The sequence below is a fragment of the Talpa occidentalis genome, unplaced genomic scaffold (assembly GCF_014898055.3).
Source record: "Talpa occidentalis isolate TD23 unplaced genomic scaffold, MPIMG_talOcc4v2.1 talOcc4.3, whole genome shotgun sequence".
NCBI lineage: Eukaryota > Metazoa > Chordata > Mammalia > Eulipotyphla > Talpidae > Talpa > Talpa occidentalis.
Window position 1 is genome coordinate 130756068 of NW_023603184.1, and position 288358 is coordinate 131044425.

The following is a 288358-nucleotide window of genomic DNA, read 5'->3' on the forward strand; positions in this document are numbered from 1 at the left end:
AAATGACTGTAAGGATTAAACACTGACAACTCAGATGAGACCAAACCCAATGGCATCATGGAAATGGTTCTGATGTTAACATTTTTTATGTGCTGCAAAGTTAATCACTGCAATTTCCCATCATTACAGAAACAGAACCACATGACAGGTAAACTGAATACTGCTTGACAAGCTTTTAAGGTTGTACTAGTGAGTCTTCATGTGGAGATAAGAGATGCTATTGAGTTTTCTGGGAAGCACATTTTGGCAAGGTTTTTACCAATAAGAAAAATATCTGAGGGGAAAATGATGCAACAGAAATAGAACTGAAAGGATACCTTTTTATTTTAATATTAAGAGAGCTTTTGTAACTTTCAATTTCTACCATGGTGCTAGGGTATTAGTCTTAGTTTTATAGTCTTTGCCTGAGTTTCAAGTCCTATCAAACTTTCTTAGCTCTTAAGCATAAAAATAATGGCATAAATATAAAAATCCTGCCAGTTTGGTAAGTCTTCAAAAGCTGAAGAAGAAATGAAATCTGACTTGTGTTTGCAATGCTACATTTGCTAATGGCTCACAGTGGCTGAAGTGCAATCCATATAGGAACCATAAACTTACTCAAATGTTCTCTCTGCCTTGAAGTCCTCCCGGGGTTAAATCAATCAAGGTCTTTGGAGAAACACTATAATCAAGTCTCTTCTGGCTAAGAGAAAGTGTGTTTGTTCTTTTCTCTTGGTTAGTAGCTATAAGTGCAGGTATAGTATAGTAAGACATTTAACTTAACCAAATGAGCTTCATCCTTTCAAGTTGGATACCCACCCAAAGGCAAATTAGCTTTACTGTCTGTCAGTGCCAGCGTTGCTGTTCTGAAACCTTCACAAGAAAAGCACAGCTTACCAGCAGCACTTCTAAAATCTGAAAGGCACAGGGTTGTCCCTGACTAGTGCAAGTCACAGAAAAGTAAGCTAATGCTGGGGATTGAGCAGTGGGATGTTGAGATCCTATATTGTCAGTAGCCTTTAAAGGTTCACACAATTTCCACAAACATTAGCTATTTTGGTTTTAAATGGAAAATAATAGGATATCATACCCAGGACCCAGTATACACTCTGTGGGATTTGGTTCAAAGTTTCAATAAAAACATGTTTCTGTGATGGAGAGAGCCATGGAACAGGCACTTTTAAAATTTTTAGACCCTGTTTTTTTTTTTTTAAACTAGTGAAATGTTTTAAAATTAATCAGAAACATACAGAAGTGATGAAACAAAAGTGAAAAAGGCAGTAATGGAAGGAGGAGGAGTGGGAATTGGTAAGTGGGGATTTGCCCAGAATGTGAAGCATCAAGGATTCTTCATTTACCATATAAATGCTAATCCGGTGGGCTCAAAAAGTGATGAGTATTAAGCTTGGGGTATGCAAAGAGACTGGATCTATTTGTTCCAAGCAATATCACTGGATAATACCTCTTAAATAGCATTTCTATTAAAAGCTTTGTTTTTATTCAAGTTATTGGTTATATAGCACCCCTCCCCCCTTTAAATAGAAGTACTATACTATTTTACAAAAAAACCAATGGCTACATTGGTTGAACGGAAGGAAAATATCTTATGGCTTTTAACAAATGGCCAGCACTAAACCACAGTCTTTGCAAAATAAGTAGAACACAAGCAAAAGTTTAGAAGTTCAGTAGACAGGGTTCACTCAAATCCTAGGTCATAATATATTCATACACAGAAAACTTCTTGATCATACTAAATCCAAAGAATAAACAAAATTAAATAGTTCCAAAATATACAAACTTATTTTAGAGAAAACAATAAACTGTTGTTAGCTTATCTTGAACTAATTTTTAAAGCATGACCACTACATTTTAGGAGTTTTTGATAAAAATGATGGCCTATAGAACTTGGATGCTTACTAACAAAAAGAAGCATATTCGAAAGCGCATATTATCTTTAGTTTAAATAAGCATTGTAAATTCTGAAAATGATATTCAGGTCCCAAGTCCAGTTTGCAACTCGTGGAATTTTTATACTGGACATATATAGAGTAGTGATATTTTTGTCCCCTTTCATAATCAACCACTTAGTGAAAAGCAGTCATGAAACTGTCCTGTTAGAGGAATATGCTAGAAGAAGAGATGGAGGGCAATATCTAATTATAATCACACATCTATCTTTCTTTGCCTACATTTAGTTTTTTTCTGAACATTTGAAGAGCAATATTAAGACAATTATATTCATAAACTTAAATAAGAAAAATATTTCCTCCAAGTTCTAAAGTACTTTTTTATCTAAATCTACATATGCCCTCCAAATTCTGTACATATCACCAACCCTTTCTATAGGAAGAAGCCAATGTTAAGATAAGAGATTTCCTTGGATATTTAAAGTAAAGGTAAATGTTGAAGGAACTGAACTAAAGATGAATTCTGAAAAAAAATCAAGTACACAGTTTGCCTCTGGTTTTTTAAAAAGCAAGGACAGCATTAGTCCAGGTTTGATACACAGAAAGGGTCATGCAATGAGATGCAGGGGGTAGCCTTTCCTTTCAGAGTTCAAATGCAGGGAACTTGGCTTTTGTGGGTACTAGGAGGTCAGCCAGGAAATATATTGTTCCAGCCATTCCTAAAGGAAGAGAAAAGAAGCAAACATCATTATACCGAGTGAGCCTGCTTTATTTTAGCATCAACATGATGACATTAATGGCCGTGATTTAAGTAAGTGGGCATCTGCCTGTATATATGTTGCAGCTCAACGTTAAAGGAGATCATTAGAGAGGTGGTCAGTTCTTTCTCCAGGTGGCAGCGAGGAGAAAGAGTGGAGTCAGCCAAGTTGAAGGCACAGCCCTGCCTTTTACCATATGTGAGTGTGCTCCTTCACCATGGCCACAGGCCACTCACTACCTGAGCCTCAGTCTCTGCATTGGGGATATGAGGATAGTAACTGTTTGCTTTTGCTGAGATGACTTATGATCACATCTGCAAAATGCCCAGGAGGTGCCTGTCTTGACAAATGGTAGTCACCACTAGACTACGAGTACCAGTTTGTGGTCACTGTGTGAATTGATTTTTAATATTAACAAAACTCAAATTCAAATACATGAATTACCAAGCAGAAAGAAGATACTGATATTACAAAACAAATAAGTAATGTATGAAAAATACCTTCAGGGACGTCCCATGTGGCGCAGGGGTTAGTCTCAGCACTATCAAGCTATTGCTGGCCACTGAGGCAAGAGTTGGATCCCTGGCCAGGGAGCTAAACCCACATGGCACAGGAGACCTCTCCTGTCTCACCCACTGCTCCCCTCAGCAGTGTGTTTCAGTAGATCTGACTGTTCTGCTCCCCAATCTGTCTCTGGTGAATCCTCTCTACTCCTGCACCTCGGGCCTACATGTACCCAGTTCTTGTATGCATAAATAAATAAAAATAAATCTTAAAAAAAAAATACCTTCAAAGAGGGAGAAAGGGGTATCTGGTGTTCTGCATCCATGTTCTCCATAATCGAGGCACCACTCAGCAAACTGAAAGTTAGATCAAGTTCACTTACAATAATGATTTCTTCCAAGACCCACAGAAGTTGATAGACATTATCCCTAAGAATTACTCTGATTAAAAAAAATGAGTTAATGCAGAGATATGTGTGGTCTGAAAGAGAGTAAGAAGTAGGAAAGGATTTAATGAGCATTATGAGCTGTGCATCTCTAAGGTTATCACAGAAGGAAGAAAGCTCTCTACATTTCCCTGTACCTCCCATAAATGCTGCTGAGTAGCATTATATCCTTTTAAAAGAAAGTTAATTCAGCTGAATGGCTTTGGAAGATCTTTTTTAAATAACTGTGCTTGTTTTATAGACTCATGGTTTAAAAACTAAATGAATGAAATCACATTAATTAGAGCCTTTTCCACAATCTTCTGGGAGGCAGTGCTTTCTTCTTGGTGGGTCTGACCCTACCTTACAGGCCCTGTACAGGTACTTCATATCACGTGTGAGGTTGTACAGTGCCAGAAAGGCGTAGGCATTCCCCGCAGCGCCGTGGCACAGTCCATACCCCTTCCTCAGCAAACCGTACTGCCAGATCACATCAGCAGACTGATAGGCGTCATTGAGATACTGTTCTTCTTTGAACACCTGCAGTCAGGGGACACTGTTTTATTATAAGGGATATAATGTAAAAGAAACGTTGGTCAACATTTCTTCTTGGTAAGTAAGGATGGGAGATGGAGAATGGAGGTGGGAGGTGGTTAGGCAAGAAAAGACTAAGAGATTTAGAGCCAGAGAAATGTGTTGTATATAATGGGGCCAAATTAGAAAAACTCACTGGTTTTGCTCTTTTTGTTTTTAAGTAACTGGGCATGACCTTGCTTGCTCGGTTCAAGTTTTATGTGTCTGTGTGCTGTATTTTACTTGGAACTTATTATCGTTAGCCATTTTCCAAAGAGCATGTGTTACCTTCTTTGGTATAAATGTTTCCTTCACTATTAGGAAGTTTCTTTACAAGATAAAGAAGAAACTTATTAACATGCAAATTTATTATGAACGACTATGTCAAAAAATACAGATACCTTTACAGTGTTTTGCCATTTCCTACATGTTTATCAAAGACTTGAGAAATATTCTGAGTAGACATATTTGAAAGCTCATTGCAAATTAAGTACTCTTAAAAGTAGAAAAGGCAGATTTAAAAGTTGTTCTTCCTTTATATCCAAGTTTCTGAAATGTAAAATGTGACATACTAATCGCTTATTTAGACTGTGAGATGCGAGCACCTATTTGTTGTTTGTATATTTGTAATTTGTAGATATGGCACCAACAGGCAAAGATATCTTGGTATATTTGTTTCTTTCCCTCATAAAAACATTTTTTTTCTTGATTATGGCTTTGCTAGTCAATGTTTTTTATAAGAGATATTTGCATTTTTGTTATGGAAAATATACATCACATGAAAGGTACCATTTTAAGTGTACAGTTCTGTGGCATTAATTATATCCACAATGTTGTATAATTACCACCGTTATTGCCAAAATCATTCCAAACAGAAATTCTGCGCCCCTGAAATGGTAATTCTCCAGCCTTTGCCTCCCTCCCTCTTGTGTCAGTCCCTTGGTAATTTCTGTTCTACTTTCTATCTCTAGAGGTTTGCCTATTCTAGAAATGTCACATTAACTTTCATGTCATACAAGTGGAATCATACAGTAGTTGTCCTTTGTCTGTGGCTTATTTCACTTAGCATAATATTTTGAAGGTTCAAGCAAGCTGTAGAATGGATGAGAAATCCATTCCTTTTTTATAGCAAAGTAATATTCCATTATATACACATACCCCATTTGTTTATCTAGTCATTTGTGGTTGGACACTGGACGATTTCCACATTCTGGGTATGCTGCTAGGGAACACTGGTATATGAGTATCTGTTTTAATAGTTTTTCATTCCTTTGGGTATATAACTAGATGTGAAACTGCTGGATCTTAGGTTACCTCTGTGTTTAATTTTTTGAGAAACTGCCAACTCTTCTATAGCAGATACAGCAATGTAAAAGGAAGATTCTATTTTGAATTGAGCTTCTGGAATGCTTATCTTGGCTCTACCACTAATGCTTTGCTCTTTATTCTGCCTATTGGTGAAGCAGTCTCCTGGTCTAAGGAATAGGGTCTTCTATGGTACACGGTGGATACTATGAGAAATGAATTATAATCCATTTGGCAAAGTGATCTTAGGTCCAAGAAGTGACTTATCTATTACTCATTTAAGGGCTATACATAAAGCTAATTTTAAATTATACAATTTTATGTTGTTTTCCAAAGTATTTCTGAAATGAGAAAATTCACAGTACCTTATAGGCCTGGATGAGCATGTAGATTACCCCAGGGGAACCGTGGCACCAGTGGACTAGCAGATCTCGAGTATCATCCACACAAGGAGGATAATTTCCAGAAGGAAACTTCAGCTGGCAAACATAGTCTATACTGGGCTTGACCAAACTATGTAACTTCATAGAGCTTACATGAAGACTGGGCTAAAAATGAGAAAGGTAGTACTTCTTTAGTACTTCTGAAGCAAACATACCTTCCTAAGACATGATATGAACCATAAGCCAGAAAGAAAATATGACCAAAAGGAACTTGAAGTTACTAAGAGGTTTTGGATTCCATCCAATATTTTCACATACTGAACAAACTAAAATGAGGCTATTAATTAATGCTTGGGGCTTTAGGTATGTATTATTTTTCAATATTTATTATTATCTATATACAATGCTTAAGAATGTGAGTATAAGAGAATTTCTAAAGTTTTAATACCTTACGCATACTTTAAAGGATACAAAGAAATGTATTCTACAAACCAAGCAAACGTTATTACTTTAGAGAAGTGGTAGGTAAAACTTCCAACAGATGAGGATGCTCATGAGGTAAGTGAACTGGAATCTAGATCTTAATCTGCAGTGTGACTGTAGGTCAAGCCTTTCTGCAGATACCTTGGGATGCACACTTATGCAGGACTGTTTTGATACAACAATTTATATATTTACAGGACACATAGACATATGCTCCATATTTTATTCAATTACTAGTTTTTCATTTTGTACCTACTCTTAATTCAATGCACTGCTCAGATCTTAAACAATAAATTCAAAGTGTTGTTTTTGCCAGGTACAGGTGGACACATGGGAGCGATGGGTGGGCAGAGTTGTGGAGCACAGGCAGGAAGTGGTGGTGTCAGGGAACTAGTCAATAATGACCAATAAGCCTTTCAGATACTTAGTTCAGATACCTAGTTTCTGATACTTAGTTCAGAATGTGAACTAAGTTCTCTAGGAGAAACACAGATTCCACTGTACCCAAAGAATATTATTCAAGTTCAGTTTACAATGTTAGGGTATAATGAGAGAATTCTCAAATCTGCAGGAATTATCTAATGTGGCCTATATAGATAATGTTTTGTTTTACGTTGATAACTAGATACTTACTGGAAAGACTTTTAGTTTTAAAAATTAAATCGTTTTAAATATACAATAATCTACAAATGAAAAACTTAACACTTGGGTTTTCAGATTTCTTATTGTGTTAATAAAAGGAGGCAGAAAAGACACTTTCTTATGACCTGCTCAAAGGAAGGTAAAAAGGCTGTCCAGTCACTAACATCTATGATTCTAACTCACCTTGAGACTTTGAAAAAGAAGAATTCTCCTTTCTGAAAAACACTTAAGAATCTGTATTTATATCTAGCTATAGACATACAATAAGGAAATGTGTTTCACTTTTGAAAACCTCTAACGATAAAACTCTTCATTGAGAAGTGAAGAATAAATACCACACTTGGTCTCTTACTGTCAGTAAAACTCAGAGTGCGACTCTGTATTCAAAAGCAGTAATAACCTTGAGGATTTCAGCTGTGTTGTCACTGTTTAGTTATAGAGAGAGGAAAGGTCTGACATTGATTTTGCATTATTATAGCCAGCTACTCAACCAGCTAGTCGCACGTATATCCAAGCACTCATATTGAACATATTAATAAAACGCTTTTCTTTATGCCACACTGCACTTTGGGAAGGTAAGGGGGGGGGGGCATCTTTGCTGCCATTAAAAATCAATTTGATTTTACCATGAATTCTTATTTTTATTCACAAGTGCCTCTTTCTCCTTAAAGGGAGCTAAATAAGCCTCTGGAAATGATCCTCTCCTGAGAAGTCCTCTTCTGACCTCTCTTCCAGGTTATGCTTGCTGCAGTAAATTCTATTTGTCCTTAGTCTATTCGACTTTGGCTGATGTTCCCCAGTAGTATTAGTTCCTAAGAACTGTTGGGCATAGCATATTCAACTATTTTTCAGTTAAGTTACACAAAATCCATTGAAAAGGCTCTTTAGCTTTATTCTCTAAGTAAGCCTTAGGCTACATATGCTCATTTGTTTTCTATTGATTTTGTTCTTACTTTTGGAATTTGTTTCAGTGGGTTGTGCCTTATAAGGTGGAATAATATTCTTTATTCAAGACATGTGCTTGAAGAGGAGAGCAGAAGGCACTTCATGGGGCAGTACAGGTCACAACACTTCAGTTTGCACAAGCAGCACACTGTAGGCAATCAAACATTATCTAAAAAACACAGTGCTTTTATATTTATACACTTTAAAATGCACCTTGACAAATATTATTCTTGTTTCTCTAGGCCAGGTATAAGGATCATGATGCAGTGGTCAACAAAACAAAAACAAAGAAATAGAGCTGAAGCACCTGTTCTCTCACCCAAGATTGCATAGTCAGGAAGTACATTTTATAGTCTCACCATCATCCCTTCTTACCTGCATCAAGAAGTAATAAATTCCTGCTAGGCCATGAGCAGCACCTACATAGTATTCTTGATACCACTCATACATCAGTGGAGTCTTTGATGTGAAGTTTCTTTTTCTAGCTAGATTTTCTCCAGAAGTTAAGACAGTTTCACAAATCTACAGGGAGAAAATTGGCAAAAAATAATGAGGGAATTAGAACACAGACCCTCCTAATGAAGATAAGGAACTTTTTGTGAAGAGGTACTGGGGAACGTAGTGAATGAGATACCATCTTAGCCATAGAAGGGCATGATTTAATTCTGTACTCAGGAAGAGGCACGCCTGTGTGTTGCCTAAAAGGGGAAAGGTAATGGGAGATCTTGAACACCTCACTAGCACCTACAAAAATTCACCTGTCAAAGGAAAGCATAAACTTCTTTAGGCACAAAAGAAGACATCTGTATCTGGGAAATGAAATCTGACTTGCAATATCTCTGAAAGGGCCTCTCGACTCTCAAATGGAGCAGGCTGCCTTTCTTACACTGAGTCACTTCCTACTTACTGAGTTTCCAACAGCACTCATTTTGAAGTTACTGGTTCTCTGCCTGATCCTCAGAGGTCAAGATACACCTTCCTTCTACTTGGGATATACTAATTAGAGAAACAAACCAACAGTTTAGGCACATAATAAGTGGGATTCTAAAAAGACTTCAAAAAGTACCTCCTGAATATGGTGTTGAGGGATCTTTTCCTCCCCAAAGTTCTTATTCACATATAGCAGAGCATAGATGTAGCCCATCCGTCCATACAGCATTTCATTTGGAGCATGGGGATCAATCTTTTTTAGGTGCATCAGTCTAGGAATAAAAACGCATGAACAGGATCAGGTAGTGTTATACACTTAAAACATTTAAAAATGTATATGTACAAATATATGTTAAATTATTATATACTTTATAAAATACATTTTAATATAATTATACAAATGTTGAAATATATTTATAGCTTATAAATTATTCCATATGAGTCTATATTCGGTGGACAGGACTAGATCACAATGGTAGTCAGGGTTCAAAGATCAACTAAACTCAGAGAATGAAAAGTCAAGAAAATCGAAGGACCTCATACAAGTGTATGGCTGAGTCTTCGAGTTCCTCAGGGAGACAAGCCCTAAAACTGCTAGTATTTTAGCAGTTGGGGTCTGAGAATCCAAGAACAGCTGGCTTTTGTAGCATTCAATCTAAGAATGGATGAATTCAACATTATTTTTATAAAATGAAATGCTTACAGGATGTCATACATTTTTCCTCCAAATATATTAGTAAAATGTTTTGTTTTTAAGTTGTACTATATAAATTCTAACCTCTGATATATGTAGCATAAGTATACATAAAAAAGGAAACAAAAGAATATGTCAATTCAGGGAATAATTTAATGAAACACAGGCTAGTAGAACAACATACTCTTTGGCCAAACTCATGTTACACTGAACCCCCTGTTGTTACAGTTGCCCATGATACTGTTAAGAAAATATCACTGTACATGAAAATGATTAGGGGAGGAGATTTTGCTTATAAATGCTTAAACAACAGGAGTATGGATAATCCCTTTTTTCAATACAAATAATCATATCTTTAAAAGTCTAGCTGTTCTATAACATGCATTAACCTTAGGATATTATGCTAAATGATACAAGGCAGTCAGAAAAAAACTGATTTTGTATAATTCCACATATATGAGATAATTAGAGTAGTCAAAAATCAGAGAAATGGAAAATATCTGGTGATTGACAGCGTCTGGATGCTTGGGAAATGGAGGGTCATTGTTCAATGGGTACAGAGTTTCAGGGTTCAAAAAAGAGCTATAGAGATGGATGGTGATGGTGATTACAAAACATTAAGAATGTATTTAATACCACCAGACTATACACTTAAAAATGGCTAATATGGTAAATTGTGTTATGTGTAGTTTAACAAAATATAAATAATTAAATAAAACAGCACCAAGTGTAAATTCTAGAAGTGAAAAATGTAAAGTTTAAACTACGTTGCTGGATGGGCTTAACAGCAGAATGAATGTAACAGAGGAAAGACAGCGTATCTGAAAACAGATCAATACTATTCAATCTTAAGGACAGAAACAAACAAAAAGACTGAAAAAAAAACCAAAAACAAACCAGTCTTAGAAACGGGTAGAACACTTATCAAAAGACCCAACATAGGTGTAACTGGAATACTAGAAAAAGAGAGAGGCTGGGTCAGAAAAAATATTTGAAAAAATATTCTAGGTCTTGCTAGGGGTCTGGATTACCATGGCATATGCATTTGTCAAAATTCAACAAGCATTTAAAACTTGGCAGCTTACTGTGTGTAAAGTTTACATGTAAAGAGAAAACTGTGAACAGATATTGAACTCTAGTGTGCAATTTGCTCAAAAAAAATGCACCCCACTTCTATGCATAAATAAACCTTTTAAATTTTTTTTTTTTTAAATTTTATCACATTCATCTATCCATTCCTCTATCCTTTTTTTTTTTTTAGAACCAGGGTGCAGGCCAGAGCTGAGGGGGCCGGGGAGGGGATTCACCAGAGACAGAGTGGGGAACAGAACAGGCAGACTGACTGAAATACGCTGCTGAGGGGAGCAGCGGACAAGATAGGAGAGGTCTGCTGCGCTATATGGGTTAGCTCCCTGTCTGGGACTGAACTCAGGCCATGGCAGTTAGAGCACTGAGATTTAACCCCTAGACCACAGGGAGGCCCTAAAGAAAATTTTAATGGTAGAATCTATGTGACAGTTCTAAAGGGATTCACCATTCTATCAACTATTCTATATTTTTGAAATTCTTTATAGTAAAATTTTGAGTGGTAAAAAGTTAAAGTTATTAGAATTTTAGGCCAAAAGCTTGCTGATGAACTAGTACATGATTCAGTAATCCCACTACGTATATGGAAATACTAATTTAAAAAGACATCTGTAACTTATGCTCCTCGCAGCACCGTATGCAATAACTAACATATGGAAACAACCCAATTGCCTGATGAGGGATGACTGGATAAAGAAGATATGCTATGTGTGTACACATATACATATAGGTATATTATCTATTATGTCTCTCTCTCTATATATATACACATACACACAATGGAATAATACATCTATCATCAATCTGTATACACATATACACACACAATGGAATAATACTCAGCCATTAAAAAAAAGATGAACGTCTGCCATTTGGGACAACAAAGATGGACTGTGGGGATTATGCTAAGTGAAGTAAGTCAGAAGGACAAAGACAAATACCTTATTCTTTCACTTATTGATATTTATGGAATATAAAGACAAAATAAACAAACAAAAACAAATCCTTATCCTTCAACTCTGATTACAGAATGGTGGTTACCAGCGGGGAAAGTTGGGGCTGGAGAGGATGATGGGTGGATGGTACCCAGACTGGTGCTAAGCATGGTGTGGTATATATATAATTGCTGAGGTGAGAAACTAATACACACGACCCTCTACAGTGCTGTAAATGAATGTTACCTTTTCAATGTTAACAGTTATTTTATAATGGTAAAATAACTGCCAAAACTTGGGAACAATGAAGGTGTCCTTCAATAGGTGACTAGATAAATATACTGTGATACATCCAGACAATGAAATATTACTAGCACTAAAGAGAAATGAACTATCAAGCCATAAAAAGACATGGGGGAATCTTAAACAAATATATACTTAAGTCACAGATGCCAATCTGAAAAAACTACATTTTGTATAATTATAACTAAATGACCTGCAAAAGGCAAACTATGGAGATAGTAAAAAGATCAGTGGTTACCAGAGGCTAGGGAGGAGGGAAGAAAGATTAATAGGAAGAGCAGGGAGGATATTTAGGGTAGTGAACTACTCTGTACAATGCTATAATAATGTATACATGTCAACATACATTTCCCAAACTCACAGAATGTACAACACCAAGAGTGAACCCTAATGTACAGTGTGGACCTTGGGTGATGACAGGTTCCTTGATTGTAACAAGTGAACCTTTCTGGTTGGAGAGAATTGACAATGCAGGAGGCTATGCATTTGTGGGGCAGGGGTACGGGGGAAATTTATGTGACTTCCTTTTAATTATTTTGTGAACTAAAAACTGCTCTAAAAAGTAAAGTTTATTAACAATAAAACAAAACAAAACACCCTTATTGGAACTGCAACTCTCGGTGTATTAACATGGCATGGAGAGCTGTGTGGCTGTCAGATGTCTTAGGAGATTTCTGAAAGTGTTCAATAAATGCTCGTAAGGCAATGGTTATAGTTGACTCATATGTAAGTACAGTAATTCTTTATCACTCACAAGCTTCTAGTGGGTTGCCTTGATTTATATGAAAAATAAAGATTTGGCTTTCTTTTATTTTTTTAAACATCCTTGTTTATTCACAATATAGGATTTCTCCCCGTAGATGTGGTCACCATAGTTTTCCTACCACCAAAGTGCCCACAGTCCTCTGCCACACCCCTTTGGATTTCTATGTCACTTGCCCCTAAGAAACAGTTTTGAATGTTTGTGCTGCCTTAGGAAGCCCCTCCCAGACCACAGCAGGAAGTGAACAGCATTTCTTCAAATTACTGGTCCTGGAGAGCACCTTGGGTCAGCACTCACATAATTAGGCTTTGACCTCATTTATATTATTCAACTGATGCTTGATCTGGAACTTGTCAGTGTCATCATATTTTGCAATTAAAAAGGGATTATTATGGCTGTTCCTTAGCTACACTCTGGAATAATAACTGATCACATGACAGAGTAGTCAGTTGTATTGCTGTGAGAAAAGTAAATTCACTCAAATGTTCTTTTGCTAATATATACAGAATTAATGCATAATAATATCTAAATAATTCTCAAAAAGACACTTGCTTACCGGGTGATGCAATCTTCTGCCTGCCTCTCATTGTTCATTTTGTGATATACCACAGCAGACACTGCCAGGGGGCCTGCATCCCCACAAAGGAAGGTGATGGAACGCTTGGACAAGTAGTTCAGACTTTGCTTTACATAGCCATGCGCCTTCTGTAGGTAGGCAGGATCCCCGAACACATCATAGAGATGTAAGTAAAGCACAGCAATGCCTGAAAAAGCAAAGAGGAAATGAAGAAAGCTAACAATATTATCTGATGTGTTGCCCACTCTGCAGTGTTGATTTTTGATAAGCTATAGCAAATATGAAAAGTGCCTGGAAGCTTGGAAAACATTAGTTCTAGACTCACTTCTATTACTAAGGGGTTCTAAGAACCATTGTTTTTACATTCCTCTTCATAATAATTCTAATAAGAACTTTAAGAATGTAAAATCCTAGCTTATTATTAATTCTTGCTGCACAATGGCTATTCTATTATGTATTCTTCTCAGTGGTTAAATGATAGGTCATCAAACTATGGTTCCAAATAAATAGCCCTCTATTTAACAAATAATAATTTATTTAATAACAGACAAAAATGTTTATCAGTCTTTGTGATCTAAAGGAAATCAAAGATTAGGGAATTAAAAAAAAATACTCCCAATTTCTCTCTATACAGAAGATTATTTTTTGTGGGAAGAGGCCGGGAGAGTAACAAAAACCCCTGCCACAGTATTGTTCCAGGCAGGGATTATAAGAAGACAATTGTGTTGGCTGAGACTTGAAAAATACATTAAATTCCTGTTTGTTTTTTTCTTCTGTCAACTGCCAGGCCATTTTGGGAACTAGACTATAAACACTGCCAGTGATTTTTTGCTTGGGGCCTTACTTGATTTGCTTCTTGTCCTATTCTTGAAGGCTGCAATATGTAATTGAGGCGTTGTCTGCATGTCCTATTCTAAATGCCTGTCACAGTAGATGGAGCCTTCCCTCTGAAGCCCTGACTGGTCTCAGGGCATACTCAAAGATGTGGAGGAGGGAGCCTGCCTGCCTACCGCATTTCCAGAGACTCATTTCTCCCCTTGAAGTACATTTTCCATCTCATTTACCATTTTTAGAAGATACAGATTCTGTTTAAATCTAAATTAATAGAGCCAATCTCTTCATGGATTTCAATGCAGTAAAAATGCAGACTGCAAAATTACTTTTCACTGTAGTGAGGACAATTTTAAATTTAGATAGTTTTTTTCATTTTGCATGGGTAATCTCTAAAGTTTTGTGCTATAGACAATTCAATTTCACATGTATATTAAGACTAAATTTTCATTTCCTGCCAAACTTAATAATCTTGTCTGCTCTTTCAAAGTAGCGCGCTGTTAGTAATTCCACAAGCTGATGATCAAATGTACCAATGCTTAAGGTTTGTAGACATAAGTGTACAAAACCACGTATGTGGGTAAGGAAAAAAAAAACCTTCTTTTCACAAATGATCAATGTCAAGAGCTGCTTCTAGAATTAGGTCTTTAATAGGCTTCATTTCCATCCATACTGGCATCTGAAGTCAATCTATTTAAATTGTTATCCTTTCATTTTGCTCTCCTATTCCCATCGCTGTCTGAACACCCCTAATTAAGTTATATAAGCACCAAAGCCAGATAATGACATGACTGAGAGCTGAGAAAATGAAATGAGATTAAAAACAAGTCCAATGATTGTTTTCCTTTTCAGACCTTTGTCTCTCATTATCAACAACTCTTCTTTGCTAAATATTTTAACAAACAAAACCCATTAAGGTTTGCAATTGTTAAGGCTTGATACATTTCTCATGAAAACAGAGAGGTCTCCTGATATTTCATTCAGATGAATTATTTTGTTTCTTCTTGATCAGCAGAGCCACACAGCTTCTGGGCTTCCACAATCTCAGGTTCTATTTCTCTCCTCATTCAGGGGCTAAGAGGTGTCTGCATATTTTTATTAACCAACCTTCCATGGCTTGTGGTTTGAGGTGTCTACCTTCCCTGTCATGAAACTCCCATAATGAAAAGGAGTGCTGCTGCCAATTAAGAAAATTTTCCTGGACAAGCTTATTATAAATCCATCTATGTCAGGAAAATAAGACAAAATACCTAAGTCAAAGACATTTAATGTCTCATCAATATTTTAAACGCCAGGTGCCCTAATTTAATAAGAGGATAAAACAGGGCAATTAGGTTTGGTCAAATATCTTGAACCTGATCTTATGGTCTTCCAACCTTTGACAATATTCATGCATATAAGATCACCTTTGCAGAAATACCAAAGACTCAGAGATGACTGTCAAAGTGGGAAATAAATAGACAACCTCAAGGGCTTTGCAGGGAAAACTCATCCAGTTCTCACATGTAATCCTCATCTATTTATGCTTTAGAAAACTTTCAAATGCAATTTTTATCAAAATATGTTCTTATGAAAAAAGTCAAACAGCATTTCAAGGTATACAATGCAAAACATCACTGCCCTGCTTCACTCTATCCATGTGTCCCAGAGGCAATTACTTTCAAGAATTTTAGCTATTTTCTTTAGCATTTGCCACCCCCATGCCATAAAGACACTGGGAACTACAAATCCCAGGATCCCCAAATGGAAGTTGCGTGGACCTAAGGGCAGAGTTTAGTAGCCATTTTCTCTGTTTGTAAATAAAAACAGCCATCTTAGTGGGGCCGGGGCTCTTGGCCAGGCAGGTTTGGTCTCAGTGGGTCATTTGGGATTCCAGGTCGGTGGAACAGGTAGGACACATTTAAGAATTTATCTTCCTCGTTTCTCCCTGAGTTGTACATTTCCTCATTCCCCTTTCCTCGTAAATAAACCTTTGGTTAATCTTTTGTGTGTGCCTGCAGCATAAGTCCCTTTTAAGCATGCGGGTGAGGACCCACAGTCAGGCAACCTGTTTTATTTTTTTTTATTTTTTTTTTTTTATTTATTTTTTAAATTTTATTTTTATATTCCCCCATACAATTGCAAACGCCCCATTCTGACCCCAATCCTTCCCCTCCCGCCCCCCACCCCCCAACAAGTGTCTCTGGTTCATAGTTTTTTGTTGATTTTGATTTTCACTTTCTTATATTCATTTTCCTGGTCCCTTATTTAAGTTTTCTAGATTCCTGCTATGAGTGAGACCATCCGGTATTTTTCTTTTTCTTTTTGGCTTATTTCGCTGAGCATGATCCCTTCCAGTGCCATCCATGTTGCTGCAAATTGCATGTGTTTATCTTTTTTGAATGCTGAGTAATATTCCATGGTATATATGTACCACATCTTCTTGATCCAGTCATCTATTTTTGGGCATTTGGGTTGTTTCCAAAGCTTAGCTATTGTAAACAGTGCTGCTATAAACATAGGAGTGCAGGTGCTCTTTGGAATGGATGTTTCTGTGTCCTTTGGGTAAATACCTAGGAGTGGAATTGCTGGATCATATGGAAGCTCTATGTTTAGTAGGTCCAGAAATCTCCACACAGCTCTCCATAGTGGTTGGACCAGTTTGCACTCCCACCAACAGTGCAGAAGAGTTCCTTTTTCTCCACATCCTCGCCAACATTTGTTGTCAGGCAACCTGTTTTAGAGCAGGGTTACCCTGTAACATTTCCAGCAATATGCTTATGTGCTATGTGTTGGTTTTCTGCATCAGACATTTTTGACTTACATTGTACCCTGGATGATGAAGATTTAGCTTTGTGATAGACCACTAGGTGGCGCTCCAAATGTATCTCCTTTTCCCAACAACAATGCACTGCATTTGTTAGGCACGTGACTTCCCAGAAGTCTCCTTTGCAGCTGGGTAAGGTCATGTGACTAAGTTCTGAAGAATGGGACACAGTCAGGGGCAATGTTGCAAAATGTACTCAAAGAGAAGGCACTTGCCATTTATTTCCCTTTCCACTTTCCTTCTAGCTGGAATGCAGATATGGGGTGAGCCGCAACATTCATCTGTGATGAGGTTGGTAAAGCAACAAGAGCAAAGAAGCGTAGATTCTAGAGGACTCTGAAACTACCACAGCAGTTTCTGTATTGTCTACTTATACAAGAGAAATTATGTCTTGTTAAAACACTGTTATTTTAGCATTTGGCTGGTAAAAAGATCTTCAAAGCTGGAGAAGAAGCTGGCTCACATAGGGTCTCATAAATCAGTTCAGGATTTTGAATTTTACTTGAAAAACATCATTTTAAACATGGGAAGACCATAATTAGATTAGAGCTTTAAAAAGTTCACTATAATTGCACTGTTTTGTGGAACTATGGGTGTAGGATGTTTACAGGGATGTTTCAGGAATACAGGAGACAAGGTTGTCTGCTGTACAGATGAAGCCAGACTCCACTGGAAAGACATCTCCCTGGAGGGTAAAAGTCAACAGAACCTGGTAGAGAATGGCTGAGAAAGTTATATCAAGATAATTCCCAGATGTCTAGCTTCAACAGCTTGATAATAATGGTGCCATCTAGAGAGGGCAACATTTCCAGGAGATGGCCAGATCTGGGAGGAAAGATTACAGTTGTATTCACTTATAAATTTATCTTCAAATATGATTCTCTTCTCTAAAGAACAGTTAATATGAGAAAGGACAATGGTTTCTAAGATAATAACCATCAAAACTGGTCACAAGGTTTAACACAGGATGATATATGGAGTTTAATTGTTTTAACATTTTCTTTTCATCACAGAATATACTAAAGAGTATTCTTGGGTTTAAATAGCAAATAAATTTTTCTTCAATACTGTTAGCAAAGCAAAAAAATAGAATGGAGGTTTCTTTTATTATTTCATCTTTTCTCTCAGACAAGAATTGAATGAGGTTAAAATTGTGATTGCAATTAAATATAAGTCTGACTCAAACTGCTTTAGATTTTAGAATTATTTTTTTAAATCCTTTCCTACTTTGTACAAACCTGAATTTTCATTGATATAAAATTTAAGTTAATTTTTCTCCAATTTCTTATTTGGCATACTCTATGATTACTATCATGAAAGCTATAAAACTAATGTTTTTTTTTGATCTGAATATTACTACCATGTTAGATTTACATAGACAGTAAGAGTATCATACCAAGAATGACACACTTTGCCTTGGAAGTGCTACTATCACTTCCACCCTTGGTCCCTGGATCATCATAGGTAAACTCACCTAGCCACCATGAATTTGAGAGGTCTAATATTTCCAGGAGCTGAGGAGAAGAATACCAGACATGGGCGGGCACTAGATGTGTCTAACATGGAGCATGGCGGGAGGAGGCATAGAAGGAGCCCAATCTTGGATTGGTCAGGAATGAGGTGTTCATTAGAAGCCCAAGTGGAGAGGACAAGTAGCAGTTGGCTATGTGGGTCTGGAATTTGGGGAAGAGGAGTTGGACAACTGTTCTCCACATGTGGGGAATATGTTAACAAAATAGTCAGTGATTCCCTTATGCATTTCAGGAGCAACTGGGCTAAGGAGATTAATCAATCCAATAAACTGACAATTGTTTTTAATTAAAAAAAGAAAAGGGGGGGAGGAATTGACTTTTCTCTCCTTTTCTGAGAGGCCAGAAGAAACCCAGACATACACAAGCTTAATTTTACAACTCTAGAAGTCTGTTTGGTTGCTCAAGACTACAGTTTTCAGTACAGCAGCCTCTAACCGTGTCTATAAAAACTTAATTAAAATTGGGCCTCCCCGGTGGCGCAGCGGTTGAGCGCTGGGTTGCGAAGCTGCCCGCAGCCTCCGCGGAGCCGGTTCGATCCCCGGCTGCTCCCAGGCCACCGGAGGAGGGTTCCACATGGCGCGCAGACCTCTCCTGCCGCCCGCTGCTCCCCTCAGCAGTGTACTTCGGTCCTTCTGCCTGCTCTGCTCCCTGCTCTGGATCTGGTGAATTCTCTCACCCTCCCGCGCTTCTGACTGTACCCAGTGCATGTATAAACAAACAAACAAAATAAATAAATAAATTAAATAAATAAAGCATGCCTCTATAAAAAAAAAAAAAAAAAACTTAATTAAAATTAAAATAATTTAAAAATTCAGCTTCTCAGTCACATTCATATTTCAAATGCTCAATAGTCATTGTGGCTGGTGGTTGCCATAATACACAGCAAAGTAACACTTGCATCACTGCAGAAATTCTAAGAATATCACTGCTTTGAATGGCAGGAACAGATGTTGTTCTGTATTAAGTTCAGAAAGTCGGCACTGCCTCACAAGTCATCCTTGCAATCTCCTGGTTGTGAAATGTTGACTAATTTACTTGAAAGACAAAAAATACACCTAGAGGCCCAAATAAAACTTTGGTCTAACAGGAATCTATCTTGGTTTTCAGTATAGAAGCTCTGAACTAGATTTTTCTATTGTTTCCCTCTGTAGCTACTACTCTGGAAAGGGAGGGTAAATTGTTTAGGGACACTTCTAAATCTGCAATTTCCTTACTCAGCTACTTATCCCCAGTAGTAGTACTATAAATATTGCCAGCTGTTGAGAAGTAATTAATACTAAGTCTTTGAATTTCCGAGGGATCATTAGTTCCTATTCATCTTGATCAATCAAGACTTTGATGTGTCTCAAATGTATATGAAGATGATAAAAATCTCTACAGATGTATGAACCTTTCAAAACACTCCTCTGTAATTCTTCATTTTAGAAATTACTCCTTATTACTTATTTTATTTTATATACAATGATTCTACAGTGATGTAAAACCCTCTGCTGTAGTACTTCAGCACTGCAAGATATTTCCATGTAGGCTAGGGGCTTAAAGACGCCTTTCTTTGCTTGGATAAATAATGTTCAGAGCATAAGAACTGCTAGAGTCACAAGAAGTACTCAGGCAACACCCAAGAATCAGTCTCAATAGTTCTGAGTGCTATGAAGACAGGAACTCTAAAGGAATGGTGGTGTGCTGTTGAATCTATTTCAAATAAACACTTCCCTAGTTGAAACTTTTTTCTTAAAGATTTATTTTTTTATTTATATAAGAGCTGGGGTACAGGTCACAGGTGTGGGAGGGTGAGAGGATTCACCAGAGATAGAGTGGGGAGCAGAACAGGCAGATGGACGAAGACACTGCTGAGGGTAGCAGCGGGCAAGGCAGGAGAGGTCTGCTGTGCCATGTGGGAATCTCCCTGGCCAGCTGGGATTCGAACCCATGCTGCAGAGGCTGTGGACAGCTTCACAGCGCTGCACTCAACCTGCTGCACCACTGGGGAGGCCCTGCTGAAACTTTAAAAGCTCATCAATTATTACCTTTCCTTTTAGATTTATAAAAATAGAGGAAGCATAAGCTTTCTCTGATAAATCTCAAAGTAAAACTTGTCTTTCGAAATCAGGCTGGTACTTCCTGTTGTTTTACAACCATTTCTACATTTCGTAGGTATTTGTGTGCATTTCCATTTCTTCAACAAAATTTGTTGTCTTTAGGGCAGGATTTCCATTCATAGTTATAGTAGTTATTGTGGGTAGTGCTCTCCACAAAGTTTGTCCATAATCCAGGCACTGACTAGCAAATCTGAACAGTCATCAGAATAAAGCTAAGCATCATGAGCTACAGGCTTTTCAAATACTGCAGTACTTTTATTTTTTATTGAGCTAATACTGGTTTACAACATGTGATTTAGGGGCACAGGATCACACCTCCTCAGATGCATGTCCCCACAGCATACCCACCACCAAGGCACTTATCATCCTCCACCATAGTCCATTGTACCTTCTCTCCAATTCTTGTAGCCTTGATCCGCAGTCAGTTTTCTAGGGTTTGTTATTGGTTTAGTTCTACCTGGCACTTTGTTTTGTTTCTCTATATTTCACATACAAGGGAACTCATCCTGTCAAATGCTCTAGTAATTTTAATACAATTTACCTGGGGAGGAAAGCAATGATTCTACACCCTTAATTTAAAAATATTGTCCTAAGCAAAATAAAGGTGGCAAATAAGCACTCTGAAGATGTCTTCTTTTCCTCTTTGTTCTTTTCAGAGCTGACTACCAATAGAACAAGAGATTTCATATTTTCACCCCCTTCCCTGAGTGCCCAGCAGTGCACTATTTCTTCAACTGTCAATAGGAAGCACTCCTAGTTTTTTACTGAGACTTCCACAACAGGTGACAAATCCTTGAGCAGAGTAGCTGTTAAGAGCATGGGCTCTGTTTCACTGCTGAAAATGAAGTCTGACTCTGCCATTTACTAGCTATGAAATCTTACCCATTTACTAAACCCCTCTGTTCCTGAGCATTTCATCTGTATAATGGAAATGACAGTAGCTACTCCATTTATTTCTATGAATCAGGCTGATTGTAACAATTCCTAGCACACATTAGCTGCTAAGTATATGCTCAAGCTCATTAGATTGTGAATATCGATCAGCGAGTCATTTTGTCTTATGTCTTCCTGATCTAAAGGGACAGAGAAAAACATTCTCTCTTCCCATTTCTTGTCTATGTCCTCCCTCTCGTGCTCCTCTGAATGAGGAGTGTGGAAAAGAATTCTCGACAAGTATGGCATCTGGCCTTTCCTGAGCTTTCTAAGAGTCTTCTCTTGCCTCAGATTCTCTTTCTCCACACTCCAGTTTCTCATGCAGTCACCCACATGTTGGCCTGTTCACATGCTGTTTGACAATAGGGAGGTTAAGCTCAAATCAGGATGAGAGGAGGTGGCCCACCTTAAGTTCTTTATCTAGCTTTACTAAGTATAGCTGAGCCTTGAACAAATGATAGTTTGGAATTTGGGGATCCATTAAAATATGCATGGCTTTTTCTGTCTGAGGGTTCCACAGTCATGAATTTGACCAATCATGAGTGGCTGAATCAACTGACATAAGGGGCTGGTTGAAAGATTTATTTATTTATGCATACAAGAACTGGGGTGTAAGCCAGAGGTGGGAGGGTAAGAGGATTCATCAGAGGCAGAGTGGGGAGCAGAACAGGCAGATCCATTGAAATACACTGCTGAAGGGAGGCGCAGGTGAAGACAGAAGAGGTCTGCTGCGCCATGTGGGTTGCTCCCTGGCGAGCTGGAGATTAAACTTGTGCTGTAGTGACTGGCAGTAGCTTGATAGTGCTTAAACCCTCCGCCACTAAGGAGGCCCATAATAAGGGGCTGGTTGAATCTGCAGATGTGGAACTATCAGATACTGAGAGCCAACTGTTAAAGTCAGATTTTGACTGCTTGAACCCATGAACTCTGCACTGTTCATGGGTCAACTCTATAAAGCAGATTTTTGTGAATCCTATCTAATTTCTGGGTTAACTTCCTAACTTGGTCAGAGGTTGAAAGGGAAAACATGTGACTGACACTTTTTCATCCTAAGAGATATGAAACGAGCTGAATTCCCATGCCTTACGCATTTCCTAGTTTTAAGTTATTGTTTCTAGTTTGCCTAAGTGTAGTTAGGAGTGATGGCCAGGTCCTCTTCATTCATTCAACAGTTATTTATTAAGCATCAACTTTGCACCTGGCATTGTGCTAAAGACACTGGAATGAAAATGACAAAGCCCCAGACTCCTTGGTGTTACTTAAGAAAGTCAAATTGCTTACATATGTCTTCTTTCTTTTCCTTCTGATCTACCTACAAACACACTCACCCTGCAATCAGTGCATTATCCGAGCACACTAGTGACAAATGAACCCTACAGCTGTTTCAAGCCTGTGTATTATTGATTAAGATAACAGTACAATGACACCAATGCCACATAAAGCGCAGTTAATAAGACTGCAGCAGGTGACACTCGGTGATTCCTCCATCTAGCGGTCACTCTGAAGGGTGTGAATAAACCCAGTGTAGATCCGCATCCTGATCCTTTTTGCATATCCTAACAACTCCAGCTGGGAAGCACAGGAGCTTCTCATGAAGGTGAAGGACACTTAGTTAGGGCTCAAATTAGACAATGAAATGATGGCTGATGAAAATTACATATAAGGAGATCAAATTGCAAAGAAAAGATACCTGGTCAGAGTGATTCCTTTAAATAAGTCTGGTATCAGCAGAAATAAGACCCACATGCAAAGCTGTAGCTCAAAGGCTATACATTGGCAGATGAGAGGAACAGCATCTTGAAACACTATGATGACTTGCATTGAGAGCGCAAGTTAATATTACTCTAGGGATTATGCTGCATATCCTCTTATTTAAAGTGTTATCTAATGCTTGAAAAGAGGAAATGCATGCAATCTTAGCCTCATTAACTCTGTGAGTTGGTTATAGAGATAGGGTCATGTCTTTCAGAACTACAGTCCCCAGAGTCCTGTGTGTATTTTTTTAAAGTGTGAGCTGATCATTATTTCCCTCAGGAATCACCATAGTTAAAAGTGGGAAAAAATGAAATTAAGTGAGGACTAGCTCTTTCATTCTCTCTTAAAGACACCAGTGAGATCAGCCACCCCTTGGGTTTACTTAACTTTTCTACTATGCTATCTGCAAGGAAAGCAATCTTTCCTGCTAAATGCTTATTTCTAACGCAGGCACACTTCGTCTGCTTATTTAATCCTTTACAATAACAATTCCTCTCCAATTTCCCTGCTTTCCATTTTACTAGCCACTTAAAAATTTTCTCACCCTTAGAACCTATAATCTACCCGGAATGAAACTCAAGAAGAGCCTAGTGGCAGGTCATGCCATGCTATCTGCTGAGCCCCCACAGATCTTTAGGACCATTTAGTAGCTGGCTTTCAGACTGAATTTATGGGGGCCTCCATGCTTGCTGTTTTTTTCCACACTGTCTGTGGCTGTGTGCACAGCATACTTAATAGTTCCTGATGGGGCAGCCAAAGTAACAAAATGTTTCTCTTGCTTCCCAAGCTGGAAACACAGAAAGTCCTACAAATCTATCAGGAAAGGATTAAGGTTCAAAAATGATCAGTTCAATACTTATTGCGGGCATATGTCATACATCAATATCATGATGCATTACACTTCAAAGTACTAAATTTTGTACAGAACTGTGGTGAAAAGAACAGAGGCTATTCATTTCAAATATCACTTAGTAGCAACTGCAAAAATGATCAACATATTTTAGATATGGGTGATATTTCGCTCAAGAAGATTCTCAACAAGCTTTTTAAAATACAAGCAATTATGAACTTCTGCATTGGCCCAGTTCATTTTCTATTCTCAATCATTCTGAATACAATGACTCAGGACTAGGAAGGGGGAATAACCTCTCTATAGAACAACGCTGGAAATTTCACTTTTCTAGCTACAAATGACTGTAAGTCTTTCCAGGGTTCATATTACTGTTAGAGGGCAGGGAGAGGAGCACCCCAGAACCCCCAAACCTGCCTGCTCTAAATAGCTTCTGCCATCCGCTGCATCAAGACAAAACATTAGACCTTTAATGGAAAGGAACTTTAATACAATTAATGAACAATACAGACAAGACAAAAGATAAAGTTACCAAATCTAACACCTGAAGTTTCCCATCCCCTCGTGGGTAAAAGTCCACCCAAATGGGATTGGCCCATAGCAAGGCCGGAAAGCTGCCACAAGTCTAAAGCACCTTCCAGCAGGGACCCACAGAAAAGGATCAGAAACAACCGGACAAGTGTGGGAGGAAAAGAGCAAAATCAAAATCAAGATAAAAGCTGCCATTGTTAACCTCCCCACGGGTCCCTCACCCACATCTGTTTCAGCCAGTCTGTGCATGACCAAAAGGCAAATGAAGCTTCTTCACGTGTCTCTCTGCTCCATGTGTCTCCTCCATGTCCCCCCTCTTGCTCTCCATCCTCTTTCCTTCCTTCTCCTCTCCTCTCCAGCTTCTCCTCCTCCTTGCTCAGCTCCACCCTCCTTTGGGTGGGGCAGGGAACCTGAAACTTACCCTTTTCCTGAACACCACTCTGTTACATTGGGACTGATCAAAAATAACCTTTTTCTGGACAGAGATCAACATGGTGGTGAAGAAACGCCTCGAGTAAGTTCTCCCATAAAAATAACTAATAGGGAGAAAACGCAAGAACCAGGACATGTAAGATAAACTGATGATGCTAGCAAACTGCCCGAAGAAAAAACCTGCAATAAAAGAGGACGAGAAGAGAGGAAAGCATCAGAACCCTGCTACCCCCCGCCACGCACAAAGCCAGCAGCACACACTGACCAACAGAAAGGAGAAAAAACCAATAGACTAGAGATCAAGCAGGATAGTGAGCAGAAAGGAACTACTGCAGGCACTGCACCCCATGACCAGGAATATGGGGAACTGTGCAGGAATCGCCACGGAGGTGAGCAAAGGGCTCTGGGCACCACTGGAGGAAGATAAGGACTCTGTGGAGAGACCTGCAAATGTCCAAGGCCAGTTGGTAAGCTTGTGCAGAAAAGCATGGGCGCACTTGAAAAGCACACGCTGATTGTGGCTGCCCAGGTCTCCATGCCTGCACCTAGAATTGTGGGGAAAAGCTTGGGAGCCATCACTAAAGTGAATGACCCTCACTGGGTAATCAAAAACCGGGCACAAGGGAGCGGGGTGCAAAAGGCACCACATCTGCAGGCACTGAACTGGGCTAACCGCTCGCATCCTAGATCTGAGGGCTTCGGAACTGAGAATTGGGGCACAAAATTTGGGAAGTGGAATTCCCATGATGGCGGGGCACAGGGCGGATGCAGCACCCCCACGCCATTGAGGCACTCCACGTCACCTCCCACTCCGTGCCACCCCCATCTGTTCCTGGGAGACCTATAGGGAAAAAGCAGTTCCAGAAGAATACTAGGAAAGGTCTCCAGTGCCACTTAGTGATCAGCACAAAATCACCAGATACCTGATAGTTGGAAGCCAGGGATTCTAAAACCATCCTCAGGCTCTGAGGGGGGTGGGTCACACAAACGGGGGTGAGAAGGGAAACAAGGCATGGAGCAGGACTACTGAGGTCCCATGTGACAACCCACATTCTAGAACTGAGAGCTAGGCATGGGATCTGTGGCGTGGGACACGCTGTAACAGTGGCCACTGCACAGGGTGACAGCCAGTGTTTTGGATCTGACAGCCGTGGAACTGAGAACTAGGTACAGAATTCAAGGTGTGGGATCCTCATAGCTGAGGGCACAGCACCCAATGTGAGCAATAGACCCTGTGTGTTGAGGTGCTCCCCTCCCAACCTGTTTCCTAGAGAACTACTGGGAAAAAGCACAGGTCGGAAAGTACAGGTCTCTGGCACCACCTAGTGACAGGAATAAAATCACCAACTAGCTGAGAGTTGGAAGGCAAAGACTTCAAAACTCCCTTTTGGAACTGAGTAAATACAGAGGGAGAGACAGTGCCCAGCAACACAGCCACAGCATCAACACCCTGGTGGAGTTTTGGCCCGACAGTACTGGACTCGGTCTGGTAAACAGTTTCTGACACCCCTGAAGGAGCACCCCAAAGAGATGGCCACGAACAATAGTGGCATAATGTCCCAACACATAGAACCAATTAGAAAGCAAACAGCAGGGAGAAGGAAAAATATAAATAACCAAGCAAGCCTGCAGGGGAAGGACACACTACAAAAAAGATCAGTCACCAGAATGCAATGACAGGGAAGAACTTCTCTGCCTACCAGATAAAGAATTTAGAAGCCTCATGATTAAAAAGTATAAAGAACACAAAAAAGGAAAAAAAAATGATTTGAGACAAGTACTCAATGGACTGAAGAATGAAAATGAGACCTTAAGAAAGGAAATAAAAGAAAGGTGGGAGATTAATAAAAGATTACCGGAGAAGATAAAGAACTCTGGGAAAACCAAATAATCTTTTCTTCAAGACTTTTAAATACTAATTGTTTTTCTCTAACAAGTAATGTTTTCCTCTTATTTTTTTTACCAAATTCCTGTCATGTTTTATCAGGGTTCATTCTGATTTTTTCCTAAAGTACTTAAATCTGACCAGTGTTAATCATTTCTAAAAAGTTTGTACAACATGATGTACAATAACAATAACGTTATTGTTCACACTACTCTATCGTATAGGTTATATATAGGTCTTCTTCACTTATAAAATGCATGGAGTAAATTCAATGTAGAAGCTGAGAGTAAACACACAGTCTATCTCTTCCCCCCTCCTCTCATATCACTCTCCCCATTGGTAAAGAGTTGGGCTCATTGGGCCTCCCTGGTGGCACAAGGGATTAAGAGGCAACCTACGAAGCTATCTGCAGCACGAGTTCCATCCCTGGCCAGGGAGCTACCCACATGTCACAGCAGACCTCTCCTGTCTCGCCCGCTGCTCCCCTCAGCAGTGTATTTCAGTCAATTGCCTGTTCTGTTCCCCACTCTGTCTCTGGTGAATCCTCTCAGTCCCCCACACCTCTGGCTTGTACCCCAGTCCTTGCATGCCTAAATAAATAAATCTTTAAAAAAAAAAAATTGGGCTCAAGAGCCAGTCTGGATGGCTGAATCCAAAATTTGTCATTTATATAAATGTTACCTAATGTTGATGCTGAAATCTCTGCTTTCTAAAAATGAACTTTTTGGGCAATACAAATCTATACATAATTATATAGACACTGCTTTGATACACAAATATTTTTATTATTATATTCATACATGCATTTTTTGGGCAATAAAATTGAAGTTATGAAAAGATAATACTTGGGAAGCTAAAAAATAATAGGAGAAGGTATTAACATGATTTTCTGATTTTCAGCTTTAGTTTCTTATGTAACTCAGTTCTATGCTATTCAGATTAATTAAACACTGGTGTCTTATCAAAACACTTCAGGAAACTGTCCATTTTATGTAGGAATAATGGCTTTTTAACAATAATTGATTAGGAGACATTAGGAACCTTGCCTCAAAAGCCATAGCCAAATTTATCTAGAAGATTTTATGCTACATCATAAAACAGCAACAGAAGACATTCTAAATTGCTTAGTATGCTAGTTTGCCTCAGACACTTGCCATATAAGTTGCTTTCAAGAGCTGACAATGAATATCATAGTTAAGGTTAAAAAGTTGAAGAATATTGGTGATTCAATGGAGATGATGCAGGAGATCCCCAAAAAGTTCAAACAAACTTTCATTTTACATTGAAACAAATTTTCTATTTCCAAGGAAAGTTTAACTTTTAGTTTCTCTACAACCCCTAGCTAGAAATCAGGATCCTGACTGGTGGCTTTTCCTAACATTGCCAATATATTAATTCAAACTTGAAGTCAATCCCCACTTCTTTTCTCCTAAAGCATCTATAATAATAAATTCACCTGAACAAACACCTAAGTTAGAGGTTTAGGTTAACATTTCTTTAAATTATGGAATTAAATCTGGTTGTCTCAGTCTCCCCTTTTATTGGTTAAGAATAATAGAAACTCCAAATATATTAGAAAAAGTTCTGTAAGTCTGGGTCTTTTTACAATGTGGAAATCAAGAGGAAAACTAAAGATAACCATGCATTGTGCTGGTCCTGTTTGGTCTAAATCTTCGGAATATTAAATACAAAATAGTAATATTCACTGATGAGATCAATTACAGCATATCTGAAGACACAGTAAGATACTCAATAACAACTATTATAACTCCTGTTCTGAAGCTAACTACTTTCATTTTATTGTCACAGTTTACATTTCCTCTGCTAACCTAAAACCAACAAAAATCATAAAACTAAGTAAGAGGAAGGGCCCAATATGATCTAGCCCATTCCTCTTACTTTATAAAATACTGGCCTTAAAGTTCCATGAGTGATTATAACTTTATTCTGATTTTATCTGCCTTCCCCATTCTCCTAAGAATTAAGAGGACTGCTTGCCATTACCAAGAGCACTGCTAAGAGAAACTATTGGTAATTCCTCTCATAAGAAAACTCTCAAAGAAATGTCATGGATGTACATTTGCTTTAGGACCCAGGCTTGCAAAATGCAGATTCCTGGGTCAGCTCAAGACCTATTCAACCAGAATTTCTGCTGTAAGGACCAAGAACCTGCATTTTTGTGATAAGCAATACTGTCTTGAAATGAAATTCAAATTCTTTAAGCTGAAGACTTTTCATCCATTTTCAAAAAACTGGGAAACAATGAGTTTCTCAACACTGCTTTCTTAAAAATTATAAATCTTTCTGTCGCTACAATTGCAAACTAACCACGCTGTAACTTCCTTCTTTGGTATCCCCTCCCACCCCTCACCTTTTTGACACCTATGCACTATTTCTTTCCAAACTTTCAACTTTTCAGTGAATAGCAAGACAGTGACTGTTTATAAATCAAGCAGCAATGGCAATATGGGAGATTAGTTCATGAAATTGTATTTTTTTCCTGTGTTCTTGTATGGATCCCTGTTATATCATAACTTTAAAACAAAAAAAAAGAAATTTTTGGACATGTTTTTATCTCCTGTGGATAATCTCTCCTTTCCTCTGCATCACAAAACTGTATTTTGGCAATCATTGAGCCTCCAGGTTAGCTGTTTATATGTATAAGCCACCTTTCTTTTTTGCACTTTGATTGCGCTTGGTAGATACTGCTTTGTACAAATAGAAGGTTTGTGGCAACCTTTGGTCCACCAAGTCTATTGCTACCATTTTCCAGCAGCAAGCATACAGGTAAGTAAGTGCTTACTTCATGTCTCTGTGTAACATTTCATTAAGGTACATGCATAGTTTTTTTAGACATAATGCTATTGCACACTTCACAGACTAGAATATAATGTAAACATAATTTTTATATGCACTGGAAAACCAAAAAATTCACATGCTCACTGGATGGTGGTGGTCCGGCATTAAACCTATAATATCTGAGGTATGGCCACAATCTTGAATATCAACTTTTCTCCCCACAAGTATAGCAGCCACCCAAATAGTGTCAGGCATAAATTCCATGAATATTCTTATCCTATCCTGAATTCAGCGCACTGTTAACAATCCAGATTTCAAGGCTAGGCTGAGAGCAAAGCATTCTCCTGAAAACAATTACTCATATGCAGATGCAGAAGCATTTAAGGGTGTACCATTCAGGCAGATGGCTGCTTTGGCTCTGATCTACAATGCTTATGCCAACTCACAGTCAGCATTCCATACCTGCCCAACCGGTGTAAGCAGTGCTATCCCGAGGGTCTGCAGACTTCAGGCCTCTTTCCATTTGCTGAAGAAGCTCTCGAATCTTATTGCTCAAGCGTTGTGAGAACTCAGGAGTCAGCTGTAAATATTAAAGGGAAAGCAAATATCAAAAAAATATGGGTCATGGAACCTCTTGGACTACAGTCTATCAAGACCAGGAGGTTGCTTCAATTCTACTTAGGTGACATGTTTCTGTCTGGGAGAACCGAACAATTATTTTTTTCTTAAACAGCGGCAATGCATTAACAAAATTTCCAAGTACTACATTTTCCTTATAGTAGGAAATATTTTTATTGTAAATTAAATTTTATTTTAATTTTTAATTAAATTAATTTTAATTAAACATAAGATAGGCTATCAATGATAAACTGGCTCACAGTAATTTCCAACTAACAGGGCTCATCTATTATTTAAGCTACTATTTTTATTTTACTAAAAGTCATTTATTAAATTAAGCACAAATTAGATGTTTATTGCTTTCAAGCCATGGAATTTTCAAGCCATGGAATTTTAGTATTCAAGTGGCAGCAATATTAATTCCATACAGAAAGTTTTTGTTATTTAACCAATGCATAAACATTCTTGACAAATTGTCTAAGTGGAAGAAAAGCAATGTAAATTTATGGACATAGGAGCCTCAAGCACAATGGAAAGAAAATCAGACTCAGTGTCAAAAATCTACACCTAGCACAGTGCCTGGAAGGATAGGGGCTTGATAAACACTGCGGGATATGAGCAGAAGCATTCTTATCTGCCACTAGCTGACTGATATGCTCATAAAGAACTGAAGTTATGCTTCAGTTATCTCTGTGAAGGCAAGATAATAATACCCAATCCACCAATTTCAAAAGGATCTTTCACATTCAAAGATGTGAAATTTTATTTATTTTGTTATTTTAAGCAGTCCAAGAGTCTGTAAGAATGGCAAGTTGGGATATGGATTAAAAGCACACTAAGGCTGGGGCTCTGGCGCTTCTGATATCCAGGTGAAGGTCTATAGATGCTGGGCAAGCTGTGAGGCCCATCATCAATATGTTATTCCTCCTAACAACTGAAAATGTTAAAGCTCTGTATGCACTGAATTTTGAAGTCTTAAATGGTCCCTTTAATGTATACCTCAATAATTTTAGGAATCAGCTGCAATTCCTACACTTGGATTTCACAAAGCAATAACATTTCAAAACAAAGTTGGAGAACATTACAAGGGACAATCAATGGTTTATAAAAACAAACCTAACCACTAGGTGTTAGTGGCATCATAATCTCAATTTTCAAAAAAGCGCATCTTAACACTTAAAAAAGAAGGGTGTATTGATATTAATAATAACAAAAGAGATTAAGTTTTATTTCTGAATAGCTTCTCTGATAAGGCAAACAAGACTATCAACCATATCTGGATTATGTATTCTGAAACATCACTAATAGCCCCTATTTCATATGAAGAAATCACGTTTGATGGACACACTCCCATTATTTAACAATTTCTGCCAAGAGGTTAAGATTTCAACAAGTCTTGAAAACACATTTAGTAAGATGAAATATACTTCAACATTAACATAAAAGTTCTATAAATTTCAACTAGATAGAAGCGTGCGTCTAGATGCGAGCACAGGTCATCTTCTGTTCATAGATCATGTATAATTTATCATCTTGCCTGGCCTTACTTTACGAGACCAAGAATAATGAAAATACCTCAGCCACAGGAAGGGAAGTTACTTTCTATTTGGCACACACTACGTTTAATAGAGGTGACCTGCCTGAGACTATTGATTACTTGTGGCAGACCAAAAAATTATTGAAACTCCAGCAGTAATTTGAAGAGTCTCTAACAGCCATTTTTTTTTCTGATAGATGCCAGAAAACAGACCAGTTCCTTATTGAGATCTTTAAGGAGGGCAGATCTCCAGGGTCTGATCCTTAGTGTTCAACATTAAACAATTTTAGGAAAGGTATGCTAGTTTCTTCTGGGACCTGTTCAAAACCACGTCCTAGGCAATAAATTATATTATTTTGGGACCGCAGTTTAAGTTTATGAATATCCTTTCCCCCCTCTTAGAATACGAGTGCAACATTTATTTTATGAAGAGCCAAAACAGTGAGCTACATTTTATTGAAGTCTTCTGTCATTAGGATATATTCTCAAGTCTTCTCTTTGCCAAGTTAGCATGAAGCAGCATGTCTTTCTCCCACAAGAAAAAACAAATACCTCAGTTACAGTATCTGCAGAGCTAGGCAGAACGCAGGTCCAAATGGCCAAAAGGAAGCCATTTGAATCCAGATTAATTTTGAGCAACTTTCTTTGTGCTGTTCAGTTTTGGTCTTAAAAAAACTAGATTCACTCTAACTCCACATACACATTGGTAGTCTTCTATCCTACAACTCTGCTCCACCTCTTTCATCATTTCTACCTATGTTACAGACCCAAGTTAGCATGTATTGACGATGCTTTATGGAAGGAGCCAACAGAATCACATAAAGTCAATTTGGCAGACGAGAAATCTCTAAAGCCATTACATCACATGTGAAATGTTTTTCATGTGATTGCGGCATTTAGAAGAAACAAATTGATACCAAAATTGTGTGTATGTACACTTAAAGTGATCACTCTTCCAAACTCATTTCTCAATGAGGTATTCTCAAAAAGAATTTTATTTCCTCTTAAAAATTATGTTCACCCAAAGAGGCATAAGAAAACACAGGCCTCTAGTATTTCACATCAGGTTCTCTTTTGCATACTAGCATGTAGGGCGCTAACCAGTTTAATTTCCTTTTCTTTTTTCCTTGGGAATGTCCTATTAAGGTCTATGGCCCAAATTTCTTGTAGCACTGTCAGTTTAAAGAAGTCTTCACCACGCATTCCAATTTGCTCTCACCATCACCCTGCCCATACTGTGTACAATCATAAAGCAACGGGGCACATGTGATATGCCGCACCTCTCTTTAAAAAGCCAATCAAAATTAATTCAAAATGCCAAGTTATATGGTAAACTGCCACCCATTTACCTAATTTAAATTATCAACGACAGGGGGCCTTCCTGGTGGTGCAAGGGGTTAAGCACAGGCACTATGAAGCAACCCGCAGCCTCTGCAGCACGAGTTCCATCCCCGGCCAGGGAGCTACCCACATGGCGCAGCAGACCTCTCCTATCTCACCCGCTGCAACCCTCAGCAGTGTATTTCAGTCAGTCTGCCTACTCTGCTCCTCACTCTGTCTCTGGTGAATCCTCTCATCCCCCATACCTTTAAAGGGCCTGTAGTACCCCAGCTCTTGTACGCATAAATAAATAAATCTTAAAAAAAATAAATTATCCACGACAGACAGTGATGACTGCAATCATTAACGAATATGAATAATAATAAAAATGTCTCTATATATAATAATATGAATAATAATAATATGAATGCTAAAAATGTCTATAGAAATGCAACCTGTGAGAGCCCACATGATGTATTTTATAGACCTAAAACATACAGCCTCTATTTATTCTCAAATGATACATATTCAAAAAGAATGATCATGCTTTTCTTTCAGGGAAAACGGAGCTGCTTCCAGAATGCTGGAGGTGGAGGCAGGGATGCAGGCAGGCAGGTAGGTCCCAAACTCACCCTCCCTTCCGAATCAAAGTAGCCTTCGGCCAGGGATTTGTTATAATCGGCATAAGGATTCGGAAAGGCCCTTTGAGCCATGACGCCGGAAGCAAGCCTGCAGAACAGGGGAGAAAGAGACCTTGGGGTGAGCCCGGGGCCCCGGCCCAGGTGCGAGGGCGGCGGCCCCGGCCCAGGCAACGCCTTCCTGCCGGCCCCGCGCGGCCCGAGGGGCCCAGGCGCCCACCGCAGCCCGGTCACCGGGGCCCGGCACCGCCACGGAAAGGGCGCCAGAGCCTGGAACCCACCGCGATGAAGGGGACCCGTTTTGCACCCCACGTTGCCACCGCCACGATTTGACGCAACGGCCGGTACAGCGTGCAGCAGCCTGGTCGGGCCGGGCCGCTCTCCGGAAGCCTCGGACAATAACAGACGCGACGCTTTCCCCGCCCACTTCCTGTCGGCCAACCAATCAGAGCCGTCGCAGCCCCGAGCCCCGCCCCTGCACGCTTTCATTTTGTTAAAGAGACAGGAGGGTGATTTCTGAGAGTGATTGGAGTCTTGATAGCTGGATGGGGGGGCTTATTGTAGAATAAGGTGCAAATGTGCCCAGTCGTTCCTAACTTTCTTATAAACTTTTCATTTTTAAGAAAAAGAATGAAAGTTCAGATAATTTATAAGAATCAGATTTATTTGTTTATTTATTTTGGTCTGGAGAGAAAAAGAAGACAGCTTGGGATCTGAAGGTATTTATTGATAGATTCCTACTGCATGGACTGAGTAAAACTGGGGAGGATAAAATCTCTCCAGAGACCTTGCAAAAGTTTTCTGTCACTTTTTAGAAACAGAAAGAATCAAAAAGACTAAACTTCCTTCCCATGAGCAATAGCAATGACACTTTTTAGAAACAGAAAGAAACAAAAAAACTAAATTTCCTTCCCATGAGCAACAGCAATGACAAAAATATTTGTCCTTTGGAGGTAATTTATGATAATTTAACTCGAAGTCACACAGTAGGGGATGCAACTGCCCAGGGGACTAGGTATCAAAGGGTAATTAATAAAACTTCAAGGGAAATATGTGAACATATGAATCACAGCTCTTAAGAAATTGAATCTGCTCTTGAGCCTAAATTGGAGTATAAATAATAACCAGAACAAAATAGCCACAATATTTAATTCCAATATTCAATGTTAAAACAGTCTCCATTACATGAACATTTTTCCTTTCACTTAAACTTAAATCCCTCCTGTTATACACTAGGCCCATTCTGTTGCTCAAAGGATTTTGGTGTTCTGTTAAAAAGTCAGAAAAAAGTCACTCTTTTGGCTCTTACTTTTCCTCTTGCTTGAGTGAAGGACTGTAGCCCCAAACCTCCATGCCTTTGAGTACCATCCCCAACTTCACATTGACCCAAGCTTGGCCCTCTGTGGCTGTCATCCCATACTCTACTGCTGCCTGCTTGTTCAGTTTGTACTTTTTAAGTGTTGCCCTCTTAGGACACTTGTTAACTGCTTTACCGAATTCATGAAGATTTACTGCAGGCCTTCAGTGATCTTGAATTGGATTCTCTTCCTTTTTTGACACATGGGTGTGTGGAGGAGTAACTCATAAGAAAAGAAAAAGGAATGACCAACAATTTATCATTTTTTTTAACTGCTAATGACTTACCCGTTTATCCCATTCACACACTCTGTATGAGTAATCAAAATCAGTGTGATATTTAAGTAGATTAATGGCGAATAGAAAGAGGCATCATAAGAGAGTAGATTGTACTTGAGAAGAAATAAAAGTGAAAGAGCAAGATGGAAAGAGCATAAGAAAGTAGGAAAAGAGAAAAGAAAGGAGCTTGAAGGGCATTCTCCCAAAGACCAAAGAATTAAGTTGGTAATGTAATGAGATAGTGTAGGTATTCTCAGTTTCAGTGCTATGGACATTTTATTTAGAAGGAATGCTTCTCTGGGGAGATTGTGTTGTTTATTGTAGTACGTTTAGCAGCATACCTGGACCCTGCCTACTATATGCCAGTAGCACCCTACCCCAGCACTGACAACCAAAAATGCCTCCACTTTTCCCAAATGTTGTTTGGGGAAGGGTTAGAGAGTGGGGAAGTTGCCCTTGTTGCAAACTACTTTGGTAGTGTAATCAAAAATGTTTAATAAGATTAAACTTTTACTCTGTTCTCATTACAGATGTGGCTTAATTAGAATACTGTGCTGAAAGGAATTCAAAAAGAAGTTGCAGAGGTAGGATCTGTTTGTGTGTGTGCTTGGACCTTTAATCTCAGGAACGAAAACAAGCTAATTTTACCCTTTAGTTTTTAGTAGAGCATCCTCAGGACATGCAAAACCCTATTCTATTTAATTTTTTTCCACTTAATTCTGATTTCCTACTCATTCTTCTCTTCTACAAGGCAATCACCACAATATGTTTAATTTATATATCCTTTGGAAAATATGCCCTGGTTTGTAAAGCTATGTATTTTTAATAAGTGAAATAGTGCTATAAATACTCAGCAATTGGTGGTTTAGATGCATTCGTACTATGCAAGGTTGGTTATTTTAGATAATCATGTTTTATTTTCATAGTAAAATCTCCACCTCATTTTACCTATCCTTTCCCCTAAGAATGGACATCATTTCTAAACTCTATATTACAAATAATACAGCCAAGAACATCAAAGTACATGTTCTTTTTTTTTCTCTCAAAGATTTATTTATTTATACATACAAAAACTAAGGAACAGGCCAGACGTGCAGGGGGTGAGAAGATTCACCAGAGACAGAGCAGGGAGCAGAACAGGCAGATCTACTGAAATACACTGTGGAGGAGAGCAGCGGGTGAGACAGGAGAGGTCTGCTGCTCCATGTGGGTAGCTCCCTGGCCAGCCAGGTTTCGAACTCATGCAGCAGTGGCTGCAGATAGCTTCATAGTTTGTTTTAACCCCTTGCGCAACCAGGGAGGCCTATATATGTTTTTGAATACATCTAAATGTGAGTGTTCCTGAGATCTGTGTCCAAAAGATCACAGGATTAATACTTAACTTCTAATACTTAACTTCCCCACTACAGCTAGATTGCTTCTAGAACTTTTATACTACTTTATGTTCCCTCCAAAGGAACTGATAATTTCTGTCACTCATGTATTCACTCTAACAATTGATATCTAGTGTTCTAGGTTTTGCAGTGATAATGGACAACATGGAATCTCATTGATTTTTAAACTTTTCAGTACTTTGGTTGCTAATGGTGTTGAGTTTTTCTTCAGACACTTGTTAGACAACTGAGGTTGACTTGAGAAATTCACCTGCTCATATTCTCTGCTCATTCTTCTACCAGGAATTACATGCTTTTCTCATTGATTTGCAGGAGTTGTTTTTGTTTCATTGGGAAGAGGGAGGCTATTCTAAATATTAATCTTCTTTGATCTTAGATGTTGCAGATATATTCTCTAGTCTGTTAACTTTTCCTAGGGTATCATTCATTAAACCACAAGTCTTCATTTTGATGAAGTTAAATCCATCCAATTTTGACATTGTTATTTGATGATTTTGCTTCATGATCTTTATGTATTCATAGGCAAAGAAGATGACCTCCTACATTTTATTTTTACTTTTTACATTTAAGCCTTTTATTTATCTGGAGCTCACGTTGGAATACAGACTAACGCATGCATTCAGGCTTATTTGGGAGAGGGTGCAGAGTGGTTTTGAAATTTCAGATATAGTAAAGCATAACTCTTGGTTAGTAAAATCCAAGGATTTGAATTATTGGAATTCACATGAAACTCATTTCTTTTATTTGTTTTGTTCTGTTAGAGAACAAACCCCATGAATTCTTCCTTGGTTATGCTCAAAAGAAAAGTACTTGACATTTAATACCTTTCTTCTAGAGCTGCCTTAAGAAAATACTATAGAATGGGTTGTTTAAACAACAGAGATTTATTATCTCACAGTTCTGGAGGCTGGCAGTCCAAGATCTCGATGTTAGCAGGGATAGCCTCTCCTGAAGCCTTTCTCCTTAGCTTGTGTTTGCTGTCTTCTCCCTGACACCCCCTGTCACCCCATGATCTTCTCCCTGGATGGAATTTGTGTCTTAGTCTCCTCTTACTATAAAAGACTAGTTATATTGGATTAGGGCTCACCATTAAGGTCTTATTTCACTTTAATTTAGTCCTTAAAGAAACTTATATCTACAAATATAGCCAAATGTTGAAGCACTGGGAGTTAGGATTTTAAAAATGTAAATTTGGGGAAGATGGATAAAATTCAACCTTTACCAGGATCTGTGTTTTTACCTAGGGCTACAGTGGCAGAACACATTTGCGATTAATACAGATATGTTTGATGATTTTTCAAGGACCATTCCACTTTTAATATATTTAAAATATTCTTGTGAAAAATATTACAATGTTCCTCACTTAATTTGTTAATCTGCCTTGTGTGAACTCTGGGGAAGTAATTATTGTGTTGTTGCCTTTAATAAAGAATACCTCTAGAAACCTGGAAAGGTTTATTTATATTGACTAGAGAAAACAGGTAGCATCTGAGGGCTCTTTGGTTCCACTTTTTTTTTAAATATTTATTTATTTATGCATACAAGAACTGGGGTACAGGCCAAAGGTGTGGGGGGCGGTGAGAGAGGATTCACCAGAGACAGAATGGGGAACAGAATAGGCAGACTGACTGAAATACACTGCTGAGGGGAGCAGTGGGCAAGTCAGGAGAGGTCTGCTGTGCCATGTGGGTAGCTCCCTGGCCGGGGATCAAACTTGTACTGCAGTGGCTGTGGATTGCTTCATAGGTTGTGTCTTAACCCCTTGCGCCACCAGGGAGGCCCCTTTGGTTCCATTCTAAGGCCTATAGTAATGTGTATTAGTGTGAAAACCAAGTGACAGCTACAAAGAGGCTCAAAAACAATTGCTAAAATAAATAGACATTTATTTTTTCTCTGCCTTGAGGGTAACTTTGATCCATGTGGCCATTCAGAATCACAGATTGTTTTCATCTTTCTTGTTCCGACCACTGAGTATTATCCTCATCAGCTACTCCATGCTGGTCATAGGGATGTCTGTATTCCAGTTTGTGGAAGGACAGGAAAACACAGAGGAATGTGTATCTGATGCCTTCAGTCCTAGACCAGCAGTGAAATTCATTACTTCCTATGTTATTCAACCAGTGAGAACTCAATCCTTTGCCTGGGAGACTGAAATGAAGTCATCTGCTAAGCTGTTATATGTCCAGCTTTAACAAAAAGGGAGGAATATCTTTTGGAGGTTAGTTAAGGTCTCCAATGTAGAATGGAAGTTCTGGTAACTGATACTGTATGTCTTCTAGCAAAGAGGCATCATGCTTACTTTCTGTGGAATTCTGTTTGCTTCTGACCTAATTTTCTCTGTTTCCTCTTACATATTCCCTTGAACTTTCCCAGCAATTGGATAATGGACATATGATATAGATCATAAAACTTCATATACTTATTTCTAGAAATTTCTCCTCCCCGCTCAAAACAAAACAATATAAACACACAAAATCAGACAAATGCCATTTTAAAAAAAAAACTTTCCTCCAAAGTATCACATCTTTTGTGGAGAGTAGGCTGTTTGTTCTTCAGCTCAAAGAAGTGTAAAGAAAGTATGATCTAAGCTTGAGTTTAATATCACCATGCTGTTAGTTTAACATCCAGCTGGGACTGGGTAATCCTGAAGCAATTTTCTATTTCATTTCTAGCACAGAACTCATGGATTGACAGGAACTGTTGCCAGTGGAGGAAACACAAGCATAAACAGATACACCATGCATGCCATGGAACACTTTTAATTTCCCAGAGATAGTATTACCTATGGTGCTGGCAGCGTTCCCTATCTCTGTTGTCATGGATGTGATTCATGTACCGACAGATTCCTTTCTCTAGATGTGCCTGCTGGGTGAGAACTGCTATTATGTGAATACAGGTGTGCTGGGGTTTCCTTGGGAAATTAAAGTCCATGAGCATGGAAAGTTGGTAAAAAAAGGTACAAACATTTCAACTGCATTTTCCTCTCTACACTTAAAGTTTGAGAAGGGATTTGCTGACATAGTTTATACTCCAGAGAATAATAATAAGGGTACTTCAGATACTGACCAAAATCAACATTATTTTTCTTAAATAGTAAAGATGGAGTAATAGTTCAGTGATAAAAGTGGATAGCCAGCTTCCTATGTTATATGGTAGTAAGTTTGACCTACAAATCTATATCTTTTCTTAATCTATACTGACTTCTTGGAAATAATCAATTTTTTAGTTAATAAATTATATAGAAAATGCAAAAAAAAAAAGTTGGAGAAGGGATGTGATACCCATAGCCTTACAAGCAAAATGAAAAAGAGGCTTTCCTATTTATTGTTGAAAATACAGACGTATGTTGCTTTCTGAAAACTATGACCGACCCCAATTCTCTGTATGCTGAAGGTGAATAATGATAGTGGTATCACTTACCGAGAGGGGGTGTTCTCACAATGATTCATCAGGCAGCTAGATTACATTTTCTTTTATCCTCATCCAGGACATACTACAAAGACCTTTGAAATATTGTTCCATTTGAGGCAGGTTTTGGTATGGTTTTTGTTTTTGTTTTGACCTAGCTGGTAGTCCTCTTCCCTGGCAGGGGAAAGTAAACCCACAGAGAGGCACTGACCCATATTGTCCCACTTTTAAGCTTCAGAATTTCCTCACAGCAGGTACTTTTCAATTATTTGGAAGAGAAACTACAAAATTTTCCAACTTGTCTGGTAGCCACTGTATCTGTACCTCATTTTCCCTTTCTATTTACCCTAAGTAGTAAGAGTTTAAATGTATATAGGTGTGTCACTATGTGAGTAGATCATGGTTTATAGTAAAACGTAGGAGAAGCTGCTACTTTGGAGCTGTGTGAATTTAGCAGTGTTACTTATATCCTTAGAAGGAAGCTTCAGGAAATTCAGCAAGTCCACCAGTCACTGCCCTGGGGGCTCCTCTGAAACTGATTGCTTGGGTGCCGTGCAGAGGACAGAGGTGGGGCCAGTCACAGCTGTAGCTGGGTCATGTCAGGACACTGTGGCTGAACCCTGGCACCAGGATCCAGGCTGCTGGTGGAACTGGAGAGAAAGCCAGGGTCAAATGATTCCTGGCTTCCCTCGGGTACGGGACTTGGAGTCCATGGAATCCTGCAAAACTTTTCTTTGGGTCACTTCAAGTTCTAGAGCAGGACTTCTGACACATTGTGTACCTTGGGAGATTATTCAAAATTCAGATTCTCCAACTTTACTGCCAGCAATTCTCATTTAGGAAGTTTCAGTTGAATCTGCCTACTTCTCTCCATGTGATTCTCTTGCAGACTAAAATTCTGGAAATGCTGGAGAAGGAGAGGGAATGGGGGAGATGGACAGAGGAAGAGAGGAGAGAAGGCACAGAGACTGGAGAGAGGAGAAGGAGAGAAGGGGAGCGTGGGAGAGGCACATTTTGAATACAAAAATTATGGTGCTACCCCTATGTTTATAGCAGCACTGTTTACAATAGCTAAGCTTTGGAAACAACCCAAATGCCCAAAAATAGATGACTGGCTCTAGAAGGTGTGGTACATATACACCATGGAATATTACTCAGCAATCAAAAAAGATAAACACATGCAGTTTGCAGCAACATGGATGGCGCTGGAAGGGATCATGCTCAGTGAAATAAGCCAGAAAGAAAAAGAAAACTACTGGATGGTCTCACTCATAGCAGGAATCTAGAAAACCTAAATAAGGGACCAGGAAAATGAATAACTATAAGAAAGTGAAAATCAAAATCAACAAAAACTATGAACCAGAGACACTCTATGGGGGGTAGGGGGCGGGGAGGGGAGGGATTGGGGTCAAAATAAGGGGGTTGCAATTGTATGGGGAATATAAAAATAAAATTTCTTTTTTTTTTATAGAGGCATGTTTATTTATTTATTTGTTTGTTTGTTTGTTTGTTTGTTTTTTGTTTATACATGCACTGGGTACAGTCAGAAGCGCGGGAGGGTGAGAGAGTTCACCAGAGCCAGAGCGGGGAGCAGAGCAGGCAGAAGGACCAAAGTACACTGCTGAGGGGAGCAGCAGGCGGCAGGAGAGGTCTGCGCGCCATGTGGGACCCTCCTCCTCTGGTGGCCGGGGAGCAGCCGGGGATCGAACCGGTGCCACAGAGGCCGCGGGCAGCTTCGCAACCCAGCGCTCAACCGCTGCGCCACTGGGGAGGCCCTAAAAATAAAATTTCTTTAAAAAAAAAATATGGTGCTAAAAGGTAACAAATAGACTGAAATTCTGTGATTTATCGATTGTATCTTCCAATTTATATTTGATACATTGTAGCCCCTAAAATATTAATTGGACTACTGTTTAAAAAATCAACAAAAAAAGGAAGGGAAAAAAATGTCTGCTCCTTCTAACCTAATACAGTCTATACCGATAGGAAGCTATTTCACCCGAGATCCTTCCAGAGAAGAAGCATGTATAACTTCTCTGGGCAGTTAATTCAGGTTTTTGACAGCCTTCTTATTTCCAAGATTTCTTTCTTAACTCTAAACCTAAATATCTCTCAACCCCAAGTCTATGCTGTGTGAAAGGTGGAGAACAACTGTTCAGGACAAGTCATTTACAAGTTTTAAAACTTCAAGCCAGGGGACAGGCCAACTGTGAGGGGTCAGGGAGGGCTGCCATCACTCTGTGTATGTAGGTGCATAGGGTATTTTTTAAAAAAGATTTATTTATGCATGTAAGAGCTGGGGTACAGGCCAGAGATGCTGTGGGTGAGAGGATCCACCAGAGACACTGGGGAACAGAACAGTCAGACCGACTGAAATACACTGCTGAGGGGAGCACTGGGCGAGACATGTGGGTTTCTCCCTGGCTGACTGGGGATCAAACTCATGCTGCAGAGGCTGAGGATTGCTTCATAGTGCAGTGCTTAACCCCTTGCACCACCAGGGAGGCCCCTATAGAGTATTTGTTGTTGTTATCAAGACCACAAAAAAGGCCAAGAAGGGGAGACAGTCCTAATAATGTAACAGAGACATCTCCATAAAAGGCAGAGGCACCATGTTCCCTCCCCCAATCCCTGGGGATCCTTGGACTAGATGCTGAGAACCAGGGGGTGGAGCTGTGCAGCCAGGGGAAGCTGTGTAACATGCAGGCTGGTGGGCTCAAGGGGAGACACGGGAAAGGAGGGCACTTCATTCTTGGCTTTGGGCTTGCACCAGAGATTTGGGGGACTTGAAAGAGACACGTGGAGGAGAGACATATAGAGGCATTTGGAAGAGACTTGGGGAGTTTGACAATGGCAGCCATTATCTTGATTTGTTTTGATTTTGCTACTTTTGATCTAGTTTTCTGGGGCCTATTTCAGAACCCCTTTCCTATGGTTCTAAGCCAAAAGATACCTTAGACTTGTGACAAGATTTTGGGTCTCAGTGGCCCTGCTTTGGGCCAACCCTGTTTGGCTGGGCATTTGCCCACAAGGGGATGGGTAATTTAGGGTGTTTGAGTGGGGATATTCTTTCTTCTCCTCCCTCTATATGCACACTAATTCTTTTAATGTTCCTTCACATTAGCCTGTTGCTCCACTCAGCAGTGTACTTTGGTCAATCTGCCTGTTCTGTTCCTCACTCTGTCTCTGGCGAATCCTCTCACCCCCCCCCCACCCCCCCGTATCTCTGGCCTGTACCCCAGCTCTTGTATGCATAAATAAATAAATCTTTAAAAAAAAAGTCTGCTTTGTCTTTATGCCCATGAATGGCTGAACCCCTTTGGAACATGCAAGCTGGGAATCCTGGGCTACCCCTATGTTGCATACTAACTATTATTCCTAATACCAATATCTACTATTTAATGTCTTTAGTGTCTGCCAGGCATCTCGTTTGACTTAGTTCCTTTGATCCTTTGAATAGTTTCCCAAGTAACCTCTATTAATTTCCTGATGTTACAGGTAAGGAAACCCAGACTTATAAAGTTAAGTCACTTTCCCAAGATCATTCTCGAGATGGCTACCCAGCTCACTGAGAGTGAATGAGCTAAACTACACATGTCCCCCCAACCTCTGACCAGGCAGCAACAACCCTTGGTACTTCTGCCTCCTCCCCTTCTACTGACATTAGGGTCCCAAAAGCTGCCTCTGGGCCACTCAGCTCCATGTGACCCTCCCTGCCATTGTTTCCTTATTTATCCTTCCTGCTCCAGACCTGTATTTCTCTGGCTCCAAATACTTAAGAGTAGAGTTCAGATAAATTGTTGGAGATGTGTATGGTGGGGGAAAACCTTTGCAATTTGCCTGCAAAATTCACAATATATCTATTTCCATGTATTTTGTGAGGGTTGAGCATCTAAAAATACCTTCAAATTATAGTTTCTGAGATGCTTATTTTCTTTTCTTCATTCATTCACCCTTTACTCTTTCTTTAAATAGATGATTATGGAGCATATTTAGTGTTCTAGGTTTTGGGAAAACAAATAGAAAAGGTGTGGTTTTGATTTAAAGTATCTCAGTTTAATAAGAAGACGAGAAAGGATATAGACAATTGTAATAAACCTATATTTCATGTTATGAGATGCTGAGAACACTGCAGGAATGGATGAGAAGGGATGCCTCACCCAAAATGTGCGGTCATGGTGGTTTACTGGTGGGTGATACCTAAGTCGAGGGGGGAAGTGTAGTAATAAACTAAGTAAAGGTGAGCAAAGGTGATCCTGGCAGACTTAAATGACTGAATTTTCTAAAATCTTATATAAATAAAAAAAAATTACAGTATGTGCCCTGCCTTTTTTAACTCAACATAATTATTTTGAGATTTATTTATATTGCATGTGTCAATAGTTCATTCCCTTTTATTGTTTAGCTGCATTCCATTTCATGGATAAATCACACTTTGCTTCTCTGTTCACCTCTTAATGAACATTTAGGTTATTTTCCACTATTGGCTATTACAAATAAAGATGCTGGCAGCATATACAGGCCTTTGTATGGGAACATGCTTTCCTTTCTCTTGGGTAATTACCTAGGGGTGGAATTGACTGTGTGGTATATTAAGTGTATATTTAATTTTAAAAAATGAATAAGCTGTTTACCAAAAATAGTTTTACCTTTTTACATTCCCATGAGCAGTGTATGAGAATTCTACTCACCAGCCCTTGCCAGTTTCATTTTATCCATCCTAGTGGGTTTGTAGCAGTGTCTCATTACAATTTGAATTTTCATTCCCCCAACACTGTTGAACATCTTTTCATAGGCTTATTTGCAATCTCTCTCTCTCTCTCTCTCTCTCTCTCTCTCTCTCAAGTCTGTTCAAGTCCTTTGCTCTTGTCTTTATTGGGTGTTTGTTTTCTTAATGAGTGTGAAAATTCTATATTTTGAACACAAGTTCTTTAACAGTTATTTCATTTGTAAATGTTTTCTTCTAGGCTGTGGCTCATCTTTTCATTTTCTTAACAATGTCTTTGGAGAATATCCACTGACTGGTTCTTTTGGGAAGGACAGGTGCCTGGAACCTTTGATTCCATTATGGAATCATTTTGAAGGGACATTTCTGATCTGGATCTCCTTGTGGGGCTGTGGGGGCCCCATTGTAAGTCTGTTGTGGGTCAGTTTCTCCATCGCTCAGTCTGTCTCCTCGATTCCCCAGATTCTTATTCCACAGAGTCCTCTCCAGTAACTTCTTACATGGAGTCTTTATCTCAGAATCAGTTTCCAGAAACAAACCTATAAGACCCCTTTTGCTTGCTTTACATCCTGGCTCTGTATAGATGGTAGCCGATAAGCAGAAAAATGTGTATCGAGACACATCTTGGTCCTAGTTTAATTTCTGGAAATGATGTCCAACTCAGAAATCTGCTCAACCTTTTACACTCTCATTTCCTTAAAGAATCTGTACGTTTCTTTTTCAGAAGGATCTAAATTTCATTCTGCTTATCTCTTATGCTCTAGCTGTAATGCTGTCTCCACCCCAAACCCTAAACTTCTTTCGCACTAGGTGATTGTTCACATTTCTCTTGCACTCATACCTCAGTCACTTAGATACTCAGCAGGGGGATTTGCACTCCGGTGTCCTACAACTGGTTGGTACAAATGATAGATGGACCCTGATCTATAACAGATTTCATTTGAGTCATGTGAATTTTGTGGCAGCTCCATAATTCATGCCTGGGAGTGGCTCAGGCAGCTGTCTCATAGGGTGGAGCACATAATGGGCTTGTCTGAACCTGCATTTGCAAAAACACTTTGTATAAGACAGAAAAGAAAATCATTAAGGAATGCAGGATGTGCAGGTTGATGGAAATTACACTAATATTGTGCCGGGTCAACTGTTGGCACTGCCATTCTTTGAATCATTTGCTGTCTTTATGTTTAAGAGTATTTTTGGCATAGTTTTGTATACTTTGATCCCCCACACACTTTTTAAAGCTAAGTCTGATTTACGTCTTTTTGTTTTCTTTTCCCCACAGTTTGTCTTTCCTCATTCAAGCATTTGGGTAGTAAATTTACCTTTACACATGTTTGTGCTCCTAGCTATACATATCAATTTGTAAAAAGCCAAATGGAGAACAATTTAGCATCAGTGAAATGTCAGGGAAATACCCAGAAGGCACCAATGCAATACTGGAGTTTCAAATTTTGAGAATGGAATTAGGCCACTAAATCAGTTTTCCTGCCTGTGTCAGGGACCACAGGGAGATGTCCTAGTTCTCTAAAAAAAAAAAAAAAAAAAAAGGGCTTCCGAACCTCACTCACTACTGCTCACAGGTCTGTGCTATAGACCTGTGGGAAACCTTCGGACTTGAAACTAATTGACTCTGCATTGAAATGGCCTTTTCCTTTCTTTATTAAATATCTGATTTGCTCTACAACCTTTTTCTTTGGTTTGCTGCATTATTCTTTTTTAGCTGCACAAATTGGCTATTCTCCATTGCTGAAGGAGAAGAAAGAAACAGAAAAGAAAAAATCCACACCGAATCATGCCATTTGTTAGATCACAGTATAACTTTCCCCTTTGTGTTGGAGGAAAGGACACGCCTTTCGGGTTTAGAGGGAAAATGAGTCAGTACCAGGTATTATTATAATGTCTCCAAATCATAGTTGAAGCAAAAACATCTTTTCTGTTTAGAAACGTGAGAAAAGTCGACAATGTATGTCTGGGCCTGTGATTTTCATTTGGACCCATATCATGAAAACAGCCTCCAACTGAAGGCTGAATTTGCTCAGGACCACTTTTCTCTTCCAGCATTTGAGAGACTGTTTTCTCAACCCTGTCCTTATTGGCATGCTGCCTTTCCCTCCTTTAGTCCTGCTCTACCTGCTGTGGTGGTGATTGTTTTGTGTCTATAGGTACCATCACCTTCAGAGATTCAGGGCATGTTGTGAACAGAAGTAAACCGATAGGTTTATCAATGACTCTGTAAATTCTACCCATCTTTTAGAGAAGAGGTGAAAAATCTTTCTTGGGAAAGTAATGCTTTTCTTGGAGAATAGTGTGTTAGAAGCATATGATTACAACTCTGCCTATATCCCTTTTCCACCTCACTCCTTTTATTTTTTTATTTATAAATGTATTTCATAAACAGAAAAATGATAGGATGGTTAAATACATATGTTCTATAGGGGGGAAAGTGGAAGAATTTTCACCAGAAAGTTTACTGATATTTTTCTGGCAAACCAAAGAGAAATCTTAGACTGCAGATTCATACATTACATGAATATCCCTCTAGTCCTTAGTTTCATGCAAATCTGGGAAATTAAAGATGCAGTAGCCTATTAAAGATTTTTAAAATTGGATCATTGGAGAACTCACTGAGAAAGCTGCTTATTATTTTAATATTTGAGAAAATTTGGTCAATGCTGCAAATTTATACATGGGAAAACTTATTTCTAAAGCTTAGGTCAGTACAAGCACCTCTGCAGAAATAAATCTTTAGTTTGATTTTTCCCTTTAGGACTGAGAAATGTATATCCCAGGCCTTTAGGAGGAGAGGATGCTCTTTTTCCTCTCCTGATAATCTTTGTACAGAAGGTTAGTTTGATTTGAAGAGCAATGCATTGCAGTGATGCTTACTTGATTTTGAATTTCTGATTACGAAGCTTTCTAGAGGACAAACCAAATCTCTTTCTGGATGCCGAGTAGGTGGCTACAGGTCAGTGTGTCAGCTCTCTGAAGCATCTCAGGAATTAAGGTTTCCCTCTCTACACTTTGACTTCACACTAGTGGAGTGACCCAACTTTATGTGTGAGTAAGAAACTTCCTTTCCCTAGCACTTTGGCATTTTCATTTTGGAGGTCATAGGAACCAGTAAATAAATATTAGGTAAAAGGCAGTTGAAGCTATGAAATCTAGTTTAAGCCAAATATCACAAAATGGGGAGGCAGAGCAGTATCCTGTCATAGAACTTCAGTCATGCTTCTTTTCTCAACTTTATCATAAGAAGAAAGAAAGGCAGGCAGGAAGGCAGGCAGGGCTGATATTATGTTATTTTTTTTTTAAAGATTTATTTTTTTATTTATACAAGAACTGGGATACAGGCCAGATGCGCCGGAGGGTGAGAGGAGTCACCAGAGACAGAGTGGGGAACAGAACAGGCAGACTGACGAAATACACTGCCGCGCCTTGTGGGACCCTCACCGGCCAGCCGAGATTGAACCGGCGCTGAAGAGGCTGCAGACAGCTTCACAGCGCAGCGCTCAACCACCTGTGCCACAAGGGGGGGCCCTATGTTATTTTATAACAATGTATCACATTGTCCTGCCATTTAGAATATCATTTTTTAAAATCTCAGAGTTGGAGCTTTAGTGCTAGTAGTGACACTCTAGAAGATTATGGGAGTCTGTATATTTTTTATAGACTCACCTCTGAACCACAAACTGTCTCTAATGTAGGTTAAATTTGTGCTTAACCCCTTTCTCCTCTCCTGCAACGCCATGGTGCTTTCTCTGTGTGGGTTTATGTTACTTTAACAGATCAATCTTAGCACCAGTTGTATGAAATAAAATTTGGCATCAAATATATGCATATTAAGTTAATAAATAAATCAAGAATTAAGAATTATGTCCCACGCAATTTTATAGAACTATTTTAGTTATAGAATTGAAAAATTTTAAATGATGAGAGTTAACATCTAAGCTCAGTGTCACTTAAGCTCCTGTTCCAGTGGTGGAGCTAAGTGCATTTTGTCAGTAGAGAGAATTAGAACCTAGTGGAAAGATCTATTGGTCTAGCGAATGGTGATAGGGTGTATCAAAAGTGAGAAGAGAGACACTCTTCCTTCAATGGCGAGTCATGGCTTTAAAAACAATGTTTGCATTCCTTGGAAAATTGAAAGAAGGATTGTTTAATTTTGAACTATCAAATTAGCATCTAAAATTTGGGTCACATTGGGCCTCCCCGGTGGCACAGTGGGTTGAGCGCAATGCTGTGAAGCTGTCTGCAGCCTCTGCAGCATCGGTTCGATTACTGGCCGGCCAGGGAGATTCCCATATGGTGCAGCAGACCTCTCCTGTCGCGCCCACTGCTCCCCTCAGCAGTGCCTTCGTCTGTGTCTGTTCTGCTCCCAGCTTTGTCTCTGGCGAATCCTCTAACGCTCCCACACCTCTGGCCTGTACCCCAGGCTATTGTATAATAAAAATAAATAAATAAATAAATCTTTAAAATTTGGGTCACATAACATGCATGTTTACAATGAACTTATTGGCCTCTCAGTATCATTCTTGAAAAGCTCAAGACTCTGTGTGTGTGTGTGTGTGTGTGTGTGTGTGTGTGTAATAAGAATATCATTCACAGAGCCCTATCCCTTGGGTATCTAGTTCTATTTCTACCTCAGAATTCTCTTCTCTCAGAGCAGCACCTTACAACTCCATGTACCTGGATTCCCCATCTATAAGATGGAAAATTTTGTGGGGGCAGAGATGGCGAATTCTCTTGGGGACCACAGTGCTCCCCCAGGACACTTTATAATATACCAGTGGTGCCAATTTCTGGAGGGGATTAGTCTGTTTGTAAACAAACTCTTTTGATGTGAAGGTTTGACTTGTGTATTGGCAGGGATTGTATGAATAATTGACTTGAATGAGTTTAATTGGTTATAAGGGAATGTTTTGCTTCTTTGGATGATGTAATTATTGCCTGTGTTGAATTCCTGCAGAAATGATTGAAATGTTGGGTGTATTTGAATTGCATTGGTAGTAAAGGTGTGCATTTGATATCTCTGGGTTTATTTGGCTCTCCCTGTTGTGTCTTGTGACAATAGGTAATTACCATCTTGCCCTCACCATGAAGGCATCAAGTCTCCTCCTTCCCCATCCTCCCCCCTCAAGAAGAGATGTGGAATCACCTTGAACATATCTGCCAGCCCTGGAAAAATGCCGATACCTCTATTCTAAGAGATATTTCTTGGGTGTGGGGGGGTAACAACAGTTGTAGGACTATGTTTTTCCTCAAGACTGTGGAATCGGGGCCTCCCCGGTGACTCAGTGGTTGAGCGCTGGGCTGCGAAGCTGCCCACAGCCTCTACAGCACCAGTTCGATCCCCGGCCGATGGTGAGGATCCCACAGGGCATGCAGACCTCTCCTGCCGTGCCCACTGCTCCCCTCAGCAGTGTACTTCGGTCCTTCTGCCTGCTCTGCTCCCCGCTCTGGCTCTGGTGAATTCTCTCACCCTCCCGTGCTTCTGACTGTACCCAGTGCTTGTATAAATAATTAAATCTTAAAAAAAAAAAAAAGACTGTGGAATCGCCTTATCATTCCACTCTCTCACTTCTCCTTCCTTAACTTTGCAGGGCCCTTCAGTGGAGATTTAAGGGCAGTTGTCACAAAACTTGAGACAGTGCAATGGAGTCCTTGGCAGTGACCAATCATATTTAGTGGGGAGTTTTTGATCACCAAGATCCTGGTGGTAGAGCTGAAGCCAAAAAAGTTGACTTGTAATGAATTTAGACTCAGGTCAAGCCAGTGTACCAATTGTCAAGAGTTCACTTTCACTATCCTTCTAGAATTCTTTTTCTGTGCTATTCCATTTTATGATTATATAGCATTCATCATTGCAAGTCTCAAAATATGTTCTAAGCAACAGCAGCATTGATGGCTTGAAAACCTTTAGACATAGTTATATAGTTTAATGACCCACAGCTTTATGCTTTTTACATACAGAGAAGTAGTAGTTCCAAAAGGTTAAGTTAATTGCTATAATCCTCTAGCAAGTCACTATAGAAGTCAGAAGTAGGATGGCTCTGAGAATGGGTAGTGGATAATTTCTTTTCTTTTTTAAGAAATGCAAGTGAAAGCATTTCATCTCAATGAAGTTTGATCATCTGCAGAAAATAACTTTTAATGTGTTATTTGGGATAAAGCATAGAGGATATTTGCCTTTTTCTTAACCTCACCATGAATCCTGGAGGGCTACTGGTAGCGAAAATCTATTTGAGGATATTTTGGTTTTTGTTTGCCTTAATGATGTATATAGGACTGCAATATTTTTGGAAAAGCTAATGTACTTGGGATGTGTAGTGCACAATAACCTAATTATCAATCAGTACAAGGAAAGGGAGGTTTCTCTATTTCAAGAGTTCTTAAGAGTTTTTCCTATTATGACTCTTTGTCAGTCTGCTAAAGCCTGTCAACCCTGTCTCAGGATGTTGTTTTTAAATGCACAATATAAAATACAAAAGGCTCATATTGAAATGCAGTTATAAAATATGTCATATTCAATATATCATATTGAAATGCAGTTATAAAAATAATATAAAGAAGTGATATAGTAGCATGCATGCTTCTTACTGGTATTTAAACATTAAATAGCAGAATCTAGTGACTGGCCTAATAATCCTTATAAACTTAAAGTAATAACCAAATAATGACAGTATTGCAAGATATCTGCCACAACTCTAATGAGAAATAAAAGTATCAATAAATTCTATCTGTGACAAAACCACAGGTATTGTGGATACTACTGTGGTTTGGTGGCAGGATTTGGGTTTAAATGAAAGACTAAATTTCAGTTAAAAGTTAGTGAGTCTAACTAGTATAATTTAATTTTTTTTTCAATTCAAGCTCATGGACCCTTTGAATTCTATCTCTGGAACCCTCTCTGTGGGTTGAATGTGAAGAACTCCTCCATTAAGTCCCAAGTTATCTTTCACTACTTGTTACTCCAAGATTATCTTCCAATAGGGATTTCCAATAGATTTTCAAATAGGGGGCAAAATTGTGAATTCACTGGAGAAGAATTGAAAAGATTGCTATGACAACAAAAGCTGGGTGAATCATAGATCAAATTTAGAGTTACAAAGTTTTTATTTCCCATTCCATTCATTCACTGTTCTTTTCTGAGAAATCTTCCTCCCAGTCAGGTCCTCAGTGCTTTCCAGTGAGTTGAGCAATTCAATAGATGTCATTGTTAGTGATAATACTTTAGCCTCTACGTGGCTATATTAATTTACATATGGTCAACAGGGAAATGGCATCATTTAATCCAAAGGAATCCAGTGCCAGTGATGAGTTTTTAGATTCTTTGGCAACTGGGTGATGGGCAAACAGATAACCTGTACCTTTTGGTTATCTTGCATTTGACTGTTTCTCTTGCCTATTCATAAATCAGTTGTAGGTTTTACTTGGCAAAGAGAGGAAGTAGTTCTTTTTCAGTCTGCTCTTGGTTCTTCTTATCCAAGCAGTAACATTTCCCTAAGGGCAGGCAAATACTCCTTCAAGTTGAACATCTCATTTGCAGTGCTGTCATTTGAGGTGATAGTCATTTGTAGTTTGTAGAGGAATGATTTCATTCATATGAGTGAACAGATGGGTTAATAAAGCTGTCTGCAGTTATAGCCTGGTTCATAAGCTATTTGAGGGGCATCCATCACAGTGGCATGAAGCTGAGTGCTGAACTACTGATAGTCAAGTAGATTAGAAGCACCTTGAAAACCAGGATTAAACCTCATTTAAGCCAGCCCCACACAATGGCATAAAGTTACAATTTTCTTCTAGGCTTTATGAGGTAAATATAGGCCAGTGTATGCTGTCACTGTGCAGCATAGAGAAAATATGTAAGATATGCCAATAAATTAATTTCATAAAATAGCTAGAATTGGTTTTGTGCTATTTTGTTTTGCTCTAGAATTTGTTTTCTGCTAAATGTGTTTTGTGCTAAAATGTGTTGCCTTTATTTCCCCACTTCTCTAGTTGTAACATGGTTTTGGTCAAAAAATTGATCACAGATGTGCAAATGCACTTTTTTTTTTTTAAAGGTAAGCAATTCAACTTTTTTTTTTTTTTAAGATTTATTTATTTATTTATAGAAGCACTGGGTACAGTCAGAAGCGCGGGAGGGTGAGAGGATTCACAAGAGCCAGAGCGGGGAACGGAACAGGCAGAAGGACTGAAGACACTGCTGAAGGGAGCAGTGGGCGCGCCATGTGGGACCCTCGCTGGTGGCTGGGGAGCAAACTGGCGCTGCAGAGGCTACGGGCAGCTTCGCAGCCCAGCGCTCAACCTCTGCACCACCAGGGGAGACCCCAAATGCACTTTTTAAAGAATTGACACTCTGGGCTGTAGGCGAAAGCCATCTTTTAAATGTGTTGATGTAATTAAGTCCCCAAACTCTTAACATTTTGTAGTGATCTGGGTTTTGTTTTATACTTCACTGCAGTAAGTATTTGGATTTGTTTTGAAGCCACATAAGAAAGGTAGATGGGAAAGGCAAGACCGTGTGAGGAGACTGCTGTTTTGTGGAGCCTCTTGTAGTCTTGACTGTCAGAGTGTACACAGCATGCACCATTCACGCTTGAAGGAGTAAGACCAGGGCTTTCAGCCCTGGCTGCATCTTAAAATAACTTGGGCAGCTTTTTAAACATACCAATTAAATCAAAGCACTTGAGGGTGGGGCTCTGTCTTTTGTGGATAGTGACAGCACTCCAGGTGGTTCTAATGTGCAATCAAGGTTGAGAATTATTGGTGAAATGTATGTGGCTATCAGTTTATTAAGTCAAATGGGCAAGAAACTGAACTCAAGTTTGCATTTCTTTCTTTTTTTTTTTTAAAAAAGGATTTATTTATTTATGCATACAAGAGCTGGGGTTTAGGCCAGAGATGCGGAGGTGGGAGGTGAGAGGATTCACCAGAGACAGAGTGGGGAACAGAACCGGCAGACTGACTGAAATACACTGCTGAGGGGATCAGTGGGCTAGACAGGAGAGTTCTGCTGTGCCATGTGGGTAGCTCCCTGGCCAGGGATCGAACTCCTGCTGCAGTGGCTGCTCACAGATTTACAGTACTGAAACTTAACCCCTTGTGCCACCAGGAAGGTCCAGTTTTTCATTTCTAATCTTAATTTTGTTAACCTTATTCTGTCTTAAGGGTTATCGGACTCCATAGTTCAAAGTTCTTATGCACTGAAAGGTTGGGGAGTAGAACAGCTCTTTTCTGTTTGTCATCTGTCCACTGAGGGTATGACTGGGTGTCCATCATTACATTAAGATGGCACTGTGGGTTCGGTGGGTTGGCAAGCTTGGAGCGTTGGCATCTTTCTGTGCTTCACCGTGGTGCTGGGATGGAAGGGTGCCGCAAAACTCAGCAATCATGTGGATCAAAGTTTAATGCAAAAAGAAATATATCTAAATTAGTGCAAAATAATCAACAATTAAGAAATATCAAATTCTTGACAGACAGGATCTGTACACCCTTCACCCCTGCCCCCACTCCTTGTGGGAAATACGGACATTCTAGCAAAACTGAACTTTCTTCCTGCCTGTCCCTTCTGGTTGAGGAAAATCTCATTTCATCTGGGAAAAATCCTTTTTTATTATTGTTTCTGGCTTGCATATTTGATCTATTTAGGAAAATCCTTTACATCCCTGTCTCCAAAATGGGTTTACACTTTTGGAAACAAAATATATGAAGAAAAGTATTTTAGTGGGCAACTTTTGATCTAAAAAATAAATATTGCCACTCTTCTCTCCTTTGTCACTGAGTACATAATTACTCCCTGTTTGAAGTATGTTTGAGCATGTGCGAGTGTGTTGGTGTAAGTGGACATGTGCATGGATGAGTGTGTGTGTGTGTGAGTTGTGTGTGTTTGTGTCTATGGAGGACTAAATACAGGCAAATTGTTGGAGAACAAAAACTATTTTTTATTATAAAAAAGTAATTTATTATAAAAATAGTTTTATTTCTCCAAAATTAAAAGACGTCATCACAGTGCGCTGTCCCCTAAATCATCTCTTGGAATATGCTTTATATGTGTTCATCATCAAAAAGATGTCAAAAGATTGCAAGTCTCTATGGCACCTGCTCTCCCCTAGGGCCTATGATTTTACAAGAGAATACTCAAATTTCCCACTCCATGTTTTGCTATTGGAGGAATTATATAAACTGTATGTTTGTGTCTCCAGAGCCCTCAGTGGAAACAAGTCCCCCATCCATCTTGCAGAAGAACTTCAGAGTCTAGGAAGTCACCCTCATTGTTTCCTGCCTCTGTTACCCAGGTATTCTTGCATAAAATTCTCTTCTTCTGGACACAAGTAAGAGTCCACATGGGGGACCTCCCTGGTGGCCTAGGGGTTAGTCTCAGCACTATCAATGCCAGGGCCTGCATTCTAGCCCCGCCCAGGGAGCTAACCTACTGCTCCCTTTGCAGTGTATTTCAGTAAATCTGCCTGGTCTGCTCCCTCCTCTGTCTCTGGTGAATCCTCTTACTACCCACACCCTCTGTCCTACACCCCAGTTCTATGCAAAAATAAAAAAAAGAACAAAAAGAACACAACTTTAATTAAAAAGTCCACATGGGAGTTAACTAAGGCAAATAGTGTCTTCTCAAGAAGCGCCTGTGCCAAAATGTCATCACCACCCTGGTCCCAGTCAGCATGGTCACTCCTGTGGGTTATTTCAGTGATCCTCGCTGCTTGTGGGCAGGAACAGCCAACGCTATGTTTGTCTTCTTTAACCTGTGTCTGTGGCGCACCGTGTGTCTCCATTTCCCAGATCTGTGGTATGTAGGCAGAGTGGTGTGATTCCTTCTCACTGTTGGGATGAGAGAGGTGATGCTGTCTCCTCACCTGGAGGAGGGCATGCCCTCTCTGTGCTCGCTCTTTCTGCATTCTCCAGCTGAATGGAGACAGAACCCGGAGGGCCAGAGGAGGAGCAGGACCAGCAGGCAGTAAGGTCTGGTTTCCTAGTTACTACTTGGCTCAGAATCATCACATCCATCTGTACTGAACATCATGTGGGCAAGAATAAATTCAGGGTGCAGATAGCTGTGCGGCTTCCTGCCTCACCTTCCCAGCAACATGCTTCCAGGCCACCCCACTTAATCCTTAACTCTTAGGCCTTCCTCCTTTGTTTTCTTTGTAGCACTTATCGCCGTCTAGTACTATATGCTAGTGATTTAATTTAATTTGTGTTTTGTCAAAGACTACTTCTCTTACTCTAGGCAACTGGTCTGTTTTAATCAAATAAGGAATGGGAATCTTGTTACTGATTATATCTTTCCTGTCTTTATTAGCTCTAATAAGCTCAGTAGAATTTGTGTAAGATCTAATTAAGAAACTATGTACTCTTCCTGATTTTCTCTTACTATTTGGCCTTCACTTGCTTTCACTCTGATTTAAAATAAAAAATTACTGCTTCTTTATCTACCTTTGTTGCAAATTTTTTGGTAAGGCAAGTTATAGATAAAGAATTCATCCTTATACTGTGTAATGTCAGCAAATTTGTGCACATAGAATTTGTTTAAAAGTTTAATAGAATATGTGAGATGTAATCAAAATGCCAAAAAATTCTACATTCTATTTATTGGAAAGGGTTAATTTTTTATTTTAAAAAGAATCTTTTCAAATAAATACAGCTTGTACAGGTCAATTTAGTTTTAATATTTTTGTGGCATATTTTAATACAAGTGAGAGACAAGGGAACAGAGCAGAGCAAGTCCACTCTAAGAGGAAGGCAGGGTTCCCATGTGGACGGTGTTTTCTCGCCTCCTTTTTGTGCTGACCCTTCACAGTCTTGTGAGTTTCACTTTGCTCTAACAAGACCTCATCATTTGGGTGAGGGCCTCCACTCCTCTCTCTACTGGCCCAGCAACTGAATGAGGAAGGATAATAGGTTTCTCCTTTCTACATTTTAGAACAAGGAGGGGTTGGATTAGCTCACTAGTTTTCAAGGCTGGATTCTATTTAAGTGACCTGAAGAGTTTGAAAAACAAACAATTCCCTGAACCCTACTGTTAGAAATTCTGACAGGTTATTTTAACAAAATAAATAGTTTGGTTAAGTTGTATCTTTTATTTCAATAAGTATTTGAACATGAGATTCAAATGTTGAAATTGCTTTAAAAATCTCTCCAGGTGGTTTTCTTGTGCGATCAGAGTGATTGACATCCTGCAACTGGCTGGATAATACAGATCCTTCTAATTCTATAGAAAACAAAGCACAAGCTCTTGCGATTCCACAAACTCTTGGAGGTTATATTACAAGATGCCACTAGATGGCGCAGGCAATTCTTGGGATGGAGGAGATTCTGGTTATTTGGGATTTTTGTTTTCTGAAAGAAATATGTGTGAGACACCGAGCTTAGGCAGCTTTGTGTGGACATGACACTTTACTTCTTTTCTCTGAGCTAAAGGCCCAGAAGGTGCAGCTGTTTTGCTTGACAAGTTGATTGAGAGAGACTCATTAAATAAACGTTCTATCGTCTGAAGGGAGAAAGTGAACCCCTGCATGAATATTAGCTAACATTTTTTTTATTATTTACAGCAGGTGCATGTGCCTTTCCTCTTTTCTGTATTTCTCTCCTTCTTTGTTGATGACCTCACTTTTCCTCTTTTCCTCCCCCTTTCTTGGTTTTTGTCTCTATTTATAATCAAGTTATAATGCACAAATGATGCATTCAATTTTATTTTGTCACTTTTGTAGCTGATAAAAAATTCAGAAACCTAAAAATGATTCAGATAGAGCATTTTTAGGCGGGCTCACCTTTTCAGGTTACAATGGGAAATTCTCATTCAGGGGACTTTCTGTGCCATAGCTGTAGCACACCACCCAAATCCAGGAAGAAAGAAAGAATTTGTGCCCTATCGGGGGGCGGGGCGGGGGGGGCGCGTGAGGGGACAAACAGTCAAAATCCTCTCCCTTTTGCAGCATAATTCGGGTGAGGGCCAAAGCTCTGGATGTACATGTAAGTACAGGTTTTGCACAATAATAGGGTGTGTGTCTCCACTGCTTTTCACTGGAAGATCTCAAAGCACACTTGCCGCTTTATTCTGTTTAGCTGCCTCTTTTCCCTGGGCTGTCAAAATAGGAAGATGTGTTGTGATTTTTTTTCCCCAAAGAGATTACATTCCTTCCCTGGCTTTGTTCCAGCCCAGCTGCTTGTCGTTCAGGGAGATTCTGTGCTGTTGGTGCCAGGGCATACCACTGTGCTTTCTTCTTCCCTGAGTGACATACACCGGTGGGTCGCTGCCTGCAACAGCAGAGCAAAGCATGGTGTGTGTCCATCCGTGAACATCTCTTGTTGTTTACTCTTCTCTGGCTTCCATCTGGCAGCATCAGATACCAATCTTCATTAAAAAAACAAAACAACCAACCAACCAGCCCCCCCCCCCAAAAAAAAAGTATCCCAGCAATGCAACAAACAAAACAAAATATGCAAGAAAAAGTCTTCTTTATATTAATGGCTAACATTTGTGGAGTATGTACTGTATGTCAGACACTGTTTTAAACACTTGGCATATATCATTCTATCCTCGCTTCAACATCGTGACCTAGGTGCTATTTTTCCCATTTTACAGATGAGTAAAAGTAGGGTTAAAGAAATGTTCGATGTCACACAGCTGGTGAGTAGCTGAACCAAGTTCTGAGCCAGGCAATCTGACATCAGCCATGTGCTCGCTTAACTTGCATCCAGATACTTAAATTCCACATAAATATAGGGTAGACTCTCCAAACTAGGAAAGGGTATATTTCCTGTTAAAATGTAGTTATATTTCCTTTGGTGGAAGACGAAACAAATGCTCCAAACTCACTTCTTTCCTGTTCTGGAGGACCCCAGTACATTCTAGTAAATCTGCTTCTTATTGGTGAGATGATCAAAAAGAGAGAAGTTTCCTTCTTTCTGAGGTTGGCATCATGTAGTATGTCTACACAATCCTATTGAGTTTAGAAAGTGAGAAATTAATTGGCAGAGGATCCGTGTTTATTTTTTGCTGACTCATTCTGTCTAACTTATACTACATAACAATGGCATTGGGGAGTTTCTCCACACTGGCCATACACTACCTTCTTTGGGTCAATAGAAGTCTAGAGGAAAGACACATTCAGATTAAGTGTGTTCATGCAGTTTGGGGGTAAGAAGAATGGTAGTAATTCTACCATTAGTAGTAATGGTAGTAATTCTCTGAATGAGTCCCTTATACAATACTAGTATTGTAAATGGGGATCTAGAAGGAAGAAACTCATATAATCATTAAGGTTTTGCAATCCTTTTAATAGACATCATAAGGTGATTAGCCACGAAAAAGAAAAAAGAAAGACCACAGCCCTGGCTATAGAGGAATGATTTTCTCAACAGGAGAACCCAAGAGTCAGCATCTCTGTTGCCTCATCAGCATCTCTGGGAGTTGATACACACGACTCTGTAAACAGAGCTCAAAGTAGAAATAAGTTTCCATCACACTGCTGATCAAGCCTAATGGGACAAGGACTGTATGGTACATGCCTGGAATAAAGAAATAAAGAAAGGTTTTTAAACTCTGTTGCCCCAACCATGCTAGTGGAGGGGTGATACTAATTCTTTAACAAGTGAGGACTACAGATTAAACTGAGAACTGACTCATATCTTTCACAATTTGGGGCATACAGTACCCTCACTTTTCAAAAGTTCACATGTACCAGTTTGGTATTTTTGACAGACCTATTTTTATACCTGCTTTTGCTAAATAAAATAAATCTGAAGAGGAATTTCACTTTTATGACATAAAGGTGAAACACAAGATAACCTTCAGCATTTGTTTTGCAGCAGCTGTGATAGGAACAGCTTGAGCCCAAGTCGTGAGAGTGGCACTGCCAAGCATCTTCCTGGTTACCACTTTATACAAGTGGTGTATTTACAAAATCCTTCCTGTGCTATATATTAGAGATATTTTAGATTTTATGTATTATTTGGTATGATTTGGTAGGTTATTTTCTGGATTTGAAAATGTTCAACAATTTTAAAATATAAATTATCGTTAATTTTTGCTTTATGTCATTTGGCTGATGGAACGTTTCATAGGAATGTTTTACTTTCAGATAGAGGGGAGACATATATATATAATGCCTCACATATTTTTCATTGATACATTATAGTCTTGATGACTTTCAACAAATTTCTTTAGGTCTCAAATTTCTTTAGGTTTTGTTCTACGCAAGTCACTATACCTTGAAGTATACTGAGTTTCAGATTCATAAGCAGGTGCATGGGGACATTACCACATGACTCATAGATAGCTCAAATCGAACATTATCAAATCTGAACTCACCATCTTCACCCTAGACCTTTTCATTTTCCTGCAGCCATATTTTAGAGAACGATAAAACCAGCTACCTAGTTGTTCAAACTTGAAACATGGGTGGTATTATCATATACTACTCTCTCTCACCCCTTCTCTGATAATTCTATAAGGCCCACGGTTTCTACTATTTAGTGCCTCTTGAATCAATCTTTTTTTCCTCTTCACCAGTGCCTTTAAGTTCAAGATATGCCATTAGGCATCTATATTAGTCTGTCTCCTATCTATATTAGTCTGTCTTCTCTCAAGTAGTGATTTTTCTAAAATTCCTTCGAATCATGTCACACCTCATGAGCTTTTTCAGCAGTTCCATAAAGCTTTGAGGATGAAACTAAATCCTATTGTAGTGCAGGAAGCTCTTGAGGATTTGAACCCTGGCCCCTCTCTGCCTTTATACTTCTACCTCCTCCTTCCAATGCATTTCCTCACATGTCACATCTATCATTGCACAGCTGTTGTCTCTACTAACTTCTTTTTTTTAAATAAAGATTTATTTATTTATACAAGAACTGGGGTACAGGTCAAAGGCACGGGAGGGTGAGAGAATTCACCAGAGACAAAGCAGGGAGCAGAACAGGCAGACGGACCAAAAACACTGCTGAGGGGAGCAGCGGGCGAGACAGGAAAGGTCTGCTGCGCCATGTGGGTAGCTCCCTGGCTGGCCAGGAATCAAACCCACACTGCAGAGGCTGCGGACAGCTTCACAGTGCTGTGCTCAACCTGCTGGGTCACCTGGGAGGCTCTCTACTAACTTATCTGTCCCTCAAAACTCAGTTCATGTCACCTCTTTCAGAAAGCCTTTAAATGATATACTTAGGCTATATTATTAAGACTTTGATTTTTCTTTGTTTTTCCTGTGTTTTTTCTATACCTCAACATTTCATTTTTTTGATATCAAAGTTTTCTTCCTTTTTATAACTTATTTATTAAACTATCATATTTTTTCTCATTATTTAAATCTTTTGCATCTTTATCTTCATGCATACATTATTACAAGTTCTCTTACATTAGGTTTTACTCTACCCTTTCCATGTTCCTACTTTATTTCTCTACATCCTTGTTCTACAATTTTTTTTTATAGAAAGAAAAAGTTTATTGAGGAGAAAAGGAACAGAAATAAAGTGGGATTCCCAGGCCAGTGGAACCAGGCCAGGGAGGGGCAAGGAAGCCTTTACAATGTTTTGTAAAAGAAAAAGTATTTCATATACTTTATTAATGACACTAATGTAAAGAAAATCCAGGAACAGCTGTTTATCTTCGCCTTCACTATCACTGCTTTGGGTGATGTGTCTGTAAAGATGTCTTTAATGTGCAAATCACGTAGTGTTTCGCCTATATTTCCTTCTATATATTTTATGGTTTCAGGTCTTATGTCTAGTTCTTTAATCCATTTTGAGTTGATTTTTGTGTATGGTGTGAGGTAGTGGTCAAGCTTCATTCTTTTGCATGTAGCGACCCAGTTTTCCCAGCACCATTTATTGAACAAACTTTCTTTGCTCCAATGCATAGTCTTTGCTCCTTTGTCAAAGATTAGTTGACCATAAATCTGTGGGTTTATTTCTGGATTTTCTATTCGATTCCATTGGTCTGTATGTCTGTTCTTGTTCCAATACCATGCAGTTTTGATGATTATGGCTTTGTAGTAGAGTTTGAAGTCTGGGAGTGTGATGCTGGGACTACATCAAATTAAAGAGCTTCTGCACAGCAAAAGAGACAATAACAAAAACAAAGAGAAACCCCACCAACTGGGAGAACATTTTTGCACCCAATACTAATGATAAAGGACTGATCACAAAAATCTTCAAAGAGCTGATGAGACTCAACAATAACAAAGAAAAGAATCCAGTCAAAAAATGGGCAGAAGAGCTAAAAAGAAACTTCTCTGAAGAGGAAATGCAAATGGCCAACAGGCATATGAAAAAATGTTCAACATCACTTGTCATCAGGGAAATGCAAATCAAAACTACCATGAGATACCATCTTACACCAGTGAGAATGGCACATATTAAAAAAGCTAGCAACAACAAATGTTGGCGAGGGTGTGGAGAAAAAGGAACTCTTCTGCACTGTTGGTGGGAGTGCAAACTGGTCCAACCACTGTGGAGAGCTGTGTGGAGATTTCTGGACCTACTAAACATAGAGCTTCCATATGATCCAGCAATTCCACTCCTAGGTATTTACCCAAAGGACACAGAAACATCAATTCCAAAGAACACCTGCACCCCTATGTTTATAGCAGCACTGTTTACAATAGCTAAGCTTTGGAAACAACCCAAATGCCCAAAAATAGATGACTGGATCAAGAAGATGTGGTACATATATACCATGGAATATTACTCAGCATTCAAAAAAGATAAACACATGCAATTTGCAGCAACATGGATGGCACCGGAAGGGATCATGCTCAGCGAAATAAGCCAAACAGAAAAAGAAAAATACCGGATGGTCTCACTCATAGCAGGAATCTAGAAAACTTAAATAAGGGACCAGGAAAACGAATAACTATAAGAAAGTGAAAATCAAAATCAACAAAAAACTACGAACCAGAGACACTTTTAGGGGGGCGGGGGTGGGAGGGGAGGGATTGGGGTCAGAATGGGGGGGCTGCAATTGTATGGGGAATATAAAAATAAAATTTATTATTAAAAAAAAAAAGAAAAAAAGAAAATCCAGGAACAAATGCATTGAGCTTTTCTACCTAATTCCTTGAATTTAGTCTTTTTGCTATAATAATACTGTCTCAGCAGTTAAAGTTTCGGCTATATCAAAGATTACTATAATCTATTGGTGTATAATCTTCAAAGAGAGTCTTAAGGTCTCCAAACCAGAGAACCAACACGGGGATGGGTCAGAAGTCCACAGTGCACTCATGACTTATTGTAAAGATTTCTATTTGTAAGTGATAAGACAGGTAGAGCAAGAGCAGCCCCATTCATAAATTTGGTCTGGGTCAGATCCAATTCAAAGATATTAACCAATGGAAGTGTAAGTTGCAATTGTTAGTGGCCTTGAACTGCCCCACCTTGGATCCTGGGAAATCAATGTGGCTTTGTTCAGTGGTGACTGCCTGAAAGGATCATAAATCAGGAGCTTCCATAGAAACCCTTTATTGTCAAGGTAATGGCGAAGAAAAATGATAGCAGTTATTTCATTTACACAGTTTAGTCTTTTTCTTTCTCACTGATGTTTCTTCCAATTTTCTTCTCCTCCCTCCCCCACCCCCCCTTTCTGTATCTGATTAACAGGAGCATAAAGCTACTGGGTTTCTTGACAGCAATATGTCATATAAAAGAGCATACAGTTTTTACAAATATGTGTTAAATAATTTCATTTTTTGAAACTCATCCAGGCTATACTAGATTTTAAACTGTTCAACCTAGTGGCTATCCAAAGTGAGAGTGTTGCATGTTTGATAATAAGCTACCTTTTAATCTTTGGTGTTATGATGATTATACATCTGACTCAGGACATTATACATGCAATTCATGTGACTGCGATTTATTCATTTGCCCCATAAGAAGTAATTGGTAACTTCAAAAGGTTATGCTAGCTTAATTTCCACCAATGTATTTCTTTTTTTTTTTTTTTAAAGATTTATTTATTTATTTATACAAGCACTGGGTACAGTCAGAAGTGCGGGAGGGTGAGAGAATTCACCAGAGCCAGAGCGGGGAGCAGAGCAGGCAGAAGGACCGAAGTACACTGCTGAGGGGAGCAGCGGGCATCAGGAGAGGTCTGCACGCCATGTAGGACCCTCCTGTGGTGGCCGGAGAGCAGCTGGGGATCGAACTGGTGCTGCAGAGGCAGCGGGCAGCTTCGCAACCCAGCACTCAACTGCTGCGCCAGTGGGGAGGCCCACCACCAATGTATTTCTATGTACTCATGATGCTGGCACACATCTCTCGTGTCTTACAAGTCATTTGTCATTAATTCATTGTTAAGGTACAAAAGATTGTGAATAATTTTCCAGTGTATGAATTAGACCAAATTCACAGAGATTCCTGTAATGATGCTTTTACTACCACTTCCTTTCTTCAGCGGGAGAAATAATACTGCTAGAGTCATTGTCTTAGGTTTTTATGCTAAGTGCTTATTATTGCTCAGTATCTCTTCTCTGCATTTTTCTTAGTAAAAGAAAGCCATAATTTTTAGCTGGGTCCATAAACAAAGGCTCTATTTCCCAGCCATTCTTGTACACAGATGTGGTCATTGACTAAAGTCCAGACAATGGCATGATGGTTGAAGTGGGATGTATAGGTATAGAACGTGTCTATAGGGAAAAGACTGCTCTGTTTCCTTTTTGCCCTTTTCTGTTGATTCTAAAATGGTTGTGATGACTGACATTCCAGCAATGCTCTTGTGACTTTGGGAAAAGTCGCTACATAAGGAGCTGGGTCTTTGATTCTGTGTAACCTACAACCAGTCACATTTCTGAATTTCTGTACAGCCTACTACAGCCCAACTTCTGGTATAAATAAATGTGAGAACCATGTTTCTATTAAATCTCAATATTTTTTTTCTGAACCCAAATCTCACTATTGTAAGCGCCAAACAAAATAAAGATTGAGAACTGAAAATGATTACATGGTTCCTAAATTCCAGGCCAGAACTTCTGATTTCTAAACTTTTCCAACCATGGACCCTTGTAATTTAATAACTTTTTCTAAATTTTCCCATTAGTTTCTCCTCAAAATTTGCTCCTATTGTGTTCTTTATATGTGATAATCCCAAACTAAAACCTTGAAAGCATCTTTGGTTCTCTTCCTTTTCTCACCATTTTGAGAGACTCTCCTACAGTCAAGAAGAGTTTCTCCCTGAAGTGGTCTTGCAAAGTCAGAATACATTCTTGATGGAAGATATTGATCAGTTTTTGGAGAAAAGTAAATTTTTTTTGTGTTCTTTGTATACCTTCTCCATTTTTCTGCATCATTCATTGTTAATTCTGTCACACCAGATAGAATTGCTTTTCAATAGTTTGATTCAATTTCTAGAGACTTAGTTGTGTTTTGTGCTTTTTATAATTGTTTTAGCAATTATAGTAAGTTATGTGTTCCTCAATAATGTAAATAGCATATACATCTAAGTTATTCCTAATATGTTTCATATTCTTTTGAGGTAATTCTGAAAGTAAAACTGTATTATCTATTTCTCTAGCATAACCTATAAACATTGAATTAAGAATGGCATTGTATCTAAAGTTTGAAGTGTTGAAGTATACATAATGTCCTTTCCTGGAAAGAAATGCTTTAGGAAGTGTTCGTCGTTTGGCTTGGCTCTTCTGAATAATGATTGTAGTGGGCATCCATCATTATTTGTAGCTGCCCATTATCTTCTAAGTGGCCTTTTACTCTAAGGGAGAAACAACTACATCATAAGTATTTCCTTTCCCACATGGATTTGGAAAAATTTCCAGCATTGCTTGCATCTGGATTCAGACATGTGATCTCACCAGTCAAATGAATGAAATTTTAGTTCAAAAGTAGGCAACATGAGGTATCAGTGGAATTTGCATTTTTATAAAGCAGATGTTGGCAGAGGTATTTGGCTTTAGCAAGGGACAGTGATATTTGGAAGAGTTCTTTATGGCAAAGTGGCATCGGTTCTGGTGATTGTAGTGATATCGTCAGAAATGAGTGGCAGATCCTGGGCTCACAAACAGCAGCAGCAGCTTAATTTCTTTCTCAGCTCACGTCTCTATCTGCTCCTGCACGTATACCCATAAGTTTCCTGCCCACAACAGTGTGAGAACTTCAAATTATTATTTACTTATTTATATTTTATCAAACTTCTGATTTATTCTTGTATCTTTGTTCCAACTAAGATGGTGATGTAAGTTTTGCTTTTGCTTTTGGCTGACTTCATGGAATTTTGATATGTGTACATAAAACAAATCTACCCTATATAAGCTTTGCTGTATGAGATTTATTGAGAGAAAATCTTATTGAGATATAATTGGCACTCAATAAACTACATTTATAAAGTGTTTAATTCGATATATATTTTATAGGTGGATACATCTATAAAATTGTCACCACCATCAAGATAATGAATCTACCCATCATACACACAGATTCCTCATATCCTTTTATAATTCTTCTTTTCTGACTCTTACCAATCTCTGATCTGTTTCAGTCATTATAGATTTGCTTGCATTCTAGAATTTTATATAAATAGAACATGAATTCTTTTGCTGAGCTTCTTTCACTAAACAAAGTTATTTTGAGATTCATCCATGCTGTTTTTGGTACCAGTAGTTCATTCTTTTCATTGCTTGTGTTTGAACATAGCTGGACATATATGATCTATGAATTTATAGTTTTAACTAAATTTAGAAAATTTTGATCATTGTTTCCTCAAATATTTTTTTGTCCCCCTTTGCTCCTCTCCTTCAGGACTACAATCACTCACATCTTAGGGGAAAATAGCTTTGAGGAAAGTAGGAAAAGAGTTTAGCAGCTCACTAATGCTTTGTTCATCTGTCTTTTTTTTTTTTCTTTTCTGTTTCATTTTAGAGAGTTTCTATTGACATGTCTTTAAGTTCATTGATTTTTTTTTTTTAAGATTTATTTATTTATTTATACAAGCGCTGGGTACAGTCAGAAGCACGGGAGGGTAAGATAATTCACCAGAGCCATAGCAGGGAGCAGAACAGACAGACCAACAAAATACACTGCTGAAGGGAGCAGTGGGCGCGGCAGGAGAGGTCTGCACACCATGTGGGACCCTCGCCTGGTGGCCAGGGATAGAACCCGGCGCTGCAGAGGCTGCGGGCAGCTTCGCAGTCCAGCGCTCAACCGCTACACTACCGGGGAGGCCCTCATTGATCTTTTTAATGCAATACCTAGTTTGTTAATCTTATCTAGTGGATTTTTAATTATCAGACATTGCAATTTCAACTCTGCAGTTCAACTTAATTTTTTTAGATATCATGCCCCTAATTATGCAAACTTATGAAATATGCTTTAAATTCATTACTGATATTCTAATATCTATGCCATTGATTTGTCTTTCTCCACATTATGGGTTATATTTTTTTGTTTCTTAGTTTGCCTGGTAATTTGTGATTGGATTTCAGATATTGAGACTTCATCTTATTGGATGCTAGACATGTTTGTATTCCTATAAATATTCATGAGCTTAGGTCTAGGATACAGTTTAATTACTTAGTGACAGTTGGCCCTTTAGGGGTTTGTTTGTATGATTTCTTAGATAGGACCAGAATCTGCTTAGTCTACATTAATTATTGTCCACTATTGAAGTAAAACGTTTCTGAGTCTACTCTGTGAATTAAGGTTTTTTTAATTTGGTTGCGGCTTCCTCTGATCTTTTCAGGCGATTCTTTTCTTAGAACTGGAAAATTTCCATGCAAATGATGAATAGCTGAGGGTTCCCCTTTCAGACTAAAACTTTGATGGCCATGATGGTCTTTTCCTGCTTCTGCTTATTTATAGGAACAGCAGGAGAAATTTGTAGTAATGGGACAAAAATATTCCTACCTATTTTAAACAAAGAAGAAAAAAACAAACCTCATCTTTCTTGAGTTGACAAGCTGTATTTCTGAGCACAGGCCTGGAAGGACACTTCTCAAAAGTTGGTGACATGGATTTTGGTTTCTGTGCCATCAGGTAAGCAGACAAGTATTTAGCAGCAAGATCTCCAAAGCTCTCTCTGTGTATCTTATTCCTCTCTGATTCTCTATACTGGGAACTCCAATTGTCTTTGTTTACTTAGATACCCAACTTCGTGTCCTCAAAGGTCGGAAGTCCAGTGGACTCCACTTCAGTCCTCCATCCCTGAGCAGAGTCTGAAAAGTCTTCAAGACAGTAAGCCAGGACAATGGCAAAGCTCACTTCATTTGCATCCATATATCTGGGACCTCTCATCTGAAATGATAGTTTCCTGAGTCTTGAAAAATCACTCGAATCATCTATACTATTTAGTTGTTTTGTTTAATTTTATGGGTTATTTTATGTGGGAGGGCATATCTTGTTCCTTGACTCCTTAGCCAAACATGAAAGTCTTCAAAGAGCTATAAATTGCAACTTATATGCCAGCCATAAAGTTCACCCATTTTAAGTGTATAGTTTAATGATTTTGAAAAATTCTCGGAGTTATGCAGCCATCATCACTGTCTATTTTTAGAATATCTCCATCAATCCAAAAGGAATTCATATCAATTTATAATCAATCATCTTTGTTCTCATCCCCTTCCTAGACAACTTACTATTCTGTCTCAAAGAATTGCCTTTTCTGGAAATGTTATCAAAACAGAATCAGAAAATATTTGCATTGGCTCCTTTTAGTTAGAATGAGGTTTTTGAGGTTTATCCACATGATAACATTTATTAGCAATTTTTCTTTTTCAACACTGGTGTTATCCCTCTATATGAATACATCGTATGTCATTATCCATTCACAAATTGATGGACATTTGGATTTTTTTCACCTTTTTGGCCCTTACAAATAATGCATGTATAAATATATTTGCATAAGTTTGTATGGACATATGTTTTCTTCAATTTCTCTGGAATGTAGATACCTAGGAATGGAATTTTTAGGTCATATAGTAAATTTATATTTAAATTTTAAGAAGTTGGTAAACTGATTTCAAAGCACCTATACCATTGTGTATTTTCATCAACAATGTAGAATGTTTCCCATTTTTCTGTGTCCTCATTGACACTTGTTTTTCCCTTTCTTTTTGATTATAGTTTTTCTAGTAGGCATCTCATTGTGGTTGTAATTTCCATTTCCCTAGTGGCAATTGATGTTGAGCATCTTTTCATATGCTTATTAGCCATTTGTATATCTTTTTTGGGTGAAATATCTATACAAATATTTTTATCCGTTTTATTTTATTTATTTATTTTTTAAACCCATACAGGTGGTTTTTTTTTTTATTTATTTGAAGATTTATTTATTTATTTATACAAGCACTGGGCACAGTCAGAAGTGTAGGAGGATGAGAGAATTCACCAGAGCCAGAGCGAGGAACAGAACAGGCAGAGTGACAAAATACACTGCTGAGGGGAGCAGCGGATGTGGCAGGAAAGGTCTGCGAGCCATGTGGGATCGAACCGGATTGAACCCGCAGTCTGCAGAGGTTGCGGGCAGCTTCACAGCCCAGCGCTCAACTGCTGCACCACCAGGGGAGGCCCTATTTTTATCTATTTTAAATTGGGTTATTTAGTGTCTTCTTATTTCTCTGTCCCCATTCTTAATATATTATGAATATGTCTTTTATCAAAAATACGATTTGCAAATATTTTCTTACAGTTTGTGTGTTATATTTTCACTTTCTTAATGGTACCCTTAAGGTTTGATGAAGTCCAATTCATCATTTTTAATTTTTTTTGCATCATATTTTGGTACACCTATCATTAAAAAAATTCTCTTTCTACTTAAACTAGCCAGAGTGGATTTTGTTGTTTATAATTAAGAAATTTGACTAATATAATCATTAAGAAAGAAGAATAAAAGAAATCTATTTTGAATTCAAAATGGAAGCAAGAAACTCAAGAATCGGGCCTCCCCTGGTGGCGCAGTGGTTGAGCGCTGGGCTGCGAAGCTGCCTGCAGCCTCTGCAGCACCGGTTCGATCCCCAGCCACCGGCAGGGTTCCACATGGTGTGCAGACATCTCCTGCTGCCCGCTGCTCCCCTTAGCAGTGTATTTCGTCGGTATGCCTGTTCTGTTCCCCACTCTGGCGCTGGTGAATTCTCTTACCCTCCCACGCTTCTGTCTGTACCCAGTGCTTGTATAAATAAATAAATAAATCTTAAAAAAAAAAAGAATAGCTTAATATAATTAAAAAAAAAAAGAAACTCAAGAATCACAAAACTTTATTTCAGATAATTGCAATTTGTGTGTCTTGCCTTTGCTTCTATAACCAGAGGGAGCTGTTGGCTTAGCTACCAAAGACTTCTTGCCTGGATGGTTGAAATTGTTTTGATATAGAACACTCCAGAAAATATAGTGAGTATTTTATGTTCTTGAGTCTGTGGATCTCATCACCATCTAAGATAATTAGAGAGAAAGTAATATCCTCATGTTGGCAGTGACTCAAATAGAAAAAGAGCACCTCAAATTAAAATTTGTATGATAAGTCAAGACTTTAGTCTCTGTATTCTTGGGAGAAGCTTAAAGTGCTCTTCTAAAAGTGACCATCATTTGGTTTGAGAAGAATAGTTCTGAGAAACAGAGGTAAGTAATTAATTCAAGTGAAGAAAATTGGCCAGTAGTTAAGATAGCTAATCCATTACTTCTTAGTGTAAACAATTATAGTACCCTAGACTCTAATCTTTGAACTAACTTTAGCTTAGTGAGACCTGAATCAGAAGGTGGGAGACCCAGTTTCAAGTGCTCACCTAAGACTAGCTAGCTCTGAGATACAGAACAGCTCACTTCTTTTACCTGCACCTCTGCTGTGTCATCTCTAGATTAAGCATGAATTTAGTTGTGGAGTTCTTTAGGCCTTTTCTGGATCTAAGTGTTACTATAATCATCACCTAGAAATACCTTTCCTATTTCAAGCCAGCAGTACTAGACTGCGAGCTAGATTCTCTCCTTTTTAAATGCTAGAAGAGAAGGAAGTTTTTTAAAAGATGAACTGGTTGTGGTGTCTGAACACGTTTAAGGAGAGAATGTTCCTGTAGGCACATACGAAGTGTTTGGCATTCGATTCTGTAGTGGGTGTGCTTGAGACCAAGGCAGAGATGGGCTGGAAAGATTGCCATTCCTTTGCCCAGCGGTGCTGACCCTTTGCTCTTTACCTAAGGCAGGGGCCCTATTGTGTAAAACAAATGTGTGCTTATTGGAGGGTACCTCAGGCCAAGGGTCAGCTGTATACACAGTTATGAAGTAAGCTAAGTTGCAGTAGTGATTACTATTTGTGTATTCCCTGAAGTTTTGGTACGCCATATTTGGTGAGACAGCTTATATAAACATGCCTACTGCAGGAGCTGTCAGAAAACAGGCATTTCTGAATATTTCTTCTCTTTTCCTCCTTGCCTCCTTCCTCTACCTTCCCAGTATCTTTCCCTTAAACATTATTTATCTTTCTTAAGCTTCTGAAATCTTTATATTGTTCTCTGTTTATCCAGTGTTTTCAATTAGAGTCTGTCTCAGGCTTTGATTCTTTGTTAAAATTTTGCTTTTACTCAAAATTTACTTTACACAAACACACACACACAAACACACACACACACATATATATATTCCTTCTTGGACCTACTAGATGACCAGCTAGTAGGTAATTTATGTAGAGATAGACAAATCAATTTTAGTCGCATACACTGAGTGTTTACTGTATGTTAGGCAGTATTCTACTGATTAGGCTATACTAGGGAGTAACACAAATAAGAATACCTATCTCCTATCTCCATGGAACTCACATTCTAAATAGTGAAAAGTAGGGCTATGATTGAATAGAGGATATATATTTTTACTGCTCCCCAATCCATAGATCTACTTTCTTGTTTCCTGGTATTGACATCCCAGTATTTTGTGGAAAACTTGTCACCCTCCTTTGATTGGCATCTTGGTGGGACAGTCCTCAAATTACTCCAACCTGCCTTGGTCAGTTTGTGGACATGTGACCATCTTGGACTAATCAGGTGATCTGTTAGATTGAATAACAAAGGGGCTGAAAATGATTGGAGGAATGGCACTCTGACAAAGGTCAATTTCTATTTCCTAGAACCTCAGAGTTTTATGAATTCTTTTTGGTTTCAAAGGCCTTATCGTTGATAGTTCCTTCTTCACAAAACCTCTTTTAATGTTTCTTACTTAGGTAACTGAATTTTGTGCTGCTTGAAACCCAGTAATCCTCATTATACTAAAATTGATTATGTAAGAAGAATCACATTTCTTTATCTCTACTGATTAACTTAAATTCAACTCTCAGTCTCATCCACTGGGTTGACAGGAAATTAAGTCTAATTTTTTGGGGGGCGTTCCTTTCCTTCAGGGATAAGGATGAAGGAGGATCCTGTTGTCAACAGTCACTTGTCTACATGGGTCATGGTCAAAATAGCATATGTGCTGCATCCGGGATGAGGGGATCTTTGATATGGCTGGACACCCACTGATATAGGGTTCAGTTTTTATAGGTGCACCATGTAAACCATTGTATATATATTTTTTCTCTGAAATGTTGTACTTTTCAGTTATTTTTTCTAATGCAAAACCTGCCTCAGAGAATTAACTTATGATGTCTTCTAAGAACAGAGGGTGAACTGTCATGTTTGTTCTGTCTTATTCATTCACCTGTCTTCTTTAATACCTTGGATTTTTACTGAACTCAAGGGAACACTTCATGGATGCATTCATTTTTCATGCATTTATTATGATTTTTCTCAGGTCTGTGTGAACTCTGGAATTACAAAGAAGAGCATATCACAGAGTCTGATGACTCATAGCCGGGGGAGGGGTCTTGTTTATGGGGTGGTGGTTAAATAATCACTTTTTTATGGGAGCAATAAGTGCAACAACAGAGGTATAAAAATAGGCCTAGAGGGAGCACAGAGGCAGCTTTGAGTCTGTTTGGAGGTGTGATGCTTTTGGGATCAAGACACTGGAGGGTTCTTGGTGTCTTGCAGAAAAAATTTAAAGAAGCACCAGAATGAAGTCAGTAGCAAAGTTTATTATGAAGCAACAGAACTGAACAGGGGGCAGAAAAGTGAGAAACCTCAGTGAGCAGTAGAGTGGTAGAGTTTTTGAAGTTTTTTTTTTCCTTTCTGATTGGGGAAGAGTCCCTCTTATTTATGCATGCCTTGCTCCCATCCCTCATCTCAAGTCCTGGACTAATTGAAACTTCCCTCCCTCCCCAACTTTTGAGTTTGGGGGAAACTGTAGTTAAAAGATTCTTCCTAGGCCTCCCAGATCTACAAGACCTTATTTGGTCCTCAAAATAAAGTCATAGCTCCATCTGGACTGGGGACTGCAGAGCTGCAGCTGTGTTCCTCCTGGGGGTGTGGGAGAGCCCTTTGCCATCCCTAACGGCATCATGGGTGGTTGGCAGAAGGAGAGGATAACTGGGCCAGGGAATAAAGTAAAGTTTGCAAATGTACAGATGGAGTAGGGTAATACTTTCCTAAGTAAAATGAAGGGTATGGAGGGTGGGGGGAGGGGGGAAAGGGGAGGGAGAGAAGGAGAGAGAGAGAGAAGGAACAGAGAGAGAGCGTGCACAGTGGAGAGAAGAGAGAAGGAGATTGGGAAGGGGGGAGATTGGGTGAGGGGACAAGCGGCCTGTGCTAGGTAATGCAAATAGTCTGATATGACCATCCACCTAGAGTGATAAAGCTATCGAGGGACTCAGGGATGAGTCAAAGATATCAAAGAACAAAGCATAGTGGGGTAGGGCCTCCCCAGTGACGCAGCGGTTGAGCTGGTTCCACCCCCCCACCCCCCCAGACCCCCCACCCCCTGGCCACCGGAGGAGGAGGGTCCCACCTGGCTTGCAGACCTCTCCTGCAGCTGCTGCTCCCCTCAGCAGTGTATTTCCTCAGTCTGCCTGCTCTGCTCCCCGCTCTGGCTCTGGTGAATTCTCTCACCTCTCACGCTTCTGACTGTACCCAGTGCTTGTATAAATAAATAAATAAATCTTCAAATCCTTTAAAAAAAAAAGCATAGTAGGGTAAAGGATGAGTTTCTAAATGCTGTTCCTCTCCATGAAAATTCAATGTTTGCCCCTTTAGTGTTGTTAACTCAAGAAAGCTACTTAATCCAGTATCTTTATCTGTAAAAGGGAGAAGGTAGCATTATCTCAATTTTAACTTTATTATATGGATTCATTAATCCTAGCACAGGGCCTGCCACACAGCAGAATTCAAGACGTATTTTTCTCAGTTCCCTCCCTACACACCCTAAAATTTATCACAAAAGTCATAAAGCTTAAGGTCAAAGATAAAAAGTGCTTGGTGGATGTGTTTGGGAGGTTGTGAGAAATTGATCGAAGAGAGAGGATGCAGCTGGATTAAAAAGAGCCGTTGAAGCTGGGTTAAAGTTTTTGAGATTTTAAGACATAAGCTTAAATATTACATAATTGCAAGCATAGTATTAAAATGAAAACAGTAAACATGACAAATTGCTACAATGGCATCAATATTGATATTTATCCATGATATTACTATTTGAATGGCCAAAATTTTTTACTAATTCCAAGTTTTATAGATTTTAAGAAATATTATAGATGAGGTTTTTACCTTAGAATTATTATTTAAGAGTAACACGTGATATTTTCCAGTTATTCTACAGAGTGCGCTCCCCTCCCCCTTCTGCCTACCTTCTCTCTTTTCTTAGGACATCTTTAATAGCTTGTTGGGTCTCTCTATACAGATTTTCCTATGCTCGTAAAATAGTATACAAACAAAAACATACTAATTCATTGTTCATTTTCCTAAAAAATAGAATAACCATATGGATTTTCGTAACTTTTCTTGTATGAAAATATATCAGAACATCCAGCTGGAGGATTCCCATAATATGAAACTCCCATATTTTACAAATACTGAAAAATAATCACAGAATCTTTGGATCTGTAAGGGACCCTTAGAAATCACCTAGTCTAGTGGTTTCCAAAGATAAATCTCCACACTTCAATTATTTTCCTAATGGGTAGAGATTTTGAACATAGGAGAAGCGTTAAAAACTGAATTAAAGATTAGTCTGGCAGCAGTGGTGCAGAGGGACAAGTTTAAGGCCATCTGTTAGGTCTGAATTAATGTTACCTCTTCAGAAAAGGGTTCCCTGGCACATCTAGCCAGTGTAAGTCACCCTCTTCTATGTCTTAATAGAATCTTATTTTTTTCTTTGTTACAGTCACTTGCATAATATTAATTATACATTATTGTTATCAATAAACTAGTTATTATCCATTGTTTGTGCCCTTTAGATCTCCATTATCTAATATTAAGTATTTGAGAGATTAAAAACATGACTCAGAAGTCAAGAAGTGAGCAGGGGATTTTTGTGGGAGCAATCCAACAGGTGTTGAAATTTGATGCTGTGGAGTGGGAAAGAGGGATGATAGTCCATGACGAGAGGGTTGCATCAAAGACTCAGAGACTCTTTCCTTGTCATTTTGTGCTAAGGTCACACTCCTTAGCATTTTAGGACCACATGCTAGTCTTTTTTAGTACTTTCAGAATTGATTTAACTCTTGGTAAAAGATTCATAGCAACCAAATGTATAGAGATATAGTTCGTTTAAAACAGGGGCTGTCGGGCCTCGCTGGTGGCACAAAAGTTTAAGTCTCAGCACTAAGAAGCTGTCAGCAGCCACTGCAACATGAGTTCGAGCCCCAGCCAGCGAGCTACCCACATGGCGCAGCAGACCTCTCCTGATTAGCCTGCTGCTCCCCTCAACAGTGTATTTCAGTCTGTCTGCCTGTTCTATTCCCCACTCTGTCTCTGGTGAATCCTCTCAATCCCTGCATCTCTGGCCTGTACCCCAGTTCATGTATGCATAAATAAATAAATCTTTAAAAAAATAAAACAGGGACTGTCCCTTTAAAGTGTTTAAAGCCACCTTTGCCTATAATGAGGTGCATATGGCATTGAAGTTATACTCAGTTGCTTGTTTAGTGGGTATATAATCAGTAGTGCATCAGGAAAGTAGGGATGGTGTCAACTCTGGGGATGCAGTGGTGACCTTTGGATGCCATTTCTGCTGTGTTCACTGCACTCCTCTGCATTTAGTCCCATTCATGTGTGTGAGTGAGGCAAAGCTCCATGATCCTACTTATCGCTGACCATTATAGATAAAGATCAAGGAATCTGAAAATCAGGTGCACTTAGTAGTAGGAATTGAGGGGAAATACTATTATGGGATAAAGTCCTCAGGAAAATTTGACAGGACATAGTGGCAATATAAATATGGGATAGCAGGCAAGAGGATGTTTTAAAGAAAATGTTAATTTTACTGCAGTATGGGTGATTGGGAGCAGCATGATGCCATGAGAAAATCTGAAATGTGGAGTGCTTTCTTTTGGGCGGGGGAGGGAAGGAACATTACCAGTTTGTCTTTGTGTGTATTTGAATTTATCGTGATTGTTAGATGTCCACGTTAAGAATTTTAAAAGAAAAGACATCAGGGGAAAAATAATAACAATACAAAACACAGCATAACACAACAAAAACAAACAGATAATTATAAACCAGAGACATCTTTCAGCGGAGGAGGCAGGAGAGGGATCAGAGGGAGGGAGGGAGGAGCACAGGGGACTGAGGTGATGGTGCACGGGTGCATTGGTGAAGGAAATTCTATGGGGACTACACCTGGGGGTGGGGAAGCAAACATTGTTTAAACATGAACAATGGTGTAAAATATATATAAATAAATTTAAAAAATATTTTAAAAGGAGTTGTAATGAAGATGACTGGAAATATAAAGTCAGATGTTGTCTAGCCAAAGGATACATTAATGCTCCCTGCAGTTACATTTGTACATCTCTGGGTCTTCCCATTTCCTTGAACATAGGAACCATGATTCCATCATCTTTCAGTCTTCAAAGGTATAGCAGTTAGTAGGGCCACAAGAAACCATTGTGACATTAAATGGAAGTCCAGAAAATAAGGAGTGAAGAAATTTCCACTTCCTAGTGGAAGTAGTTCACATTTTGTCTTCATTTTTAAGGTTCTGCCTGAATAAACCTATTTTACAGGCTGCCTATTTCGATAACCAGAGTTCATCTACACCACTTATTTTCTCTATTTTTGGGTTAATATGTCTAGGGAAGGATTTTTCAGTTGCCCTCTCTTGGTGAGTAGGTTTATTGCGTTATAGATGCTTAAGCCCTCAACATTCATATCTGGAGTGAAAACAATGAGAGACATTTTAGTCCAAGTTTTCCTTTGATTCTGACAAAAAAGGGAAAAAAAGAGATAGTATTGCAGAATGTTTTTGCTTACTCTTCACTGCTTAATCAATACTTGTACCAGACACAAGAGACAGAATGTCTCCCTTCACACTGGAAGTAGAAACTAGGTTAGACACCCTGGTAATGAGCCACAGTATAGTGAAGATGGATGGAGATGGATAAAATATAGATTTTATTTGGTTTCATCTTAACTGCATTTATTCAATCCCCATTTTATTACCCATTCATTGCTCTATGTCAGTTCAATTGTGTTCTATTTCAATTTGAGATACACATACACTATAATGCTAGACATTTTCATTCAAAAGCACTTTCAGATCTTGTCAGCAGCTAAATCTTCTCTTCTTAATGGAATTCAAATTTCCTATAATGAATCTTAGTGATTTTTAAGTGCCTAATTTTTAAAAAACATGTAGACTTAAACATTTTATTAATAATATAATACTGTAATATCTTGATAAGGATTACCACTTTATAATTAATTCTATGACAGGAAGATTGATACTAAAGGCAATCTAATGACCTGCATAAAGGTATGAGGTCAGTTATCTAAAAGTTGGGCAAGATTATTAAATTCCTGTGCTAAAAAGGGTTGCTCTGAGTGAAACACAATTTTTGACGGATGAAATTGTTGTAGTTTTTTTTTTTTAAATGTATTAGACTTCTGATCTTTAATCATGTTTGGGGGAAATGCTAACAGTTTGCTTTTTAAAATGTCATTGACTTTTAATAAAATAGTTTGCATATTTTTTCTTCTATCCTCAACTATGAAATGAAATCGTTTACTTTTATCAACCAAATCCCCTTTTGTATCTTGTAATAATAGCAAAATGATTGAGCATTGACTAGAATGCTACTAAACCTTTTATATGACATAGGTATTCATTAAGATGATTTGATAAAGGGGGAAGTCCAGGCACAAAGATGTTAATCTGCTCAAAGAAATGGTAGCATTGACATTTAAATTCAGATGGCTTAATTCCAGAACCTTCAGTTTTGACTACTATAGTATCCCATTTCTTTGGTATACACAAGAAAGACTTAAACTTTATAGTTCTGAAAGAAATTATTTTGTTCTGGCCTGCTGTGAACCATGTTCAACTACAGGACAGCTGATTTATTACAGCTATCTTTTATTGAGTGTTTTTGGTTCTGTAAACCCATCCATACAAAATGGAGCTGTGAGGTAGGTATTCATATTGTCATTCTTCAGGTGAGGAAATTGAGGCTGAGGGAGCTTATATAGGTCATTTAACCTAAGACAATGTGGTAATGGTCAAGTTGCAGTTGAGTCAAGTTCCAGAATCTTCCTGCCGTATGACAAACTCTTCCTTTCTATTTGCTTTCATCTCCCAAAACCATTCCTACTCTACCTCTGTTGGGTATGTAGTTGACAATACCTACTACAGAAATAACTGAAGTGGTTTTTAAAAATGTTACTCTAGTTACAGCAATTCAGATTCAGTAGATCTGGTGTGTGGCCCAAGGATCGCCTTTTTGGGTATCTTTCCTTGCCTGCATTATGCATGATAAACATACAGAAAACTGCCTCAGTTAATATTAGGAAAATGCTCAGGAGAATGAAGTTCAATCTTTTTTCTTATTTGTCTTATTTTAAAAAACAGCTGGGAATACTATCCTAAAAAACTCTTGCTGTGTCACTAGTTAAATAAAACCATAAGGTACGAAAACTCTCCAGGACATGACTTAAAATGTCTGGTTTCTGATAGAGGAAAAATGATGACAGAACAGCAACTTGTATGCCAGTTGAAAGATCATGGCCTTGGGGCAAAACCCCCTGGGGAATTAGTTTCAACCATAGCTGCAAACAGGGGAGAAGAGTATGAACTCTGCAGAACAGCGAATTCTATGTTGTTTGTAACTTTGAGCAGAACTCCTCTCTGCCAGCCGTTAGCTCCTATGGTTTCTATTTAGTATTGTGTAATGGTTTCTCAATTGTCCAGTGATTTACCAGTTATTTTAGGATTTCTGTTTCTTTGGTACTTATCATTCCATGCTTACTGAAAAAGTGAACAATAAAAGTATCAATTGGGAACATTTTAATGAGACCATCCAACCGAAGCTTTGCATTCAAGCATTTGTTTCAATTTGAGGAGGTTATGCCTCCAGGCTCAGTGTTACTTGGCTTAATGAATGAGAAAAGACAAAAAAAGAGAATTTCTGGTAACTTTGCTCTACAGAAGAAAAGGTCGTTTATGGGGAGGAGTTCATAGTAGAATGGTCTTTGAACAGATGGTTTGCTTAAATTGTTTACAATCCACTACCAAAAAGGATTTGGGAACAAGATTATAATTTGGCCTTGATATGAGGTGAGACTTTAGCCATGGTGCAGACTGCCCTGAATGTTAATATTTAAGCACAAGTGGACAGCTAAAACCCTATTTTTTTTCTTCCTCTGTTCAGCACAGGGTTTTCTAGACTGCACTGCTCTTGTGAAGATGAGGCTCAATATAATTTTCCCTATTTATTGCTGGAAAAATGTACACGTGCATTAAGTTAACAGTTCAAGATCCCTAAGTCAGTGAGAAGAGCATTGTGTTCTGGTTGCTCAGGTGACGCTCTTTCCAAAGTGAAGGATTTGGTTAACTGAAAATTTTTGCTGTTCTCTGGTAATCTTATTTAACTAGGTCTCTGATTAACACTAATTTTTTTGCATCAAACTTCCATTTAGGACTCCTGCGGTAAAATCTCAAGCATTTCATTAGTCTCCACTGGATCACATAGAAATATAAGGCATTTTAGAGAATGTTACATTAATTTTGGAGGGCTATAAGATAGCTCCGAAGTTTAAAATAAGATCATAGGTCTGTATCATTGCCGAAAAGGTTATTAGTTCTTGACCTAAGATCAATTGGTAGGGGTATTTGCAAATAATTAGATTAAAAATTATTATGAAGAATGGAGAGAGAACCTAATTAACTATGAGATGAATGACTATCTACTCAGTAGTCCCAAAGCCCAAATAACTGTTGTTTTGAAATAGTCTTACATAAAATTGCATTAGATGATGTAGGGTTTTCTGTCTTCCCACTGTTTTCTGTTAAAACAAGGGAAAGGGAGAGAAGTACAAAAATAACTAATAGTCTTGTCTAGCTTTTTAATTTGAAATTTGCTAGACCAAAAGTGATAACAGATACTTTAGCTTTTCGTATAGAGGTCTATATTTTGATGCTCATAATTCTGAGTTGTTCTATTACATTACTGAAGTTTTGTTTGAAATTATTTATTTAAAACATTGGTCAAGGAGATAGCTGTATAAAAATACATGCTTACCAGTTAGTTTAGAACTAATAAAAACAGTTCTTAGACATTGTGCCTTATAATGGCAAGCATTTCTCCCAACCTAACTGTGGTCTTGACTTAGTTCAAACAGGAAGATGTTGTCTGTCTGTGCCTTATAATGGCAAGCATTTCTCCCAACCTAACTGTGGTCTTGACTTAGTTCAAACAGGAAGATGTTGTCTGTCTGTTTAGACAGAACATAGTACTCAGCCTCAAAAATCACAGTCTTTGACTGTAGTTGACTGAGTCTTCTAGGTTAAGTAGGTCTTCAAGAATAACAATCCTGCAAGAACTAATCTCAGTTATTATCAAGCTAAGGTGGGCAACACTATGAAATGGGTGATTGATTAAGTTGAGAAAAGTAGCAGTGCTGAGAAGGGGAGTAACTTTTTAGGTGTAAGATTTCCTTGGAGTCTGGCATGACCTTTAAAGACAGGACACTCACTTCTGGTCTATGTGACATCATCCACCCTGTGTTATTGCAAGTGGATGAAGTTTTATGGATTCAAATGTTGAAAAGGATTTCTCACTTTTTGAAAACTTAGATTTATTTTTTGAGCTTAAAAAATTGGAACCTTCTCCTCTTGAGTTTGCAAAAATAATGATAATAATGGCAAGGAGTTGCTAACCCATCTGACACTTTCATATGATAACTACTGTTGTGAGCATCTTGTAGGTCATTTCTTTCATTATCACCATGGCTCTGTGAGATAGGTAAGATCATCATGACAGTTACACAGATGGGAAACTGAGGCACAGAGAGGGTAAGTAGGCAATTTTCCCATGTTCACACATTTAGTAAGTGATGGTGGGTACCAGGAACTGAAACAGGCAGCTGGGTGTCTCAGTGTTCTCAGTTACAACTGCACAGAGAATGAGCACCCTAAGATATATTCCCACCACCGATTGATTCTGTGCTGGTCTAGATTCATAGGACCGAAAGCTGTGGTAACAGGCTAGATATTTAGCTTTCCAAATCAATAAAAATTCAGCTATTTTCTGTAAAGGAATCACTTTGGTATTTCCTTGCTGTGCAACTCAGGGGCTTCTTGCATAGTCTCTATATTTATTTCTGAAGGGAACTTGAGGGATCAGGCACCAGACAGCGGCTTCACAAGGGGCATCCATCAAAGGGTCATTAATAAACACCGTGGGAACAAGTTCATTTCAGAGTAATCAAAAAAGATCCTTTGTTCCTCTTTCTCTTCAAAGGAAAGCCGCTGGGAAACAGGGAAGCCAACTGCTAGAACTCTCTGCCTGGCTTAATCAGACGGTGAACTGTTGAGTCAAGCCAGTGTCCTTAGCTGCCCTTTGTTGACTGCTCCTGGATTAGTCCCAGTGTAATGTGAGCAAAAGATCCATGTTCAATGTCTGTGCCACATGGTCTGAAGAGTTGGTACTTCACTGCTGCTGCCACACATCTTCTTGGAAGAAGATATACCTTGAGGAAATAAACAATGTTTCAATGGAGAAAGGCTGCTGGTGTCAAGGGTGCCTAAGGCACACGCAGCATAGGCACATGCCAGTTCACCTGCCAGGACTGATGATCATGGCCGCCTTCAGGTGTTTGCCTTTACTGGTGCTGTGAAAGGGATGAAGGGCACCTTTGAAGGAGGCGGGGCTGGGCATAATCACTTCATCTTTCTTCTGCTTAATGCAAACTCATTCTGGAAAGATAAATGACTGTCCATGCTTGTAACAATTACCAAAACCCATTAATATATATTGCTGTGGGTCAGATTTGTACATTTCTAGTATTGTTCCACCGTGATAGTTATTGACTTCAGTCCATAGCATTGTTTACAAGCTTTTGCAAACTTGAAGGTGTCTTAGACAAAATAGATGGCTTGTTTCCAAGAGGTCTCAGTGGTTCTGCTTTTCATGGAATTGCAATTAATGAGACATCATGATGGGTTTAAAATTTACAGTCATAACAATGGTATACAGAAGTGATTGTTATTTTTTTTCTGTTACTGAAACTAACTTAGCTCAAGTCCCTCTTTGCTCAGTTGGCTGAAAACAGTTTCTCTTGCTACTTCAGTTTAGTTCAGTTGCTTCTAGTTTATTAAGTCAAATTCCAAGTTATCATCATGACCTCATCTTGGATTCACTCTAGAGATGATCTAAATTGGGGGGTGGTGTCCTGCATTGGGAGTGGAGTGTCTTGCTTCTTGATTGTCTCTGGTTCTTGCTGGTTTCCACTAGTAGGTCTGTTTTAGCTCTTGGGGACTTGGTCAGCATCAAGTGTTAATATACATGGCCTTAGATAAGCCTCTGCTATAAAGTCCAGACTTGAAGCCCTAGGCCTTAACCCTGTCTCTCTTCAGGCCCTGGACTCCTGAGCTATTCTCTGCTTTTCCTTAAGAGTTTACTCATCAACGCATGGCTGCCTGCAGTGCAGAAAGTGGACTCTGCAACTCTACGAGGCTTCCTCTGGCTCATCCATCTGAACCTTCCTCAGCCATTGTGGTGGCCCTAGGGCCTTGTTGCTTTGATGCCAGGACATGTGGGTGATTTTCCTAGGAGTTTGCAGTGTTCCCTGACTACAATTTGGGAAACAAAAGCATTTGCATTCCTGATCTAGGTGTTTTAATTGCCCGTCTGATGTGGGGTTTTAATTTAGTGGAATGGGAGGACAGACAGAGACACAGGTTGGGCGTCCATCCAGGGCAGCATGACTCCAGCCTCTGCAAGATGCTCACCAGGCTCCTTTCCTTCTTCCCTACCCCACCCAGCTCCCACTAGGGGCTTTATCATGTGGGGGAAATCTCAGGCTTTATCCCTGCTCTACGTTTTATGCTATAAATTCTATGCTGAGTCATGTCAACTCTGGATCTTTGGAACCCACAATGCCTTTTCTTACAATAATACCTGAAATCATGCTTTCTAGACACTTGTCTCAGGTACCAACTAAAAAGCCAGATCTAAATATCAAAGCTGAAGAATGACATTTGGGTTCTCTGCTGTATTTATACTTTCCTGGAAATAAATGACGCAGTTGTTGGATTCAGCGGCTAGGGGTAGGAAACATGAGAGACTCCTTGGGAAAAAACCTGCATCATTTGTTAATATTTTATTTTTTTTTATTATTTTTTTAATAATAAATTTTATTTTTATATTCCCCATACAATTGCAGCCCCCCCATTCTGACCCCAATCCCTCCCCTCCCACCCCCACCCCCCAAAAAGTGTCTCTGGTTCATAGTTTTTTGTTGATTTTGATTTTCACTTTCTTATAGTTATTCATTTTCCTGGTCCCTTATTTAAGTTTTCTAGATTCCTGCTATGAGCGAGACCATCCGGTATTTTTCTTTTTCTTTTTGGCTTATTTCGCTGAGCATGATCCCTTCCAATTTGTTAATATTTTAAAAATATTTTCCCAGCATAGCACTTTCTCTTTATACTGTATGCACTGAAAAGAAAAGTTCAGTTTTTCCTCTTTTTCCCTTCTCTATTTTTTGGTGACATTGAAACTTCCTCATTATTGGGAAGAATTCAACTGAGTCTTAACCCCAAATCAGATTGTTACATCTATAGATCTGATTTAAAGTTGGACCTGATTATGAGGTAGTCCATGTTATGATCTTCATTATTCTTTTTTTCTTTTTAAAAGATTTTTTTATTTATTTATGCATAAAAACTGGGGTGTAGGCCAGAGGTGCAGGGCCAGGGGGTGGGGGCGTTGGTGAGAGGATTCACCAGAGAGAGTGGGGAGCAGAACAAGCAGATCCACGGAAATACACTGGTGAGGGGAGCAGTGGGCGAGACAGGAGAGATCTGCTGTGCTATGTGGGTCACTCCCTGGTCAGAGATTCAACTCAGGCCGGCTGCGTAATGGCACTGAGACATAAGCACCTTATGCCACCAAGGAGGCCAGATTTTGTTTTTCTTAAGTGATAACTGATTTAGAGAGATAATGTTCAGACTCACTAAGCTAGTAAGTGACTTAGATGGGGCTCATACCTAGATCTGCAACTTTTAATCTGAAATTTCTGAACTTGACTTTTTACTGCCCTTGCCAATGTCTTTTGCAGACTTATCACACACATTAAGATAAATCAATCCTTAAACTTTACACGGAAACTAATTTTCCGCAGAGGAATTTTGTGTGTATATACAATTGAATAATTACATGGCAATTTTTTAATTTTATTTATTTATTTATTTTTTATTTATTTATTTATTTATTTATTTATTTATTTATTTATTTATTTATTTATTTATACAAGCACTGGGTACAGTCAGAAGCACAGGAGGGTGAGAGAATTCATCGGAAACAGAGCGGGGAGCAGAACAGGCAGAAGGACCAAAGTACACTGCTGAGGGGAGCAGCAGGCAGGCAAGAGTGGTCTGTGCTCCATGTGGGACCCTCGCTGGTGGCTGGGGATCGAACCGGTGCTGCAGAGGCTGCGGGCAGCTTCACAGCCCAGTGCTCAACTGCTGTGCCACCGGGGAGGCCCAATTTTTAAATTTTAAAGTAAATTAGTATCCTGGTTTCTAATAATCTCATTTTTTCCATGGATAGTTAAAAAAATACATTCAGATTAAATGATGTTGAGGTAGGACTTTAGATATAAGTCCAATGATTTATGAACTAGTAGGTTTTTAGAGAACACTGAAATTATATGTACAAACTATGGGTACCTACTGTCATAATGCATGTGTAGGGAAGAATTTAAATAGCCTGATAGATTTTATGTCCATTAAGAGGGAAATGAGAGTAAGGGAGAAAAAATATGAGAATGAAGTATTAGATAAAAATCTTAAATAATTTTTAGATAATTTCTAAACTACAGTTAAATAGTATAAGATGAATAAACAAGAAGACACAAAAACCAATTTTACTCTTTCATGTTGTGGAAATAACAGCAATTGTAAGTTTGTGATAAATTTATATCATATTCATGAACACATGAACACACACCAGAAACCCAGAAAGTTATAAAGTTCACTATTCCCTTTCTTAATGATACCAGATGCATTTTAATAGGAATTTCTTTAACTTTTGTACTTTGAAATGCTGATAAGCTGCAGATGTGCACCATATATTATGTAAAGAGGAATTACTGGTTTTGGATTCCTGTTTCTTGAAATTAGTACCAGGTTCAATTACAGAACATTGCTAAGGGGTTAATTTTCAAACCCATGAGTGAAGAGAAGGACCCTGATTAAAAAAAAAAAAAAGATTGCAATTGATAAAATATTCTTGTTTCTTTTTACATTAGCTCTGTATTCTGGAGGGACTAACAATCACCTCATTCCGTCTGGTGGTGGGAGTGATGGGCTTGGGGTTGGGAGAGATTTTATGCATGGTTTGGTGAGTTGGCTCGAGCATGGAACTGCCAGCCTCCTCAGTGGAGAGCCCGCCTCACATAAATAACATAAATAACACCTGCCAGAACCACCCTCTGAAGAATTGAGTGCTGACATACTCAACTGTGCCCTGGGTGTCACCATAGCAATATTTAACTGCTATTCAATTGTAGTTTTAATCAGATATGATACCCTGATTCTAAGGTGGATGTCTTCTATCGATTCGTGGTAAAGTACTACATTTCCCCTAAGAGTGTGTCATTTTATATGAAAATTATAAGAGAGCAATGATTCCTTTAGGATCAGAGGTGATTTGATTCATGTGGTCCTGTTGACAGATGACGTGCTTGTGCTTAGTCTGGCATTGCACAGAGGCTCAAGCAGTCTGTTATCCTACAAAACACGTGCCCCTTCCTCTTCTGCGCTACTCCCCACTGTTACTAATCTTTTTAGATTGAAAGAACAATACTCTATTAAAGCTATACACTGTAGACACTATCGTACACACACGCACACACACACGCACACTGCACATAGCACAGACTCTCTGTTATACAGACCAAATACAAGGTTAAAATTTAACACTTTAACTCTCAGTTAACTGTACTTTGAAAATCCATGAGCACTGGATTTGCTTCATATAGAATATGGGTGCTTTGATTTTCTTGGTACTGGAGAGGACATTATTCACTGTCTTTTCTATGGGACCTACCTTTGTGGGCAAGATTTGAAATAAGAACTGAGGGTGAATAATTATGTATTGAAACTACCTTCCAAATTAATAAGGTGCCATTTTCAAATTTTCTATATTCAAGTTTTAATGGTCATTATAAACTGAATAGGAGTTTAGATTTACTATTTTAATAATGCCTGTATCTTATTTCTTACTGTGAAGGCTGGTCTTCGAAAAAAATCAGCAAAATGGAATTTCATAGTGGCTAAAAGTTCAGTGTACTTAAATGAGATGTCCTTATGTATTCAAGCAAAGATGCATTTTGCTTTCAATCATTTACTTCTCATTTTTAAATTTTGTAATAGAAAGGATCTTATTTTGAGTAATTAGTTTTATTTCTGTTAGTGTTCATGAGAGAATGCCACTGATCCCTATTTAATCACTATTATCTAATCAAAAATAAGTCCTCTGACATCAGTGGCATGGGGGGATGAAAAATGTGCAATTTATTAACTTCTAGCATTATTGAATACATGTACTTGCATTATAATTTATAGCTATATGAATTATAAAATTTATATAAAATATTATAATTTCCAGGTAAAAATGAAAAATATTACATTTTATCATACTCTCATCACAATTTCTAGTATCAGATATAGTAAATTTTTAGCAACTTGAGTAGTATTTGCTGTATTCTCAGTGTGAAAACATGGATAAAACTAAAATTTTTGACAACAATCTTCTTTCTGTAGAAAAACTTTGAAAAAAAACTATGGAAAAACTTTTCACACTACCAGAAGAAAATATTATTACCAGTTTGACAATATCCTTCATATTTTTTCTCATTTACAGATTAAAAAAATCATGATTTGTATGTGTTTGTGTTTAATTAGTTTGCATTTGTACAAACTATCGTATGTGTAAGCATTTTTCTATAAATTGCCTTTCTCATTCACCAGTCTACATTAGAGATTTTTCTAGATAGTCTCATCACTAATTAGAAAGGGAACCTTAAGAAGCCAACTTTCATGCCTCAGTTTCCTCATATGTAAAATGTGAATAACCACAAAACCTGTCTCATGGGATTTTTGGAGAATAAAATGGGGTTAAAAATGGGGAACTCTTGAAACAGAGCCAACACTGAGTAAATGATGGGTGTTTGTACTCTTAATATACAGAAATTTATTTTAATCTTTTTTTTAAATTTATTTATTTGTTTGTTTGTTTGTTTATACATGCACTGGGTACAGTCAGAAGCGCAGGAGGGTGAGAGAACTCACCAGAGCCAGAGCGGGGAGCAGAGCTGGCAGAAGGACTGAAGTACACTGCTGAGGGGAGCAGCGGGCAGCAGGAGAGGTCTGCGCGCCATGTGGGACCCTCCTCTGGTGGCCGGGGAGCAGCCGGGGATCGAACCGGCGCAGCAGAGGCCGCGGGCAGCTTCGCAACCCAGCGCTCAACCGCTGCGCCACTGGGGAGGCCCTATTTTAATCTTTTAATCTGTTTTAAAATATTCTAAAGAAGTGGCATACTGTGCTTTTTTTTTTTAAGTCTTATTTTAGATTATTTTGAAGTAAGGTTTAGAAATACCCAAAGAAGGCTCAAATGTGCAAAGAGAATGTACCTTACTTATTTTTAAATAGCTGATAAATTTCAATTGCTAAAATTAAACTTTAATCCAATATGGTAAGGGATGTCTTGAGTTCAGTGCTGCAGTTCAAACACTTCATTTAGATAATAACTCTGTCCCTGCTTGGTTGAACTATGTAGAAGTTCAGTATTTCCAGGTTCCTTCTGCTTCCTTGATTCTCTTTCAACATGGCATCCAGAGAAGGAAAGGGTATTGGATAAACAAAATGTCCTTTGGACCATTGCTGATATCTGCAGAGGGGCTGAGTTGGCTTTCTGTGCTGGTGCCTGCTGTGGTGTTATGTAGTATATGTTCTTTTTTTAAAAAACATTTATTTATTTATGCATACAAGAGCTGGGGTGTAGGCCAGAGGTGCAGGGGGTGAGAGGATTCACCAGAGACAGAGTGGGGAGCAGAACAGGTGAATTGACAGAAATACACTATTGAGGGGAGCAGCGGGCAAGACAGGAGAGGTCTGCTGCATCATGTGGGTTGCTCCCTGGCTAGGGATCGAACTCATGCTGCAGTGGCTGCTGATAGCTTCATAGTGCTGAGACTTAACCTCTTGTGCCACCAGGGAGGCCCACTATTTGCTCTTTGGGATGATACTGGTGTTAGATAGTTGATGCTTGTTCAAAATGATCCACCTGTAGAGTTCTTTTCATCTTGACCCCAGGTCTTGTCATTCCTCTGACACTGTCAGGACCTCTGTGCTCCCACAGTTGAGTTTCCTGCCTGGAATGCCAAAAGCCCTGTCTCAGGTTCCTGCATCTGCTGGCTTTCTGCTCTCATTTCTGCTCCATGATTTCCTTATTTCCTGGTCCTGGATGAGGGGCCACAAGTGGGAAAAAGAAATCCTGATCTGACCTCCTTATTCTCCTTGTGTTTCTACCTTATTCCCACCAACCTCACCCTAGAAATGGACTTTGGGCCATCAGCTTCCTCTATTCTGTTTTCTCCTTCCATTTTTTACCTCAATACCTAATGATTATAATAGGAAGGGTTGACCTCCTTGTAATATGAAAGAATGCTATGTAATCTGAGCCTTCTGGGCTGGAGTTGATAGGTTAATAGGAATTAAAGGATTTTAAAATACATCTTATTTTTTAGGACTATTTTCTTAACAACAAAAATACCATTTATGAGATTGCCAGAAGATAAATATTAACTTTTTCTTTAATTCCTGAGAAATAGCCCTAAATTACTCCAAAATAAATGAAGTATGTATGTGGTGAAGGTCAGTAAAATGACTCTGGAAATATAGAAGAAAATTAATACATTTAAATATTATTCCCACCGGTTCATTTCTGCTGCAATGAATATCTATCTGTATGTCTGTATCATTTTGTGCATGATTGACATACATCCTGAGAAATGTAATTGCCATAGACTATGCACGTTTTATATTTTATTATATAATCTCAAGTTGTGTTACAAAGTGATTTGACCAATTTACACTCACACTTTGAATGACTGATTATCCTTTACTCACTGGTACCATTTACATGATTTATTCCACTTAAATTCTCTCAACAATTCTCCATAGCTGGCATTCTTATTCCCATTTTTATTTTGGAGAAGCTGAGGTTCAAAGAGTTAAAACAACTTGCTCAACTTATACAGATACTAACAGGCTAATTTAGGTACCTTTTCAAGCAAAGCATAAGAAGCCTGTTTTTACCTCCATTTCATAAATCTGTTTCTATTTTGGGTTACTATTTTTAATATCTATTATCAGATGTTAATATATATCTATTAAATAATATCTATTAAATATCTACTATTAATCTAGGGTAAAATAGAAAATGTTATCACAAATAGTGGACAAATGATACTATTCCTTAGTTAGCTCTGTTTAAACATCATTTACTGGTCAAGGGCAAATTGTTAACTTCATATTTTTAGTCAGTCACTCAGGAAAAGACCAAAACTCAGCTGGATGAAGGGTGGGAGCTGCAAGTAGCTTTTGTTCTAGCAACTCTGAGGCTTCAGGTGGGGCTGCTAGACTCTAGCCACCAAGGGCACACTGTGTTGCCAAGGACACACCTGCAGAGTCCACCTTGCCTACTATTACAGGCGTCTTTATTGAGACTGACAGAAGCCAATTCCTCAGGTCAGACAACAGAAAAACTCTTTCAACTGAGTCGTAATATTTAAAAATCTCTCTTTTAGAGTCTTGCCCGGCCAGTGACACTGTCCTCGCAGAACAAACTGCTGGATAATGAAACGCATGGGCCATCACTGGAGAGTGCTGTCCTGTTTACAGCTCCTGCTCCAGCCTCAGGCACGTCTCGGGCTGCTCCACTTCTATCTATAAGTTAAAGCAGTGGCCTCTGCGAGCAGTACACTCTGTACAGCAGCTGCAACTCGTTATCGGCTTTGTCCAGAATAACAAACAGAACAAACACATTTTGCAAGGGCTTCCCCCCCACCCCCTTATGTAGAAGAGGAATGAAGCAATCAGTGAAATGCTGAGTGATCAGTTGTGCTGACTTGGAGAAGTCCAAGGCCACATTAGTACTATTAACCCCTGAGAAACAAAGCAAAAAAAATTCCTAGAACTTTATTGAAACCAACATTTCTGAGATGTGAAATTGTAAGTTTTCCCAAAGGAAAAGCCAGGAAAGTCTTTCTGTTTCATTTAGTACATTTTGCTCATCCAGATTGCTTTGTCATGTTAATGATGATTAGTTGCTTTTGTAAAGAGAATCCTTGTCATTTGGCAGATGTTGTGACTGGTGTACCGGAATTCCATAAACGGAAAGGTATCATGCAAAACAATTTTAGTAAACCATCCTACTCCTGTCCCTCAAATGACTTTAGAGTCCAACTCCTGACCTCTCTTTACCAGAAACTGCACTGTCTCCAAAATCCAACCTCCTCTTCCTAATAACCCCTTCCCTTATTCTTTGACCTCATATACTCAAGTATTCCCACTGCTCAGAGTTTTTTGAGTGACCTTCTTATTTAGCTTAAGTGTAGGTTCTACCACTATAATCATTCCCTTGAAAATATAAACTTCCACACTCCTGTTTCTTTCTAACCCACCTGGCAAAACTCAAACCTTTGGTGCACAAACCTCTGTTTCTATGCTGCATCCATGTATTGACTATGACTGGAAAAAACACATGCAGGGATATTCTGGTATCACTAGGTCTCTTAAATCTCAAAAGGGAATCCAGTGTTACTCATTCTCTTGCTGTGGTTCCATGAGAGTGTTACAGAGTGAGGTGTAGTTGAAACAGGTGTACTTGAACCAGGTGAGGCTTTCTTAGAGAATCATACTCATGGGAACCAGTGCTGCAAAGGAAAATTTAGCCTGGCTCCTTGAAGACAGTTAGGAGGAGACACTTAAAGGTAAGTCCATGAGGCAGGGAGGAGGCCAGCAGCATCACAGCTTGCTCTGGGTTGGGCTGTATAGGGGGCATGCATGGATGAATTACATTCCAGCTGCACATGTGGGCTTTCAGCCTTCTGCCTCCAGGAGACTGTGAGATAGTCATTAGTGAAGATTTAGTGCTTATTGTCTAGCATGGTCAATGTGGTGGACCAAATTGTTTGAATAGGGCTCATCATTCCAAGATTCAAACAAGACTTGAGGCCACTCATTCTACTGTCTTGCAGTTTCTTTTTCCAGGGATGTCTCAGCCACATGCTCATCTTCACAAATCAACAAACCTTCATCTAGAGATGGAATATATCAAGCACTTAGTCCTACTACTCTTCTGTTACAAAAGTGGATATATACCCTCTGCATCAAAAGTCAATATATTTCTATGATTTCTAGATTCCACCTGCATTTTCTCTCAAAGTCATCACTTTGGGTTAAAATCTTTCTATAATCAAATTCACCCCTTCCTTTGTAGTTTCTGGAGAGCTGCAAATAGACCCCAGTCACCTTCTATCTTCATTTTTTTTTTTTAAAGCAGCAGTAATACCCTTCCTTGCTCCACATTCTTATCTAGCTTCTACTCGTTTCCTTAAATTTTTCTTCCCCAGTGTCTCCCTTCTTTATGTTACCCTTTGGACAGTTGAATCCAACTTCTCCCTTCACAACTTGAAAGAAATTCAGTATGTGGTTTCAAATCAATTTTAGCTTTGGCCTGATCCACAGAGAAGGACTTTGTAGCACAAACCACAAGGCAGAGTTGTCTTCTCTTGAGGGAAAGGAATTTGACCTTTCAAATTACTTGTCTGGAAAAGGTGTCAGGTGTGACTGATTAATAATCAGTCACAATGAATGGGAGATCATCGCTTGGAAAAGGGGATATGAGCAGGGCACCCACACAAATCTGCCACAATTAGCTTTTTTCATGGACTCATCTTACATGCAAATAAATTCTCTATAGGAAACACATTGATCTTTTTGTAATATAAATAAAAATCATTTTACTTTATAGACTGGATTTTTATTCCCCACCCCCATTCTTTTTTTAAAAGATTTATTTATGCATACAAGAACTGGGGTACAGGCCAGAGGTCCCGGCGGGGGGGGGTGTTGAGAGGAGTCACCAGAGACAGAGTGGAGAGCAGAACAGGCAAACTGACTGAGGCAGTGGCTGAGGGGAACAGCAGGCGAGTCAGGAGAGGTCTGCTGTGCCATGTGGGTTGCTCCCTGGCTGGCCGGGGATTGAGCTGGTGCTGCAGAGGCTGCAGACAGCTTCAAGGGTTGTGTCTTAACCCCCTGTGCCACCAGGGAGGCCCCCCACCCGCAATTCTTATGTTGAAACCCTAATCTTCAATGGGATGGTGTAGGGTAAGGAAAAATGTTAGGCTTTTCTGCCCTCCCGCCATCAGGATAGATGATGGATCCTTGTCCTGAATGCATGCCTGATGGCGGGCACCTGGAATAGGGTGTGGGCATAGGTAGATGGGATTCACCTGGGCTAAGACTGTGCTTTTAAGGGCGGCGTCACGGGGACGCCAGCAGCAGCAGCAGCCAAAAGAGAAGCCAAGATAGAAGCAAGAGAAGCAGTAGCTGAGAGAAAGCCGGAGAGCCCAGAGTAAAGACCTGCTGGGGGCTGAGAGGCCTGCCAGCCTCCCAGCCCCCCAGCACCCATGCCTGTCATATGCCTGGTGAACCCCAATAAAAGACCTGCAAAAAGCCACTAAGGACTCTAAAATGTGAAGAAACTAAGAAGTGGGTTCCCACCAGCATCTTGAGCTTAGATTTCCGAACCTCCAGAACTGGGAGAAATAAACACTTTTTATTTTAGTGTTCATTGTAGCAGCCTGGGCAACTTAGACCAAGTTGAAATTCTTAAATCTCATCCTGTTGTGCTATGAATGACAGAACAATATCTTAACAAGTCCTACCAACGCCTAGAGGGTCTGAGGTCTGAATATCTCTTATATCTCTCCCGGTAACTCTCCACATGATTGCTCACTATTCTCTTGTGGCACCCATTCATTCCTGGAAGGTATCATCAATTCCCAATTCAGAGTCTTCATACATCACATTGTCTCTGGCTGGAATGCTTTACCTTCCACATAACACATTTAATTAATATGTATTGTTCACTTCTCAGCATAAATATCACTTCCTCAAGGAGACAGTCCCTAATCATCCAATCTAAATTTTGTACCCCACTATTATTTTCTAACTAAATACCCTGCCTTTTTTCTGGCACAGTTGTAATTGAACATTCTAATATAATTTGCTATCATATTTTGTGTGACTGATTACTAAGCTGAAAGTCCCAATTTATTCTTATTTGTTAAGCATGTGTTATGAAGTATCATGAGGTTTGTGAACATGTCAGAGCATTTCACCGTTGCTGAATGGAGTGTCTGATATATAGCAGAATAACATGTTGAATGGATAAATAAATGAATAGATAAATTAGGAATAAATTAGATATACAAAATTGTGTGGCTGGGAAACAGTCATTTTTTGGGTCTAGTTGTCATTTAACAATTCTACAAAGACAATCAACATACAGCCATTTGATATTTAATAAAATTGCTATCCTTTGGTGCTCTCCCCTGAGAACAGAGATTGATAGATATTCTCTCAGTAACTCTGCATTTTCCTATCATTTATGTGGCATTGACTTGGCCAGTTTTTAGAGATACTGGGATATAGTCTGGGTAAATTGACTTGGCTAAGAATAGAGTGAGTTTATGCCAGAGACTGGGATGGAATTTGCCTCTAGTTCTGACTAGTTTAGCATGTTGCACGTATCAGTAGTTAAAAGAAAATACATTGGTGATAAGTCCACATCAGTAGGTTTGTCAAACTGAAAACTTTCCTCTGAAATGTATTATGTATTACTATAAGTATTCTTTCCCTGCATATAGCAAATTTGATGAGATACACCTTTAGGCCAAGAACTTTTTTTCATGATCATTAATCTTTCTCAATTTGCTTATGAGAAAATGATGTGGACAAAGGTTAAATAACTCAGTCACTATGACAGAATGAATTCATGTCAAAACTCCTTTGGGGATTTCCAGTTGACTTGTGTAAGACATAGCTATGTCTTTCATGTTTTATAAGTTTCATATTAGAAATCTTAATTCTGTTGATTGTTAAGGCTTAAACTTACCATAGGAAGATTAATATGAACCAGAATGCTTTGAGTCCATCTAGAGAAATATTTTGTGTGACATTTTACTGAACTCTTTGAATATTGCTCATACATGTAAATATTATTTAAAACATGTTTAAATCCATTAATGATTTTCAACTGGTTTTAATTAGAATTTTCTTCCCTCTAGTTTGAGGGTGTAGATATACCTTGAAGTAAAAAAAAAAAAAAAAAAGACATAGTTTTGAAATATAATTGCAAATAAAATTTAGAGCATATCTCTGCTGATTAATTTAAAGTGTGATATGATGTTTTGATGTGTAATACATTAAGTGTGTTAGAGAATGGGTGTCATAGTTCATATTGAAATTTATCAAGATATTTCGGACATGTAGTTACTGAGGAAATATGTTAATTTGAAGAAATTTTTTTGTTATTTTGAAATGTCTAAGAAATTTTTTTTGCCCCCATATAAATTTTAAGTCAGGTGATCTAGTAAAGCCTCTAATTCTACTGCTATTAGAATATGGCCTGTCTCCTGGACTTTGGAGTCAAGTGTTTTCTTTGGAGAAGATAAGGAAAAGGGTCTTATCGTAGGTCTGGAAGAAACGTGGAATCAGTATCAAGGTAGTGGAATAGTTAGTTTCCCAGACATAGCACAGCGTTTTCAAATCTGAAGAAAAAGATTAATCCTCTTAAAAAAGACTTTACTAACTTGAGCCTGGACATGGCAGTCCTGTTTCCAGCCATCCTGTGTATAAGCTTTAATAGTCAAAAGTTTGTGTGCTTTGATTTTGATGTGGCTCATCTTTTCTTAACTGCTCCTATTCAAGATTTGGAAAAGAAGGAACAGTGGTGAACTGAGTGATTCATCGGATTCTGATGAAGAGTTCTTGCAACGTTTTACTATTCCTGACTTTCAAACCCTTGTAACTTAATATAGCTTTGGTATGAGACTTTACTTTTCTCTTTGTGGTTTAGTTTTTCTATTTTGGTATATATAGTGGGTGTGTTAGCAGCGATAGAGTTATAATTTTACAGGTACTTGGGATTTTATTTTAAAACTTTCTGCTTTGCATATTATGCTGTATATGTTTATGGTGTTTGATAATGATCTAATTCTCTTAAAATGCATTTCATCATGAAGTTCTCTCTTGTATGTGTTTTTCAGAAAATGTTTTTAAGAAATTAATGTGGATTTTGTGACTCAGATTTTGTCTGTAGTTACACATGCAGAGATATTTGCAATTTTATTCTATTAATTGGCTGGTGGAAAAGTGTGATTCCTTTTGTTCACTTAAGATGTTGGATCTGAAGTGACTTGTAGAGTAGGATAACCTCTTTGATACATGAAAGAGGACATGAACACTTTTTACATTGTAAAGTGCATTAACAGGTGAGCACATTTCATCCTGGGAGAGCTGCTGGAGAAGAATATTGATTTGACCTGTTATGCTTGGATCTTGTGAGTCTTCAGTTCCTTTTGTCATTCTTTATTTTTCACTCTTGAGAGTAGAAAATATATCATTTTTCTAAGAATAAATGTGAGAGACTTTTCAAGAGTGAACTTTTTGGGGGGATGTCTGTCTTTGAGTCTTATTCCTATTATGGAATTTAACACTATGCTTGGCATGTAAAAGACCCTCAATAAATGTTGAAGGAAGGAATTGGAGAATTAATGATCACTTATGATCATAAGGGGTCAGAGTTTCTACTGTTTCCAATATGTTGATATAAAATAGAGACAATGAAGAAAATAATTTAAGACCATACAATATGAATAATGAAATATAAATATGTGAAATAGTGTGTGTGTATGTGTGTGTGTGTGTGTGTGTGTGTGTGTGTATGTTAACCTTTGCAATGAAGCCAGTAAGCAGTCTGGAGCTTTTTAATGACTTTAATCAGGAAAGTATCTGTATGAAATAAAAATATGTGAATAGCAACTTATCTGTGTGATGTGACCAAAATGTACATAAAGTTCATAAAAAGCTATGATGTCACATGACTTTGAAGGGTTGATAAGATACAGGGAAATTGAACAAATTAATTTAGCACATGTTCAACCTCAAATTTCTTCATTGGGCAAAATATTGCATCATTTCACGTTGGCTAAAAGATTCACAATCTGTTTGATTAATGATTCCTCCTCATGGTTTTCTTTATGAACTCCATTTTGTAAAGAGAAAACTTCAGTTTGACACTGTTGGCAGTGTGCCAAGCCACTGTGAATTCAGTTATTTTAAAATATTATTTTAAAAGTCTTCTTTTATAATTGATTCTTCTCTTTTCTTGTTCCTTGTCCACTTCTATCACATCCTAAGTATTTTCTCTGGTGAAATGTGTGTGGCAAGATAGGGGCAAGAAGAGAAAAAAATAGAGATGGGGAAGACTAAGATACTTTGGATTTAGCTGAGGGTTGTGAAAGCACATTGCAGTAGAACTGGACCCTCCTATTGAGTGGCTCCAGACTCTGCCAGGTTTGACCTTCAGTGTTAATATACTTTTTTTTTTAGACTTGCTGAGGACTGTGTTTTGACTCCTTACAGTATCATTGTGAAATCGCTGTATGTTCAGTGTTCAAGAGTCATCTTGATCTGTTATCATTCTGCCTCACCTCATTTTGTCTGCCTAAATGCTGAGTCAAAGATTCTACTTAATTAGACCTGAAGTAACAGTTAAAAAGATGATGGTGTTCAGTAGACATATTTTCTAATTTTTTTGGTCAGTTAATACAATAAACTAGATAAACTCATGCCATTTGCAGAAACATGGATGGAGCTGCAGGGATCATGCTCAGTGAAATAAGCCAGAAAGAAAAAAATAAGCCATTCCTCACTTATGGAGGAATGTAGGGGATCCAAATAAGGGATCCAGAAACAAAAAGTAATTATAATATGATAAACTTAACTTTTATCTAAATATAACATTATTTTAAAAAAGAACTTCCTCTTTTTTAATTGATTTTTTTATTGTGGTAACATTGATTTATAATACTGTGTATGATTCAGAAGTACAGAATCACCCCTCTTAAAAGACTAATCTTTTTCATTGAAATTTATTCTTGCCTCTAAACAGAGAGTTAGCTGCAAAGATAATTTACAAAAAATGCAATCAATTCAGCACTTTAATTTTGGGTTATTTAAAAAAAAATCTCATATTTGTGTTCTTGTTCTCAGTTCACTGTGATATTGTAACAGGGTGGTCCCCAGGATATTTCAATTTGCTTTTAAGTATTATCAAAATAAGTATTGGCATACCTCTTTACCTCTCCTATTTTTCTTATTCTTACATCAAAATTGGAAGTAAACTGAGAGTTACATTGTCTACTGTATAGCAATTTTCATTTCATGTTCATAGAATTATCATTAGATTATAGGTGTTCTGATTTGCATAGAAACAGAAATTAAACTCCTAAAATTCCTTTACTTGAAGGTTTTGGTAAGTTTCATTAAGTTTTAAGTCTTTGAAACTTTTGTCAGTAGGAAAATAATAGAAAATTGTGTCCTAATAAAATGACTTGTCTTTTACTTAACAGTCTGTTATACTACCTATTTATTTACAGGATATAGAATTCTGTTTGTGAGTTTAGAGAAGAACTAGATACATTTTGAGAAAATCTTTGGTTTATGCTGCAAGTAGCAATAGTTTATAACTAACCAATGTCCCTGAAAATCCTGTCTTTATTTTGGTTTTGTTAAAATGGGAACATATTGATAAGTTAATCAAATATTAATTAATCCTGTTAATTAATGGTAGAAAAATAGATAGTTATGGACAAGTGACTTTCTGAGTCAGGGTCTTTGAGTATTGCAGTCACATTTTTAGTACAAATATTGTTCTAACTTGATAAGCCTTTCTTTTTCTAAGTTACAGATTGGTGGGTAATACAGAGTAATTAACATAGTACCAATACTTACTCCATTATGCAACTTTTTCATCTTTCTTTTACATTACATTTAATTCTTTTCATAGGATTTTTTATTGCTGCTTCAAATTCCAATCAAATAATTTTTAAGAACAAATTTTTATAAACTTGACAAAATTCTCAGCTAGTGCTCTATCCTTTGCTATTTATTCAGTCCACAGAGTTTTCAGAATATTTTCTTGAACTAATCAATCCTTAATCTGAGTTCAATTATCAAAACAATCCGTATTTTCTTCTTCCTGTCAGTTGAGTGATCTCAATGAGGCCAAATACAGCTTAAAAATAAGTGACGCCAAATACAGCTTAAAAATAAGTGACACCAAATAGTTAATCTCAAAAAGTTGAAATCCAAGTAGGAAATTTTGATTACTTGTTAGCAGATTGTAAATTCAAGGATCAGGATATTCGCTTCTTTTTCTTTTTCTTTGTCTTCTTCCTTTCTCCATCTTCTTTTTGTACCCCCACCCCCCATCCGCAGCACTACGTTTCTCCAAAATAATAATAATCATCATCTTAATAAAATAAGAAATGCACCCTACTTTTCAATGACTTAACTAAGAAGTCTGCAAATCTGGAGGAAGAAATTATTATCTGGTCAGTCATGGGAATTTGCAATAATACTTTAGGAAGATAAATGGTTATTGGTTGCAAGAGTAGTGGTCTGATTGCTAAAAGGGCAGAATATATCTTCCCAGACCGACTTTCCCTGAACATAGGAGGCCCCGGAAGAAATCAGATTTAATATAACAAATGTACTCTAAAAGGGGTGGAGTAGGAATGTGCGTTGTCGACCTGTTTTCGGTAGAAAAAAAATGTCTTCTACGTCATTCCAATGTAAACTGCTGCCCCTTACTTCATGAAGTCGGTCACTTCAATTCACGTTGCACAACTTGCTTCTCTGTGATTATCAAATATGTTTAAAGATGATCCAATACTCCCCGAGCACATGACCTGAATTACCATCGATCACCCCACCTCGGTCAGGGTTGCTCTTTAGAGCCTTGCAAAATCATTTGTGTTTACTCTCTACGAATGTTAAAAAAAAACAAATCCATCCAAGCTGTTTGTCCTGTTCAGCATTCTAGAAGATGGCTTTGTTGCAATGATAATTATTTTTCAAAAAAGGCTGATGATGAATTCTTTTTATAACCTTTTCTTAGAAACATTTATAATTCAGAATGACAATTACTTAATGATTTCATCATTCTATTTTGTGAAGTTTATGCAGTAGGTGTGATTAGGCCAGATTTTAAGAAAATGCTTAGTCCAATTTTAAGAGTAGAATTTGATTTATGTATTTGTTAGTTTCTTTCACTAATTTTTCCATCATTTACAGAATTATTTTTCTTTAAAATGTAGCAATTGTTTACACCTTATGTTTCTACACTGATTTCAACTAAAGACTTTTTATATATAGTATTAAATAAGTCAAGAATAATGAGACAACTTTGGCTTATTTAGGTATTTGTTTATTATTATTTATTAAGGTAACATCGGTTTACATTGTATATGATTTAGAGGTATAGGTATAACCACCCTTCTGTATAAGTTCTCACACAACACCCACCACCAACAGCCCTTCACAATAGCCCATTTTGCCCCTTCCTAGCTTTGCTCTCCCATTTCTTACTTCTCCCTCTGGTAGTTTGAATTTCACAGTCAGATTTCTAGGGTCTGTTATAAGTTTGGTTATATCTGACCCTTTGTTTTGTTTCTTTAAGTCATAAATACTTTCAGTATTTATCTTTCTCATTTTGACTTATTTTGTATAGCGTAATCCTCTTCCATTCCATTCATGTTGTCACATAAGTCAAGAGTTTATCTTTTTTATAGCTGAGTAGTATTCCATGGTGTACATATAGCACATCTCCCTAATCCACTCATCTGTCTTTCGACACTTAAGTTGTTTCATAACTTGCCTATTGTAAATAGTGCTTCATGAACGCAGGAGTGCATATATTCCTTCATAGCAGTGTTTTTACATTCTTTCAATAGACACCTAGAGTGGAATTGCTGATTCATATGGGAGATATATCTTTATTATTTTTAAGAGATCTCCATACTGCTTTCCATAGGAACTGGATTCACCAGTAGTATGGGAGGGGTCCCTTCTTTCCACATTGTCACCGCCCTTGTTCCTGGTCTTTTTGATGTGGGCCATTCTCATAGGTGATATCTTACTGTGATTTTGATTTGCATTCCCTGATGTAAATGATAATGAACATTTTTTTATTAATCTGTTGGCCATTTGTATGTCTTCTTGGAGAAGTCTTACATCTCTAAAACAAAGGAATTGGAAAAGATTGTTTTGAAGATTCCTTTCAGGTATATAAAACTATATAACTTTTAATATTTTTTATTTGATGAAAATTTAGGTAATACTTTTAAAATATTTTCTAATTTTCTACAGATTACCTTTCAGCAGAAAGTAGTCCTGTTTCCTGATACACAGTGTCTGATACATAGAAAGTACTCAAATACTTCCTGAATAGGCTACTCTTTGAACTATTCTAGACTTTGTTTCTCAGTGATACAGAAAAATCAGACAGTATTAAATTATCCAGATTCCGTGGTTCAGGAACAAGTACCTTATAGCAATAAGCTATAAGAAAAATGTCAGATATCCTTTGCAAGGATATCCTTCTGGCAAGTCCAGAAATCAAATAGCCAGCTAGAAGTGTGTCTTGGGGAAATTAGTTCTACTAGATAGATTATTATATTACCATCCTCATTTCTTATATTATTTTATTTTTAAACATGACAATAAATCAGAGAAGTTATAAATACACTGTCTTCTCTCATTATTTGACTTTTACTGAAATTACATTTTATTCATTTTCATGTGTAACCAGACTGCTCGTTCTAAGTCATTTCATGTTGTTACTTCTATTTTTCCTGGATATAACTGACATTCTAGAAAAAGGATGAACTTTAGCTAAGAGTTGAGTTCTGATCTTGACTGTGCAACTTATTAGATGTGTGATCTTGGGCAAGCTACTTATCTCTCTGGAATCCCATCTTTACCTGTGAAATTGAACTATGTTCAAATTAAGTTATTTCTTCTGATATTAGCAAATAAGGCATGTTACTGCCTAACTCAGGGGCTGGCATTTAGTAGGTGATCCACAAATTCTAATTATCCCTGTTTTCATGCCAGATCATATTTATCATCTTTTAGTTCATTAAAATTAATGTATTTAGGGCCTCCCCGGTGGCGCAGCGGTTGAGCGCTGGGTTGCGAAGCTGCCCGCGGCCTCTGCAGCACCGGTTCGATCCCCGGCTGCTCCCCGGCCACCAGAGGAGGGTCCCACATGGCGCGCAGACCTCTCCTGCCGCCCGCTGCTCCCCTCAGCAGTGTACTTCTGTCCTTCTGCCTGCTCTGCTCCCTGCTCTGGCTCTGGTGAATTCTCTCACCCTCCTGCGCTTCTGACTGTACCCAGTGCTTGTACAAACAAACAAATAAATTAATAAATAAATAATCATGCCTCTATTAAAAAAAAAAATTAATGTATTTAGCTACCTGCTTACACTTACTGGAGTAATTACAGATTGTATATAGGCCTCTCTACTTAGATAAAGATATATGTTAATACATCATTGATATAAATTCCAGTGTTTTAGCTTCTACTATGGGGTCTTTCTTATTTACTATCCATAGTAAATACTCTTTTTTTGTTGGCCTTTCAGGAAGATTAAAAACTTTGGATTAGGAATCTTACATTATTTTAGATTTTACGGCCATCTCATATCAAAATTCTATTTTTTGTATTTTAGTTATATAATTTTTAAGTGAAATTTGAGTCTCTTTTTTATTAAATTGTACCCTAAATTCTGCTTTCTATGTATGGTTTTAATAATTACAGTTTTTACTGTGATTGATTTTAGGCAGGTTGCTGCTCTCTGCAAATGATACTTGAGCTTTTTGGTCCATTTCTATATAATTGGTCTCCTGTAATTGGTATTTGCAGCTTGTTTTTCTTCCTCTTTTGGACTAATTTACACTTGACCTCACTTTGCTTGCACTTTACTCTTGTTTGTGTTTGGCTGTCTTCAGTTTGCCAAGGTCATTGTAACTTCTGAATCAGCTCTCTCAGGCATTGTCCACTCTGTTCTTCTCCTCCCACAAATACATAACAAGCTTGGTTAGCTGACTGACTAATTCATTATGTCCTCTTATATTCATATATATATTTTTAGCAAATGTGTATGTACCTAGTAATAATCGAGGCCTATAAACGCAATGCCCATGAATTAAAACGTATGGCATCTAACACTTCCACTTAGTCTAGAAGTGATGTCTCTTTTTTAAAGGCAGAAATTATATGACAAGATTTATTTTTTTATAAATACATGCTGCTTATACTGACTGGCCTGTTTGCTTTAAGGTGTTTTCAAGGCGGCGGCGGTGTGTGGGGGGGGGTGTCTTCTAAATGATAGCTTTTTTTATTGCCCTGGCATATAAGTCACATATACCTTGGATTTTTAGATGTGAAACCAAAAACATTTTTGCAAAATGTTTTTTCCAGATTCATTTTTCACCTTCCTTTGTATCACTTCCTAACATTATCAATGTTAGAGTTATAAGCCCATTCATGAAAATTCGTTCCTCACTTTCTAGCCCACAAAATATCAATTGAATCTTAATCTATGTGTCTCACTTGATTGGGTTTACAAGACATTTGTTTTTTTAATCCCCCCTCCCCTGCCCACACCCTGTCCACCATCATCCCACAACCTAACATCTGTCTGTTGTCATTTTTGGTGTATCTTTTACTGGTCAAACTTTATTTGAGGTATTCATCTACCAGTTTGTTCTAGTTTCTTCTGTGATGGGAGAAAGTATATGCTTCCTATATGGTAAAGCTCCACATCTTTCAAAAGGTAGCCTTTTTGTCTATGCCTTTACTTGTGACAGTGTTCCTTATTATGTTACTTACTGAAATACAAAAATAAGAGTTGAATTATAATAATCATTTCTAATTTATATATTTTATTTTCAAGCATTCTTTTTCAAGCAAAATAGAACTTTCTTTTTTAGTGGACTTTTATTCTAAATTTATTTGCTCTCTATACATATATTTCTTATTTTAAACTTATCTCTTTAAATTAGCCTTTTGTAGAATTCTTAATTGACAGTTCTTTTTCTATTACTAACGATCTTTATTTCCTCTTATATTAATCTAACACAGTTTTGTTTCTTTCTACTTAAATAAGCATCAATGATCAGTCAGGAAAGTCAGGAATACATTCATTCATTCAATTATTTCCAGAAACATCTTTTACACTAAAGGTTAGACTTTGTGATAGACACATCACTTTCTTAGAGTTGACTCTGATTCATCATATAGCAAGAAACACTTCAAAGAGGCAGTGGGCACTTTCTGTACATTTTAAGAAGGAATCACTAGCACCATTATTTTCTCTTTTATTTCTAAACTCAAGACCTGTGTATTCCAGGATGAGCTGGTTTCATTTTTCTCATTTTGTTGCAGGTTTCCCCTTGCTTGTGCCAATGTTTCATCCAAATGAAGAGCATACTTTAAATGGAGACAAATACAGACTGTCAATCTGTGTTGCTTTATGTTTAGTCTTCCATCCAAGTACTAGCCAGGCCTGATCCTACATAGCTTCTGAGATAAGATGTGATCCAGCATGTATTGGGTGATTGGGCCATAGACACTTTATGTTTACTCTTAAGAGGTTTTCTTTGTCGTATTATGAAATAAGCATTAATGGGAACAAAAAGATGTAAAAGAAGAAAATAGTACTAATTAAGTGGTTTAGGAGGCATAATTGACCTCACTTCTACTTTAAAATTTAAATGAAAACAAAATACCATTTTCTGTGTCAAATAATAAAATATGATACCTAGTTTTGCTTGGTGAGCATGTATTGAAAGTACATCTATATTAAAATTAGTGTGAGATGGGTTCAATCTCTTTGAAAAGAAGTTTGTCAATATCAATCAAAAATGGTGATATTGGCAATCATTAGAAGCAATGAAAATGGGAATATTTTGTAACCATTACAAGTTTTAAATAAACATGTAATAACAGCAAACATACTTTTAATATACTATTATCTCATGAAGATGTAATGAAAGTCGATCAGTTTTTCTAACTATGATCTATGCCTAGAAATAGATGCTACAAAAATACACTAAAATATTAGCAAAGTTTATGTTGGGGAGGTATACTATTATCTATTTTTCTGTATTTTCCAAATTTCTCTTAAGTATCAAATAAAAATAAATACTACTTATTACATGATATAGTACCATTTTTAATATCAAAAATTCCAAAAATAAATTTATCAAATTAATTGTTCTTAGGGGTTTAAAAGACCGAATAATGCTCCCATTCTCTTAAGAAATGATAAATGTGGGCCTCCCCGGTGGCGCAGCTGTTGAGCGCTGGGTTGCGAAGCTGCCCGTAGCCTCTGCAGCCCCAGTTCGATCCCCGGCTGCTCCCCGGCCACTGGAGGAGGGTCCCACATGGCGCGCAGACCTCTCCTGCCGCCTGCTGCTCCCCTCAGCAGTGTTCTTCGGTCCTTCTGCCTGCTCTGCTCCCCGCTCTGGCTCTGGTGAATTCTCTCACCCTCCCGCGCTTCTGACTGTACCCAGTGCTTGTATAAATAAAAATAAATAAATCTTTAAAAAAAAATAAAAAAAAGATAAATGTTTATATTAGTTAAGGATACAAGAATACTTTACTGTCTTACTCTATGTTTATATGTATATATAGTCAATCTCTATGTATATACACACATATAATATAATATATATTCATGTATGTATCTATATATTCAAGGCATTTTCCAATTTATGGGAGAAATAAGATAATTCCTCAGCAAAATTAAAAAGTATTAGTTGTTATTTAATAAAAATTGGCAAGTGTTTAGCTTTAATTCCCACATGAACAGATACAGAGGAAAGTATCCCAGTGCTGTGAATAGTATAAATATATAAATAGAAAGGTAAATTCATATAAATATTTTGCTTTAAGAGTGAGTGACTTATAAGATTAGACTAAGGACCCCTTGTGACATATCAAATACATTTCAAATGCACAGACTCCCCCATTTTCCTTTACATTCCAACATCCATGCCTGCCACCCTGTTTAGCTGTGTGCAGACAACCATGTGAAGTAGGGATCCTGTAAATCAGACAAAAAGAATAATTCAAACTAAGAACACTTTTTGTTAAAATATTTTGGAAAAAATGTCTGTCATGAAAGTATAGTATTTCCACTAAAATTTTCATATCTCATTTTAATATTTGTTACCAATCAAAATTTATCACTTCAACCCTTTGATCTGTTCTGAGTAAACATCTCACTAATATAAGAATATTTTTCCAGCATGACTATAGATTTTAATTTATCTTGAATGCTCAAACCTGAAACAACTCATTTTTTTTTAATGGCTTTTCTAAGTCCCAAGATGATTGTGGTATCAATACAGATGAATTTTATAGGTCTCTAATTCAGAACATTCAACCAGATGTTCCAAATCTTCTGCCCTTCTCATTTTGTTCTAGTGACTAGAAATCACGGCCTATATCTAGGACCTTTTACTGGCAAAAATCAAAGTCCATTACAACCCTCAGGCTTACATTTCTCTTTAGGTTCTAAAATCATAAAATCACGTTCTAGAGTGTTGATATCTCTCCAGATAGCCACACATCTTCCTCCCTTGCTTCCCTGCTCCCTTCATTCCTTCCTTCCCATTTTATTATTTATTTTCATTTTTTGTATTTGAGCCCACTGTAACATTACTTATTTTATTAATTACCTGCACGCACTAGATTGAGAATGTTTTCTAGTTTTCTGTAGGCTAGCTGAGTTCATGTATTTATGCATGAATATTAAGAAGAAGATTGAACTTAAACTTTGTTCCTTTCTTGCTAAATTTCCAACATCTATACTTCCTCTTTCCTACCCCTACCCTCTTACTTCCCAATTCTAACATTCATCTTAGGTCAACAAAGTTTACAATCTATGTGCTATTCTATATGATTTTTTCTTTAATGGAAAGTCCTAGGAGGGAGTCTTTATTTCGTGGTCCCTTTTCCAAGGATACCAAAGGATAATGCTGTGTGCTTCCCATCTACATAGACACATGACTTCAGTGAAAGTTTCCACCAGCCAATGACACCCTTTGCCTGCCTGAAGGCATGGGGTTGAAAGGCTAAGTGAATCAATTTTAAGTCTGGTTGAAAATGAATGCTCAAGTTTTAAGAATTTTCTACGTAACCTTTTGATGAATAAAATAATAGTAGTTGACATAAAACCTGTGCTTGCCATTGTTTTATATGCTTGTCACAAATATAATGCATAAGAGAGATAGAAATAAGGCTATTTTACTCCAGTTGTTTTACTTATTATTAATTGCTTTAAAATTTGGAACACAGAACAATGCAACAAAAAGAATGTAATACACTGCTTTATTAAGGAAAAAAGCCAATGAAAAATAGATTTACTCTATATTTGTGGAAAAATGTTTGTTCTTATGTCCTTTTCAGTATATGTAGCTTCTATTACCTTTGCCCAAGCAGAAAATGACAAATTTTCAGGTTTCTTTAGGAATCCAAAATATCAGATATTAAATCTAACATGATAAAAAGGCTTTGATCTTTAACATCATTAGGAAGTTACTACTCTAAAGTAAATTATATCCCTAAAATTGTCACTGTGTCTAGGTCATTCTATTCAGCTGCATAAGCAATTCCTTTGATGGATGACTAGTTTTCTACAACACTAGCATTATTTCAGCAGAGAAAGGTAGTGTTTGATGTGTTGCAATTTGTATTACATGTCCATGGAACATCTATGGACATTACCTTAGGAGGAGGGGTTAAGGGAAGGAGGAGCTGTGGCTGAAGCCATTTAATGACTGAATGGAAATTCAAAGATCGCTGTGCAGTCAGTCTTAAACATCGACTGCACCCCCGCAGCTTTCTTTCACCTTAATTACAAATTCTTACAACAAAATTCTCACAAAATATATGTAATTTCATTTAACTGTAGTCACAAGTCAACATCTACAAAATGACGAGGATTTTGACAGCTTGCAAAGTGGTGAAGACCCTGAAGACTGGCCTTGGCTTTACCAATGTGACTGCCCAGCATCAATGGAAAATCTCAAAACCTGGCATCAGGCTCCTGTCTGTCAAGGTAACATTCCTTCATTTGCTGTCTCTGATAACATTGTCTGGAGTGTGGTATAGCATGGAGCGAAAGTGTCACAAAGCAAATATGGATGTGAATGTAGTTCTGAGGTGCTAATTTATAAATATTTGTTTTACTCTAGGGCATACTGATTTAGCAAATGGTCATTTTTTTCTGTTCTAAGTAAAATTACACCAATTTTCACCCAACATAAAGAATAATCACAATTCCTGTGAACATGTAAATGTTCTGTTTAGAATACAAAAATTTAAAAAGTCAGCTGGGTGTTGGGCCTACATAATATTGGTCTCAGTTTGGGTTCAGAAATGGAGTGTGTGTGAGGCACATCACAAGAGGTAGTGTGTAAAGCACTGACTTTGTGCTGGTTCACTGTAAAACTTTCTCTTTTGAGATATCACTTTTTTTTGGTTGGGGGAAGATCTTTGGAAGAAAAATATCTAAATAACTGGTGTTTGTAAATTTTCATGTAGACACTGTCCTTGCATGTTAGCCTTAGCCCTTTTTTAGAAAGCCAAATTTAGTATTTTTATTTTGCATTTTATAATACTGAGGCAATTATCACCTGATAATTCTGTACCTCCAAGTGTTTACAACTGAGGAGCAGGTCCAGAAGGAGACATTAAGAAATCATCCTTCAGCCTCTACCATTGAATTATGAAATTCCAGTAGGAACTTCTGTTCTTTTCTATAATTTTATGAAGACATTTATTACCAGCAAAGTTTGAAATTACTCAATGGGAACTTTGCCAATGAAAATCATCTTTAGTGAATATAAAGTTTAAGTAATCACAGTAGCTTTAAATACATTACTTCTGTAGTGGCAAGAGCTATAAAAAGTGAAGTGGAAAAAACTCCCAAACAACCTCTGTCTGTTGATATAAAAATAGACTGAGGGTTTTGAGTATTCTGCTTCTACTTTGCATGCTCACTAAATCTCTTCCAAATGTTTCTACAGCTTCCACTGCTAATGTTGCTCATATCACGATTCAGTGTGATTTTAGCACTGAGTGATGTTGGCAGGCTAAGCAATGTCCATAGAGTCTTGTGGCTTTCACTGGTGGGGGAGGGGAAGAAATAGGAGTAAAAGGAGAGAGGGAGACTGAAAGGATGAGGGATGAGGGGTGTGTTTGTTTGTGTGTGGGTGGGGAGAGAGAGAGCAAGCAGGAGCTCAAGTTCCAAGAATCAAAGACCTCAGTAAGAAACAACCAAACTACCATTTTAAATTAAGAAACCCAGGAACAACCATTTTCTTAGATTCAATTTATTGTAATAAAAGAACTGGCAAGGAGATGTTCTAAACAGCCATCGAAGACAGTGACTAGGTTTAAGTCATGAGAGTGTGAGGGTCAATATTTGGGTACAGTTTAATGTTAGTAATATTTCAAGGGTACCCATATATATCCTCAGAGAGAATAAATACTAATGAAAATAATATTACCAAGAACTTGATATGTTTTCTAAGAATTCAGTGTTGGGCCCCTTGGAAATAACTTCTTGCAAAAATGGGTGCATAGGGAAAAGTGTTATCTCCATCAGACACCAGAAACTGAGAAATTGAGTGATTATTTAAAGTGGCTTAAATGTGAATGAAATTAGGAGCCAGTTCTCCAGGATCTTAATATGTGCTCTGTACAACCACAATAAGTTTAATTAGTAGATGGACTACTGTGAAAGCACTTCTAGCTCCTGGTGGAAGATCTATTTTAAGGATCTGCCAAAGTTCACAGCTAAGAATGACAAATTTGTAGGAGGAATAAGCCATCATTTTATGGTGTAAAAGCCATTACTCACACTCAATCATTGCTGGCCAAAGTTTTGGAGGAATGCCAGGCATGAAAAATAGAAGTTCTTGAACTTCACAATAGTGAATTAAAATTCTGTACAGCAATCCAAGGGGACTAGTGTTATTACTCACTCATTTTGAAATGGTTCTCTACCTATTTTTCTTTCCACCTTCACTTTTAAAATTCAACTCTCTTAGACAAATATATCCGAATTTACTCCTCTTATATGGGCATCACATTTTAAAGATAGTTAAAAAATCATTAGGATATAGTTTTATAATAGTGAGAATAAATGGATCATGGAAGATACTCTACAATCAGATCTACATATACTTTCCTTTCCCTGTAAGCCTCTTACCTTTGCAGTCTTTGGAGATCACTTTTGACTTCTCTTGGTGTCAGGGTTAGAGTGGGTTTGACGACAGCATTGACGTACTTGTACTTTTGTGTGTCCCTTCCTTGTGTATTTGTTTGTGGCTAATATTTGTAGCATGTACCTGGCCAATAGACACAGCTGTATTTTACTTACAGAGATGAAGAAAGAATTTCAAAGTACTCTGCTTTTTAAGGGAACTTTATATGCAGGGTATACATGATCAACAACCACAAAATAATAAATTTTGAGAGCCCCTAATCTTTTTTTTATCATATTGAAAAATTTCAATGTTTATTATTACATTCAGCCAGTTGTGGTTGTGTAGCAGACAACACACTTGACAGGGAATAAATATTTCTGATTTCTGATATCATATGCATTTACTAATGTTCCGAACTTAATCTAAGTCACATGTTCTCTCTGAACCTAAATTTTGTCGTCTGTCATATTGAAATGATTATTGATTTACTCAAAGGAGTGTGTGAATAATACACAAGATTGATGCTCAAAATCTATAAAATCTATGAATCTATAAAATACTTTAAAAGCAAAAACTAGATAATTAAAAAAATTTGGGACTTAGTAAAGAGAGCAGTTCTTTTTTGTTTTTTGAGGGACTACAAATTAGTACAATGACAAGATGTTTGAGAAAAATTCTCAAATATTTATAATGATTTTTTCACTTTTGCCTTCACATAAAGCCTGTCTTTATGAAGATATTGCTTATAATGATTTAAGACTCAAGGACAATGTAGCAAATAATCTTTTTTTCCACTGTAGTGAATTCAATTCTGAAAGTCAGGGTGTACATCTTAAAATCCTCATAAATTAATTAATTAGCAAATAGTTAATTAGTAAATAAACGTAAAACTTCTGCCTCAGGGAGATTAATACATGGAAATACATAGACAATAAGTGGATAGTTTTGGACTTCATGAAACTTACAATTAAAAGCTGAGTTCACAAGTCTTGGAAAGTCATTAAAACTAAATAGTTTTATTTTTACCTGCAATTGGGTTTGGAAATCAAAGATATTAAATTGAAAAGGTTAACTTCCTTATGAATGAGACAAGATTCACTAAGAACTGCCTATAACATTAATTCACTTATATTTAAACATAGTGACTCATCTTACAATTAAGCCTGGAATCTAACAGTCTCAGTGTCCATCTCTCTGTTACTTTAGATATAAATAAGCCTCAGGAATAATTATTCCCTTTGAAAGGTTTTCATTTTGCAAGATATTATATTCTGATTCCCACACTGAATCATCTATTTAGCTCAATGGTGAGGAGTTATTGTCATTTGATAAGAAATTGGCAACTGCAAAATATCCTACAATTAAGATCATTTAGTTATATTATAGTAGCTTTAAAGATTTTCACTGGAAATTGAGTTCATTATTATATTGGAGTCTCCTCATATATATGAGTGGTAGAAGTAGGAATAGGGTTATCACACATTTTCAAGAATAACTTTTATAGTAGACTTTTACTACAAATAGATAAGTTTTAAGACTGAATTTCATCCCTGATAATCCAAATTTTTTAAATACACTATATTCAAATTCCAAATGAGAGGGGATAGTATTAGTTTTGAGTGATTAGCAGCATTATGTAACGTTGGTGGACACTATTTCTTTAATTGGGTGGTAGACTCTCTTTTGAACATTTTTGCTCATATAGTTCCCTTTTTATGTCCCATCCTTCTAAATAATAGATTCATTTATTTGTCATTAACAGCCCCTTGCCAGAAATCTAGAACAGGGTCTAGACTGAGGTTAGGCACTTCGACAGGAAAAATAGGTCTTAGACCAGACAGACACCTATAGTGCAGGATTGAAGGAGGTTGTCATTAATAGGACCATTGTGTGCCTCCTTCAGTGTGTCTTAGACAATTCACTCCCTCAACTTTGCCCCAGTCCTGCATCTGGCTGGAAAAATGCCCAAGTACTGACACAAGTATTGACCTCAGGCTCCCCCTATGATGGTACCTTGAGTTTCTATTTGACTATGCTTAGCCAAGATTACTGATGCTGGGAGGGTGAAATTAGGTCCTATTGCTGCATAAATACAGAGCACTCTTCTGCCCTCACATCTTTCTTAGAACTTTATATTTTCAACTTGTACCAAAAGTTGGAAGTGTAGTGGTATCTCTTAGGCAATGGTCATGTCAAAGCTCACTTCAACACCGCAGGAGTTTGCTGTGCAGGCTGAATACTCTTGATGTGACCAGTATTCTTGAGGGTCTTTATAAGGGCTGTGGGCTGAAGAAAGTTACATGGGTCAGGATCAGACTTGGTGCTTGACTCAGTCTCAGTAAGCTCTAGCTTACACTTGACTTCCTCTGCACTAAATGATGTTGACGCATAAAAATCTTTTTATTGTCCCTCTAGTCTTTTCCTTTTTTCCAGCTTAATAAATGCCATATTTTGATCTTTTAAGTTTCATAGGGAGATGGTGGCTATTGTGAAGTTCTTTTAAAAAATCAGTAGGGTTGTTGTATCACTAAGAATTTTGCTGTTAAGTTTCTTTTAGAATATATCGATAAATATAAGACCACATTAATTTATTACCATAAAGTAAAAATTAGCTTATGTGTTGGAGAGCACACCCTGATTAAGAACAATTTGCCACATAGCAGATACTCACTCAGTGCTTGTTCATCAACCTACATTTTATGAACATGCTTTGTAATGGAATTTTTCTAAATGCTATATTTATTTATAATGAGAAACATAACTGGAGTAAAAATTACTTAGGAATCTGACTAATTTATTTATAAATGTCCAGAACATAAAAGTATTTAAGTAAATTAAAATTGTAATTTCCCCTTTCCCCCTATATTGGCTTATGTTTAACCAAAGGCACATGACTTAATATTACCCTAGGATGTTGTAAGGCTATTAACTTGGGATGTTGTAAGGTTTAATTGATTACTGCTGTTACAGTACTTTGAAATCCTGAAGTATTAGGCATTTTAACTGCAATGAAGTCTCATTAAATATTCTAGACATTGTACAGTAATTCTGAATTTTAAATATTCATATTTTATAGTATAACTCCAAGGATGGAAAATAAGATTTCATTTACCAATAAAGAATACTTCAAGATTTTAACTTTTTACCATATTATCTATGCAATAATAAACTGAAATAAATTCTGACTTTAAGCTTCTTACTGTTCAAAGTTTGGTTCAGATTTATTTTATTTCTTAGGAGGATGAGTACTGATGTGAACTAATAGCTAAGAAACATCAGGTAAGCCAGAAAATAAATATGTGATGTAGCTTTAGGCCTTGGTGAGAATAAAAATAAACACATGGGACTTCTGCTTTTTCCAATATGCAAATAATTTACATAGACAAATGATTTTACACCAATACAGTCATATTCCCAGAGTAATTTTCATTTCCAGTACTAGCTTAAGGGGATTATTTTAGATATAATATTTTATATTCAAATCTTTTATGGAATTTATTGCTAAGTTAGTTTTAGCTTTTACATCCAGAATATTTATTGGTGAATTCTCACAGCCAGGGGAGAAAGAATGCTGTTTTTCCCATTTCACAGATGTGTAAGTGCTATAGTGAAGACAAGGACAGAGGGGTGTCTATTTTTGTTCATAAAAGTGAAAATATATGTGGCAAATTTGGTTTTATAATGAATTAGTCCCCAAACACCACACAATCTTTTCCCTTTGTCACTTCGTTTCTCTATCTGAGGGTTGTTATTTCTAGGATTGAAGAAAACAACATAGGCCAGGGTCAAATGTGGCATCAGAATGCTCCAAATCCTTTCTCCAGCTGTAATTTTATTGCTTACTCAAGAGCCCATTTATTTACTGAATAAATATAAAACAAATTAGATTTTTTCTTTTCCTTCCCTTCTTTTTTGCTGTATTTTGAAAACAGCCTAAAAGCATCAGCAAAGGTTTTTGCTTTTTATGACTGCTAGTAATTCTGTAAGTAGCAGACTTCAGGACAATGCCATTTATACCTGACAAATTTCTTATACTTTAACCAAAATATTGTCATGTGTTAGTAATAAAATATGCCGTGTTTCAATTTTCTATTTGTTTCTTTCTCCTATGGCCTTGTAAGCTCTGTGAATGCAAAAGCCTAGTGTAGATGTTTTAGACTAAGGAAAAGAATCAAAGAAAACAGGTTTAGAAGATCATCATCATCAAAGTTAGCCCAGAATGATGCTAAAATGTGGAATAATAAATGCACAACAAATGGATGATTTTTAAAACATAATAATGAATGGCAAGGAAAAACTAACAGCAATAATAAACAGTTGGCTGGCTATCTCAGAACTTTCATAATTTATAAATTATGTTTGAATTTTGACTGTTACTTCCTAAACCCAAGCCTTATAGATTAGCTGATAGTAATAACACCAGGGACAATTTTTGAGCTTTTGGAAGGAGAATTTAACTGTATGACTTCCATTATTAGTTGTTGTTCTCACTCTGGTGAATGCTTTGAAACATCTACCCTTTTAAACTTGATTTCAAACGTTCCAAACTGAGAGCATTAAAGTCCTGGTCATTTATTTGTGGTCTAATGAAGCTGATCAATCATCTTACTAGGAAATTAAATTAGACCCATGAATATAGGGTTACAATGAATTTTAAGGAAAAATAAAAAGTGTTTATAGTATCACATTTTTATAGTTTATAGTATCACTTACAGTATCACATTTTTGCATGTCATTAAAAAGATAAAATATTATATAATATGGTAAACAACAAAATCAATACCCATAGCAAACCAGCCAACAGAGAGAGAATTTATTTGAATTTCTGTTTACATGAAACCTTCCTCACAAAATGTATTTTCAACAAAAATTACTTACAGTTTATGAAAGAATCCTCAGGTTTTACAAATATTAGAAAGTACAGCAATCCCTCCCCTACATTTCCACCTGAAGAATCAAAAAACACTAATTCAAAAGGATATATGTACATATATGCTCACTGCATCCCTGTTTATAATAGCTAAATTGTGGAAATAGCTAACGTGCCCAAGAAGAGAAAATCAGGAAAATGTGGTACATAGACTGGAATACTACTCAGTTGTAAAAAAGGATGAACTCTTACCATTTGCAACAATGTGAATGGAACTGGACAGGATAATACTAAGCAAAATAAGTCAGAAAGAGACCAATATCAGATGGCCTCACTTACATGTGGAATATAGAGAAACATAACAAAGGGTCAAAAATCAAACCAATAATAAACTTTGAACATATGACTACAAAATTGAGGCAACCAGAGGAAGAAAGTGGTTTGATCAGAGTATGGGAGAAGAGGGTCCAGTGGAACATGGTGGCAGATTGTTGGGGCACTGTTGATAGACAGATTGTGACATTGTACTTTGTAGAGGTTTGAGTATAACCTCTGGAGCAGGTATAGTGATATAAATCTACTTTACCTCAATAAACATAATTTGGAAAAAAAGTATAGCATCTAAAGATTGCTCAGTTTAATAAAATGCCCATTTAAAAACTAATATAAGAATCAAGATTTTTTAAAGATTTATTTATTTATACAAGAACTGGGGTACAGGCCAGAGGTGCGGGAGGGTGAGAGAATTCACCAGAGTCAGAGCAGGGAGCAGAACAGGTAGATGGACCAAAACACTGCTGAGGGGAGCAGTGGGCGAGACAGGAGAGGTCTGCTGTGCCATGTGGTTATCTCCCTGGCCGGCTAGGAATCGAACCGGTGCTGCAGAGGCTGCGGACAGCTTCACGGCCCTGTGCTCAACCTGCTACACCACCGGGGAGGCCCAAGAATTGAGATCTTATAGAAATATATGTAATTCAGTTTAATTTAGAGAAAAATAAAATTGTAAAATGAAATATTAAAAATGGGTTAATTATACGGCTATCCCCTACTTTTAAAAGTTTATACTAGGTTTTATGAAAGACGTACATTAATATGTATATTCACTAATGTGAAAGACATCCGAAGGGGATGTTTGCATTTATGACCAAAGGGCAACAGTGAAAGTAGAGGTCAGCAAGCATCAAGAGCAGCCACTTTGTAAAGATGTGTGTTTACTGAATCATTCCTGCTTTTACTATATGTTAGTGTTATTTTAGGTTTTATGTGTAATTTGGTATATTATTTTTAGATTTAAGAATGCTTAGGTATTTTCTAACATAAATTAATTCTAATTGCCTCTCTGTTTTATGCTATTTTGGTTTATGAAAGATTTCCTAGAAACACTCTCTGATAGCTGTGGAAACCTGTATGCAGGAAATTTTCACTTTATCCCATTCAAATATATGTGTGAAAAAAATTTATAATCGTGGACATATCCTCCTCCTACAAAATTGCAGATTAGTGTAACATTTAGTATTAGCTAGACATGGAGACTATTAATTTAAATATTTAATCCTTAAAAATCATCTCAACTTGGGGGCTTCCCTGGTGGCTCAAGGAGTTAAGTCTCAGCACTATGAAGCAATCCACAGCCACTGCAGTATGAGTTCTATCCCCAGCCAGGGAGCTAACTCACACAGAGTGCAGCAGACCTCTCCTGTCTCACCTGTAGCTCTCCTCAGTAGTGTATTTCAGACAGTGTGCCTGTTTTGCTCCCCACTCTGTCTCTGGTGAATCCTCACATCCTCCTCCCCTGCACCTCTGGCCTACACCCCAGCTCTTGTATGCATAAATAAATAAAGTAAATATTGAAAAAGTCATTGCAACTCATAAGAAATTACACTTTTGACCATTTTGAAATTTAACTGGCTACCAGATCTACACATCTGCATGCTCCAGGGTTAAAGGAAGCAAACTATGAGCTAAACTAGTTTTATTGTATTTTCTTTATTATCTTTATTTTTTTTAAATAAATTTTATTTTTATATTCCCCATACAATTGCAACCCCCTTATTTTGACCCCAATCCCTCCCCTCCCCCCCCCCCCCCCCCATAGAGTGTCTCTGGTTCATAGTTTTTTGTTGATTTTGATTTTTCACTTTCTTGTAGTTATTCATTTTCCTGGTCCCTTATTTAAGTTTTCTAGATTCCTGCTATGAGTGAGACCATCCGGTATTTTTCTTTTTCTGTCTGGCTTATTTCGCTGAGCATGATCCCTTCCAGCGCCATCCATGTTGCTGCAAATTGCATGTGTTTAACTTTTTTGAATGCTGAGTAATATTCCATGGTATATATGTACCACATCTTCTTGATCCAGTCATCTATTTTTGGGCATTTGGGCTGTTTCCAAAGCTTAGCTATTGTAAACAGTGCTGCTATAAACATAGGGGTGCAGGTGCTCTTTGGAATTGAGGTTTCTGTGTCCTTTGGGTAAATACCTAGGAGTGGAATTGCTGGATCATATGGAAGCTCTATGTTTAGTAGGTCCAGAAATCTCCACACAGCTCTCCATAGTGGCTGGACCAGTTTGCACTCCCGCCAACGGTGCAGGAAAGTTCCTTTTTCTCCACATCCTCACCAACATTTGTTGTTGCTAGTTTTTTTAATATGTGCCATCCTCACTGGTGTAAGATGGTACCTCATGGTAGTTTTGATTTGCATTTCCCTGATTACAGGTGATGTTGAACATTTTTTCATATGCCTGTTGGCCATTTGCATTTCCTCTTCAGAGAAGTTTCTTTTTAGCTCTTCTGCCCATTTTTTGATTGGATTATTTTCTTTGTTTTTAATGGTTACAAACCCTTGGATTGTTTTTTTAAATTTTTTTTTTTTTTTTTTTTTTTTTTTTTTTGGTGGGGAGGCAGAGAGCAAACAGGTAAACATTATTTGCTTTGTAAACATTATTACATGGATGAGAGAAAAATATAAATCCTGAAGAGGTGGAGATAATGTTATTAAATACAGATACAAGTTAAACACTTGCTTAAGCTGAATTTTTTAGAAGGTAAAGTGAAATCTCTCTCTCTCTGAATTTTATTTTGCTCTGTTGCCTGCTGAAATTGTGCTTACTAGTCTCCTCAAATTCAAAGTCCCTCTGTGGCCTTCAGTACTAACACTGACTTTGATTCAGGCACCTAAGTGTCTCTCATGAGTTAGCTTCCATGGAAGCAAACACTGAGTTGCATTTGGGGAGCTAGATATCTATTAGGGGTCAACTTAGATGAAGGGAAGCTTCTGGATGCAGGTTTGGGTAGAGAAGAAGTAAATTGTGATGCAAGTTGACAAAACCTTAGTTAACCTGTTGTAAACTCTTGCTCATCTTGCTCCCACGAGGACACTTGTACCCCAGAGCTGTATAGCATGGGTCTTTATGTCCCTGGATGGCTTGGTCACCAGGGTGGGCATGGGGCACTGCAGAAAAGGTATGGGGCAAGACAGTTCTCTGCAGCCAAGGTGGACCCTAAAGGAGTCTGACAGCTAGGGATGGTGTCGTGACCTCCCTTCTTACAGCGGGTAGTATCCTTCCTTGAGGGAGACAGAGGGGTGTCTCCATGTCTGCAGCATCTATTAACGGTCTTCAGAAATTGGAACTTGGAATTAGTATGCTTAGTTTACGAAGCCAACTGCTTCTTCTCAGACTATAGGATATTATTAATGACTCGACATTTCACTCTAACAAATTACAGATTTACAGAAAGGTAATTCTTGATTCACCTAGGCATTGTAGTTTACCCACGATAGTTTTGAATTAAAGTTCTTTATAAATAAATTTAAGCAGAGTTCATGATTGAATTGCCTTTTATCTCCCATTAAAAAATTGGAAAGCAAAAATAGATGTACATTTAGAAAAAAGAAAAGGGATAAAACATAGCCCAAATTAGGCTGAAATTTTCTACCTGTTTGCTCTAAAGGAAGTGGAAGGTTGTACTTGCCAAGTCACACTAATTGCTACTCCTCCATTTCCTAGTGTAATGACCTCACCTTTCCTAAGCTTCACTGTAAAATGGATGGCTTAATATTACCTACCTCTGTTTTTTTTTTTTGGTGAGGAGTTGATGAGAAAATGATGTCTTAAGGAGGGGAGCAGGGTGAAGTTCTCAGTGAGGGCAATGTGCTCCCAAATTATATATTTACAGCATAGTTTCATAATTCTATTTGAAATCAGATACCTTTCTTAGAACAATAGAAATTTATCATTGTGTAATTGTATATAGACTATGATAAGCATAGATAACTACATATGCAATCTGGTTTATGTCTTCATGGATCTCATTAAAACAATGCCAAAGGGTAGAAATAAAACAATGACAGGTCAGTCTACTTCTCTAAGGTATGCTTAAGAAATGGTGACATTTATTTTGTTTCAAATAAAATATTAATCCAGAATTTAAACAATGAAACAAATTGGGAGGTTATTTAATAGGTGGATTAAAATGAAACAAAATTTGAAGTATGTGTGTTATCTTTAGTTACTATTTTCAAAATTAATTATATGAATATTCATTGAGTGCCAAGCATGCATAGTATTAGCACTATGTGCTGCCTCAGCAATAGTAACAGCCTTAATTATTTTGGAGGGGGATAAAAATGAAATAAGTACTAAATCTGTCTTTTAGGAAAGAGTTCAACTGAAAATAAGATAAGTCAGGAACTTGAAAAGAATTTGAAATATGAGCAAAATTAAAAATTCTGTTTAGTTTAAAATAAAAAATGTATAATTTTTTAAAATATTAAAATAGATAATGGGAAAGGTGAGTGTCAGGATGAGAGCATGTACGCTTATACTCTTTTCTCTTGTAGCTTTTTCTCTTTCATTGAATTCATTATTTAATCATTATTTAATCATTAGTGGAATTTTGCTAAACACTTAGCAGATTATCAGACTAAGGTAATTTTACCAAAGTGTGAATAAAGCTTAATTATGATGTAATGACTTTAAAAGGAATTGCAGCACCACTTACATCTTTATTTAGAAGAATACTTTTAGAAATAGGGGTTCTTTATTTCCTTACTTAGTCTCCCAGGAAATAAATCACACGGAGTTAAATACAACTATAAATTGCTTCTCACTTTTGTGAGCAGGGCCTAAAAAGAAATAGTCAAAATATGATTAGAGGAAATCAAGAGTGCAAATTGCAAGGTAGTTTGTGTCTCAGAAAAATGAAGGTATAATTATGTAGTTACTTTGAAGCCCAATGGTCATTCATTCACTTTTTTCAACCAATCAGTGTTTGTTAGGTATTACTAATGGCAGAATTTTAGGGTTGATAATGAGTCACACCTTCTCCTCAACCTCTAAGTTTGGAATCAATTGAGAAATAAGGAAATGGTATTCAAAGAGATCTAAATACCAATTTCTTAATCCCACCATGCAGGCATCAGATTAAACTCATCTTCCTTAGAATTTGTTGCTGGTTTGTGTCACTCTGTAATAATTGACAAAAAGACAGGCAGCAGCAAGTTAAACCCAAATTTCAAACTGAGCAAGGGGAAAAATAATACATTGTTTTTTTCCACTGTGCTCAGTGATTCAAAACTGAATAGCTCTCAGTGTTCAAATAACTTTTGATATCTGAATTTGACTTAGTAGTTTCACTTGAATTGGTTAAGGCAAAAATTCATAAGGATAATGTAAAAATACAAAATAATTATTTGTCAAGGTTCTTTTGTATAAATTATTCCAAAACAAAATAGAAGAATATAGAAATTTCTTCCTATACCCCTATATATTTTAGAAAATATTCGATAAGGAGAGTCTCCTCTTTCATTCTCCATTTGCAGAATGAATTAGGGAATTAAACAGTCTGTTATGTAATTTAAGCACGTCAGCCTCTTTCACATAAAATAACTATTCAGTTGATATAAATGATATTTTTGTTTTGAATTGTATACAGTGTGCACTCACATACACAACACATTCAGTATTTGCATCCTGGGGTAGCCATCCACTGGCCTTTCCCTTCTACATCCCTTTCTTCTTCGATGTCACTCACATCTCTTTCCCACCATAATATCTCCAAATTATGAGACTACATTTAAGATAGTATAGAGGCACTGCTATTTACACACAATGAAAAAGCAAATCAAAAAACAAGTGTTGGGGCCTCCCCGATGGCGCAGCGGGTTGAGTGCCGCACTGTGGAGCTGTCTGCAGCCTCTGCAGTGCTGGTTCAATCCCACCGGCTGGGGAGAATCCCACATAGCACAGCAGACCTCTCCTGTTGCGCCCGCTGCTCCCCTCAGCAGTTTATTTCATCAGTCTGCCTGTTCTGCGCCTTGCTCTGTCTCTGGTGAATCCTGCGCCTGGGCAATACCCCAGCTCTTGTATAAAAATAAATAAAAAATAAAAAGAATGAATTTTAATATTAAAAAAAACCCAGGTGTTGGCTTATTTTCAGATTCTTCTCTAGGACAAAGTAAACACTGAATATACCATTTTTTTTTTCAGTATTTTTATCCTTTTTTTTTCCAGATTGATACTCAATGGTTCTTTATTCAGCCAACAAAATTGAATGATTATTTGCTCTGTGTCAGGCACTAATGTAGGTGGAAACAAAGCAGACCCAACACTCTGTTTATGTGAAGTTTACTTTAATAGTGGGATGATAGGATAATAAGTAAGACATTGGTTGACATATCAAGAGGCACAGGATGCTATGAAGAACGAGAAGAATAAGGAGATAGAGTCCTAGGCAGGCATATTGTTGTCATCCTAAATAAGGTCAAGGTAGATCTCACCATGTAGGTAGATTGCATTTGAGCAAAGACTTGAAGGAAATATTTAACTTTTGAAATTTAGATTAAAAATTCCACTTGTTTGCTTCTGAAAACTTTATTTTTTATTATTTAAAGTATAGATGGAAAAGAAAAGGTAAATTATTTTATGAAAGAGAACTCTCCCAAAGAAAAGTATGGTATTATATTTATCTTTTTATCTCTGGGTTTAGATACTCCTTTTGAGATTTTTTTCTGGGTTATTATTCATGCAGATAGCCCTTTTGCTAAATATAGGAGCAATCATCCCTATATTACCAGAGCTGAGCATGGCACTTGGCACATAGTACCAAGGGAGCCTAATGATATTTTGATTTAAATGTTTAGACTGTTTTATTGTATATACACATAGAGAGCAGGTTATGAGAGAAGTGATTGTTTGTAGAACTCAAAATTACGTATCCTTTGGTTATTTTTCATAGCATTTTATGAGTGTACAGATTTCTCTTTCTTAAGGTTTCTTTGGTTCTTTCAGCTTTCAAAGTACTAAAGTGCTTTGGCAATAGCAATTTAAATTATAACTTAATTTTACAGTCTAATTCCTAGGCCACAGACATCTTTCTACTTGGACTGAGGCCACTAAAATATCTTACTATGGTCATAAGGTGATTTCTTTTGGACTTGTTGGGATGAAATAGTGTTTGGGGAATGGTTAGCTAGAAGAGGGGATTCCAAATAATAGCTCTTTGTTCAGAGTTGCTCCATCAATTCATAGATAAGTCAATTGGCACTCATCATTTTAAACTCATTGGAGGCCAATGTTGTTAAGTGGACTATAACAGGAACTATAAGCAATAAACAGAAGTCTTGGAACAATATAATGTGTAGTGGGAAATAGGATTGGAGGATCTATAAAAGCTGCCAAGAAGAACAAAAAATATCATTAAAGGAACAAAAAGACATATTGAACACAATCTCAGGGACTATTTCAGGCAACAGTAAATGTCTCTTCAAATATATCTTTAAAAGACGGAAAGCAAAGTAGGAAACTAGTCCCATGGAGAAAGGAATAAAAATACCAAATAGAATTGTAGGGACAGAATAACAAGAGTTGGATTTGCTTACGTTAATTTTTACCTTTCTCTGATATAATTAGTGTCTCATCCAGGGATAAGATAATTTGAAATTCTTAGAAGAGGATAGAGTGGCTACGCTGGTATATAGAAAACAATTAAAATTTGGAGTTCACACCTAATTTTTTGCCAAATGAAATAAAGTTATTTTAGGTTTTATCAAAGTTATGTATTATTTAGAAAAGTATTCCCTTCCTTCCTTCCATTTTGTGAAAGCATGTAGGTTACACATTACTTTCTCAAGAACAGAAAATAATACATTTGGTAGAAAATATTTTTTGACAATGAATTTCTATTATTTGGGCCAAAGAATTTCACCAGGTGAAACATGTCAGAGTTATCTGGGGACTTTTCCCAGATAACTCTTGTCTTGTCATTACTCAGATTGCATCCCTTAATTATTGTGGTTTCCTTTGTGCTGAGTAATTCCAAAATTTTTTGCTTTAGTTTAGTGGTTGAGAAGATAAACTGTAACTATTTAAAGATAAAGTTTAATCTTGAGATCTCAGACTGTTTCCATGGTTATAGTTGAAACTTTACCTTGAAGATAAACTATGTTAGAAAGAGCAATTTTTTTTTTTTGCCCATGGACACACACATACACACTCATACATACAGCACATATAAAATGTGGGGTGCAGCACTTGTCCAATATATCACAGAAATGTAAACTTGAATTCCATGCATTATACCTTTGATTAAAAAGCAATAAACTTCTCTGTTTAGAGGAATATTTAAAATGTCATTTTTTTTAAATAGAGGCATGTTTTATTTATTTATTTGTTTGTTTGTTTGTTTTGTTTTGTTTATACATGCACTGGGTAAGTCAGAAGCGTGGGAGGGTGAGAGAATTCACCAGAGCCAGAGCGGGGAGCAGAGCAGGCAGAAGGACCAAAGTACACTGCTGAGGGGAGCAGCGGGCGGCAGGAGAGGTCTGCGTGCCATGTGGGACCCTCCTCTGGTGGCCGGGGATCAGCCAGGGATCGAACCGGCGCCGCAGAGGCCGCGTGCAGCTTCGCAACCCAGTGCTCAACCGCTGCGCCACCACGGAGGCCCTAAAATGTCATTTTTAATGGGAAATACTAATGTAGATTTTTGTTTCAGTAAGTTTAAGTTAATGTATATACACACTCACATATAAACCATATTTAGGAACAGTGTGTGTTACTTTAAAGATAATAATAAAATACTACTTTACATTGAAAAGCAAACTTTTCAATGTTAACAGAATTTTGTACTTTGGACCTTAAAGTCACATCATATTTTATAGAGAAGGTAATTATTGAAAAATAATAAGGTTTTTCTGTTTCAACATGTGAAAATCTGACTACATGTTATAAAGCTTGAGGAGCATAGAAACAAAGGTCTAGAAATCTTTCCTTTAATTAATTCCTGTTGCATACCAAGGTGTGTGTGTGTGTGCGTGTGTGTGTGCATGTGTGTGTGTGTGTGTGTGTGTCTAGGGTGGCAGGATACAAAAGCATTAGATACCATGTGTCCAATTTTAACAATGTAAAAGAAGGAAAATAGAGAATTAGTATGTTTCTATCTTTTATGGTCACATTTAACCCTTGCACAATAATCTCCCTTATTTCAACAATTTCATCTCATGGTCAAGCTGTTTCATCTATTTTCCTATTCCTTTCTGTCTAGTTCCTGATAATTTGAAGCAAATCTCAAATATCTTATTATAGTGTTCTTAAGTATTTCAGTAGATAGCTTTAAAAGAAAGACTCAAAATTATAACCACAGTACCATCTTCAATTCTAAAAAAAAAAATGTTGAATATATAAATCATGTATTATTTAAATGTCCTTCATTGTTGCAGACTTTTTTTTTTATAGTTTATCCTTTTAAACCAGGTTCTCATTATTTGGTGTTTGAGATTGTCTTATGGCATGGAGAATTTGCATCCCCCAAACAGTGGTTTAACATTTCTCTCCCCTGAATTTTATGGAAATTGAGAGTTAGATCTAAATTGTTTCAATGATAGACTTTATTTTTGAGAAGTGGATGATGCCTACCTTTTAGATAAGTTTCTCTTTTTGTCAAGAATTTTATAGAAGCTGGCTCAAAGATTAGTATGGTGAAGTAATCAAATCAGGATGCCTTGTAGTCTGGCGGAGAACTAGAGATGGTGTATTAACTCTAATAAAAGAAAATATAATATATTTTTAGACGCTTCATAGTGCTTGCTTTTGTATAAGTACTAATAGAGTGGTAAAATTTCAGCTTCTTTATGACCATAAAGCTGGAGGAGAAGGGCAGCCCTTGGGACAGCTCCATCAAACACAAGAGCTCTGTGGAACACAATTTGATAGATAGGCTTGGCGATTCCTTCTAGCTCTAAACCTCAGAGTGATGATGAGCTATCTGGTACAATTCACAATGTTTTTGCAAACTCATGAACTTCCCTTCAAGCTATACTTGAGCAAAGCTAGAGAATATTAGGAGGAAAAAGATAGACACATAGCATTTCAGCTAAATTGAAGTATTTCTGGATTGTCAATAACTCTACAAGTAGACTTCAAATAGACAATGTACTGACATGCTTCAGTTCCTCTTTCAAGCAAAACAAAATAAAACACCTGACAAGAATGATTCATTTGAAAAAGTGACACCAGGAAGGCAACTCCAAATGTAGGCAGTGAGGTTTCACTAAATATACTGTGCATGTATTTAATAAATTTGTGTTTTGTCCTTTTGGATTTTTCAATTGTCTGTGCTTCTGATTTTGTATTATGCTAAGATCCATGCATCTATTTCTCTAGGCACAGACAGCACACATTGTCCTGGAAGATGGAACTAGGATGAAAGGCTACTCCTTTGGTCATCCATCCTCTGTTGCTGGTGAAGTGGTCTTTAATACTGGTCTGGGAGGGTGAGTAATAGTTTGATCCTTTTATGTAGAGGAAAAACTGGATGATCTTATTCACAGTGGATGCTTGAAATCATTGCATCATGTGAAGACGACATACTGTTCAAAAACTGCATTGAGCATGTACAAGGCCTGCTGCAGCCACCTCTGAAAAGAGACAGAGACACAAATTCTTGTCACTCTAAATCATGGAGTAAGCACAGTGGTGATCCCTTGAAAAAAAAATTAATTTTAGAAACCTAAGGTGCCCGGACACAGGTTATATGAGACTGCCAAATAGTTTCTCTAAGGAGAGGTATGGATCCAATTAAGGTGAAAATTTTAGGAGGGAAAAGGATGAATAACATGCTCTAGTGCCATCCATTAATGAAGTTAGGAATAGATTTTGCACATATAATATGAACTACAATAGGAGTTAAGATGGCTTTGGGGTGTTTTGCATAATTTTTGATTACAATATGAAAAATGACAATAGCAGATGCATTTACTGTCTTAACATACTCAGTGGAGGAACAGATGCATAGAAATTATATTTTGAAAAAAATATCAATTGATACCCAACTTAGTAATTAACAACTGCTAATAGGAAGGTGTGGTCCATGTATACAATGAAATATGGCTCAGCATAAGAAAAGATGAAATCTTGCCATTTGCTAGAACATTGGGAACTAAAGGTGGTTATACTAAGCAAAACATCAGAAGGAGAAAGGCAAATACCAGATGATCTCACTCATGTGGAAAAAAAGAGAAACAAAGGAATAGATAAAAGAAAATTAAAACAAATCCTAGAAATCTGACAGAATTGAGGCTACTGAAAGGGTGGGGTGGGGGAGCAATGGAGGAGGGACCCAGTGAACAAAGATGAAGGATTATTGGTGCTTTGGGTGTGGTGTGGTAACACACACCTGGAGAGGTGTGAACCTGTATCTTTGAATCATATTACAGTGTTGTAAACCAGTGTTAAGCCAATGAAAAAGTAATGCAATAAAAAATCTGCTAATAGATATATATCAACAGAGATAAGTGATACTACAGAGATCACATAACTTTTCTTAACCAGCCAACAAATGTTTGTTCATCTGGGAGTCAGGAAGCTGCAGTTCTGGTCTCAGTTCTATTGATAACAGATTATGTGATATTAAGAAAATCACTTTAAATTTCTGAATCCTAGTCTTCACATATACAAAGTGAGGGCACTAGATTAGAAATTTACTGCTGGGGATTTGAAAAATATATGAACCTTCAAGAAAATGGTTTCAAGAGGTTTTATATGATAGACTAAACGTCTATACAATATTTGATAAATTCTTTGGGAAAATTCAGTTGGCATTGTAAAAATAAGGAAACATTGGGTTAACTGATATTGAAAGTATTGATTGATCAAAGGACTATTACATTATTAATTCACATTCTTCTCTAAACTCTTGGCTCTCTGTTTGAAATGAGACCATTAGATGGTTTTTAAAACAGTTCCAGCGGTGAGAACATTAAATTACAGTGTATGAAACCTGTTTGTAAAGTTTTGCTTCACCAGGCAATTATTTAAGCTTTTCGACAGCACTAATTACTAGCTATGTTAATATACCTGCCAACAAACAACTGTTTAATATAGATCAGAATGATGGAGGGCACCAGAGTTTTCTTTTCTGTGATAGATTACGGGTAATAAATCTTGTCACATCACAAAAGTCAAGCAGGACCTGATGGATTAATTTGCTTCCAACACCCAGTTATCTAGGACAAACTGTATTTATTCATTTACTGGTGAGAATACTGTAAGTGTATGTTTAAAGGGAATGACCAGTTCTTTTATGGAGAGAAAAGAGAAAGGGAAGTAAAATTAAAGATTTTTTTGATGTAGAAAAAGACATTCATTAATAGATTAATCTATAAACCCTATTTTCCAATCCAAAAATTGCTATTCTGCATTACATGACTCCATTAGTAAGGTGACTGATAATTAAAGAGGTTATTTTGTTTTTCATCTTCAAGAAATGCATTTATATTGTGTGGAAACCTTGGTTAAAAAATTATCAGTTCCTGACAGGTGGGAAGGCAGCTAAGAAATTAGCTGATGGAGGTGTGGATAAATATTACAGCACTTTCCTCACCTCGGGGGTTGTGGAACTGAAAGACTAAGTGTTCTTTTGACAAAGGTAGTTCTGGTAGGAGTGAGTCTAGATGGGATTGAAGAATTTGTGTTGACTACTGCGGGAGCTGAATTTTATTGGTTTCAAGTTTGTCAGTTCTAGTTCCTCTCAGCACCTAAATCCGCTTTCAGTAGTAAGCCACAAGAAAGATTTGGTTTAACATTTTCTTCAGAATGGAAGAAAGAATGTTCTTTGGAATGAAAATAGAAGAGGGGAAAAATTCTCAGCTGTAGTGAATTCCAATACATGGAATAGCTATAGATGGGTCCTGCTGTTATGGGACTAATATTTCTTATTAAAAATAGAGTAATAAATATATATGTATCTATATATATAAATATGGAGTGATATATAATATATGTGTGTATATATATCTATATACAAATATGGAGCAATATGTATCAGTATAACTTTATGTGTATATATTTATGAAGAATATATGTATCTGCATTTTTCTTCTTTAACCCAAACTTTCAAAAACAAAAAAACTCTCTCACATTCCTCCCTAATTCTATATTAGTATTTTAAAGTAGTTATTTGGAATCTTTTTTTTAAATTTTTAAAAAAGATTTACTCATTTATGAATACAAGAATGGGGGGCATAGGCCAGAGGTGCGGGGGTGAGAGGATTCACCAGAGACAGAGGGGACCAGAACAGGCAGACTGACTGAAATACACTGCTGAGGGGAGCAGCGGGCAAGTCAGAAGAGGTCTGCTTCACCATGTGGGTTGATCCCTGGCCAGGGATTGAACTAGTGCTGCAGTGGCTGCGGTCAGCTCCATAGGTTGTGTCTTAACCCCTTGCACCACCAGGGAGGCCCCAGTTATATGGAATCTTTTAATTTAGAATTCAGAAATACTTTGAATTAATTTTTGTGGGACTGATTTTTTTCTAATTTGATAAAAACTCAAATTTATATACCTCATTCTAAAGCTAAGCTTTGAAAAATCACCTTTATTGAGCATTCTTGCATAGAAATTACCTCAGTTGTTTCCAATGTTCAGTGAATGCAGTGAATGTTAATATATACATACACCCCTATGCATCTACTGCCGGCACATTCAGGATTCTCTTTGGCATCATAAAAGACTTTAAAACATCTTTTCAATTTTTCACAGTTAATGCTTTGGTGAAGCTGGCAGCCCTCGAATATCAGTTTGGATTTGCTTCTTGTCTGGTAGGCTAGGGGACTCTTCAGGATATCTGCAAACTTTCTTTTTTATCTTTACCAGTTATAAAGGATGCAAATGAACAGCCAGGTGGAGAGGGGCACAAGGAGAGGTAGGGAAGAACCCCATGGACAAGAACTTTTCTGCTTTCATCAAGTTGGGGTGAAGCCCTCCCAGCACTGGTTTGTTTGCCAACTCCAAAAACTCTGCTGCACACTTCAATAGAGCAATATATAACAAATTAAGAGCCAGTTAAAGAATTGTTTTTTAGGAGTTAAAAATTTAGAAGTGGAGGGAATGAAAATTGTCTTAGAATATGCCTTAGTATATAGGAGCCAGTTTTTCATATCAGTCAATCATGGAACAAATATGCCATCATAAAATTTCCCTACCTGTGCTAAAATTTGAAGACAGACTTGTAGGATTTTAATACCATGTTTTCTCATTTTCAATGGTTCAATAATTAAGAGCATGTATGTAGATTATATATTTTTTACATTATTTCTTGTGTACTTTTTGTGACTATTTTTTTGTCATCTTTACCCAGATACCCAGAAGCTATTACTGACCCTGCTTATAAGGGGCAGATTCTTACCATGGTTAATCCTATTGTTGGGAATGGTGGAGGCCCTGACACTGCAGCCCTGGATGAACTTGGACTGAAAAAAAATATGGAGTCTGATGGAATTAAGGTAGTACTGGGATGGCTGTTTAGAAAAGTCTCAAATTGAAAGGGATATAATTGGCTTATTTTAAAGAATCTAGAATGGGTGAAGTTTCTCCCTCATTTCTGTGATACAAACTATAAAATTCATGTTATCAGCCTTATTCCTAGGTCTGTAAAACAAATTTTAATATGATATTATTTTGAGTTTTGTTACTCAGGGAGGGCACTTTGGATTTGTTCTTAATGCCTTGAATGAAACTTTACTTGGAAAAAATGTGTTATAAGTTCTTCTAATGCAGAATTAGTGGTGAGTCTCCTTTTAAAAGGATTTTGGTAATCAAGTCCATATTAACTTTTTGTCTTGTAATCTTATATTCTTTAGATGAATAAAAGATAGCCTACAGACCAGTCTAAAAGTAAACACATTAAAATTTCCTAGTCAAGGTAAATCTAAATATCTGGAACGGGGGCTATAAAAACAAAAAACATACAATTCAAATTCATCACTCTATTTTTGAATGAGTTGGACTGATCATTTGAGTTAGCTTTGTTTCTCATAATTTTCTCTGTATTTCTCAGTTTCTTTTAAATGACAATTAAAAATTATTTTATTCTTTATATACATTAAATATATAATTATTGATTAGATTATTGATAAATGCCGTGGGAGATAAATACAGAGAGTTGGGAAGGTAGACCTAGCTTAGTCTCAGGATTTGGCAAGCCGGGTAAGAATCTTTCCCAAACACAATAATTAAGGCAACAATTTTATGTTTAAGAGAAAAATCATCTTTCTTTTTGTTCCAGTCTCCAAAATTTTAAGCTTCGTGTCAGAATATAATGCTTTCTCTTTGAAAAGATAATGTCAGCTGACTCATGAGACAAGTCACAAGAGTTGGATAGTATTTTGTGATTATTTCTGAGAAATGACTGCCTCTCTTTCTAGGTTTCAGGTTTGCTGGTGCTGAGTTACAGCAATGAGTACCACCACTGGGGTGCTACCAAGAGTCTTGGGCAGTGGCTTCAGGAAGAAAAGGTGAAGAATATGAGTAGACAGCATAAACTTAATGATGTTTGGTGGGGTCCATGGAAAATTGGAAAAGGGACGTCACTGAAAAGGCCAAAGTGGCAAACTGGATCTTGAGATCTTTTTATTTTAGAGTATAGTTCCTTCTGCTACTATATGCTCAAATGTACTATTCGCTTCTAAACACTGAGGACACTGTATTTTCAGTTTATCCACTAGGTGGCACTCATACACGCTGGTTGCAATTCATCCACAAAAGGCTAGATAAAATTTTTAGAATTTCCTATTCTCTGGAGCAACTGAACCATCCTCTCTCCTTTAATTCAGTATCTAAATATGTAACTTGCTTCATGGGATCTAGTACAGCTCTTCTATGAATTAATTCACTTTGTTTAGGTCACTCAGTTAGCCATCCTTTTTCTTTTTAAATTGTACTACTCTTTATTGATATAATGTTGGTATACAACACATATGATTCAGAGAAATAAGTTCACACCTCTTCAGATGTAATCATACCATGCTTTCTTCAATTTATGTTTTATGAGTATAAACAGATTGACATTGTCTTTGGGGCTAAAACTATGACATCATTATATATCTCATTTGAAGTAATAAATGATGAAAGTTATAAAGCTTATTTTATTCATTCCCTACTTTAATTATTATTTTCTAATCAAATACAGATGATTCTTTGGGTCTGGATGTCAGACACACTTAAAGATAATGGGTCTTCTACATTTAGCTTCTCTAGTGTTGTTGTAGCTACTTTGTCTTGAGTTGTTGCTGGACCTATAATTGACAAAATGTTATCTTAAGAAACCTCAGCTTTTCCAAAATCTACCTATTTTGGCTAAATGCTTCCTCTTTCTGAAAAATGAAAAAATCTTGATCTTGGCGTCCTGGGTCTCATTCTTTCTAAATTTTAATAGGGGGATGAAAGTATTTATATCATCTCCAGAGTTGTTAATATTTTCTTCTCAGCTATTATCTGAATTTATTTCTTTTATCCAGACAGCTAATTTTTATAATGGTCATTCACTAACCTACTTCCTGTGCCACCTTTTAATGTGTTATTTAAGACACCCGATATTTAGAGCACAGCTTCTCTATGTCACAACTAAGAGTCTTAGTGTCAGTCTAATCCACCGCTTGTTAGTTTATTTTTAAAAAATGTCCTTTGAGTTTTCTTCCATAATCACAGACACATAGAGGGGAATAATATAATAACTTATTCATCTCCTTCTATGTACAGGTACATAAAAACACTTTGCTTAGACATCACTCCGATCATTGGTGGCAGAAAAGAAATCAGAACTTGTTTTCTTGTTCCTAATTCTCTTGCTGCCCTTTTATTATTCCACATCTGTCTATATCCAACATAGTAAAAAACAAAACAAATTGTGGGGTTACTTGACTTACTAACAGGGTGGGCAAATTTTATTGTAGCATGAAAACTTAACAAGGATCTTTAGATAAATGTGTAAAGTGTCTGCTATGTACCCAAGAACAGTTAGCTCAAAAATGGTTTTGCATATTATTCATGTATTGTAACTTATGAAGTCTGCAAATTCTGTTATAAACACACACACACATACACACCAACACATGACATTACTTATTTAAAATCCTGGGTTAAACACAACAACACTGTAGCAGAAGATTGATGTTCAGAATTTTTCATTTTTTATTCTGAGGAAGAGCCTGCGTTTTAAGAGTCCTGTGCCCAACTGGAACAGCAATTTACCGTGTTCTGACAACACGGTCACCCTGGGTCAGAGAAAAGAAGGAGTAGGGAAATTATTTACTGCTCAAGAAGATAGATGATGTTAAGTTTGTAACCTGAAAACAATATGCTGGATCTAATTTCCTCCAATTTCACTGTCACTACAATTTTTCTTACAGGTTCCTGCAATTTATGGAGTGGATACAAGAATGCTGACTAAAATAATTCGGGATAAGGTATGACCAACATCTTTAGCCAAATCTACACACACACACACACACACACACACACGCACACACACTCTCTCACACACACTCATTTTTTTTCTTCATGTCCAAGAAATCCATTAGTATGCAAAAGAATGAATCTTGCAATGTTCTGTCATATGGAGCTTTGTCATCTTGTTTTACTACTTCTGATACAATTTTCAAGGCTTAATACTTAACTGGGATATTCATTACTGAATGGACTTGAGATTAATTCACTTGAAAGGAACTTACTGAGTATTCACTGTCTTCGCTACCCCTGTGAGTCAAGGTCTTTATAATTCAAGTCACACGACAGGACTAGTGAAACAAATGGAGAATGTTACTTACAAGTGCATAAAATTTTTGCCTAAATCGAATGTCTACATGCCAGAAAATGCAAAGCAGGAAGTATAGAGCATTGGTGCTGATATTTCTTTAGCCTTCTTGGAGAAGTTTCCAATGAAATTAAGGTGCTATATTTCCTGAGTGTAGCAAATTAGCCCTGTATGCATTATCTCAATTATCTAGTCTCTGCTGGAACTAAACCAATGACCAAGGTGATAAAAGGCATCTGCCGAAATATCTGACCTGTTCTCTGAGAATATTTCTTCACCATCTGCTTATTTCTTCTTGTTATAAAAGGTGAACACCATTTTATTTTCTATATGAACTCTTATACCCCAGACTGGATGCTAACTTTACATCACTGTAATGTTAACAGTGATGTTAACAAATACCACTAATGATTTTTCATTGAATTATATTACATAAAAAAGGGAAAAAGGTAAATGGCACAATTTCAGAATGAAATGAGTTTTTCAAAAAAATCTGTTAAATTTTCTTTGTTACATGATATAATATATTGGTAAAGGATCCCTATTAGCAGCAAGGAAAAAACAGATTAGGAAATAAGAATATGGCTCTGTACCCATGACCCGAAGAATGACAAAGTTTATGTAATCCTCTGATTCTATTTCCCTCTTCCCTGATTTTCCTGAGAATAGATTTTAGATTATATATCCCAAGTAGATTCATATGTTTTCTTAGCCCATCATTATCTTGTGAGAGCAGTAAACAGTGATGAGGTTATAAGTAACAGTGAGGAGGATGAGAATAAAATTGGGAAATCCAACTTGGGCTGCAGAATTGGCAGGTTGAATACAACATATTCAGACTTAATAACTTGGGAAAACACGTTCCAAGCTTATACTGTGTTCTTCATGTGACTAGGTTTTAGAGGAACCCTCTTTTTTATCAAAGGCAGTTAGTCTTTCAAAATTTGGCTGAACAGTTATAACACATTAGTATGCAACAGAATGAATCTTGCAATGTTTTGTTATTTGGATCTTTGTCATCTTGTTTTACTACTTCTGATACAATGTTGAAAGTAAGTTTGTATTTCATTCAGCACACTTTAAGAAAAGGGAATGAGAACTGAAAACCAAATTTTAAGATTAGGTATCCATAAATGTATTAAGGAATTCTGTGATTTGGATTATAAAAGTAAGAGACTAGCATGAAATTTAATCATTCGGTGTAGAAGTAAAAGGTGTTTTTATTTATTTTTCCCGGAGGGTGAAGTAGCACTCTGGTTTTAATAATGGCACTGAAATAAGCATCATATCTGAGTGGTATGCTGGCCCTTTCTACCCTCACCTCATCCCAGGTGACTTTTTCCCAAATGTTCAAAGGGAAATAAAAGCTTCCTTCTATTTTCTTTAAGCAATCACTTCCTTGAAGAAAGGCAAATTAATGAATTGTTTTAACTATTCACCCCTCAATAAAGTCTTGGTTGCTATATATAACATGCCATTTTTTCTAAGTAGTTCAAACTGGAATTACTAACAAATAAGTAAATCTCAAGGTACAGCTAAATAATAAGAAGAAATAATTTTGCCACATTCAACCTAGCAAGATTAGTTTGTGAGAACTTCACAGAGGGTTAAACTTTCTTAAAGCCAGGCCCTTAGGGACATCTGGACATTAGCATGTCTAAAGCAGTGAATATTTTCATTGACATTTCTCAGAGTTTATGACTCATACTCTATTTTACTTTTCTACCATCTGATATTATCATAAATTCTCATTCTTTTCAATTTTCTGCAGTTTTTATATCTTATTTTCTTCTCCATAGATTGTTTTGTCCCTTTTCCCATGAAATGTCTTTAGATAACATAAATTAATAGGTACCCTTAATACTCCAATTTTACCAGCCTAGAATCTGGAGAGCTGGATTCTGTCACCTTTTGACTTTTGTCCCCTGGGTGACTGTCTCAGCCTTAATGAACTAATTGTACTTCCAAAGTGTTTCCAAAATGTACTGTACAAATTGTTTCATCTTTCCACTTTGAGAAGATGAAGATCTTCTGCTGATGGTTATGAGTAGTTACAAAGACATCTAAATCTTGGAGCAGCTGTTTAAGTCCCTGGAATTTATTCTGCCAGCACCTTAATTGTTGCTCCCTTTTAACTGTCTGTTTCTTAATTTGATAGGGTACCATGCTTGGGAAGATTGAATTTGACGGTCAGCCTGTGGATTTTGTGGACCCCAACAAGCAGAATTTGATTGCTGAAGTTTCAACCAAGGTGAGATTTTACCTTCGTAGTTTGTAACTTTATTTTATTTCCTTTAGACCTTTCTTGAAATATCAAAATCTTCATTTAGGCAGAGGGCATATTCCAGAAGTACCAGAGGTGAGAGGGAAAAAGGGTCTCACAGTAGCTAAAATATATATTACAAAGTTTACTTACAGGAAAGCATTCATGTGCTGACTTAGATCCTGTTTTAGTGCTTTGATTGAAAGGCTTCCATACAGCTGCATATCTAGGATCTTGCTATATAAATTTAAGATGTTTGCTCAAGTCTTCCTGTGAACTTACTTTCTTCTTGACCCATATTTTACAGGGTCAGAATATATTTGCAAATTCTTTTCCTCTGCCTAGGGTCCCTCTTTAGCCTCCCCTCTTGGCCTTCTGGAAGTCACTTTCAAAAGTCAGATCATTGTTCCCCCATGAAGTTTCTCCTTCATTGTTCCCCTATGAAGTTTGTATTTCATGTCATTTTATAAAGTTCCATCCATCCATCCATCCATTTTCAAAGTGTATTTAACTCTTAGAAGGATTGTCTGTCTCACATGAGAGGAACAGTCATGATTTACTTCCCTCAATCCCCACCACTAGCCAGAGTGATGCTCAATGATAAATACTGAATGAATGAATAAGAACATGGGCAAAGCCAGTAAATAGCACTCAAAGTTGGTGGTAAAGATGTAATGCATTTTGTTTCTCTTCAAGTCCTGATTGCTTTAGTCAGTGCTTCTGATGGTTTGATTTATCTCCAGTACTATTATAAAATTATTATTACTCTTAACTATTATGGCTTTCATTAATAAATTGATAATAGACAAGATTGTATTGAGTACCTTTTATATATCAGGCTTTCTTTAGACACTTTACACTAACCAATTTATTCAATCATCAGAGCAATCTAGAATCTTATTAGAATCTAATTTACCAAAGAAGAAATTGGGATATAGAGATTTAATTCCATTCTCAGGGTAAGCAGCTACTGCTAGGTAAGATTTACCCCTAGAAAGGCTTGCTTCAACATCACTCACTTAAACATTATCTCATATGCCCTCTAATATTTTATAAATAGTAAGCATTAGTAACTATGATTATGCTATCATATAATAATATTCAAATAAGCTTAGATAGTTTTATTCAGATCCGTTTACATTTGGAGAGATAGAGGGAAAATGCATTAGAAATCCCCCTCTGGTTGTAAGCAGCGCTCAGCCCCCTACTGTGACAAAATACCTGTTCATTTGTGGAATGATTCATGTGACCTAGCACCCATCAGGTGAGTATGAGAATATTCCTGAGGAAGAGCTGCAGCTGTAAGAATATTGTTGCCTCAGAGGTTTTTTTTTTAATTAATTAATTTATTTATATAAGCACTGGGGACAGTCAGAAGTGTGGGAGGGTGAGAGAATTCACCAGAGCCAGAGCGGGAACAGAACAGGCAGACTGATGAAATACACTGCTGAGGGGAGCAGTGGCAGGAGAGATCTGTCGCGCCATGTGGGACCCTCGCCGGTGGCCGGGATCAAACCTGTGCTGCAGAGGCTACAGGCAGCTTCGCAGCCCAGCGCTCAACTGCTGTGCCAAAAGGGGAGGCCCACCTCAGAGAATTTTTAACAGAAAGGTTTATTAAACATGTAAAAAGCCTGGCTAGCGGTATGCCAGACAGAGAGAAAAACATGTTAATCTGACAAGTATTGCTATACTTGTCACATGGAAATGGGGGACAAGGTTTTGGGGTTCCCTGAAATCAGTAGTGAGTCTTGAAGTACTTATCAGTCCTGGGCATGCATTTTACATTATGCTGAATTGTAATGAAAAGGAGTTGTTAAAGAAAGTGAATTTTAATTAAATATGTAATTGCTAATGTATTTGGAATTTAATCATTCTATATGTGATGTTCCCATGTTCTAATTCAAACAATTGTCTATTGAAATAACATGGAACTGTTTTCTCCCTGCTTGTTGCCATACATTTCTCATTGAAGTGATTGTCATTTGAGACACAGCATGCATGAGGCTGTTTTTCCTTTTTGAAAGATAGAATTTTAGGATTGAGAATGACTGAGGATCTAGTCTGGTTCTTACCAAATATGAGGAATATTGGTCTGAAGATATTCACCCTAAAATAATTCTGTGGTCAAATTATGCTGAAAAGCACTGCATAACATAGTCCTCTCTGGGAGAGACCTAATGCATGTCTGTAGTCTTGTATTTGTGAGTCTTGCTTATCTTCTCTGATTCTGCTGGAGAGTATATCATGTCTTTGTGCAGAGGCCAGCAAAAAGGGACCTATCTCTGTTTTTACCTCTGTCAAATCAAGAGAGAGATCGCAATGATCAAAGCTGTCTCTGTTTCTTAATTCAAGCTCAACTAAGTCATTTTATTATAGCTATGATGAAGTGTATATTTGTATCAGGAGATTCTATTTATTCTGTGAGTTTTGTTTGGATGTGGCTGATAATTTAATTCATTGTATTGTGATTGCAATTTAATGTAGCAACCAGTTTGTAATATTCCCTTATTTTGTAACAGAAACCTAACGTTAGGAATAAATCTATACTTTTCAGACTATCTCATTAGAAAGACGATCTGTAGCAGTCATGGATGAATTCAGTAATAATCCCCCCAGATCATGGAAGGACTGGTGTTTTGTTTTTTTCTAGAATGGTTATAGCAGGAGAAAAAGTAAAATCCTTTTTATATTTTTCCCTGAACTAAGTCTAAGGAAAGACTTCCCATTAAATAGACCTGTGGAGAAGTAGACATCTCAGTTAAAATAAAATACTCTTTCAAACACCCAGTTTGCAGCTTTTATCTAAAACCTTTTGCAAATGTAGAAATCATTCTAAATTCAGAATTTGCTAGCTAACTCTCAAGGCTGGAACCAGATTGGGGACTCAGCCCTCTAGGCTTCTCTGTCTATATTTCTATTATTTCTCTTTTTATGACTTTGGGGAACTGCTTCTTTGGTAAATGCCTGTGAAAATGGGTCTAACTCCAATCAGTGTTTAAGACGTAGGTAGTGGTTATGATATGCTCCGGGATTCTTTTATGAAGTGTACCATTTAATGCAAACAATTACACAGTAACCTAAAGGGACCAGTGGTCTATATGACTTATCAATTCCTCCAACTTTTATTAATTTTATCCATTAGCCTCAAGTGGTATTTAAAGCATGATGTATCTATAACCACATCTGTGTATAGCTGAATCAGGCAAAGATACTTGAAAATTCCAGTGCAACTGGTTGTTACTGAGGCAAAACATGGGAAAGATGGTTGTTAACCATGGAAGCAATCAATTTGTTAGGAATCATTGTTATTCTTGTAATTAACACTTTATATAAAACAGCAAAGTACTTTTTATCTCATAAAAAAAGATACCGCCTATGATGCTCATTTGTGCCTATCTTACAAATTGATTAACTGCCAGTCACTCCCTAGTAGTTGCCAATCAATCTGTTACCAGCCTAAGTACAAAGCACACTCAGATGTTTTTATGAAACTGGTGTATTGCTTCTAACTAGAACTTTCCTCTCATGCTCTGGTTTTTCAAATGGCAGGATGTCAAGGTGTTCGGCAAAGGAAATCCCACAAAAGTGGTAGCTGTGGACTGTGGCATAAAAAACAATGTAATCCGTCTTCTAGTAAAGGTAAGTAATTTGTTCCATCTTTCCGGTGAGGGTTTGTAATATTGATCGTTAGTGTTACGCTGATTTCCTCTATCTGTTTCAGAGAAAGCTTGTGCATTTTCTCAGAATGTCAGGGGATCTACTTTCTTCTTGTTGCCTTTGATCTACAAAATAACACATTTATCCCTGTTCAAATTAGAGATATAGGCTACTATGTTAAAAGAAAAAAAGGTGCAAAGGCCACAGAAACACAGAAGAAAATAATGACTGTTCTTATTGCTTACTGACTGACATTCTGAGACATGCCATATTCACTTTCTTGGGGTTTTGAGATGATCAGAAAGTTTGTCAGTCAGAGAGTTCCTCCACTGAGATACCTTTATTATGTACCACATGTTTTCAGGGGTGATGCCTAACACAGTACAAACTTTCCCATTGCTTTATACCCACTCTTAGACAAGTTAAAATTAACTGTTAAAAATGGGTAAGGAGCATTTAGCAATTATGATAATGTTTTCTTAAATGTTGTTTTGTCTGTATTTGTCCTGTTCCCCCCTTTTCTTGTAACCTGGTCTAAGTCTCTCTCTCTCCTTCCCTCCCTCTCTCTGTGATATTTGCACAACACCAAATTAGCATGGTTATAAGGGAAATATTCAATTTACCTTTTCTTTTTTAGAAAATAGCAGCAATATCCAAATCATGATTACAAATCCTTATCAGTTTCATTAACAAAAATTTGAAAGGACTTTTCAGTAGCAGATACTGTGGATGGTCTTTCCACATCTATGTCTTTTTTGTTGTTGGTTTTTTTTAAAGGCTATTTTAAGGCATTTTGCTTTTCTTATAATTGCAAGCATCTGCATCTCATTGCCTGAGGGCTCATTTTGGTTGGCTGGAACCTACTGGCAGGCAGGAAATGCCATAAAATTAAAGGTTCTTGGAACAGCCCCAAACAAAGGTTAGAAAAGGCTTAGTACATAAATATCCCAGCTCCTTTGCCCCGTGACTGACTGTCCTTAAGGTGGATATTCTGCATTGGGTCACAGACTTCCCCAATGGCTTTAACTCCAGTTGGCCATGGAGGTAACTGCTTCGTAATGCATTTATTGAGGTGTCTTAGGGTGTCCTTTCCATTCATATTTCTGGGAAACCCTTCCAAGTAAACTTCTATTTCAAATACTTCCTCTCAAATACTTTTTTCAAGAAATGCTTCTGAAGAAACTATCAAAGATATTTTCCTGTGCACGTTTCTACAGAAAATTCTAGTTTTTTTTTTTTTTAAATTAGAATTTCATTATAGATGATGTGAGAAAGCACTGGAAAGAAGGCTGATTGAAATTTAGTTGACAAAAAAGATAAAATTGAAAAGGTGAAAGGTAAACAAACTGAAATCTTGTAGAAGATGGATTCTATCTCCTTCTGCAGCTCTTTATCACACAATGAAGTTAACCTGTATTCCTGGGACCCTAGTCACAAGCTCTTAGGCTCTGAAACCTCCTAAAATACAGGAAACACATTGCCTGTTTTTTCAGGATCAAAGTTTTAATGACTTTTTTTTCATCCACTTTCTGTTGACCATTGCTCCATATGCCCCACACAAAATACAATGAGCCACCAAAGAATTTTTTGATCAACATTATGTTTCTGAATCATGTGCTGTTTACTCCTTTCCTTTAGGGAGTAGTTAGTCAAGAAAAGGTCTAGAAAAACTACACTTTGGCACAGAAAACTGTTATTAAGTTGATCATTCTTGTGTTCTTTTCCAGCGAGGAGCTGAAGTGCATTTAGTTCCCTGGAATCATGATTTCACCAAGATGGAGTATGATGGGCTTTTAATTGCCGGAGGACCTGGGAACCCAGCCCTTGCACAACCACTAATTCAGAATGTCAAAAAGGTGCAGTGAACATGGGGCTAGTGTGTATATCTGTGTGTGAGGTAGAGGGGAGGCTGCTCTGCTCTGTACTATTGAAAAGACTGCAATACATTTTATTTACTCAGGAATGTTTTAGTGCTCCCATTTGTGACCTCTGAGGCTATGTCAGCAAGATATTATATAAAGAAACAAGAGAAGAGAGAGGCAGAGGACAAAGAACCTTCCTTCAGACAAAGGAATGGGGACTGTGTCCTCTGGGCACACACACACTGGAGTGTAATCTCCAGAGGTGTCTTTCCATACAATTGTGAAACTATACTTGCATTCCTCACGAGGACCTTGGGACCTAAAAGAGCTCCATGTTCTTAAAGACCATTAGATTTAAATTAGATTTAGGTTCACCTGACTGTTAAGCGCATTTCTTGAATTCTAATGCTTCCTATTTATCAGTCATGTCTTATTTATATTCTAACTTTTAATTCAATAACTAGCCTCCTTTCCTTGTTAACTAAGGAAAAAAAAAGTAAGTTTTATTTTATCCTTTCTGAGGCAGCATTTTTGGGAACTGTACTTCTGGCTTAAAAAACATTCTCCCTGATTTAGATTTTGGAAAGTGATCGCAAGGAACCATTGTTTGGAATCAGCACAGGAAATTTAATAACAGGACTGGCAGCTGGTGCCAAGACCTACAAAATGCCCATGGCCAACAGGTAAGGCAGAAATGGTTTTATTTACAGGTTCTGAACCAACTCTTCGATACTGTTAGTAACTAAACCCTAAAAGACTTGGAGAACTTACATACCTTTTCCTTCAGAAAAATTGATAGCCAGACTGCTCTGTGGTTCACTGTTGTCTGAGTACCTGATACCACTTTTATAGAATTCTTGGAAGGAAGCCTTCTGTCGGGATAACTATAATAGTTTAAGCTACTTTCCTTACCTTGGCATAAATTGAGGTTATAATAATCAAATGACATTCCAAGGGAAATTGTTCAGATATCAAGCTTGATTTCAGAGCATAGATAACATCATGAGACTCTACAGTGACTTGGTAACTGAGAAATCTTCAGGTTCTCTGCATTTTACTTTTATCTCCCAAAGGATTTTAACTTGTCCATCTTGGAACTCTCTGCTCCCCCTTTACCCCCCATCTCCCCACTCTGTTGCCACACACACACACCATGGCCCAACCTCCAACCTCCACATAAAGTAGAATTAAAAATGATTCAGGACTGAGCAGTCATATCTTTCCTCTAGCTTTAAAAATGCTGTTGCTCCCTTGAAATAAGTTGCTTATATGTCTGTCTCTGTTAAAGCTAGTGGGCAACTCTTTATTTGTTATGAGTGCAGTTCCCCTTTTTCTAAAACTGATTATAGAGGTTTAATAGACCTGATATTTAACACACAACAAAGCTTCCTGAATTGATTCTTGTTGCTAAAATTATGGATTTAACAATCTGTGACTTTTCTCACAGAGTAATTTTCACTAAGCAATTGAAACTTTTGAATTTTAATAGGCTTTTCTTATTCACTGTTTTACCTCAAACATTCTTATATTCTTCTCTTGACTTTTCCTTTTTCCTATTCTTTTTCTCCTTTTCTCTCCAGAGGGCAGAATCAGCCTGTTTTGAATGTCACAAACAGACAGGCTTTCATTACTGCTCAGAACCATGGCTATGCCTTGGACAACGCCCTCCCTGCTGGCTGGAAACCACTTTTTGTGAATGTCAATGATCAGACAAATGAGGTAAGTGCTCTCAGTAAACTTGTTTAGTCTGTGATAAAAAATGCAGGGTTTTTAATATTCTGTTATACAGACACCTTTCCCTTTATTATGAGGGCTTTTTTGGTGAGTGTGTATGGAAGGAATCTTTTTGTAGGTTATTTTGTAGATTATTTCTGCTTTTAAAAAGTCTTTTCTGTCTGTTTTATTCTCTCATCAGTTGACTCACTAAAATCCATTCTTTTTTTTTTTTTCAAAGATTGATTTATTTATGCATACAAGAACTGGGATACAGGCAGATGTGTGAGGGATGGGGTGAGAGGATTCATCAGAGACAGAGTGGGGAGCAGAACAGGCAGACTGACTGAAATACACTGCTGAGGGGAGCAGCAGGTGAGACAGGAGAGGTCTGCTGCACCATGTGGGTAGCTCCCTGGCCAGTCGGGGATTGCACTCAAGCTGCAGTGGCTGCAGATAGCTTCACAGTGCTGTGCTTAACCCCTTGTGCAACCAAGAAGGCCTGAAATAACCTTTAAGAATACCATGGGAGGGCCTCCCCAGTGGTGCAGTGGTTTAGTGCTGGGTTGCAAAGCTGCCCACAGCCTCTACAGCGCCAGTTCATCCCCGGCTGCCGGGCGAGGGTCTCACATGGTGTGCAGATCTCTCCTGCCACCCGCTGCTCCCCTCAGCAGTGTACTTCGTTGGTCTGCCTGTTCTGCTCTCTGCTTTGCTCTGCTCTGGTGAATTCTCTCACCCTCCCACGCTTCTGACTATACCCAGTGCTTGTATAAATAAATAAATAAATCTTAAAAAAAAAAAAAAGAATACCATGGGAGAAGCAATTTAGAAGTCAGATTAAAGAAGTGGATTTGAATCTGTTTTCAACAGAGCCTAAGGGGTTCCACAGGCTTTTGTCCATATCAGTTGTTTTTATTGAGGGAACCATATTAGGTTGAGTCTTTGTTGATCTATTCTTATTAGTACTGTTAGTTTTTAGAATACTCTTAAGGTTTTAATATTTTTTTTTACTTGAATTTTATGGTCCCCTGACTTGTACATAGAATTTGACACTCATTGTTACAGACGGACTCTCTTCTTTCTTACTCCTTTAGGGGATCATGCATGAGAGCAAACCTTTCTTTGGGGTGCAGTTCCACCCAGAGGTCAGCCCAGGACCAACAGACACTGAGGTATGTCAGAAAGAGGAAGCCTATTATCCACTTCATTTTTGTTTTAATCAGAAATGTGCTTAGGTGAAAATTCAAGAAATCAAAATAATTACCATAGATGATGTTGGTGAGGGACATCCTCAACACAAGTGTTTTGAAAACACATATTTTTGTGTTAAAATTTCTCCATGAATATCATGAAGGAAAAGTCTATCTTTATAAAAAATGAAAGTAGGAAAGCCCTTAAGAAACCCAATGTGATGCTATTTTTATTTAAATCATTGTAATATATTTAGTTCTGAAATTTACAATTGTTGTATTATGCAAATGAATTCCCTCTTGCTCTCCAGTTCTCATAATGGAAATGAAATTTTAATCCCCCATCTGTGACTTCACAAAAATCCCTATGGCAACTGGTTGTGTAGTCATGAAGGGAGAATAAACAGTAGCAAGAGATGGAAGAGGGCAGGTTGTGGGGGAAGGGACATGGTATGCTTGCACATACATATGAGTCGGTGGCTTCAGAAAAGAATGATGAGGAGTGCTTAGAGGAATTTTGTTCTTAACTTAAACATTTTTACTTTTTTAAGTGAGTTATTGGTTCAGTATTTAAGGCTATCCTTCCAAACAAGTCTGACACAGAACAATCTGGGAGGTGTGGAGTGACTTCCTTTTCCCACCCTAGGGCCTCCAGTAGTAATGCTGACAATTCTTCCTTGTCAGGAGAGACTCAGAAAAGCTACCTACATATAATAGAGAGGAAATAAGAAATTTCCTCTGTGAAGTCTGCTTCCTCATCCTTGAGTTGCCTTTTCAGATATTTGTATTTGGTCCTTATTTTAATATTATTAGGAAATAATGGTTTTAAATAAAGTCAGTATAACATTACTGACCTAAAATGAAAATCATAAATAACATTTAGCTTCATACGTATATCATTTAATGAATGCTGAATACTTTTTATAAATTTAAAATGTAAATACTTTTTATAAATTTAAAATCTAAATTATTTGCCTCTATCAATTCTTCAGAATAGGAATGTGGAAATTAAGATACACAATGGAGTGAATATCACTTAACCCTTTTCTTGTTCAGTCAAATAGTTACAAGACAAAAAATGTGTATCTTTGTTGATATGTATCGTGTTTAGTGTGACAATGAAAGTAAAATCATTGGTAAAGCTTAAGGATACTCTTTAGCAATATTTTTAGAGCTGATAGAATTTTTTTTAATGCCCCTCTATCCTTAGAATGCCTAAGTGGCATAGACTGAACATTTTTTGAATAATTTGAATTTTATTTAGAAGAAGAAAAAGATTGATAATTATAGGGCCAAAAATATGACTCTCAAAATGCTTATCTTAAATGTTCATTGCCTGCTGAAAGCTTTCTTTTGGTAGTTTTGAAGTGAGTAGTTAGAAGTATTTATTTCATCTAATAATCATATAAAACATAAGTAAATGTGTAGTCTTGCCAGATTTGGCAAAAAAGAAAAACAAATATTGCAGAGGAATACCTATGCTAAGAAATCATATGTTGTTTAGTTTCAAATTTAACTGACATATTGTATCGGACGAACTAATGGATTTTGAAGTTTCTAGTTAATTGTTTATACTTTTTTTCCTAGTACCTGTTTGATTCCTTTTTGTCATTAATAAAAAAAGGAAAAGGCACCACCGTTACATCAGTTCTACCAAAGCCAGCGCTAGTTGCATCTCGAATTGAGGTCAGTATACGTGGTTTGATTTTATCTATTTTGGATTTTCTCTATAGTGTGATGGGTTTTTTAAAGGGAATGATTTAAGTCATTTTAATGTCTGTGAAAAATGATTTTTAATATTGTAATTATCTTAGCAGCTACTTATGTTCTGTTCTTGATGATATTCATTGGAGTCTTCATGTTTTGATTTAAAGTTATACATGTCAAAGTTTACTTTTTCTAGAATATTTGTAATTAGTTTAGTAAAGACTAATGTTTAGTTTAGAATTTGATATAATTTAGAATTTGCAACATCTTCCATTACTTAATACACTCTAGCCCTATATATGCTTGAGATAAAGCTCAGACTATGTAAGATTGGATTTTTTTGTTTCAACTACAAGAGTTATTATTGGCTGTCATGTGTCAAATAATACTATTTTACCTCTCAAGAGCAAATGGATGAGGATTAATATAGTGTAAGACTTAAATCCTTATTTGTTTGAATGTGTATGCTAATGTAAGATTTCTACCCATTTCCTTCCTAGTTAAAACCATTTACATATTCACACCATTATTATGTAAATTTTACAAAAATGTATGTGCTTTCAAGTATATACCCATATATACTTTATATTTTTATAAATAAAAGTGAGAGTTGATTGATATGTTTACAAGAAGCAATAAGGTAGGTTAGACAGTCTGTTTCAAGGATTTCCATGACAGTTTCTTTTCGTGAGACGGAGAGATTGGTGCTAATCCAGCCATTTGATGGGGAATCAAAATGTGGAGGCTCAGTAGCTAAGTAAGCTGTGTACTTACGTGTAGTGTTTTTCTCAGAATATTAACGCATGTACCTCAGGTGCTTTTCTTTTGTCCACGGTGAGGAAAATGTTATAGTTTGGTATTCCACAGTGTTTTGTATGTGAAAAGACTATGTTTTGCATAGTAGTTTCCCTCTAAATACTTGTTGATGGGAACCAAGTTTTCCAAGTCCTTGTTTCTTGCAGTGGCCAAGAACCTCTTTTTCTACTGAAGGGCTTGGCAGTTGTGAGTAAACAATAGGCAGTGTGTTTATTTGTGGATTTTTAATATGCTACCAACACACATCTTTTTTTTTTGTTATTGAGTTTTCCATAAATATTTCTAGTATTGAACTGTAAAGTAAAGGTGAAAGGTAAATATGAAGGTATCGCCTCACCTGCTATGCTTGGTCCTTCTTGGGTAAGGAAGAAGGCACTGAGGCTGGTTTGTATTTATGCTGATTCTTTGTCCAAAGAAACCTATGGACTATTGAGTGTATTACTTTTAGTCAATTAAATTTCAAGGAGATCCTTATCTAAATATATATATATATGTACACATACACATAATATATATAGTTACATATATATTTACATAATTACTTTTAGATATTTATATGTTTAACTGAAATGTAGAGCTTCTGAAAAAATTTTAAAGTGAAAAAATTTTATGAACTTTGGAAATTGCTTGAAAATTAGAGATTTTTAAATGTGTCAGTCTTTTTCTTCCCACTTATTATATGTATTTCAAAACACTGTACTTTAAATCACCACATAAATCCAGGCAATCTAATTTGTCCTCCTCACTCTTGAAAATGCCTTATTGTCACCATGCTTGTAATGAAAATAATGTTATTTTCTTATTGCTTACAGGTTTCCAAAGTCCTTATCCTAGGATCAGGAGGTCTGTCTATTGGTCAGGCAGGTGAATTTGATTACTCAGGATCTCAAGCTGTAAAAGCCATGAAGGTGAGAGAATATGATCTTTGCTAGAATTAATATACTCCCTTTAATGAGTCTAATTAGTATTTTATAATTTAGATTTATGACACTACCTCTTTTCAAAGTCACTATAATTAATTTCCCAAACTATTCCTCACACATCTTATGTTAAATAAAGTTTGATCACAGCGAAGGTTTTTAAATTTCTCAAATGTGCCTGTCTGTAAATTAAGAAGGTTAGCTTGGCCTCCAAAATTATCTATGTCATCACGTGTCTGTGTTGAAAACACATAAGGCCACATTTATAGAGACTTTTGGGCCAGTGGGCTTTTAAAATACACTGGTCATTTGTGTGAAAGAGGGAATTTGGACTTCTTTGGTGCTCTAAAGCCCTTCAGATGTTCTACAGGATGCTTCAGGCATCTCTGCTAGAGCAAAATGGGAAGATTCAGTTGGAGAGCAAAGGCAGTAATGTCTTTTTTGTTCAAGCTTTGCAAGTTGTTACCTGTCACTAAGAGACTCCTATCCATAACTTGAAGTGGATGACCTATCTGAATGGCTTGGCTGGATTGTCAAGTGGAAAAGAGATTTCATACCCAAGTTGAGAAGTTGTTTCTTCACTTTCTCTGGAGCTTTCCCTAACCATTCACATGGTAAAACAAACATTTAGAAAAATTCCATTGTATTTGTGAGGTATTTCTCCTGAAGAGCTAACTGGCTTCTCTCTCGTATCCTTACCTGTCTGCCTAGTGTCCAATTTGGTGCTAATCAGACCATCCAGAGGCAATGGAGTTCTCCCTGGCCTTGCCTCAGGCTTTGCAGTATAAAGATGTTCACCAGGGACCTGAGTGGGAGAGAGAAAAGCAGGGAAGTGTCTAGAGAATAGGACAACACATGAAGAGATCAGTTGGCCAAAATTTTTCTTTTCTTTCTATTCAGTATTCTACATAGATTTTCACATGATAGATGTCTGTTAAAAAAGGTAGAACAAAGCCCCAATTACCTTATTCTTCTTCCATTTTTTAAAAATACCCTTTGATGTATGCTCAGGTATGTATGCACACAAGCTCACAATTTTCTTGCACATTTTCAAGGTCATTTTACTTCATTGTGTTATGATTCTTCTTCTCTTTAGGTAGATAGTTTTATAAAGAATATTTCTATAGCTTATACTTTTTTAAATGTGCTTTTATTAGGAATAGAAACTATTAGATGTGTTATTGTGATTAGATATTACTAGATATTAATTAAATATTTAAAAAGAATTAGGTGGTACATGTATTGTGGAAAGAACTATATTAGAAAAATGATACAAAGTTCCTTGAAATGGTCACTCATCATATATGTGTGTGAGACTTTTCCCTATGTAATTATTTTTATGAAAATAGATTATTAAGTTGTATTGCACATTTAGGAAAAAAACTTACTATTATACTTAAGTCTGTCCCTGGTACAAGACTTCCTGTAACTTCTGTTGATGATGTATTCTTAGATGGAACTCAATTATTTAAATTCCAATTCATATTTTAAGTACATTTGCTTATCTCTATCCATTCATATTTTGTTAATTATTTCTGTTTAAAACAATTCTTTAGAATCTCGAGAGACTCATATTATGAAAGGAAATAGGAGATAAGTCATAAGACTTGAATTAGAGTACTAATTTTACCACTTCTCTGTTATATTGAATCTAATTTCTTCATCTTGTTGGTGGAAATTTCTCTCATCACTTTGGCGTACAAATCAAATAAATCAAAAAATGGTACATAGTTTTAAGGTACAATTTGAATTTAATATAGCATGAAACACATTACAATTTTTACTTAGAGCCTCCCCCTAAGGTATGTAAGACTCTGAGGATGGTACCTATACTGTCATCTGAATATTTTGTTGACTTTTTAAAAGAGTTTAAATTTGACAGGCTAATAGGTAAGAACCATCTACTCATATTTCATAATAATTATTTTGCTAAGTCACCCTCTTCCTGGTTTATAAAGCTATTATCTTAGTAGCTAACATGAAGAATTATTGTGAAGTTCTCTCCAGATGTCAGGAGATAGGGGTATGAATCCCTTCACACACTCTCTCTCTCTCTCTCTCTCTCTCGCTCTGTCTCTCTCTCACACACACACATTTTTATTTTATTTTTTGCCATATGGTCATTTTCTTTTTATATATTATGTTTAAACAGTTGTGTAGTACTCTTTGTTAAAGCACTACAGCAGGCATGAAAATCTTTAAAAAAAAAAAAAAAAGTGGAACCCAGCAGAAGGCTGTCAGTGCTTCCAGCAAGAGGGAAGGCATTAGGCTGTATTTTAAATGAACAACCAATGTTGTCCTCAGTCAAGGGAAGCAGCTTTGGTGGTGCTTCTAGTTTCATTTGAAATATTTTACTCTTTTAAGGTTGATTGAGCTGTAAAACTCAGTCATATTTGTGGGTGTCTAGTCACTCTATAGGCATTGTCTGTAGTGGTATGGAATTCAGAGTGACTCTCATGAAGCGGCCTGTTCTTTTTATGTGGTTTTATTTCAAATGATTTCATCCTTCCATTCACCAAGCATTTGTCTTCCTTTAACTTTCAGTCATTGCTCCTATGACTGATCTCTACAGCCCACAAAATAATCAAAAGTTTTGCTACCCAATAGCAACCTTCATGTGGATATGGTTATTCTCTTCTTTCCATCATGTATTCAGATCCTGGATCCCTTTACATTTTTTTTTTTCAGGAAGAAAATGTCAAAACTGTCCTGATGAACCCAAACATTGCATCGGTGCAGACCAATGAGGTGGGTCTGAAGCAAGCAGATACTGTCTATTTCCTTCCCATCACCCCTCAGTTTGTCACAGAAGTCATCAAGGCAGAACGGCCAGATGGGCTGATTCTAGGCATGGGAGGCCAGACAGCTCTCAACTGCGGTGAGTTCTTTTGCAAATGCAGTTTTGGCCTGTGTTCTTATATATAATAATGTTTTCTTTGAACCTACCTAATAATTATGCTCCTTGTGCTCACAAAAGCTTTCTTTCTAATATGTGGGGAGGTAGTTAGCAAATAGTCATCTGTAAATGTCATGTAACAAATATTACTGGCTTATTTCAAGAAACAGCTAAGGCACAAAAAGACACATTTTACTTTCATGCTCAGGGAGAACCAAGTGGTTTTCTTATGTTTCCCTCCTTATCCAAAGATACTGCTTTTCTCTTTTATCAGTGAAGTCCTGAGAACTATTATGAATGAAAAATGAGAATTAACATGGATTTAGTGCTTTAATGGATCAGGCTTGTGGCATTTTGTGTATATTTTTGTGATCACAGCATCAGTCTCTCTACCATCCCTTTTTGTGTCTGCTGAGGCCCATGCTCTGTCCTCTTCAAAATTGGTCAAATCTTAGATCATGAATGAGTTTCTGGTTAGTTGGTGTAAGCAAGTTGGTGATGCAATCTCTGTATCAAATATGGAAGACTTAGCCAAACTCAGATAGCAAGTTAGTTAAAACACACAATTTTGGTGATTCAAACCCAGATAGATATCCTTGTCACTGAGATTATTTAAATGAGAGAAACTCTTTTGAAAATGGAGCTCAGAAAGACCTTTAGAATATACTAAGATCTTAAGATTCTCTGTATTCCTAAGATTTTTTATTATTGTGAATTTTATTATGGAGAATTTCACTTTTATTATGGAGAATTTCACCTTGCACCTGAGGTGGTTATATAAGTGACAGAGTTATCAGCAAAAAAATTTTTCAGAATGGGTTCTGAATTTTAACTTAAAAAACATTTTTTTACATCCTATATGCAGTTCTATTGTGGATGGTGATGGCTTCTTGAGGCTAATTTTAAGATTTTAAAAATTCTGTATTATATTCAGATAGCTGTTAAAAAATTCCATAAGAGTTTGAGATTTTAAAAACTGATTATTTCCATTCTTCTGTAGGAGTGGAACTATTCAAGAGAGGTGTGCTCAAGGAGTATAACGTGAAAGTCCTGGGAACTTCAGTTGAATCCATTATGTTCACAGAAGACAGGCAACTGTTCTCAGACAAGCTAAATGAGATTAATGAAAAAATTGCCCCAAGCTTTGCTGTGGAATCGGTAAGGAATCTTTGCTCTAGAGAAGCAGTACCATTATTTGTCCTGTATTCTAGGGACAATGATTTGTCATACCCATAAATAATAGTTAAAGTTATACTTGCATAGATTTTCTTTTAGCAATGTGCTAGCACCTGAGAGACATTGAATGTGAACTGCTGAGATGTTAGGGATTGGCATTCATAATGTCTTTTATTAAAAGAAAACATAAACCCAGAGACAAAGTGGTTCATCAATAGTTGAAGTGCCTCCAATCTCATAACTTCTAAATTAAAATTAAGAATTGTAATAACTTGCTGTGCCAAAGTGATTTTTACCTTCTTCCTGTGACCCATTCACACATCTTATATGTTAGAACAACCTGTAGATGGGAAGTGATTGGATTTCCATGTTCTTGTTAGAATGGACTAAATGTTTAAAAATAAAATTACCTAGAAAAAAAGTCATTGACTTTATTCACTAAGGTCTATGACTGAGAAACCTGTTGCATAGATGTTAAGAAGGACAGATGGTTTTGCATTTCTATTAATCATCTTCTATTTTATTCCATCCATCTTCCATTCTATGCCTATTGGCAAGCCTTTATCAGGTGCCAGGAAAAAGTCAGCTTCTGTACATCTGTGTTTGCCTTGACTTTGCTCCTGATTTCAGGCACATAGTTAGTGGAGTAGGGGTACTGGAAGCAGTTTTTGATGCAATTTTCCCCATTGTACAAATAGGAAGCTCCTTAGGGAGAAGGCAAGTATTGCTGGAACAACTAAAAATGGACCATGTATGTTTCAGAAAAGAATGCTATCAAGTATATGGCATGTTACAAAGCTGTCAATCAGGAATAATCCCAGGATAGCTCTGCTGAACATTTGGAAAGCTCCTGCCATACATTTATTCTTTCATTGCCAGATTTAATTATGTCCTTGCTTCCTCAGGATGAGAAGCAGGCATATGGGAAAGGTGTAATTACATTCCCATTGGTAGTGTAATAATACTCGATGACAGGAAAATATAGCCACCATATGTTGTATTCTGTAAGCTAAAAAAAAACAACAAAAACCCAAGCTTCTGGGACTACTTTCTGACGGGACTTGAAAAATGAAAAATCTCTTTCTATATAGTGTTCCTAATGGCTAACTGCAGTAACACTAATTTAGTTTTAGTAGTAGAAGACCTTGTTTCATTATGAGATGAAAATGTTTAAAATGAATTTAAAAATTCAACATGCTTCCCATTCTCAAATTACTGATGATTATTTCTGCTTGGACCATGGCTTCATTTCTCTATATGGCAAAATAAAATTCACCACAAAGAGGTAAACAAACAAACCAAAAAAACCCTTGTTGCTTATTTTTTCAATTCTAGAATTTTACTTAAAATTTGTAAGATAACATCTGTTTTTAGAAGGAGTAGAGGGAATCATATAACATTTCCATTCTCATTTTTCCCAAATAAATTGCTTTATATGAATTGCCCAATTCTCTTGGGGTGGTCTTTTCTGTGAGTGTAGCCTGCTTAAATTGTTGAATCCTTGTTCTTGTTGACAGATTGAGGATGCGCTGAAGGCTGCAGACACCATTGGCTACCCAGTGATGATTCGTTCTGCCTATGCCCTGGGTGGGTTAGGCTCAGGCATTTGTCCTAACAAGGAGACCTTAGTCGATCTCAGCACAAAGGTATGTATTTTCACAGATGCAGTTCTGCACAACCAAGAAAAGTGACTTAATATACCTTTTCAACTAAGAAAGTTTAATAGACAAGAAATAGTGTTTTCTCATGTGGCATATAAAGAAACAAAGCAAAGGGACAGAAAAAACTAAAACAGAACAACCCCTAGAAATCTGATTATAGATTTGAGGTTACCAGAAGGCGAGTGTGAGGGAATGGGGAGTAAGGGAGAAGAAGGTTTGATGGAATGTGGTAGAGGTCTATGGGTGCTTTAATGGGGGGCTTGTATGGTAACATACATCTGACTGGAGGTGAACCTATACCTTTAATTAGATAGTGTTACAAACCAGTATCAGTCAAAAAAAAATACTGTTAAATAATAATGATAATAAAAAGAAATAACATTTTCTCCATTTATTAAATCACTGCTATGTTCTCTGAAAGTGTTTTTTTTTAAAGATTTATTTATTTATATAAGCACTGGGGTACAGGCCAGAGGCACAGGAGAGTGAGAGAATTCACCAGAGACAGAGCAGGGAGAAGAACAGGCAGAAGGACCAAAGTACACTGCTGAGGGGAGCAGCGGGTGAGACAGGAGAGGTCTGCCTCGCCATGTGGGTAGCTCCCTGGCTGGCTGGGAATCAACCCAGCACTGCAGAGGCTGCAGACAGCTTCACAGCGCTGCACTCAACCTGCTGCACCACCAGGGAGGCCCTGAAAGTTTTGTTTAAAAGATGACACTTTTGAAAGTGAAATGCAGTGCAGTTATTTACATGCAGACAGTGTTAACCCAGGTGGTCCTAGGTAAACTGGTGATCACTCTGCCTTCATCTTTGTTGTCCTCACTGCTGATATCAGTGCCATGAATTTAATCCATTTTCATTTTTCTGAGCTTCACAATCTGCTACAAAATACCTATAATGCTAAAATGTATTTTAGTAATAAAAAGTAGACTGTAATATCCTATTTTCCATTATGTTTTGAAATGATGGGACATGAATGACATCTAGTATGTGAAACAAAACACATTAAGTAGGTGTTTAACATCATATCAAAAATGAGTGAGCTCTCTGCCACTTACCACACACAGATAAACAAAAGTGATATTTGAGTGCTTACAACTTCTTTTCCATCAAAATCACTTTTCTATATTACTAGATTTTATTTTCTTAAGTATAAGGGGACAAATTGAGAAAATTGATATTTTCTAAAGCAAAAATTAGAGATTAACGTAGAAAATCTGTTCTATGAAGCAGTGGGTTTTGCCCACACTCATTGCTCAGAGGATGGAATAGCGGTGCTGGTGGCTCAGTGCTTATTTGTTGAATGAATACATGTGCAGCCAGGAGCCTGTGTAACTTACATAGCAGACATGGCAGTGAATCTGACAGAATTCTTGTGAGGGCTGTTTTGGGAAGTGCTGAATAAATAGTTCAAGCATAGCTTATAGCTTTATGATGATTTCCTCTTAGAGTGAAAGAAAACCAAGTCCTTGAATTGCTGACAAGGGATTTTGAGGACAAATAAAATAAAATAAAATAAAATATATTCAAATAACAATGATGGCAAACTTACACATTGACGAATTGAATTTACTTTTTCTAAAGTTGCCAAAACAAAAACAATGAGGGGAAATATAGCTAATATAAATGTTTCTTGTTTGCATTATGAACACTTGAATCATGTATTTAAAGAAAAAAACATGTTTATGGAGGTACACATCTTTTTCCCTCTAGCCTCTTAGAGGTCCCTGGTGTTTTCAATATTAGCAATCTCTTCATTACTACTAATTGTGATGATATGTTCTCTATTTCTCTATTAGAAATGTATTTATCACAGTGTGGATAGCTAACACTAACTTTTTTCTCTAAAAAAATTTACAATGAAGGCAATTTTGGAATAGGATAGTTTAGTTTTTAATTATTTATATTCCTTAAATAGTCAATAAGCCTTTCAATGATTCTCTTTGTTGAAAACCTAACTTTCCCTGTGGGAATAATTACTTGCATTGTTCTATTCTATGCTACCCCTTCATCTTCATGAGATGATGTTTCATACCATACCTTTAAAAGCTGTATGAACTCACCTCGGTCTCTAAATTAACCTTAAATATAAAATCTGAGGCTTGAGAGAAAAAGAAGTGAGATTAAATGTGAATATAATTTCAGTTGTCCTTGTGTTCAAATATCTAGTCTACTTTGTTAGCACGCAGAAAGGTTTCCCTGAGTTCACACACATTTTTCCTTAGAATTCTTCTTTTAGCAGACACTCCTACTGACAAATTAGTCATTATTCAGTTGTTAACACTGGTTACAGAGTTTCCTAACCATTTAAAAAACTTCATCATGGACAGTTATGAGACAAATGTGTTACATTTGCAGCTGCACATGCTGGAGCCTGTCCTGTTGACCAAGGTTAAAAATAATAGTGTTGATTTTTTTTTCATTGTCTTTTTTTAATATTTTATTTTATATAATTCTTACATCATTTTTCATTTTTGCATAATGTATGCATTTTCATTTTGGTTATATTCCCCATACAATTGTACCCCTCCTTATTTTGACCCTAATCCTTCCTCTCCCCGCCCCCCCTACCACCGTAGTGTGTCTCTAATTTATAGTTGCTTGTTGATTTTGATTTTTACTTTGTATTAATTAGTCTTTTTCCTGGTCCCTTATTTAGGTTTTCTAAATTCCTGCTATGAGTGAAACCATCGGTATTTTTCTTTTTCTAAAAATAATAATAATAATAATAATAGTGTTGAGACACATTACAGAAGAACTTATATTGCAATATTATTTCATTATATGTCCTCCTAGTAACTTAAAAACATTTGAACGCCTTTCTCCAGTTCCTTTCTCTTCCTTTCATTGCTGTAGTAAATCAAAAATATATGAGACAAAGGGATACTACTGTCTTGGATTTGCAGACACTAAATATCCTGAGGTCAGAGATTACCTCTTTGTATTTTGGGTTCAATGTTCTACCCACCAGTGGCTGCTCAGTAAATATGAAATGAAAATTATACTAACTCATATCTGTTTAATCAGGCATACATGATATATGACTCAGTATTTAAGCACCAAGGCAGTGATTAACCATGATAATAGTTGCATATGATTCTTCTAATTCCCAAGTTTCATATGCCATCTTGGCTACTGTTTACAACCATCATCAGCTTCTTTCTTCTCCTCATCAACATCAACTGACTTTTATTGTGTATGTCACTATACAAAACACCCTCAGCTATTTTAGAGAAAGCCAGAGTCTTTAGACTTATTTTTCCATATTTATTCGTACTTATCACATTTTCTAGTTTCACAGAAGCCTAGCTGCTGAAATAATTTCATTTCCCTCTGCCTGATTGCTCAATTATTTTCTCTTTTTCCTAAATTAGTTTGATTTAATGTCATATCAGCACTTTGAATGGCAAGCCTCAATAATGTAAATCAAGCATATTCACTGCTGGATGCTATTCCTACCACCTCACTGATTTTCTGACACATTGTGTCTTGGAGCAGACAGGGGGATGCAGACTGAGCTTGAGAATTTGGGTCTGACCAAGGTGTAAGCTAGAGCATTTTGCCAATTTCCCATGTTTAAACCATTGCTTTTTCTTACTCTTGAATATCCTTTGTCACCAATTTCCAGGCCTTTGCTATGACCAACCAGGTTCTGGTGGAGAGGTCAGTGACTGGTTGGAAAGAAATCGAATATGAGGTGGTGCGAGATGCTGATGACAATTGTGTAACTGTCTGTAACATGGAAAATGTTGATGCCATGGGTGTTCACACAGGTAGGCAGAGAATCATCAAGAATTATTGTCATGCCTTCGGTTCATGTCTTTGATGGTGCATGGCTATCTTCACTAAGTTCTTTTTTAAATACTATTATTCCTAATTGACAGACTAGTGATAAAATTTACACATAACAGTATTTCTCAGTACTGGAAATACATTAAATTTGTCATCACAAAAACCCTATCAAGTAAAGCAGGTATTACTATCCTGATTTTTTTTTTGAGAAAAGGGTCAAATATAGGCAATGTAGTGAAGGCAAGACTTGGTGTTGAGAAGTAAGATTGCAAAGACTTAAATTAGTCTGGGCTGTTAGTCACCAAGTGAGGGAGGAAATAGCCACCCCCCCCCATAGTGTTGAGATCATATGGCAGTGTGGGAGAGGGTCTTGCTGAGTCAGTAGAGACTTGAATATATTTGTAGGCTGAAGGGATGGTGACTGAAAGTTAAGAGATTGAAGCTATTAACGTTGTGGTTGGAGAGGAGTGAAGAATGGGAAGGGATAAGATAGAGAAAACATTGTGCCTTGGAGCAGATGGGGGGATGCACAATGTGTTACCCAGCCTGTCTGGGTAACACACAATGTGTTACCCAGCCTTTCTGGGTAAAGAAGAGCTCATATTTTATGGAAGGAAGTATTTGAACAGAGAGAATTTGAAATAAAGAGTAGCAAAACTGATAATGTCAATCTGGTAAACAGATGACTGAAATCTTCAGAGCTAAATGAGCTTGGGAAAGTGGTTTCTATGAGGCATGTGTCAGAGTGAACAGGTGAAACAAGAATCTAGGGATATTATAGCTGACATGCCTTACTACACAGTACCATGACTTAATTCTTTTCCTAACAAACCTGTGTACAGTAGTATCTTGTATTGTGAAATAGATTAATTCACTAAAGTTGCCACCAAATAGTAAGTGCTGCTTGTATGTACAGGTGATTCCGTTGTTGTGGCCCCAGCCCAGACACTCTCCAATGTGGAGTTTCAGATGCTGAGACAGACGTCAATCAATGTGGTCCGCCACTTGGGCATTGTGGGTGAATGCAACATTCAGTTTGCCCTTCATCCTACTACCATGGAATACTGCATCATTGAAGTGAATGCCCGACTCTCCCGAAGCTCCGCCCTGGCCTCAAAGGCCACTGGGTAAGGCCAGAATGATTGACCCTGGTTTGCAATTTCTTTCCTGGTAGGATTGGAAAATTGACAGCTAGTGGAAGACTGTGCAGCATTTATAAACTATAGTCTCCATTTCTGTTTGCTGCCTTCAAATCACTTAGGACCCTAAGGACATGATTATTAATGAGCTTGCCGCCAAATTGATGCAAATGGTATTGCTAGCTGACTGTGTTTGCTGGCTAATCATAAACTAATCAAAAGCTAGGTGGTCAAAGCAGGCTGTGAAAAATCTGCTTCTTAATTGCACTTTGCAGATGTTGTTAAAAAGTGCAAATTAATCCTTAATTTTAGTCTTCAACTGGCATCTTAGGTATACAGCAAATGGTAGACAAATAATACAGTTCTCTCAACTTAAGCATTCAGTCCACCTTATTTTAACAAAACTTCACAAGACTAAACTATGTTGGTTTTTCCATGGGTAAATACTGCAGTCACGTAAATAAGTTTGCTGTCTGTATAAAAACTGCTAACAAGAATAATTGGGAAAATTTATTAATAACTTCTGTTTCTATTAGAGTATTTAACATCTGACATTTAAATTGTGTGGCATTTAAATGAACAAATGTCTACTCCTAAGATTTTTTTTTTTTTAATGTAGCTACATAGTGTTCCATGGGCTGGTAGAAGGCACATTGTGTTAAGAGTCAGCAGACCTGAGTTTTTCTGGTTCTTCCACTGAAACATCACATTGTTTCTATAGGTTTCCTTATCTGTTAGGGGAGAGTTATACTGCAGGGTTCATATGTAATTCTATAATGTTCTGAATTATTTTCTCAAACACAATTACCAAAACCGACTTTCCAGAGGATAGTCAAGTTTCCAGAATGTTAGTTCTGCAAAGAACCCAGAGATAGTGGCTTAAAGATAATTTAGAAACAGAGCAAGGACCCAAATTTGCAAATACATATTTTCTCTCCATTCCATATCCAGTAGTACCAGTTAGCTACACTGTCTTTCTAGGTACAGTCATGTAATATATTTTTTAGAAAAATATATTGCAGATTCTTATCTTAGTAGATGCTACATACAAGTGAATACTTTGTCAAAGAAGCTATTGATTTTAGATTGAAGAGGTGAGGGTTGGGAGTTGTAGTACTGCATGTCAGATGCACTGAGAATTCTTTTGTGATCTCTGTCTCTGTGCTTGATCATAAAGCACATTATTTTGTAAGTGGCTGTTAAATATTTGTACAGAGCAGAGATCACTTATGTTTTATACCCCGTTGTTAAATAAAGCTAGAATTTCTAAGACTAATTTATGTTTTGAGTTATTTTGCATGCTTACTGCTGAAAGAAAATAAAGATGAAATTGTCTCTTCCTGTATAGCTACCCATTGGCATTCATTGCTGCAAAGATTGCCCTAGGAATCCCACTTCCAGAAATCAAGAATGTTGTATCAGGGAAGACATCAGCCTGCTTTGAACCTAGCTTGGATTACATGGTTACCAAGGTTCCTCGCTGGGATCTTGATCGTTTTCATGGAACAACCTCACGAATTGGCAGCTCAATGAAAAGTGTGGGAGAGGTGAGTCCTTGGTTTCTTCCTCTTTTGCTCTTAGGTGTTTTGTCAAATCTTTGACATTAAAAGTCTTAAATTTGTCCGGGTATTGGGTTCTTGATTAGAGGGTATATATGAATTTCATATCCTTCCTAGTGTTTCAATATCTGTTCATTATTCTGTTAAGATAAGGCATTTGTCACTTGATTATTTAATAGATTCTACAACCTTCTATTCAAAAGGAAAGATAATGTATGTGAGCATGTAATCTGTACATACACATGAGAACATATATCATATATGTTTTATATGTGTATGTGTGTTTTATAACCACAACCAAACCAAGAAAATAAAGTGATATAAAAGACAATATTGTATACCAAAAAGATTACTGAATGGAGGTTAAGAGTTCAACTTTAGTCCATTCACACAGTTTGTTACTTCACCCTCCTTAGTCCTCATTTTCCTTGTCTATTAAAGAAAAGTTAAATGTTAAAGCAACTGACCATTTTTGTTTTTTATTAAATTGAGAACAACACCTGGAAGGTAATATTTAAATTTCCTTTTATTATTCTGAAATGTTCTAACCTTTTAGCACTCTTAATTTTTCATAATGTTTTCTTTTATACTATTTAAAATTAAATTTAGCTTTGGAATTATTCCATCTTCAGATACCTTGTTCCTCTGTGTGGGAGGAAAGAATGGAATCAGATCACTGCCTCTGAGTTTCACTTCATTGCCTGCCCCCACCCCTCAATCTAGAGATGTATTTCTTTTTGCATTCAGAAGACTTCGCTTAATGGAGAGAAGATGAGACTGGAACTAGATTAACTTGGGTTTTACTCTTGGCATTGACACTTGCTTGCTAGACACTCATCAGGACACTGACCCTAAGGTTCTCCATCTGAAAAACGGAGATGATCTTATAAGGTTTAAGGTTAATTCATGTAAAGTGTTTAGTGATCTCTTCTAAGGCACATTTATATAGCATACCCCCTGTATATACTCCATCACCATTATTATTACTATTTATGGGTAGAGTTTTTGGATATCAGCAGTATGGATGAATCTCAATCTTTATATGTCTGTCTGTCTGTCTATCCACCCACCCACCCACCCTCCTACTTGTCTATCATTTTTCATCAGGTATCAGCCATCTATCATAATTATTCCTCTCATATTGTCAATGTAACTGCTCTTAGTCTGTGTCTAGATAGCCATGCTGATTAGATTACAGAGCCGGAATCTATTTATGATATGTTGTTATATATTGGCCTTCATTTGTCCCACATTATAACCTAATTTAAACTAGCCATTTTAGAAATCCATGCCACTTATAAGAGGTAACACAGCTTAAACATATCACCAATGCAGAGAAAAAGAAAAAAAATACATTTTTATTGATTAATCATATTTACACATGAAAGGCAGAATTATTACTATTTTGGTTTTCTTAATTTCCAAGATATTAAGGGAAAATTGTGAAGTAATGACAGATAAAGAACAATTTAACATTTTAAATTAAAATGTCTTACTTGTTATAAAACACCATCAATTAGTTTTTTCTCCTTATAGTTTTTTCAACCTTAGTTTTTCTATTAACTTCTTTAGTATACAATACAATTAGAATTCAGATGTCATGAGAAAGTTTATTAATTGTGTTTCTTTCAAATAAATAGATGTTTAGTTTACATTTCATGGAATCAGTCTTTTTTTTTTTTATAATGTTCAAAAGTAAAATTTGTAGGACAAAGAATACAAGATAATTTTATAATCTTTTCACTTGGGGCTTATTATCTAAGAAATTTTTGTTGACAACAAATATTTAGCACCTTACATTTAGTTCAACTCAGGTTAGAAAACATTCCTCACATTCTTGCTGCGAGCAAGATACTTGAGTATAAAACAGCGAAAAAAAATGTAGTTAATTGGAACACATTATTTCTTATGGTAAATTCAGAGAATATAAACAGAACCAAATGTAATATTAATTAAAATATGGTAAAAATTAAAATATGTAGTTTACTTACATGTGCTATGAAAATATAGTAGAATAGAATCAGGGCTGGTCATGGTAGTTATTCCACTAAAACAGCATTCCCACTAAAAAATTATGAAATTTTTACTTAATGAATGTAAATTTTAATAACATGAGGTATTAAAAAGCACAAAGTTTGGAAAGCATAGTTTTCTTTTATTATTATATAGGTGTGTTTATTTCTTTTTTATTGAATGTAAAGTGTACTTAAAAACAATAAAATGTTTTTTATGAAATTAAAGTTATAATTTATAATTTATTTTTATAAAAATCTACTTACCCTATAGTAAAATTTTAAACATCTAATTGTTATAAGTTTTATTGAGTATTCCAGGAATATTATAAAATTATAAAATTCCTTAATTCTCTGGTGCCATGAAATACCTTATTTCTGGCATTTTTTTCCATGCCCAGCAAATCCATAAACTCATCATGTAATTTTCTAATATCACTACACCTCAGAAACTGCACATCTGAATGGGACTACCATCTTGAGAATCTTTCCTTATTTCTAATTAAATTTGAAACAGTCCAAAAGGTTACCTTTTGGGTTTTAGTGAGTTTTGAATATGCATCTTGTGATAGTTGCCACAAAGATTTACTAAAATGGCATTAATGGGAATTTAGATCTATTTGAGGAGTCACGGAAGTTTACTGAAGGCAACATTATGACTGTTATTATTTTAAATTGGAGACCAAAAATGCATAGCAATCTATTATTCCATGGAAAGATTCAAAGACAGTGTTTATCCACTGAAAATAACTAGGTAGGCTTCAAGGTCAATTTAAGTTTAGTTCTGACTTGTAACTTGTCCAACTAAATCACCACATGGTTTTTCTAATTGATTAGTGTACAATCAGCTGTAAAGATTGTGGGAAGACATGCTGGATTTGTCAGGGGGAATTTAGTATCCACTTACCTTCAAGATCTGAATCTGTCAGTATTTGTTATGACACTCAAGCTTCTGTGATGAATATTAATGCTTAGCTATAAAGAAAGTCAACCTGTCTTAGGTACTTACTTATACCCATTTAGAACTAATTCTGTTTTTTTAATATATGTTAATATTTGTTGGTTTCTTTTCATTTGCTTTATTGTTAAGAACATCTGTACCAAGGCAAGAGCTTATTAATGGGTCTGTATGGTCTGACTGCAGAGTTCCTACTTTAATACTGTTGGAACAGTTGATTCGTTTCTACTTTAATACTGTTGTATCAGTTGATTTGTTCATTGGTCTCAGCACTTACAGGTAAATTCCCTAAGTGGTAAAAGACTGACCTAGTGATAAAGGCTCATTACATCAAAACCACATAGAAAAAGAGAGGAAGAAAAATAATACCTAAAATGTGAATTGTTTTCTTTTGATAAATGGTTTTGTTCCTGTGTTTTGAAAGCTGTTCTAGTTCTGTTATAAATTAAAAAAATATAAGGTCTTTCTTTAAATATGATCTCTATAAATGTGTACGACAGGTGATGGGTATTGGACGCACTTTTGAGGAGAGTTTCCAGAAGGCTTTACGTATGTGCCACCCATCTATCGATGGCTTCACTGCCCATCTCCCAATGAACAAAGAATGGCCATCTAACCTTGATATCAAGAAAGAACTGGCTGAACCCTCCAGTACTCGCATCTACGCCCTTGCTAAGGTAAACGGTGACAAGAAGTGTGCACACACACACACACACACACACACACACTTTTATTCAGAACATAGCTTTCACTGTAAAGTAAGACTCACAAAGTGGCTTTGCTTTCAGGGATTTCTGAAAAAATTGTAATTCTCTTCATTGGTCCTAAACTGGAGACTTCCATGGATTTCATATTATTCTATAGTTCATGAAAATTTGCCCTTTTTTTATTTGACTTTATGCTTGGACTTAGGACACATTGTGGTTTTAAAGGATCATCATATATGTAAAATATTGCTCCCTTTAATTAATTGAACTATTGGTAAATTTTAAAAACATAAGGTATTAAGGGCCTCCCCGGTGGCGCAGCGCGGTTGAGTGCTGGGTTGCAAAGTTGCCTGCAGACTCTGCAGCGCCGGTTCGATCCCCGGCTGCTCCCCGGCCACCAAAGGAGGGTCCCACATGGCGCGCAGACCTCTCTTGCTGCCCGCTGCTCCCCTCAGCAGTGTACTTTGGTCCTTCTGCCTGCTCTGCTTCCTGCTCTGACTCTGGTGAATTCTCTCACCCCCCCCACCCCCGTGCTTCTGACTGTACCCAGTGCATGTATAAACAAACAAACAAACAAACAAACAAACAAACAAATAAATAAATAAAAACATGCCTCTATTAAAAAAAAATAAGGTATTAAAAAGTACAAATTTTGGAAAGCACAGTTTTTCTTTTATTATTATATAGGTATGTTTATTTCTTTTTTATTGAATGTATTCTAAATACTGTATGTAAAGTATACTTAAAAACAATAAAATGTTTTCTTTATGAAATTAAAATTATAATTTATAATTTGAACTATCGGTACTCTTAAGTAGATTTGATAACATTGATTTGTCACTTCCTATCCCCTTCATACTTGTTCCTTGATATTGTATAAAACTGAATTTTAGAAAGATGCAGAAAAGAGTATCATTTAATATGTGCTAAGACCCTAGAATAATCTTTTTTTATTAGCTTTGTGAATGTGTGTGTTTAAACAATATCAACAGAACATAAAGAATTTCTATGGCTATAGGCTTTTCTATATAATTATTTTATTGGTCCTATCTCTCCTATCCTGCATTTCTTACTTATGCCCACTAGTTCCCTTTTATGCAAATTAAATACTTTATTAATCTCCTTTCATGTTTACTATACTTAGAGTTGTGAAATTTCGGCCCATGTGATTTTATAAAAGGTGACTTGGGCAGCTGGGATATGTCTGGTCAGAAATCCCTGAATGGCTTTTTGACATTTAGGGAAGCTTAGACATTAATCCTCCAGCAGTATCAAACAACACTGGAACCCCAATCCTTCCTGACCATTTTGTGTGTGTGTGTACATGAGGGATGAGTTGATGAAACTATGAATTTTATCTTTCAAAAAGGAATCCATCTTTGTAATTTGCCCTTTTAGCAACAGAAAAAAAGCTATAAATGATTTTGAACTCACTGTAACTTTTATATCCATGTATTGAAAATCCTAGAGAGACAGGAAGGAGGAAAGATTTGCTTCATTGCATGTAATGTGTACTCTCTTCACCTTCATGGTTTCTAAATGCAGAATATTTAAATCTCATTAAAATTCTGGGACATACTGGTATCTTTTGATGAATGTTTCTCAATGTTAAGTTTCAAAGTAATAGAGAATTAACATTTTTCATGGTGGGGAGGGTAGTAGTATCTTTGATAGGAGGTTATTTTAGAAAGCCATTTTATTATTTCACCTTATTTATTCTTCTTATTGCAGTTTTGTTTAAAAAGCAATCTACCACAGTCATGTGTGTTACATGTATGTGAATATATATGTGTACGTATATACAAACACAAACACACACATATTTTCTAAAACAGTAACTGGACTGTTTTCCTACATCTAGTTAAAACATTTCTGCCATTTTGAGGCAAATGAAAAAAAGATGTCTTTCCAAACTTCCATCTAGGTTGTAAAACCAAGCGTATTTCTTATTCTTTTCTATCAGACTTAAAAAGGATGCGAATTCAGGGAAAAAATATGTGGAGATTATTTCTTGTGCACAGAACCCTGGTATGAGCAAGAAGGGCAGGATCTGAGGGATAAATTATTGTCTGCCTGAGTGCTGGGAGAAGGAACTGATTTCTGTTTGTTAGAGGTCATCATTACTGTTCATTTCCACAGCAACCAGGGGCTTGGTGATTTTGACAGAGTGTAAGGACTTTAGAGGGTTGGAGGGGGAAAAAGAATGAAGGGAGTGTGTAAATCTTCCCTCACTTTCATGACTTTTAGAAAAGGGCACCTGGCTCTTAGGTCCGATTTTTTTTTACAGCAGTTTTATTATGGGATGACTGAATCACCTTTTGATTTGGGGTGAATACAGGGCACTATTTTGATTTTGGGAACATTAGAATAACCTCACACTTGTGTGACATGCAAAGCTTCCATGCTGTAGGATGAAGTCCTAAACTGGCAGAATCTTCCTTTCTGCTTGAAACTGGGGAGGTGACCGTAGTTGTCCTTTTCACAGTGAATGACCACAGGATTCTAGGTCCTTCCATTGCACTGTATTGACAGTATTTGATTGCATGAAAGCTTCCTTTGGTCTGTCAAATTGTACTAACTTAAGGCTCTATCCCCCTCACAATTCTGATGCCAACAGCAAAATGTGCCTTTAGTCACTTGGAAAATAAGACAGAATATTAACTTCCTGGGAATCTGGTTATAATTACAGGGAGAATTAGACAAGAAACATAGACTTAGGAACTATACATGCTGTTGAGTGCTCCTATTAGTGCCATCTTACTCTACTCAACAGAATTATGAGCTATGCTATATCTCAGCACTTACAAACATGGCCTTTATGATACTAGAACAATAAAGGCTCTAAGAAAATTTAGCTCCCTGAATTGTAATATATCAGCAGTTACTACACACACACACACACACACACATACTTCTTAATAGGATATAAAAATATTGTGTGTCAGCTTATTATATGTTGTTTTGGAATATTATTATTTTTACCAGGTATAAATTTATGTTTAACAGAAATAAAGAATAACAGTGAATTTATATATTTTGAATAGCATGGTTTTGAAAGTCTCATTTTTTAGTCGCCTTTTCTATTCAATTTAGTGAACCATAGTTTTGAGAAATTGCTAAAATAAACTTGGGAGAAGGGCTGAACAGAAGTCATCACTACATTGTTTTTAGAATATACCAGGATTTGGTAAAATGTCTGTCTCAGTACAAAGGTCACAGTAATTGACATCCTCTCAGAGGACACATTCTAAAGAAAGATCACCAAGCCAGATTTGATCCATAAATTCTCATTTACTAGTTTGTGGGCATGTGGAATGAGGTGATAAAATATTTGCTATTTGCTGAAGGATAATTATCTAAAATATAAGTTAAAGGATCATTATGTTGATTCTAGATTTTCTATCGTTTCAAGCGATTCTCTTTATCCTAAAGAGATGTACCAAATTGAGGATCCAGTTGTTTTACATCATCATATAAAAAGCCAGAAGACAGAGCCCGTTATGGGGCTCTTCTGTGCACAGACCAGGACACCTCTGTTTACCATTACAGAGTTGGCAGCATCTTTAGGTTTATTGAGAGGAACATCTGTGATATATTAGTTTCATATCTAAGTCTGTATATCCTCAGCCTCTAAATACAGTAACGCGGAGAAGGATGACTGCTTTAAGTTTTCAACCAAATAAGACATTTAAAAAATATTTGCCAAAGAAAGTATCTTTTCTCCTTTTGGCAGGCCTTGGAGGATAACATGTCCCTGGATGAGATTATGAAGCTCTCCTCCATTGACAAGTGGTTTTTGTATAAGATGCGTGACATCATAAACATGGAAAAGACTCTGAAAGGCCTTAAAGGGTAAGATAGTATTGCTTTCATCATTTGATATATCTTCTGTGCATATTTTGAATTGTCTTTCTCTTACCTGGAAGCATTTGGCTGAAATGCTGCATTAGTGGAGTAAATAGTGCCAAGGTTAGAAAGCAGAAATGAAGTTTTGCATGTTTACCTTTTGAAAAGTATCTATTAATGTTTCAAAATCTCTTCTACTCCCATCCTTGGCATCAAACATAGTGGTGATTTTATGTCATGAAATTATGAAAATCAGTAACATTTATGAGTGAACTATTTACTTACCAAGTATTACTTAGGTTGAAATTTTATTAATCAATGATTAAATGAATATTATTCCCATTTTCCATAAATTTTCTAAGTTTGAAATCTTTCTCTTTAAAATCTACCTGCACATTAATGAACAATTGTATTCCTCTTGTATTCTACTGATACTTTTAACATGCAAATTTCCAGTTCAGCATACAAATAAGTTTCAAGTTTCTGTTAGTAGACTCTTTATCTCTCACTAATTTACATTTTCATCTCCTTCATGGCCAATTGTTTTTAAAATTTCATTTCATATTCAGAATATTCTCATAATGTCAGTGCTTTAAAATCTGCTTTTTTATTTTTCATGGAAAAAACATTTTCTGTGGCACCTTAGGTGTATGAAATCACAGAGAAGTTTTGTTAGGGGGAAAAGGATGTCCCAAAGCAAATTCCATATAGGCTTTGTGGACTCCACCCCCACCCCAGGTCAAAGCCAAAGACACTGGGAACTCCAAATCCCATCACCACCAAAGGGAAGGTGGCTGGGACCTGAGGGTGGGGTTAAGCAGCCAGGTGGATACAAAAGACAGATATGTGGGCTTTGGGGGCTCTCTCCATTTTTGGGCTCTTGGCTAGCAGCAGCGTCCGGCCAGCTCTGAGAGTGACTTTGGGTTTCTAGGTCGTCGGATTGGGTAGGACGCATTAAAGACTTTATTTCCCTATTTTCTCCCTGAGTTGTACATTTTCCTTATTTCCTTTTCTCTTGTAAATAAACCTTTTATTAACCCTTTGGCGTGTGTCTGTAGTAGAGTATTCATAAGTCCCTTTAAAGCGCGCGGGTGAGGACCCACAGCCAGGAACCCGTTTAATATCGGGGTTGCTCTATAACAGTTTTAAGCATGTATCTTTGATTAAGAGGAATATTTATCACCAATTAAAGAAGACAGTATAATCTATCTCTAACTTCTCTTTAAGAGGACTCTGAAATACACTACTATTAGAAAGAAGTCTCATTTAGAAGCCTAAATGTATGAAAAATTTTGTTTGTGTAAATTATCCTCAAATGATTTGTGAAAAATATAAAAAAATTAATAACTTAAATTGTTGCTGAGGACAGTGGAATAATTCAAAGCCTGGATTTCTTAACTATTTAGCATTTGCAGCATGTTAACTTGGTTACTGTCTTTACCTAATCAAGATGCACAAAAACTGGGCATTAAAAGCACTTTTCTTTTTGAGCAAAATGATGTTCTTTTTCATCTATTCAACAATTGCCCATAACAATGATTGATTTCAAAAATTGGGGAGTTCCTATCTGGCAAAATAAAACTACCTATAGTTGCTCATAACTCATCCTTTCTAGTGACCATGTAAAATGAACAATAGATAGAAAGTAAGCAAAGAATTGAGTCTACACATTCATCTTAGAATTTTGCTGACTTGAGGTTTCCTTTTTTGGTTTATGATGCCAGCAGATCTTGCATGTTGAATTATAGTCTGTCCCACTGTTTTCAGTTTCCCATAACTGATTTCAAATGCCTAGGAAACCACTCCAATTAAACCACATGGGGGTGCTAGAAACTTGCAGTATACCAGTTACAACAATGAAGAGACCTGGGTGAAAAATAGCAGATGTTATTGTGATTTAAATTTCCACTTGATACATTCTGAGTTTTTGACAATTTTTTAATTAAACAGTTTTTTCTACAATCAGAAAACAGGTTGAGTCTAACTAAGCAAAAATCAGTATATATTGGTAGTGGTATAGGTCCTTGAAGAATTCTAATGACTTACTGTTACAGACACTTATTTTTCTGACTTCCACATTCTGTTGCATTTATTGGTTGATCATTTAACATTTTCAGTCTCCATTTTTTTGGAGACTGAAGTCTATTGTAAATAGAGATGCTTTCTACTATTCATAATGATCTGTGTTAAAAACTTTTAATAATATAAGAGTTTATCAAGTTATAATTATCTCTTGTTCCCAAAACTCAACAGATAATTCATGGCACTAGTAAATCCAAATCCTGAACTCATTATCTTACAATACTTTACTGTTTAATTCCTTTCTTTTTGACGTGTCATAGGTACATACATAGCAATTTGGTAATGATTGTATTTAGAGGCATTTCACAAACTGTGTCATTTTGTGACACATAGGGGATCCATCACTGCTGATGGAATATAAGCATGTAATGTTTGAGTTTCCTGTCCTATTTTGATTATTTTCATCCTTAGCCTGAATTATGATGTCTTCTGCTATTTTTTTTTTACAGCCTGTAAATATCTAGGGAGGCTCAGTCATCAAGGTATATACTGTTCCAACAGTAATAACAATTCTCTATTAACAGTTGGTATTATGTGGCTGAATTATGTATTGACAGGTAGGGGAAAGGTTAAGAGGATAAGTTGTTGTCCTTCATTTGCATTTATTTGTTTCACTTTGTTTCAAGAGCTCAACTCCTCCAATATGGGAAAGAGTAGCTTTTGATATAGGATCAGGAAATAGCTATTTATTTGGTATGATTTTAGAGGACCTCAGAATGCTCTTGCCACACCATATCTCTTGGGCCAATGTGCCCTAGACCCTTTGCATTTACATGTCTCCAAGAAAATAGGCAGTCTCAATTGAGAGACAAAGGGAAGCTTGATGTGTGTAACCAGAGAGATTGATGATAGTCCTACTAACTGTGGAATTATGGGTATATCAACCCCTCACTTCTGTAGCCTCATATTTTCCTGTTAATGTCTACTTTATAATTCTGTTGTGAAGCTTTAAATGCTATCAGCATAGAAGACATATGGCACATGAGTAGTGCCCACAAAACACTCTTCCCTCAAAATAAAAATGCTACTTGTAATAATGAAGGGCATTTTATGTTTTTAGATATGTGCATTTTAAAGACACATTTTTCATTGTCACAATTTGCTTTTGCTTATAATTTTTGCAATGTGTCATTTCTTAATTTTCTTTATGATGCATTATCATTTATTTTAATACCAAACCTATTTTTTTAAGGAAACAATAATAACTAGTGATAGGAATGCTATTCTTATGGAAAAATCAATAGCATTCCATTATGCTAATGGGAAAAAATTCCCACTCTCTAGTTGTTAATCATGCTAAAATTCTTCTAAAATGCAATAAACACATTCACTAGTAGAAGATGAGAATATCACTCAAATTGATGGTCAGTCTGTGACTTACGTTTACATATGGTCATATGAAATAAAATGCAGAATCTGATTCCCAAATGGAATATATACCCACTCTATGTGTGTGTGTGAATGCCAACAGATTGGAGTGAGGAAAACAAAGCAATGATTGTAACAAGGTTGGCATTATGGAAATAACTGATGAATTTCCCCTGTCTGTGAGAAAGTAGAATTTATAGTTTAGAAATCACTTCCCTTGAAGGCTTGAGATAAACATCTGTCATGCTGAGGATGATGTATGAAATCCCAGCCTTCTTCAGGGTGATGAGATAAGGTGGGCAGGTATTAGAACAGTTGACCCAGCCTTTCAGCTCTGAATGCTCACTTCCACCAGAACTCGGTTGCCATGTCCAATATCGAACATAGCAGGGGCGACCCTGAAAGACTTCTAGCACAGCAGCCCTTCTTACCAGCTTAGGAGATAACCCCTACTCAGACAGATTCAGCAAAAATATTTCTTTTTCCCACTTGAGTTCATTGTCTTTTCGCTTAAATTGTTTATTGCTGTCCAAGGGCATGCTAGGAAAGTTGGCAGTTCCCCAAATTTCTAAACTGGTATAGCAGCATTCATCAACCTAGATGATAACATATTTACAGTGGATTTCCTTAGGTTCTGAAAAGTTTCTCAGTGTGAGGTGTGCTGTATCCTATAGATCCCAAAGCCTCTTTCAGATATGCATTGGGATTTAGATGTTTCACAGTGACCAAAGATCTATTAACTTCAGATTGCCAGATCACTACAAGGGGCTTAAGAAACGTTATCTTTCAGAATTGTTAGGAGAACTACATTTGTATCAGCTTTACCCATTGGCCTTTAGTATTGAGCCTTTCAGACATTAGTGTGTTCATCTTCACTTTACCAATGCTGACACTTTCACACACAATGATTCTCCCATCAGGCATTTTCATAAATACCCATTAGAAGAAAAAACATGCCTATTTTGGACTACTAAAATGATCAAAATCTTACCTATAGTCCTTTCCTCCATTAAATTAAATTTTGGTAATGCAAATAAATCTGGCCTGGAGGACAGAAGTACAGATACCATAAACCAAAAAACGTGTGTCTTCATCAACTCGGTAGAGCTAATTCCCTAAATTACAACAAAATGTATTTAGAACTCTGTTAATATAGAATCTTGCATTTTGATTCAATTAAACAATTCTGCATGCCTACTAAGTGTAAGGTAATGCTCACCGAATTTATTAACTCCGTATCAGGCACTGTTCTAAGCTCATCATGTAGCTTAATTCTTGCTTCAATTTAAGGAAATTGGTAATTATCCTGATTTACTAGATTGTAAGCTGAACCACTAAGATATTTAGCAACTTCCTTGATACCACATGCTAATCAGTGACAGAATTAAGATAAAACCTGAATAGACTCAGAGCCTAGGGTATTTAATATTTACCCAATATGCTCTATCTGGTGGAAATAAGAATACATAAAATACATGCTTTCAGTATAGTAACAGGCCTCACCAAGTGCACACTAGTCCTAGCACTGTAGAAACAGCACAGATGACAAAAAGTTTTGACTATGTTAGTAATTAATGGACAAATACAGACACAATGATCTCTCCTTGTGGAACCCTTTTTACCATAAGTAAATCAACTATAATGACACTTGTTTGTGAGTAGAAACTTTGAACAGACACACCTCAAACATTTGTATTTGTATCATGATGGATTAGCAATTTTGGATTCAAAGTGTAAGGGCCGGACTGGCCACAGTGCAGGTTTTCTGATCCCATGCAGACCGGGTAAAGGAGGAGTCAAAGTCCTCAGTGGTTTTGCAGGTTTTTTATTGGGGTTCACCAGGCATATGGCAAGCAGGGGTGCTGGCTGGGGGGCTGGGGGGCCTGCCAGGCCCCCCAGCCCCCAGCAAGTCTTCACTCTATCTGGGCTCTCTAGTGTTCGTTCTGCTGCTTCTCGGCTTCTCTTTCAGCTTCGGCTTCAGCTTCTATTGCTGCTACTGCTGCTACTGCTGCTGCTGGCATCCCCGTGACACCGCCCTTAAAAGCACAGTCTTAACTCAGCTGAATCCCATCTACCTATGCCCACACCCTATTCCAGGTGCCCGCCATCAGGCATGCATTCAGGACAAGGATCCATCATCTATCCTGATGGCGGAAGGGCAGAAAAGCCTGATATTTTCTTTACCCTACAAAAGACAATCATTATACTTAAAAAAATATCTAACATGAACTGGCAATAAAAATAGTGCAAGTACTGATAACCAGCTTTGAACCTCTGCTTATCTTCTCCTGTAACTCTGTAATTTTTAAAATTTCTTTACTTTGATTTTTTTGGGGTTCTTTAGCTCATTCTTCATGATGTATCTAGTTCAGCAATTTTGGTAGACCTGCATAGAGTGTGTAATTTTGCTCCTTTACTGGCTAAAACTAATTTGAATTAAGTTTTGAATTCTTCCTTCACGTGATTGGCTTAAAGAAGACAGCTGGCCTCTGCTTGTGCTGTACTGTGTTTAGTGACCAAATGGAAGGTTTCCGTCATTTATGGTTTTTTTTTTTTTTTTTTCATTCAATTTGGACAATTTTCCTGCAATGGTTTATTTTGTTCTATGATTTTTTTTTTTTTTTGCACAATACTGGTATTTATGTTAGCAGCATTGTGGATAACTATTTAAAAAAGGAATCTGTTTTCATTCACTTTTGATGTTCAATGAGAGGGGATCTGACCATGGTGGTATAGTTTACACCATTCAATAGAGAAAGCTGAGATTTTGATTTTTTTAAATAATTGTTGCTGTAAGTTTAATTTACTATGGATTAATGTGCAAATCATCCAGAAATTGCCTTTGTCCAATATTCTATAGGAGTCCTATTTTAGACAATTTTCATTCTGAAGTATTAATGTTCTCTTCTCCCTCCACTGCCACTTACTGCTATAGCTGATGTAGTAAAAAAAGAGTAAAGTGCAATTCTGAAGGGCCCAATTTCCATCTGAACATCACTGTGTTCTATGTGATAAACTATGCCCATTGGTGAGTGCTGAAAAATCATAGGTGTGCCTACTGCTTAGGAAAACAATCTAGGGCAGGCTGGTGAGTTCCACTTGGGCATTCAAGTGCTAAATTGAGCTCAGTAAAGTTGGCCATTTCCCTGCAGCCACAAACTTCTGGCAGATGTAATAATGCAGGTGTCACCTTAGCTGGAACACTCCCTTTGAATGTCCTCTCCTACACATGTTAGTTTCTATTGACTTTTTATTTAACTTGCTCACAAGGCATGACAAAACCAGGCAAGCACACTTTGTGCTTATATTTGATTGCAGTTTTGGGGGGAGGGGAAGTGTCACCTAAAAATTGTTAAAACTTAAATATGAGAAAGAGAAGGGTCAGTACTTTATTTTAGGTTGATAATTTATGCTTTCTGGTAGAGAAAAATAATAATTTTAGCCTTAAAATATATTAAATGTAGAACTAATATGGGAAAAGAAATATATATATTTTCCTTTTTATAACCTGTAGCATGTTTTTGTATTTTACACTTTTTGTGATACTGTATCATGATATATGGTAATGATACCATTTATTATTTTCCCTACTTCAGTCTTTGGACATTCATGTGTTTACTGAATATGTGGGTCTTTATTTTATTGACTACAGAGTGGGAATGGAGGTAGTTGGACACTTAGGTAGAACAAAACTTATTTTTTTAATTAATTAAAATTTTTTTTTACATCATTGTTCATTTTTAAACAATGTTTGCTTCCTCCCATACCCTCAGGTGTAGTCCCCATAGAGTTTCCTTCACCAGTGCACCCGAGCACCATCACCTCAGTCCCTTGTGCTCCTCCCTCCCTCCCTTTGATCCCTCTCTATCCTCCCCTGCAGGATGTCTCTGATTTATAATTGTCTGTTTTTGTTTTGCTGTGTTTTGTACTGTTATTTTTTTACTCTGATGTCTTATTTGGTTCCCCTATATTCTTCCTATATTACTTTGATTTGCAGAAAATGGCTGGGGTACTTAGTATATACAAGGCATGGCACTAAGTTCAGTACTATTTGTTAATAAGTAATTGTTGGTCGTGAACCTACTTCAAAAGGCTTGTAATCTATTTTTGAAGATTAAATATACACATGGCTATACAAAAAGACAAGATGCTTTTAATGACTTTTAATGGAGACATACAAGTGGCAGAAATGCAAAGTCATGAAAATTTAGTGGAGGTTAAAAAAGAAAGACCTTTGCATGTGCTATCTTACATAGGTCTCAATTTAAGAAGTCCTAGGAGGCATGCATACCTCCCCGATATTTTATAGAAAAAAAAATGATAGCGCTGAACACTTAAGTAAACTTTTAAAGTTTTCAGAGGTAGTGCATGTTGGAGCAGGGATTTGAGTTTAGGACTTTTGGAGTCTGAGAACAATGTTTTTTCTTTAGTATATCCCAATATTATGGCAGTCAAGAGAAAAGAAGATTTAAAGCAAAATAGGTATATACCTTGTGAATAATACTATTGCATGGTCTAGGGAGAACAGAGAGTGAGACCAAAAAAGCAATGTTTCCTTTATTTTTGTTGTATTTTTGCTATGTTTCATAAAAAAGACAATTTTACTATAAAGAAATTAAGTCTATGAATTAAGGTGGGTATTTTGTACCTGTTTTTTGAGTGTATATAATAGCTGGAGCCACAGTTTCACTTCATTGATCTGTAATTATTACATGTATACTAACGATGACCTCCATTAAATTGTAAATGGCATTAGAGCAAATTCCAAATGCCATCGTGCTTGAATATGCTTTTATGATATCTGCTTTTTAAGTGCTTTTGCTGCTTTGTGTGACTGCAGAATAGAGTTCACAAGACTTAGTTATAGTGTCAGTTCTGAAGCAGATATGAATGGATTCCAATACTTTATGTACCATATATTTTCTTGGGAATTGGCATGAAGTTCCTTGCATAGACTGAGCAGTCAACAATATTTATATGATAATATGGACATTAAAAGAATGACTAAAATATTCTTGGTAGATAGTGAAAATCACAATTTCTTATTCATGGGAAAGAAGAGAAATTGGAGTGAAGGAAAAGGTATCATAATTCCTGATTGCTCAAAAGGTTCCATAAAATTTTTAAAAAATAAATAGTTTGAGATAAAAGCTCACTCTGTGTTGGAATCAGCAGCTCCATGTTTTATTTGTTCAAGTGATCATGTATCTGCTAATTAGCTAGGAAGCCTTTGAAAAACTGTTTTTTAATAAAAGAGGATTTATCCAAATATTTTATATTGTCAAATAGAGATTATGTACACAGTAAGGATTACAATACTTAGACGGATATTTTCAATTCCCTATTGTCTGTTGAGAACAAACCAAAACATGTATAGTTTTGAGTTAAATAATAATTAACCATGCTTTCTTACTCGTAAGTTTAAGGCATTATCCCAGTTTTCAAAACTGCAAAATTTCTGAAAATTTTTTATGAGAACTACTCATAAATATTTATAATTGTAAAAGATCAGATTTTATTAACCAACAAAGATGGACAAAAATTATTTACTTATAGTATTGATAGTACAGTGTTCTAAATTTCCTTGTGACTTAAAGTTAGTTCTATTATAATGCAGATGAGAAATATCACTATTTTTGTGGGTGGTGAAACTGAGTCACACTGAGGTGTGTGTCATACTTCATATCATATCAGTCAGAGAAAAGTGAGGAATCTAGCCCAGGGTTTCTGCCTTCCATTCTAGAAACTAACCCTTTTCAAAAGCTTCCTTTTAGACATATGACTTTTAAATCAGACAGCTGGAGATCAGTTCCTCCTTAGCTGTCAAGTTGTGAGCTGCGTGTTTTTCTGCCTGAATTGTTGACCCCACTTAGAGCAGAAGCATTGTAAAAGATGTGCCCTTTGCTAGAACTCTTATGGGGAAAACATGGAGCCTGGCAGGGAGAAGTCCCTGGCAAGTCACCTTTACAAGATGTAAACAAAATTTTCAAGGGTACAGAGAGCTAGGACAAGAATTTTCATTTTAGATTTTGCTCTATGTATAATAAAGGACTGCATTCATACATACATAATACATATATATGTATATATAAATAACATGCAAATGCCTAATCTTCCATGTTAATGCAAAGGTGGGCCGAAAACTCTTGAGCTATAGAATGGAAACTAAATTTAGACAAAATAGACGGTGTGACCTGTGATTGCAGAAACTAAATAAATCCTCATTAACACCCAGAATTTGTTCACTTCTAATTCATATCCGAGATGATTTTATGGAGCACAGCACCTCCCCTTTGCCCTTGGAGGTGAAGTGTGGGATGTTGACCTGAGACGCATCAGGCTGTGGTCGTGACTCCTGATGGTGGAGTAAATGCCTGAGTGCACATTCTCTCCAGAAGATCAAGTTTAATTTGCAGGGAGTACAGAGAATGGCGGCCCTCAACACATCAATGTAAAGAGACAGGAATGCAAGGGAGGAGGGGGAAGCAACCTGTGAAGAGCTGATATATGGAGCCAAATTGAGTGTCTTATCAGTTTCATCCTGCCTAACTCCTCTTCCTGATTCTCCTTGTTCCCCACCCCTCTCTCTTCTCCTATGCCTGACCCTCCTCTTCTTCCTCTTCCTCTGTCATTTGGATTTATGAGGAAGCCTATATTATCTGCTTGGCATTGTGATGACAACAATACACACTTAATATTTCATCTGATTGATGTTCTCAGCACAATTAGAAGCAGACTGAATTTTGGACAGTGATATTTTTCTATCTAAGATTGAAATGGTTAGGAACTATTAAATATAATAATGACAGTGTAGTGGCCACCACATCAATATCAACATGGAATTTTTGATGCTGTACCCTACTGCTTCCTACTTTACCACCTACTCTAGCCAATGGACTGATTTAATTGCTCATCCTTTGCTCCAGGCAGCTTGAAGAATGAGATATTCAGTTTGTTCTTGAGTATATTATGGACATTAGTGTGAAGTTGATGAGAATTTTGCTTTCCTGGGTATTTGTGCATTTATATGTCTTCTTCTGAAAACTCTTCATGGATAAAGATTTTTTATTCATGTGGTTAATGATCCTTAAATCAACATAGATTTATGTGACATGTCATCAGGAATTTAACCTAGAATTTCTCTATATCTTTCTAGAAATGATTTTTTTTCTTTCTAGAATATGCTTAATGTTCTTTTAGTCAAGAACTAGAATATTTTGGTCAAAATTATTCCTATATATGTTATATATAGCAAGAAAAAATACCTGTGCAGCAGTTATTGGAATATAGTCTTCAAGTAAGTAATTTATTTAAGAAAAATAGTTTATAGAAGATAAAGAATGTAATATATTGAAAGTTATACATTTGTTGCCTAAGACAATATAGGCAAGACTTACAGGGGCAGAAAAAGGGAGGGTCACAGTAATTTCAATTAAGAATTACCGAGATACAAAATGTGATATATTTTAAGACTCAAACATTACAATTAACCTTTAATAGGTCATTTCCCCATTATTATTATTTGGTATTTATAGACTGTCATTATGATATTATATTCAATAGTATATAAGCAGCCTTGCCAGATTGAAAGCAATATCACAGAACTTCTGGATTATTAGGCTGACAAATAATTGGTTTAAAATGAGAATAAAATTCAAAAATTAAAAATTGTCTACTTAAAAATGTAATGTTTTCTTCTTTGTTTTGACTTTGTTGCTGTTATTGGTAGATTTTAAGAGAAAATGCAGTTTTAAGCATGCCATCTCTTGAAAATCAACACTTATGATATACTATTATTGTAATAGTGCTGAGTGAACCCAGCTCCTAATAGGTCATTTTCCCTTTGGCATGCTTTCACATGCACACTGTATCTAAGTGTTGTTTGTCCAGTACACAAGAGAAAAGATTGAGATTATCTTTAATTCCTCAAGCACCTTATTGCTGGTGCTGGCACGGTGCTGGCAAAAAGAGAAAATAGTAGTATTTACCCAACTGCCTGGGTTTTATTCTTTGTTTTGCTAAAGACTACTGATGATTTTGAAAAATGTCTTTTGCATATTTTTTAAGCAAAGGGGTAGCAACCTGTCTCCTAGAAAGAAAAGATGAGAAGACAAATAACTCCTCCACTGATTGCATTATTGTGATTGTGGCATGGTCTTGAACTTGTGAAATGTCAAAAATAATCAGTGATGCCGTGCAACTCTGGGGGGAGGCCAGTAAGGGGTCTGGAGACAGAGAACATATATCTTACTCAGCTCTCCTTTTTTATTAAGGCAGGTATTATTATTGAGCATCAGACCTGGAGTTTTTATCAGTTTCTGCCTTTGGGGGGCTTTTTAAGAGGATAATAATAAAATTGCAAGCCCATCCTGTAATTGTAGGCCAAGTAGAGTGCTCATTTTCACATTAGAGCTTGTGCAATCTGGAGGGAAATTTGTTTAGTATTGCTTGTGAGTTGGTGGATCAGATAAAAGCCAGTCAAGTGGAAGAGAGGACTCTGAAGTACTCCGGCTCCCCTGGTAATTGCCAGGCTGCAGGCGTTCCTCCAGTCGGTTAATAGATTTCCCCAGTTCCTCTATGCCAGGTGAAAATTTCCTCATTAAGTAGAATTTATTCCATTTCCTTTTATCATTTATTATTGAAGACTAAGTGTGAGTGGAGGAAGTTGCCCGGATGACAGGGTAGAATTTTAAACAACAAAATCTACATTGGAAGTCGAAGAACGAGAGGAGAAAGGCTTGTATTGTTTATAAACCAGAGAACACAGAGAGACTTCCTGAGGGAGAAGCTGAGTCGTGCTGTTCGACCGTTAAAAGATTATGGCAGAATGTGTAAAAATCTGATTGTTTGTTTATAAGATGTTTTCCCCCAGCCCCTAAATTTCCAGAATGTCATTTTTGCTGCTAAGTAGAGAGAAACTGAAGATTATGAAAAGGCCAACATCACAACTATTTGGTGTTTCTTTGTTTTATTGTTTAGATTCTGTTATGTGGTGATGAAAGAGTAACCTTTGAAGAGTTTGCCCTTGAACTCTGAAAGCCAGTCAGGCTGGGAGGGGAAGGGAAAGTTGTGCAGATAGCATATTTTAGAAGCTATAGTTCTGAGAGGTGGATTTAATGAGTACCTATTCAGAGAAGGAAAGATAAACATAAGCATACTGGAGCACACAAATACACATCAAATAACTGAACTTTATTTAGTGATTATACATATTTTAAAACTGTGCTATAGTACAACATGCTTCATTCAGCTGCTCACATTTGTCCTTTGGTTTAATGCTTCCTTGACTTACAGTATAATATCAATGGAGAATTCCCTATTGACAATCAAAAAGCAGTTTTGAATTACAAATCCAGCATTTACATTTCTTTTAGGAATTATTCTGCTTTGAGTTTGTTCCAAATTAAGATTTTCATTTTCCCTTGGAAAAATTGAAAAATTATATCTCGGTCCCTAAAATAGCTTTTACCTAGCCTGATTATAAAGAAAACAACTCACTGATGAAATTTCATTTTAGTAGACAAAATGGAGGGCAGCCTGATGTGGGCAGATAAGATGAGGCACATGTCTCTGAATCTCTACCTTGTTAAGTGAGATTTAGCCTCAGTAAAGATTACTCATCTTATATTTGACTCTGAAGAGGTTTAACCTTATCCAAATCACTGGCCCAATCCTAATGAATGTGTCTTCAAACAGTCTCTTCTTTTATTTTATTATAATGTGACACACAATGAAATTTTGCATCAGAACAAGTTGGGAATAAAGTCAGCTTCCTTTTGTGTGTATGACATGCTGGGCCAGCTGTGTGTTATGCAGAAACAGCAGAGAGAATGAACCAGGGAAATAAAGAGGCATCCTGTGCTCTGTCTTACAATTGGGGGTATCCGACGTAATTAGGGCAGTACTAAATGTGGGGAGACCAACTTGTCTGTGTCTTTGTATTTGCTACAGTGAGTCAGAATGAGCATCTATTTCTTCAGTGAGGAGGGTTTTAAAGTGCTTTGAACTATTTCATGAACATGTCTAAAGCGTAGATTAGTAACCTGAGAGCTCATGAACAAAGTGCTTTAGAAGATATGTCACTTTAAATATATGAATACAACAGCCCAATATTTGCATTCAATTTAAAGTAGGTGAAGATAAATATATCATTATGTACCATTCTGATTCAATGGACCCCAATTTTCAAGATGTTTAAAAATATCATACAGTGCAATTGATCTGGTTATTCAAAATCAGGCAAAAATTAAGGTAATTTCTGACTCAACAAGAAAATATTCTGTAATCTTAAAAATGCCCTCTGCGGGTTCAACTTGGTGCATCTGTTTCAGAACTCTCACACCTGGTATGATTTGAGAGGGCACCTATGGAGAAATAGCTTCACTCCCGTCTGAAATTCTAGCACTCATGACTCATTATTTTGTGTGACTATAGTTCTTCTCAGGCATCCCCTTTAAATAATGAAAACTCTGAGGTGGGGACGCACTGGGAAGCAGCAATGATTGAGTCAGTCTTAGTGAAAGCTGTTTTTGTCACCAGAGCAGAGCACAACATTAATTCACTCCACGTTTTTGCACACAAGGCCAATTCTATCAATCAGTCTTTTTTAAATTTTTAATTTGTTTGTTGGGAAGAGTCCAATTTGATATGATGGGTGGAGAAGACAGACTTTGTATATTTGCTGGGGATGTCTTTAAATGCTCTATTGGATGCTTCTGGTGGGAAAGAATAAAGAGGAATTATACATATTTCAGCAACAGAAAAGACTGCATTTATTTCTGCACCTAACTGAAGCTTCATTCCCATGTTCTTAATAAAATTGCATGTCATGCAGAAAATGTGTGGCCCTTCCCCACACATATAAACACTAATGTGATTTTAGATCATCCATGAAACTCATAATTAAGGAGATTTAAAAAGAATATCTTCCCAAATTCTAAGTTAGAATAATAGCTTACTTACTAAGGCAATTCCACTTTAAGGTTGAATGCACACTTGCACATTACCGAAAGAGCAATGGCTTTAAGAACATAGTCTTTGTGGAAAGAAAGTAGAAATATCTTTCTAAAACAAATAGTAGCTACAATAACAACAACAACAAAAATTCCACCTCTGCTTTTCTCTCTCCCTATTTTTTTGAATACCAAAGGTTATCATAAACCCAATACCTTAGTAGTTCAGCAGTTCATCAGCCATGACCTCTAGAAAGCCTTTCTGGACTTCCTCTTGTTCCATTGCTTTCATAGTACTGCTTACAGTGCAGACACAGCTATGGCTATTATTTACCAATATATTCTCATCCCCTTGAATGTAGAATTCCATATTTTATCGCTATCATTAAATTGTGTAGCATAGAGCTTGACACACAGTACTTGTTCACTAAGTGTTAAGAACTAATGGAAGAATGAAAGAGAATGTGCCCCACCCTCACCATCCAAGATTTCCTGCTCTTTCACACAACAACAAATCCTTGGCATATTTTTTATATTTAAATGCCCATGGCTGCCCTCTGATATTGCCAATGCATTTGCCCTTGCCTATAGTCCATCTGTCAACTTCATCTATAAAAACTGAACTTTTTTATGACTCTGTTCTCATCCCTCTACTACCATAGTATTTCTCAACTATAGCCACTCACATTGTTATTGCTTTTCTCTCACCTTACATGGTACCACATAGCTTATTGCTCCATAAAATGTTTTGAATCACTTTCATTCCATTATCTCAAATATTGTTTTGTATCTTCTTGAGTAGAACTATCCAGAAATTTCTGTGATAATAAAATATGTTATAATCAACTCTATCCAGTATAATAATCACCAGCCATATGTGACTACTGAGTACTTGATATATGGCCAATATGACTGTGGATCTGAAATTTCAATTTTTAATTAAAAATTCAGTTAAAATGTTAATTAAAAGTTAATTAACATTTAAACTTAAATAGCTATATATTTCTAGTGGCTACCATATTGGATAGCATAGTTCTAGAACATGTAGCAACTATTTGGCATACATACCAAATGACTAAAAAAGACTTAATAGATTATGTTCAAGAATTTGATTGGAAAATATTGTTGCTCTGAGAGAGTGCTTATAAAATACTTGGGAAGGTTAAAAATTCAAGATGGAAATAAAAAGAATTTAAATTCATTGGAGAACTCATGAATGAAACTCTTGATTAAGAGACAGAAAGGAATTTAGACAAAAGTGAATTCACTATAAAGAACTGTTGCTGCAAAAATCCAAACTAATACTGATGTGAAAAAAAAAGAGAGAAGTAATTATTAAATATACTAGCTTTATTCTCTCTTTTTTAAACTTAGAATATGAATTAAGAAGATAGAAGATTAGACTGAACAAATATAATAGGTTTAGTTAACTACATTCTATTAGAATTTCAATGAAAATGTTTTATTTATTATTAGCTCTTCTGACAACACAATGCTATAGTTTCATTTCACTGTATTGGTTATCAATCTGTTATAATTGAATTTTATTGTATTGACTATAGCTTTAAATAGATGGCCCACAGGTATTTGGTTAAGATGCTTTTACAAGTAGTATTATATTCGTCTGTTTCTTGGTCCTTTAGGAATTACTTTGGTATGCATTTTGAATTCTCATTATGAGCTGATTTTAATAACTTCTTTGTCTCTACTATAAAATAAAAAGTAACTATAGAGGTACAATTTCCTTTATTCATTTAATTAATATTTATTGAATGCTGTTTATGGGACAAATGTGCTAGTCTTTGGGAATGATCTGGCAAATGAACCAAATGTATTTTTGCCCCCATGGAATTTAAATCCAGCAGGTGAAAAGCCTGGTTAGTGAATAGAAAATAATAGCCATAAGAAATATTAGGTGATAATGACGTGCTAGACAGTATGGTTTTAACTATGCCCTGACTCCAAATCAAAAAGTCCTTTAAAAGACCAGTCCTCTCATTTTCAGATTTAGAGGATAGATCGGAAGACATCCTGGGTAAGAGTTAGCTTTGGTTGACCTTTGAAGGGTTACTGGAGTTGGGGAGATGTTGGGTAGGTAACATAAATGCCAGTGGCATTCAAAGTCAGAGGAAAAAACACAAATACTGTCTCTACAATGGAAATGAGCATAGGGAAATTGAGGAGATAAATCTGGCTCGAGTGGAAAATAATGATAAAACTACAGAACTACCTTCTCAACATAATGTAATATTAACAAATAGAAACCATTTATGGAGAGAATACCCTTTGATGCAATGCTTGGATGCCCAGTGAAGGTGGTCCTCAGATTCCTAATGTAATAAAAACCTGGGGCACAGGTGAGACCAGGGGGAACGGTCTATGGATTTAGGAACATTAATCTTTTCTACTGTGTTCCATCTCAACTTGAACCTCTCATTTTCATTCAATCCTAGTGACTCCATTACAGAAGAAACCCTGAAAAAAGCTAAGGAGATTGGGTTCTCAGACAAGAAGATTTCAAAATGCCTTGGGTTGACTGAGGCTCAGATAAGGGAGCTAAGGTTAAAGAAAAACATCCACCCTTGGGTTAAACAGGTAAATGAGTTTCCCTTTCTTCCCACATGTCCTCTGGTGAAATGTAGATACCAACTTACAGAATCATTGTCAATAAAAAAGGAAGGTGGAATTAGAAAGTGACTCTGCTTGTCTAATTGATGCCATGATGCTACCGAATTGATTTGCTTAAAAGGGAAGGGATGAAGGTGCAATTAGTCCTAAAGTTAAGAGTAAGTGTATAATTTATTTGGTCTACATAAAAAAAATCAAAATGACCTCTTCTCTATTTTGTGACCCATGTGCAAATATATCTAGTAGTGTAATAGAAGCACTTGAAATATCCCAGCATGGTGGCTGACCCTCCTGAAAAGAATAGTTATCTATTTAGCACTAACCCTTTACAGGGTAATATTTTCTTTTAAGTGCACCATCATTATAGTTCATTTAGTATTCATTGTGATAGGGTTGGGTATAATAAGCTCATCACCTATTCATGACAATCACACAAGAATGTTCATAGGTGTCATAGGTATAGTACTGTGAATTTCTTTTTGGGCAGGGCCCTTAGTAGAAGGGATGCTTTGACTTAAAGTACTACAGGCTGGATTTTGTCCTTTAAAATCATTGACTTTTTTCTATGTGCTCACAGGGCACATGTATACTCTTAAGTCTTAGTACTCATGCTGAATATTTTCTATTCAGCAATTATTATCTTTCTTCCTTCTCAACTGCCTTATGCTGTCTTGCCCTATTGGCCACAAAATCTTGCTCACCAAGCTGAGCTCCTGGCCCTTGAGAGCTGAATTGATTTACTTGCTCCTGTGCTTTGTGGTATTTGCATCATTCCATAGCTCACTGCCATTGGTAACTTAAATCCTAGACATTAATTTGCAAACCAAAGACATTCTTACATATGGGTCATTTTGCTTTGATTTTAAAGTTTTATACATGCCTGCCTTAGAATTGAATAAATCTTCTTCATAACCAGTTGTCTATATTTGACCATTTTTTCATGAGCGGTACAACTGTAATGATTAGTGATATTCTGGAGTTTGAATTGTCATACACTGCTGAAGTGATAACTAGATGTATTATCCTTTTAATTTCTTTCTCTCATTTTCAGACTTAGAAAGCAATTGTAACATCCATACCTATTGATTGTTTTAATATTTGACAATCATAGACATTAAAGAAATAGGCCGCAACACAGCATTTCATAATCATTCTTGACAAAAATTATAGCAAAGGAAGTAAAATCCCTAATTAAGCAATTAATTAATTAATTTTCTCTTGCAGATTGATACACTGGCTGCAGAATATCCATCAGTAACAAACTACCTCTATGTTACCTACAATGGTCAGGTAGGAACTGCCAGACTGTCATATGAGAAGTCTCTTGATTTAATAAGTCATTCACATGGGTGTATATATATATTTTTGTCTCTGGTTATCTAGTGATATTGGTGATGGGGGTCAAATGTGATGATGTCTTTCTGTACTCAGTGTTTAAAGAACTGTCTTGTTGATGAATCAAGCAAATAAAAGATGATAAAAGACAGTGTTTATATGAACACACAATTGTGTTATATTTTAATCACGATGTAATAGTGAACTTTTTTTTTCTTAAAAACAAGTCAAAAAAAAAAAGTCAAGCTTGTATAACACTTTATATTCATGCGTCCCTTGAGACAAATAGAGAATGCATGTAGGCAAGAAGAATGAGACAGACACACTGGAAGACAGAAAAAAGTTTAATAGAGGGAAAAATAATGTCATATTTTCCACATGTTCCATTCTTTCTCCCTCAGGAGCATGATATCAGTTTTGATGACCATGGAATGATGGTGCTGGGTTGCGGTCCATACCACATTGGTAAAGTGAAAACTTATATTTATATAGGGCTTTTCAGTACTTTTCCCTATTACTTTTCACACATGTTAATTCCATTATTCCAAGAACTAGGTAAAACTGATGCTGTTAAAATAATTATTTTTCAAATTAGGAAACTGAAATTCAGAGAGATGAAGCCCAAACTTATAGTGGTTAAAGTGGCAAGGGTGGGATTCAAATGTGGATTTTTTTTTTTTATACAATAGCTGGGGTACAGGCCAGAGGCATGGGAGGGTGAGAGGATTCACCAGAACAGGCAGATAGACTGAAAGCACTGCTGAGGGGAGCTGCAGGTGCGACAGGAGAGGTCTGCTACGCCATGTGGGAATCTCTCTGGCTGGCCAGGAATCAAACCCGCACTGCAGAGGCTGCGGACAGCTTCACAGCGCTACGCTCAACCTGCTGCGCCACCAGGGAGGCCCTCAAATGTGGATCTTAACTACAAATTCTAGCTCCTTTAATATCATCATGTTACCTCTTTGTCGATTTCATCCTCATGAACTAAATTGAGCCTCTCACTGGTGTTGGCAAATTCTTTATGCTTTGACTTTTTTCTTTTAGCATAGTTTTTCACTAAGGCTTATTTTTGCTCAAGAACTTTATAAATTAAGCAGAAATTACATTTGCAGATACAATCTTGACCTAATTTATGACTTCTGTTGACATCAGATTTAAAGAGCTTTTTTTTAATTGGTTCATAGGAAGAGTATTATATCATCTAATTTAAATATTCTTTCCAGAAATTATTACATTCCCCCTAGTCCCTTAAAATTAGGCTTTTGATGATGGTTCAAGATCTATTACAGTAACAAAGTACTTAAACGGACAGTGGTTATTTTTCAAATGATATCTTTAAAATTTAGATTTTGCAAGGCATTCTACTATGGAAATGATGAAATATATGATTTAAATATATATAGCCTTACTCTGTTACATTAAGCATATTGACTTCATTTGTATTTTTTACAATTATCTAAGTGCTTTGGCCAAACTTTGGCCAAATCTTGAAGTAGGCTGAAAGTATTTAACCTATTACCACTTACTATCGTTTAGCTAAATGTCCTAACACCTTCACTAGGACCTATACTTCCCTTTAGATCTTTGTTCCTTTTCAAATTTCGCCTAATTTATATAACAATTCTGCATTGTTTTTGGGCTCACAGAAGACTAGCCAAGCTAATAATCAAATATATACTTAATTGATAATGAGTTACCCTATTAGGGTATATGGATAACTAGTTATTCTAACAAGAATTTTTAGGAGACAAAGTCTTAATGCAAGGATTAGTTTAAATCCCGGAACTTTCAGTTTTATGCTTTTCCAGTAGAGGGGATATTTTGAGACACTTAGATCATTCTTATCATCAAATTAATTTCCTAGAAGGTCACTCACTCAGCATGGGGTGACCACTCCAAACTTAAAAGGATAAACTTGGAAAGGACAAGACTCTCTAGTCAATCATATGTCTGAGCTACAAGGTATCTCAGGGTTTAGAGAGCAGGGTAAGAGGAAGGACTCGAGCATTATGATAACCAACTTTATTTTTGTGTACTGTGGTCAAATATGTTAATTTTGAGGTTTATTTTTCAGTAAATGAGATTTTTTAAATCATTATATTTATTCCCTACTAATTGAGGTTTTAAATGATTCAAATATGGAGATTACTTACTATAAAACAGATGTAACATAAGCCAATGTGTCATTGTTTAATTAGTTCCTGTTTTTCTTACTAATAATGTAATGTGCACAATGGATCAGAAACATATTTTGGAGTCTTAAAAATTGAATTGAAAAGGCGTTAGCTTCCTTAGCCTGGACTGAGTGGCATTATATTTATGCTTTTCTTTGTGTTGTAACTTCATGCCTCCCTTACCCTTTCCTCAATCTCGTTGTCTCTGCAGGCAGCAGTGTGGAGTTTGATTGGTGTGCTGTCTCCAGTATCCGCACACTGACTCAACTTGGCAAGAAGACAGTGGTGGTGAATTGCAACCCTGAGACCGTGAGCACAGACTTTGATGAGTGTGACAAACTGTACTTTGAAGAGTTGTCTTTGGAGAGAATCCTAGACATCTACCATCAGGAGGTAAAGGAAGAAAAAAAATGAAAAGGAAAGAAATAAGTGGAAAAATAATAGCAGTGCACACTTTATAGCATTCTTGTATGTAGATTTATACTTAAGTCCCCTTAGGAGAAATAGTTACCAGTGTCTGCCATTGTCTAATTTTGTAGGAAACTGAAAAAAATTATCCCAGCCTTGTATTCTTGAGACCCTGGCACATAGTGACTATTTTTGTATAAAATTCACTTTTTTCTTTTGAAGCATTCCAGCTAATTGAAAATTCTTCTCAGTAACAGGTGCCAAATGCATATTAACTAGTACAAGACAAACCCAGTAAATATTTCGCAAAATCATTTAACTGGTTTCTAAATCAAATAGGCAGTTTTTCTCTGGTTCTTGTGTTGTTGTGCTTTAATGATGGACACTTTCCAGGGGAGGGAAGTCAGTTGTTCACAAAGGATCAGTTCATTCTTTGTGCTGTGAGACGAAGCCATTAGTCCTGAATTTAAGATCGATGAGTTCATTCTGCATGATTCTGATTCCTCTATTGCCTTCTCCTACAGTTGCTCTTCCACCTCTATTCCAATATTATTGACTGTGGATTCATTTGCTCATAGGTTACTGCAAGTCTGTAGAACACGTTAAATTACCTTACAATGAGAAGAGTCACTACCGGAAAATTTTGGAAAGATATCTATTAGTTGTGACTTTTGATGTCATTCCAGTTAATTCCTAACACAGAGATTTGTCCCTATGTCTAAAATATGGTAACTTAGAGGGAAAAAAAATGCTGAATTGGAGTCACTTCATTTAAATTCTAGTTTTAACTCAAAACTCATTTACTCTTACAGTTACTTAAATTCTTTGTGCTTCAGTTTTTATATTTTGGTTAGTGAATCATATGAATGTAAAAAAGTGTTAAATTCAAGTGCTATGAAGATAAAGTGAGATTTGTGGTTGAAATCTCATTGTAAAGTGCTAGAGCAGTGGATGAAAAGAAAAATAGACAAATTTAGCATAGATATATCACCATACTTGTTTTTTTAAGTCTAGCCTGCTTATCTTTTGATATAATAAAATAAAACCATTAAGTAGAATATACACAATTTTTAGTTCTCCCTCTGACATGTCTTTTCTAATGATTCCTTAATATTCATTTCAGACATATAGGTGGGGCTCCAAACAAGAGCATACTACAAATATTTCTGAGCACCTTGTAAATACAAAGGGTTAGTAGGAAAGAGAGATATAAAACCAGGTCCTACCCTCAAGGCATTAATGATAAGGTGGGCCCCATGACAAAAATAAGTGAAAAATTATGTAATTATTTAAAAATGTTAACATTTACAGGTAATAGCTGTAAGCATTTTATATATAATTAATCATTTCCCCATGGAATGATTAAAGAAAAGATAAACCATCTCTGACTGCCTTTCTTTGAAGTTACACGTGGATATTAATGAGATCCTTTTACTCTAACTGAATTCAGGATGATAGAAATAAAGTTGGCCCTTTGAAGTTAATTGGCATTTGAAGTATGTATGGTACTACTGTATATTTTAAGGGCATTTTAATTGTTTTGTTGAAGAACATAAGAACAATAATCTGTTGATGTATTTTTTAGAGTATGCCATAGGAAATGGCATATATCACATATATGTATGGTGTGTATGTTTCCTTTTAAGAGGTTCTGTGTACCCTTACAACAGGCTTCGCAGGCTCTGTTGTCTCCCATAATAGGTGCATCACAACCTTCAGAAGACTGCTCTGATCTGACCTTGGGTAGCCCTAGTAATGCTGAAGGCACTGAGGTGTTCAGTAGTAAACTTGCAGAAAATTGGAAGCACATCTCAACTTATTCTAAAGCACACCTCTGAGTCCCTTGGAAGGACAACAGGGTTTTCCAAGGATACAAAACTACAGGGGGTGAAAGAAAACATGATGAGTCTCCTGGTCTAGACCTCTCCGCCTAGTTCAGGAGTAAGGCTATTACCAGAGCATCACAGAAGCACCTCTAAAGATAACATTAAGAGTGAGTCAAAAAAGCAACATGCCCTGTGAGAGATGCAAGCTTTTTGGAGGGAGGTCTTTATCACAGGTTGAGTGAGAGGTGATGCTAGGAGTGCTGAGATCTCACACTTGTTCTTAATTATTTCATACAAAAGGTCATAGTGACATGTTCCTTTGGCTGCAGATAATTTTTGACTTTATAAAGCATGATCCATTAAACTTAGGTAATTTATTTCTTGTTATTGTTTTCATGGGTTCTTTTTTCTGAGAAGAGATCTGCATTTTTATTTTTTTTTGTTTGGTGTGTGAGTGTAGGAAAGGGTTAAAAGAGTTGAGAAGTGGGTGTCTGCCACCCACAAAGCTTTGATAGGTGATATTTTGCTTAGGTCACAATTTAGCTTAAGATGTTCCTTATAAGGGAAAAGATTTTTCAAATTATTTGGTGAAGAAATTGAAAATTATTGCTTTGCTTATTGAAGTTGCAACACTGAGCTTCTTTTTCACTAGATCTGTCATGCAGTATGCAATAATTTTTGTGTGGTATACCAGTGAAAAACAAGCACACAAATCTGTTCTTAACATCGCATTTTCTCTTTTTTTGGAGACTAATTGTTTTGAAAAGTTATATAACTAAAAATATTAATATTCTTCTGTATCCAGATCTTCTTTAAGACCCATTATTCAATTCTTTTTGTATTTGTTAAGAAATTGAGTCTAAAATTTCTAGGTAACATATTTAATACCTTATGATGTTAATATCAAATTTGAATCCTTTTTTTTTATGATGAATGCTTTACTGGATAACATGCCATAAAAATGTACTCTGATTAATGATTTAATTATCTTACATTATGATCCAGTATTATGTGTATGTATAGAAAATGGCACCTATGTGGCACAGATTAATGATTGAATAACTGACAAACATTAATTATTAATGGGAAAACCCACTAGGAAATTCATAACTCTAAACTCAAATTGAGGTTTATTTGTGATATTTGGTTTAATTGTAGTTAAATATCTTAAGATTCTACCTAAACTACTTAATGTGTTTTACTAAAATATTCATTTCTAAAATGTAAAGCATCATCATTCTCATTGACAAATGTATAAACAGTAGAATTTTGTAAATTGGAAATAATACCTGAAATGGCAAAAATCAAGGCCATTTTTTGTAAAGAAGATAAAGGTATTTCTATTAGCAAGACCAGTTTCCTCACATGATGTTCTATCATAATGCAGCATTAAATTTTTCCTAAAAGTGAAGGCAGACCAAATTGACTAATGTCTAAGAGTAATTATGATTTTCTCTTAAACAAACAGGAAATATATTCTTTAAATTCCTTAATTTGTGGTGTAATTACATCTTGAATATTGTTTCAGAAATATCCTCATGTGCTGCTAGCTTAGTGATAACAGGTTAAAATACAGTAGGAAACTAAGCTGGCTAAAAAAAAAACACAAACAAATCTAGATAAGTTAACGGGACTTGGAGAGTCTAAAGAAATTACTTGAAGCCTAAAGATTTTAGAAATCTGTGAAACAATGTCTGAACTCAGAATATTTTATTTCAATAAATAAATTGAAACTATTTAAGTAAAAGTGATTTGATAACTTTCTTGTGTGGGATACCAAGTCCTTTTCTGTAAGACCCTATAAAGTTCTATAGGAGACAGAGGCAATTAAAGGTAGATTTATTCTACTCTGTCTCATACTAATATCATCCTACTAGTATGTTTTCTTCTACTCGTTTCACTGCTATATGAACAAAAACTGTACTATACATCAAGGCGTTACACTGTAATATTTCTGAGGAAGTGATTTATCCTCCTAATGATTTTTATTTTTGGAGGACAATGATGAGAATTTGGCTTTGCAGTAGACCTTTTCTAGCTACTTCTTCTCAAGAATTTTTTAGAAATAGCTCTTCTCATATGTTCTAAAATTAACTACCTTTGAAACCAACCAGATAAAGAGTTTGCTTAAAATTAAAAATTTTGGTGACTTAGTTAAGTGCAACTGCCTCATAATAGTAGATTTAAGTTCAAGTACTGAGTCCGTATTTGCTAGTTAAGAAATATGGGCAAGTCATTTCACCTTCACCAAATCTCAATTTCTTTAGCTGTAAAATGGGGATGTTAATAATTGCCTCAGAGGAATACTATAGAGGTCAAAGTAGATAGTCTAGGGTGTACAGTAATATGCTTAACAAATAGTACTTTGTTTTTATTGCTCTGAAAGTTGCTAATTTCTACAACAGTAAAAATTGATTGCACAGAGCTATTTTGAAAAATGTTGATGTATTTATTAACTAAGGCCTTTTAATTCAACTTCAAGCTCCATTTATTTCAGTTGTCTCCAGTTTTTTCTCACAGATCACTATTTCTTCCTTAATTTTAGAAAGTCTTGAAATATTTCACATAAGAGACTTGGTATACATTTAACTGAGTAATTAGTTTTTGAGTTTCTAAAATATTAACATTGCTAATAAACTAAAGGTAAGAAGCAAATAAAAACTGCTAATAAACTAAAAAATAATAAGCAAATAAAAATGTATTACAAGGAAAATAATTCTTATAGGTTTTACAAAAATGTGTATTGAACATAAAAATGATGATAAAAGTAGCTTAAGTGCACTTATAAATATGTAGAACTGTGGATTATTCTTTTTAATGCTGTTTACAATGCATTTAAGCATTCAATAGCAGAGTGTTTGTTTAGGCAGTACATAAATTCTCTCATCATAGCTAAATTAGCTTCATTCCTTTTAAGATATTTCAGAATGATTTCAAATAATGATAAAATAAATTTGGCACATACATCTTATTTCAATCATTCTAATATTCACTATTAAGACAAATTATACCAAGGTCAATGGTCTACTAGATTTTATAATATTTTCTAGTAGTAATAATAATATCTTACCTTTTTTTTTAATCCTGAATAAGATTCTTCCTGTTTATTATCTTACTGAATCTACATAGCAACCTTGTGAGGTAGGCAGGTATTATTATCCTCATTTTACAGATAAGACTGAACCTCGGTGGGAGCTCTGGAGTAGAAACAAAGATCGGAAGGGGTGTCTAATCCCAAATGCAATTCTTCAGTATCCCACATTGACTCACCCTCACTCCATTGAACTTGAGAAAATTTGAGATTTAATGGGCTTTTTTTTCAGTCTTGAAGTTTTAACTAATATGAAGAGATTAAGGTTAAAGATTCAGGGACTGGTTATAAGACAGATAGTAAAGAAATTGGAATTAACTTCACTTGTTGTGTACTGTAGACATGTGCCTTAGTAGCAGCTTAAAAGGGAGGTTGTCAAAACCAGAGGTAGGATTTAGACTGTGAATAGAGGTGTCTTCTTGAGGAGTCGTGAGTGCTAAGACTGGAAAATCTTGATTGCCTTGATAGTAGTGAGTTTGCAATTCATCTTTTGGGCTACAGGAAACTTTGGAGAACTCTGAGAACTGGAGTAGTGTTGCAGCAACTCTATAGAATGATTACTTGGAATGTGAAGTGCTATGGTGGAGGAGGACAGGAGAGGTGAGGGCTGGGAGAGAATTTTATCCAGTTAGAAAATTGCAACAGTAGTTAAAGTTAATTTATTATAGTTGAGGTTAATTGATGATGATATTCATTGGCTTAGTTTTCTTTCTCTAATGCCACACATGTCAATGTCACACTTCCATGTTTTGTGAAATCTTACATGGGAATTATGTAGTTGTGTGGAATCTTACACAGATTTTAGTATGTCAGTGCCTGGAAAATCAGAACTAAGTTTGTTTATCTCTTTGTGGTCTTGTGAAATAGTATCCATTAATGGGAAAAATAAAATACCACAATCATAAGAAGTATTTTCAGTTAAAAAATGGAGGCAATATTAACACAGTTGTTCATCAAGGTGAAGTTATTCCAGTGGCTGATATCATGAACATCTTTTCCAGGCATGTAGTGGCTGCATCATATCAGTTGGGGGCCAAATTCCAAACAACCTGGCAGTGCCTCTCCACAAGAATGGTGTCAAGATCATGGGCACAAGCCCTATGCAGATTGACAGGGCTGAGGATCGCTCCATCTTCTCAGCCATCTTGGATGAGATAAAGGTGGCACAGGCACCATGGAAAGCAGTTAACACTTTGGTAAGGAGAAAATGTGTCTTTTTTATATTCTCTTTTGGATATTCATAACCTGAAAGCTAACTCCTACAGATTAGTAACTATAGGGCAGATAAAATGCTGTGTGCTTAGTGAATTTACTTTTAAGTTACTTTATTTCTATGATTGCTTTTAAATGCTCGTTATAAATTGAAATGAATATTCTCATTAAGATTCAGACAATGAAAAGAAGATCAAATAGTAGATCTAGATTTGATATTTAGAATTAGAAATTAGGGTTTTGTATATTTCGATGTCCAATTTACATTTTAATGGCCTTTTGAGAGAAAGAATAAAAAAGAGTTGGTTACCACTTGATCTAAAGATACCTTTCTGCATTTTTTGCATTTTTAAATCTATCCATACATTTTTTCTGTTGTTTCTATTAATTAGAATGACGCATTGGAATTTGCGAAGTCTGTGGGGTACCCCTGCTTGTTGAGACCTTCCTATGTCTTGAGGTAACATATTGTTTTCCAAAAACAATGATTTAAATATTGGGAGATACAGAAATTCCTGTTGGATACTAATAGCACTAGCCTTTGATTTGAACTAATTTGTAAATCCTTTATTAATCCCCATGCCAGCGCAGTCAGAGTGAAGACCTGTGCATGATTCTTCAGCTTCATGCATTTTCTTCTGGGAGCACAAATACAAAGAATCTAAAGTTCTGTATTTTAGTAATATGGTTTAGGACATCTCCTCACTAAATTGAGGAAGGACAGTTTTACATTGGAGAAGAGGACATTTAAAAAAATCCAAAAGGCAATACCTAAACAGGGAAAATTCTGGATATCTCTCCCTACCATCTACTTTCAACTACCCAGAAAGGACAATTTATTTTTGACTGTTGTCAGCACCTTCTGATGGTGCTTCCAATTTGAATTTTTAAATTTCTGAGATAACAATTTTTAATAGATGGATTATAATGGACAGAGACATGAGGATCTTTTATATTAAACTTTGAAACTAAGTTCTATCATCAAAGGAGTTGTGAATTATCACTTATTCTCTTCAGATGTTGCCACATGTAAGGAACTACTTCACTGAACAGGGGCTAATAAGAGAAACACAATTTGCTGTGCACAATTTGAAAGTGTAAATGGAATTTGAGATGAGATCCTTTAAAATAATGAAAAATTTCAAATGAGGTGGAAAACTTTCCTTTTTACTTAAATGACTTTATGTGTAAACCACAATTTAATAATACTACTTCTTCTAGGTATTAATGTAAGTTAATTTAAACAATAAACACATATTTAAGGGAGGATTGTAGAAAGCAGCTTGTGACGACTGCAGTTCTGTTCTCATTTATACAATCTATATCTTTGTGAATTATCAACTCTATTGCCTTAGCCGTTCGTTCTTAAATAAAGAAATTGAAAGCTTGTTATGCATAAGTTTTTAATAGAGTAGAGAAGGTTAAAAAATACTATGTTTTAAAAGGAAGTGGAAAATGATATTTTTCTTATTTTATGTCATCTTACTCCTCCTTTCCCCCTCCCATCCCACCTCACTTTGAAAATGTCACAATTCACGTAGCATTCTTTTTCAAAGGCTTATAAAGAAGGCTATAATTGAGTAGGTTTCATTCAGAGACTGAACCTTATATTTGCAAATGTTCCTGAAAAATGATTCTTTTATAACCGGGTTGAGGTAGTAGAATGAATGACCTGCTTTGACTATGTACCTGTGCATTCACATCAGCCATTGGTAATGAACTCTGAAGAAACAGGGATAGAGAAACTAGGATCTGGGCTATATCTTATTATAGTTTAATAACTACATGGAACTGGTGGAGTTAAAACAGTAAGTCAGACAGAGAAAGCTTGGGGAGTGTGCCATCATTATAGCTACCATGGTTCTTTAGGGCATTCTCACACCCACTGGAGGTGACTTTTTATTTTGGTTGATTGTCCTGGTGAATAAATGGAGTAAAATCTCAATTTAGGAGAAGGAACCTTCTTACTTGGCCCAGCCCAGAACTGTCAGTAGCCTGGAACTGTTTTTGAAAATTTGTCATTACATTAGCTTGGTTACTTTGAGTGATTAAGAAACTGACCTGCTTTTCTTTTTTCCTCTCCTTTCCTAGTGGGTCTGCTATGAATGTGGTTTACTCTGAAGCTGAAATGAAAAAATTCCTGGAGGAGGCCACTAGAGTGTCTCAGGTAGTGTCCACTTTTCTCCTAGTGACTTTTACTACTTTTGTTAACTGCTACCTTATTTTATATGTTACTTTCTTTTCACATGATCTTGTAAGGACAGTTTTATTCTTCTTTTATTCTTCTCCCCACTGCTTTCCTATATATGGAGATGAGAAAGCAAAAATGCATTTGATTATATTTAAATCCTTAGGGTTAGCCAAGAAGAGTAGACCAATGCAAATTTGAACAAAACAGAGATTTCTGTTTTTAGATCCCAGGAGCAACACTGGACCAGCATCTGTGTCTGTTCACAAGTCTGATGCTGGTGAAGTTACCTCTAGGGTTGCAAAGCAAACTCATCATGACCCAGTGAAGGCTTTCCTGATTTTCTCTTCTCACACCTGAAGAGACATTGCCTCAGTTGACTCTATAACTTTAACAGTATATCTAGTACCCACCCCCTCACCTATTGATTTATTTTCATTTTGTTTCATTCCATTTGTCAGCTAATAAAAAATGTTTATAATTTTGTGGTCACCCCACTACCTACCTCCACATGACTCATTTTAGATTTATCCAGTGGGGTTATTGATATGCACACCTTGTGCAAATCCTGTAGAGGATGAAAGGAATGTTTTGTTCTTAAAAATTTTCAAAAGCTCGTTGAGAGAGAGTGAGTGAGAGAGAGAGAGAGAGATTTATAAAGAGCTTGACATTAGGCAAGTGGAATTTGGAGGGAGCTTGCTGAAGAGTGAAATTGGGGGCATTTACAGGAGGAGGAATAAACATGGATTGTCCCAGCACACATAAAACTGAGCCTCACATCTGTGTGGTAGTTGCTTCTTGAGGACATTTGGACAGTGAAAAGAGTAGATAAGAAATGAAAAGAAGAAAACAGTAAAAACAGATAAAGCCAAGTGGATTTTAAAGTTTTTGTGTGAACATGAGATAATTGAGGAAGGAACATCTCCAAGAGGCCAGTTTTCATTAATATGCATTTAGATATTCATTCATATTTAGAATCTGCTATATGGCATTGTCAGATTCCAGTATCTTCTTCATGGAACCATAGATGTAGTCTCTGCTATTAGAGACAATATCAAGTGTCAAATTATTACAAATAAGTATGATGAGAATTACAACAGAGAAAAAAGCAGGATGCTGAGGAGGTGTGTAAAAGTATTAGATCCAGTACTATTGGGAATTTTAAAATAATTTAAAATGGTTGATTCAGAGTTAATTGGATGAAAGGTTTATATTGCAAGTGTAGGAAAAAAGAACAGCATATATAAAGGCCTACAGGTAAGAGAGAACATGGAGTTTCGTTATGAATGAGACCATCCGGTATTTTTCTTTTTCTTTCTGGCTTATTTCACTGAGCATGATCCCTTCCAGCTCCATCCATGTTGCTGCAAATTGCATGTGTTTATATTTTTTGAATGCTGAGTAAAATTCCATGGTGTATATGTACCACATCTTCTTGATCCAGTTATCCATTTTTGGGCATTTGGGTTGTTTCCATAGCTTAGCTATTGTAAATTGTGCTGCTATAAACATAGGCGTGCAGGTGCCCTTTGGAATTACTATTTCTGTGTCCTTTGGGTAAATACCTAGGAGTGGAATTGCTGGATCATATGGAAGCTCTATGTTTAGTAGGTCAAGAAATCTCCACACAGCTCTCCATAGTGGTTGGACCTTTTTACAATTCTTATGTAGAACTGGTTGAAGAAATTGCTCTTGGAGAAGATGAGCATATCAGGAGAGAAAGAAACTGAACTGATAATATATATAATTACAGATAAAGTAGAAGGCTTGTCGTGATTCTGGAAATAGAGAAGGCACCACATTCTGCCCCTTTGTAAGCCCCCTCTTATATTTGAAATGTCAAAACTTGTGGTCAGTTCACTTAATACTCAAGGCCGGAGAAAGATCCTTGGCCTCAATGGAAGCAGAGAATGAACTTGTTCCCACTAAACAATTTAGTTAATGCATTTGTACAGGTAGGGTGTTTAGCATGAAGGTTTTGAAAAATATTGTCCAGGTATTTGCTTAAGGTATGTGATTTACTTGCTACTATACAAATGATTTCAGCTAAAAGTTCTGCCTTCCTGTTTTCCTTGGTGACAGGAACACCCAGTGGTGCTGACGAAATTTATTGAGGGTGCCCGGGAAGTAGAAATGGATGCTGTTGGCAAGGAGGGAAGAGTAAGTGTTGTATCCCTATATCCCCACCCTTGCCTTACTGTCAAATTGTTTTTCTTGGGAATTTTGAAACCTAACATATATTAGAGTTCATGATTTCTACAAAACAGGTATTTAATAATAATAATGGATAAGCTGCTCAGTTAAAAAAAATCAAATTTACTGACAATTCAGTTGATGTGTCATGGGTACCACATTTCCTGTGTTCCATACCATTAGAATTTCTCTTTGATTTTATTCAAAATTAATTATCATCCTGTACTCATCATTCTTTTTGAATAGATTTTCTTCCTCGCTTTCTTTTGTCTGCGGGTTTCCTTTTATGTTTAGATGGACATTATAAGAACATCCAACACTTTTCTTTCTGAAGTTCCTAATTGAATCCCTAGGTTTTTCTTCTTTCTTAATTTCTCACCCTCCACCCTTTTTTTATTGGGTTAATAAAGCAAAACTAAATAGAGTGGGGCAGATGAAGATAATAACATGAAATTGGCATACATATCACACACACCTTATAGTACTAATGCTATGAATGCCTCCGGCTTCAGGGAAAAATGAAAATGTAAAGAATCCCTCCCTTTAGTTTTGCTAGTCGTGCTAATAAGGCATCTGTGATTTATCTTGAAATATAGAAAGTTATGTTTTAGGGAATTCATGTCATTTTTTTTGCTATAAGGAAAAATAAAAAGTTGGACTTCTTTTACTTTTCAGATACTTCAAAACACTACTGAAAATGTTAAGCCTTGTTTATTTATTCTGGCCTTGCAGATTAGCTGCTCAAAGTAGGGTTGTGTTATTACATACATATGAGTAATAATGGCTTCTTGCCACAGAATCTCATAATCCTGATTTAAATATCCTCAGAAAATCATTTTTCAACTCTTTATCCCCCCAAAGATGAGAATTTTCTTCATGGTTTCCCTGATGTGGTCATATGTTTTCTTTTTAACTTTTTTGGATATGTATAATGCACAAGACACTATAAGATTATCTATCCATATATCTACTATCTTCACATATAATGTCTAACTATCTACCTGTCTGTCTGTCTAGAGCATATCATAGATTCATTCTCTTGAACTAAGGATCTGCCTCCCTGGAATTCCTGTCCATGACCTCCTGGCCTTCAGAGTGGTAGAGCAGATCCTTAGTTTCCCCTCTTTTCAACGTTTCAAGTATTTGAAACTGAGATTAAAATAAGATGACTATGATCCTAACAGCATAGAAGTAAAGAATGTCAGAAGACTAGTCTCGAGATGTTACTAGCTTTTCAGATATTGTACTGGTAAAGCAATGCTGCTCTGCTAGTCAGATTTGACTCCAAGATGCTCTTGATAGAAGCTTCTCTCAGACATGGGCCATTACTTATCATTCTGGAATCCCTCTTTTTGAAATGTACCAGGTTTGTCATATAATTTTTAAACAGTCATAGTCATAAGTGGACACAGTACTTAAGGTATGCTTTTCTCAGAATTTGGTGGGACTATTGCCTCTCCATTTCTGGACACTATGAAAGTATGTGTATTTACTGTGCACTAAATATCATGCCATCTACTGTACGTGTTCTCTTTTATCCTTACAAACAGTCTATATGACAGATGCCCTGATTTTCCCATTGTATCAGAAGCCAAAGTTAAGCAGATAAAACACAATGTCCAAGGCTCAGAGCTCAAAAGTGATAACAGGACATGTGAGATTCGAATTTCACTCTGCTCATAAATCTGATAAGCAAATCTCTGTAATTTATTTGTCTTTTGCAATCGTCTGTCATTCTTCCTCACTCTCAGCTTTATCATTTCTCAAAGACACACGTATTACTTAGCATTCAGTTTCTAGTAACTGAAACTACAAACTTTGGAATCTGACAGATAAGTCTTCAAAATCCTGACTGGGCATTGTAGCAGTTGCATATACTTTAGTTATTTATCCTTATATTGCTTTAGTCTCTTGACCACCGAAGGAGGACACAAGTATTTTCTTCTTGCTCTCTGCATCTCTTAAATTTCAGATTAAAGATCTCATGGTTTTTAGATTGCAATTCTCCTTCTGGTCCATGTAAGTTATTAGATTTATCAACTAGATGATATTCACCTCTTCCATCTTTTTTCTTTTCCAGTGTCTAAAACAATCTGATAATATCTAGCACACTTTCCAAATGCTTCAGTTTCCTATTTGTTCTTAAAAGTCAATTTAAGTTAACTTAGTTTTCTTTTTTCCTAATATTTGAATCCATGCTAATCAATGGAAGAGGAAGATATGCTCAGTTGCCCTCGGCTGTCCCTAGAGACAATCTGTCCTTATACAGGGAGGCTTGGAAAGTCTACAAGTATCACTCTTTCACTCCTCTCGCCAGAGACTTAGCAAAGCAACTGGTCAATGCTGGAGCCATCTTTCAGAATCAAAGGGGTGGGCAAGACAGTAGTGTCATTGAAGTAGGTGCCTGACTACTCTTTCTAAAACCTTCTTTTGGCCAGGTGATCTCTCATGCCATCTCTGAACACGTGGAAGATGCAGGAGTCCACTCAGGAGATGCTACTCTGATGTTGCCCACACAAACCATCAGCCAAGGAGCCCTTGAAAAGGTCATCATTTTTCATTGAAAGTGGGAGGGGGAAAAAAGGGGGGGACGTGATCAAAAGAGGGGGACTTGATCAAAAAGTCCATCCCCACTTTCAGATTCCGTAAGTTCTAGGCTGAGTCCCATAATTTGCGTTTTTAATAACCCCCCATGTGAGGCTACTGCTGTTGTTCTGGGGACCATATTTGGCTAACTACTGTTAGCTGTTTCTAATGTTTAAGAGCCACATGTAGGTGAGCAACTATAAATCCATGTTTGTCAGGTAGAAGAAAGTGTGCAGCAGTCTCGTGAGAATTTCTTGAATCAGTGCTGTCACTGTCCCCGTTCATCCTCACCTTAAACCAGCCCTTTCTGATATGTCTTTTTTTGACATTTCTTTTAGAACCACTGCTTTAAAGACCCAGAATGATGACTCTGCCTCAGCACTCAATATGAACACTTAGCTGTATTAGGGACCATCTTTGTAAATGACCCTGCAGGTGTTCCTTAAGTTGTCAGGGACTTTACTCAGGCTTAGTATTGTGAGTGAGTCTTCGCAATAATCCTGCCACCAGAATCCAAGCAGGCCCATCTAACTGTATGTTAGCCAAAACCCTTGGCTTTTGCCTCTTGCAATGAGTTACCCATCTGGGCATGGGGATGTACAGGTTCTGATAGGATACAGGAATTCCTATATATGACATGCAGGGCCTCCCTGTAGGGAAACATCATTTCATTCTGACCATAATATCTACCCCTGTGCAGTCCAGGGCAACAGAAATGTAACATAAATGAAGTCTCTCTGGTCTCTTTACAGTACCATGTAATTTCAGGGCCTGTACCTCACAGCAGGCAGGTCATTCGATTGATACAGAGTTTGGACTATGATTCTTGTGCTGAGCAAGAAGACTGAAAGGATTCCAGTTCACCCTCAAAGTAAAGCAGGAGTCTATCCAGAGAGTATCATTGCATGGAGATAAGGATATTTGGCAGAGAGAGACTCCTATAAAATTAATATGTACTATTGTTTTGTTAATAGGGGCCTAATAATGGTTTCTATTGGATTATTATTTTTGTTACTACTATCAATATTATGATGGAGATGTAGTTCTCTGTAAAGAGAAATTAAATAAGTCTAAATTTAGGATGCTGTATCTTTTCTACATTTTTAACTAAGATGGAATCTGTAACACTGTATCCCTGTCCTTCTGATCTAGGTGAAGGATGCAACACGAAAGATCGCAAAGGCTTTTGCCATCTCTGGTCCATTCAACGTCCAGTTCCTTGTCAGAGGAAATGAAGTCTTGGTAAGATGTGCCAAGGGGTTTAAGAGAACGCCTCTGCTGTGTTAGGTCATGTTGGTCTGTGTCCCTCTGGCAGTCTTCTCTGTGAACACAGCCATAGAGCAACCGAGACCCCTGCGGCTGTTTGTGTCGGACTATGAGAATGAATGCAGCACAGAATGCCTGACTTGGTTGAAAGCACAGGCTCTTGGTGCACTGATATGTCAGTCACAGATTTGAAAAGCACTCTGATTCACAGGAAAGAAGATCTTTGCATGCCATCTGCAGTTTAATATAGATGGATGCAGCGACCATCGAAATCTGAAGTTACATGCACTGTAGTCTTGCTTCATTCCTTTCCCAGAGAAGGAAGCTGTTGTGGATACTATTTACAAATAATATATATATATATATATATATATATATATATATATATATATATATATATATATATATAAAACATTAAGTCAACTAGATTACTTGTTAGTGGATTTAGCCAATATCAATTCAATACCAACTCTGCACCATTATGTGGTAGCTACAGAGATGTATAAAACTCAGCATCCACTCACATAAATCTTTAATTCAGTGAGGCCCAGGAAGAAGGTAAATAGGTAGAGAACTATAACATAGAGTGGAGAGTAATAGCTGGAGGAGGAATGTACCTAAAATGATACTGTAGTCACAGAACAAAGAGAACATATCTGCCCACATGTGTGTCTCTGTGTGTGCACATGTTTGCATGAGCATCTGTGTTTTTAAGTGTCATGTGCCTGGCAGAGGTAGGTCATAAGTGATTTCAAGGAAAGATTTTGTAGTTTGAATCAAATCTTAAAGAATGGTTAGGATTTGGACAAATTTCAGACGGTAGTGGAGATATTACAAGTAGAATCTTTTTGGAAAAATAATCACATTTGAGGAGATAAAGTCTAATATTCATTCTAAAGAACTATCAGAAAGTGTTATATGATAAGATAGAGAGGTATATAGAAGCAAGAGGAGGAAAGGCCTTCAAAGACTAGGCTTTAATCAGTGGCCTGTGGAAACCCAACGAAGGCTGTTCAGTGGGAATGCAGTATTATCTGAGCTCTGTATTAAAATGAATCTATCACCAATGTAGGGGGTGGGTTGGATCTTGGGAAGAGGATGGACAAAGATCATAGCTACAAATACTGACTGAAAGGAAATCAGTTAACAAAAGTACAACACTAGGGAGAAGGGGGGAGGATGAGCAGAATAAGACCTAGTTACTAGCTTCTGGAACCTAAGTGACAGGGAGACTATTAATATTGTTGTTACTGGAACGCATCATCTTTTCTCTCCTTTGGAATTTTGTTTTCTCTACAGGTGATTGAGTGTAACCTGAGAGCTTCTCGATCCTTCCCATTTGTTTCCAAGACTCTTGGGGTAGACTTCATTGATGTGGCTACCAGGGTGATGATTGGCGAGAAGATTGATGAGAAACCTCTTCCAACATTGGAGCATCCGATTATTCCTGCTGACTATGTTGCAATTAAGGTATCATCTAAAAAATCTACTAGTCATATTTTAAATTCCAAGGAAATTAAAGAAATAATTTTTCACCAAAAATAACTCTGATACTTTAGGAACCTTCTAACTAAAGTGCATCACAGGGGATTTATGATATTTCCTTTCAAAGCAGCAATTCTGTTTCACTATAGGCAACTAGATACACTATTGGGCATTCCAAAATATCATATAGCATTGCAAAATCTTGAAACTGACTAGGTGAGTGAATTATAAACTGTATTTATGTGGCTGATGCATATAGTGTCAGCTTAGGTGTGGAACAGAAATTCTGGATGTATTTTGTTAGGCTAAGACTTAATTATGCCACTTTTGAAGTGTGCCAAAACTTCAGGGACTCATGAATTCTGTTAAAATGGTTATCGTGTGTTGTTTAGATCTTACCACCTTGGCCACCTTTACTTAGTTTCTGCTTTCTTCAATGGTACTGATGTCCTACTTGAATAGTTGAGACAGCAGTTGCTCTTAACAGTGGTGCCATGAGGGCAATGAAAATGGCAGCATCTGGGCCTCTCCTGGTGGCTCAGTGGTTGAACACTGGACTGCGAAGCTGCCCGCAGCCTCTGCAGCACCAGCTCGATCCCCAGCCGCTGGCGAGGATCCCACTTGGCGTGCAGACCTCTCCTGCCGCGCCCAGTGCTCCCCTCAGCAGTGTATTTCGTCAGTCTGCCTGTTCTGTTCCCTGCTCTGGCTCTGGTGAATTCTCTCACCCTCCCACGCTTCTGACAGTACCCAGTGCTTGTATAAATAAATAAATAAATCTTAAAAAAAAAGAAAAGAAAATGGCAGCATCTCTATGAAGAGGGACCAGGACTAACTTCTAATATATATTATATTTTAATAATACCTGAGTTAGGAATTCACGGTGCCCCTCTAGTTGCCTCAGTGTGCCCATGCATAGAGTATTTATGATGTGAATTTTAACTATTTTGAAGGATAGGTATAAGGATAATTGAGTTATTATATAAATATATTAGAATTTTTAGATAAAGCACACAATGAAATTAATTTATATTGTGTGATGTATTTATGTGGCATTTATATATTTGGATGCCTTCAAAAGGTTATAGACTAGCAACCTCAACAGTAATTGGGTTATAGCTGAAACTAGCTTCTAACTTACAGTGGAAGCTACACATCAAAAATTTTTATTAATCTTACTTAAGTTAATAATTTAAGGATGTCTTGGATTTTATAGTGCATTGAGATGAAATGTCACTTTTTATGTTGGGGGAGGGTGGCATTTTATTTCTGGAGACTATGAAGCAACATAAATTATTGAAGCTTTCAGTGGGAATACATGCACATAGAAATTTTTGTTTGAGACCAACAAGTAGAAGTCCCTGAAAAAATATTTTTCCACTGGAGAGTCTATATATGAATTTCAAATTCATGTTTCTTTATTTATAGATGCAGAAATATACACACATATGTGCATATGATAGTTTCTGACTTAAACAATATTGATGGATAGATATGTATTTTTCAAAATGTACTGTAGCTTCCAGTCTGCTTCCTTCCTAGTAATCATTATATATGAATCTTTACTTGTTTTTCAAGTTACTTATTCATACCCAGTCCTAATATAGCCCTAGTAAGGTGGGCAGATATCAACATATAAAAGCAGAAAAAGCTCAAGTGTGGGAACATATGATTACTTGTTTAAGATAACCCAGTAAAATGACCCAAAGCAAGAATTTCCATGATAACTTAGAATGGTGCCATAAACAATGGAGGATAGTCTAGACTAGATAAATGGATATAAGCAAGAAACATTAATTTGGTTCTTATTAAATTACACTGATAAAATAAATGAAAAGGAAGCACTACTATCTATTTTTCAGTTCATATGAAAGTTCTAGGCAAAAGTATTTCCAAGCAGAATGGTTTTCAAAGCCTTTTAAGAGGTGTCAACAACAGTTTAATGTCTCAGAAGTCAGCTTACAGACAGCCATTTCTGGCAAGGTGGCTTTGTTGCAAGTTCAAATGATCAGAACAAGAAGAGGAATGTTTCAAAAGCCTATGAAGGAAAAAAAAAAAGTGTTTGAACTCTGTGTTTGGGGAGACTGGTACCCAGGAGACTTACTTTGAAATTGCTCCAATAAGAATATGTGTAGGCCAGATTAGACACATTGGCCTAGACTGGTCACAGGGGCCCTATTTACAGAAATAATTAGTGATTATTTAACCCAAGTTTTTGGCCAAGAGCACAAGAAATTCTTGGAACAGAGTTTCAAAGCTATTTTTCAAGACAGATGCTTGGACCAAAGAGATTTTTTATGTGTCTACCATAGCCTAAATGAATCCTGTGAGAGATGATTCACTAGTATATTTATCTTCTCTTCTTTCTTTTATACCTTTCACTCACATATTTTTCCTTCCTCTTATTTCTGACAGGCTCCCATGTTTTCCTGGCCCCGGTTGAGGGATGCTGACCCCATTCTGAGATGTGAGATGACTTCCACTGGAGAGGTAACTAGTTAATGATCCATTAACACTTTAATTAAACTACTTTGACATTATGGTTTTATGATTTGAATATAGTGAAATAAATAAGCTGGTAAGTGCTAAGGGGGGGTAGCATGGACTTTTGCTGTAAGTCTGAAAGTGCTTTAGAATTTGAACTAAAGAGAAATATATTACATATTTAGATTACATATTTAAACTCCCACATATTTCAACATGTGACTATAGTACTTCTGTTCTTATTTCCACATTATACATTGAGAACATCTTTCTAAATAATTGTCTCTGGTTCTTTCTTCTTATTTTAAGGTGTTCAAGCCTCTCTGTAAGATCAGCACCCCCAAGCCCACACTACTGTGAAATTAAATCATTTGATTTTATCTAGCAATATGTAGAGTGAGTGTTCAGTATTGGAAAGATCATTGACCTAAGTACCAGGGAATCCATAGATATATGCAAAATCTCAGAACCACTTGCAAAACAACTTGCACCTCCCAGGGATTCTCTAAAAACTATAAAGTGACTGGCCACTGGATGTCCCTCTTCACTTGTGTTGGTTCTCTGTCAGTTGAAGGTTTCTTTAATAATGTAAAATGTGTTTCTTGTAGAGAGCTGTCAGCTTCTAGAAAGTTCTCTACATGTCAGTGTCAGGACATTTTATGAATCACCTAGCCCTTGACAGACTTACTAGATACAACCTTCAGATTCTCATCAGTGCACATTGGAGTGGCAACATCAGACTGAGGCATCATTGTTTTCTCTTGGTATTAAGGAAAGTCTGAAAGGGGAAAATATTTAATTGCAACAAATATGTGATGTTTTATATGGTTGCCTGGCTACAAGCAAAATCTGTGATGAGAAGCCAAGTGAGACGGGAAGGCGGGCAGTGAGAAATAAATGGCTATCTTGTTTGTATTTGGTCTGATGATTGCCTTCTCTTAGCCCCTTTCCTGCTTCTTTTAAATTAATAGGTAAGAAAATCCATGTTTAAAATGAGGGACCTACATTATGTTTCCTGACTTTTTAAGGAGATTCTTTTCAAGTTCCTCTTGATCCCATGGCCACTCAGGAGAGGGAATGTTTTAGCCAGTTCAGGGTTAGGATCAGGAACAGATGTTTTCTTTCATGGAAATTCTATTTTCAATGCCTATGGCCATTCAGTTTCCAGACATATATTATTGGAGTTGTTAAAATATGGAAATATGAAAAAATTAGAAATTCAGCTTCCCCTTTCTTGTATTTGTTTCAAAAGTGTGGAAAGAAATTCTTCTTTCATCAGTGGAATCATTTTTTGAAGTGTCACTAGTGTGATTTATGAGGCCTATTTTATAACTCAAATCAGTATAATAATTCTAACTTAATGAAATCTCAATTATGCTTCAGAGATATTTTCAGTGTTCAGATGGTTTATTTGGGACTGAATGAACCTTTAGCTCCTGATCTACATAATGGGCATTTTATCTTCTCTAGCAATGAAGTGGGAATTGTTAGTAATAATCTCATAACATAATCAATTCTTGCAACTCAACTTTCTATGTTTTTTGCAGATAACTGCTGAAACAGCTTATGTTTCATTGTATCTACACTTACAATTGTTACCCAGTTCGTTTTAGTAGAATTCAGGCTCTATTAAATTAGGCTGACATTAGTTAGTTGGCCAGTACTTGACTAATGCAAATATTCACTGTGGAGCGAAAAGCAACATGTTCTGGTGGGCAACTGAAGGTCATAATCACAAGAACTTCCTTTCACAGTGAAGGAGTCATTTGCTCAAAGAATGAAGTTAGCTGTCAGTGTTATTTACTCTAATGGTGGTTCTGAACCTGTGCCAAATGATGTTATACATCACAGAATCTACTCCCATTGTACTCAGATACACCACTATTCCATAGTCAGGTGTCCATTTGACTTGAGTTATATTGCAGCACAATTAACCTATAAGAAGCTTTTGTATATCCTCACATTGTATGTTGGTTTGGAATTGTTTGTTACAGATGAATGAGGTATACAGGATTAGTAACTGGGTGTTTTGCCTCATTTATGAAAATGAGTTTTTGAAAAAGGATAAGCTCCTTTGAGATTTTCATGGATTTATTGAATTTCTCAGATGTATTTCTCATAATCTGTATGAAATGACTCCTAACCAATTGAACAGCAGTTATATATTTCACTACTGATCCATGAATTCACGCATTGCTGCAGAGTGTACACGACATATACTGTTATTTAAACATTAAGTCATATTAACATTTGGTAACTCACCACATTATGGAGCAGAAGCTGTGATTTGTATCCAAATAACTCACAGTAGAATCCAGTTATGTTGCTCCATGGAGTGTTGTTGGATAGAGAAAGAATTGCTTATTCATTCATTATGCTTAATTAAAAACATAAGATACATCTGCCCTGGCCAGCCTTGTAATCCCATGTTGTATGGTTTTTTGCGCAACTCGATAAAATCTAGCAAAGGCGTATACACGGCAAGCGCTTTTCATTTGTATTTGTTTCTGCTTTTGTTTTTCTAGTAGGGGTAGATGACTGTTATTTACTTCCTTTCGTTTTATTTTCCATTTATCCTTAACCAGGTGGCTTGCTTCGGCGAAGGTATCCATTCAGCTTTCCTAAAGGCAATGCTTTCCACAGGATTTAAGATGCCCCAGAAAGGCATCCTGATTGGAATCCAGGTAGGTGGTGTGTGATGTCTTGCGTACCCATAGGTGAACACCTGCTGGGGTAGCTGGGGGCAGGAATCTTAATTATGCTATAGGAGAGGCCAGATTTATTTTAAGTTCCGCTGAAGAAGACAGCAGCCTATAGAAAGAATGTTCATTTGGTCTCAATAGATTCCTGAATTTTGCCTTTTTCTGTTGCAGTAGCCAACAAAAATAAATGAATAAATAAAGACAGAAAGAAAAAGTCTCCACTTAAGGGGTAGTTGTTCTGAAAGGGATGTAGGACATATTAAAAAGGATATCTTCTATTATTTCATTATATCTTTTCCACATGTTTTACTCTGAGTTTTTCCTCCTTAGTCCCTGAAAGTAGGCTTTCCAAAAGACAGGGCATACCTCCTCTTTTCCTTTCTATGTCTATGTCTATCTTTGATTTTTCCCTTTGTGAACTCATCCATCTCAAAAGTATCCACTCTCTTTTCTATAACTGTCTGCCTTTAAATCTTCATCTTTAGTCATCTCATGTTTACAGCAATCTGCTGGAGTCTTCTGTCAGGATGTCTCAAACTCAACATGTCCCCAACTGAAGTCATACTAGCCACCTCTTTGCCTCTGTTTCTTCCTCTCATTCATTCACTTGTTCATTCATTCATTCATTCATTCACATTTCAATTTCTACTAAATGTCAAAGATTCAAAGTTAAAAAAGTCAAGGGCATTATTTCAGAAATTTTCTATACATGATCCTCCACAAAGAATTGCAATTTCTTTAAGGACAGAGGCTTGATGTATATCCCAGAGCACACTATGGAGGATCTTGAAATATTATTATTTAGTGACATTTCTAGGTCAAAGCAGGGTGAAATAATTATATGTGAATATGTTCATACAATGAAAAAGGCAATACTGATTAATTATTGCAAGTCAAATTTAAATCTTGAGGCAAAGTGGAAGCCAGGAAATTTCTGTTACTCCTGGTAATAATTATTGAGAAAATGTGCAAACTGTTCTGTTTATAAGTTTCCTTAAAAAAATGCTAGGTGCTCCCCAAATGGTCACTCAATTTCTTTTGGGAATAGTAATTCTTGGATCTTATAAAAACTGTAGATAGTCATATATATATATATATATATATATATATATATCACCCCTGCTATTCTTTTAATAAGCTCAAACCCTTCATGGTTACCTAAAAATCAATAAAAATATAATTAAAGTAGTACCTGGTATTCTCAAACCAGTGGGTGATTATTATGCATGCCATTTTATTAGGGTGTCTTAATATCAGTAAATTAGACTCTGGAGACTAGATGGGTAGTAACTTTGGAGAAGTTTCTGCGAAGAATAACTTGAGATTTTGTGCCCTAAAGGTGCCAGAAGGGCGATGGTGAACAGTTAGAGCAGAGGCTAACAAGATGACTTGTAATTGCAAAGCTTGATGGCAGTTTAGAGACAAATCACTCCATATGAGAGACTCATCACATTATAAATGGGTATTAAGCATTATTAAGTCACAAGTATGAGAGTATTTGCCCACCTTCCAGTTATGGCCTAAAGTTTAATGTGAGACCTGGGGGCATTCAGAGGAGACTGTGCCCTTAGTCCCCATCTTCATAACTAATCATAATAGTGCTAACATTTTAAAATACCAGTTTAAGAAGGCAGTGATGTATAAAATTGTGCCTTGTTTGGTTCCAGTGCTGCAGGGAAATGTGAGGCAAAAATTAATTTGATTCCTCGGAAGTATTTGTGTGAGTTTGGCATCAGTTTAACAGAAATTTTGCTTTGCAAGAAAAAAGGGTTTTGTAGAGAAAAAAAAAAAACAGTTTTCATAAAATAACTCTGGTTATGTCTATTGAAGTTCTATTACTCAATGCATTATTTTTAAAGAAATGAATGTTCCAGCAGCTACATGAGTCTCCCTGTGCATAAGAGTATAATGTTCAGCTTTTAAATATATATAAACATATTTAATTGAAATTAATATTTTTAAATATAATTTTAACTTTAATTTAATCTGTATTTAATTACCATTAATACATGCACACAGTAACTATAAAGTTAAAATGTATATTTAATGAAATATAATAAAATTATATTTCATAAAATATGTACCGCTGTGGTAAAATTGATTAGCAGGCCCCTAAGCCTCTGGAGATGGATAAGAATCTTTCTCTGACCTACTTTATATGAAGGCAAGGAAAAGTTACTCTCACCAGCAGTTAATGTATAGTCTCACCATTATTCTGTGAGGATTTTTATTCATAGTGATATTTTAAAAAATGTGTACCCTTATTTATTAATCTAACAACATGACAGATATTACTAATTAGATAGTTAGTAGCTACACAATTCATGTGGGCATCTCAGTTAAAACAGGAACAAATATAATCTCAACTTTTTAATCCAAGTTTCATAGAAACTGAATAAAGTGATTTAAAACATGAAACATATTTCAGGGTACATTATGCATTTTTATCACTTTATTGTACATGATTCCACTTGGTCAGAAGACTTCATATAAACTCAGTTGAATATGTCAAAACTGGCATATAGTACTATTAATGTAAGCATGGTCGTTAGGTACAGAAAATACATTGGAAGATATTTAGTCATGTAACAAAGTTCTTAGACCATACGTCTTAGATTTTTTTAAATCAGTTACATTCTGATTCTTAATATAATCATTCAGTTAGTAGGATGCTGTGTAGAATTCACTTACAGAAGAGCATTGCTAACCAGCACTGCACAGTTAATTTTCTTTATTATTTCTTTGTGTCTAAACTGGGAGGATGGTGAATAACTATCTTGTTTATTTGAGGTAAGGATCTTCTTTGGTTTTTCCTCCCAACTTTACCTAACTGCCTGCTATGAATAGAAGGATTAATGAAGATATCTTGTTTTTAAAGATTTATTATTTATGCATACAAGAACTGGGGTATAGGCCAGAGGTGTGGGAGGTGAGAGGATTCACCAGAGACACAATGGGGAACAGAACAGGTGGATTTACTGAAATACACTGCTGAGGGGAGCAGCGGGCAGGTCAGAAGAGGTCTGCTGTACCATGTGGGTAGCTCTCTGGCCGGGGATTGAACTCGTGCTGCAGTGGCTGCAAATAGCTTCATAGTTGCATCTCAACCCCTTGTGCCACCAGTGAGGTCCAATGAAGATATCTTGATTCATTAATTTTTCAAACAGATTGCATGAGAAAAATGGAGGAAAATAGAAATATGGAAGAGAGGTAAAAGTGTTTGAACCAGGAAACATTTTTTCTTATTGTTGATAGTTTAGAACATATTTAAGTAGTAATGTCTTCCTAGCATATACCAGTCACTTTGTAACATTTAGTGAGTAAAGTGTGTGTGTGTGTGTGTGTGTGTGTGTGTGTGTGTGTGTGTGTGTGTGTGTGTGTGTGTGTGTGTAGGGTCAGGAATGGCCACAGTGCAGGTTTTCTGATCCCATGACCGGGTAAAGGAGGAGTCAGAGTCCTCGGTGGATTTTTGCAGGCTTTTATTGGAATTTACCCGGTACACAGCAGGCAGGAGTGTTGGGGGCCGGTAGGCTGGCAGGCCTCCCAGCCCCCAGCAGGTCTTCTCTCTGGGCTCTCCGGCCTTCTCTCGGCTTCTGCTTCTCTTGCTTCTCTCTCAGTTTCTGCTACTTCTTTCTCGGCTTCTCTTTCAGCTTCTGCTCTTGTTGGCTTCTACTGGCGTCCCTGTGATGCCGCCCTTAAAAGCACAGTCTCCGCCCAGGTGAATCCCATCTACCTATGCCCACACCCTATTCCAGGTGCTCGCCATCAGGCATGCATTCGGGACCGCAAGGATCCATCATCTATGCCTGATGGCAGGAGGGCAGAAAAACCTGACATTTTTCCTTACCCTACAGTGTGCAAGCATGCATGTGCGTGCACACACACACTAACTATATGGCAATCTTCTTAACTTTTTATCTCCCTTCTCTTTCCCATCTTACTCCTGTACACATACAGATCCCCTATTTCTGCTTTCTCAAAGTTAAATCCTATGGGTCAAATTACCTGGGAAGATTGAAAAAATCATAACATCAATCCTGTGTAACTAGGACTCAGGGGAAAAAGTATCAAGATTTACATCTCGTCAAAGGATCTTTGTCAGCTTGACAGTTACAGTCGTTGTGTCACTACCACGCACCCTCCATATACCAAGCTGGAGCTAATATAAGAAAGGCTTAGTGCAGGTTTATATGGCAACAAAATTGCCCTATTTTCCTTGTCCCATCAGAATTTATTTTTAGTTGCTATGAGTCGACATTCTGCCTTGTTTTGAAGTTTTCTGCAACACCCTTTAACAATAAATGATTTGCTCTGGAGTAGATCAAGAGCACTGGCTGTTTTCCCCTCTGATTGGACTACTCACTGGTGCTTGTGGAGTGCGAGCACCATCTTGACGTGAGTGCTTCAGCATCACTCAGAAACACAAAGCAAGCATTTATTTGAAAAAGACAACTCCAAGTGACATGAATAATCCTTTATCTTCCATTTGGAATACTAGGAACAACCATAGAGTTGTCAGTCCAGTCATCCCCAGAGTTTACCCGCATCCCACAGTATAACTTGGCTCTCTTTTCTGCAGCCAGAAGGTGAAAATTATAATTGGGAGAAGTATTATAATTGGGAGAAGTATATGTGTGTGTGTGTATATATATATATATATATATATATATATGTGTGTATATATATATGTTGTAAAGACTTATAAACACTTTTTAAGAAAATAAATCAGCTTGTACTTTTCACCTTTAGTAACAAATGGTTTCTTACCCAGGTATTTTCAATCAGCTATTAAATCTGGGGCTACTCAGATGCAAGCTGACAGCTGTAATTTCTTTTTGTAGAGAGGCTGTTTTATGTGTCACAAGTGTTCAATACATGTTTGATAGAAGTTTATAATGTGGCTATGAAAGCCAACACCCAGACCAGAAGGCAGAGTGGTTCCCTGGCTGGGAACTGCCAATACTGTCATGTCAGATATGTATCTTTTCCACATGGGGGACAGCACTGAAACAGCTCCATAATGAGGTTCTGACTGGTGTCTGCAGGTCTTAGGGAACTTTCTGACTTATTTTACTTTAAAATGGCAAAGAAAAAAATTACATACTAGTACTCCTCCCTGAACATTTTTCTTTGTGACATTGACCAAGGTTGGTCCTCTTATCGCTTTTTCCCATTCTTAAATTTAAATGTATATCAGAATCACCTGGAGCGTTTGTTAAACTACAGATTACTAGGATCAACTCCCAGAGTCACTGATTCTATATATCTGTAGTGGGATCCAAATTTTCATGCTTTAATCAAATTCCCAGGTGATGCTAGTGCCTAGTGGATCATGTTTTGAGAACCATTGTACTTGTAAAGTAGGGGCAGGAAGGGCAGGAAGGGACACGGTGCAGGTTTTCTATGATCCAGCAGACCCGGTAAAGGAGGGGTCAGAGTCCTCAGTGGCTTCAGCAGGTCTTTTATTGGGATTTACCAGGCATCCAGGCATATGGCAGGCAGGGGTGCTGGGGGCCGGGAGCCTGGCAGGCCTCCCGGCCCCCAGCAAGTCTTCACTCTATCTGGGCTCTCCGGCCTTCTCTGCTTCTCTCTCGGCTTCTGCTACTTCTTTCTCGGCTTCTCTTCCGGCTTCGGCTGGCGTCCCTGTGACGCTGCCCTTAAAAGCCCGGTCTCAGCCCAGGTGAATCCCACTTATTCCCTATGCCCATGCCCTATTCCAGGTGCCCGCCATCAGACATGCATTCAGGACTGCAAGGATCCATCATCTATCCTGATGGTGGGAGGGCAGAAAAGCCTGACATTTTTCCTTACCCTACAGATTACCTATGGTTTTTGCTAAGTGAAAATTTAAGAGATTGATAATAGTTCAGTGCATATTAGTTCAATTAGTCCATATGTGTTTGTGGGACAACTTTGTATTGAGTCTTTTAATGTGAACTGGTGCCTGTTTAAGTGTGTTCTGTGTTAAGCAGATAATTATGATGCAATGTTACATGTTAGGGGGTTTAACTAGATTCAGAAATGCATCTTTATTACAGGGCAGAGAGAGGGGCAGCCCAGAGCCCGCAAACCTGCCTATTCTAAATGGGTTCTGTCATCTGCTGCATCAACACAAAACATGAGACTTTAATGGGAAGGGACTTTAATACAATTTGGAAACAATACAGGAAAGGCAAAGAATCTAGTTTCTAAATCAAGAACCCAAAGTTACCCGTCCCCTCATGGGTAAAACTCCATCCAAATGGGATTGGCCCAGAGCAAGGCCCCAAAGCCTGCCACAAGTCTAAAGCATCTTCCAGTGGGGACCCACAGAAAAGTGTCAGAAACAACCAGACAAGCCTAGAAGGAAAAGAGTAAAATTAAAATCAAGACCCCATGGGTCTCACCCACATCTGTGTTACCCAGTCCACAACCAAAAGACAAGCGCAGTTTCTTTACGTGTCTCTAGGCTCCATGCGCCTCCTCCAGGTCTCCTTCTGGCTCCATCTTGCTTCCTTCCTCAGTCTCCTCTGCAGCTTCTCTCCCTGCTCAGCTCCACCCTCCCTTGGGTGGGGCAGGAAACCTGGAACCTCCCCCTTTCTTGGGGACCACCCTGTTACATCTTGAATGTTCCATGTATATTTGCTATCTTTCAAGGAACTTTAAGCATGTGATATACATCTAAAGGGTGTTGTCTTATATCTCTCAGTCATTTACAGTGTTGTAATCATATACAGTTTTGTACATAAACAAATGAATATTACCTAAAATGTCACCTAATTCAGTCCCTTGCATTCTAAGCTGGATCTAACTTGAGCAAATGATTGTCCTAGTCTTTTGCCTAACATATTCTTAAAGAGACTGTCACATACCTCATTATATTGTTCTAGAATCACTAAGAATTACTCTCTTTATATTTATTATTTTATTTTTAATGTCTAGTCATAAATTTTTTGCATGCCAACCCATTTTTTCCTAGTTGGTCCTAAACAGAAATGGAAAGCAACTATCCAGAGCATGGTTACAATTCATGTTCTAGAAGACTGTCATGAATAACCCCGGAGCATGCCTTAGCTGAGATTCATCCAGTTGCATTTATCTTTTCTATTTGCCAATAGTTGTCTCTCATAAAACTGCAGTTGTGGGATCGAGAGGGCCAGGATCTGAAAGAATTTTATATTTGAACATAGTCTTTGGGGTCTTTTCCTAGGACTTAGATCTGTTCTCAGAAAGTCTCTGCAAGTAAATATTAGGAGTTTTTATGGGTCGCACATTATCAAAATTGTGCAACAATCTTTATATGTTTTGTTAGCACAGTTCTTAGCTTCTCTGAATCTCTGAATGAGATCATATCCATGATATACTTTTTAAACCATCATTAATATGACTGCTAAGTAGATTACAAAACATTTACTAAAGTAACCAGAATATGCCATCTGTTTATAAATGTTTTACAAGGGAAAACAGTCAAAATGCTCTTATTTGAAGCAGGATGAATATATTTTTAACTGTGTGCAATTTTTGCATACTCTCTATCTCTGTTATTCAGACACTCATGTTAATGAGATCAAAGGCAGGGTTTGATCTTTATGTAGATCATTTAGCTCTATTTTCTTTTCACTCATACCACTGTCTTGCAAATACTAGTTTTTGATGACAGGAAGGTGGTATGTTCAGGGACATACTAGAGAACACTGGTGGTGATGGGCAGGGGTCCAGGAAGGACAGGAACTGGAACTAGATGGATTCAGCTGGGGCCCTAGGAAGGTCACAGTGATGGACTGTGAGAAAATATCTGAACAGGGTCATGGAATATAAGGTTCACTCATCTAATATTAAATATATATGAAAAGAAGTTGGTTTGTGTTTTAAGTGTGACAGCCAGGCTTGAATGGAGGGTACAGGTGCAGGTGCAGGAATCTAGTCTGTAGGAGGCTGAAAAATATTTTTAATAATAATAGCTAATATGTAAAAAACTCATTAATAGGTCAGTAAGAAGCGACTGTGCTATAGCTTAAGTAATGCTTGAAATCAGAACATTGAATGCTCACAACCCTGTGATATGAGTACTGTTACTATCCCCATTTAACAGATAAGAAAAGTCCATCCACAGGGGTTAAGTTGCTTGAGGTTACAGTTTATTGTGGATACCAATAAAAAGTAAATATAAAAATTAAGTACTAGAAAAATTAAGTACTAGAAGCTCGAAGACACGAACTTTTCTAAGTACACGCACACTACTAGTGAAAGGTAAAGCCAGGAATTGAAATGCAGTTTGTTGAATCCAGAGCCCAGTCTTCTAACTATAAGCATTTATTGTCTTAGAGAAAATGTAAAACTGAGCTCTAAATGATTGCCTTCTTGTAGGGAGGCTCCTGTAGGTACTAGAATGGGATCTATTATTGAATGGCAATACAATACAAAGTTAGAACTCAGCAGTTAGATCACATCCAACACATGGCGCATCTGACAAGACTGCCTGGGCACTGAGCTTCTAACCCCGGTGTCTTTAAATTCCCGCTGACCAGGAGAAGGATTTGTGCAGAACTGGAGTGGATCTGAAACTACAGAAGGAGACTAAGTAGGTTAAGTTGGGAGTGAAGGAATTTGAACATAAGATAGTAATAGAGGGCAAGAAAATGTGGGTGGAATTTCATATATGTTGGAATTAAGAACTCATATTCACCATAGGAGGATACAAGGAAAAAACTTGTCATCGTGGAATATAAAGTAGCTAGTGGTATTTGCCATTGCTTTTCATGATGGTCTGAAGAAATAGCACATTGTTTATGACTAAAAAGCATGTATATTGTACATCTACAAAGTGGATTTTGTTGAATTCTTTTATTTTCAGCAATCATTCCGTCCCAGATTCCTTGGTGTGGCTGAACAGTTACACAATGAAGGTTTCAAGGTATGTGATACTAATTTTTTACATGTTGCCTCTGTCAACACTGAAATCTAGCCACCAAAGAGAACATTGAAGAATCTTCAGGAATGAAATAGTTAAAAATAAGTCCTTTCAACCTGAAAGGTATAACTAATTTGGTGGTTTCAAAACATCAGTGGAATAAAATGATTAGAAAGACTAGTTAAGTTTTTACAAAATTGCTACAAACTTAAAGGTTGAGAGGTAAAAACTTAGATTACACGGATATGAGACAAAGTCCTAATGCATTTCCATGTATTTTCCCTTTTCCTGTTGTCATGTGAAATCAGTTTCCAGCTGTTATAGTTACAAGTAAAACTTCTTTGCCATGAACACCTTCACATAAGACCTGATTCAGTCAGTGAAACAAAATTATTCCCGAGGCTCAGGGTGGGGCTGTGGACATGAAACTGTTGTCTTGCTGACAGTGAGCTCTTAGTCATGAATAATTTTGTATATTTCTCCCTTATTAAAGCAGTACAATTGAGTTTCTTAAATTTTTCCTCATTAAAACATTCTTACAATTAAATGCCTCTGCCTCCAGTTTCTGAGTCCAGGTCTCTATTCATGACACTGTATTGCTTTGCATGCTCACTAGTTTTTTCTACTTTATCTTTTAAATGGTGCCTGTGTATCACTAAGCATCTTTCCTCTATGAAAGACTGCCCCGTTGTATAGTAACCAATTTTTCCATTTTAAATGCAGCTCTTTGCCACAGAAGCCACATCAGACTGGCTCAATGCCAACAACGTCCCTGCCACCCCAGTGGCCTGGCCGTCTCAGGAAGGAAAGAATCCTAGCCTCTCTTCCATCAGAAAGTAAGAACTGGGCAGACTGTTTTCTGAGATGGTAACATAGAAAGATTAATCTTGGGAAATGGTATGATGCAAAAACCTCAATTTACTCTATTATATGTCTTAGTGAGCCAGTTTAAACTTGTGGATGATAAACTTGTGGATGATAGTAAACTTGTGGATGATAGTAAACTTTTACTCTTGACAATTTTGCTGTTCTAATAAAGCTTAAAATACCATATGTATACTTGGTGATATGATTTCTGAATCAACTTTCAGAATGATTTCTAGTAGGGTGCTTTCCTTGATAGACACCAAGATCTGATGGACACCAATAAGTGAAGACATGAAAAATATAATACTGTCCTTTACATTTCATGTCAGATTACATTGTGCATCTGTGTATATCAAAAGTAACATTGCTTAGTTGTAGTTCCCTGAGTTGAATCATCAAAGAATCAGTTTATTGAGCAATTTCTATATGCAAAAGACAATGACATATGCTATGATGTAATCCATTGGTTTACCTAATTTGTCTCTCTTTGATTGATTGCTTATTTTGACTTAATCTGTGTCATCAGTAGATTTGTAAGTCATATTACTTCAGCACACTGTGTGAGCCTTCTAGGACATTGTGACATCAATACTTTCAAAACTATGTGGCGTAGGTGTATAGCAGATGATTCTGGGTTGCTCCAGGATATTACAGCCTTTTAAATGACTAAGTCACACCAAATTCTATTAAATATACTGTTTTTTGGGGCTTTTAATAAGGTAACCTATAAATCATTATGAAATTTGTAAAAGAAGGGCAAATTGTTTGAACCTTAGGAGACGTCCAGTGATGCTCTAAGTCAGTTGTGTGGAGCGCAGTAAAACAATAATTAGCACTACTTCATGCTTTTGACTTTTAATGTTTCCTAGTGTGTGTAACAAGCATCCCAGAAACAAAATGTGAAATGGTTTAATTCAGAATCAGTTGACCTGTGTTCTCATACCTTCAACTGAGAGACACTGGGAAGCAGATGGAGGAAAACTGTCAATATGGGAGAGAAGAAGGGGGTGAAATATCTTTCGTGCTAGAGGAATCACCTCCTTGTAAAATAAGAAAGTATCTATCAAGTTGCTAATTCTGATGATGGACAGATGGTGTTTCTATTCCTCTACTTAGGCTTTTACCAGTTTCCTTTCAAGAACACAATAAAACATTACAACTCACAAATGAGTGTAATTTGAGCGTGTACCTGGGCATAGAGGAGGGAAAGTGGCAGTCGGCTCCACGTGGCATTGACTTAGTGACTGATGCTGATTTATTTTAGCATATTTAAAAACTTATTTTCAAATCTACACTCTTTGGTTTTCTTTGTTTATTCTCATAGATTGATTCGAGATGGCAGCATTGACCTGGTGATTAACCTCCCCAATAACAACACTAAGTTTGTCCATGATAATTATGTGATTCGGAGGACAGCTGTTGACAGTGGAATTGCTCTCCTCACTAATTTCCAGGTATGTTCTTTTCCTCAAATACAGACCGCATGAGGGTCGTGTTTTTGTCACTTTCTTAAGAGTCTTCTACAATATATGCACATCTCTCTTCTCATAACATTCAGAATTTCTAAAAAGAAGCTGAAATAATCTTAAATAATGTTGCCATTATGACAGGTCATGACTTAACTGGGGCATTTGGTGATGAAGCAGTTGAGATAATCAAAAGCCAGTGATAGGGCCTCCCCGGTGGCGCAGTGGTTGAGCACTGGGTTGCGAAGCTGCCCGCGGCCTCTGTGGCGCCGATTCGATCCCTGGCTGCTCCCGGCCACCAGAGGAGGGTCCCACATGGCGCGCAGACCTCTCCTGCCGCCCGCTGCTCCCCTCAGCAGTGTACTTCGGTCCTTCTGCCTGCTCTGCTCCCTGCTCTGGCTCTGGTGAATTCTCTCACCCTCCCGCACTTCTGACTGTACCCAGTGCATGTATAAACAAAACAAACAAACAAACAAATAAATAAATAAAAACATGCCTCTATTTAAAAAAAAAAATTTAAAAAAAAAATTAAAAAAAAAAAGCCAATGATAGCCATATCTTTCTTAATTTTCCATATAATTAACCTTTAAATAAAAAAAAAGTGTAGCATGTATGGAATAAAGATACAGGAGTTTATTTCATTATTTTTAAAAGAAAGTGACCACATAAAAGCAACACTTTATTTATGACTGAAGACCAAGATATAGTGCAAGCTCTTGTCTCATTCACAGAAAATGATCATGTGGTGTTTAGACCCACCCAGTTTATTGCATCTGCCCATCGTATTTTTTTTTTCTGAGTCATTTTCAGAGTCATTTTCTGAGTCATTCTCAGGTGGGGTGGGGTGGGGGAAAGGCTTATTTACAGTGGGATCTGAGATACAGGAGAAAGTTTCCATTAAATAAAAATTGTGTCTTTTATCCTATACCCCTTTGAAAATTGGGAACAGAAGCTGTGACTTGTCACTTTTGCTTCATTAAACATTCACTTTCATGTAATGTTGGTTGATTAAAATTCCTATTCTTATATTTTCAGGTGACCAAACTTTTTGCTGAAGCTGTGCAGAAATCTCGCCATGTGGACTCCAAGAGTCTTTTCCACTACAGGAAGTACAGTGCTGGAAAAGCAGTATAAAGCAGTAGCTGCCCAGCGCCATTCTGAAATCAACCCACCATATTTGATCTAAAGGAACTGATTCCCCACTTTCTCTCCCAGAGACAAATATGGATTCCAGCTTCATTTCAGTTTACTTAGTTATGCCTTAGTATTCTTTCCTTTCACGATTGAATTGTTAGTCACTTTTTAAGAACCTTATTCAGAGAGTCCTTCCTAAGTAACTTTTTCTTCATGAGACTTCACCCATTGACTAATTCCTTATTTTTCATGGACAAAACTTACCTATGTGCTTATTTGCAGCTAACATTTTATGGTGCTGATTAATGATGATCAAGGTAGACAAGTGTCTGCTCTCTATATACTTTAAAAACATTATTGAACTTCCTATATATACTTTAAAAACATTGTCATTGTTTTAAAACAGCATCTTCCACACTCAGGACACTTTAACAATGCAGAATATCATGAAAACTTGTTAAAGTGAAATACGGATTTAATTTACGAACTCCTCCATCATGATGTTTGTGTATTGCATTTTTTTCATAATAATTCTCACCTCTCTGGCTCATTGAGGAACATCCCTTCCCACAGCACTGAACTTGAAAAGTATGACAGAGGGCTTTAAAGTATGGATTTCTTTAAAAAACACTGGTCTGCAGTTTTGTGTTATGAAGTATGTCAGCAGATGGTAGATACTGCTGAGGTGGTTTTATTCTTGTTTTTCTTGGGATTTTTAACCTAAGCCTAGTGAAATCTTCAGATTTATACCATCTCCTCCTCATCCCCCACCAGTTTTGAAATAACTCAAAAGTTAGGCTCATTCCCTTCAGATTATAGACTCTGATCTACCAAGTCTCTCACTGCACTATGAATTCCACCCATTTTAAGCACAAGGTCCCTATTCTTTCTACATTCCAAAAAAGTCCTTTCTACAGGGCAAACTTTGTTGCTTTTAAACTTTTTGTGTTATTACAAGTGCTCTAATTGTGAACTTTTAAATAAAATAATATTAAGAAGCATCACCATTGTATCTTACGTTTATTTGTTTTAATGTTTATATGCAAAGTCAGTTCGTTTCTCTTATGAAATAAGATCTGAGGCTTTTTATTTCATTTGATACAATCTTATTGATTTACCACTGGTTTATAAAGCCGTTTAAATTTTGAGATTACAGGTTCACATATCAATATGTGTGTATGTCTCAACCACACAGATCATTGGCTTTTTTCCCCCCACACACAAAACCATATACAGTATGAGAAAATGAATATTAAAAATTATAAAGGCTAGGGCTTTCCCGGTGGTGCAGCGGTTGAGCGCTGGGTTGCGAAGCTGCCCGCAGCCTCTGCAGCACCGGTTCGATCCCCGCTGCTCCCCCGGCCACTGGAGGAGGGTCCCACATGGCGCGCAGACCTCTCCTGCCGCCCGCTGCTCCCCTCAGCAGTGTACTTTGGTCCTCCTGCCTGCTCTGCTCCCCGCTCTGGCTCTGGTGAATTCTCTCACCCTCCCGCGCTTCTGACTGTACCCAGTGCCTGTATAAATAAATAAATAAATAAATAAATCTTTTAAAAAGATTATAAAGGTTAATTTTTTTTCTTTTGTCTTCTCCTTGCTTAAAAGTCTTATTAAATTTTTTGTCATGTGGTTTTGTGGTTAAAGACTGCCTTTGAGCTGGATCTTCAAATAAATTAAGTCCTCACTTGCTGTCATTAAGAGGTTCTTGGCAACTGTGACTTTTAAGAGAAACCATGTATAATGAAACAAGGGCCTTGAGTGACATCATTTTATTCCACATCCTTCAGATATAACTTTGAGCATAAAACAAGTTTTGGCCTATGTTTAGTGAAACATTATCAGAGAACCTACCTTTGTATACATTTTTTTTTTGCTTGATTGACATCCCAAGGACCTACTGACCACACTAAATGAGTACTTACTGTATAGATATAACTTCACACTGAAAACTGTCACACATGTATGAATAAGTAAACTTTTATTTATTTTATTTTTATTTTTTATTTTTTTAAGATTTATTTATTTATTTATACAAGCACTGGGTACAGTCAGAAGCATGGGAGGGGGAGGGAATTCACCAGAGTCAGAGCGGGGAGCAGAACAGGCAGAATGACAAAGTACACTGCTGAGGAGAGCAGCTGGCGGCAGGAGAGGTCTGCGTGCCTTGTGGGACCCTCACCCGGTGGCTGTGGATCCAACTGGCGCTGCAGAGGCTACAGGCAGCCTCGCAACCCAGCACTCAACCACTGCGCCACCAGTGAGGCCCAATAAGTAAACTTTTAAACAAAGAAATAACATACAAATGTTTTGCACAACACAGGGAAAAGTTCTTGCATCTAATCAGAGATTGATCCATACTGCCTAATGGAGATAATACCAATGACCATAACCCAGAAATAGAGCTCAAAATGTAACTTTGTGAGGATTCTAAGATAATAAAGATATAATAGCTTTTATCCCTTCCATCTCCCCCCACCGTCAAGAGATTACCATGTGATGCAGCTCTACATTAAGCCTTTTCAAATTTATTTTCTCCTTGCTCCCACTGTGGTTGAGACAGTCATTACTTTTCTCTCTGTATTATCATAATATACTTCCTGATCATCCATTCATTCACCTGAAAATATTTAATGAGTGTCTTCTATATTTGGTGTATGTTATGCCATGATCCCTTCAGCTCCTATAATTCCAGTTCATCTCTGATTCTATATTTATCACTATCACACCACCAACACCACCATAATAAATACCGTTATGGAAAACCTGATATTCCTCAGGCAGTTCTAAGTACTTTGCATGAATTAATCCTGTTAATCTTTAAAATCTTATTATGAGTAGGTGCTGTTATGTCCATATTGTAAATAAATTGAAGCATATGGAAGTTAAGTAACATGTCCAAGCTCACACAAGTGCAAACCCATTTTTAATGTCATATTAAAATGAAGATAGGCATGTGCAAAAAATCATTTCTCATAGCGAAGAAGGTACTTATGTTGCCACTAAGATCAGGGAACAGCTTTTCTGGGGAGATGACCCTGTGTTACCTGTGCAGTGTCTGATGTTCCTCTGACAGACTAGAGGTTAAGGACATTCATCTGAGGAAATGACAAATGACTTGGGTTCCACATATGTGTGGGAAAAAAGGGGGCAGAAATTGACTGGACATTATGCATTTTTAAATCACATGAATGTTTCAAAACTTTTTATTTGGTAATCACTTTTTACTAAAATTGTAAAAATAAAAATAGTAACTCTACCCGGATTTACTTATTGGCAATATTTTACCCCATTTACTTTATTATTATTGTTCTCTCAATTTGTGTCTCTCTCCCTCATCTCTTTATCTAAATATTCATGCACACAGAGAAGAGAAAAAGTACACTCTAGCCAAAAGCAAGTGGACTTCTAGTGACCAATTTTTTTTATATTTTGTTTACTGGTATATTGAAATACCTTTGTTTTACATCCTCGCTAGTGTTTTAAATGCATAGGATTGCACCCCTGAGGTGTAGTCACCATTTCATCCTTATGACTGAAGCACCCTGAGTCCTCCAGCACAGCCTGTTGTGCTCCCTCCACTGCCTGTCACACAATTGCCTGTCACACAATTCTCACTCCTACTTCTGCCCTAACCCCTTAAAATCTGCAGGGTTTTTTTTTGGTGGGACCCTCGCCGGCCGCTGGGGAACCAACCAGCGCTGCAGAGCCTGCGGGCAGCCTCGCAGCCCAGCGCTCAACTGCGACGCCACCAGCGGAGGCCCAAAAGCCGCAGGTTTTGTGGTAAGCAAATGGTCAGGCTTTTTCGCCATTGGCCTCTGTAGCTATCACCTGCGGCCTTGTAATGCAGAAGGCGCTTGGGAGTGTGGGCACAGGGCTCATATGCCTGATTGTGGACACCTGGAGTATGACGTGGGCATGAGTAAGTGTGCACACCTGTGCATAGAGGCGGAGGCTACAAGGGCAGCATCACTCAGAGATAGGAGCGGCTACAGGCTTGGAGAGGATGCGGACTGCTATGAGAGAAAGAGACCATAAAAGAACGCCAGAGAGAGCCCAAAGAAAAAGAGTAAATATTCTCTGGGGGTTGGGTGGCCTACCAGACTCCAATCCCCTCACCCCTACCCACCCCTCTCCACCCCACCCTCCTTGCCAGCCTGTCGGGGCTTGCTTCATAACAAGTGGTTTAGAAAGAGCATTAAAGCCTGAAAAAGGCACTGAGGTCTCCAGGATTCTCCTTTATCCATCTACCCAAATCAATAGAGAACCTGCCCTGTGCTTGCTGGCACTACACGGGTCCACTTTCAAGGCTTTGTTTTAAAGGTTTTCTGTCTGATTCTTTGTTTTTCCTCTGAGCAATGTAGGAATGTAACTAATAACCTAAAACAAATAGAATTGCTTGCCAAAAACTACCAGAAGTTTCAAGCAATAGGTTGTTTGTTTTCTGGGAATTTAATAATATTTCTCAATATTTACATCAATTTGGAAAGACCACTTATAAAATATAGTAAGACGAGAAGAGTAATAATCAAGCAGCACTGATTCTAAATAAAACCTATATTTTTATGGATGAAATAAGGATCTTTGGAAAACAGACCTCTCTCCATGGTTCTGAACATGTAATTTACATTTTTTCTTTTAGTTTGTGTTACCTTTTTAATGTTTCAAACTTTAAGATGATTCAAACACAAATAATGCACAAAAGAACTTTGGTGGGAGGAGAGAAATGTTAGCAGATTCATGTTCAGAGTTGGCAAGACTGTCCTTTCAGAGCATTTATTTTCTTTCATACAAACAGTTTAACACCTTTTTAAATGTCTGAATCTGTTATACATCACAAGTGCAGACAACACAAGAGCTATGTCTGTAGAGCCAAATAGAAAAATCAAAGAAGTTTTTTCCATACTGAGAAATTAATAGCTTGCAAGGGGAACTGGTTCCACTGGGTGGAAGAAAAGGAGCTCAGCCAGCTTGTGGAATGAAGAAGAGAAATAAAGAATGACCCATTAATAGTTTTAGGAATTTATGGTTTGGGAAAGGGAAGTAGAATATTTTAACTATACTTCTGTCAAACTTTACTCTTAAACAGCATTTCTACTGGAAACTTTTTAAAAACAGCTACAACGCTCATTTATCTCAACAGCTGCAGGTACTTGAACCTCAGCTTCTACAGTGTCCACAGTCTCTTGAACAATGAAAGTGGAAATTATCAGAGAAACAAACCATAGCTGAATGCAGTTAAGTGCTCTGTAATTACATACCAGTATTACCATTTGGCTGCTGGTGCAACCCCCTGCAGGCACAGGTGCCATAAATGCTCACACACACCCAATCAAATCCACAAAGACCTTTTATTATATATCATTTGAGGAACCCTTAGCTTGAAAAACACTAGCTCAGCTTTATTTCTTCCCCTTCTTTCTCTTGCCATTTCTTTCCCCTTTGTTATATATAAAAATTCTATTTTTCCTAATGAACATTACTGTGCTATTTTATGAGAAGCTGTTGCAGTTGGTGAGTGTTAGGTAATGTTTCAGGAGGAAGAATGTCTATCCTCCTGAGTGGCTCCCTGGGCTCTGTGGAAAAATGTAATAATTATCCCTACTTCTTTTCTTGTGCATAATGTGGGGTGCAAGTGTTTCAGCAATAGAGTTTAAGTATCTACAGCTGTTGAGATCAATGCTGTAATGCGGGGGAAAGTCTCAACCAGTCAAAAGTAGCACCATTTGTGCATGCTGCTTGTTGCTTCAAGATCATTTTTGAAGCCTTATAACTTTCATTTTATGAAGGACTTGTACCCACAAAGAAAACTATCGATTGTTGACCAAAACAAAAAATAGACTTTGGGCCTAATGGCGCAGGCGGTTGGGCGCTGCACAGTGAAGCTGTCTGCAGCCTCTGCAGCACTGGTTTGATCCCGGCCAGCCAGTGAGGGTCCCACATGGTGAAGCAGACCTCTCCTGCCTCGCCCACTGCTCCCCTCAGCAGTGTATTTCATCAGTTTGCCTGTTCTGCTTCCTGCTCTGTCTCTGGTAAATCCTCTCACCCTCCCGTCCATCTGGCCTATACCCCGGTTCTTGTATAAATAAAAAATTAATCTTAAAAAAAAAAAAAAAGACTTTTCTGGTAGCAGTATAGCAGTACAGATCCACTTTCTCTCTCCTGAAACTACCAGCCTGGCTAATTACTTCTTTAAGGTGTTTTCTAGAAGGAACGTACAAACAACAGAGAAATGCTTTTGTTTATTAAAGGAAGCAACACCAGTATTCTTACAAAATAGTCAAAGATATTTGTGTTCCCAAATGACAACTTCCCACACAAAGATTAGTGGCATTGGCAGTCATAATGAAGACAGAAAAGATATCAACATGCAAAAAGAGGAAAGAATCAGAAACTTCAAAATGTATTTATTTTACTAATAAGAATACCTTCTAATATTTAATGCCTAGATGACTATATTTTCTTTTTGGAATTTAGGACATTTAGCAACTTTTTTCATAGACTCTTCTACCTATGTAAGATCCTGAAGGATGAAATATGGTGGGGCTTTGAAGTCTTTAGCATAATAGAAACATTCTGCTAAGTGTTTTCCATAACTCCTTACAAATTTCCACATAGAATGCTGCAAGTGAAATTTATATGGAATAATTTAATTAGACTCCACCATTTATTTTAATCTCTCCATTGAAAAGGATTTACATATGGATCATTTTTAAAAAATGTTTTCTAATTAAATTGAGGATATAATGTCATATCATTTGCCAGGTTTGATATACTTTCTTTCTGCCTATAATTAAAATATATAGAAAGCTGGAGGGGGAAAATGGTATTGTTGCAGTTAAAATGTGAGTGAGTAGGAGTTTTAAGAGATTTTTTTAAAACCATGAGACATAAGTATTTGATATAAATGAGGCTCATACTTTATTCATTGTATCAGAATAAGATGAAGTAACACTGAATTGACTTCCCCAACACTGAGGGCCTCCAGAGCAAAAAAAAAAAAAAAAAGAAAAAGAAAAAGGAAAAAGAAAATCACCCTGTGCTAAAATCTATCATTACCTGCCTTGGGGTGCTGGGTAAAGTCCTGTTTGCTTCAGAAACAATTCAGTAACTCTAGTTCCTAGTTCTGTTGAAATCTGTGGATCTGTGAGGCCCGAGGGAATTCTGAATGCAAACAGATGGTACTTTGTAAATAGACTCACCAGGGAATAGCCCTTGGCTTACTCTATTTGAGTTTTGCCTTGATAATCTATCTGAAATACTGATTTTAAACTGATATTCTTAGAAGCACAAGAATAGGTACTTTGGTTACTATACAAACATGTACATACTGTATGTATATATGTCTTAATGTCATGATGTACACGTCTTAATCAATGATGATTTCTTCTGATACATTAAGGTGGCCCCAGCATATAATTCCAGATCATCTCAGCATGCTTTTCTTCAACCTGAATCTTAGAATTGAGACCCAATCATGAGTCTCTGGTACCTACACACGTCAATGGATGGTACGGACATTATTGTCTTATTGGCTCTTGTATTCCCAGACCTAAATTTTTGTAGGTGCTCACATATATCAAACCCAAAAAAATTTGATTATAAAAATTGATTGTGTTAAAAAGTGTTTGATCAAAATGACAGATCATTTAGTTTTAAGTCCTTATGTCCTTTCTTGGCAACAGGGAAATTAATCTACTTTACACTGGGCTTCCAGTCTAACTTTGCTCTTCATGTATTCAGAAGTTTATAAAGGAAAGGTTGATAAACATTATTTTTTCTAAATTTTCAATCTACTTTCCCTTTGAAACTATCATAGATCAATCTAATCACTTTCAATCTTTGTTATTATTGCAGTAATCGTGTGAATGTTTGTGTGTACATCTATGCCCATGATATTAAATAAGCATGTATTTATTAACCTCTGAAAGTGATATTTTGTCTATACCTTCCTTCATTTTTTTCCTCCATTGTCGTTTTCTCATGTCCAAACCACAATTCATTTTACTTTTTTTAAATATCCTATTATAGAATATTTCACATAGAATATATTTCCAAATATATTTCTCTGGGGGCATGTATTTTTTTGTATATAATTTGTCTGTATCATTTTTCTTTAACCCTTTTGGGATTTAAACTTAATTCATCAATTTCACAAATATGTATTGGGTAGTTAGTTTAAACAAAATAGAGTAGCTTGGGATGTATGAAACTTACAGTCTAGTGGTGAATAAAGAGACTACTTAAGTGTATGTTACAATGATCCAGGAGAAAGGGAAGGAGAAGGGAAAATAGCATCGACTAGAGTAGGAAAGAGAAACCAAATTGAGGAATGTTGCATCCAGGAAAAAGAACTGTCATAATGTGTTTGGATGAAGTAGTGGGTATATTCAGATTCTGAGCTCCATATTCTAGCCTAGGTAAATATATCAGAGGTCATATGAATTTTTTTTTTTTTTGGCAAATCAGGAATTAGAGTGAATATGTGGTTGAAAATGGTAAATTGTGTTTTAGGAACTTGAGCTTCAGGTGTCCATGAAAGGCTGAATGAAAATGGCATGAGGTCAGTGGTTAGAAGCTAAATTCTGGAGCTAGTCTTCTGCATTTGAGTCTCATCTCTGACTCTCAGTAGCAATGAGATCTTGAGCAGTTCATTTAAATTTTTCATATATCAGTTTCCTCCATAATGTGAGAATAGTAGTATCTACTCATAGGGTTGCTGTGACAGTTAGATTTTAAAAATGTAAATTGGGCTCTTAAAATAGTACTGGACGCAGAGAAAGTACTCTGGCAAACATTGCCATGATTGCTGTTGTTCTTATTGTTATGGAACATCCAAAGAGTTGTGTCCAGTTGGCAGCTGGATATTCAGCTGTATAGACTGTAGAGTTCTGTTATCAGTAAGTACCTAACTTATTAGAATCCACTACATTCTGGTGGAAAACAAACCCTGAAAGGGAAGTTCTAATAGTTATTTTTGACTGCTTAGCAGTGTAAAAATGAAATTGATGCATTGTCAAGGTGGTTAGAGAGAACTGAATAATAAATTAAAAAAAAAAAACCTTTGATGTCTCTTGGTTGATAAATAAGAAAAGATGTCAGTATCACATTATACTACTTGCTCTAGGAGAGTCAGTTTTACTCTTCTGCAAGAGCAGATTAACTTAATTTGTAATAACTTCAATATGTGCATTAGAGATTGTATATTTTTATTGATCAAAATCATAAAATTATTTTAATTTAAATTTCTGGAATGGCCTCAGTAGCAGTTGGCAATTTCTCAAATGGTGATGGGGTTGGTCATTGTACTTCTTCACACCATGGCAAGCTGTGATTTTTCTGGGCAGTGTGATTATTTTGATCTGAATGTTTTGATTAAGGTTGAAGTGGTCCTGAGTGACCCCAACAATTGCTATTTTTATGGGAAGGTGTGATGTCATGCTGTAGTTGGTAGTCAGGCAGGTTTTTATTGGCATAAGTTGACTAGCAGAGTCACTGTTGCTCTAATCTGAAGAAAAACAGTAATGTTAATAATGGTGAACATATTTTGAGCTCTTTGCTAGTGTTTAATTTATGTGATCTCCTTTTAATGCTCACAGAATTTCTGACTTGCAGATGTAAATAGGGATAAAGTGACTGCCCAAGGTCACAGACAGGAAAAAGTAGAAAACATAGAGAAGCAGTGATTTGGAAGTGAGATGGAAATATAGAGAGAAAGGAAACAAGAACAAGGGGATATCAATAAAGTTGAGGGAATGCGGAAGGACAAATAGATAAAGGAAAAGTTGGCTGTTCTCTGAATTCTTTTGAGCTACAGCAACTGATTTTTGTGTTCTTGTGATGTCACTAATGAAGACATGAGCTATATTCAGAAGCTGTGTAGCTCATAGCCTTTCAGTGGACCCCAGAGGACAGACATGTTAGTCTGCTTGTATGAACGCCTTCCTAAACACAATGGAGGTGATTTATGAGTGGCCAGTTGAAGGGAAAGTCCAGGGTTACTTAAGTGGATTCCAGTATGGAAATGAAATCTGCCCATGACCTGTCTGTAAAAGTGAGATCTTAGGACCTGGGGACTTCAGGGCTTGCAATCAGAGAATCAGAACATTAGGTTGGATTCCCTGTAGCAGAATCACAGATGAGGTTTTGTTGTGCTATCCACTGCTGCATAACTAACTACTTCAAGACTTAGTTGCTTAAAACAACTATTTTATTGTTATATCTCATAATTACATAGGTGAGATATTTGAACCAGATTTGACTATATAATTCTTGGGCTTTTGTGTACTCAGTTCAGATTGTCTTGAGGTCAAAATGGCTTCACAAATATGCATCAGACCTTAAGAAGCCATAGACCCAGCTGAGGCTGTTGGTAAAAATACCTACGTTCCAACCCGGTAGTCTCAGGGTAGCTAGACTTCTTATAAGACAGTTGGTTTCTCCAAGTATTTCAAAGATTTAATAGGAAGCTGTCAGGCTCTTGTGATCTCTCCATGAGATTCCCAGAATATCACCTCCTTTGCATTACAATTGGTGAAATACATTACTGAGGTCAGATTCAAGGAGAGAAAAATGAAAGTTTATATCTCAATAGGAGGAGTAACAATGAAATTGCCGATATATCTAATTAATCACACACTCTAAAATCACATGTGATAACTTGTAAATAATTTCAATTGATCCAAGTGTCCGGAGTTCATTTTTCACCGTTACCATAACAAAAACAAACACCATTCACAGTGCAGATCTCATCAGCAGTGTATGAACAGAATTTTCTTATTTAAAGATGCACATGGCTCTCCCACAGCACAAAGTATTATTTTGGATAGGTGGCACTTGAAAGGCAACAGGGACCATGATCTGTAATAATAGTAATTTTGACTGGCTCAAAAGCAAAACAGAGAATCATTGTCGGAAAGATCTCTTTGGATGAGGTTTAGAAAAGAAAAAGTGAGCTCTGGAGCAGTCGTATAGTTAGAATTGGAAACAGACTATGTCTACTGGGCAATAATTATTACTTTGAACATTCTCCTCTAAAAAGACACATAAATGTAGTATACATGCATATGAGACTATGTGGTCTCCACCCTGGGGCTTTACTATGGTGCTTACATGGTAGACTTCATGTGCATGTATAAGAGTGCATGTATCTGTGCACACACTCTTCCACCCTCTAGAGTCCACACTCTTCCACCCTCTAAGAGTCCTAGAGTAATCTGAATTCAATGTATGTATTTGATCTACCACTACAATACAATGTTATACAAATCTATGTAAATGAGAAATAAAATATTTAAAAAATGAACTGTTGGAAAAACAGCCTAAATAAATTTAACTCACTAACTACAATCATGAAAAAGCCTATTAACAATAATTGGTAGATTCTTAGTTTTTAAGAATCCATAATTAAATTTTATTGTCTTATAAATGATTTGGATTAATTACATCCACAATAGATTGATGCTGGTTCTCTATTTTAACAGAGAAGATGGCAGGTTCATAGAACCCAGTTATTTGCTGCAATCCTCAAGCATTTTGTTTCCTGCCAAAGCAAATCTGTTACAAAGCCCCAGTTCCTCTTAGGATTTACTGAAAAGTGACAGGTGTTGATTTGCTGGTATCTTTCTCAACAGATCCGAATGAGCTAAACAAAATGACTTCTCTACCCATTTAGGCAGAAAAATAAATGGGGACACCAGCTAATGAGGGAATGTAGAGTAAGCTGGACTCAAAGCATTCCAAGCTGTTGGCAGCTGGAATCAAAAGAGGAATCATGCAGACAGTCGCTCATGTTTATTGCTGAACATGAAATTAGAAAGATGCTTCGTCTTCCCCACAGGTGCAAGAACATATAGCTATTAATTACAGCAAAACACATTTATTGACAACCCAAGCCTACAGAATCCCACACTCAGCAAATGGCTTTCAAAGTTCATCCAAAAAGCACTTTAGAATCAATACAAAAGCACTGCACAGTAGACGAATCTGTGTCCAGTGAAATGCTTTATCCTAAAATCATGGCATATTCTGTCTCTTACTATTTATATAGTTAAACATCATTAATGCTTTCTTTGTTCTTACAGAAAACCTATTAGACAAAATAATTCCCTAATTTCCATTTCTTTGATAGGTATGATTACACAATATTAAGAAGATAACACTAATTATTTTCATTATAGAGATATTACAATGTTACCCCTTCATAAAATCATTTGCTCTTTGATTAATTTAATAACATCCTATTGAATGCCTATTATATGCCAAGTTCTATAGTTCTATTCTAGGACTGTGGAGGACATATACAAATGATCTCAAGTATAAATATAAAAGAAGGACTTAAAATATTATGGGACCTATGTTATAAAACACCTATACATACTATGAGACAATATTTGATCAAATGCTGAATTGTAACTAATGGGTTTTAAGAGTCATCTTTGAGGAGGGTAGATACTTGAAGGATTTGCAGAGGAGGGGATTATGAGCTAGGCTGTCCATGGACATTGGGCGGACATGCATATTATATATATATATACAAATATATATATTTGTTATTTTACATATATATTTGTTATTTTTTAACTATCTCATTCCAAATAGGATTTGAAACAGCTTACAGAAATGCATACAGTAGATACAAGATATCTACTATATATCTACGACAAGATACAATAAAGAGATAGATTAAAAACAAGACTCTCCAATGACTCTAAGGGTGAGTTCAGGACTTCAAATATCCGTTCTTGGGGATGGGTCTCGGATTTGATGTTGTATTTCTTAACAGCCAGGAACAAAACATGATAGAGTACAAGAGTCATAAGATTTCAGATCAGAACAAACAAGTTAATTGTTTTTATATATAATTCTGCAAGATGACTATCTCCTTAAATGCTATAGTTAAATACTATTGGATATTGTGGATTAAACTCAAAATTGCTTATATAATATAATAACTAGATTTTATGGCTGTTTGTTCCTTAGTACATGTCACTACTTTGATAATCTAGTTATCTTTATCCTTTCTCTTTCATCCCTGTCTCCCTGCCTCCATCCTTCTCTCTCTCTCACTCTCTCTCTCTCTCTCTTCCTCTCTCTCCATCCCTTCTACCCTTCCTCTTTTCCTCCCTTCCTTTCTTCTTCCCTTCTTTCTTCAGTTATGTTCTAGACGCTGCTCCATCACTGGAGACAGACTGATGAATAAGACAGATAAGATCAAACATCTCTGAAATGTAACTATTGGTTCAAGAAGGAACTGGTCATTTGAGATTTGGAGAAAAGATATTACAGCATAGGAAACAACCATTCTGATGTTCCCAGAGGCAGAAACAATCTTGGCGAGTCTGAGAAATAACAGGAAAGCTGGTGTGATTGGATCCTACTGAATGGAAGGAAGAAGAGTTGAGATGAAATTAGAAGTAGGCATAGTATGTCTCTGATTTATAATTGTCTGTTTTTGCTTTGTTGTGTTTGTACTGTTATTTTTTTTTTTTACACTGATGTCTCATTTTGTTCCTCTATATCCTGCTATAAGTGAAACCATCCGATATTTTTCCTTTTCCTTCTGGCTTATTTCACTGAGGGAGAGGGATCAGAGGGAGGGAGGGAGGAGCACAGGAGACTGAGGTGAGGTGATGGTGCACGGGTGCATCGGTGAAGGAAACTATGGGGACTACACCTAAGGAGGTGGGGGGAGCAAGTATTGTTTAAAAATGAACAATGATGTAAGAAATAAAAAAAGTTATAAAAAAATAAAGATGTGGGGAAGTTCATGAAAAAAAAAAGTAGGCACAGCACATGTGGAAAGACATGAAGTTTTTGTTCTAAGGCAATGAGAAATAGGTTATATGATTTGGAATACCTAGAAAAATAGGTAATTGAAATTCTCTGAGTTTTAGTACTTGTCATACAATTAATTGGTGATGGGAATTTTATGGGGAATAAACAATAATGTAAAGTATATAAATAATAATTAAAAAATAAATATAAGAAAAGTTAAAAAAGTAAAGTTAATTTCTATGTCAAATTAAAAAATTGAATATCAGATGATTGAAAATAATCAGTCATTCAGTTAAGGTCAAACTATTCCTCACTTCTGTTTGAATTTGGGTAGAATATTTGACAAACCATATGATTCCAAAGTATTTTTTTAGTGTAAGGTCTACTCCAACAAATGAGTAAAGAGGAAGCCAAGTTTGTAAATTCTGTGCCAGAAGACACTATAACATGGTTGTAACAATTTTATTCAGAACCTATGCTTAAAGCAGGTGTCCCCAAATTGTCCATGGTAGCCATAAAAATATCAATAAGGCAACAACAATGCCTGATATTAATCAAACATTTTTTGGTACATCCTAAAATATACTGGTTACAAAAATATACCTCCAGGTAACTAAATGAATTGATCTATGATATGAAGTTGTTAATGATAAGCCAATTAAACTTTGGAAGTCGGCCAAATAATTATTAAAGCTTTCTAGTAGGTATTATTAAGCCATGCTTTCTGACAGTTATTAGGTGAGAAGATCAGTTATCCACTGAGTCTGTTCTTAGTTAATGATAATAAAAGACATGATCAGCACATCCATTTCCCCCTGCCCCCCAACTCCAACTTTGGTCTCTACCTTAGGGTAAGAAAAGACTGATTTTTCAAACCAGTTAAAGCAACAAGTAGAGAAGCCTGTTTTCTATAATATGAGTCCTTGGGCCTTGAGAATAAGCTTTTAGGACTAAGTTAGATAATAATTCTTATGTAGATTAAGGTTTTAATAAATAAAAGAATTCAAGCTACTGGACAGCTTCACTAAGCCAGTTGAGAGGAAAATTAGATCAGGCAACAAGAATTTTAGACTATATCCCAAGAGCAATAGGAAAACATTGAATTGTTTCAAGCAACAAAATATCACATATTTAAAAAAATGGATTAATATACTTTTAGGAGAGGTAATTTCTCATATGATGCAAAATTCAAAATGTAAGCAGAGCATACAATGAAAAAGTACATCATGTTCTACAACAGTGCTCCAAATAGTCATTTCTCTTGTGCAGAACAGCTAGCTTTATGAAAATATTCAAAGACATACCTATACCCTAACACACTTTATAAACTCCAATTAAAACATACGGACCACACAATGACAATAGTTAACTACACCGCATTGTGTATTTGAAAGCTGCTGAGAGAGTAATGACATCTTAAAAGTTCACACCACAAGAAAAATGTTTATGACTTGGTGTGGAGAGGAATGGTAACTAGATCTACTGTAGGGATCATTTCAAGATGCTCATGTAATGAATCATTACATTGTACGCCCAAACAGATAGAATGCCTGTGTCAGTTATATCTCAATTAAAAATAAATTAAGAAGGGATGGGAGGAAGAGGGGGTGAGAAGAGGGGCAGGTGGGTTGGTGGGGGTAGTGACTGGACATTGGTTGGAGGGAGTGGTTAAAAAAAAGCAAAACAACAACAACAACAAAACCCAAAAAACACTCTCCTCACTTTTTTCATTTATGAATATATTGTAATATTGTTCCATATATGTACCTCAGGTATTGCTCCATTCTTTTTACTGGTTTTATGAAATAACGTAGTATAAATAAGCCATATCATGTTGAATTATTGTTATAATAGGCACTGGTATGGTATTTTCAATATTTTGCTCTTACGAACACTGTAATAATGATCCTTGTACTTGCTTTCTTTGTCTATTGTGAATCACGCTGCAATGAACATCCTCGTTCCTGTCTTTTGGTAAACATATTTGTTTATGTCAAGCATTTCTCTGGAAGGAGAATTGCTGAGTCAGAGCGTGCGCATATATGCTCAGCTTAGTGATGACTGCCACACTGTTTTTTCAAGGTTGTTTTAGCAATTGACATTCTGCTATCCATTTAGCATTTTGATTTTTAATCAAGAGATCAAAGTATGTTTACGTGTTAAAAGATAGGACCTAGCAGAGGGAGATCTTCAGCATAGAGACCAAGGAAGGTAATCTCGAGCTATAGAATTTTGAGGAGACAGGCAAAGCTTTTTTAATGAGGAGGCATATTTTCTCCATTTTCAAAATAGAGAAAAAGATTAAACTGGGTGCCTAAGTGAGCAGATCTGCCCATTTAGTTGTAGAAGTTCTCTTAATGATGTTTCTAATTTATTGGCAAAAATAAAGAGAATCATTCCACTGAAATTCCTAAGGATAGAGGAAGGGTCAGGATTTAAAGAGAATGCAGAAGGCTTGGAATGATCATTGTGGAAAGCTAGCTAGGCATCCCTGAGGATCTTGAATAGCTTGGAGACCACACATGTGTCCCATTGTATTATTTTCTTGAGTAATTTGAAGCTATCTGGAAAAGAAAGATTATAGGTATGGCTCTGGCATCTCAACCTGGCAGAAAATGTCTGTCATCCATGCACTTAGCAGGTGACCACACAGAAGCTAATCTGAGCTCTGTAAAACACCTCAACTCCTTTTGCAGCTTAATTGAAGAAACTCTTCTGGCAGACATACACCATGTAGGTGATTCTGTTCTCTTTAATAAAATCTCCTTTGCAAGAGGACTAGAAGGTGAATAAATGGATTTTAAAGTAAGAAATTAAAATATGCTTTTCATTGATTTATGTAATCATTCACCTGAATTCTCCATTTCCAATTCAGTATAAAGTACTTCTTATGTACTAACTTGTACCTAGTTGTGTGGAAGCTACAACAGGTAAGTAAACATAGAACACAGATCTTCCTTCAAGGATTTCATGATATATTGTAAGTTTAGTTTTAAGAGACTTTTGATATTTACATGAAAATTTGTTAATGCTCCAAATTTTAAACCCATATGTACAAATCTGTTTTTAGACTAAAAACAAGTCATTTCTAGGACAATATACTTTTAACATGTTGTTTTAATAAATAATAAGATTTAGAAATTTCTGGTTTTGATGGTATGCTGGCAACATTTCTCTTAAAAAGAGCTGTAAGCATGGCAGAACACAGGTAAAGGGGTTAACATGTATTTTCAAAAATTAGAGACTAAGTTTTAGCTTTTCAAAGTTTTCTTTTATCTCGATCAGAATTATCTTTCCCAGTCTTTCAAACAATGCTGAGGAATGTTACAAGGGTTAAAAATGTAAAATAATATTCTCATGAGGGGTGGAAAGCAAGCCATATTTGATTCTATTAAAGAGCAAGTAATAAGTGGAGACAGGGAAGTTAGCAGACAACTCTTCACATAAGTAAAAAACATAACTCCTTTACTGAGACTTAAGTATGCTTGAACTATTTTACTGTGTACATGCAAGCCCAAAATACAGAGTATGAAATAGCTTTTCATTTCCAGCTGCTTTAGGTGACCTATAGAGAAGTACTAAGAATGAGGGAACCCATAAGTCTTTTTGTGCAGGAATTGTTTTTGTAAAAGACATTTGTGAATAGCTTTCAATTAAGACTAAAATATTTTGACAAATCAAAGCTTCAGTGAGAACCACTATGACTAAATTTAAATCCATACATTGAGCTATAAAAGAAAAACAGCACTAATCACACGTTTCACCTGTCAAAATCCCCAGAAGAGTGGATTAATTGGGGAAAAAAGGAAGTCATAAAAGAACAAGGAAAATAAATATCTGACAGGGAAAAAAAGGTGGTTATAAATGCAATGAATGTTCTCCATAGACTCAAATGCTTTCACTAAATAAGTCAAGAAAGGATAATTTAGAATCTGTAAGAGGATTTAAAAAGTGAAAATGACATGAAAACTACTAAGTGACAATGAAAAGAATGGGAAGAAATTTCTAATAATTTTTTATCTAAGGTCCTTTAATCTTACCGAATTTGAATGTGATTCTAACTTGGAGACATTAGGAAATCTAAGATCAGATTTGTTTTTCCTATTGATATTCAACTGGATGTGTCAGTCATACATAATTTAAATGAAGAATAATAAATCCATTTGAAAGGTCTAGAACAAACTTATAGTGATATGCATTATTCTCCCAGAACTTCACAGACTCCAAAGGTAAGTGGGAGACCCTAGAGGTTGCACAGTTCATTTTTCTGTACTTAGAGCACTTGGAGAGACAGCTTTGTTTCTTCTTATTAATTTTGCAGTCACGCAAATACTACTGATTCAATTTCCCCCATTACATTTTGGCTCAATGATTTCTATTTTTTTCTCTATCATCTTCAATCTTCCATCGATTCAACCATTACAAACACCTATAAATGTCAAATGCTGTAATAATCACTTAAAGAATCAAGGTAAGTAAGAGGGCCCTTTTTCTCCAGGAAATACAATGTACTATGTGGAATGAACGGGGTGCCCTGGGATTTGGAGAAGGGGATATAAATCAGAAGTAGTGTGCCTAAAAATATGAATTTGAACTGAATTTTGAAGGCATAAGTTAGCTAGGAAAACGAATAAAAACACAACATTTTAGAAAGAGGGAATAGCACATCAAAGAACGTGATGGATTTCAAGAGTCTCACTGTAGGTAACTAAAGTTGGTCAGGCTTTTACACCATTGGCCTCTGTGGCTGTCACCTGCAGCCTTCATCTTGTTAATGTAGAAGGCTCATGGGTGTGGGGCATGTGTGCCTGACTGTGGACACCTGAGCATGGATGTGTGCATATGTGCAAGGGTGCATATGTGCAACTGTGCGTTATTCAGTGACAGTCATGACAGAACAGCTGCGAGAGGGCGAACAATGGCTTCAAGAGAAAGAGATCACAAGAAAACACCAAAGCCCAAAGAAATAAATGTATAGAGATTCGCAGGAGGCTCAAGTTGCTGTCACCATGCTGGCTTATTTCCCTTGCTTACCATTAAAACCTGTGGAAATGATGCCAAGGACTTCAAAATTCTTCAGATTGCTAGAACCAAATGTGCACCTACCTGGCCTGGGATGGTTGCAAAACACTCACATATATGGATAAAGACATATTAATAGGGGCATGTAGGAGGTGAAACCATAGCAACACTCTCCAGTCTCTCTCTCTCTCTCTCTCTCTCTCTCTCTCTCTCTCTCTCTCTCTCTCTTTTAAAAGATTTATTTATGTATACAAGAGCTAGGGTACAGGCCAGAGGTGTGGGGGGTGAGAGGATTCACCAGAGACAGAGTGCAGAGCAGAACAGGCAGACTGACGAAGTACAATGCTGAGGAGAGCAGCGGGCAGAGACAGGAGAGGTCTGCTGTACCATGTGGGTAGCTCCCTGGCCGGGGATCGAACTCATGCTGCAGTGGCTGCAGACAGCTTCATAGGTTGCATCTTAATCCCTTGCACCACCAGGGAGGCCCTCCAGTGTCTCTTTTAAGGAACATTAGTTCTTCTAGAAGCACTGCAAACAATATTTCCAGATTTAGATAATCTGGGGAAACAAAGTAAACTATATCTTTCTTTCAGGGACTCATAGAAATATCATATTATTCTTTTAAGAAACCTTGTAGTAGTGAACTTTGATATCAAACTTAATGTACCAAAGTATTTCTTGTTTTATATGACACAGTACCTAGCTGTGACCCATGGGGCACTTTTTGGGAGACATGGAGCTGGCACAAAAGAAAGTCCATGAGAGTTTGTCCTGTCAATTAAACCAAACAAACTTGGTGCCCAAATACCATTTGCTGTGACACGCAAAGGTGAAGTTGACCAAGGTGTTGAAGGTGGCCATGGAAATGGCCAGTTTCACCAGGAAGTAGTTGCTGACAGTCCTCAAGTGCTTGTGAGTCAGGGTGATCCAGGAAACAATGAGATTTTTGAAAATAACCATATGCCAGGGAGCAGAGGGTGATATACCAGGAATGTTGCAGGAACTGGATGATAAGTTTGGCCTGGGGCTGAGAGCCTAGAGAGGCTAATTGAGGTTCTGATGGCATTTAGCAAAAGCAGGCATGAACTAAAACAGGAACAACAAAATGGAGAGGAGAGGATAAACAAGAGGATGTTGATACAGTAAATAGAAACTGAAGGCAGTTCCTAAGAAAAACGGGGTTTTAGAAGCTTTTAGAAGTGTTGCTTGGGAGGGCTGGCACAGGAGGAAGCATTGGAGGAAGCAAGCTTACAGCGATGTTGGGATGAAAGTTCAGGCAAAAAAGGGAAAGCAAAGGAGCTTACCTTTGGTTCAGTGGCTCCTGTACGAGGCTGAGGGTAATTACTGGGACTGTAGTTTCTATCATTTCTGGACGTTGGCACTATAATGATGCTATGATGCCTCAAGAGTGTGGTCCAGTCTGGCTTTGGCCACAGGTCATTTCCAGTAAGTCGTTCTAAGCTTTGGCTCCTCCTCAAGAGGTATGACCTGCTCCTTCATTCCTTCCTGTGTTGGATGTCTACAGTAGCCACAAACCCTCCACAAATGTCTTCCTCAAACACAGGTTAGGGCCTCAGTTCTCATCAGCCCCTTTAAAATCCTATCATCCTCATGCTCCCTTCAATTCAGGATGAGAAATGATAATTTTGCTTTCCATATTGACCACTCTCTGAGACTATAGTTATACACTATAGTCATATTCTTGCTGGTATCTGGACATAGTCTGTTAGTTTGAATGTTTTGGTAGAATGACCAATTATATTGATTTGCCTGTAGTTGACAAGTTTCTAGGATACAGGACTTTCTTTGCTAAAACCAGCACTTTGTTATAACCAGAAAAGTCCTGGATACTTAGGAAAATTGATCACCTTAAGTTATTCTTTCTGTCTTATTTACCACTATCTCCCAGTCTAATGCTTGCCACATGGAAGGTCTTTAATATTTCAAATAAATGGTAGCTGTAAGTTTCAAACATCTGTAACTTCCTAGATATATATGTGCATTGTATCATTTTATCTTGATAGGAGATAACACTATTAATTTCACATACAGTTTTCATCTACCCAGAGCCGCTTAGCCAGTAGGTGGCAGAATCATGATTTGAACCCAAATCTGATTTCACACTTTTGTTTCCAGAATGCAGCAATGCTGTCTAACCTCTCACCATCTACCTGTTTAAGCTTTGTGTGAGTGTTGAGCTTAGGGAGCTGCCAGAGACAGACTCCCAGGGAACAAGAAATGTTAATAGAGTATTGCACTTTGTAAAGTCCCAGTAATAGCTCTACCCTGTTCTCTCTAGGGTCCTTTTCCCCAGGGTAGCTTGTTATCTACAAGAAACATGAATTCATGAGAAAGAAAAAATTCCTAACTATCAGCATGAGTTAGAAGTCAGACATTCGTAGTTACTTTTAGTTTGCGCACATATCATAAAACGTATTGCTTTAATATCCCTAAACTTTCATGTACTCTTTAAATAATAGCTTTTATAACTGAAATTAAGATGCTCTAAGAAGAAAAGGAAAGATTTCTTTTCCTTGTTTGCTTAAGATTTTTTCACAGTAGGAATTGGTGCCTTACACATTTTCTATTTACCATCTCCTGACAATAGTTCACGTCTAAGACCTTCAATTTTGGAACAAAATAACACTCCAATCTTTACATTTCTTTTGTAATTTAAATGCATAATGCAATGCTCAATTCTTTTAATAAGATTTTGTTATCAGGTTAGTGACTGGAATGGCACCTTTTATTTTAGTATAATAAACAAATGTAGCTCATAATTGTAAATTATATTTTGATTAATGAATGTGTCACCCTTGCACAGCAGTAACATATTTGCTCTTTGTTAATCAAATTGAAAAGGAGATGGAAGAAGGAATTACGATATGACACCTACTAGAGATGAAACTGATAATGCAGCTCCAGGTCAGTGCTTCCCCTTCCTGTATATGAGCAGCTTCCCTGATCAGAATGATTTGTGTAACTTGAATTCACAGTGGACTAAAATGTACACGGGGTCACACATCCATCATTCACAACCTGGTGAGAAATGTTCCTCCCTTCTTTTTTTAATTGAGTCATGAACATGCAGTCAGGTTTTGCCTAATATTTTTTTAAAACTCTTTGAAATTGTCATTGTTTTGCTTCCCTGGTGTAGAAAGTATAGGCAATTCTATAATTCATAGATTAGTTGTTTTATCAAATTAACTTAAAGAAATACGTCTAATAGAATTGTTAGAATATTCAATAATCAGAAAAAATAGCCTAAAAACAGAAGAAAATAATTGATTATCAAAATGCTTTAGAAAATGTTTCTATGAATAATTTAGAAGTCAATATTTTATTACACCAAGTCAAAACAGAAATACTGTTACCAGTAGAAATTGGACTATTTTGTATTTTTAATTTTTTTAAAAAATGGGAATGTTCTTATTCTACCACTAAGTACAATGAAACCATTTTGGTGGTCAATGTGATAATGAGTAATCAATCCAGAATGTGCTAATGAAGACCAGTATGACTGTTCATTGCGTAAAAGAGACAAACTACTTATTGGCATATTCACTACACATTATCATTTTTTGCTTTAAAAATCTTTTATTTAGTTTCTAATTATTTAACTAATATTTAAATGCTTTTGTAACAAAAGAGATTTAATATTTCCTTGTATTCTCCATAAACTCTAGCATAATAACACAACATTTTGGCAATCATAAATATGCAGTGATTGCTTGATCTATAGTTTTTTGGAATAAGTGTGTTAAGAAATGGGGTTATTGTTATTGAGACAAGGAAAATAAATTGATGTGATATATCTCAAAGCTAAGGGATTAATCCATTATACTTCCAATATGATAGAAGGAATAATATACCACTAATTACCAGAATTTAATGATCCAGGTTTGCCATCAATTTATTGCTGCTGCCACAAGAAGGAGAAAGCTTTATCTAGAATTAACTGTGGTTGACTAAACACAGGTATCTTACAGGATTTAGCCATACTTGATAAACACTACTTCTATTTAAAAGTCTTTTTTAAGGTGTATTTACAACATTATGGTCATTTAGGGATATTAGTGCTTTAGAATATTTCTACAATTTTATTTTTTGATGGAAATAATGTTAAATTATTTTAAAAATGTAAACAGATATACATGCTTCCCCTTTTATCAGAAAATAGAGGGTTCCTATGAAATCTACCAAAATGACATGAAGTCAAGAAGCAATTGCCATCTATTTATGTAGAAGAATGTTTGAATGTTCCCAGATGCCCAAAATAGCCAACCCAGATAACATCTCAACCTAGAATAATACTATTATATAGTAAAAGCAAGAAGGATATAAATATACATCTTGTAGAAAGTAGTTCTCAGGCAGAAGTTTGGTGGGGTCCACCTTACGGCTCCAGGTATGAGTTTCCTCTGTCATGACTCTGTGGAATGCTCTTTTGGCTTTTAGGTCTTTTGTTATAAAATCCAAAATCCTCTTGGGCATTTCTATGATTAGTGAATACAGGTAGCAATGTAGTCTGCTATAAAAGCAAAGTGGAATAATTTGAAATTTTGTAAATCAGAGGATACACATATACCAGTGAAGTTACATCTGTCTCCAGTTAAGAAACAAATAGCTACTGGGAAGGAGGAGCTGAAAAAAGAGAAAAGCAAAGGAAAGGACAGCAATGGTCCCTGGAAAGGTGCATCCCTGGGGCACTACTACCAAATGAGAGATGTAAGGGAATGTAACAGTTTCTCTTCTCTACTAATGTGGAGAAGGATATAGACATTCTAAACATAGGTAAGTTGCAAAGGTAGACCACATTTTTTTCAACCTCATGAATGTGGACACAGTCTGGACTATGATGAAGTTATGGGACGCTTAGAGACATCCCATCATCTCACACCCTCCTGTCCTTTGGTCAAGAATAAATTCCTTATAGGTTTTTTACCACAAACTGAACCGTATAATATGTGCTCATATGTAATGTGTGTTGAAAGAGAAATGCTTTTTTTTTTCTGTAAAGCAATTACTAAGAAATCCATCCTGGGTCTTTATTCTCAAAGAAATCTTTCTCCAACATTATTATGTTCCATTGGATTATATGACATATTTACTTGTTTTAATAAAGAGTTATGCTTCATTACCAAAAGATATATTGAAATCTCTTTTCTTAAATATAAATGACTAAACTGCTTCTCAAAAAGCACAGATGTGATACTGTGAACTGAAATTGCAGGTCCAGTGTTTCTGAGTAGAATGAGCCTAATTTTAAAGGTTGGCTCTTCTAAACTAAAAACAGCATAGAAGCATGCTGGATGCCTGAATGGAATCACTAATAATGAATTAAAGAGACCATTGATTTGGGAATAGAAGGGACAACATGGATTCTATTTATTGAGACTCAGAATCTTTTGAGGCAAACCCCGTTTCACTGAGTGATACTGAGCCTCTTAGTTTTTGACTATGTATTCATTTATACTTTATTATTGAAAAAAAATCTGCAAAGAGGCTGATTAAAACTTCTCTCCTCTGTCCACCACACAACTAAAGGAATAACCTAAAACTTCTTGGGCAAACACAAAGTTTTAGATAAAATCTTAATAGTAAATATAGTATTACTATTAGGTTGGAAAGGTAAGTGATTGTTTTGCAGTTTAAAAAAAGTTACATTGAGATCTAAGTTATCTACCATACAATTACCCATTTAGAGTGTATTACTCAACTGTTTTAAGTCTAGTCATAGAATTGTGCAACCATAACCCCAATCAGTTTTAAATATCTTAATAACCCTAAAAAGAAACCCTACAACTATTAACAATCATTTCCCATTTCCTCCCAACAGCCCAGCTTTATTTTCTGTCACTGAAAGAAATGCTATTTACTGTGACTAGTTTATTTCATAATGTTTTTCAAAGTTCACTCATGTTATAGCATGTTTTAGCATTTCATTATTTTCTTTTTTCCAAAGATGTATTTATTTATGCATACAAGAACTGGTTTGTAAGCCAGAGGTGTGGGGGGTGAGAGGATTCACAGACACAGAGTGGGTTTTTCAGAACAGTCAGATCTACTGAAATACACTGCTGAAGGGAACAGTGGGCAAGGCAGAGAGGTCTGTTGCACCAGCCGGAGATTGAACTCGTGCTGCAGTGGCTGGCAATATCTTAATAGCTCTGTCTTTAACCCCTGAGCCACCAGGGAGGCCCCATATGAGGTGATTTTATTTGGCCATTAGTAAAGAATGAAATGCTGGGGCACTATTAAGATATTTCCAGCCACTGCAGCATGAGTTCAATCCCTGGCCAGCCAGGGAACTACCCTACATGGCACATCAGACCTCTTCTGCCTTGACCACTGCTCCCATTGTAACAGGGTGATGCCCAGGAAAAGGGGAGGTTCCAGGTCCCCTGGCCCACCCAAAGGAGGGTTGAGCTGAGCAGGGAAGAGAAAAAACTAAAAAACGGACTGGAGAAGAAAGGAAGCAGGCTAGAAAGCCAAGAGACCTGGAGGAGGCATATAGAACAGAGAGACATGTGAAGAAACTATGTTTGCCTTTTGGTCATGGACTGGTTGAAAAAGATGTGGGTGAGAGACCCCTGGGGAGATAACAATGGCAGCTTTTATTTTTTTTTTTAAAGATTATTTATACAAGAGCTGGGGTACAGGCCAGAGGCGCGGGAGAGTGAGAGGATTCACCAGACAGCCGGTTGCAGAACAGGCAGATAGACCAAAGATACTGCTGAGGGGAGCAGTGGGCGAATCAGGAAAGGTCTGCTGTGCCATGTGGAAATCTCCCTGGCTGGCAGAGGCTGCGGACAACTTCACAGCGTTGCACTCAGTCCGCTGCGCTACCAGGGAGCCCTGCAGCTTTTATCTTGATTTTGATTTTGCTCTTTTCCTTCCACATTTGTCTGATTGTTTCTGATCCTTTTCTGTGGGTTCCCAATGGAAGTTGCTTTAGACTTGTGGCAGGGTTGGGCCTTACTCTGGGCCAATCCCATCTGGGTAGACTTTTACCCATGAGAGGATGGGTAACTTTGGGTGCTTGATTTAGAAACTATATTCTTTGTCTCTTATTGTTTACTAATTGTATTAAAGCTCCTTTCCATTAAAACCTTATATGTTTTGTGTTGATGGGGTGGAGGGCAGAACCTATTTAAAGAAGGCAAGTTTGGGGCCTCTGGGGTTCCCCTCCCCCTGCCCTGTAACACCCTCAGCAGTATATTTCAGTAGATCTGCCTGTTCTGTTCCCCCTCTGTCTCTGGTGAATCCTCTCACCTCCCGCATCTCTGACTTATATCCTAGTTCTTGTATGCATAAATAAATAAATCTTTAAAAAAAAATCACCTCATGTGAATATACCACATTTCATTTATACATTCACCACTTGATGGACATGTAAGTCATTTCCCCTGTTTTGATTATTATAAATACTCTACAAACATTTGTATGTATGTTTTGTATGGAGATTTTTTTTGGGGGGAAAGGGTATATACCTAGAAGAAACATCCCTAGGTCATATGGGAGCTCTTTGTTTAACCTTTTGAGAAACTGCCACACTGTTTTCCATAGCAGATACACTATTTTGCATTTCCATTGGCTTTCTATGTGGATTCCACTTCTGGATTTTGATATGTCCCTCCAGGACTCAGTGATTGTTGATGTTTGTATTTTTCATTGCTTGACTGGACTATTTCAGTGAATTATTTCCCCCACAGTGTGCTGCCTCAGAGAATGAAGCCTTTGGTATCATGTACAATCACCTTAGAATGACAGTGGCTTCTACAGGGCTCTCTCTCTGACTCTTTTTCCTTGGTTTCTGTTAAACTGCCTCAGATGGTGTTCCACTCAGCTGCCAATCTTTTCTAATTGCTCACTGATTGTTCTATTGTTTTCAACAATATCCTGAGGAATCAATTGCTCCACTCTGATCCAATTAAATTCCAGTCCTCTGCTAGGGTAGTCTTTGAAGCTAGTTTTTGAAGTTTATTCTGACCCCAGAAGGGGTCTTCTTAGCTCTTTCCCTGGTTATCTCTGTTAAATTTCTACTTGTTTTAGCTTGTGGTGGTCACGGAGCTACCAGCTCCCTTTTAACTGCTTATCACCAAAACCTCTGCACCTCTGATCCTGAGTGTGGAGAAAGGACAATGAACTACCTCTGTAGAAGTAGCATCTCTTTTTGCAGCTAGAGAATTATGTGGGTCATTCACTTCTGGTCTTGGCTTGCCCTTTTAGGCATGAAAACCACTCTATTTGCAACTGAACTGAAACAAGGCAATCAGGAACCAACATTCTTCATCTGATGCACTTGAAGTAGGAGCTCTCTATTTGAGTGAGAGCTAGGTGGAACTGTTATAGGACAGCCCCGATATTGAACAGGTTCCTGGCTGTGGGTCCTCACCCGCGCGCTTAAAAGGAACTTACTAATACTCCACTACAGGCACACACAAAAGGCTAATAAAAGGTTTATTTACAAGGGAAAAGGAAATAAGGAAAATGTCCAACTCAGGGAGAAAATAGGGAAATAAAGTCTTTAATGCGTCCTACCCGATCAGCCGACCTGGGAAACCCAAAGTCACTCTCCGAGCTGGCTGGACGCTGCTAGCTGGCGGAGAGCCAAAATGGGGGACCCCCCCAAAGCCCACGTGTCTGTCTTTATACCAACTTGGCTGCTTAACCTCACCCTCAGGTCCCAGCCACCTTCCCTTTGGTGGTGATGGGATTTGGAGTTCCCAGTGTCTTTGGCTTTGGCCTGGGGTGGAGGTGGAGTCCACAAAGCCTGTATGGAATTAGCTTTAGGACATTCTTTTTCCCCTAACAATTCCCCCCTTTCACTTTTTGCCACCATTTCCATGGCGCTGAAGATCGAATATGTGGATGTTGGGATGCAGTCTCAGATGAACATTACCCCTCTCATCTGCAGTCAAGCTTCTGCATTATAGCTGGATGTAGGGTAAGAAAAAAGTATCAGGCTTTTCTGCCCTCCTGTCATCAGGATAGATGAGGGAACCCTGTGGTCCTGAATGCATGCCTGGTGGCGGGCACCTGAAGTGGGTACACCTGGGCTGAGCGACTGAATTTATAAGGGCGGCATCACCGGCACGCCAGCAGAAGCTAAGAAAGAAGCAGAGAAGTGGAGAAGCAGAACCAAGAGAGAAGCAGAGAGAACACAGGAGAGGGTTGGAGAGCCCAGATATAGGACTGCCAGCCTCCCAGCCCCCCAGAACCCCTGTCTGCCATGTACCTGGTAAATCTAAATAAAAGCCTGAAAAGCCACTGAGGGCTCCAGGACTCCTTTACCTGGTCTGCGGGATCAGAAAACCTGCTCAGTGGCCTGTCCTGCCTCTACACTGGAGGTGGGGTGAGAAGTACAGGCAGGCAGTGTGTTCTGGGGGAGACAGTGTAACCGTCATTTGGGAGCTGGAGTAAGAGATACTGTGTACTTGGCTGGGACTGTCTGAAGTAGATCTATCTTGCTGAGCTGGGGAGGGGCAGGTAATGGCTCAAAATGCTAGCCTACACTCGAGCTGTTCTTACTAACATTGCATATATTTTTCTTAAATGTCTCTTTGTTTGCTGTGTATCCTTAGGACTATATCCAAGACTTATTTTTTTTTAAAGATTTATTTATACAAGCACTGGGTACAGTCAGAAGCGTAGGAGGGTGAGAGAATTCACCAGAGCCAGAGCGGGGAGCAGAGCAGGCAGAGGGACCGAGGTACACTGCTGAGGGGAGCAGTGGGCGGCAGGAGAGGTCTGCGCGCCATGTTGTGGGACCCTTCTCAGGTGGCCGTGGAGCAGCCGGGGATCGAAACTGCGCTGCACAGGCTGCGGGCAGCTTCGCAACCCAGCGCTCAACCGCTGCGCCACTGGGGAGCCCCCCCCCCAGACTTATTTTTTTAGAGTAATTTTCACCAGTAATGGTTGTTTCACTGGTAATAGGATCTACATAGCACCTCACATTGCCATTCCAGAGCAGTGTCTATTCATGTTCTCTCGAGAGGAATATGCAATCTGTATATATGCTAACTTAGTTAAGACAAAATTGAAATCTAACAACTACAAGAGAATAAGAGTAGATGACCTACAAAGGACCCAAATCAGTTTTACATCATTTTTTTGCAACAGAAACCTGGTTGCTGAAAGGTCAATGCAGGAGGCCGGAACGCAAAAGCCCACCAGGCAGCCCACCTGGGAACAGGAATGGGGAAGCCTGCCTAGACAATTCAGACAATGAACCTTCCCCTGCCCTACAAATCTTTTCTCAGTCAAAGAAACTCCCCCCAGCCCTACAAATCTTTTCGTGCCCTACAAACTTTTTCCTGCCTTATGAACCCAGTTTCCCACCTGACCTCTCCTCATCCTATAAAAGCCAGCCTCCCCCTGACAACGTGTAAGGCTGCACTGACCCCCACCTTGGGATGTGAAGTCCGCCCCGGGTGCAATAGATTTTTCCCTTCCTTTTAGAAAGCTTAGCCTGGCTCTCCCTTTCCTGATCGCGCCGAACCTTTCAGTTGCAAGATCATGGACTATAGCTAAAGTATGGAAGCAAAAGAAAAAAATAAACCAGTTATTTGTTATCTCAAAGTTTCTATGGGTCAGTCCAGGTTCATCTTAGCTGCAGATTCTGCTCAGTGTCTCACAGTCTATAATCAGTTTCTCAGCCCAAGTGCACTTTCATCAGCCTTGACTAAGAATCTCATGCTTCTGAGCTCCTTCCAGTTGTTGACAAAATCTACCTCCTTGTAACTATAGACCTGAGGCCCATTTTATTGCTTGCCATTGGCAGGGAGTGGGGGACTGCACTCAACTACTACAAGCCTTCACCCTTATGCAACACTATGTTTTCCTGGAAGGGACATAGCATTACGTTTGTTATGCAAAGTAACCTAATCAGAGGTGTGACATCCTATTATCTTTGCTGTAATCTATTGTTTAGAAGTATTAGTAGGGCATACCCATACTCAAGGGGAGGTAGTTATACTTGGGCATGGTTCTCTGGGGTAATCTTGGGGTGTGTCCACCAAACCTTTCTCTACTTGAACATTTTGAAAGAATATTTAACAAATGCCACTATGTACTAGTTGAACAGTCAGTTCACGAAGAACCGCTGAACATTTTCTCTGTAAGCCTCCCTGATGCAGAATCTGTTCTTTCAGGGCAGTGCCCCAACCTTTACAAATTTGCTCTGTGTGTTCTGATGGGAATCATAACATTAAATTACAATATACATTATTTATTTTCCATCTCTAGTTTACATTCTGTGGCTTCATCCTCCAAGGAGCAGAGGATCCTTGCGAACTTTTACTTCTAAATTCACTCTTTAAGAAGTAGCAGAGGAACTTTGGAAGAGGGAAGGTATAAAGAAACAGGACTGGGTTAGCCAAGGGGAAGATTCTAGAAGACAGATGCATATAGGCGATAAAGGAGAAAAGGAAGAGCAAAGGAACAACAGGACAGAATTTGTAGTCTTAAGTTTGGGAGCAAATCAAATGAGGTATAAAATCAAGTTAGTTGTTTACTCAAGTCCCTATTTTTTTTTATTTAAAGATTTATTTATGCATTCAAAAGCTGGGGTGCAGGCCAGAGGTGTGGGGGTGAGAGGATTCACCAGAGACAGAGTGGGGAACAGAACAGGCAGATTGAAATGCACTGCTGAGGGGAGCAGCGGGCGAGACGGAAGAGGTCTGCTACGCCATGTGGGTTGCTCCATGGCCAGCTGGGAATCGAACTAATGCTGAAGAGGCTTTGGACCACCTCATAGTGTGGTACTTAACCCCTTGTGCCACCAGGGAGGCCCATAAGTCCCTATTTTTTAATCTCCACTGAATCAGTTAATAAAAGTTTAACACTGTATAGGAGCATGCAAGGCTAAGGCATGACTCAAGATGAACTTAACGCGTTTCATCCTATAGTCAACAATGACACCAACTAAAAACTATGAAGGCATCCAGTGACTTAGCAAAGTGGCACAGCAAATTGACACAAAAGCTATTTCTCTGGATAGATTTTTTTTTTTTAAATCGTTCTATCTTTCCACATGGTTTTAGTACTTGGTGGATGTCACCGCAGAGGCTGCAGTTGGCTTTCATCTCCAGAAACTGATTAATGATAGTCTTCCTAAGCAAGCAGAAGTTACCAATAAAATTGATTCTAATGGGTGTGCAGGGTGTTGTTAGTACACAGCTGCAGACAATAAGCCAAGAGAGGAACAGCTGATGTACATCTTGAGATCAAGATAAGAGGTGGGGCTTAGAGCCATAGTTTAGTAGAATTGCAGAATATTTATAGCACTTATTGTGTTAGTGGTGCATTGGTTGAATTGGTAAGAATGTGGTATTAAGAGGACCATGGATGTCATGCTTGAAAGCATGTTGAGGAGAAGCTGAAAACTCTTCATTCTAACTAGTCAGTTTTCTGACAGTCTATGCCAGGCCTGTGGAAGAGCCTTACAAATCAGGAAATCTGCTCATTCCTTCCGACTGCTTCATTTGTTGATTTTTGTTGTCGTTCTTGCTTTTAAGAACAGTTCCCCATTCTTTCTGTATTAGTCCCTGTCTAGCCCTTGCTTCAGGAGCTCCAGCTTTCCTGGATATTATTATTTTCCTCCCAAGTATCTCATTTATTCTTGTTTGGTGTTTTTTCATACATCTCCCTCCTTTTCAATACTCCATTTCCCTTGTCCTTATTAATCCTATTCATTGCTCACCTTTGAAGTTAATTTCCCTTCTTTGAGGATACTTCCCCTTAATTTTACAGTAAAATCAATCTCCCAGTTGATTTATATGCTTATATTGCCTACCGTCTGTTAACACTGTTGTGTAACCATCCCAGGTGAGTTCACTGTTGATCCATTCAGACAAAAAGAGAATTGTGGAGCCTTTGCTCTCTCCTTTAATGAGGAATTAGGAGACAGACCAGCAGGCAGGGAGGCAGCAACTGGACTCCCTCGTCTCAACGAGGCACTGAGCTGAGGAATCCCTTTTATCCCTGGCTCTGCAGCTCTGCGGCCCCGCATTTGCGTATGTGCACCCCTATGCTCTTTAGCTTTTTGCCCCAAGTGTTGTTATCAAAGGCACCCATGCCCATGCTTCTCGGCCTGGGTGTCCATGCAGGTAACACAGCCTGGGAGGAAGGCAAGTCTGCAGGTGCCAGCTGTAGAGGTCGAGTCAACTTTTAATACTTTATTTATTTTTTGTTAAAGATTTATTCATGCATACAAGAACCAGGGTACAGGCCAGATGCGTGGGAGGGTGAGAGGATTCACCAGAGAGAATGGGGAACATAACAGGCAGACTGATGAAATACACTGCTGAGGGGAGCAGCGGTCGAGACATATGGGACCCTCGCCAGCTGGCTGGGATCGAACCCGCGCTGCAGAGGCTGCGGACAGCTTCACAGCGCGGTGCTCAACTGCCTGCGCCACCAGGGGAGGCCCATTTTCTCTGTAAACACTTTAATACTGACTAGGAAGTATTCCATGTTCCACACTCCCTGCCAGATTGAAGTTTCTGTGGGGGTAAGTGTAGGGTGAATGAATTAATCAAACTTTTATGCCACTAGCCTCTGTGGCTGTCACCTGTAGCCTTGATGGTGTTTACGCAGAAGGTGCTTGGGAACGTGGGCACGGGGTACGCGTGCCTGATTGTGGACACCTTGCAAGTATGGATGTGCGTGCATGTGCAAGTGTGCATACCTGAGCCTAGAGATGGAAAAAAGTGACAGCAGTGGATATGAAAGGAAGAGAAGCAGGACTACAGAAGAGGCAAGACCACGACCAGAGAATGCCAAGAGAGCCAAGAGGCAAGACCAGAGAATGCCAGAGAGAGCCCAGGGAAAAAGTATAAATATTCATGGAGGGCTGGGAGGCTTGGTTGCCTGCCTGCTCCCCCTGCTTGGCCTGTGGCTGCCTCCTTGCATTCCAGCCTCCCTGGCAGGCGTGCCTGTGTACATGTTTCCCTGAGAGAGTATACAAACCTGAAAAACCCAGGAAGGCCTCTGGGATTCTCCTTTATCCATCTGCCTGAATTGATAGTGAAACTGCCCTATGCCTGCTGGCACTACAGCAAGTGACTGCTATGTCCTTAGCTTCTAGTTCAGTGTTGGGCATCTGGCAGGCTCCTTTGTACCTGCTCCTCAGGTCAAAGATGAAGGGCAGACTCTGGAGCCACGAACAGCCAATTACCAGTTGAGTGTCATCATGTGCAAGTTACTTCATCTCACTAAACTGTCCTTCCATGCCAAAAGGAATACCTTCCTTATACAGCTTTCTGAGAATTAAATGTGAGCCTGCTTGTCTGTCTGTAGGAACAGCATACAAACCATGGTTGAGGAAGCACAGATAATAATTTGGATATTGGATGCGGTCTTCACATGATAGAGAATTCATTATCTCTCTGTGTTTATTTTCATGGTGAAAAATTTGCTTGGGGCCTCCCTGGTGCCACAGGGGTTAAAGACAGCACTATCAAGCTGTCACCAATCACTGCATCAAAAGTTCCATCCCCAACCAGCCAGGGAGCAACCCCCATGGTGCAGCAGACCTCTCCTGTCTCACCCACTGCTCCCCTCAGCAGTGTTTTTCAGTCAGTCTGCCTGTTCTGCTTCCCACTCTCTCTGATGAATCCTCTTACCCACCACACCTCTGGCTTACATCTCAGTTCTTGTGTGCATAGATAAATAAATCTTAAAGGAGCATGTGGTACATGCTCTTCATGTACCACAGTAATAAGAAAAATCACTTATTATATATATATCTATATCTCTATATAGTAAAATATAAATATATGTATATAGATATACATATATGATATACATATAAATATATGTATATAGATATATATCTGAATATATGGCTAGGATATGAGTTTTTTTCCCCTCTGAGTCATCAGTCTTTATCTTGGGTAATTGAGGGTCATGAGATCAACACCCAATTCCTCCTGTACCCTGTGTGGACATTTCTGCCACATGGTAGGTATTTTATAAAGGTTAGATTTATTGTGTTATCCTTGTGCCATAGAAAGTTTTCTTTGTCTGTTTTATTCTCTATGAAGAGATTGACCCTATTGGGAGTACAGCAAAAGATAAGAAGATTTAAGAATTATACAAGTTAGCTTTTAATGAAGAAAGCTTAGCATGTTGTAGGAAATGCAAAAAATTTGTGGTACAACAGGGTCATCATGTGGATTTCCTTGAGACATCACTGTTTTGATTGATTTACTATTTATAATAGCTAATATGTATTGTTTTTAAAAAAAATTTAAATTCATTTTTAATTTTTTTTAATTTTATATATTTTTACATCATTTTTCATTTTTGCACAATGTATGCATTTTCATCTTGGTTATAGTCCCCATACAATTTCCACGCCCCTTGTTTTGATCCTACTACCTCCTCCACCCACACCCCCACTCCCTGTGTGTCTCTGGTTTATAGCTGCTTGTTGATTTTGATTTTTACTTTATTATAATTAGTCTTTTCCCTGGTCCCTTATTTAGGTTTTCTAAATTCCTGCTATGAGTGAGACCATCTGGTATTTATTGTTTTATAACATGTAAGAATTGAGATTTATGTAACTAGTGGCTGCACTAGTCATGTTCTTTGTAATATTTGGGGAGAGGAACTCTTAATATTTCATTTTTTAAGATTTATTTTATTTATTTATGCATGCAAGAACTAGGGTGCAGGCCAGAGGTGCAGGGCTGGGAGAGGATTCACCAGAGACAGAGTGCGGAGCAGAACAGGCAGACTGACTGATATACACTGCTGAGGGGAGCAGCAGGGGAGACAGGAGAGGTCTGCTGCACCATGTGGGTCAGCGCCCTGGCAGGCTGGGGATCAAACTCATGCTGCAGTGGCTCGTAATAGTGTTGTGTCTTTAACTCCTGCACCACTGGGGAGGCCCAATATTTCATTTTAGTAACAAGTCACAAAAAAGTAAAATGACCCGCTTAAGGTAAATCATTCCATCATAGGGTATTGTCATCAGACAAGAAAATCGGCGGGGCCTTCAGTCTGGTCCCACCCTCCAATAACACAGACTGATAACCTGTCAGGGAAGCAGCTGCTGTCTACTTCTCTATCCACTGGCAATTGGGGGGATGGACTGGTGGATCCCACTCCCAAGCCTAGGAAAGGGCTTTTGAGACCATCTGGTCAAGATTGAAAAGAGGGCTCTATAGTCCCTGATGAGGGCAGGAAAGGAGTCAGGACTTAGTGATTAGCAAAAGAGCTTTTGGGGAGTCCTCTCTGGGCATGAGAGAAAGACTCCAGGAAGTGCAGGGTCTAAGGGACTGTATAGGTTTTAGGAATGGGGTTTGAGAACAAAGGAATTCAACTTTATTGGCTGAGAAAGTAAGGACAGTGAGTTTGGCTGAAGTCCATTTGTTGCTGATTGTGAGCACCATTAACTGAAGCTCGGGGTTGTGCAGGGCTGGTGACCATCTCCAAGGTCAACTTCTTTTGGAGGCTGTGTGCCTGCAGCTCCAGGTTGAATTGGTCTGGTCTCCAATCTTAATCTCAAGGTTTGTGATTCCCTTTTTATTCTGGTTCTTTTAACTCTCCTTTTCCCCATAGCAGCCAACTTAATAAGCTATGGAAAGAGCTCAGAAATGGTAAAAACAAAACAAAACCCAATGATCCAAAGAAATTCATGGCAACAGGTATCTGGCTGATGATCATCAGGATTTTGCCAGCCCATGGGAACAGCAAAATTTTTGTTCTTGATTCTATCTTATCCCTTTTCCAGGATCCTCCCTGTCGCAGTGTGATGGAGCTGGCATTCAAACACTTAAATATTATGCTATCTAGCAAGACACTGGAGGTACATTTTTCAGGTTTTGAAATAAATATTAGCCACCTTGGAAGCCTTTTTTAAATATGTTTTCCCTGGGTTTATTACCACCTGACATTCTGATTGAAAATGTAGGTTGAAACTTAGAAATCTTTATTTTTTAACCCATGATTTTAGTGAGTTCAGAGGAGGTCTTCTACAGGTCACTTTAAAAAGTGTGGATTTGTATATCCCTAAGGAAAGTTCAATTAGGTCTTTGAATTCTTCTTGTAGGGGCAGAATGACACAGGGCAGGTTTTCTATGACCCGAGCAGACGGGGTAAAGGAGGAGAGAGTCCTGGAGCCATTGGTGGCTTTTACAGGCTTTTATTGGGATTTACCAGGTAGATGGCAGGCAAGGGTCTTGGGGGGCCGGGAGGCTGGCATGTCTCCCAGCACCCAGCAAGTCCTCACTCTTTCTGGGCTCTCTGACATTCTCTCGTGGCCTTTGCTTCTCTGCTGGTAGTTCTCTTTCTCTCTTTCAATCTGCTTTGCTTCTCTGCTCTACTGGCATCTCTATGATGCCACCCTTATAAGCCCAGTATCTCAGCACAGGTGTATCCACTTACACATGCCCACACCCTACTCCAGGTGTCTGCCATCAGGCATGCATTCAGGACCACAGATCCATCATTATTCCTAAAGGCAGGAGGGCAGAAAAGCCTGACACTTTTTCACTTACCCTACACTTCTATAATTTAAAATGTACACCTGAAATTCTGAACTCATTTTTGGGATACAAAATCATTTCTATGTGCAAAATCATTTTAATCTTAACACAATCTAAACCTATATTAATTGACCTGATTAATTATTACTACATTTTAAATCAGTGGTTCCAGAATAAATGGTTATCATAAGTATGCTGTTGAGAAAAGACTGTCTCCAAATTCTAGGAAGCAATGCCCTTATTCATCTGTAAGGGTCAGGAATGGACACAGCGCAGGTTTTCTAATCCAGCAGACCGGGTGAAGGAGGAGTCAGAGTCCTTAGTGGCTTTTTGCAGGTCTTTTTATTGGGGTTCACCAGGTACAAGGCAGGCAGGGGCGCTGGGGGACTGGGGGCGGCCAGCCTCCCAGCCCCCAGCAGGTCTTCACTCTGGGCTCTCTGGCCTTCTCTCAGCTTCTGCTTCTCTTGCTTCTCTCTCGGCTTCTCTTTTGGCTTCTGTTCATTCTTGTCTTCTCTTTCAGCTTCTACTGGCGTCCCCGTGACGCCGCCCTTAAAAAGCACAGTCTCAGCCCAGGTGAATCCCATCTACCTATGCCCACACCCTATTCCAGGTGCCCGCCATCAGGCATGCATTCAGGACTGCAAGGATCCATCATCTATCCTGATGGTAGGAGGGCAGAAAAGCCTGACATTTTTCCTTACCCTGCATCATCCTATATTGTGATTTGAGTTCCACAGCTAAACTTGATCCTCACCCACATTCTTGATTCGCTCAGCATAGTTCTCTTTAGTTCCTATTCTGACATGCAAGCAACAAAGAACTTGCAAAGGCAATCTGATAAGATATATTTGGCTAATTCAGGTGAACAAAATCCAGAGCCTCCTATAAAGTCAGTTGTTTTATTATTATAATAATTCCCTCTGCTCCACTCTGAGAAAATAGACTGGATCTGGAATGACTTGGTTGTGGTTGATTGTGCTATACCCTGGCATACTCTTCCCTTTTTAAACCTCTTTTTTTTTGCATTTCTCACTAAAAATTACATCTCCAGTTAGACAAAAATATAGCACCTGTCTTGACTTCAAGCTTTCCTCTGCCAAGTTGCACTTGGTGAATCCGTGATCAGATTCTCCTGAGGCCAATCAAACAGGGTAATCAGCCTGCCCAGACTGACCCAATTAAGTTTAATTAGTTGTTTTTTTATCTTTAAATTTCCTAGCCAGGTTGATTTTATGACTTTTATTAAACAACGAGGAAAAGCTGAATCTTTGGAATTAGTTGGCCTCTCAGGTACTTTCTGTTGGTAATAAAACTCCAGGAAATCTTCAAGCCTACATAAGGAAGTTAAATGATACTAAAAAACAATTTGGCTTTTCTCTTTGGCTCTCTTTTTTAAATGGAAAGTGTTCTTGTGTCAGAACAAATATCAATCTTATCTATTTTTATTTGCCAGAATTGTCTTCCACTGATGAACCTTACAACCAGGTCATCAAAGTCTCACCACCCCTCAACTGGTGACTTTCTCAACTTTTTCTATTAGTTGGAAGTCAGCTGGTGAGTTAAAATATAGGCAATTAAAAGGGTTTTAAGGAGGTGGTGAAGGATCTACAACGAAATCAGAATCTAAGCCAAGAGGCGAATAAGGTGGAGGGACTTCTAGGTTATTTGCCTTAGAGATAGTAAATGAAAACAATTATTAATAATGGAAGAAAATAAGGATTATTAAAGTGGTTATGTTTATTTAATTTTGTATTGAGTTGTTAATATTTTGTGGCCAATAATTTTATAGTACCAATATTAGGTGCTCAGGTCCTTGGGAAAGTGTTTTACTTTAATTTTCTCATTTCTTACAACAATATTGTGAAGTAGTTATCCACTTCTAATAGGTAGAATCCTAATTGCTTATCATTTTAAGAGGAAATCCATGACCTTCCCATTCTTTCTTGCTCCCACTTCTTGCTATTCTTTCTCTTCTACTGTCTCTCCCTCATTTTCCTTAGTCCTTGTTCTTTTCTGCCCTTGCCTCTGTCCCTCTCTCTCCTTTTCATCTCTTGCTTCTTTATTCCCCTCCTCTGCATGCTTTGCCCTCTGTTCTTCCTACTCTTTTAACTAAGTTCTCAAAATTTTCTGTACATTGTAATCTTCTGGGGAGCTTGCTGAAACCCCACTTGCTAATCTCTACCCCCAGAGTGTCTGACTCAGTAAGCCTGAGGGTAAGACTGAGAATTTGCATTTCTAGCAATTCCCAGGTGATGCTTTTGTTTCTGGCTCAGGGGCCATACTTTAAGGAGCTTTTCCTTCACTGATGTGGTGATCTGTTCTCTACTTTCATAGTAAAATCAAGAAAACTTCAGATCAATTTTAGAAGTTGTTAGTAAAATTGCCAGTACTGTCCTAGGCAATCTTTATTGTCATTCCATGTAATGAAAACTGGTGCTACGAATTCTTAAAAATGAATATTTGATGGCATTTCTGAGGCAATGTTATCATATTAATACTATCAATCAGAATTGCTTTCAATATGGGAAGTACTGAAACTCTCAAACTGGGGTAATCCCTGAGCTGTATGTAATGCTGCTGCAGTGAGTTGTAGAGGCAGGAAAATTAGAAAAGCATAAAGGATTGCAAAATGTTTCACCTGATTTAAACAACCTCTAATTTTATATCCAAGGTAATTGCTTTTCCAGTCTGTTTTCCTCTGCTTCTGCTATCTCTTGCACTATTAAAACACTGCCCCCTGATACATATTAAATGTGATTTAGTTACCCTATCTTTGGGAAGAGATGCTAAAACTTAAAAAAAAAAAATCAAAAAGCAACCACAATTTCCTGGTTGCTAGGAGAGAGCCAGCTATTGTTAAGTGGTAAGATTACCACAGAGACCGTAAGGGTTAAGGTCAGAGGGATACAGAACAGTGATAGAATAGGATCCCTGAAAATAGTTTTCACCCCTAAACTTAAAAATAAATTGCTGCCAACATTTGATCACTCCTTCCTAGAAACGTTGTCACGTATTCCTTTCTGACACTCGTTTCTTATTGGTGATTAATTCTCCAAATCCTTTGTTAGAGCTTTCTCTCCAAACTCTGGTTACTGAGAATCCTTTGCATCCTAAGATCTCTTTTCTATTTATACTCATCTGAGTGATCTTACACAGACTTATATCTTGAGATAATGTTTCTATGATAATGCATTTCAAATTTATCTTTAATCCTTATCACTCCTCTTATTCTAGGCTTTCATACTCACTACCTACATGATATCTATAGGTGAATGTCTAAATTCCATCTCTAGTATCTCATGATCATAAATGATGTCTTTGTTTTCCTCTAAAAATTATTTCTCTCCCAGTCTTTCTCATTTTAATAAATTGTATTTTTGCTTCCTTAGTTGCGCAGATAAAAATAATATCATTATAGTTTCCTCTTCTTTATATCTTTATTCAATTAACCAATCCTTTTAGTTTTGTCTTGGAAGTCCTTCTCACAATAAATTCACCCTTGTCCAAGGAACATTTTTCAGCCCTGGAGAAATTATCCAGAATTATTTAAGGGATTTTTTGCTTTAGCTCTTACCTCTCTATAACCTTTTCTTCACAGAGTATCCAGAGTTATCTTATAAATGGCATCATGTCACTTTGCTCAAAAATCCTCTAGTAATGCCACTTCATATGCTAGATCCTTATTTATACACATTACAGTTACCACAATGGGCCTTGTTTATTGACTTTCTGATTCAACTTTGTCACTAACTCAGGACTAGGGCTCACTCCTGCATCCTCCTATTTCTTGTCTCTATATCCTCTAGGATGGGATTTTCCACTTGTAGGGTAAAGAAAATGTCAGGCTTTTCTGCCCTCCTGCCATCAGGATAGATGATGGATCCTTGTCTTGAATGCATACCTGATGGCGGGCACCTGGAGTAGGGTGTGGGCATAGGTAGATGGGATTCAGCTGAGCTAAGACTGTGCTTTTTTTAAGGGCAGCGTCATGGGGACGCCAGCAGCAGCAGCAGCAGCCGAAGCCGAAGCCGAAGCCGAAGCCGAAGCCGAAGCCGAAGCCGAAGCCGATGCCGAAGCCGAAGCCGAAGCCGAAGCCGAAGCCGAAGCCGAAGCCGAAAGAGAAGCCGAGAAGCAGCAGAACGAACGCTAGAGAGCCCAGATAGAGTAAAGACTTGCTGGGGGGCTGGGAGGCCTGCCAGACTCCCAGCCCCCCCCAGCCAGCACCCCTGCCTACCATATGCCTGGTGAACCCCAATAAAAGACCTGCAAAAACCCACTGAGGACTCTGACTCCTCCTTTACCCGGTCTGCATGGGATCAGAAAACCCGCACTGTGCCCGTTCCTGCCTGTACACCACTTCTAATATTCTTCCTCTCTATTTACCCAACTGCTATGTTTAAACTATCTCTTTTCTATAAGGCCTTTCCAGATACCACTTCTTTCTCACTCATTCTTCATTCCCTTGCATTTTTGGTTAGGGAACTTCTTTGTCTGCCCTCCAAATGCCCTGTGTATGTCATTGTACTTCATTCAACACATAAATGATCAATTGTCCATTTCCATGGACATTTCTATGTTCTCAATTACACTGTGAGTTTATTAAGCACAGGAACAGAGTCTTAACTTTAAATTCAGATCCAAACCCAATGCCTGCTTCATAGAAATAGATATTCAACACAACTCTGTTAAAGAAATGTATGAAAGGAGAGTCTGAACATTATGTCTGGGAGAGGCGGTTGGACAACTTTCCCCTGGGATTATACCAAAGAAGAGAAAAATAATAATAAATTTGACCACATGATTTCTTAAGATGGTCCAAAAAAGTTGAAGGAGATTCCACATGATAGACTTTTTTTCCACTATAAAAGTAAGCAAGAGCATCTTCAAAACCAGGAAGATATGTTTTAATAGTAGGAGTATCTCTAAAAAATCAGGAGTGTCAGAAGTAGGAGGTAGGGACCTGAATGATTTTAGGGATAGCCATTTTATTTTATTTGTTTATTTTTTATTTATTTTTTTAGATTTATTTATTTATTTATTTATACAAGCACTGGGTACAGTCAGAGGCGCGGGAGGGTGAGAGAATTCACCAGAGCCAGAGCAGGGAGCAGAGCAGGCAGAAGGACCGAAGTACACTGCTGAGGGGAGCAGCGGGCGGCAGGAGAGGTCTGCGCGCCATGTGGGACCCTCCTCAGGTGGCCGGGAGCAGCCGGGGATCGAACCGGTGCTGCAGAGGCTGCAGGCAGCTTTGCAACCCAGCGCTCAACCGCTGTGCCACCGGGGAGGCCCAGGATAGCCATTTTATACAGAAATTTGTTAGTCAAATTTCTTAAGGATTAAGTGAGAGCTGACTCAAAAATCCTTCATCCTCACACTCTTCCTACCCGTGGGCTTCTCAAAAAAAATGGTAAAGCTATGGGTAAAGATGGTATCAGGGGCCTCCCCGGTGGCGCAGCAGTTGAGCGCTGGGTTGCGAAGCTGCCCGCGGCCTCTGCGGCGCCGGTTCGATCCCCGGCTGCTCCCCGGCCACCGGAGGAGGGTCCCACATGGCGCGCAGACCTCTCCTGCCGCCCACTGCTCCCCTCAGCAGTGTACCTCGGTCCCTCTGCCTGCTCTGCTCCCCGCTCTGGCTCTGGTGAATTCTCTCACCCTCCCGCGCTTCTGACTGTACCCAGTACTTGTATGCATATATGTATAAATCAATCAATCAATCAATAAATCTTAAAAAAAAAATAAAGATGGTATCAGAGACTTTCATGATGTCAGATATTTTTCTCTCTCCTCTCTTTTTCTTGTCTTTGTTTCCCTCTGCATTTTAACCTCACTCTCTCACTACAGAAAATTGCTCCACTGATAGGAAATTTAGGAGCCTGCAACTGAAACCGGGGCCCCAGCACAAGCTGTGGGGCAAGAAAGGCTCTTTTCCACCCACACCAGGAGTTGCTGCCTATGGGCAGCCCCTCCACTGGTGCTAACCCCCAGAAGCTGTGTATTGGCACTGCAAGTAGAGGCTGCTGGGCATTTTACTGCCTCTCACCCGTGGCCTCACTGGGGCTCACAGGCTGCAGGCAGTGGCCATCACTGCTGGCCGATGGCAGTGGTTCACTTTCCAGGCCACCCCAGGGCACACGGCCCCTGGCTCAGGGCTGCAGGGAGGAGCATGGGGCCCCACTGGGCTAGCTGCAAAGCTGTGGCTCCCACTAGCTGTAGGCAATAGAAAGGCCTGGATCATAGAATGGATCAATCAGGTGTGAGCTATGAGCAGTAGGACTGTAGTGCCAGGAAGGGCACAGAGCAGCACATCTATGATCTAAGCAGACCGGCGGGTAAAGGAGAGTCCTGGAGGCCTCGGTGGCTTTTTCAGGCTTTTATTGAGCTTTCACATGTAGCGCAGCACCCAGGTACAAGACAGGCAAGTCTTTATTCTGGGCTTCTCTGGTGTTCTTTCTCCCTTTCTCTGTCGTTCTCACTTTTGCCTCTGCTTCTCTTGGAGAATATCTCAATTCTGCAGCCAAGGCCCACAGACATAAACAACACAACTTATAACAATGTAACAAATGCAGGTGCCCCCATCAGGCAGGGCAATCCTAATGGCGGGAGGGCAGAAAAGCCTGAAAATCACTTACCCTATAGGACTAAAAATGGTCCAATCAGATTTGTAGGCGGGGGCGCTGAAAGAGGATATAAGGAAGAGCAGGCGCCTGCTCAGGACTCATACTTGGTTCTGGGAAACTCTGGTCTTGGCCTCCCTCTGGGAGCAGCTGACCTCCAAAGGAAGAAAAGAAGCTAAAAAGCTCTGCAGAGAAGCCTAAGAGTTTTGCAGAAGCTGGGGCCGCTGCCTTGTGATCCTGCTTCTGACACACCTGAAACCAGCACCAAAAGTTCTGGGCCTAGTGGCGCAAAGAGCTGTTTGTTGTCGTTGTGGACCAATAGCTCACAAAGAGCTGTAAATGCTGGTGTTTCACTGCCTCCTATAGTGATCAGTGGACCCCAGCACTGTCGACAGGTGACTGGCACTTTGTGTCCAGGTCACCTTTGGAGAGCTGTTGATCATTGGCCGGTGCCTCCCAGCGCCGCTGCCTCTGTTGCTGTGTGGTTCATTGTCTGGTGCTGTCTCTCCCAATTCAGACTGTTTTCAGCATCATCCGCAGCATCATCTCAGCGGCCCCACCTGAGAGCACCTCCAGCTGGGTGAGTTGGATCTGGTCCGCTGCTTGCCAGCTGCCACGAGCTCCAGGCCCTTGTTGACTGATGGGAGGATGCACTATTGGATGAGCGGCCTTTTCCTGGGCACTTCTGGACACTGAGGACACTATTTGAGGTGAGATGCCACTTGTGGCCTTACAGCTCTTTGTTTCCCGTTTGTTAAATAAACCCCATTGTTATTATTCCCTGTGCCAGTAGTTTTGCAGTTTTGCTCAGGTGAAAACCCTCAAACTGTGACCTGCCCTTGATTGGCTCTGTTCTTTGGAAGCTTTAGCACCCCTGTAGCTTCTGTATTGCATTGTTTTTCACAGCCATTGCTATATTTACAGGATTCGGATTAATAACACCGAATCTTATTTATCTTACAATCTTTTTTCTTAGCAATTCTCTTCTCTCTGGAATTATGTTTCAGGTTCATGTTGTACTTTTCCTGCCCTCATCCTAAAATCAGCCATTTAAGTAAGGGTCCTTACTTCCTTTTTACTGGGGAAGAGCACTAGGAACCAAGATCTGGGTACTTGGTATGCTCATTGCTGCTGGGCGTCAATGCTCTCAGGTGACAATGGAAGGACATGTATGTGTATAACACTAATAAGTGTGTGTGTGTGTGTGTGTGTGTGTAGGAACCTATCTGCGTCTATGAAAGCATGAGTCTCAATCTCTAATCTATTACAACACGGATCATTCGATCATCTTTCCTTTGCTTAGTTATAATGTCCTAATTCATTAGTCAGTCAGAAGAATGACTCTCCCATCTGCTATCCACTTAATTGTTCAATTTCACTACACATGCATTTTATCAGAATGGTTAACTTGTATCCCTATTAGTAAATGACTTTATAAACTAAAAAAAGTGTTAATGCATAGTTTCCTTCGTGTTTACAGACTTATTTCCAAAGTACTTGGGTCAGCACTATGTCCCCCCTTTACCGCATCAATGCTGTAGCTTCCTATATTTGTCATAAAATTAGCATGGCTACATATTGTGCAGTCCTTCTGGGTTTCCCTAGCATGTTAATTAAATATTTACTTTTTAATATTGCTAAATTTATTTTGAGTTAGTTTTTGTTATTTGTAGCCAACCTAAAACATTTCACAATAAAAACCATGGGGAAGGGGTAGTTTTTGCAATAATGGGGAAACCCACTCCAGCCCAAATGATGACTTTGTATGAATTACAAAATTACAAATTACTCCTCTCCATAACATTTACCCTTTTGATCAGAAAAAATGTCATAACAAATTACAAAAAAAAAAAAAAACCCTCATATTTCACGTGTTTTCTTTCATTCACACAATTTTAAAAATAATTTAGCTAAATGCCAATATTTTAAGAAATCAGCAAATTCATATAAAAAAACATATTTCTGGTCTTTCTTAAATAATTGGAAGATCTGACCATATGGACCTATCTTGTTCCTCGACACCAACAGCCTGGAATAGAATTGTGAGGGACTTGTGTCTTTTGGTTTACCAGCATCCTTATCAATCATACTTTAACACCTCTACCTACATTGCTAAGCTTGCAACCCCTGTTTCCGAGTCTAAATCTTAAGGGTTACCATACCCAAAATGAAAGTTTAAAGCACAGAAACAAGAAACCAAGTGAGTTATTATATCTGTATCCATGACTGGGCACTCCCAGACAGATTGTGAAAACAACCTATGGTTCTGAGTACTGCATCTTCATCATCATGTGCTCAATTTGTCACTAATCTTTTCTTAGTTTCTCAAGCATCTAGCTTGAGATCTCTAGCTAGCTTCCTTCCATTAATATAATCCAGAATATACTTACATCTTTGTTTTCTTGATTTGGTAGTCACCATGCTTGTGGGGATCACATAGAGTATGCAAACAGTTCTGTCTTATTTTTGTTGTTTAAGTTCTCCCAGGTTTTGTCTTTATGATTTTGAAGTTTTCAACTGTTATAAGTTTCTTGTTACATTTACATTTTATATTAAATTTTTAGTCTCTACTCAAATTCATTGATATGAAATTGAATCAGCACATGGAAGACACTGTCAGTCTGTTTTAAGAGTGAGAATTTAATGTCCAGGTTTCCATTAGGAGATATGTCATATGCAATACTGATCACATAGTGTCACTTTTCCCAGTGAATCCACAGGGGCCATTAGTAACTCTACTTTCCTCCTATGCATTCATTAGCCATTTGTTTAATAACTTGTTCTAAACTTTATTTGGAGAACAATGCCAATGTTGGCAAGTGTTTAGTTGGTGTATAAACAGAATTGAATAATCTCTTTATGAATATCAAACATTTTGACAGTTTTCAATGTTCTCTTAAAAGTTTCCATAATTTGATGATTCAAAAAATGATTAGCCTCTTCAAGTTTCTAGTGTCTCCTCGATTTTATATTTCTAAAAGGATGATAATTATCTTCTTATTCATATATTTGATTTTAGTTATCTCCTAATAATGTTTATTCCTACTCTTCATTTTGGAATTTTTTTAAAGATTTATTTATTTATGCATACAAGAACTGGGGTATTAGGCCAGAGGTATTGGGGTGAGAGGATTCACCAGAGACAGAGTGGGGAGCAGAACAGGTGAATTGACTGAAATACACTGCTGAGGGGATAGCTGGCGAGTCAGGAGAGGTCTGCTGTGCCATGTGGGTCACCTCCCTGGCTGGGGATTGAACTTGTGCTGTAGTGGCTGCAAACAGCTTCACAGTGCTGATTTTTAACCCCTTGCGCCACCAGGGAGGCCCTGGCATTAATTTTTTAAAAGATAAAAGCAAGGTAGAATTTTAATAATTTATACTTTCTTGTGAATGTTATTTCATACAAGCAGTTTTAAAACCCAGGAAGTTTTGGAAAGCAAAAGTTACTATCCCCTCAGCCATACAGGAAGTTTTGAAAAGCAAGCGTTACTATCCCCTCAGCCATACAGAAATGAGAAAATCTTTGATTTGGAGTAATTTAGCTCATTATACACCACTAAAATGAAAAATAAAGTATATAATATAATATAAATATATACTATAGTATAATATAGTATAAATATAATATAGTATAAATATAAATATAATATAGTATAAATATAATATAAATATATACTATAGTATAGTATAAATAAAGTATATTTAGCTAAATTATTTAATCTGCTTCTTTTTATAAACCAATGAAATTTGAGGGACATTTGTTCAACACTGAGTTACCACAGATATGTCTTTCAATTTCTTTTGTGATACCATGCATAGTGTATTCCACAGACTTGTAAACATATTTGTCTCTTTCCTTCAAATTTCAATTTAAAGGCTTTTTTTTATTGGTCAGCAATATCCTACCTAACATGCTTCTCCCAGTTCTTTCCTATTCTTCCTGACATTTGCTAAAATTTTTCACTGCTATAAAGTTGATAAGAATTGTGTGATTGTAAGTACTAACAATATATCAGGATGTACTAATTTTTATTCAACATACACACCTACACCCATGTGTTCCATGAAACAAACCCTATTCTTGGATTAGTGAACTGACCTGGTTGGTAGTCACTGTTTTTCCTTCCGTAAGCATGATGCTACTTCTTTCCTTGTGGGTAGAGTATTCAAAAGGTGATTATTAGCCCTTTAAAGAAATTTTGAGAATTAGAAGTTTTAAGATTCTCAGAACAACATGCCTAGACTAATTACTATACTATTTGTGTGATGAGGAAGTGTGAATGGGTTTTTGGATTTCCTGAACAGTGTTTATGGACCTAAAATTAAATACTGTTGCATGAAAGCACAGATCCAAGTTTCTTTCTATTATTTTTTTAAAGATTTATTTATTTATTATTTATACAAGCAGTCAGAAGCGTGGAAGGGTGAGAGAATTCACCTGCAGAGCAGGCAGAAGGACCGAAGTACACTGCTGAGGGGAGCAGCGGGTGGCAGGAGAGGTCTGCGCCATGTGGGACCCTCCTCTGGTGGCCGGGGAGCAGCCGGGGATCGAACCGGCTCGGCAGAGGCTGCGGGCACCTTCGCAACCCAGCGCTCAACCGCTGCGCCACCGGGGAGGCCCCAGATCCAAGTTTCTTCTGGAGATATTTTCACTCTCCTGAGATGGGAGAACATACAGGTTGTGTTCGGCATCAATGTGCACTATGCCTTAGTAAAACAGCAGTCTACTGCTGTCATGGTTAACAGGACCAATAACGGCAGTTAGTATTGACTGGTTTGAATAGGGTTTCCTTTCTTTTCTTGCCCTGTATATGTAAAACAGATCCTCATGTGCTGAGGACTAGAGAATCCCATTTTTCGTCCAATAGAGGATATGATCCTGTTTCTTTATTAACAATTAATAAAACTTTGCATCTCTGATAAAGAGAAGCAGATTTTTCTACTTAAGTTTTTCCCTTTATGATGGCTTATATTCTGTTTATGCTGTTTCAGCTTCTAGGTTTTCTCCCAGTCCATCTTCCCTCATCTTTCTCTGAATATTCATTTTGTGCAGTCTAGGATCTGTTTATCTGCCATAATAAACTAGATTAGAGAGAACACATTCTCAAGATACTTTCCTCTAACAAGACAGTTGCTTCTATGTGCATCCAGCAGGAATACAGACAGATCCTTCCCTGTAGGTCAGTAGAAGAGTTTCTGTACCACTTCACTGTACTTTGTGACCTTCCCTGGGAAAATTCTTCATAAACATCACAACAAAATGCCTGTTTTCTCAGCCTTTTGACATCTGGACTACTTGACCCTGTGTTGATTTACTCCCTGTTAGTTTCTGTTGATTCATTAATCATTTGCAATTGACACTCAGAAGAACTAGATGTCCCTTGCTTTCTCTCAGCAAACCCAAAGAGGCCCTGACTTCTTTTGTAAAATCTTTTGTAGTTAGTGTCAAATTGGACATTGAGTGATTTATTTTGGTTTAGGAAAAGATAAGCTTTGTTGCCCAGCTTTGAACATGATAAAGAAGTGCTGGCCTGCTAATGCAGTAGTGTAGGTATGTTCTTCTCTCCCTGAGTTTGAAACTTGGCTCCAGAGGGACCTTTTTAACTAATGGAACATGGTTCCTGGTAATTATTCTTATCAAATATAGTGGCTAGGGCATAAATCTTTGAAAATAACTGCTGCTTTCTTTTTAAAATGCAGTGGAATTCATCTCTTGGATTTTTAAGACATTAATTAGGCAGAGATTGGTCAAGATTAAAGTTTAGTATCCCTTGACCCTGATATTAAGTGCTAATTTCTGTGTCCTGGAAATGATAGCAAAATTCTTATATAGATGGATAAACCGAAGTGCCGTGGGACTCTTTAAACTGGAGAATCCTTTAAAATGTGGAAAGCAATACTTTTCCCAATATTTATCTTTCATTGATTGTCTTCCTAAAGATAATGTGATTTTACCAAATAGAACATGGGATTTGACTGGGCGATGGGATATCCACTTATGGTTAGAAATGCTTCTCACTTAAAAATATATACTAGATCATTTCATTTAATTTCTGGGCTTTTAGGCTTCAAATTTCCATAGTTTTTGATATATGTTTGCCAAATATGAAAAGTAAATTTGCTGAGAAAGAAATTACAATTGATTATAAACAATGTTTTGAGGTTCAGTGTGTGGTTTTCTTTATTGGTTTTTAGTACATGCAAAATTAAGTTGTAATGAATTGCCATTATAATTTTTAATAATAACTGTCAGCATAATTATAAAACCTTTCACCCAGAAAATCAAAGAATTTTAATCATTACCATTAATTAAGTACATGGAAAGTTAAAGAACTTGTATAAATCCAGAAAACAAAGCAACAAGCAAAAATAGTTATTTATTGATCTTTTGCTCAAAGAAATTCAGGTGGGCTGTAAAAAATCAAAAGGATAGAGAAAAAAATCAACCAAAACAAATCCTAGAGCTCTGACTGCAGAAGTGAGGCTACCAGAGGGGAAAAGTTGGGGTGGGGCATAAAAAAGAGGGAGGACTCTGGTGGAGGATTATGGGTGCTTTGTTGATGGGCATGGTATAGTAACATACCTCTGAAGTAGAATGAACCTATTCTCCTAAATTATATAGTGATGTAAACCAATGTTGTGTCAATAAAAAAAAATGATATATTAAAAAATATCATTGTCTGAAGAATCTTCAATAACATCTAGAAAATTATTCAGAATTATTTATTGGAAAACAAAGTTTATACAATCTTTGGGTTATATTAATAGCATTTAAAAAGAAGAATAAGTAACAATTCAGAGAAAGCTTTTAGGGCCTCCTTGGTGGTGCAAGAGGTTAAGTCTCAGCACTATGAAGCTATCAGCAGACACTGTAGCATGAGTTTGATCCCCGGCCAAGGAGGTGACCCACATGGCGCAGCAGACCTCTCCTGTCTGGCCCGCTGCTCCCCTCAACAGTGTATTTCAGTAGATCTGCCTGTTCTGCTCCCAACTCTGTCTCTGGTGAATCCTCTCACCCCCTCCTCTGGCCTACATGCATGCTCTTGAATGCATGCATAAATAAAATAAAACTTAAAAAAAAGCTTTTAGAAAACATTCATTATTATTGGAGTCAACTATGTTTTGCAAATCCCAATGAATGTGGGTAGATGACAACTTTTTCCCCCTTCTTCCTCCTTCTTTTTAATGAAATCTATTTTAGTTCTATGTGCCTTTGTATTTTGAGAATCTTGGGAGAACAGAATATCCTAATGAGAATTTAATCCAGCTAGAAATTATTACAAATCTCCTAATGGGGCAACCTGCTGGGTAAGTAGCCACATTTCTTAGTCTTACAGGTATTTTTTTTGTCTTGGAAAGAACATGAGTTTTCAGCTGACTTTGCTGAACATAAAGTGGGTGATGTGCAAATTGTATCTTTGAAAGGGACAAGAATTATTTTTTTAAGATTTATTTATTTATACAAGCACTGGTTACAGTCAGAAGTGTGGGGGTGTTGGTGAGAGAATTCACCAGAGCCAGAGCGGGGAACAGAACAGACAGAGTGAGGAAGTACACTGCTGAGGGGAGCAGCGGGCTGCAGGAGAGGTCTGCGCGCCATGTAGGACCGTCGCCAGCGGCCGGGGATTGAACTGGTGCTGCAGAGGCTGCGGGCAGCTTCGCAGCCCAGTGCTCAACCGCTGCTCCACCAGGCGAGGCCCAGGGACAAGAATGTTTTGATGGAAATTTTTTTCATATCCGGCAATTACCTAGTTAGTAAGTACATAAAGAACTCTCTGTATGCCCAGCACTTTTAGTAGCTATGCAAATACATATCCATGACACCTTGCCTACAATTCAGAAATTTCGAATCTCAGAAAATAAAATATTTCTTGTAAGTCATTTGGCTGCAAAATCTGACCTTAACTGAGGTAAGGTGACTTATAATCTTTTTAACACTATATTCACTTTAAATATTCACACATTTCACTAAAGAATATTAATGGGTTTGGTTATGGGGTGCTGCATCACACATCACTGGGAGTATGAAATATGCAAATTTGCTATGTATTTTCTAAGATTTGACTAATTCTGAAATGTGACCCAACAGCTTTCATTAAGTGTTTGCGGACCTATACTATCACCACTGTAAACCACTGCCACAATGGTACGGTATGCCACGTTTTCTTTATCTGCTCTTCTGCAAGTGGGCACTTAGGTTGTTTCCATAGCTTGACTTTTAACTACTGCACAGTCAGATTAACTGAATCTGCATACCTTTGAACAATGCAGCATCTATTGCTTTGTTTAGAAATTAGTAGTGTTGCAGAACAGGAATGTTTGGGGCCTTTTCAATTTCTAAAGTAAATAAAGTCTAGGTAGAACTATATACGATCATGTGGAAGCACTGGAAAGTTTCCATAACAGTAAGATGGAATTATTAATGGAGATTCTATTGCTCACTTCAGGCATTTAATATCTATGAAATAGGGAGCAAGGGGTTATTAAAGAAGAAATAGCAGCCAAGCAATCTTCCCCTCTCTCAGAATTATCATTCTAATAACTTCAGAGATATTCATCAAAGTCAAATTGACACTGAAATTTTTGAGACAGATAATTTTAAACATTGATTACAGATCCTTAGCCTATTAGCATATTGAAGGGAGATGTAATTGGTGAAAAAGACATGTTTTAATTCTCTTTACTAAACTGCTACTTTAATATGCTTTACTACTGTTAGTTTTTATATCAACTGGTTTGATTTTAGGTAATTAATGATTTAAAAGCATCTTTTATTTTTAATGTTTGATGTTTTTGTATGATTTTAAATAGGTTTATATCAGAAATCCAACTTACACTACTGAAATAGCAATATAAATTACTCACTGTAGTACTTCAAAATGAGAACCTCCACAGGAATCAACAGTATTAAATAAAGGGTTTTCTGTGTAGAGACTTTATGGTTCCACATATTACCATAAATCGATGGAAGCTTCTCTTATACTGAAGTGGAAGGAAGTACAGTCACTCACATCTCAAGAGGATCTCATGAAACAATGTTGAACTGATTTCAGGAAAGAATGACAAGGAAGAAAAAGTAATGTTCTTCCTTGAAATGCTCAGAACGTTATGTTTTAGTGAATAATGGGGAAGAGTAGAAATTAGATAAGGGTCAATTCTAGTTCCATTTTTTTTTACTCTAAAACAAGAAAATGGATTAATCAGAACCACCCTTACATGCCCTTTTCTTATGGCCTATGGTATATCCATGTCCTACAACATGACAGTGTATTATACATTACTACATCTTAGTATGTGGTGTTTATTCTTGTAATTTTTTATTTTGTAGCGAATGACTTAAAATTTACAGAAAAATTGCAGGAATTCAAACTCTTCTCCTTTATTCCTTACGCAGACTCCTCAGTTGCTCACATTTACCACATTTTCTTTATCATGCTTTGAATATGCTAATGCAGATACAAAAGCACAACTATTTTTTCTGAAACCTTTGAGGGTGGGTTATAGATATGTTTTCCTTTTAGCTTTAAATATTTCAATGTATGTTACCTAACAATAAGAAAACTCCTACATCCTATACAACACAGAACAACACAGAACAATCACCAAATGCAGCTGCTTAGCTATCAAAAAAGATAAACTCTTGCATTTTGTGGCAAAGTGGGTAGAAATGAAAGGGATAAAGAGTCTGAAGGGGAAAGGCAGATGGTGTCCTTATATGTGCAATATATAAAAATAAAATAAAGGATCAGATAATACCAAACTAAAGAAACAAACCCTTGAAAGCTGACTGTGGAATGGGGGCAACCAGAGTGGGAGGAAGGAGTAAAGAGGAGGGAGGGAGCACATATGGCTTATGGTGGAGGTGTGGCTCCTTGGTGGTGAGCACACTATGGCAATAATGCCGGAAGGGGGGCGTACATGTCATAATGGAAACAATGTTGTAAACCAGTATTAACAAAATATTTTTTAAAGATTTATTTATTTATGCATACAAGAATTGGGGTACAGGCCAGAGGTGTGGGAGATGAGAGGATTCACCTGAGACAGTGGGGAACAGAACAGGTGGATTGACTGAAATACACTGCTGAGGGGAGCAGTGGGTGGGTCAGGAGAGGTCTGCTGCGCCATGTGGGTTGCTCCCTGGCCCTGGGATCGAACTCGTGCTGCAGTGGCTGTAGAGAGCTTCATAGGTTGCATCTTAACCCCTTGCACCACCAGGGAGGCCCCCAACATAAAATATTTTTATTGAGATAAAACTGGTTTACAACACTGTATATAATTCAGGAATATAGACTTGGAGCTCTTCAGATGTAGGTTACTACAACAGTCTTTCTTGAGAAAGGTTTTTTGCTAATGTTAAGATGCAAACTTTAGATAAACACAGTTATGTCGCATAAATTTTCTCTATTCATGCTTATTTCTTTTGCCCTTATTTGTTCTTGTATTGAAAGTAGTATGTTAAAATCTTTTATTATTAGTGTTTGTCTTCTCACATCTTCTATAGGTTCTACTTGTTAGTATTATTTGATGCATAGATATTCACAGCTGCTTCAGCTTTATGAGTTTATGAGTTGCGACTTTTAGGATTATAAGTTATTCTTATATTTACTATTTAATTGAATTAGATTTTGTCTGATATCAAGATTTTAACCTTGGCTTTTAAAAATACATAGATTTTTTGTATTTGAGGTTATACTTTTTTCAGTAGTAGTTGCTTCTATGATCATTATTATATGCCTATCTCTTTTTTTTTTAATTAATGTCTATTTTGTCAGTTTGTAGTAATATATTTTGGAAGACAGTAGATGATTCTATTTTTTTCTTACAAAAGTGAACACTTAAAAATATCAAATGGGGGCCCGCCCTGGTGGCGCAGCGGTTGAGCGCTGGGCTGCAAAGCTACCCGCAGCCTCTGCAGCGCCGGTTTGATCCCCACCCACTGGCGAGGATCCCACATGGCGCGCAGACCTCTCCTGCTCCCCTCAGCAGTGTATTTCGTCAGTTTGCCTGTTCTGCTCCCCGCTCTGGCTCTGGTGAATTCTCTCACCCTCCCGTGCTTCTGACTGTACCCAGTGCTTGTATAAATAAATAAATCTTTAAAAAAAAAAAAAAGTAACCATCCTTATTAAAAAAAAAAATCAGATGGTTTCACTTATAGGAGGAACACAGGGGAACCAAATAAAGGATCAAGGAAAAAAATAATAACAATTAAAAATACAACAAAACAATAATAAACAGACAACTATAAATCAGAGGCATTCTGCAGGGGAGGGGGAGGGAGAGAGATTGAGATGGGGGCGGGAGGAACACGAGAGAGACTGTGGTGATGGTGCACAGGTGAATTGGTGGTGGAAATTCTACGGAGACTACACTTGAGTAAAAGAAAGCAAACACTGTAAAAAAATGAAAAGTGAATACTCTTTCTTTCCATGGTGATTTCCATAGTGATTTTCCATAGTGATTTCCTAGAAATCATTAGGTAGTTACCATATGAGTTGAAAATGTATGTCTTACATACATTGCCATACTATATTTACCATTTTATGTCTTCTTGCTCCACTGACTTTCAGTTGCATTATTTTTACTTTTTAGAGCTTGAAAATTTTCTATATTATTCCTTTCTCATTCCCACATTTACAAAAAATAAATTAAGCTTCAATTTTTCAGGTTTAAATTCCCAGTAAAGTTGAGTGAAGAGTACAGCGAGGTCCCATTTACTCCCCTAACCCTATGTACTCATAGCCTCCCCTGCTATCTACATCACACATGACAGTGGTACACTTGTTGCAGTCAGTGAAACTACAGCAGCATATCACTATCACCCAAAGTCCATTCTATATTAGAGTTAATTCTTGATGTTGGACATTCTATGGGTTTTGACAAATATGTGTCCACAACTGGAGTATCACAAAGAGTAGTTTCATGGCCCAATATATTCTCTGTACTGTCTCTACATGCTTTACATCCCCTGCCCAAGTTCCTGGAAGGTACTGATCTTTTAACTGTCTATGGTTTTTCCTTTTCTAGAATATCACATGGTTGAAATCGTACAGTATGTAGGTTTTTTAGATTGCCCTCTTTCATCTAGTGATACACATTTACGTTTCTTCCATTTTTCTGATGACTTGATTACTTACTTCTTGTTAATGCCAAATAATCTATAGACAGATGTGTCCTGTTTAATTTCTCCATTCACCTACTGAGACATCGTAGCTGCTTACAAGTTTTGAAAATTATGAATAAAGCTGGAATAAACCTCCATGTGTGGGTTTTGTGTAGACATACATTTTCAAGTCACAGGGATAATTACCTAGTGATTTCCAGATTAAATGGTAAGAAAGTGTTTAGTTTTTTAAATACAACAAAAAAATGTGCAACTGTCTTCCAAAATGTTTCTATCAATGGTTCTGTCATTTTGCATTTCAGCAATAATGAGTGAGAGTTTCTTGTTATCAGCACTTGGTGTTATCAGTGTTTTAGATTTTGACCAGTGGAATAGGTGTGCAATAATATTTCCTTGTTTTGATAAGAATTCCCTGAAGACATATGATATTGAGCACCTTCCCACATGTTTATGTTGCTTGCAGTGGGCTGTAACAAATTTTGCTTTTTAGTGAATTTTCTAAATTATTTTTGGTAAGGTCTGTATTCTTTGTGATGTTTGAGCACTAGTCTTCCCCCACACCCCACCCACGCTGTTCTTTTAGTTGGTGTTTTGACAGAGATTTAGTTAGGAGCCAGGATGCAAACAAGAACAATGAAAAAGAGTAAAAAACAAATTCCTCCCAGTCTTTGTAGAATGACTTTCCTTCCATGGTTGGGCCATCAGAACTCTGCTTTAACCTTAACTCGCTTTTCTCCCTGAGACCCAAGGACAGTTAAAGGTGAAAGCTTAGGATCCTCTCTGGTCTTACTTTTTTCCTGAGCATGCATCTTGCCCTGCTCATGCACATGGCTTTCTAAATCCCCCAATACAGACATACTTTTAAATGCCTCATTTCCCAAAGGAACTGTCTTCCAAGGACTCTCCCCAGCTTTCCACATTCTATTGCCTGCCTCAATTGTTCATCAGACTTATAATAAATGTTTTCTAGGAACACCTTCTGCAAAGTTGTTTCTCTTCTCTGAGTGTGTTCTGAGTTTGGCAGAACAGTTTGCGGGTAGCTGTCATGGGTCAGCTCTTCAGATAGGTTAGAACCAAGAAACAAAGTTTTGAGAACAAGACCTTGCTCTGCTTCTCCAGAGCTGAGAGTCAAGTTCCCACCAGGAATGTAGGCTGCCTTCTCAAGTCCAACACCAACTAACCTGGGGAAGACAGGTAAAACAAGAAGTGAAAACGCTGCAAAGTTTTCCTACCAAGTTCTGTTTCTCTTTATTAAGGGTTCTCATGGTTCCAGGACACTCGAATTTTTCCTGAAATCATGCAAAGTTGGTTCTTACAATTATCCTTAACTTTTCAATAACTCTGTAGAGTGGTGGACCTTGAAGTTGCCAACTTTGTCCTTTTTGCTGTTATTACTCTGCTCTGATATAGTTGGACTCTTTTGGGGTTTATTTTGTTTATGATAGATTCACTTTCTTCTGTGGTGGGAATATATTTTATGTCAACCCCCTCTTCTCTCTTTTGCACTGTCTTTCCAAATTTCACTAATTCTAAGTTCTGACAGGAGTGAAACAATAGTTCTGATGGAAATTGGTATTTATTTTTCTACTTTCAGATAATCTGAAGTTTGCTATGCTCTTTTGATGTGGGATCCCATATTCTGTCTTCTGTTTACTGAAAATATAAAATTTGTGTGGTTTATTTGTTCTTTTTTGTTGACCTGAGTAATCTGTGGAGAATTCAAGGAGAGGGGAAGTATATAAGCAGTGGCCATTATCGTGGCGACATGGTAATCCTTTAACTGTATATTTTATTGGGTATAATATGAGGGCAGCTGTGTCATTTTTAATCAAATTGATTTATTAATATATTTACACATTTAATATTGGGTGTATCTTGTGTCAAATTTTTGTAGTTAGCGTTGTAAGTATTAAGAGACTGGCATGATCTGTATTCTAAGGGATTTGTGTTCTAGCAAAGAGATAAACAGTAATTTTCATATAATGTGGTAATTGCTCTTGTCTTACTACTCCCACATTCTATTTAAAGAGTGAATGTACGCATACATCTCATTCTTATATTTTCGATGTCTTCTGTTGGCAAATGGGAAACTCAAAAGCTTATCGGTGTAATTCAACAGCAAAGTGTTAGCTATCTTATAAAATTGTTGAGTGGCAGGCCCAGCCAGCTTTTGGTATCAATTATGAAAAAAAAAGTGCCAGGGAAAGTATAGTTTACTTTCATCTGCAAATTGCCAGTTTTCATACTTTGATTTAAAATATAAGTATATGTTGAGTGTCTACTCTATTTAAGGCTCTCTGATAGGTTGGTCTTCTATGGATAAATAATATAAAAGCTAACATAAGACCACTACTTTCCAGTTACCTGGTAAAATCAGCAGAGAAAACATACATGGTTTTTTAAAAAAAGGAAGACTGGTGAGAAGTACTATAATAATACAATAATATAATAATAATACTATAATAATAATACTATATTTGAGGGATGGGCAATACAGATCAAACAACAAAGGTTACGTAAGAAGTTTAGTTAGGGAGACATCTGGAGGTTTTGAAGTAGGCAAGTATTTCCAGAAGTCTTGGGAAAGCTGTAGTCTGGGAAAATGTTCTTCATCTGCATATTGAAGCCTTGATTTAAATGCAATTAACAGTTATGCCATCCTCCCTAAGAGCCGAGACTTTTCCAAAGTGAAATAATAAATATCAGGACAGCTACAGGCAGGTAGAGGAATGGACGATAAAGTTGATTTTATTAGCAAGCCTCTGGGTGTTCCCAAGTTAGGATGCTGCCAGGACTTTGTCTGGATAGCATCCTGTAATTGTACTTGTGAAGTAACTAAATGATGTTTTCTTTGCCTTTTGAAAAGGAGGTGGATGAGTAGAAGCCTAGAAGCTATGACTTATGTGTATGTCAACTCAAGATTTATCTATAGAAAAAAAAATAGCTGGTTTGGCAGCAAAAAATTTAACTGTTGAATCTGTTAAGATTCTGGATTTAATTAGTTGTTTATTGCTTATTTAAAACAGATTGATGATGTTGTTTCGAAGCAGTCTATGATCATAACAAAATTGCTTATATGGGATTTTCCTTGATATTTTTCTTAGAATATGTTCTGCTTGTCAGAGCATTGTGTGTTTGTCTAATTGAAATAAGCCCACCCCAATCCTACTGCATGTGTTAGGTAATATTGCTCAATTAATTTGCATAATTTTGCAACAGGAATCAGGTTTATTTTCTGTATTTGTTTTCATAAATTGAAACATAGCTCACTATACTCTATCTGAGCATCTGAGGTGTGTAGCACTCTGTTTCCATTAGTCTAAGGAAGGCTGTATGATCTGAATTAATTTTAAGTATAACTTGAAGCTAAATTGTAAATTGGAGGCAGAGATTTGAAAATGGGGTAAGTCCACCATAGTCTTATCACCTGCCCATCTTGCCACACCCACACTGTTTAAAATGTTAAAAAAGTCAAAACTGACATTTAAAAATAATATCAAATCTGGATTTCTGGCTCTCCTAAAAATTCAAAGTGACTGGTAATATTTGGCCTGTGCTCATCAGATAGTGAATCTCATATAGAATGCAGAGAATTTACCTTTCTTCACATGGGCCGCATTTTCCAATTTTACAGACTCTGCTTTCTGTATTTCTTTATCCTTACTCAGTTTACTGCCTGATCACTATAGGAATTTGTATTTAAATAAAAGTCTAATAACCTTGTACCCAAATTGCCAAACTTAAAACTCACTTTTATTTTTATAGAATATATACACAATAATAGTGTTAATATAAAGTATGTTCCATCCAGGTAAATTTTTTTTTTTTTAAGATTTATTTTGTTTTATTTATTTATTTATTTATTTATTTATTTATTTATTTATTTATTTATTTATTTATACAAGCACTGGGTACAGTCAGAAGCACGGGAGGGTGAGAGAATTCACCAGAGCCAGAGCGGGGAGCAGAGCAGGCAGAAGGACCGAAGTACACTGCTGAGGGGAGCAGCGGGCGGCAGGAGAGGTCTGCGCGCCATGTGGGACCCTCCTCCGGTGGCCGGGGAGCAGCCGGGAATCGAACCGGTGCTGCAGAGGCTGCGGGCAGCTTCGCAACCCAGCGCTCAACCTCTGCGCCACCGGGGAGGCCCCCAGGTAAATTTTTAAGAATTCATTGGATATTTTAATAAGACCATAGAAGTGGCCATATGGATTCATATCTGGAAAATACTAGAAAGAAATAAAGAAACAAGGGCCTCCCCGGTGGTGCAGTGGTTGAACGCTGGTTTCCGAAGCTGCCCGCAGCCTCTGCAGCGATGGTTCGATCCCCAGCTGCTCCCTGGCCACCGGAGGAGGGTCCCACATGGCGCGCAGACCTCTCCTGCCGCCCACTGCTCCCCTCAGCAGTGTACTTTGGTCCTTCTGCCTGCTCTGCTCCCCGCTCTGGCTCTGGTGAATTCTCTCACCCTCCCGCGCTTCTGACTGTACCCAGTGCTTGTAAATAAATAAATAAATCTTTAAAAAAAAAAAAAAGAAAGAAAGAAACAAGACCACAAAATGAATGTATCTAACTTTATTTACTTTTCTGAAAATCACTTTGCCTTGAATAAGATTCATTTATTACATAAATATTTAGCAATCCGTATGTTTAGTAATATCTATTGAAATGAAAATTTCAGAATAGATGGAAAACAATGACATTAATGTTTTCATTTATATTAAATTATGTATAGTTAAAATATATGTATGAACTTAAATTATAGTGTTATTCTTTCAGTAGGCATGTAGATAGGTATATATTATGATCTACATATTCTGGTACATGGTTTACTTCTGTATTTTATAAATTGGCAGTTATGTTTGCCAGTATGAAATTACTTTTGTAGCCTGAAAAACATTGATTGCATATCTATTTAATCTTCATTTGGTAGAATCTTACCTCTTACAAGTGACTTCATATTGTACAATATTTTTTGTTGGGGTAACATAATTTAATATGATATCTTGATGGAATTCTTATCAAGGAAAGGTACTGCCTACACCCTAGTTTCACAGAACTGGAAACAGAGTCGGAAATGCATGATTTGTTTTTCCAAACAAATTTATGAATACGATAAGGAAGAAAGATTCTTATCTTGAGTTTTGAGTAAGAACATTTTCTTTTATAGTCATCTTCAAAGCTTAATATGTAGATCAAAGATGAGAATAGCAGCTTGGGAGAAAAACTGTATCACAAAATACTGATCTTTTTTAAGATCATGGTTTTCTTTTTCTATTTTTCTTTATTATGTTTAGCAAGAACTAAAGATAAGTTAAGCCAATCCTTGATCTTCCACCTTGAAGCATAAAACATTAACTTTAAAATTCTTCTGTAGTTATCCTGTGATTTCTTTCCCTCCTTTTGCCTCCGTCTCTACCAAATAAGTTTATTAGTAAATTTAAATACTATATTTTTATTATTTTCTATTTATTGCAGCGTTGTAGTATTGTTATTTTATAATATAATAATGCATTCTGATATATTTTTACACTATATTTGGATTCTCCTTAGAGATTCTTTTGGTAACAAATTTTTATTGGGCACCTACTCAGGTGCTATGCTTGGAGCTAGAGTTTAGTGATAATTTAGATTAGTTTTTAGATCATGGTGAAAGTCTCAGGGCCACAGAATTCCTTACTGTATGACCTTGGGCAAGTTATTTAAAAATCTGAACCTCTCCACACTAAGGATAATATAAACTATCTTAAACTAGAAAACTCTCTAGATGTCAGAATTCTCTAGAGAAGTGGTTGAAGGGATTTGACTCTTGTTACTATTCAAGTTAGACTTTCATTTACTGGACCTAGAATTCTTACACTTATACAGCTAAAGTAAAATTTAATTGATGGTTTGTCTGTTTCACTTCTAAGAATAAGTGTCATGATCAACTAGCAAAACCACAGGTCTCTGTGAATTAGACTGTTATAATTACTACTTTAATTCTGCTGTTCATTGTAGCAAATATGTCTACCTTACCTTTGACAATGAAGGACTGTCCCTTGACCTTGGTCACCAGTGATTCCCATTACAATTAGGTCTCTGACTCAGTGGCAGCAGTTTCCATTGTAACTTTTGACCTGTAGAGAAGAGCAAACACAGAGCTTTCAAGAATACTGTAACTCTTCTGACAATTAACTGCTGGAAATAGTCATTAGCACCTGAAAATCTAATCATATTAGAAAACCAGTTTAGAAAGTCCAGAACCAATTCAGAAAACTCAGTCTTTAGCTCTAATCCTCTAGAAATGCTCATTGCCAAAATACATATATATGTATTAGGGTTCTCTAGAGAATCATAGGTTATGAATATATGTGTATATATATATGTCTGGATATACTGTTGTCATACAAGTATGAGGACTAGTAAGTCTGACATTCACAGGGCAGGCTAGCAGCCTAGAAATTCTGGGAAGAATTGAGGTTACAGTCTTGAGTATAGTAGTCTAGAAGTAGCAATGTTTTACTCTTCAGTGAACCTCAGTCTTTTAAGCCCTTCAACTAATTGGATGAGGCTCACCTGCATTATAAAGTGTAATCTGTTTCACTCAGACTCTATCGATTTGATTGTTAATTACATTTAAAAAATGTCTTCATAGCAAAATGCAAATTGTTGTATAACCAGGTAATTTGTACCATAGCTTAGCCAAATTAACACATAAATTTAACAATCTCAGCAGTATTATGGAGATAATAGGAACATGATATATATAAATACTTAGTTTGCCCCATAGTAGACATTCATCAAAATGACTATTAATAATTATTCTACTTAGTATATACTAAGTGCTGTGCTAGTTCTTTACACTTTCTCAGGTAATATTTACTGTACATTATAAAATATGCATTATTATTCCTTTTTACAGTTGATCATAGAAATGGGTACAAGGGGGTTAAAACCATAATTCAAAACCACCAGACACCAGACTTGCCTAAGGTAGTGAGGCCATTATGTTATGTTTTTGCCCAGAAACTTCTCCTCTTTCCTCTGGTAATTGAAGCACTAGCTCTCACTCAGCTTGTTAGACTGTAGTTAATTGACTTTTGATACCAAGGGTGAAAAGGTGGACATAGTCCCCGGATTGTCTAGTCATTACCTAGATTGGGCCCTAGTGACAAGTTTTGGGTGGGTGTTGATGTTTGACCCCATCAGAGTTTGAGTGATGGGGTGGAAAAGCATATTCTTTCTGCTGGGCCTGCTTAGAGGTTAGGAGGAGGGCTGGGGGATACTGGGAGGTGTGCCTGCCTGAGACAGGGCATCGTGGAGGGAGGGATGGAACATTATCCTCCCAGACTTTCCTGGCAGCACAGTTCTTGGGAACTCCAATAATGCCTTAAGCCATTAAGGCAATAACTTTCTTTTACTTGGCCAGTGGTATTTATGTTCAAAATAATTCTGGCATTAAAGTCTCCTTTCCCTCCACTGTCAGGGCTTGCTCTCTGACATTGCACACTAAAGCAGGGTATTAGGAGCAAGAGGAGCAGTGCCCTGAGAATATTGTCTATTGAGAATAGAAAAACAATAATAACACAGACTAAAGGTCAGTCTAGTTTTTATTAGCACCATGGAATGGCAATTCAACTATGTCAATGATAAAATACTCCTTTCTAAAAAACTCTTTTGTTGACCTAAGTTCTGAATGATTGTTCTAGTTACTTTTGAATTGTGATACACATATGCAACTACAGTTGGTTCAAGGCAACTGTAGTAAACTAAACTAAAGAGCTTTTCGATTGATTCAAATTTAGCTGGGTTTGATTTTTAAATGAAGTAGGCACTCTATTTCATTGTTTTTATTGTTTTAATGTGAAACACAAATAAAAATTCCAGAATAGCAAGATGACATATTTGTTTTTATATTAAAGATTTATTTATGCATACAAGAAAACTGGGGTGTAGGTCAGAGATAGATGCAGCAGTGAGAAGATGCACCAAAGACAGAGTGGGGAACAGAACAGGCAGATGTACTAAAATACACTGTCGAGGGGAGCAGCAGGCAAGACAGGAGTGGTCTGCTGTGCCATGTGGCTTAGCTTCCTGGCCAGGGATCAAACTCATGTTGCAGTGGCTATTGCTTGCTTGATAGCGCTGTGTCTTTAACCTCTGCATCATCAGGCAGGTCCAGGATTACATATTTGAAGTAACTCAAGTTTTCTTTTTTGTCCATTACAATCACTATGCTTTCATATTTATATCAAGTCCATTTACTTAAACAGAGTAGCCTGTGGTATCACGTAGCTTGAAGAAAAGAAACTATGATTAATGCAAACTCAAAAATTGCTGACCTATTACAAATATACCAGTAGTTCTCTGAATTAACATCCAGGTACATGGTATTTATTAAACAAATAATTATAAAATAGTTCATTAGAAGCTTATTACTAAAATAATTTTGTCATATGGAGGAGGGATATGCTTACTTATCTTTCACAAGCGCCAATTTTTCTCGTTAGCACTCAAATGGATCACCCATTGGACATATATCACATACTATTTTACATTGTAATGGATTTTTAGGACTCTGTGGACAGGAAGTAGGCTTTGTTGATGCTTATTCCTTGGTCATTCCAATGTAAGAGGGGACCTTGTAAGTAGTTGTTTGTTGAGTGTGCATGTGAGACTGATGGAGAAAGTGTTTGGCACATGTACTAATATTAATGAGCCCCAGTTATACCCTAGAAGCTTTGCAAGTTAAAGAAAACTTAATACTGATTGGTTTGGATACTACTAAGTCATAGACTGTTGAATTAGGTGGATGAGTTTGACTGCCAACATATATACTATTATACAACCTATATACCACTATGTACTTCATTGTTCTTACTGAAGGAAGGATTCAGAGGAAGATTTATACTAGGTAATGCTGACTCCTCTTGAACCAGGCATGAATCCAGAATCTAAGATGAAAGTATCTAATTCTCTTTCTTTAAAGAATTGATATATTCTTAAAGTGAGACTAAATCAGATTTTGTTCAGCTTGGAGATAGAGGCTTGATGAATTGGAAATTTATCATCTGTATCATGACAATGCAAAGCTAGTCAAACCCAATATTTGGAGGAGTAAAAATTACAAGCCTGTTAGACATAGATGGCAGGCAGAAGACTGGATCAGCATGTAACAGCATAGAAGAACACAAGTGAGAGAGCAAGAAAGAAGATTTCAGCTCAGAGGTCAGCTGTTTATACTTTTGGCACTTGGGGGTCTATGAAATTCCTTATAGTAAATTCACTTTTACTTAGTGTGTTTGGGTGTCTAATTCTTGCTCATATCACTTCTTAGCCTTTTCCCTGAACTGTTTTGAGTGGATTTTATTATCTTTTAGAGAAAAACATAAATTTTAGAAGTTGCCTTAAGTTCTTTGTGGAAGTCATAGTACTCTGTACTTAGAAGATCCTAAAAAAATGTTTCAAATTAAATACTAAAAAAAAATACTTTTTTTGTGGCTACAGTCATTACTTTGAACTGACTATGCCATAATCTTTAAATTTATTAGGTAAAAATTTTCTTTGAAAATCTGAAATCTATGACCACTCTTCAGAAAAATTCTTACTACACACATGCACACCCACAATTTTGCATATAATTTCAGGGATTTTACAGACTCCAGGAAAACTACTATTTAACTCCAGCAGTTTGAGTTAGAAATCTCAACTTTAAGTATAACCACATTTCTGTAGGTTCAAATGAATATATTAATAATTCATTATGGGAGCTTCATATTTAATGGGATACTGCAGTGGTTTGTTTTGCAGATTAAAGAAACCCTCCTGAAGCACAAAGATGTCCCAAAGTTTTTTCCTCTATAATTCTGAATTTTAAGGTATACAGTGTAGTTCATACCAACATTATAAGATTCTAAGCATGCGTCAGATTTAAATTGCTCCTATTTTCTTGGTTATGAAGCTACTTCACCATATGTGTAGTCCAGAGGATATAGCTACATCAACCTTTCACATGAGAAAAAAAATCCACTTATAAAGGAGGACTTTTAAATTTAATATTAAATAATTAAAACTCATCCTCACATAGACATCTCAAATTAAGACTGTTTACATGCTCTTTAATTAGATGCAATTAAGAAGCTCTCACAAAGCATTTAGGTCCAGAGGGAGCCTCGGTTGCCTTGATAGAAAACTCTTAACATACAGGAAGATGTCTTGGTACTTGTGGAGAATTTCCCTTTGGAAAGCATGAGGGTTCACTCTTTGTTTATGCCATATGAGGAAACAGATGCTGACGATTTTCATTAGAGAAGGATGGATGACAAGTTCTGCCTGGCAGTCCTGAGTAAACTGTTCTGCTTTGTCCTTCCCAACTTTTCTCATCACTACAGTGATAGTGGTACCATGTCCAGGTCTTGGTGCTCCTTCGCTCAGAACCATCCTCTGTCCCACCTCACTGAAAATATAGTCACAGTGCTTACCATGGCCAGCCAGCCCTGGGATCATGCATGACCTGGCTCCTCCACCCCCAAGCTGTACCAGTCTTTGTTGATCTTTCCTCATCTCTGACTCTCAATCCTCTTGCTCTGGCTCCCTTGGCTCCAGACACATCTGTCCTCTCTGCCTGAGTTGTTCACATGGCTCACTCCTGCATCTCTGTATCTCTGTTCAATATTTGCTCACATGCCTCTGCTTTCAGTGGGTTCTTCCCTTGTTACCATCCTTATCCCTTCGAGACACTTCCCCTGTACTCCTTATACCACTTCCCTGCTTAATTTTTTCATGACACTGATTACCATCTGATGTATAACACATTTTATTTATTTTGTGAGTTTGTCTTTTCCTTGTAAGATATAAATTTTAAAAAGAGATGTGATGACTTTTGGGGGGGGGGATTTGTCTCCAGCACCTATAAGATCATTCGAAGATTTTTTGCACGAGTGAATTATTGAATGAAGGAGTGAATGAAAGGAATGTTCAGGCTCTTTACCGATTAAAGTACAGCTCTGGTTTACTGTATTTTTTTAAATGACATTTTTTATTTCTTAGAGGCTTGAGTTTGTGAAGGCCTGTTAAGTGTAGGGAAAGCCACTTTTAGCATGCACACTGGTCAGTTTAACTTTATTTTACACAAGTTAACATTTAGTTATACTGGAAACTATGCTGAGTAGGAACTTGATGAATTTGGTAATGATAGTTGCTCTAAACTTCCAAAAAAGATCACTCAGTATGACCCCTCTATTCATGGCAGTGTGAATGAACATAATGGGGCAGCCAGACCATTAGAATTATTTAGGAATATTAAGACAAACTATAGAGTCTGCAAATGACTTTAGCAAAGAAAATAGTTTCAGAAATTTTCATCAGTCTTATAAGGAAAGAAATCTTATTCAATCTTATTCCTTTTTTTGATCTGATTAGTCATCATTAAAAGCTTCACTTGAAATTGGTTGAGTTAGAAAGTAAATGCAACTAAAGCATTTCATAAGAATGCTCAAGACTTGACTAAGGAAGGTCTGCAGTGTGTTCTGATTTCTAAGTGATGGGTATTTCAATTGATGAGAAGAGAGGTTCTGCTATGCTCGTAGGAATTGTTTTGTGTTGAAACAGTGTAAGAGGCAAAAGATGAACAAGCTTTCAAAACAGATATTTTTGCTATTAAAATTGCTCTTGCTAGTCCTTATTTTTTTAACATACGAGTGATGCTTAAAACTCCAAAGGGATCAAAACTCTTAACTGGACCATTTGTATGAAACATGTTGTATATAAATCACATATATATCTTAGCACTTTGAATACCAGGCTCTAGAATTTAATTGTATGCAAAGGGATTCCTTTGGTTGTAACAATTCTGCTTTTATAACCAAATATTTAGAAAATCAGGCCTGACAAGCATGTTAGAGGTTCAGCTTTGTGTTATTACCAATATGAAACATCAGACTCCCAGACTCCCCTCCAACAGGAGCTGCCAGTGGGCTGTCTTTCCTCCCTTGCTGGACCCCCTGGGTCATTCCACATTTTGTCAAGGGTACTCTGCTGACTCTAAGTCAAAAGGATGTCTTAAGAGTGACAATTTCTGCAACTAATATTGCTTTAAAAAGTCAAGGAATTTAATATTCATTCTTTGGGTCATTCTGGCAACCTTGGGACAAGTCAAATGACCTTGTGAATTTAATGTAAAATCCAGTGTGAAGAGATTTACTTAGTTTGATTTGGGCTATAGTGATTTATTTAATTTCTCTGTTGAGTTTTACACTCCAGGGATTTGTGAAGATACATCACAGTCATAATCTGTTGGTGATTATTCATATAAATGAGTTTATAGATCCTGCAAGGA

At 37.3% G+C, this 288358-nt stretch overlaps 2 protein-coding genes across 2 annotated transcripts; one reads left to right on the plus strand and one right to left on the minus strand.

Moving 5' to 3' along the window:
* Positions 1 to 2168: 2168 nt before the first annotated feature.
* Positions 2169 to 34071, minus strand: LOC119256166 (glutathione S-transferase LANCL1). Its single transcript, XM_037523973.2, has 10 exons — positions 34039 to 34071; positions 33752 to 33848; positions 30107 to 30224; positions 13171 to 13378; positions 8970 to 9105; positions 8279 to 8425; positions 5816 to 5998; positions 3936 to 4112; positions 3432 to 3504; positions 2169 to 2605 (listed from the first exon to the last, which is right to left on the minus strand). Exons 2-10 carry the CDS (start codon positions 33830 to 33832, stop codon positions 2529 to 2531), a joined length of 1200 nt encoding a protein of 399 aa, XP_037379870.1. The 5' UTR covers positions 33833 to 33848; positions 34039 to 34071; the 3' UTR covers positions 2169 to 2528.
* A 73368-nt stretch (positions 34072 to 107439) lies between these two features.
* CPS1 (carbamoyl-phosphate synthase 1) lies at positions 107440 to 222017 on the plus strand. Its single transcript, XM_037523974.2, has 38 exons — positions 107440 to 107703; positions 125386 to 125495; positions 129360 to 129504; positions 130426 to 130515; positions 132409 to 132465; positions 134971 to 135063; positions 138625 to 138714; positions 140460 to 140588; positions 141171 to 141277; positions 142175 to 142313; positions 143402 to 143479; positions 145085 to 145183; positions 146833 to 146928; positions 149629 to 149818; positions 150837 to 150994; positions 152530 to 152658; positions 156302 to 156446; positions 157382 to 157592; positions 158953 to 159151; positions 162634 to 162810; positions 166574 to 166692; positions 183542 to 183683; positions 184941 to 185006; positions 185453 to 185516; positions 187437 to 187618; positions 193552 to 193746; positions 194155 to 194222; positions 195854 to 195929; positions 198033 to 198110; positions 200582 to 200689; positions 201882 to 201971; positions 203295 to 203465; positions 205893 to 205967; positions 208547 to 208645; positions 217497 to 217556; positions 218277 to 218389; positions 219745 to 219874; positions 220922 to 222017. The coding sequence occupies exons 1-38, from the start codon at positions 107578 to 107580 to the stop codon at positions 221018 to 221020; spliced, it is 4503 nt and encodes a 1500-aa protein (XP_037379871.1). The 5' UTR covers positions 107440 to 107577; the 3' UTR covers positions 221021 to 222017.
* Positions 222018 to 288358: the final 66341 nt, after the last annotated feature.

Coding starts and splice junctions, on each gene's coding strand:
- LOC119256166 (XM_037523973.2), bottom strand. CDS start 33,832: ATGGCTCAAAGGGCCTTTCCGAATCCTTATGCCGATTATAACAAATCC. Junction 13,379..30,106: donor TGCTTACACCGGTTGGGCAG/GTATGGAATGCT, acceptor TTGCTTTTTCAG/GCATTGCTGTGCTTTACTTA. Junction 8,426..8,969: donor CTCAACACCATATTCAGGAG/GTACTTTTTGAA, acceptor TTCTCCCTGTAG/ATTTGTGAAACTGTCTTAAC.
- CPS1 (XM_037523974.2), top strand. CDS start 107,578: ATGACGAGGATTTTGACAGCTTGCAAAGTGGTGAAGACCCTGAAGACT. Junction 162,811..166,573: donor GCATCTACGCCCTTGCTAAG/GTAAACGGTGAC, acceptor TCCTTTTGGCAG/GCCTTGGAGGATAACATGTC. Junction 200,690..201,881: donor GCCAAGGAGCCCTTGAAAAG/GTCATCATTTTT, acceptor CTTCTGATCTAG/GTGAAGGATGCAACACGAAA.